The sequence below is a fragment of the Alligator mississippiensis genome, chromosome 1 (assembly GCF_030867095.1).
Source record: "Alligator mississippiensis isolate rAllMis1 chromosome 1, rAllMis1, whole genome shotgun sequence".
Lineage (NCBI taxonomy): Eukaryota > Metazoa > Chordata > Crocodylia > Alligatoridae > Alligator > Alligator mississippiensis.
In genome coordinates, this window is record NC_081824.1 from 464,869,731 (window position 1) to 465,088,387 (window position 218,657).

Sequence of the window (218,657 nt, forward strand, 5' to 3'; positions counted from 1 at the left end):
TTTTGGTGATTGTGTTTCGTCCCCGGGAGAGGAAACATTAGGAGCTTGAAAACCTATTTTTGTTAGTGTCTAACAAACAGCATAACCTGCCCTGTAGGATTTTTGTCTTAACTATTAATAAAGTCTACAACCATTGTAGCCTTTATGAATAAATGAAGTTGCCTACTTTCAGTTTCCCTATCTGAGAAATGGGTGTCCTACATATCTCTAGTAGACAGCATCAGATTTAATTACTGACTCTAAAGTGATGTAAGATCCCTGGGTGAGAGGTGTTTATAAGTGCCAAGGGTGGTTGTTTGTAAGTCTCCAGCCAACATGAAGGCCCTGTTGTGCTAGGTGCTGTCCAAACACGATGAGAAACAGTCCCTGCCCATTAAGTTGGCAAAGGATGCAAAGGGAAACTGAGGCACCACAAGCTGCCGTGACTTGCCTGAGCAGCATTGTGGCAGAGCCACAGAATAAAACAAAGCGTCTCGAATCCCAGCCTTGCACCCTGTCTGTCACGGCCTTTCTGTGCCAGTAACTTGGCACAGCAAACGGGGTGAACCAAGAGAACCGGGATCAGAACCGTTCCCAGGGCCGAGCCCCTCAGTGCACACTCTTCCCATGAATCATTTATAACTGCCTCTCCAGTGACCATATCTATGACCATTTAAAAATTCATAAATGAGAGTGGGGAAGAGATAATGAAGATGGAAGGCCCAGCCTGCTCCTGGCGACTGCAAATGGGACTTTTAATGGGGACTTCAACCGGGAGACGATGGGGACAGACCATCCTTCCAGCTCTGAAAGCGGGCTGCCCGTTCCAGCACCGACACCCTCTCCTGTAACACGATCCCCAGGCAGTCTGCCCGAGACTCCAGTGGCGGCTGAGCCCCCCTGCGAGCGGGCGCTGCGACAGGATTTAAAAATCGATAATAAAATATGACGCTTTTATCGATTCCCCCCAGGAATGCTTATTTCAGGGGGCTTTATTTTGGGGGCTTATTTTTCTGCTAATGTCTGACAGTGACAGGCTCAGTCTCCTCCCTGATGTGTGTGGAAAGCCCCCTGCTTCAGTGAGGTGGGGGGATAATGTGCCCCGGGGAAGGGCACGGGTAGCAGGCAGGGTTCCCTCTGGAGGGCCTTGCCAGCCCTACTTTTCTGTGAGGCCTTTTTTGAAATCAATAATAGAATATGACACTTTTATCAGTTTTTATCAGTCCCCCCCAGCCCAGGAAAGCTCATTTCAAGGGCCTTTTGGGGGGGCAGTTCTGCTAATATCTAGCCATGCCAAGTAAGGCCTCCTGCCTGATGCGTCTAGAAAGCCTGTTTTTTTGGGGGGGGGGCAGTACATTTGCCACAGGGAAAGGCAAACACTGCCTTCTACCCCATCCAGGAGAGCACAAAACAACTGCAGACTCCCCCTACGCCTGAAGAAGGGGAAAGCTTGCAAAGAACAATTTTTCCAGCTATCAATCTAATAAAATTGACCCAAAGAACCTGGCCTGCCTTGGGGAAAAAGGGGCATCGATGCCAGACAGAGCTTCCGGCAGAGATCCCTACTTTTCTGTGATGCTGACGGGTATTTTGGGGCAGTCTCTCCATGCCCCGCAGCACGGTCCCCTGCGTGATGCCCCTTCCTTCAGGTGCAGGGGGAGTAGATTTGCCCCAGGGAAAGGGGCATCGATGCCAGGCAGCATTTCCTGCAGAGATCCCTACTTTTCTATCCTGCTGGGGGGTATTTTGGGGCAGTCTCTCCCCATCAGGTGCAGGGGGAGCAGATTTGCCCCAGGGAAAGGGGCATTGATGCCAGTCAGAGCTTCCTGTGGAGATCCCTACTTTTCTGTGATGCTGGGCGGGGGGGTATTTTGGGGCAGTCTCTCCACGCCCTGCATGCTCCCCTGCATGATGCCCCTTCCTTCAGGTGCAGGGGGAGCACATTTGCCCCGGGGAAAGGGGCATCCATGGCAGGCAGCATTTCCTGCAGAGATCCCTATTTTTCTGTCCGGCTGGGGGGTATTTTGGGGCAGGCTCTCCACGCCCTGCATGCTCCCCTGCATGATGCCCCTTCCTTTAGGTGCAGGGGGGAGCACATTTGCCCCGGGGAAAGGGGCATCCATGGGAGGCAGCATTTCCCCATGCGGACGCTTGTTGTTTTTTGAAGTCACTCCTATACTAAAGCCCGCCGCTTGCTTCGGGCCGCTCCCCAGGACGGCTGCTGTCGGGGGCTGGCTGTGCAGCGGAGCTGGCGGCACCTGCCCGGCCGGTGTCGGCGCGGGGAGGCGGAGCCCGGGGCGCAGCCCGGCCCCGCGGGGAGGAGGCGGGGAGCGGCGGAGGCGGAGCGGGCGCGGGCTCGGGCTGAGCCGGGGCAGCGCGGACAGACGCGGGCAGACGCCGGCGGCATGAGCGGCGGGGAGGTGGTGTGCTCGGGCTGGCTGCGCAAGTCGCCGCCGGAGAAGAAGTTGCGGAGATATGTAAGTGTCCCGTCCCGTCCCGTCCCGGGTGCCCGCGGACAGCTGGTGCCGTGCGCGCCGGCCGGCAGGGGGCGCTGGTTTGCAGCGGGGCAGCGCCGGGGGCCGCTGCGGGCGCGGAGAGGGTCGGGCTGGGGTCTCCCCGGAGGGGATGGATGCACGTCTTCCTGCTTGAAATGTCTGGTGCAAGGGGGGAAAGTCCCGGAGGCATCTCTGTGAGGGTGCACTGCCGAGTGCCCTCTGTGAAGGTGCCCATCCTGAGTTGCGGGCTTGGCAGGGGCTTTACCTTGAAACGAAGTGGGGGGGGGGGGGGGGACCTCCCAGGGAAAGGGCTGCATTTCTTCTCCCAGGGTGGGTGTCTCCCAATCTCAGGGGAGGTCTCGGTGCATTCGCGGGCACCGTGTCCCTTTCCAGTTCAGAGGATGCTTCTCCTTATCTCTGCTGGAGAGCGGCTCCCGACACCTTTGCCCCAGTGATCAGCTCTGTATCTCGGTGAACTTGCTTTTGTTCCTGCGCTGCTCCCCCGCTACACACACACACGCACGCTTTATCATTAGTATGAATTATTGAACATTCGGCCAAATGCTTTGAAGACAGAGCGGGGCCATCGGAGCGCTATCAGTGCCGGCATGACAGTTGCCAGAGATCAAAAGGTTTCTGAAGGTTGTAAAGACTGTCTAAACAGCCGGCCCTGCTTCAGACTCAACCCAGTGAGTAACTCCGGCTTTGCCTTCTCTGTCCAAGGACCTCCAAGTTCATCCCAAGCCATAAAAGCCTAACCCGGCTCTCAAAAGCGACTGCACGAAGCGGCTGTCCTCTGACTTAGCAGATCTGCTCCCTGGCTGAAGTTGGAAACAGATCTGCTGACTGGTGGCAAACAAACAAAATAAGTGTTTGCTGTGTTTCGGAGCCCGCCGGGCCGTGGGAGGAAGCGGGGGGAGCACTGGATTGTCTTCCTTCTTGGGTTATATCAGCAAACTTGCTCTATGTTCAGTCACTTCCCCATGTGAAAGCCTTAGGGCCTGTAGGGCTGGGCTGATGTCTAGGCTAGGCTACACTAGACCTTTGATTAAACATTGCAGCGTGCCTCTGCTATACTAGCAATCCCACTTGGTAGTGGTGGCAGGGCAGGGGATGACCAGGGATCCTGGTTTTCTCCGATTTAAAAAAAATCCTCAATTTTTGGTTTAAAAAAAAAGTAACCCCAAATCCATGTATTTCCATGATTTATATGAAATGCCACTAATATGCAGAGAGAGAGAGTGGCATTTCACTTTATTCATGGAAAAATGTGGATTTGGGGTTATTTTTTTTTAACCAAAAGTTGGGGATTTTTTAAAAATCGGGAGAAAACCAAGATCCCAGGTGATGACTCAGTTAGCCCTCCAATAAATGGCATTAGACTTCAGGGGTGCTGGATCTGCTTACTCCAGAACTGGGACTCCATCTAATTACCTTCCCATTACCACACCTGTCAGTGTGGTGGTCCCTAACTACCTTCCTGAAACCGGGAAATTTGCAGACAGCCACAGAACAAATCTCGGGTGGATCCAGGATTTTTTCCCATCCTGCCCACTAGGCATATTGTGATCAAGGCAACAACAGCATTTTAGCATCCGATGTCTGTCTGCATGTAGGGTGTCTGGTACAGACTGAGCAAAGGGACTGCTTTTAGCTTAATGAAGCAAAGCACCTTCCTCCCACAGAAATAAACTAATTGCCAACACTGACTCACCAATGGCCTTAACCCATCAAATGTCATTAGCTCTTCAGTGTCTCTCCCATGAAAGAGCACTCACATTGCCTTGTGAATATCCAGCTTGTGCTCTTGCATTCCAACAAGAGCCGGGTAAATTTGTTAAATGTTAGGCACGAGGGTGTGACGTGCTGGAGGTTAACGATAATTATTGATGTGCATAAGAGCGTCTTTCAGACGGATGGACATGCAAAGTACTTTGCAAACCACCTATGTTTTGAAAATGCCTTTAACCTTCAGGGAAAGGCAGCTGAATCTGGGGTGAAATGCAGAATGTCTTACAAGCATGTGCAAGATAGGAAGTGATACAGGAAGCTGTCAGCAAATACATTTTGAAGGGATCTTTAGATACCCTGTGCCTAGAAACACCGTCACTTGGACTTGGATTACAGTCTTGATACCTGCCCTGGTTTCCTACAGGAGGTTGAATAAGTCGCTTAGGCCAGCTATACCAAAAGCAGCTACTAACTTTTTTTTTTTTTAATTATTTTGTTATTTGCAGAAGAACCAAGCACAGCTGCTTGGATTCCAAGGAAATCTCCGAGTGCTTGGCATTTCATAACCCAGGCTTATTGCATTTCAAGCCGGGGGCCAAAAGTGACCGGCTGGTTTTGAAAATGTTGCTCTCCGCTCTTACTATGTCTTACTCCCTGCTGCTCATTAGTAAAAGGTGGTGGCAGCATTTACCCAGCCTTCCCTTCTGAGCAACCTTATCAGAGCCGTGCACAGAGCCCCTGGGTGGAAGGTTCTGCATTAGCACGAAATGACAGTATTCCCCCAGGAGGACATAAACAAGGTCTGGAGTCTGAAAACCAAATGCCTCGACCCTTATAAAGGGTTGTTCTGGGCTCTGTAATAAACCCAGCAGCCAAGGCCCTCCTCTGCGCTCTACCTTTGATCACCCTCCTGTTGCATTGCATGTGGCCTCACTTTCCTCAAGGACCCCAAAATCTAAACTCTGGAGCCCTCTTGGGGGGAGGGGGAGGGATGTTTGAACCCAGTACCCTAGCCTGATTTCGCCTTGCATTGCTGCCATCCAGATTCAAAGGCAGGAGGGGGCATTGCTCCTTCCTTTCCAGCCCTAACTGGTGATGAACTGGCACTGTGCATCAATCCATAGACTCTGAGTCACTGCAGAGGAAGGTGTGTTTTTCAGTGGCAGGCATTGTGGTCCTTTGTGTGTTGCTTCTTTGGGAAGTGCTTTGAGGACCAGCATCGGTAATTACAGTCTCCCAGGCTTTGCGTCTCCTGATGGTGTAGACTGCAAGCTTTTCGGGACTGCAGGCTTTTCTTTCCACACATACATACCATCTTGTCCAGGGCAGCCCTGATCTCAAATCGAGGCCTCCAGATGATAGATCAGGGGTGGGCAAAATGTGGCCAGCCAGGCCATTCTATCTAGCCCGCGGAGCCCCTAAAATATTTAGGCAATTAATATTTATCTGCCCCGGCTGCCTGTCATACAGCCCTCGATGGCTTGCCAAAACTCAATAAGCAGCCCTCCGCCCAAAATAATTGCCCACCCCTGCGATAGATACTGTAATACCAGTACCAGTTGTTAGTAGTTTCAGCTCAGAGGGAGTGAACAGACCAAGGGTCAGCTGCTGCCCAGCCCACGATACCATCACCCACCTGGGTGGATTTTCAAAAAGTATCCTCTGCTTTCTCCCACCATGCTTCTCACTCTTGGGAGCAGCTCTCTGCCGACATCCACAGCACGAATGCATTATTCTCCTTCCCAGCCCTCCTTAAAACGCCTCCTTGTTGTGATGCCAACCAAAATAACATGACTATAGCTGGGCTGCCGATGTGCTGAGACCGCTTGTCTGTCAGGTTGATCAGCAGTCTCGGTTTTTTTCTCTCTCTTTGGTCAGTCTCCATTTATTGTCCCTTGGGTTATGCTTACAGTGCATGGTTTTTTGGACAGGACCTAACAGTGGAATCAAAGTGCAGGACTGCAGCACCTGGGAGTGATGGTAGCATAAATAGCATAATATGAAGCAATATAGCATTCAGCTGCTCATAAAGCAACTTTACTGTTCATTTTTGGAAGTAAACTGACTTCAAACTCTGCCTGCTTGCCTGCGTGCTTCAGTGTTACCTGTGCTGGCTAGCGGAGCTGACTTGAAATCGAAATCCGGCGCATGTTTCTTTACTCTCAATGGCTCTACATCTACTGTGACCACCTTACCTGGCCTAAGTGGGAGAGGAATCGGGTCTTGCACGTGTGAAATGTGGGTCTCATATTATGTCTGCATCAGGTGTGTACTGTCCTGCCAGATTCCCAACAGCAAAAGGACCTGTTCTTCCTGATGGCAGCTGGGGAGGATAATGGGATAACAGGCCAGCAGGGTGTGGTGCCTCAGGCAAACCCTGTACACAGGTGTTGATGCTGCTAGGAAGAGGTTAAGCAGTTTCTGTTGACTCACTGAGGCAGTTGGCTAATGCCCTGTCTGAATGTAAGTGAAGCGACTCCCTAAAGAGAGGATCTTGGGGTACAGCTGAGGAGCTGCAGGGGAGCATACAATGGAGCAGCTGAGCCTGGCTTAACCAGACTTTTTTGCAAAGGAAGGAAGTGGGGATTGGATCTGGGTGGTATTTTGGACCTGGCTGCTTGCACTGATCTGGCGGTATGAGAGAAGAACGTGCTCTTAACTTCAGCTCAGTGCTAAGAAATGGGCATTTAACTAAATCTCCATGTAGGCAAGGAGTTTTAATGGGTGGCTTATAGTTAAGAGAGTCTGCATTACAGGAGAGTAGCAACGACACTGAAGAGATTCCTTGGTGTATTCCTGCCAAGGCACAATCTGATTTGTGGTCACTTAACAAAACATGCACATCAGGTCCTTGGATGGTCCACAGAGCACAGCAAACGCTGCTGTTCAGACTCACCCCTGGTGTAAGTGGTTTCAACAGCACTGACATCAAGAGTCACGCTTTCTTGTACCAGCCGTGCATTTGCTCTGCTGTGCCTGGAGTCACCTTTATGCACGCTGCTCTACTGAGTGCTCCCAGTGGTGGCCTATCCCTGATCCTTTGGAGGAAGGAGACACCTGTCCTTTTTTAGAGCAGGAGAAGGTCAGACAGGTGGGCGGGTGCATCTGCTCAGAGCAGGTTTATTCCCAGCAAGGTTAGTGCAGCACCATCCCAATTGCATAATACTGCATGAACATGCAGAAATTCCCCGTATCTCCATACTGTCCTGGCAGGGTGAGACATGACAGCCCACTGTTCCACTTCTTTCTAATCATTCTTGACCATAAAAACACCCTACCCTTTTTATACTTGACTATAATACTCAACTGGAGGCAACAAATGGGATAGTACCCACATCTTAACGCCCTTATACCTAGAACTCCCCACCCTACAAGATGAGGAGTTATAGTGATGTTGTTTCCTCGACCATATGTTTTTGCCTCGTGCTTTGGCTCGGGGAACACTGCTTGATTACATTGTTGCTCTTTTTCTATCAAGCCTGCCTCATGACTTCAGAGCTGGGCTCTCTCGGTGGCCAAGTCTATTGCAGACATAAAAGATTGATGACAGCAAAACACGGGTTGAACTTAAGAAAGACAAACAGCACTTAAGGAAAGTGTAACAGGAAGCTGGATTCATTTTTCTTTGGAGGAGTTAAAGTATGGCCTTTTAAAAGCGAGTGTCAAATGTGCAGTCTGATGCAATGCCGTTTATTGGACCAAAACAGCTCTTTTATAGTAGTGACTTAAACAAAGCAAATATTATTTACTTGTGTTACAGCAGCAATGTAGGGAGGATTGGGATCAAGACCTTGTTGTGATAGGCCCTGTCCTGGAGAGCTTGCAGTCTAAATGGGTGTGAAAAAGAAAGGATTATTCCCTGCTTTCTGCATATGGAGAAACGGAGGCATGGGGCAAGTAAGTGATTTAGCTGAGGCCATACAAAGAGTCCATGGCAGAGCAGAGAGCTGAACTCAGATCTCCTGCATCTTAAACACAAGGCTATTGTTCTTTTCATGCAAATCCCCTTTTAATAAAAAGGAACCAGTTATCCTCAGCTATTGCATCCACAACTGTCAATGGTTGAGCGCCATTGTCACCACTCCACAGGGTGGCAGGATTGAGGTGCATGTGGGGTTAGTGATTTGCCCAAGGTGGTGGAGGGAGGCAGTAACAGAGTCGAGTCCTGACTCTTCATCCCTTGCTCTGGTCACTAGCCCATACAGCAGCTCCTTCCTTCACCGTTTGTTCTCCAACCTGCCACTTTTACCAGACTGGCATGCACACCTCCTATGCCTCATTCCTTCTGCTCCTTCCAAGAGATATCTCCCCCCCCCCCCTTTAAAAGCAAGCCCAGGGGAGAAAGCATTAAAATCAGCATTAGAAATATGTTAGCGAATGTTTCACAGTATAGTTCTCTGGGTTTGCAAGTTTATGGGATTTTAATTGCTGCTTTATGTGATGCACCTGAATAACACTGGGTGGAAAAGCATTGTGTGTCCTTGCCTGCTGTTGCAGACTTAAGAGGCCAGATCTGCTGCCTGTACTGACCTGAGGAGAGTCAGGAACTTTTGCAACGCGCCAGTTCCCCATTAACCCAGCCAGCTTCTTGTGCAGCCATTTCTCTGGTACTTGTGTGGTCGCCAGGGCTCAGGACCTGAGCATCCCACAATCTCTGATTAATTATTGCACACAAGAGCCCCAGTGGCGGCTGGCATGTTTAGGGAACAGTAGTTTCTGTAGCCAGTGGCACACAGGGAAGCCATGTGGTCAGCATTATATCCAGCTGCCTGCATCTCTGCTGCCTGAATAATCAGCAGGGATTCTGGTTTGCTCTGATTTAAAAAAAATCCCCGATTTTCAGTTTAAAAAAAAAAAAAAAGTAACCCCAAATCCACATTTTCCATGATTTAAATGAAACATCACAGATATATAGATCTATCTGTACAGATATAGATAGACATTTTCCACAATTTAAATGAACCACTAATATAGAGATCTATCTAGCTATAGATAGATCTCTATATTAGTGGTGTTTCATTTAAATTATGGAATATGTAGATTTGGGGTTACTTGTTTTTAACCAAAAATTGGGGATTTTTGTTAAATCAGAGAAAACCAGGATCCCTGATAATCAGGTGCCCATTTACAGCTGGGTTGGTTTGGGAGGGGTGTAGCTTTTGGCCCGAGTCCAGAGTAGGGCTTCAACCTTCGCCTCTGGAGCCATAGTGAGATGCCTTCACTACTTGGCTCCACCTCCCAGCATAATGTCTAGTTAAATAATTAAAATAAGATTGCAAAAAGAATAGTGTATTCCTGCTCCATTGCATATCGCAGCCTACCAGATCAATAATATTTGCAATAATTGTTTTCAGCTACCAGGCACTGCATGCAATATTGCTGAATTAATGTGGGTTGAGTGCTTTGCTTTCACAGCCTCTCCTTCCCGCTGATGGCTTGTCATCGTTAGAAATCGACTTGTTTACAAAACACCATTGTACTAATATTATGCCAGGGTGTTTATGCAAAAGCTGTTCTCAAAAGGTTGTTATAAAATGTTCCAGATCCCTTTATTTGCATGAGGAGTACGTGCCCAGTTGCTTTGCTTTCTCTCATTTTATTTATTTCCGTCTCAGTAGTTAGTTCTCTCTGGGAACTCTGAACATTTTGGTAGCACCTGAGTAGCCTTACACAGTAGCGAGTTTGCCAGTGAACCCAAGTGTGCTCAACGGTGTGATGTTTGCATGTGGTGCTCCCTCCTCTACTGAAGTGGGTGAGATCAGAAGAAGAAGGTATTCTCTGAAACCGATGAAGAATAATAGTTGAAGGCCAGGAAGGACCATTTGATCATGTAGGATGCAGACAGAAGTGCAGCTCCCGGCTGTAACTCAGAATGATTTTTGCAAAGCAATCTTGAGTTACAAATTACCCCAGACCAGACAGAAGTTTACAGCTGGCTCTGGGGTGGGGGGGGCTGGGAGCCTGGAGCCTGGTTCCCATGGCAATGGCCAGGGCTCTCTGCCCTTGCTTGCTGTTTTCAGAAGGGGAGGGGGGAAGGCAGCGTCCTTGGGGCTCCCCAGCTGGCGCTGAAGGATGGGGTGGGTGATTTGGAGCCCCCCATTAGAGGGGAGCTCCAGTACAACCGCCCACCCTCCAGTGCGGAGCCGAAGACCCCCCAGGCTGACCTCCCTCCGCTCCCTTTCCCCCCTCCCATTCTGAAAACAGCCATAGGCTGGGAGCTCTGCAGACACAAGTTATAAAAGACACTAGGTTTTGAAAGGTGTTTATCTGATCCCTCATGCAGTTTTTCACCGGTTCATTTTTGAAGCTGTTTGCAGCTGTGCATGTGTGTTTGGTCACCACTGTACACTGCTTTCTGTGGCCAGATCGGGTGAAAATTGTCACTTCTGTCTGCATGTAAGTCTCAGGGTAATGCAAGCCAGAGATCCTATCATGAATTTGTACTGCAAATAGTATCAATGATGCCATTGTGTTAAGTACCATATGGATATATAGACTTTTAAAAAGCAGTCTCTGCAGTCCCAGGCCTTACAGTATTCTTTCTTTGGACAGAAACTTTGGCAGCAAGATATGCATTGCTTTCTAGCTGCAGTTTCAGAAGGACATTCCCTCTCAGCAGGGGCAGTGTGTGGATTTGTTGCTGTCTAAGCCAGACAAAAAAGATGCTTGCTTCCCCAGTGCATTAGGAAGCAGTGATCCATGAGGAATGTCATGTTTCTGGATCTTCCCTTTTAGATTCCTCTCTGTTGGTGAATCCAGTTGGTTTGTGAAACCGCTGGGAAAGGCTGAAAACGTCAGGGAATCTTTGCATCAGTTCGGTGTTTATGACACGAGCACTTAGCAATGAATTTCTCTGGCCAGCTGTGGGATTCCTCATCCCAAATGACTTCTACACAAGGCCAGCAGCAGGAGGATTCAGTCAACGGTCTAAGTGGCCGCTTGGGCTAGCATGGTTAAGGCACACCAGTTTCTGTGGCCAACAGCACAGAAGGGAGAGAGATGGTTAGGTTCACATCGGGCCTTCTTCAATATTGGGTCATTGTAGGGCTAGAAGCTAAAGCAGACGATTAAAACGTGGCCAACTGAGGGTCTTACCCCAGGTTATTCAGAAGTGTCTAATGTGTGTGTGCATGCCTCTGTATTCAGGTGCCTAACTGGACAACCCCTATAAGGGAGATGATCTTCCAGAAGTGCTCTACCCTGCGTGACCGCTGTATTAAGTTCCACATACTCTCTCACTCGCTTTCTCCAGGTATCATTTGGAGGAGAGGTATTTCATTCAGTCTTATTGCACTTCCCTCCATCTGTCCGAGGTAGAGAGCTAAGATGGGCAGTCAAAGCAGAGGGTAGTACTAAAACATTTGCTGTGGCAGATGTTTCGGTGTCATTCGCAGCACAACTCCTAAATACTCCCATCATCTTTTTCTGGATGACTTGGTGAAGGTGAGCTGTTGGAACTGGCTAGCATGTTAGAAACTCGTTTATAGGACACCTTGTGTTTTTTCAGAGGCCTTTGTTCTGTCTGCTCCTCAGATGGATCTTCAGCTTTCGTATCCATGTGTCACAGCAGAAATACCATTTGAATGATAGCTTGGTAGCTTGGCATTTAAATTACAGATCAGCAGTGACTTTATCTCATTTAAGGTGACACCGCCTCAATGCATGTCAGCATTTCCTTTGGGATAGTCCCATTGGCTTCTACATTACTGCCATGGTATGTGAGCTGACGCACCATTTGCAATCCTTTGCCTTCCAGTGTAACACCTACATTGGGGTAGCTAGGGTTCACTTGGTAGACTTGTTTTTTTTTTCATATTGTTGAAGCCCTTCCCTTTGGCAGCCTGTATGTTTTTGCTTGCATGGTGATTGAGCTCTCTTATTAGAAGAGCTAGAAAATTCAGCATCTGGTGAAGTGTTGTTGAGCCATGTGGTTGTCTATGGTTGTATTCACCTGCACACTCTTGCAGTGAAGCCAGTGGCAGTGCCAGCCATTAGGGAATGATTCATGGCTGGTCTTTGAAAATCTCCTCCCAAATTGGACCAAGGTACCTGGCTTTTGAAGACTGCTGAGCACTCTTTGGTTTAGAGATGTGTCTCAGTGGGAGGGGGAACATTGCCTGCATAACTCAGTTGTGGCATCACCACCACCCATTACGTGTCCATCCCAAATTCATGCCCCTGCGTCTTTATACCACACTACTCTAGCCAACTTCCTGTGTGTGGGTAGATACATGCCACCTTCCTTTCATGCTGTTGATACAGCGTGTATTTGAGAACATATGGGGTACAAACCAGAAATAACCTTTACTTATTGACAATGAAAAATAGATGAGCTGCCTTCATACTGCCAATATTGTGCACAGTGTCTTGGATTCTGGGTGTTTTGTTGCTCTTCAGCATTGTGAATAAATAACTGCCTCCAGATAGGAGGCTGGATGAAAAATGTCATTTGCTTTGATTTAAGAAGGAGCCGTGACTTGATGGTAGCACGATTCCTTTCCCCCTGTTCCCCACGCGCCGTTCACTGCACAGAACTTCAGATCTGAGTTTCCAGTGGGAAGAGCGCAGTGGTGCAGCATAGAGCAGCCCATTGTTTGTGGGGTCAAGGAGCAGAGCCACAATGTCAGGATGTGGGGAAGCAAATTTGGCAGCCAAACTCTGCCTCAGCCTCCAGTGCAGCATGATATTATCCATAGCTATCGGTGCACAGGCAGAAACTGAGCGTGCTATGACTGTGGCATGAGAGAAGCCTAAGGAAAAACATGCGCAATCAATCAGACATGGGCAGTGACTGGGCAACGAGCATAAATGGTTGGAGTGTAAGTACTGGAACCAATTGGCATTGCCTGACTGTCAAAGATACCACGTAGAGCTAAGATGGGCCGCAATAGCAGAGGGTAGCACTAAAAGCCAGAATCCATAGAAATCGATGGAAGGGTTCTTGTTGTTTCTGCTGTGCTTTGGATCAGCCCTTCAAGGCAACAGACTCTATATGCACGGACCAGTGGTGCTCAACCTCTGGCTTGTGGGCTGAATCTGGCCTTCAGGGCTGCATCATCTCGCCTGCAGGGCTCATCATGGCTCTGGAAATTTAGGGTCTGGAAATTTGGTGGCAGGGGAGCAACGGCAGCATTGACTGCTAGACCTTTCAGGGTTGATCCACAGCTGGATCTAGTGCATGAAGCCAGATTGGCAGAGAAGATCATACCCACAGACCAGCCCCATGCACTGCCCCCGCGCTGAATCTAGCCCTTCACCGTTCATGCAGCCCATGGGGCTAGAAGGTTGAACACCACTGATGTGGATGTGTGTAGCTGAAGAAAGGCTCCCTGACATCTGGATCTTATCCAATCATGCAGTACCTGTGGTAGACCCCTGCACCAGCTTGTCAGAGATGAGAGTGATTAGGAGTATGGGGGAAAACTCCTCTAAAGAGAGATTGAAATGATTGGAATAGTTCACCGTAAAGAGGCAAGTAAGAAGGGACGTGAGAAGCATATAAAGTAGTGTATGGTCCAAGGAAGGCAGGTCTCCTTGTCCAGAACACACAACAAAGGGCTGTTTAATGAATTTGAAAGGTGGTCCTTTGAAAACTTCCGAAGTAGGAAATAGACTGAGGAGCCCATTGCCACAGGCTGTTGTGGAGACCAGCAATTTGTCAAGGAGGGAATGGGCATCCTTTGTTGACAGCAAAGCTATCCAAAGCTATAATAGTTGATGCTTAGGAGAGAGTACTGGAAGGGAGATAAAAACCTCAGGGTTTGAACAATATCCCTAACAGTCACCATGAGACTCATGGTGGTAAAACTGCTGTGTATCTTTCCCCTGTGTGCATGTCTAGCAAATTCCTCTGAAGCATGTGGTACAAGCTACGATTGGGAGCAGAATAGTGGACTAGATGGGCCACATAGTTGGGCAGTTCCTATGTCTCTGTCTCTATATGGACCATCTCTGAAGTCTTGGTGGGCAGACTCTGGATGAGTGCAGGGGTTAGCCTTTGTGCATTGCATGGAAGCACTGGGACTTCAGAGCCCAGTTTTGAATCACTGAGTGCTCATCCCATGAAGTCCAGTCGAGGCAGAGTTTGCAGGACCGAAGCCACGCACTTGCATTTGAAGCAGGCAGGCAAAACACATTGAGACTCGAGCTTTCTGTGCACCTAGCTGGTATAGATAATGCTGAAGTACAACAGGTTGCTGTTGAAAGACTTTGCAGCACCAGTGGGATTTGAAGGTGATAGTTAATAAAGAGGGGAAAGTTGTTTGCAGCTCCAGGTGCAGTCTCATGCTCACTCGCACTTTATGGCTAGAACAACACTTAATTTTGTCTTCTATTATCTATGTATCCATTTATCTTGTTAAAAAAACTGTTCTATGAACAATAGTCTTGCACAGAAGATGATTTATTTTCAATTGTAAATACATCCTAGCATGCATAAGGAACCCAATGCTGAAAATGAACAGTAGTTGCTGTACAGTGTTTTGCAGAGCTGTATCGTATTTGCAGTACAGTTGGCATTATTAAAGTGCAAACCACTGCTCTGTACTGGATAGGGTCAGAGCTGCTCAGTGCTGTGTCCTAGCCTCCCTCCTGCTTGAAGCAAGCTGCCTTCGGCTGAAGTGGTGGGATCATGGGGTATTAGATAAGGAAGAGCTGGTTTCTGGTACCTGCCACGGTTGAGGACGCTGGAGGTGATGTATGTGCATGCAGGCATGTTTCCGAGCTGTGCTGTACCGCTTGCTGAATAGCTCTTATGCATTGGTAAGAGAGCATCTTTCATGGCTTGCCAGGACTCTCATCACTTCACAGTGGTTTCTGTGAACGCTTGTGCTTGTAAAAAAGCCTCTCTCCCTTCCATGACGGTGGTAAAGACTGCCCCAGCAGAGAGACCAAGGAGGCCCTGTGCCCAGTAACTGCTCTGGGGTCACGCAGGCACTGGCACAACAGATTGGGGTTGGCAGTGGGCACACTGACCCCTGGCACAGCACAGGCGCCTGGATCGTCGTTTCTACATGCCCGGCCTTTGAATTGTGGCAGCAAATCAGCAGCCATGTGGGACTTCATGCCTGCCACCGTACCACCCAGCAGGTGGTATACTCTATACCTGCCGCAGTTGTGAGCCCTGCTGTTTTTCATTTGAAAGCATGTCACAGCAGGGGCGAGGAAGCTATTTTCTCATTGGGCTCTAAACAAGGGAACTTTAATGGCTGTGAGTCACTAGGATCTCAGTGTTGCACCTTGCTCAAAAGACCCTCGTTCTCAGTACCCCTTAGGCCAGGCCATTGGCCTGATGCTGTTTCACAAGACGGCACTGTCTGGATTACAAGTAATATTGGCTACTTGCTGTGTTGTGTTCCCAGGGCTCTCCCATGAGAGCTGTCAAGGGGGTCCCTGTCCAGATTGATAGACCCAGCCAGGGAAGGTGTTGGCAGGCTGCAGCCTCTTGGCCGGTTGGCTGGTGCAATGAATCCCAAAGGTCTGGAAGTCACACTTCTGTGCTCATGAGCATAATACTAAATGGCTGAGCAAGGCTGAGAATAGGGTCTGCTCTCTGGTAGGAACTGAAAGGGGAAACTAACTTGCAGCAATTCTAGAAACCTGTCCTAGATGTCTCACCCCTTTAACCTTGACTCTTTACTACTGACTCCCGACTCCAAACCTTGGGCAGTTTCACCTCGTATCAGCCTGCACAGGAAAGGTGAAGAGGGAACTGTTGTTGCTTTCCCTCTGTGTGTTTCTTATGAAATGATATAACCAGCTGTTCTCCGTTGGGCAGGGAGCACTGATCACCATTCAGGGCTTTGCTCCACGTTGACTTTGAGGCGAGACCACCTTTGTGGTCTTTGTGACTGGGATGCTGTGTGCAAAAGCATGACAAAGCTGTGCAAAATAAGCATGAAGCATATTCTACTTGCATTATGTCCCTCCTGCCTCTCCCTGGTGATCTCGGGTGTCCTATTTAAAGCACTCAGATGATATTACACCTTTTAAATGCATTAACTGAGATTACTCAGCATCTCCATTTGCTTCATTATTTTTAACCAGTAGCTGGGATGACTAGTCTTGTGTGTCTGTTTTCCTCTTCCCCTCCTTCACCAGCCCTCAATATCCAAGAGCCATGGGATTTTTTTTCAGTCTTTCTGTCTTTCCCTTTCCAGCTACATGTCATTAAGATTCATCAGTCTGTCTAAGTACTTATATGTGTCCCATCAACAGCATTTAAGCGGTGCATGAATATTAAATTAGGACATGTTTAGACAGGTGCAATCAGCATTATGCCAGTATTTAAAAAAAAAAAAAAAAAAAAAGACTTCAGAAAATGCCACAAATCCCCAAACCATTGTAAATTCACCTGGTAAAGAATTATTCCTAAAAGAACCAGGGGTAAAACTCCACTGGGACAGGGTTATACCTGTTGAGGTATTGAAAGTCCACATCCATCTTGGGGTAGCCATTTGATAAAGGCAGATTGGGTATTACTTGCTCTCCAAAACCCAGTTTCTTCCAGCTCCCCAAAACCAGGGTATGTACAGAAGTGCTCCATGCACGTTTTACAGCACTGTAATTTAGAGCACTTTTTCTAGCAATATAAAGTTACAGGCTGCACTCTTCACCATGACAGAATTACAGTGTTTGGGGTTTGTGGGGGGGGGGGGGGGGGGGTCTGAGCCTCCCTGCACTTTCTAGGCTAGGAGGCAGGGGGTGCTCCACAGCTTCTTGGGGCTTCTCCATTGGTCAGAAATTTGACCAGTGTACAGAAGTTATTTAAAGCATTGTGAGTTACTACAGTGCTATAAAATGCAGCACTTCACATTTAATACCTCATTTAACAAGGATTAATTTAAAGCGCTGCACCCTTTTTTAAAGTGCTGTAAAGCTGCGCACTTCTGTTAAGTCACAGCAATAAAGTGCTTTAAATAGCGAAACAAGCAACTTCTGTACACACATGAATTCCCCACTTTGTTGTAAGACAAGGTAAAATAAGGCTCTCATGTAAAACAAGGCTGTGCTTCTAACCCTTCTGGTCTCAGAGAGAACTTCAGCAATGAAAACTGCAGAAAACCTGAAATGATACCTCTGGGCACATCTGTTCCAGATGTGCGCACACATGCAGTTAGTGGCACTGCAGAACGGTCTGCAGCACTGCAAGCCACACGCACGGCACATGCAGGCATGCACCACGCTGTTAATTTCCAGTGTGGCAGGAAATCCCCATGTCAAAAAAAACGAGGCCTGAGAAAAGCAGGGCAGCCCACGTGGCAGCAGCGTGTACCACCTAAAGCCGGATCCTGGCCAGCCAGAGCCACAGTCCAGCTGCCGGCTAGGCTCTGTGCGCCGGATCACTGCCGCTGGAGTCCTGGAAGACCTCCAGAACCTCAGGTGAGGCTGCTGGGGCCACCCTAGGTGCTGGCCCTGGCCTCCTCTATCCCTCCCAGGGCAACTTGCTGCACGCCAGAGCATGCATGCATGGGCATTCCCTGGGGACAGCTATGTGCCTCTGCTGTTTGTCCCCAGAGAAACGCACATATGTGCTCGTCTGGACACGGCCTCTGAGAGCAATGACTTGTGCCATTCATTTCAATCTATGCCTTGTGAATGCTTCTTTTTGTCATAACAATTTTTGTCTCTGTCTTATGGGTACATAACTGAGGCAGAGAGAGCGTCTGAAGGACTAGCTCTGGATGGCAGAGGAATTGTGTGCTCGATCCAGGAACTGAGCCTTGCGGTTCTTCAAACCCAGTTTATTGGCTTAACCACAAGACCAGCCTTTACCCAGGCTTCTTCAGGTATGTCCTGAAATCATCCATCCCTGAAGCCCTCTGTTGAGAAAGTTGGAGTTTGGATGAGCCAAATTCATCCCTAATGTAACTCCCCCAGCATTCAGCAAGGCACTGCGAGGAACAGATTTGGCCTTGCATGTGTTTAAAGATATTGGTCTGTCTGCCAGACAGGAAAATCTGGTGCCTGGGAAGTCCATCAGACATGGGAAAGGAGGGGGAAAGCAAAGCAACTGTCACCAGGTAGAGTGTTAGGGATGGGTCACCGCCGCATGAGAAGCATCAGGACAGTCCATGCCAAGATTTCACGCACTGTCTTGAACATGTGTTTGCTGAGAGCAGTGAATGCAAGAATGGTGTGATAAAAGTAAATCTGTTGCTGCCGTGTTTCCACGTGCTGATGACTCAAACACTGCTTAATGGTGATGGATCTATTTTGTATGGGAGGTTGGTAATTTACTACAATGTTTTGGCCATTAGAGCAACAGTGGGAGGCTGTTAAGATAATTTAGTGTACGTTTGTGGTTATAAATACATTTCCATCGTGACTAAGGATTCGAATAGAGGTTAAATTCTGCCAAGGTGGTTTTTTTTATTACAACTTCTTTAGTGTTCCTGTTTTGACTTCAGAGTGTGATAGAGCACTCTACAGGTTGGGCATTATTTAATGTTGTCTTATAAACTGGGTGTTACAGCCGAAGGAATGAGGTGCCTGGTGAAGCCAATGGAATAAATGGAAAAGACTCTTTTGCCTTGGGGGCCCAAGATGCCATGTGTACTTGATGATAAGGATACCCGCATGCTGGCTGTATCCTTTAGGGAGTGGGGAGTTATTACAACAGCATCACATTAGGTGCTGGACAAACCTACAGTGACACAACCAGTTTCCCAAAGAGGCAAGGGAAATGTTGTTATTCTCTTCCACCCTTCCCTTTTATATCATTTGGGGAACTGAAGCAAACAATTAAATGACTTGCGCAGCTTTGTGCAAGATGGTGAGAGACAGCCCCTCTTTCACCTCTAAGGCATTTATGTGCAATTTTATTCTACCCTGAGAAGCTGTGAATGCCTCCCACCCATCTTTTGTGTTTAATAGTTTTGCAGGGACTTGAGCAGGGTGAAACTGGGCTTCACAGCCCTTTTTTGACATGGACCCTCTCTTAGTTTGTACAGCACTGAGCGCAATGAGCTCTCCTCTGTGCTACCATACTCCAAACAGCAAAAAAAGCAAGTCTGAAGCTTATCCCAGTATTGGACCAGTGCTCTCATGGAGACTGACTTTCCCAGGAGATTTCAGAGATTTCCTACTCACTGCTGAATTGGGGTTACTCTGCTAAGAGCCTGTCACTTAGAAAGTAGGTATCTCCAGGAACCTAGAGCATATGGAAATGCAAAATAATGGGAGCAAAGTAGGTAACTGAACTTGTTCAAACTTGAAAAAAGAGCTGGGTCTGCAGTTCAGCAGGCTCTTTTGCTGTGTTGGGGCTGGCTGGTGACCTCTTTCTAGCTTTGCACCTGATGCATCACGTGTCCACTGATTTTTATCCCACCACTATTACCCAGAGAGGGATCTGAACCAAAATTCACCATGCCCTGGGGTTTTGTGAGATATGTTTGAACTTCTTGATTTTCTCCCCATAACCTCCTTCACAGACAGTTAAACAAAAGACCCCTAAACTTTTGAAACACGTGAAATGAAGGCTTGTCCCTCAGGTCCATGTCTGCTGGAAAACTGCTTCTATCGAATACACTTGACGTGCTGTCTTGAATAGCTTCTGGCATGTTGCAGATCTTTGACAACATCAGGTACCACCTGCTTGATCTGACAGCCCTGTCATCACAAGCCCTGCTCCCCCTTTCTGTGTCTGTACTCAGTGAGCCTTTAGCTCCTCTTTGAGCTCCCTTTGCATAGAATCAGAGAAAAGCCGGGACCTCGGGGTCATAGTCCAGCCCCCTGCTCAAGGCAGACTCAGCCCTAGACACGTGTTCATAGAGTCTCTTCTGTTTTTGTTTCCTCCGGGTTTGAAATGTGTTTGGTTTTCCATTTCTCCTCTCATCCTAGGTTTTAGCTTTCAGGCTTTTGTCATCAGGTATCCAGATTTCCTGGTGTTTCAGGGGAGGAAAAACTACCAATTCTAAGAGGTTAAAAGTGAATGGATTATTGTATTTTATCTGCTGGGGTCCAGGAAATGGGAAGTGAATTCATGTTACCGGGCCTCGCTCTGTGAGGATGCCGTGAGATGCAGCGTAGTAGCAGCACAGAATTGTAACTATAGGGAACAGCCCAGCTATTACAGGATCTCCCAAGGGCCCCAGCCTAACTCAGCACCTCACTCTGCAGCCGCACAGTAAGGAGCCATCTCTTGTCCAAGGAGTTTGCAACCCAAATAGACAAACTGGGCATAGAGAGGATTACTCATGTCCCTTTCACAGATTGGAAAACTGAGGCATAGAGTGGACTAAAATCCATTAAGTCTGATCTAGAGCTGGAAACAAAATCCAGATTTCCCAAGTCACTGTCTAGTGCCTTAACGGTAAAACTGCCCTTCAAACTGATGTCTGTCCCTCTCCACCATGCATTTAAGAGTCACCTGGCCAGTAGAGATGTTCTCTACTCCCTATTCCTATAATGTCTGTATGCCTGAGATTCACATAGTCACTGAGGTTCAGAAACAAAGAGTAATCCTACTTCTTCAGACTTTGATTTGTTGGGTTTTTGCAGCCTTTTCTCCTGCCATTTCGTTGCACTTACTTGGTTTTTCTAGTTTCTGTGAGCTTTGATAAATCATCAGACCTCCCATTCATGGGGGAAGGTTGTTTACTTGCCTTCTTTTTTTTTTTTTTTTTTAAGATCCATGGAGGAAATTTTTCCTTTATTTGTCAACTTGAACAAAGTCAGCCCCATCTGCTATGTGATAGCAGGGTACCACCCACTCACTCAGTGACTCTTCATGGAAGGTAGACACAATTATTCCAACAGTAGCAAGTCCTTCAGGGAATAGCCTCAGTTGACTTCTCCGTATTCATAATAAAACAAACATTGATTATTTTCCTTGTGCTCCTCTAGCGTTTTGTTAATATAAAGCCAAGTTCTAAAAAACTTAGCAAGGCCAAGCTCCCACTGAAGTCAATGAGAATTTGAAAGTCTGTGGTATTTATATAAGGGCCTAACAAGGCCTAAGTAATATCTGATAAAGTAGGTAGTAGCCTACAGAAGCTCTTGCCTCTCTGAATGAGTTAGCCTATAAGGTGCCACGCCACCCAGTTTTCTAACTAAGGACTAAATAAAACATGAAAAGATTTGGAGTTTGGTCTATCAGTGTAATTAATTATTTAGCTTTAGCCATGCCTCTCTTACTGGGCGCATCTACATGTGTATTCATGCTCTTTTCCTAATGCACATTCAATTTAGTACCTGTAATGAGGTACTAAATATATGCAACTTAGGCTGTGCTAATGCACAGTAGCACAAGCACATGCTTTTTAGGTGGTGTTTAATATGCAGTAGCCTGTTGTACTACGCATTAGTGTATTAGCACTTTTTTACACGCCGCTTTCATGTGCAGTAGAATAAGCTGCTGTGCTTTAACGCGCACGTGTAAACGCTCCCACTGGTAATGGAGTGCATGGGTTGTGGAAATGGCCTAGGGTGAAGTTCACTTCCAGGAATGACTCTTCTCTGCTTTGGGGGTGCTTGAAAAATCAGGGTTTGGCGCAACACTTGCTTTCTTACACTTGTAGAACAATTGCTTGAGTCTCTTTAAGGCTCACCTCTGCTCTAATGCCTTTAAGAAATCATCCAGGATGCGATGGACTTCCAACACCTGGATTCTGTTCCCGACTGGCATAAACCTTCAGTGTGATTTCAGAAGAGTCATTTTAAATTGACTCTGCTTCCCTGTCCCCATCTGTTGCCTGTTGGGGAAGCAGGCCATCCTACAGTGGAAAATACAGACCACTGTTATTTCCTGGGACTCTGCCTCCAGATAACACCAGTCTTCAAATCGGCAGGAAAGTCGTGCGAGTGTCCAGCTGCGTGAGTCATGGCTGAGTGACTCGGTGAAGCTTACACACCCCACGCCCCAGCACTGCTTCAAATCTCTGAGGCAGCGAGACAATCTCCAAGCAGGTGTTTCGACTCATCCTTCTGGCTCCTTCCTAGAGCGAGCAGATTGTTGATTTCCACAAGGTTTGTTTGTCAAGATAAACTGAATTTCACCTTCCCAACCGAAGGCTGAATCCAACATAAGATACTGCCACAACAAACAGCAGAGCAGCAATCCCTAACCTTTTGGTCCCAGTCAAGCCAATGAGTGGAGATGGACTCCATCTACCATCCGTGGGTGCGTACACATGTGCTAACTTTCTGACGGTTACACAGACTTAACTTTTTAAAGTCAACTTAACTGTAAGAGCATACACACGTATGCAGAACAGATCGACTTAAATGCTTTGCAAGACGATACACCTCTGAGGTGTATTATCTTGAGTCACATTAGTTAAATCAACTTAGCTTACAAGGTGGCTGCCACCATGTCAAGGAGCTGTACATGTGTACACTCTGACATGGCTTAACTTAAGTTGACTCAGTTAAGTTGCCTTATTTTAAGTCAACTTAGTATGTGTGTACACACCCCCTTTGTCTGGGGGTGTTCAGCCCTGAACTTCACAGTGCGCTTTGGCACCTCTAAGTAGCTGGATCAAGAAATTTGGTAGGCAGCTCTTCAGCTGCTAGAAACAGCTTTGGCCGTACTGAAGTCATTGGAGATCTACCAGCTGAGAAACTGGTCCTGTACCATGCACTTCACTCCTGCACCCGTAGAGCTGCAAAAACCATCTCCATAGTGCATGGGGCTGCAGTTCGCTACAAGAACTTGACGGCCTGTCCAGCATTTACTTACACAGGTATTTGGGTTTGATGTGAGCATGGCAGCAGGCTCCAAATCTGACCCTATAAACAATAATGTTAATGAGATTGGGGGCATCTGCACTTGAATTTTACTGTTTTAATTTTTGGGCTGAAATCCTGGGGATTCAGTTGCTCTGCCCATAGTTTTTAATATTGATTTCTTTCTCTTTTGGAAAGCAAAGAATTCTCCCTCTTCTGCTTCACATCTCTCCCCTGAACCAACTCATTCCATTTTTCTGTTGGCCATAACACCCACACAACAGTTACTATGGGCTGTTATCTATACTGGACATGAATCAAGCTCTCCAGAACAGAAACTTCATTCTGTTTTGAGTCTGGCATAATCCTCTGTAGAAAATGCTATGGCCTTCTCACAGGGCTGTAGAAATAACAAGCAAACATCCTACTACAGGAGACCCTCGCCATTCATGGGGGATACGTTCTTGTATCCTCCGTGAATGGCAAAATCCATGAATAAGGCACTGCGTTCATGAACGCCATCTGCGTTCATGAACGCTGTGCCACCAGCAGCTGGGTGGGGGGGACACGGCTGCACTGGCGACAGTGGGAGTGCGGCGGTGGAAGCCCGGCAGTGGCAAGTGCAGCGCTCCTTTAAGTGTATTACAATGCGGGTTCGGCATTTGCAAATATTGGAAACCACGAACTCCGAACCTGCGAATAGCGAGGGTTTCCTGTATATCAATTCAATGCCGTTGTCGTGCCAAATAAATTGCTATGCTTCATTGCATCTAACAAGTGGGCCATATCCCATTCTGGCTTACTGCTTCTGTGGACGATGCACTGGGGGGAATTTTGGCAGGTGCCTTACAAGGGAAGTTTACTGTGGAATTCACTATCAGTGGCAAATTTCTAAGTATTCAGCATGGTACAAGACTTAGGTTTTTTTCAACAGTGGTAGATGCAGAGGGGTATGGAGGAGACCATCGGTTAGAAGGAATAGCCATAAATACACACCACTTGGAATGCATGGGCCCCCGAGTGAAATCCCCCATTAATAGTTAATAAGCACAAACTTACTCTTCATTCTGCATCCTGGGCTGAAGAAGGCAAAGAAATAATAGACCAGGCTATAATAGACTCAGACAGAGGGGCTCATCAGACTGTGGAGAGTTGCTGAGTTGGTCTTTAAGGGTTTATTTTTGACATCAGAGAGGCCTGCTGTGCAGCCTTCCAAGCTGAAAATATCCTCAATCAATATACACTCGAGGACCTAGCCCTGGCTGCATCGCCGCCCTGTGAGATTGATGTGCATTGTGCTGTGTGGGAATAATTTCTAGGTGACTGCTCTCAAAAGTTACTCTTCATTTAGTGTATGGCATGCAGGTGGAGGGGGGAGGGAGACTATATAGTGTCACCGAGCTGGTGCGGTCTAGGTGATAGTCACTCTGATGTCGAGGCATTTGCTCCACTTGAGCACCTGCAGAAGCTCTATTTTGAGAGTCTGGATGATGCCAGGATTTTATGCTGACCGTCTACATGGGGCTAAGCTTCATGCTCTGTGGTGAAGTTAAAATCTAAGTTCTTCATTTTCCTTCCCTCCTTGTTCTCTATATCCAGTTTTTCAGGCCTAGTTAGTTGCTGCACCAGGAGAGCTGTACCTTAGCTCTGTTAACTGTATAAGGTGACTGTGATTCCTAAAGCCTCTTACTTTTTCTCATTTGTTACAAACATATTGGCATTCTCTGGCCCAGGGCTCTCAAGTGAGAAATGCAATATTTGTAGAGTGCGTGTGTATGCTGCTTCTACCACCTTCCCCTCCCACCCCCACCCCCCCCCAGCATCATTAGATCATCTAGTTCAACCTCAGATTATTAATCAAAGCATCATTGATTCTCCATCTGATTAATCCATCAGTATTAATTAGCTTGTCATCTATAGCAAATTTCACCTAAAGATCACAAAACCCATTGTCAAGGAAAGGACAGTATAATTATCCCATGTTACAGAAAGGCCAACTGAGAGAGTGAGTTGCGTGGACTTGAACCCAGATCACCCGTAGCCTAGGCTAGTGCTCCAGTAACCACCCTTCCCTCTCAAGTGTTCTGGGCTGCATTAGCAAGACAGAAGGCAGGGTTATGGACTAGCTAAATCAGAGGTATATAGCATAAGCTTTCATGAGCCTGAGATCACTTCATCAGATGCCTTCACAAAAGCTTATGCTGTTTATCTGATTTTGTCTGTAAGGTGCACATCTACCCTGCCTTCTGTCTGACTTAAGACTTACATGGCTAATTACCTCTACATCAGCAAGGCCTTCCCCAATCTTCCTGCTCTGCCATAGTTTCTCTTGACATGCCTCTCCCTTCACAGTTGGGGTGCCCATTTCTCCCCCAACCTCTTCCATGCTAAGACTTTTCTACCTGCAAAGGCCAAGACCTTGTCCTCTTCACACGTCTTCCTGAGACACTCATCAGCCATGAAGCCTATGATGAACTGGGTGGGAACTATAATGAGAATACAACTCTAGCATGGACATCTGTGATTGGAGGGACAGTGGAGGAAGCGTTTGCCATGTTGGGCTTCCCACCTGGACTTGTTCACTATTGCTCCATTCCTCCAGTGCATGAGACAGCCCTTGCACCTGCTGGCTCACCCCTGCCCAGGGCTTTCCAGGTCCTGGAAGGAATTCACTGGGAAAGCTTGCACTGCTAGACCCCATCTGCATGTAAACCAAGGGCTCGGAGTATTTAGAGCTGTCAATCTGCAGCTTCTCACAAGCATTTAAAAAAAAAAAGAGGGCAGAATGACATAAGTTGACCCTTTCATTGCCTTAGAAGATAAAAGGGAGAATCAGCCTTCCTAGACCAGCAAAGAGGAAACCACTGTTGTTCCACAAGCATTGATTTATATTCCACCACGTCAAGCTTCAGAGAAGCCTTTAAACATTGATGGGACACAATAGACACTTGTTTCCAGGCAGTGCCCCGCAGAAGACAGCACATGCTTCAGAGGGGATGTGAAGTCGCTTCCAAAAGGGAAAGCGGAGCCTGGCAGTTCCTCCAGCTTGCTCCTGACGCCTTTGCTCATTCAGCCGAGCTGGGGGAGATTATCTTTCCAAAGTTCTTACCCAGAAACATTTGGCTAAAGGGAAATTTGTGGAGGAGGCTTAGTTTAAAAACATGTGTCCCTGTAGTGTGTTGCTGGGGAGTTGTTTGGGTTTTTTTTCCCCTTTTTTCCTAAGCGTAGCAGAGTTTGGGAATCATGTGAGCGAAGGGGCGGGGAGGTGGTGGGGCCAGGGAAGGAGGATCTCAGCACTGATCTTTTATCCATTTGAGAACCTGGGAAGGGAATTCTTTTCTGCGGATGGAAAAGGCCCCTAAGTGTTACTAAGAAGCCTCAGGTTTTGGGATGAGCAGGTAGGAAGTGGAGCCGTCTGGAGTACAGCTTAAATCCCAGGCCCTCAAATACCTTCGCAATCTCGTGGCTCGCAGCGCCTCCTCCCACTCATTTCCCAGCGACCCCCAGATGTCTCTTAACTCAGTGGACCAGAAGTCGGTGGGGGGGGGGGGGGGAGTTGAGTGCAGTCCCTTTGCTGGAACGGTGACCTGGTCACCAGTGGGAAAGGGCAGGGAGTGCGCGCGCGCGCGCGCGCACACACACACACACACACACACACACACACACCCCCCCCCCCCCCCCCCCGACGTGCTGCTTTATTCAGGGCCATAACTAGCCAGGATGCTGCACAGCCGAGCTGCAGATTGAGGCTGAGGAAAGGGGTGGGAGTGGACCAGTCCCATCTCTGCTTTTTCCCATGCCCTTTTGGCATGCAGTGAGGCTGGTGCTCGGGCTGTCAGGCACTCAGCGCAAAGATACACAGCCCTGCAGATGTCAGCTGTGTTTGGCAGGCCGAGCATTTGCATGCGTTACGGATTTAGAACAGAGGCAGATGGATTCCACCCTCCCAGTTCACTAGAAAGCAACAGTGGCCAAATGTTTCCTGACATGGTTTGCAATTTCAGACCGAGCCCTTGTTTGGCCCATAGCTGCCTCCACCTCTCCTGATCCCCTTTTAACCCTCCACTGCCTCTCTGCCACAACACGGCACAGCTGGTTGTTCCAGCTTTTGCATTAGAGAGGGGGAATGGATCCTGCTCCCCTCAAAGCACCCAAGACTGAGGCCATAGGTTGTAAAGTCTTGTTCTGCTTTTTGGTCCTCCTCAGCTGAACAGCTCCAGAGCTGTGATGCACTCTCTGACCTACAACACAGCTAACTAGAGGTGTGATTCTGGGGCAAAATGAACGTGTCACTTAAAGCATCTGATTTATACATGAGCTTGTACATACCTGGAGTAGAGCCACAAAACACCAGGAGCAGGGGCCGATTCGTGGGAGACGGGGACTCAGGAGGGGAAAGCGATCTGGGAGAACAAAGCAGAAATATTTGATATGATCATAATGTAGCTCTAAACGGGTACCATGAGGCAGAAGAAGGTGGGCATGGTGCGAGGCAAAGCTCAGGGCAGTGATTCTCAACCAGGGTATCCTGATGTGCCTTGAGATCCATTCAGGATTGCTGGGTTGCCACATAATGTTAGCACTGTTAGGTGTGCAAGCATGATTCACAAGATAAAACTGTTTTCACATAGGAATCCTTAGTGTTAAAAACAGTCTGACCTGCTGTGCTTTTCTGGATTTCCTTGCAACAGAAGAATTGCTCTAGTGTTTTTTCTGCAGTCAAAAAAAGAGTCAAAACGAAGATCTGGCGTTTTCCAAGTGGGGTCTCGAGTCTGTGAATGGGGGTGTGACAGGGCACTTAACTTGCCAGTCCTTTTAAGAGGTGAAGAGGCTGCAGTGAAGGCTCAGATGACAATCGGGAGTATTATCCTAGCAGCTGCCAGGGAAGGAGCTCCTGAGCTGCTGCTGATGGAGTGAGTGTCGCCACACACATATGATGCGGGCCAGAAAGCCAGCAACAGGTAGAAGGGTCAATGGCAAGAAGACTTCGGGCACCCAAAGGAGGGCCGTAAGGGCATTTATACATGATGTCAGTCTGAGCTTGAGCACCACAGCTGCTGAGCAAATGACTTGGGCTCACACCAGGTGTACCTGGAGGTATGTAGCCTGGCAAAATGGAGAGCATGCAGCCTGAGGGCTGGGGAGTGTCTGGTGGTTTGTGCAAGGGACCAAGGGGAGGTAAGGAGGTCCCATCTGGCCCAGGGGGAGAAAGGGGCCAGAGAGTCCAGAGGGAGAGCAGAGAGAGCAGGGCTAAAGGGCCAGAGAGAGAGCAGAGGGCTGGAGGGCCCGGGGAGAAGAAACTCCAGTCACACACCATCTCTGCCTCCCAGTGCAGACCTGTGTTTAACTGGCATATGTGGCACAAGTCCTTCCCTCTATCTGCCCGTCCCAACCCTGTGTCCTCGGTCTGAAAACGGATTATTCGTTCCCCATTTAGCCAAGCAAGGAGGGAGGTTCGGGAGATGCTCCCTGCATGAGCTCGAGATCTACTTCTGCTTCTTCCCTGGGAAGCTGTGGGATTCTTGTGCTTCCAGACAACATTGAGGTTCAACAAAGAGGAGACGACTGCTGGAGTATGGCAAAGGTTTCATTCACCACTTCTGACCCATCACATAGTGACCAGGCTCTGAAATAAGCTCTGTTCATTGACCAAGAGCTCAGTGGAGTTGACAGTAGACCACATGGAGTGACATGGCTGAAATGAATCAATGGGCTTTGTGCGGGTCCAAGTCCGCTGCTGTCCAGGCCATTGCTACAGCTGATACTAGCTGGCATCTATGCTGGCAGTGTCAGCAGAGATGTCCTTGGGCTGACTGGTGATGAAGACGAACTCGTATTCTTGCCCCCAGATGCTGTCACCCAGGGCAAGACTGAGGCACTCTAGGCATAAAACAATGCGAGGGCTTTTAATATAGCTCCAAGCATCGCCTGAATGAGCTGTATTATTGCACAGGGTTGAATGCATCAATGCAGAGCCCTGTGGGGGTGCATGGTACCCCAGGCCTGTCATTGTCTCCTGCACTGCATCCATCAGAAGGTTGCACTCTGACTTGCGAGGTTCCTTTGCCTCTCCAGGGATCCACAGCTGGCTTCTCCCATCCAGCAGCCTGCCTGGATTTCTTTTCTGTATGAAGTGGATGCCTCAGCTTTGCATCACAAAAAGCACATGATCTGTGTGGGAAGGAGAGGCGAGAGGGATCAGAGAGCTGAAATACCATTAACGTTTTTGCCCGACATGCAAATCTGTTCTCCTGACCTCTTGCTGGAAAGTCCCTGGGTGCTCTGTGCTGGATTCCATGTTTGGCTCCTGGTGGGATCTCCCCAGAATCACATTGCAGCTGTCTAGATCTCACCTTGATGGGAATGTGCTAGAGCAGAAGTCAACAACCTATAACCCACAGGCTGGATCCGGCCCATGGAGCCCCTGTATCCAGCCTGCAGGCTTGAGGCTATGGTGGCATTCAGCGGTGGGGGGCTTTGGCAGTGGTCACTCCCCCCATGCTGCTGCGGGGAAAAGAAGTGGCAGCAGCTGGGTCCAGGCACCAGCCTTCCCACCTCTGACTCGGACTCGAGCTGAGCCATTCCAACCCATGACCTGAAAAGGTTGCTGACTGCTGTACTAGAGGACAGGTTTGTATCTTTATTCTCACTCCATCCCATGCCTTCCTCTGTACGGCACCTCATGTGAAGGGATCTTGAGCCTCAATTGGAAGCATTGCCATAGTTTTTATTCAGTGCATGTCATTGCTGTTAACAAAAAGTCAAGTCCAAAGTGACCTTGAGCCTAATGAGCCTCCAGGCTACAAGGTCAAGGCTCACCAGTTCTTGTTGTCCACAAAAGCATGGTGACCAGCGTCACAACCAGCCACCTTTTGATGCCCCATCCCAAATGACTAGTCATCTCCTGACAGCTGGGTCAACCAGAGCAGCTTTCAGCATAGGTCCAGAGTGAGACTTTGAACTTGTGTTTTCTAGAGGCAAAGCAGGACACCTTAACCCCTCTGCCACAACCCCCAACAAGCAAAAGCAACAAGCAGTGGTGGTGTCTGTCAGTTTTCCCAGTGTGTGTCAAAGCACAGAGAATTCTGTGACCACTGGTGCACACTGCATTTGCACCCTCGCCTGCGGGAGTCAGTGCTCTTGGTCCCACACATTAGCATGTCTCTTCATTTAGGACCCAGAGCAAACGACTTCTCCAGGCTTGGGCCTCGGTTCAGCAAAGCACTGAACAAGCATAACATTGAACGTTGGAGTCAACGACACTCATGCCCATGCCCCTTCACTGGGGCTGCACATGTCCTCAACCACTTCTCCTGTGCCCCAGGCTGCCGCCACGCTGTTGTGCTGGGCTGTTTGTTTCTGGCTTTTTGTGTCACTTCCCACAGCTATAAATGATTGCGCTCAGCCTGCTCTTATTACAGGCCAGCCACGCAGATAGGAATCACAGCCTTCTTGCAAGAGCCGCAGCCCTGCCTTGGTGGTGACAGAGCTGAGTGCTGCATCCTCATCACACTCCACCCAGGAGAGCCCTGGCACCTGTAGGCTGCGAGGCCCCAATGCTCAGATGAGGCCCAGCACTCATTTTGGGTGCTGTGAGTCCTGGGTGCTCAATTTGAGATGCCTGCAGTCTTGGTCTTTGATGGGCACTGGGCACCATGAGCCCAGCTGGAGTCAGTGGGAAGTGGAGGTCTCAGCTTCAGGATGGCTAAAGGCAGGTTCCCCAAAACAGAGGGCCCTAAGTGAAGTTTCACTTCCACTTGCAGTGGGACAGGATTTGCAGGCAGAGCATTGAACTGTGAACCTTGCAGCCTACGTTCTTGGTCCAACTTCACCCACCAACCTGCTGCATGTCCTAGTGCGAGGCTGTCTATTGGGAGGCAAGCTCTTTAGGGCAGGGGTCTCACAAGGCATGTGTCTCAGACCCTGTTAGGCACTTCCACAGCACACACAACAGTTGGGTAAGCCCATGGCTGCCTTTTTAGGTATCAATATACCTGCGCTGCAGTAGCGATAGTCACAAGCCAGGGCTCGACTCTGCTCAGCGCTGCATAGGCTTGCAAAGAGCTCGTAATCCAAGTAAAGAAACATCTCTCTGGAGTTCCTCAAACACTCATCTTATGTCCTTTCCTGCATCTAACGCTTCTTATTGGTTGCAGTTAAAGCTTAAATATCAGTGCCAAGTATTTTTAAAACCAATTTCTATTTGCCTTTCCAGTGTGTGATTTCCCTGTTTCCCCACCCCAAGAATGTTGTGTGTGATGGAAAGTTGCTATTTTTACCCTACAAATATTAAGGAAGGAAATGAGAGAAGAGTGAACTTAATGTTTGGCGAGTGCCAGATTTTGCAGACCTGACTCAGGCAAAACCACCACTGGAAACCCCCTTAGCACCTAAGAGGACAAAAAGCCCAAAGTGAAGGGTGTTGTTGGCCACTGAAGCTGCAAAGGACCTATTAGCATTATGTCCAGCACACGGTCAGGCAGCACAGGATTGCTCCATCCAATAGAGCAGCTCAGGGCTGGGATTTGGAAGTAGGATAACAGAGTTAAGTGGTCAAAGTGGAAGTTGGGTATCCAATTCCCATAGGTACCCACCTCTCCTAGTTAAGAAGAGTTTCCTTGGTGGCTTACTCCAGGTTTTATTGTCCAGAATTGCCCCAGGTTACACCAAATTGTACCCAAGTCCTCTCCTTAGTATTTTACACCAGCGCAGTATCAAGGGACTGTCACTTTGGAGCCTTAGATGCCCGTCTCTAGGATGCAGGAATGAGATTCTGAAAGGAAACTGCTGGACGCTCTAACCCTTGATCTGTACAGCCTGGAGTATGGCCCTCCTGTTCTTACAGATCAGTGCTTCTCAACCTGTTTTAGATGCAAGGGCCCTCATTAGTCTCAAGACCCTCTCATGAAATGCCAGCTCCAAGCTCTTGCTCATTTTTCTTGACTATGGAAAAATAACAGAGCAATTCTTCTGTTGCAGAGAACTCGGAAAGACCTCAACAGGCCGGAATGTTTTTGGCACTCTGGATTCCTGTCTGAAATCTCTGCATCTATCTTGTGACTTATATGTGGGTGTTTGCACCCCGTGGCATCCTGTGGCACCCTGAAAAGAATCTCACAGCACCCTGGTGGAGAAATATATGTGAGCCAGCCTAACTCTTGGCTGCTCAACAGAGATCGTTGCTTCATCCTTACAGAACTGTTGACTTGCCAGTATCTTCTCATGTGACGGAGCTCAAAATAGTTTCTTGGGCCAGCCTGGGTGGAATATGCCTCATCATCTGTGTAACTTCTCCTTGAGACGCTGAGGCACTCGGCATGCAGGAGGGTTACCTCCTGCATGCTATTCTGGTCCCTTCTCTTTGTGCTCTATCCCTTAACTAAGCATGGGTGGGAGGGAGGAAAGGCTGCCACGTCTTCCACCAGTGGTTTCACGTGCTGGGATGTTTTCTGTCCTCTATGCTGCTGAGTAAGAGGGATGGCTGAGATGGCTTGTAAGTTGGCAAGGGAGAGTTTGTCTAGACTGTATTTATTCAGGCCCTTTCAGTACTGTGCCCTGCTTTCCAGTGATGTGCTGATGGCCTCTTCAGAGCACCTCTGTCTGAAATGTTCAGGGAGAAACAGACTCCCCTGCTGTGGTGGTGAGGAATCGTCTGGCTATGCTGCATATTAAAGGGATCCCAGTGAACAGGTGTTGGCACACACGGTGCAGACCCAGGTGGAGGATGAAATCCTCAACCCTTTGTAGGCTGCCATCCCACGTCTCCTTGCTGTCAGTGCTAAGCACTCCTACCAAGTTACTCAGCTTGTGCCCCTTGCCGTACATCTCCAAGGAACAACACTAAGAAAGGGGGAGCCCCATTTCCTGTTCCTTAGCTTATTTCTTGAGCTTCAGTTACTTCTCTAAAAAGGAATAGATACGATGCAACATGAGAAGCTGAGGTCTGGGAATGTGGGGGATGTGGCTGTCTATCTCTTCTTCTAACAGGCGATCCCTGTCCACCGCTCCAGAGCAGGTTAGGCAAGATCCTGCTAATGTGGCCTTGGTAGCCTAGAGGATGTAGGGCAAGGAGATACTACTACATGTGTCTTACCCTGCCACATGCCTGTGTGTGTCCTTAGTTAAGTTCCTGAAGTCTCATGCATCTCATTTTCCCTGTCAGTAAAATGTGGCTAATGATTGGAGCTCTGCTTAAAAAAAATGCCTTTGACCTCAAAGTGGAAATTTCTGCCCGGCAATTTGGGGAGGGGAGAGAGCGGCTGAAATGTTTCAGTGTTTCAAATGTTTCAGGACACAAAAAATGGCAGGTTTTACTTTTCTCAGCCAAAATCTGAAAAGTTTTTAAAGAAGAATTTTGATTTAAAATAATTTTTTTTTTTTATGTCCTTCAATGACATTTTTCACAGGAGCAAATCCCATTTCTTGAGCAGCTTTGCTTGTGGTATTAGTAACCTGTTGTCACGTATGTTCATAAAGCGTTAGGAGATGCTGCTGGGGTGAAAGGCACCATTGAAGTGCAAATATTACTACTATTAAGTTCCTTCTTTTGCCCTCTGTTTGGTGATGATTGGACCCCTGAAACTGTTGACAAAGGGCCTCTGATCTCATCTTATTTGCATCCTTGAGAAACTTGGGTAATTGCATCATCTCTATTTCTGTTCTTGGAGTTTGCTTTTCAAGACCAGTTTCCTTCAAGGAAAGTTTTTATGTTTGGGTTTCCCATATGAAGCTAGCAGGAGTGATTCCTTCTGCTTCTACCATTTCCAGTGACCCCATAGCCAGGTAATGATGGCTAAGCCAACAGTGCTAGTCTCCCAGAACTTGGGACTCCTGTCTAAATGCTTCCACACTGACTTCAGTGCCAAGTATAATCACTGTCTAAGAATGAGAAGTAACCTAGTTCCTAAGCAACCTCTTTCCTGGATTCTTGCTACAGTGTGATTTAGCATTTTCCAGAGGAAAAAGGAGACAGCAATAGACATGTGTCAAAGCAGGTTCCTCTTATTGGCAAGACCTCCTGACCCTTACAAACCTATTGCAGTGCCCAGCACTCTGGCATCAGCCAGCTGGCAAACACCCCAGGGTTTTGTGGCCGCTGGGTAGTGCAGTGCTGGAAGAAGCTCTTTTCACTATACCCAGCAGAGCCATGGACGCGCACGGGAAGTGAGAGCCAAAGCCTTGTGCCATCAGGCCACGTGGTGGTGGAAGGTGGAGCAGTTCTGTGATAGGGTTTGGAGAGGAGTCTGCCTGCTCCCTACCTCTTCTTGTTTCTCCCTCTTGCTTGGGCACAGCTTTCCACCCTGTCATCTCCTATGCTGTAGCTTCCTCTGTGCCACACATTTTAACTGGACCCACTTTCTCTTCTGTGGGCCCTGTATCCAAACCTGTGGAAGTCACTGGATGTTTTTGCAAGCCTTTTATGTGCCTGGGGACTACCTGTTTTCATTCAGATACCTCCTCTCAGGGCTTTTCCTGCAATGGGAGTTTGCCCCAGACCATCCTCTTTCCTTGGGATCTCTCTACCCTAGCCCCATCAAGAATGCTATGCCCGTTGCTTTCCTGCAGAGAAGTCTTGGTGGCTAGGATGTACCCAGCCATCCCTTCTACTCATATCACTGGGGGTATCCACCCATCCCCATGGCACCCAGGCACTAGTGACATCTTTATAATGCAAATCCTAGTGTAGAGCCCTCCCATGGAGTTTTGCATATCGTCTTCTTCACTTGCCTCTACAGCAGGCTTGTCAGGAACAATAGATCTGCCACTACATGGATCCCTGTGTCTTGTGACACAAAACCCAGGATTTCCTCTCTGTTTTACCCCATCCCATGGCAATTCTCTGTACATACCCCCTCCATCCCCACCCCTTCTAGGGGGCATGCCCAGACTGCAGGGCACACAATGCCCTCAATGGGTGATATGACTCTCATGGGCCCTGCAGAGCTGAACTGGTTCCTTCTCCCTCTTCCCTGCAGTGTGTATGTAGGAATAAAGAGAGCAAGCCAGCGCTGAGCATGACACTTGAAGTCAGCAGATGCAACTACATTCGCAAGAGGAGCAGTTCTGCAGAGCAAGAAGCATTTTGCTTTACATGGCGGGGTTCACTAAGAGCGGATTTAAGCATATGCCTAAAATGATGCTAAATCGGGGCCTTGGCACGTAGCTGCTTTGACCCCACAGGAAGGGAACAGTAGGGTTGGAGACAGCCAGGTCATTCATAATGACCCATCATTTACCCCTTCGAGCTCTGGTGAATTGCCTGCGCTTGCCACGAAGCAAACGTTCTCTTTAATTTTCCTTCCTCTTGATTAAAAAAAGATATAATGAAACAGGGCTGGCATAGATTCAGCATGCAGGAAACTTGACAGGCACACTGCTTCGTTTGTTGGAGTAGTGGTACAGATTAAATTAAGGCTTAAGAAAAAAAGAGAGCAAGAGGGAACATGCATTTTCTATGGACAGAGTTCATTCATGAGTCAGTCATTTCTCTTGCTCCTCAGGGAGCAATATTAGACAATTAGTTAATTGGTTTTGGGGAGGTGACCTGTCAGTGACTCCAGGAGGAAATGTCTCCTGCACTGTTTGACACACAGAATATATTTTAAGCCCATTGTGACAGCAGCAAGTGCCCTGTATTAAAATGGAGCATGTAACAGTCATAATAACTGCAAGCTAGGAATCCATTGTGGTGAGGAAAAAGCCATGAAAAAGCTGATAATACACACTAAATTGCAGGCGCAGCCAGTGTGTTATTGTGTCAGGTCTGAAATATTTCTGAATTATCATTAGCAGTGCGTAATTATTTGAAGGATTTCTAAGAGTGAAATCTGTCCTCAATTGCCTTTTCATGCCCTCTGCATTTGATAGCTTGGCCATCTTCAGGTCGATGCATAGCTATACAAGCACTCTCAAGGCAGATGGGTCCACCGCTGATATTTGTCGGCATCCGGGAGATTTGAGTCCAAGGGTTGGGTCTGGCTTGTCATCTGATGACATGAGCTTCAGCCCACAAAAGCTTGTGCTATATATAAATATACATATATCTACTTCGGTTAGTCTATAAGGTGCATATCTATTCTGCCTTCTGTGGAACTAAGGGCCTGCTGCAAAGTTTTACTCCTGTCCTGTAGGCAAACTCTCCACAATATTCATCTTCTTTACTGTGGGAGTCTAGGGAATGATCCCTTAGCTAGACACACACAGCAAAGGGGAGGTTTAAGAGTGGTTGTGCTGACCAGTTCTTGGTACACACCATGTTTTGAAAGGAAGCAGTGAAAATAGAAAAAGGTCAGCCAGAAAGGCCCACTTAAGTCTATACACACAACACACACCAAGGTACACTCCTGATACTGGCACCGTGAGCGTGGCTTCATGGTAGTAAGCTGGCATGTATGCTAATGCTAAGCCATTATGATGCACTGTAAATAAGGCATCGATCTTAGGATAATTTAACTGAGCAAATTGGGAAGTCTCTTACTTCTGCTCCATAGAAAATTAATTGTCTACTAACAGAACCTCCCTCGCAGGAGACATTAGCCCAAAAAGCAGACACAGAACATAATGCACCAATGTTCGAGCTAACCCAGTGCTTTTGGGTTGCCTTCATTTCCAAGTGTCCAGACCTGCACCTTAAAGCAGCTCCTTTTCCATGGGATGGAGGCTCAGCCCTTTCTGCAAATCAGGCACTGAAAATCGCCATGCAACTCTGAAAATCTTGGCTACGATTTCTAATCTGCCAAATGATTCACATCATTTCCCCCGCTCTGGTCACCCACTTTTTCTTTTCCTGTGCTCCAGCTTCTATTGCTGGCCTCTGCAAGACTATTGTAATGTTGCAAGTTAATGAAGAACAGCCTTGCCTAATGTAGAACAGGCCTGGCTCTATAGTTAAGGGCTTGTATTATTTGAACTAAGGCAGTGAGAGGAGCTGAGTTTCTACTGAAGGTAACAGTGGTTGATGGGGCGCCCCCGCCCAGATTAGGCCTGTAGCTTTTTATCCATGAAGGATGCTGTATTGAAGATGCGTGGTTTCTGTACCTGTTTCCCCTGGTTAAAGTTAAATCTGCTGAGATCTGTACTTGTTGCCCCTAACACCAGTACAATGGAGAGCTAAATCTGACATTTATCCAGGCTGTTGTGTTTGCAGGGTTCCTCACAGCTTCCCGATGATAGCCTGGGGCAGCGAACTGTGTTGTTTGGTGCCTGCTTAATTTGCAAGTAGCCCCAGGCTAGGAAGACAGTATGTTTCACAGTTTATTTGAGACCAAAAGATCCTTTGAAGTGTTGATGCGTTGCCTTTTGCTTTATTTTCTTCACCACAGCCTGTGAAAAGTGGAGTGGACCCAGAGCTCTGGCAGGGATCTCAATGGTGCTAATAAAGTCCTCAGAAGTTTTCACTAGAGTCAATTATGGTTTAAGTCACAAGTGGGGATTTCAAATGCATGGTTTGCCAGTAGTCCTGGGAATGAAGCGTGATACGTCAGCCAGTTGGAGTAATCAGCCCCCCGTGTCAGCTAAGGGACCTCTGGAAGTGGAAGGACGGTCCCCCGCGCCCCCGCTCTATGTCCAGGACTGCAGCATTGGGGTCCTTCTGGGTGGGGGGATGGAGGAGCGGTCCAGGAGGTTGGATGAGGTGGGGTGGGGGAATCAGCATGCATTGCTGGATGTGGATGGCACATCGGGACTAGGAGTTTTCATTGCTATGGACCTTTTGTGTTAAAATGCCAAACTGCTTCATTTCAACACTGCAGACAGGAGAGACAGTTTGATCTAGGAGGGAAAGAAAAGCTATTTGAATCGGTGCTGAGCAGCAGCTTTCTAGGATGGCTTCACAGTGAAAGCAGACCTAAATTACCTCTGCTCTGAAGACATGACAGCCGCGGTACAGCCGCTCGTACGCTGCCACAGACATGGCACGACATACTGTCAAGTAACATGAAGAGGGAGATCCTTAAAATGCAATTTCTAGCAGAAGTTTCCCGAAACCAAACTATTTAGGGGAGTAGGGGAAATTGCCTTTCACAGGAAATGTCTAAATTATTTGCTTCAGTTCTTTTAGAATGAAAATAAAGTCTGAAAGGTTGACATTTCCCACCAAATAGAAATTCAGCATTTCAGCCAGAGGTGCAGCAGGGCAGTCACAGACACCCAGGGCAACTATTCTTGTGCCCTTCCCGCAACCAAAGGTGGCACCTGGGGCTGCTAACCCAGTTGCCCCCCTCAGTTATGCCACTGGTTTCAGCCAGCTCCACTCACAGGTCCCCACCGTCTTGTCCCCAAGGGTTGCAGCCACCACTCCAGACACAGTTGCAGGCCTCTAGGTCCAGAGCTGGCTGTCAGCTGGGCAGGGAGGCTCTCATCACATTGGTGTGGCTTTTGAAGCTGCTTGCACTTGAAATATCTCTCACTGGCATCAGCCCCTGGAATAATCTCCAAAATGAGCTGCTCCCCTTCAGTGGCAGAGTCACTCCCCTCTTGCTGGGAAGATGCTTCTACAGCTCAGCAGAGCTCTGCTTAGCTCTCCGGGCAGAGTCCAACCCCTGTCGCTCCTCATCTTCGCCACGCGGGAGCCCAGAACAAGGCCTTTCCTTTCCTCATTTAAAATCTGGGCAGACAGGCCCTGCCTGCAGATATAATCTTCATCTTGCTGCTCTTATTAATCCATCAAACCATGATGCATAATGGATCTGTCTCCTGCAGTGCGGAGCCATGGGGGGAAGGGAGGGCATGCAGTGAAGGGGGACCGAAAATGAGCAGGAGCATGCTGCTGTCCGCGATGCAAGGCCACGCTCGGTTCTTGTGCTTGGCTGAGACAAGGGGAAGAACGTGACAGTCCTGAGTCACTCTGCTGCAGTTTCCTCCAGACCCAGTTGAACGGGAGCAGATGTATCTCACTGGGACAGCTGCCCAATGGCCAGTTTTGTCTAAGTGACTAAAAGCGAACGCTGCTTCATCATGAATGTGTGGTGCTCAGGGGTACCCAGGCCAGCCCCCTGAGATCATGGCCTGGTGCTGTCCCTACATATAGTTCTTGCCCCAGGTGCACAGGAGAGGTGCTAGGAGTAGGTGATCCAGAGCACGTCTCCACAGCCTACATGCCATGCCCTGTCCAATTGCTCCCACGCTGTATGCACCTGATCCTGGAAATGATGTAGCTGTGAGCACATGCCATCTGAGTGTCCGGCCGATGCTCAGAGCCACTTGGAGGCACATTGCCTTGTTTTTAGGAGCTCCCACACTGAGTGGGAGGGACCAAGTGGGATGCTGATTCCTAGGGTTGCTCCTAGTTGTGACCCAGAGACAGCATAGACATGCCCCAGGGCAGTGTGTGCAGGATGTGCAAATGCTTCCGGCATCAGAGGCTGATCAGAGAAGGCCCAGCTACAGATTCAGTCCCAGGTCACACTTCCCATGTTAGAAACACTGCCACTATCCCAGGACAGTTGCCCTTAACTTGGCCTGAGATTCCTGGTCCTGCCATAAAGAGCAGCAAAAGCTATGTAGGGACTGGTAGGAACAAGCAGATAGGTTTTTTCTCCCGGAGCCCATCTGAGTATCCAGTAGGAGTGCTTGTTCATCAGTCACTCTATTAAGTCTTGTAAAGATTCATAGATTCATAGATTCATAGATGTTGGGATTGGAAGGGACCTCAATAGATCATTGAGTCCGACCCCCTGCATAAGCAGGAAAGAGTGCTGGGTCTAGATGACCCCAGCTAGATGCTCATCTAACCTCCTCTTGAAGACCCCCAGGGTAGGGGAGAGCACCACCTCCCTTGGGGGCCCATTCCAGACCCTGGCCCCTCGAACTGTGAAGAAGTTCTTCCTAATGTCCAATCTAAATCTGCTCTCTGCTAGCTTGTGGCCATTATTTCTTGTAACCCCCGGGGGCGCCTTGGTGAATAAATACTCACCAATTCCCTTCTGTGCCCCTGTGATGAACTTATAGGCAGCCACAAGGTCGCCTCTCAACCTTCTCTTGCGGAGGCTGAAAAGGTCCAGTTTCTGTAGTCTCTCCTCGTAGGGCTTGGTCTGCAGGCCCTTAACCATACAAGTGGCCCTTCTCTGGACCCTCTCCAGGTTATCCGCATCCCTCTTGAATTGCGGTACCCAGAATTGCACGCAGTACTCCAACTGCGGTCTGACCAGCGCCCTATAGAGGGGAAGTATCACCTCCTTGGACCTATTTGTCATGCATCTGCTGATGCTCGATAAAGTGCCATTGGCTTTTTTGATGGCTTCGTCACACTGCCGACTCATGTTCATCTTGGAGTCCTAGTGGACTCCGAGATCCCTTTCCACTTCCGTGCCACCCAGCAGGTCATTTCCTAGGCAGTAGGTGTGCTGGACATTTTTCCTCCCTAGGTGCAGCACTTTGCATTTCTCCTTGTTGAACTGCATCCTGTTGTTTTCTGCCCACTTGTCCAACCTGTCCAGGTCTGCTTGCAGCTGTTCCCTGCCCTCCGGCGTGTCTACATCTCCCCATAGCTTTGTGTCATCTGCAAACTTGGACAGAGTACATTTGACTCCCTCGTCCAAGTCGCTGATGAAGACATTAAAGAGTATCGGTCCAAGGACCGAACCCTGCGGTACCCCACTGCCCACACCCTTCGTCGAAACCGACCCATCTACCACGACTCTCTGGGTGCGACCCTCCAGCCAATTCGCCACCCACTGGACTAATAACCCAAGATGCTGTAAGGCTTAGTCAGGGACCATTCTGCCTTGAGTAGGGGGCTGGACTAGCTGACCTTGTGAAGTCCCTGTCGGGTCTACTTTCCTATGACACTATGGGGAATGAGTACAGTCAGTACCATCCAGTGCCCAGCATGGTATCCTGGCCTGTATGTAGCTAGAGGGGCTGAAAACAAAAGTTCTGACCAAATCTGGTCATTCAAGATCCCAGGATCCCAGTGTCTGGGCTCCTGATGAAATTTCAAAATAGGGATCTCCCCCCCATGATCTTATCAAGCTGGTGCTCTTCATTTATTGTCTTAAATGGATTGCTATGCTGTTAGGCTGATGCGATCTTTGTCATCTGGCTAATGAGGTGATCCCTAAGGTAGTTTGCATAGCTTGGGAATCCTTAGGAAACAATTGTATTTATAACGTGTATGTATATAGTATATGTGAGATAAATGTAAAAGGACAGTATTCCCTAAACCGTACCCAGACAGAAAACCAAGCTATATCCCCAGTCTGATTTCTTTCCTTTTCCAGTGTGTTTCCCCAGCCACTTAGAGCTATTTTCTGTAGCACCTAATTCAGTGGTAAAGAAATAGAGTTTAAAGCTGTCAGCCCATGAAAAGAGAGGAGAAAACTGGGTAGCAAAGCTCATTTCTCACCTATAAATATTCCCTTTTAGAAGCTCCTTATGCAGCCTGAAGAGATGGCCGTAATAGGAGGCTGCACAACTTAAACAGATGGGAAGTCCAGTAAAAGGCCAAACTTAACACTAAAAGTTGCATCTGCAAAGTCTGAGGTCAGGTAACTCCCCCATGGTCATAAAGGGAATGTTTAGCAGTGCTGGGAATATGCTCGAAGGACTGGGTGTCAGGAGCCTGGCTTGTCTTAAATTGTGGTCTTTAGTCAATCCCTAAAACTGATAGGGAGTGAAAGAATGCCAACTTGTCACAGCCAAACCCTTCTGTGGAAATCTAAATCTAAATAATCGTTGTGGCTGGTAATAATAATCTTCTGCTCTGTTTCTGATGGGGGCTGGAGTGCTTCCACTGGAAGCTTTTTCAGATCCAAGAGGGAATTTCTGGTGTGAGACAGCAAGTGCACCCCCAGCTCAGGACAGCATTACCCAGTGGTTACCGTGCTGGTCAGGAGCACAGCCAAATTGAACAAAGCAGGGACTTGAACCTGCCTCTCCCACATCAGCCCAGGTAAAAGGTCTGCCCCCCAAGCCATTGGCTGTTCTTGGGAGATGGTGCGTCTTATGTGTGATTTTTCCATAAGCAGAACCGCATCAGATCGAAAACAGGATTCAAAAGCTACAATTTTATTTGGGGAATGGAAATCTTGTTTTCCAGCCAGGCCACGGTACCCTTGAGACCTTTGGTCACGCTGCGTTCATGGCAAGGAATGTCAACGCCAAATCCTTCATCTCTTCTCTGATTAAGCTTGCCCTCGATCCTGCAACAGAACCTGCCCGTACCATTGACTTCAGTCAGACTCTTGGCCCCTATCCAGGTGTAAGTGTGAACGCACCGATCCCATTGCAGGATCGGAGCCTTATCCGTTGTTATGGCTTGTGAAAGTGCATCTGTGAGTTTTTCACGCTGTCTCCTCCGCAATTCAGTTTCTGTCTCCCGAGCTTGGCTCTCCTTGATCCTGAGTTCTTTGGGGAGCAAGACCCTTGATTTGTGCCATTTGTTTGGAGCCATCTATTTAACTCTGCACAGAAGCGTGGCGGCACTGGGAGGTTCTCCACGCAGGCTGCTGGAAAGATGCAACAGGATCATTGCTTCTGACAAGCTAGCCAAAAAAAGAAAGGGAGCTATAAGGGCAAACATCCTGGTAGGAAGAGGAAAGACTTCCTCTGTCCCTGGATAACTAGCCTTCCTATAGAATGACAATTTATGTTTCCTGGCAGAGGGCTGGAGCACAATGTATTGGCGACATGTTTTGCAGTTATGTGCTCAGGGGCTGATCCACAGCCCCTGGACTCCATGGCTAGGCTTCCTCTGAGTTCACTGGACTTTGTAGCAACACCCGTGATGAGGAGCATCTCAATATATGTGATCTGGTCGGGTTCCTTTTGGGTCATTCTTGAAAGTTACGTGGGATGTTAGGAAGAAGGAAATCTTTATCCAGATCTACAGACAGAGTCTCGGTAGATAACGTTCTGTTTTGCTTTGCGCACAAGGAGGTTTGAGCAGGGATCCGAGTGCCAAAATCAGATCAGCTGCTCACATCTGGTGCAGAAGGCTGCTTATGACCTCTCCACAGAGCAAAAATCAAAGGGTTCTTGGGAATATCTGTTACTGGACCAACTATGTAGTTGGGAGAGTTGTTAAGCTTTCAGGCACCAAGTCCCTTTACATTTATCTCACATATACGATCTACATACACATTATAAACACAATTGTCCTCATGTCCACAGAGCAAAAATTGCTACTGAAAGGCCAGCTCTGGGACTTTGATTACCGATTAAAGAGCAGAAAGCAAATGAGAAGATCACCAGGTCCCAGGAGAGAGACTTGGCCCACGACAGATCTGCCTACCTCAAACGCAGACTTTGTTTCGGTGGTGCTGTAGGGACCTATTGCATTCCTAAAAAGCCAGGTACAGGTTTTGCATTTAATATTTTAACAAAAATGCAGATCCGGATCGAAGGAAGCTGTTCACAAATTCATGCCACATTTGTCCAATTGTTTTGGCCAAAAAGGAAAAATATCGGAAAAAGTCACATTTCATTTGAAAAAGACTGTTTATGTTGCAACCAGCCTAAATTGAATTTAAAATGGGAAATAAAACCCTCAAAAGGAAGCATTTTTCCTTCCACCTGCAGCTCCCTCCCACCCCTGCCCCTGTGTTTCATTTTTGGCACGAAATGAGAAATCAGAGCCCTGCAGTCTCATGGCTGCTTGTACGACAAGGGTAACAGGGAGCCCTCCAGCCAGGGCAGTGCTGCCATCCAAGTGGCAGCCGGGGAAGGCTTTCGCGGAGCTGACAATGAACAAAAGAGCGAAGGCCGCCTGGCCTCTATAGCAGGCTGTTCCCTGGCCTGGCAAACCATGTTTACAGCGGCTGCAGAGGCAAGAGCGGGGGGACACAAACAGGATATTTGTGCTCCGCTCCGGAATTCGTGATGAGACTGACACACACGCACACACACGCCAGTCTTGGGGCTGTGGTCACTTAATAGCAGAAGCAATCTTGGTTCCTGTATGCAGGGAGACAGAATGAAAACTGCTGACTTGATTCATCTAAAAAAAAAGGGGGGGGGGGATGGGAGCAGGCGAGAGAGAGACAATACAGAAAGGAAGACTCCAGGAAATGAGTGGGGCTTTTATTCTATAATGTCCAAGAAAAGATTTCCTGCAGCACTAAAAGGGCATCGGAGGAGGGAAGCTCTTCCTAAAAATAAACAGGCGGCTGGAAGCATGTACTAGACAGTGCTTCTGTAGGGATTGTCTGCCCTGGACAGTGTCTGGCCCGAGGACTGTCCACGGAGTCCCCTGCTCCCCCCGCTCCAAGATAGATGCACTGATAGCAGAGAAAGGGGTCTTACTCCCCTGCCCGCCCCCCTTCTTTGCTTCATGGATCTGGACATCTGTCAGCAGAGTGAAGCGGGGTGTTTTTTTTAGTGGGAAGACTCCAGAAGCCACAGGTGTCCTTCACCCGGGTGCAGGGAAATGCCATTGCAGGCAGCTGCGCTGATTCTGGCCGTGCACACAGCACCATAGAGACAGAATAGGGCAGGAGTGATTCTGGGTTCGTACCAACAGCTGGGGACAAAACCAAGCTCCTTTGGTGCCCTGTCCAGCCGTGCAGGTGCTGGCAAACATCGCCTCTGCCTTCAGTGCCATGACCAGAGGATGGGGTGTAGAGGAACAAGTACTGCAAGATGACAGGACATCGGGGCAGGTTTTTGTGCCCTCTGGCACGGATGAGAGGTGGCCGGCTATGACACTCGAAGCCTGACTCTTCTATCCTGCCGGTGTAAGGAAGGAGCTGCTCCTCTGCATGCAGCAGAAGGGAGCCAGATGTAGTCTTGGCATAAGTGAGATGAGAACCAACCCCTGCTTTCAGATCCTGCCCCTTTCAGGCCTTTGTGTGCACAGACACTTTGGGTGCCTGTGCACGTGCTCTGACACGTCCTAATTGGACCTCAAGCTCGATTAATCCAGTGTGCCGCAGCATCACATGTATTCGGCATCCCATGTTTCAAAATGGAGCTCATCGAACGAGCTTTAGTTAAAGTGCCCCGTTCCGATTTTGAAACGTGAGAGGCTGAATACACATGACGCTGCAGCATTTTAATTAGAGTGGCTGTCCAGGAGCTGCTCTAATTAAAACACTCTCCCCCACTCTCAAAGTACGTGTATAGACACCCTTTCACTCTTACAGGCATGTTGCTATTTCCAGGGCTTGGCAGGAAGGGAAAGCATCAGAGAAAAATAATACAGGATGAAAGCCAGAGATGTTTCTCTAATAGCAAGTGGTGCAAAGTGCTTTGCCTTTTTAAGGGGAAAAAGAAGTTTCTACTCCCAGTTTTTGAGGACAAAGGGGGAAAATGAGGCAAAGAATGGTGGAACCACTCCCCCCCAGCTATGCAGTGCTAGGCAGCTTTAAGTAATCAGGGTCAGGGTGTTAGCCAAATAAAGAGAGCCTAGGCAGATCACTGGGGGCCGGACTGTGGCCAGGACCATGAATCCAGGGTCCTAAGGGAGAGGAGGCCCTGTTGTTGCATGGCTTGATGGCTCTCCTTAATCCAGCCTGAAACCTGCCCTACTACCATGTCAGAGCCTTTGCTTCCAATAGCCCCTGACTTGAATCCAAGCAGCCCTTCCAGTTCCAATGAGAGCTGCTTTCACAGCGTCTGATGAACTAAGCTGTTGCCTATGAAAGCTCAGGCCTCTCTGAGCCAGTTGGTCTCCAAGGTGCCACCCTGCCCTGCCTTCTGCCACTTCTAATCAGCTGATCCAGTGCATGGTTAACCTCTGGGACTCCCTGCCACCAGTTATTACTGAAGCCAAGAAGCAAGCAAGATTCCCAAGGGATTGCACCTCTCTGAATAACAAGCATACCCAATCTGCAGTAGTGAATTGGAAGAATTATGGTCTTTAAACCTGACTAGTATATCAGTCTAGTGCAACTGGAAGGTTATGTAATAGAAAGGAGATTTAAAAACCCCTCACCTTTCAGGGCACAAACCAAAGAGCACCTGGGGTTAGGAGATAACTTTCCCTGTAAGTATTCCCCTGTTGTTCATTATGGGGACTCTTGCACCATCTGCCAAACCACTGGGCAGTGGCTACTGTCCAGGATAGAAATACACTTTTGGCCCTTAGTTCAGATCCCACCTGGCAGTTCCTGTGCACTTCCAGCTCTGAGCACGCTGAACTTTTGGAGCGTTAGCAATTCAGAGCAGGGTTCAATGGATGCTGCATGGGCCGCACTCTGTTGTTTTGTTGTGGGGTTTTTTTTAAAGCAGGATAAAGCAAACGTAGGAAAACTCTGCACTTCCAAATTACAGCCTCTGATTTGGGCAAGCTGTCAGATTTGTGTGCACCGCTTTATACAACAATGGGACAGGGGGAGCAGTTTGGTTACTGTGTCTCCCTACTGCTAGGGACATGAGTCTGAGCCTTGCCCTGGACTCTTGCCAAAGGCTGTCCCTATTTGCTCCACCCCATGGCATATGAGCTGGGAAAATTGGAGGCAGCTGCTCCGGATGCTCCCTTGTGTGGCATTGCCTACAGAAGCTAGTGTGTTTTACCCAGGCTAGCTTGATGGGCCGCTAGACTCGGGATGGGTTGAAGGTACATTAGTTTAAAATAGGATCAGTGGTGGCGAGTGAGGAGCAAGCATTTACCCATCCTTAAATTCTGGCATTTCAGTTGTTTCCTGTTGAAACAATTGGAGAATATTGCAAGCTCTTGGGTACCTCTATGGGATAATGGTACATTTGTGGCAGTGTTTCGGGAACAATCACAATCGCAGCCATGTAACCCTGAGAGGAGCCAGTGGGGTCAGGATCTAACTCTACATTTCCCATTTCCCACCCTGTTTCATTCATGTTTTTGAGTTACAGTTGCGCATACAGGCTCCAGTCTGACCCACCACAGTAGGCACTGAGCAGATGAGTAGAACAGAGTCCAAGAGAGCTCACAACACGGGATGGTAAGGTCTCAGGAGGTAGACAATACTCACAGGGATAAGGAATAAGGTAATAATAACAGTGTATTAACCCTTTGAGTGTTGTCCACCTGCTGAGTCCTGTTCATCCCATGCTGTGAGCTCTCTGGAACAGGGACTCTCTAGATTTTATTAATTTACTTAGTGTTTACTGTGAGTAGTCTCAGTAGTCGCAGTCGACAAGATTCAAACCAGCGCTAGATAGAGTATTGATTTGTAGGCGCCACCACAAAAGTAGGTTGAAAGGAAGGGACTTGCATCCTTGCAGATGGGCTTGAAATAAATCCTTGCTGCAGCAGACATGCATGTCAGAGATGCATGTTTTATTGTGCATTCCTTCCGTGTTTATTGTTTTTGAAGTATCTGGGCCAGCTCTTCAGCTGGTGTCAATCCATGTAGCTCTCTGGAAGCCAATCGAGTTACACCAGGTAAAGATCTAGCCATTTGCCATGACCCCCACCAGCCACTCACCCCCAATGGCTTTATTTTCACGTGGCAGTTACATAGTGTAGCTGGCATTATTAACCATGAAACCAAGTGCAAAATCTGTGTAATATCAGTTGCACAGTTAAGTCTCCCCTTTAAACTTTTCCATTTAAGCAAGATCTTTCCTTTAAAAAAATCCCTGATAAATTGTGCTTCCTTGATTTTTCCCACTTACATACTTTATCTAGATACATTACCGATTAACCCATGATGGGCACGTCCCCACGAATAGTAACATGCGTTCCCCGGGGACAAATAGCACTGGCACAAATTTATACCGCTACTAGTTGTCTCTGGGGAATGCTCCGGCACACATGCTCTGGCTCGCAGCAAGTTACCCCGGGTGGGGTATGGGAGGCCGGAGCCAGCACCTGGGCTGGCCCCAGCAGCCTTACCTGGGGTACTGGGGGATCTCTCAGTGTCAAAAAAAACCTCACCATGCTGTGAATTAGCTGCATGGCAAATGCCTGCATGTGCAGTGCATACAGATGAATGCAGATGAGTTTGTGGCACCAGAAACCACACATGCATGCTTGTCTGGACACACCTGATGGGGCCCCATGGCTGTGTATAGCAGTCAAATACAAGCAAAGAAACATGAATACAAGTTTATTCAGGAATTACTGCACCTCTTAGCTTCCTGGGCATCCTTTTGATCTAGCATATGACTAAAAAACTTTTCATATTGAAAGGGATAGTCTACTCACCTTTTCAGAGAGTCATACATGGAAAAAACAAGAATGTCCTTAACTAGGTACGATCTATGCATGTTCATATAGTTTTGAATAATTCATTGAAGTGAATATATTATCGAATACATAATTAGCAATGTAAATTGATTGCATATGCAGCTCTCAGCTTATAGACAGTAACAGTTTTGTGGTAGAGGCTTATATATACAATATTTCAGCATCAATTTGGTCTTTCAGGTGTTGAAGTGATACAGATAAATAAAACCAAAATCATCTTTACCTATTTGCCTACATCTGTTCTAAATATTACTGGGAGACCTTTCTTGGAAATATATACCGATGGGAAAGATGTGGTATAGGCAGTCTGGTGTTGTACTTGTTAAGCAAATGTATGACATCTGATATATGTTAAATAGGGCTGTTCACTTGGAAGTGTGTCTTAAAAAGGGACTCTGAATGGAAAGCACTCCAGTCCCAATCAGAAATAGAGCAGAAGATTATTGTTACTAGTATTATTATTTAGATTTAGATCCTGCTCTATCCAGAAAGGGTCAGAAAGATGGTGAATGTGCACTTTATATGGTACCTATGTGCATCAATACCTCACGTTGGCCACACTAGAGACCACTGATGTCTCTACATACCCACTGATTAGGGGTTCCCATTCAAAGGCTCAGTGGTTTCCTCAAATATGATTAGATCTGAGAAATCAGGGAACTAGCTGCTTTTGGAACTGGTAACTTTGGTAAACTCTGTGCTTCAGACTTGCTTATAACAGTCCTTGTGTGCCATAAACGGCATTGTGAAGCTTAATTAATATTTGTAAAGTGCTTTGCAATTAGGTACAAATTGTTCTTATAAAAATGAGTGATATCTCACCAGCAGACAGAGAGAAGGGCATGAGCAGGGCTGGCAATGAATTTAGATGCTCACTTCTGAGAAAGCATTTCTTCTGCACGAGAGTTTTAGGGTGGCATGTGGCTGCTTTGAACTGCATCTGTAATCGAAGGATGTGATAAAATCATAGAAGCTATTTACTGTATGCCAGTGCCACGCAGTAAAAAGATCTGTACCAGTAAATATTACAATGCCGATACTCTGAGGCAACTTTGCTTTATGAAACCAGTGATGAGACATATGCAGGGAATGCAAATCAGAAACAAAAAAAAATCCCCAGACCTAAAATATCTTCCTTGTTGTTGCTTTTAATTTGTTCAAAGGCAGAAGAACCTTCAAGAGGCCAGTTCTTCAGAGCCTCATTAGCTCCTGACACAAGTGCATACCACCCACTCAAAGGCTCTTTCATAGCCAGAGAAGGTCTCGGAGCCTCGGAGAGCCCTCATGAATAGCGTTGCATTGTACAAGGTTGGATGAAGGGGAAAGAAAGCCATTGTGAGGGGATGGATTCCATGTGATGATGCTGGACTCGGGAGAGCTATTCTCCATTCTCCATTGTAGTGTTAGGAGGGATGGGTCACCGTGAGCGAAAACGTAAAGGAAGAGAAGCTGTATGAGCTCAACCACATCCTCAGGGTGGGGTTTTCAAAGGGATGTGTCCATTGGAAGTCCATGGAATGGCTGCTTCTGATGCAGTTTAGGAAGCGAATTGCATGATGCCCATGTTTTTATCATTTCACAGCAGTCCTGTCCTGGGTATCCCCATTTTTCCTATTCAGTTTGGAGCTCTTGCTTATTAGGGGCCTGAAGCTGGGATGTTCAAAGAAATCAGACTCCCCAGCTCCCTTAGACCACTTCAGAGCTCTCAGCTGCCCTCTGGATTTGGGCGCCGAGATTCAGGCTCTTCATTTTTTGAATTCTGGCCACAAGGTGAATGCTTGATGCACAGGAGTGAGGAGTCCTGGCTTTCAGTCCTGACTCAGCTTCTGTGAGAGTAAGACACTTCCCTTCTTTGCCCTTCAGCCTACCTGGCTGTGAGATGATCTTCAGTTACCTACCTCTTCCGGGACGCACCGACTGCAACCTGCATGCTGTTAATAGACCTTGGGCAGACATAGAGTTGGTGTGTTTAATCATGATACTTCTAGTAAATATACATGGGGCATTTCTTAAATATATTCATGCTTTTCTCACGCGTCTCTTTTCTGAGCAGCCAGCTTCTGTCCTGTTCTCATTCTCCTCCCGTTACGCCCGAGCGTTCTCACGTACGTGCTCCATTGAGAGAAACACATCTGAGAAGGAGCTCACAGTCCTATGACACCTGCTATTCCACCAGAGGCAGGAAATCTCATCCACGTGTCTTTTCGTTTTGCATTGCCCAGATCCAGATCCATTGCTATTATCTTTCTTGTATTACAGCCCCAAGAGATGGTGATACTGAATGTCCAGCGGTGACTGGGACCCTTCTGTGCTAGGCATTGTACACAATGGCATGCAGTGACAGGCAGTCCCCATCCCAAAGGATTTAATGGGCTATGTGAGACACAAGGTGGAGGGGCGAAACAGGCACAGAGAGCAGAGGTGCCTTATCCAAAGTCACCCAACAGGTCAGTGTCAGGCCTAGGAATAGCCCCCAGATCTCCAGTCTTGCAAAAACTGTGCTGCCTCCTGTATTAAGCACTGAGTGAGTTTTACTCTCCTCCTGGATTGCTGATGTTCTGGCCCAGATCCTGCTTGAGAGAAGCTCAAGAGATCTGATACAGCCATGCACACACCCCTGAGACTTACTGTGGCCCTTTCTATTCAGGAAAGCTTCAGAGACCAGCCTGTTCAGTAGATGCCAACACCAGTGGAGGGAAAAAACAATGATAGATGATGTGGGTTTAACAAAGGAGTAAGACTCGGGTGTCACAAGCAAACTGGCTAAGTTTGCTGATGACACCAAACTATGGGGAAGTGCAGCCACCCCAGAGGATAGGCTGGCAATCCAGGCCACCCTCAACAGGCTTACAAGGTGGATGGATCAAAACCTGATGGCATTCAAAGCCAAGAAATGCAAGGTGCTCCACTTTTGGAGAAAGAGCCTACACCACACTTATAGGGTCGGCAGTGCTACACTAGCTAACACTGTGTCCAAAAAAGATTTGGGGGTCATGATTGACCACAAGATGAACGTGAGCCTCCAATGCAACAATGCAGCTGGCAAAGCAAACAAAACTCTGGCTTGCATCTTCCGATGCATCTCAAACAAGACCCAGAAAGTCATCCTCCCATTTTACTCGACCTGGGTGAGACCACAGCCCGAGTACTGCATCCAGTTCTGGGCTCCACAATCCAGAAAGGATGTGGAGAAGTTCGAGAGAGTCCAGAGGAGAGCCACAGAAATGATTAGAGGTCGAGAGAGCAGGCCTTATGAGGAGAGGCTGAGAGAGACTGCACTGTTCAGCCTGAAGAAGCACAGGCTCAGGAGTGACTTGGTGGCAGCCTATAAGTACATAAGGCGTGTGCACTGGGAACTGGGAGAACGACTGTTCACCAGAGCACCCCATGGGAAGACGAGGTCCAGTGGTCACAAACTCTTGAAAGACTGTTTTAGGCTGAGCATAAGGAAAAACTTCTTTACTGTCCAAGTCCCCAGGGCCTGGAATAAACACCCCCCGCCCTCCCCGCCCTGAGGTGGTGCAGGCACCTACTCTGGATTTCTTTAAGAAACACTTGGCTGTCTATCTTGCTGGGATCATTTGACCCCTGCTGACTACTTGCTCTTTGGGCAGAGGACTGGACCTGATGATCGTGCAAGGTCCCTTCCAGCCCTGATGTCTATGAAATCTATGAGATGGATCCACCTTTATCAGTAATTGCCTTGATCCTGTGTTTGCCTGCCGCGTGCTCTTACTAGCAGACTGCCCCTGTCCACTCCCTCCAGACCCCTGTGAGCAGGTCTCATAGCCCAGCTGATGAGAGTGTCTAGTCATAAATAGATTTTGTTCCCCCATACAATTGTTCAGTTTTCACTAAAGATTCAGGCCTGGATAATTCAAGACCTCCCCATCAATGTGGTCAAAGGTCCATACTATGTGAGTCATGCAGAAACTTTTTTTTCCTCACCCTTAGGGACAATTTAATTGATGATTCACCCTCTTATATCTGGTCTAAACTAAATGCCTTTCAGTTTGGAGGTGACTTTCTCTTAGCTTTATATAGCTATTTTTGGAATATGTTGTGCCTCCTTGCTCAAATGTGTATATAGAGAGTGGCTACAGGAGTTGCCTTGTAAGATGTAGTTGGCCTCTGGGTATGTGTTGACAAACTGGTTAAAATAACTCACTAACCCTCCAGAGGCACGTGTCTGTGCCCTGCTCTGGAGCACTCCCAGAGGCTTCTCCCCACTGTCATTTGGACCGGGCGGTTGAAGGCAGCTGGATATCAGACAAGTGACATCACTTCTTTGCATATAGCTGGGTGTGAAAACTGGCATGCAAGCAATCCCTCCCTCCCAGCCCTCTTTTTAAAATGGCAGTTTCCCACCTGCATGGATTATAATTAATTAATGCCTGGATTAATAATAAATGAAGACTCCCAAAGTAAAACAGGAGGTTTGCTAAGAAGCTCAACTCAACTGCATGAGCTGGACCCCTCCCGCCTGCCGCCTCCGCAGACTACTCGCAGAGCGGTGGACAGCACAGGTAGAGAGCAAAACGGGAGCTAGAAACCTCGAATCGTACCTCTGTCACTGTCTGAACAGATCAGAAGGGCAGGATGTTGTGAAATAGGAACATCAGAGCTGATTTCTTGGGTTTGCTTCCACCTGTATCTGCATTTCTGTCTGTAAGCTCTCTTTTCTAAGGACGCTAAGGCAATTCAAACCACTTCTGTGCTGACTGGGATAATTGATTTAAAATAAACTGTAAGTGGCTAGAGAAAATCAGAGCCTTGCAACTCGCCTTTTATTTCCTCCTCCCTCCATCAGGAGTGAGTGAACGTTGGAGGACTGAGGTCTGATTTATAAGATCTGAACAACAGAGCTTTACTGAGTGCTGCTGTCAGAAAGATAAATACGCCCTTTGAAAGGCGAGTTCCTGGGAGATTGGTATTGCTGCTCTGCTTCGTATGAAACAATTTCGACTTCCCCCTCAAGCCAGAGCTGTTCACGTTCCGTATCAGTAGACACACGCTGATGTCTGTTCTGGAGGGAGCGGCGGGTAAAGGAGAGCTGCCCAGATCACAGTCCCTGGCTAAGACATCATACAAATCTGCTTCACTTTGTGCAAAGACTGACCTTTCTGAATGTATCCAGGCTTGAAAGATGCATCCAAAACCTGCTGGCTCAAGGAGTAAGCCTTCTGCTTGGGCTGAACCACAGATGCCACGAACCAGAACCAAGTCCCATGGTAAAGCCTGTCCAGCCCAGAGGGTGGGTATCTCCTTGCTTGATCCTAAAGTCTTTGCAGGTGAGCTCTAAGCTCCCAAGCAATGCTGCTCCAAAGAGGTTATCTAAGTTAGGATGGAAGGGAATCCCACAAAGACTGAGAAAACTACTTAGTGGAGCATCCCCATCAGTGTATGTCCATCAGCCATGTTCTGGGGTCTCAGCTTGGCCTCGTACAGCTGACTTGCTATATGTCTCTAAGCCAATCACTTCACCTCCCTGGGCCTCAGTGTGCTGCCGAGCAGGGATAATGGTGCCCACCTACCCCACTGGGAGGATGATTAATGTTTTCAAAGTGCTTTGAGAACATCAGATTAGCAGGGCAGAGCCTCATCATTATATTAGCAGTTCTTTGGTTCCTTGCCCTTTTCTCGCTCAGTGCAACTCCGGGCAACATCGAACAGTGAAATCAGATTTACAGTGTAGCCTTTCCAAAGCTTGTCTGTGTGGGATATTTGCAGTGAGGTGTTCTTGCTGTTCGCTGATTTATTTTTAATATTCCCGACCAGCCCAGACTCCCTTTCTGTCCCAGCAAACTGTACCCTGCTATTCAAACAAACATTATGCAGATGAAAAATAAAGACCACTGGGTACTTACCGTAATAGCTATAGAAACCAAATATTTAGCTCTGCTATAAAAGGCAGGGGTGTTTATGAGCATGAGGCCAAAGGCTTTTCCAGGCTCAATAGGATTTATTTCCAGTTCTGCCAACTATTAAAAGACAGGCAACACTTCCCAATTCAAATCTTCTCTTTAATAAGCAATTATGTGATGCTTAGTAAGACATATTCTGTTTAGGCCAGGGACATGTGAAGTTGCCATCATGCCACGGGGGGTTACGGTCCAAGCTTTTTTGGGTTTGTCCACAGTTCTGAAAGAAAGATCATTTCAGGTGAGCACAGTGCAAATGTGTCTGGGTCCTCATCCTGAATTCTGCTCACTTTCACCCAGTTATTTTTCCTTCTGGTTCCTGGCACTGCCCCAGAGAATTTCTCTCTGTCCTTGCTGTTTACACCCTCCTAATGCTTGCAGGCAGTTATCGTGTCCCTGTTAGCCAAGCTAAACACATTATCTCAGAAATGAGCCTCTCTAACTCCTTAATGATATTTTGTTTTGCTCTTCGTTGGATTCCTCTTGTTTATTGACATCTCCGTCTGATTGAGGCATCCAGTCCTGAATGCAGCATTGAGACACTGACATTGCAAGAATAGGAGCGCCGTAGGGAAAGCCAAGCTGCCATTGGAAAGTGCATCTGTACTCTGCCCTTTGCCGTACTCCGTTGACTATGGGAAGAAGCCTGCCTTCCTGACCTTATATGCATGCGAGGCCACGTGGCACAGCTGGATCTTGCATCTACAACTGCTGTGGAGCTCGGTGCCTGCTCTCCTTGTGAGCGTGTGGGTTGTCTGGCGAGGGATTTACAAGCCCTTCCTCAGCCCTGCCCTCTTGTCCTGTTTCTCACTAAGGCTGAACGAAAGCAGTTGCCCACATGTTGTTGGCACAGACTCTGTGGCTCCTGGAGATCGCAGGCTTTTCTTCCAGCTTTTCCTCAAGGCCTGTCAATTTTAGCATGCCAAGTCCTGCATTATTGGGAGGCTAACGGCTTGGATAACCCTTGCCTATAGGCTCAACTCCAGGAATAGCCATGCTTCCAACCAGCTGTGGCCAGAGTGGCACAGAGGGGAGTCCCACCAGCAGGTGTAACCTCTCCCCAACCTGCACATGTGGCTTGCTAAGGGGATGTAGAGACAGGAAGAACATCCCTTCATGGTTACTTCTTCCCTGGCTTCAAAGGGAGATTGCCAGGCCTTTTCCTCTGCTTCCCTGGGTTTTTGTAGGTGCAATACAAATGCATATGGGTTGCATCTAACCTCCCCCCTACCACCGCACACACAGACAAACCACCCTCGACAACCGGAATAGGCGTTCTCCAGGTCTCTGCCCTGGGGGAGGATCCTAGCAAACCTATCATTGCTCCTGCTCTCTGGTGGGAGGGGGCATGGATGTGCGTGGACAAGGGAGGGATCTAAAATGGGTTTCAGCTTTGATCTGTTTACTCAGCTGCAGAAACCACTTGAGCATTCCTTGCTTGAAAGGGCACTTCATTGTAGAAATCAACATGCTTCCCTCCTGTTTTCCACTCCTTACACATTTACCCTCTTTCCAGGCTCATCCGTGGGCCTAACACCACTGCTTATCGCCTGTTCGGTCATCCCCAGGCATTTTGGCCTGGACCGTACTGGAAGGTGAACCTCAGGGGAAGCTCTTCTTCCTTAGGAAGTCTATAGAACAGTGGTTCTCAACCTTTTTAGACTCAAGGCACCTCTTGGCAAAAGCCAGCTGGTACCTGTCACTCGTTTCTTGACCACAGAAAAATAATAGAGGAATTTTTCTGTTGCAGAAGTCTCAGAAAGGCCACAACAGGTTTGTGTGAAATCTCTGGTGTTAGTTAAAGGTGTTAATCAATCTATCAATGTGTGAATCACGTCTGTGCATCTAGCAGTACTAATATTATGTGGCATCCTGTGGTACCCTTAAAGGATCTCGTGCCACCCCAAGGTGCCGTGGCACCCTGGGTAAGAATCACTGCTGTACCGGCTGTAGTTAGGCCAACGGAGGTGGTGACTTGTCATGAGGGACATTTCTGGCCATCTGAAGCTGGGCTGAGGCAGCTAGGTTATTTCGTGTAGACCTTTGTAGAGCCAGGCACTGCTGTTGAAAAGGGTGCTCTTCTAGAAAATCGGAGAGCGGTGCTGAGGCAAACTCCTAGATCAGTGATTCTCAACCAGGGTGCTGGGACACCAAGCAAGTAGTGAAGTACACATAAATACAGGCTAGGATTTGTCTGTGCCTGAAGATCTGTTGGGGGTGTGCAAGAATGAATGTGCGTACTGTTAGGCGTGCAAGAATGAATGTGCAACATAAATGCTGGGTTTTTGGCTGTGTTGGTCTAAGGACATAGGCAGGCACAATTCTTTGGGGGATGATCCCCCAATCACACTGCCCCTCTGCAAGGAGATAAGTACTGTTTTATATCGAAATAATTATTTGAAATTGGGTGCCACACAATTCACAAAAGTTAGGAAGACGGCCTCGAGTCCGGCGAGGGGTGCCTTGGGTCCAAAAGAGGTTGAGAACCGCTGTCCTAGATGCACAAATAAAATCACTCTTGGCCAGCTAAGGTGATGGAGTGCCGTGTCGTGTCAGGTCCGGGGTTTCCTCCGGAGTGATGCCCACGTGCTTGCAAAGATCCTCATTACCCACCCATACGTGTTCCTGATCAATCCTTTAGGGTGCTCATGAAGAAAGCCCACACTTAAACCCCTCACCAGCAGCAAGTGTGATGGGGAATAACAGTAACAAGCCACATTAGCTAAACCTCCCTTAACTTTGAGCACTGGGCAGAATGAGAGCAGCAAGCAAGAGAGAGATGATTTAGAGCCGGCATATCTAGCTGCCCCTTAAAGTGCTTTGGAGAAAGCAGGTTGGGCTGCACTCGTGTGATGCACTAAATCCAGCCTGACTAGACACGCACACGGATGCCGGGAACAAAAGGGGCTAGAGAGGTTTCTGTGTGATGTGTTCTCTCTCTCTCGCCCCTTTCCTGATGCCAGGGCCAGTCCTGCTAACAAAACCCGGTCGTCCCAGTCTCAGGCCTTTGCTGCTGAGCCACCGGCGTGGGTGGGAGTGGCTGGGTGAGTCAGCACAACTTTTCAAGAGCTGCTGAGTCAGGAGGTATGAGCCCTGCATAGCGCTGAGAAATCCTGTCTCACAGCTGACTCCCAACACATTCCCGACATCAGCTGAATACTCACAGGCGGAAGTGCCCGTGATGCAACTAAAACATTAGCTACCGAGAATGCAGCAGAACAACAACAAAAAAACCCAGTCCCATTAATTTGATTCATTGGAAATGACGAGCAGCCAAGGAATGTATTGATATCTTAGCTATGGATAGCCTCCTGGGCTTCCCAAAACCCAACTTGCTCGTACAATGCTGTGGAGTACAGCCGTAAATATGCACCTCACTTCATCAAGTCTCCCCTTATGTCTGCCAGCTTATGCATGGCTGTGCGTGGCATGTGAGGCAAACTAATCAACTCTCAAGAAACCAGTGAGGAATAGGAACAAATCTGGAGGTCCAGCCCTGGGCCTGGGTTCTCCTTTCACTTCTACTGGGATAAAACTGGAGCGGTCGCACTGAGAGCTGTCATGGTACCCTGGTGTTGAATGCTTGTCAATGAAATCAGGATTGAGTAACCAAGGGATGCTGTGGGTCTGGGCATGCTGGGGATGTAGCAACTGTCCTTTGTGTGGAGGGAACAGATAATCTTCCCTTTGTAGTTCCCCCTTAGGATTTACTCCAGGTCTCTTGCATGGCAGGGCAGGTAACCTGGCTCTTACCAGTGGGAAATTACTCTAGCCATCTGTAAGGCACGTTCTGTCCCAGTGATTCTCAACTAGGGTAATGCCATCCTGGGATACCTTAAGATCCTTTCAAGAGTGCCGCGCAATGTTAGTACTGTTAGGTGTGCAACAATGAACGTGCAACATAAACACTGGGTTTTTGGCTGTAGCTGTGTTGGTCTAAGGAGATAGGCAGGCACGGTTCTTTGGGTAGATGTGATATCTTTTATTAGACCAGCTGAGTAGTTGGAAGAATGTTCGTTCTTAGCAAGCTTTTGGGTCTGAAGAAGGGTGATTGCACCCGAAAGCTAACTAAAAACTTTCTTTCCAACTCCTCAGTCGGTCTAACAAAAGCTATCACATCTACTCAAAAAACCTTGCCAATATAAACGGAGAATTTTCCTATAGGAAACCATAGGGTAAAAACCGTTCTGACCTGCTGTGGGCTTTCAGTTCTGTGCAACCGAAGACTAGCTCTATTATTTTTCTGTAGTTAAAAAAAAGAGTGAAAAATAAACTGGGATTTTTGAGAGGTGCCTTGAGTCTACTGAGGGGTGCTTCAAGTCTATCGAGGGGCGCCTCAAGTCTCAGAAGGTTGATAAACTCTGTTGTGTTTGCACTGAACCCTTATAGAAGAGGAGACGGGGGTTAGAGGTCTGATCGGTAGCCATCCCCATGGAGCCTGAGATCGTGGGGCAGACCCCAAGCATCCATGCAGCTTTCTTCTGGCCTTCCTGGCCCAGACACTGTGTTCCCACCCCAGACATGATCTGACACTGTAAATATATCTCAGAATTATCTTTTCCACCAGTCCTTCTCCTACCAGCTGCCAATTTCTCCACCTCCTTCCCAATCCTTGTCTTAGAGAAATGATTAATCTGTGCTGCAGCAAATCTCAGCATTTTCTCCATCTATCCGTCTCAACTGCAGGTTCAGGTTCCTTCATGCCTTGTGCTACCTTTCAGCTCACAGAAATGTCTCCAGCAGTGAAATAATTCCCAGCCCATCAAGCAAAGAAATCATTCACCTCCCATCCAGGAACAACCACAGCACTTTGCCATCCTTGGGGGGGTTTGCAAACACACCTAACAGCATCTTTGCAATGTGCCTCTGAAGGAGGAAAAGGTTGGAGTCTGGGTTTGACTGAGCGGGAAACTGGGGGACAGAGACATTAAGAGACTTAGCTGGAGAAGTCTCCTCCTTCCTGGCTCGGTGGTCACACCCCAGTTTTATCCTATTCTAGTTCTGGTAAGGACCTGAATGTCTTGAGAGTCTCCCAGGGGTCAGGCTATACAAGGCGTAGCATCTGCTATTTTTTTATAAGGTACCCTCTGAATTTCTTCCCTACACAAGGAAAGGAGTGCTGCATACAGGAGCTTTATAGCTAAGACCTCACAAAACTTTACCTGCTGGCTGAGTGCCAGCACCTCCCTCTCCTGCTTAGACAGTGCTTCCAGCACGTCTTTCATGCATGCGAGCTGGCGTCCTGTCCTTTCCCACTTCGGTCAGTGAGTCTCGGCGCTCCCTTCCTCAAGCTGTCTGCTGAGGACAAGAGCGAGGACGTTTCCTGCTGACACTTTCCTCTTTCTTGCTCCAGTGCTTCTGATGTGTTTATGTTTGAGTGAAGCATGTTTAAGTGGGTCAGGGAAGAGGTCACTGTCTAATGCAAAGTGCTGCATGTCCTTAATAAATTAACCAGCAGGGATTTCAATAATACATGAAGGAGGGGAGTGGAGGGGAGGGGAGGGGAGGGGAGAGGGGGGTCCACTGCTTTCTGAAATGCTTTTCAAAGATTGATAGTGCTGGAAGATGGATCTATGGCCTGCCAGGATTCCCGTGGAATAAAAAAGGGACGGGTCTTTGGCTGGCCCAAATCAGAACAGCGGTGGTTAGAGAGTTGCTCCTGTTTGGATCAGCTGAGGAACTGGCCCAGTTTTGTTGAAGGCGTTCCTGATACTTATTTAGTGGTTCGATGTTATGGGCCAACTTCCCAGTAGTGTTAATCAGCTGTGCTGTCACTGGTGACCCGTCATTTACTTCAGCCCAAGGCCTGCTATGGTGAGGAGAGGGGCCAAGCTGACGCTCGGATGTACACTACACCTTACCAAGGCTTGCAAAAGCTGGCCCCTGCCCCTGTCTGGTTCCAGGAGTCCAGGCATCATGTTGGTTTTTTTCTTTGATGCTTGGGTGGACATAAGATCTCAGCCCCTGGCCAGGTAAAGATCTCAAGGTGTCTCTGAGCCATTGTTCTGCTTGCAGAAAGCAAAGGCCAACAGTAGATGATTAGTAGACAGCCGCACCACTGCATGTCTAGGCACCAAGTGCCAGCAACGAGATGTGCCAATCTATGCTTCCCCTCCTTTGTGCTGCCTACTCGACCTGCCTGGCAGCCTTTGAGATGCTGGCTCAGGCAAGTAACTCCACTTCCTTCTGAAGAGCTGAGTCTCACCCATCTCCAGGGATTAGGAGACAGAGAAGTTCAATGCTTGGCAAAGGCTGGGAAAGAGAGGGATGGGATGAAATTCCAGGAGACTGGAGAAGTGCTCGTGTCATGCCAGTATGCAAAAGGGTGTGTGAGATGGCTTGGGTAACAACAGACTGGTTGTTACCTTGACATCAGTCCTGGATAGAATAATGGACAAGCTACAGGAGTCTACGAATGAAGAATAGAAGAGGGAATACATAGGCTTTCAACTTTTGGAACAGGGGACGTGTTTTTCTTCCGTGTTTTGTACAGCACCAAGCACAGGCATGGGCAGACAAGGCGGGTACAGAGAGGCTTTGCCCCCAAACATCATGGGATTTCCAGGTGGTGCAGTAGCACCACCTCGTGGCAGTAATTCAGGACTACAGCCCTTGCCCCTCCAGACAAAAAAGCACAAGTGCTACCTGATTCGTGACTCCCAGGCTCTTTGGAAATGCAGCTAACAGCAGCCAATGTTAGCAAACCTGGCTTCATGTAAAACAGGGCTTGTCAAGCTGGAATTCATGCTAAAAATGCCAGTTTGGTTGATTGTTTAATTAGATTTACGTAGGGCATTTGCTTTTTGACCACACGGCATCCCAGTTGCAGTGTAGGGTGTAGATGGAGTACAGCAACAGCTGCTTTATTGACCGATCCCCAAAATTAGTCTTCCTCAAATGGGTGGGGGGTTCTGCAGGGATCAGGATTAGGCCTGAGGCCATTTACCATTCTCATCAGCGTTGTAGATAAAGTCACTGCTGGCAGAAATGTGTGGGCAAAACCAAGACTGGTGAAACGGTGTGGTCCTAGAAAGCAGTCTGGACCACTCTGGAAGATGGACCATCCCATTTAAACAAAATTACTGCATGTAGAGTAATCCATACGGGAGCGAGCACTTCAGGCCACAGCTACCGAAGAAGAGTCAGTCTCCTGGAAAGCAGTGACCTTGAAAGGTGTGTGGAGGTCAGAACAGGCAAACAACCCAACCTGAGCTCCCAGGATGATGGTGTGGCAAAAGAGGCTGTGGTATAAATAAGTGAGTTGGATGGTGGTGTTGCCTTCATACATAAACAGTGCTGGGGAGACCGATGCTAGGGTACCGTGCACAGCGGTGGTGCCTGTGTTTTAAAATGAATGTGGAAAAGTTGGAGGGGATGCAGGAAAGAACCACAGGAATGATTCAAGGGCAGAGAGCTCATTCTGTTTAGGTCATCGGAGACAACTGGGAAGTGGATTGATTAGGGGACACAAGTACCTTCATGGGGGAAAATACTGGGTACTGAAGGGGCTCCTCAATCAGGGGAAGGCATCACAAAAACCAGTGTCTGGGGGCTGAAGCCAGACACTGTGGAAATAGTGGGATACTGGAATACTTATTTCAAACTGGAAATAAGGCTTTAAACTCCTCCTTTCAATGGCGGTGACTAGATATTGAGGCAAACTGCCAGGGGAAGGGGTGGGCTCTTCCCCTCTTGAGATCAACAGGGGATGCCTTTTTGGAAGATAAACTTTAGCCAACGCAAGTTATTGGGCCCAGTGCCGAGGTCACTGAGTGAAGTATCGGGGCCTGTGCTCTACGGTAGGTCAAAGGAGATGCGCTAATGGTCCCTTTGGGCCTTAAATCCTATGACTCTGTGATTCACACAGCAGCTGATATTAATAACTTAATATATGTGAGAGGCAAGAATTTCCTAGGCTGATATCTTTTATTGGATTGACTGTGTAGCTGGCATAGAATTAGACCAGCTTGGGATAGTTGTATGACCTTGTCTAACTCTATCCCAATGACACCGTGGGTCCAATAAAAGGTATCACCCTAAGAAATCCTTGCCACTTGCATAATTTCTGGACCATCACAACTACATCACTCTTGCACTACCATAACTGAACATACCAGTACTTCCATAGTAGCAGGGTCCCTCCGTGAAAATATCAGCTTCTGTGTATGTCTGTGCTCTTTCACATGTCAGATTTGCACCTAACAGGTCAAGGCATTGATATACCGAGTTATATTTTTTGCAGAGAGGAAAGCCAGGTGGAAAAAGATATGGGGAGAATTGTCACAATTGTGTTGCCTCATCTCTTCAGCCCTCTGAAAAGCATCTTCTTTTTCCTCAGTGGACTAGAAATGCCATGAGGACTCCAAGTAGATCCCAACAATGCCTTGCCTTGGGGTTGATAGGGAAAACTTCTATTTTAGGGGACATGTAGAGGGAATTTCCTCACCCTGAGGCACGAGCCCCTCCATGGAGTTGAAACAAGGGGCTCATGCATTTCGCCCTGCGTCATGTCCGTGGCTATAGTACGTGTGAAATGCTCTGTGTAACGAAGGCTTGATATTATTTTTATCCTGCCTGTCTCCCTTTATCCTTGCTCTTTAATTGATGGATCAGGCCCTTGATTCACTTCCTTCCCTTTTCTGCCTTGCAGCGACAATCCCCACGAGGGGGCATTTCCCTGGAAGCACAGACCCCCCCCGCCCATATCTACCTATGACCCCGGGCCCATATAGGAGCCGTTCTCGACCAAGCTGGTGTTTCCACTGACTTCTGGCCTTTCTCAGCTGCTGCCACTGCCCGTTCAGGCCTGAGGCTGCCGGGCGCAGGCTAGGGCATCTCCAAGATTTTCCCAGCCTCTGCTGGGGCAGGAGTGCAGATCTGTTCAGCACCTCCCAGACCTGAGCCCTGGAGCCAGGAGGGGAGTGCAAGCTGTTGGGGAGGCAAGGCTCCTGGACACAGCACAGCAGCTTGTGTGCTAGGCTAGCAAACACACCGTGGCTGTGGCTGTGGCCGTCTCTTAGCCCATGTTCTCACTGGTGGGTGCTTGCCAGGAGCAAACTGCAGGTTTTCTTTAATCACCCTTTGCTGTTCGTGCTGTTTACTGCATAAGGTCACCTGTGCCCTGCAGGCTGCTCCAGTTAAAGTGCAGTTCATCATTTAACCTTTGTTCCCCAAACCTTTCTAAACAGTCTCAGTGCCGATTGCTCTGACAGCACGTGTCCTCTCTCCTCTGGGCACTAGAGAAGGAACAGCAGCAGACACTGCTGGAGAAAGGTGACAGCAGGTTTCTGTTTGTCTGAGAGCCCCTCTGAGAGCTGGATTCCCTGAGGTCAGGGGGTCGATATGGTCTGAGATATGGATTCACGAAGCCACCACGCAACAGCCATCCTGCTTCTAGCCAGCTCTGAAGAGCTCCTGATGTCTGTATTGCATCCCTGCATCCTCAGGGCATCTGTCTAGGGTCTTGAAGGGTGTCTGTGAGATAATTGCCTGTCTTGGACATTTCCTTCTGCTGTCAGCTGAAGGGAACTATTGACTAGGGCGGGGAATAGGGTTGCCACCAGTCTTGGCCATGCCGTTACCATTACTGCAGATGAAGCAGGCGGAGGACCAGGGTCTCGGTATCTTTGGGGCACGGTGCTGAGATGCGTTCCCATGCATATCATAGTTTCATAGTAGCTAGGGTCAGGAGGGACCTGAACAGATCATCTAGCCTGACCCCCTGCCACAGGCAGGAATGAATGCTGGGTTCACAAGACCCCAGACAGGTGATCACACAACCTCCTCTTGAATTTGCCCAAGGTAGGGGCGAGGACCACTTCCCTGGGAAGCTGGTTCCAGATTTTGGCGACCTGAACTGTAAAATATTACCTTCTGACCTCTAACCTAAACCTGTTCTCCATCAGCTTCTTACCATTGTTCCTTGTCATCCCAGGTGGTGCTGGGGAGCAAAGGGCTCTACCTATTTGCTGTGGAGTCCTGAGAACTTGCAATTCATTGCAAAGTTCATTGCAAAACTTGCAAATCATTGAGAACTTGCAATTCAGTGCAGGTAGAGCTATAACAGGCATTTCAACTGGGGCCAGTTCAGACAAACCTGCAGCTGCAGAGGGCTCTGAGATGCTGGTTCCCTTCCCCACTCCAACCAGAAGCAAGCTGAAGTGTTGGCATGATGATATTTGCTGCTTGGGGGCTGGTGGCACAGGCTGAGGAGTGTAAGCAGGTTCCTGCCTAGCTGTCTTGTAATGGGCACATCAGAGCCTGGAGGATCAGGCTGGTCCCTTAAGAGCCTGACTTTGAGATTACATCTGTAATCATCACAGGTTTGCGAGAACGAGCCCGGCCTGGTTCTTCCGTGTGGCGGCTAATTAGTTCCTGGTTTCTCAGCAGTGCCTGTTCCCAAAGAAAGAACATTATGGTTTGGGTTCTTTGTACGTCTCCTCCCCATGCCTGTTGTGCTAACTAAATTTTGGGCTGGTAGTAGCAATGCTGACAACAGTGCTGCGTTTTCTAAATCTTGGTTTTTGGTATCTCCATTTCCCAATGTGTTTCCCAGAGTGCAGGTAATTTCCCATTGGTGTTTGCTGTTCTTGTTGACACTGGTGGAAGCATTGCCATTGATTTCAAGCCTCTTTGGGAGCTGGATTTTAGTAAACAAACCCTTGGCAAGGGGAGGGATTACCTCTGACCCACTGGTGGGATGTTTGCTCACTTTACAGCCTGGAAGTGTTCAGCCTGGACCTGTCCTTGTTTCTTTCCCTGAAATGTTGCAGAAGGAGGGTACACCCTATATGTAACTGCTTCTTTGTCAAATCAAGGAAGAAATTCCCCCTATGCCGAGTCTCCACAAACCATAAGACTTCAGGGAAAGCCCTCTGCACAGGGATGAACCGCAGCCAACATGAATGAGCTGGGCCCATATTATTCCATTTAAAGAGAACTCAATTTTAATTAAAGGTGATCTGAAAAGGGGGAAAAAGAGACCAGGATTTCTGCACTGAATGAGCTAATTCATCAGGCTCTGAAAGGCACATCGTACAGAGAAAACTCAATTAACCCCTTTAAACCCTTCCTCTTCCCCCCACCTCTAAAACTTCTTAGCGCCTGTTGGTTTGCCGACCTGGGATGTGGTTGTACAATGGCTAATGGTCTTCGAAGGGCATGTCTTGTGGTGGTGTAGTAGCTGGGGACACCATCAGCGTACAAAGAAACACCAGGAGAATTTCACCGAAGAGTGACATGAGTTTTTAAAAGACTGAAGCTTCTCTCATTGCTCTCAAATGCCTGTGGCCTGGTTAGTAGACTCGGGGCCTAAATCTGAACCCAACTTCCTGGTCACCTTGGCCTTGCAGCTTATGTCCAAGGTCATTTCTGACCTCCAAAAGCCAGGGCACTTTCCCATGAGCTCCACTGCTATGACCCTGGACCTTTGAGTAGGATGTGGAGTTTAATTGGCCTAAGTCCTGACCCAGTTAGGGTTGGACCCTTGGCTCCCTGAGACCACAGGCTCAGACCCCACGCTGGGCTGGATCAGATCTTCATGCTTTCCAGGCAAATGAGTCAATGCCCATGCATGTTCTCTGTGAAGGTCTTTGGATCAGCTCCTAGAATAAACCCAATGGAGTGGCTGCCATAGTAGTTTGGGGAAGAGAAGATTGAGGGGGCTGGATAACAATCTAAATACCTGAAAAGTGGTTATAAAAAGGATGGAGATAAACTATACTCTGTAGCTACAAGGCACAGGACAAAGGACCAATGGTCTTAAATTGCAATAAGAGAGATTTAAGCTGATCAGTAGGCAGACCCATCTGCACTGGAACCAATTCCCTAGAGAGGCTGTGCAATCTCCATCTTCAGAAGCTCTTCAAAGCAGGTAGGACAAACCCGGGTTTGGGATGGTTTAGTTAGGGGTGATCCTGCCTTGAGCAGGAGTTTGGGCTAGACAGCCTCCTGAGGTCCCATCCAACCCTGCCTTTCTGTGATTCTGGGAAGTGGAGCTGCAGGGGCGAGCACTGCAAATCCAACCGCCCGCTCCCCAACATGCTGCGTGGACTTGGACTATCCCCTAGCTCATTTCGTAAGAGGGACCATGCTTGGCAGCTCTTGCCCTATCTGTTGTGCAATGGGTCTGCATCCCAGTGGGCGGTATTTTGTGTATGGCTGTATTTTTTACAGCTTTCTGCAGCTCTTTGGGCTAAGAGTTCCTCCCCCACTGCCTCATTCCAGATCCTCCTACAGACTTGCTTCTTCCTGAGAAATGAGACAGCGATAATATCCATAAGCATTTAAACAAACCTTAGGCAGCCCCTCCTCTGGGCTCCTCAGATCAGCCCATCTGCTTTGCATCTGTCTTGTTTACACTGTAAGCACCTTTGGGCAGGGACTGTCTGTACTTTGTCTTGCATGGACATTAAACCCAGCAACTGAGACTCATCAGCCCTATAAATTACTGTCATTAGGTGGCTTGTGATGCTTAAGCCACCTCAGTGGTGCCCAAGGAGTAGGGCATTTTAACATGCAGCTTGGCTTTGCTGTGGCCATTTGAGCTTGTACCAGGCCTGCTTTCAGCTTTGTCTTTTCTGCCTCTGTAGCACAATGTCCTTAATTGCAGCTCCTTGTTGGGGCTGAGTGATGTGTTGGAGCCCATGTACTGACCTTGGAGACTCGGTGCTCTTGCAGCACTGGAGTGAGCACCGCATGAACACCTCAGGCCAATAAAGCCTTGGCAGGCAAGAGGCGAGGGATTGCAATCCGATGGGGACAGTCCTGTATGTCATTACTGTCATGGTGGCACCTACAGGTTTCATCTGGGATCATGGCCTGTGGAGGATGGGTGCAGAAGGGGGTCTCTGCCGTGAACACCTGATACTGTGCTATAACAGCCCAGACTGGGAGGCAAGAAATACCAATTCTGTTCTCAGCACTGGCATTGACCTGCTCCATGACCACAGCAAAGTCATTTCACTCCTTCCCTCCTTGTCTCACTTAAATTTTAACTCTGAGAGCAGGGACCATTTCTTACTATGCACAGTAAGAGCAAAGCACCGTTGGGTGCTTATCTTCAGCTGAGGCCTCTAATAAGAGAGGCAAAGGAAGGAAACTGAGACAGAGAGAAATTAAGGGGCAGCTGTTTGAAGTATGTAGAAGTAGTCCAGGGAGCTTGACACCTGAGGGGGTTTTTTTATCATCCAGGCTTTCTATGACTTTCTGAAGTTCACACAGGGGATCTGCGGAGGGCTCAGGAATTTTAATGTAGATCATTCAAGTCCCAATCACTGCCTTAATCCCAGGACCTAAGAGAAAGCAGAAGAAGAGAGTCTCACAATGCTGTCCTCTTTATTTATTAACAGTGCTATCTTGGCAGGATTCAATGTCTTACTTTTAAGCAGATCGCTGTGGAAACAGCTGTGTGCTAAGACAACAAAACCATATGTGAACCTTTCACTGAAGATGAACAAGCCTCAGGATTGCTCCTGGGCTACAAGTCCTTCACACAAACCATGAACCAGCCTATACAGCCTTCCCCCAGGATGATAACCCTGCCTCCCCATCCATTATGCAGCACTGATACTATGAGAAACCAGGGCTTTGACATCGTGTCCCTCATAATGATTTCTCCCTTTTTATTCATTATTTCAAATTAATCAATGGACAACAAACCACATGAAGCGTTGCTGCTCATGGGACCCTTTCAATGCAACAGTTGTACTCAAAAGGATTTTGTCACCTAACAGGATCAGTGCCTTTCTCTGGGTTTCTTTAGAAGAAAAGGGGGTATATTGGCAAGAGAGAATGTGTCCCTGTTCCTCCCATTCCTCCCTTCCACCTCTGTTTCTATCCATATTTGTTTTCCTATAACCTTTTGTGATCTTGCCACTTCCACTCCATATGGTACTAAGAAGCTTTTGAGAAACGCCGATAATGCTTACTTGTACTATGTGCGTCTGGAAACACCCAGGACCTTGGGTTGGTTGGGAAATTTCCAATGAAATATTTTTCTATTCTAAGATGTCATTTTGTCAACACTGAAACTTTCCACAGGCTACGGTCAGTTTGGACAAATATTTTGATTCAAATATTTTGGGAGAAAGTTTCAAAATTGTGGCAGGGTGTCGTTTCAATAAGTGAAATGGAAAAACACCCGGTTTCCACTTGAAATGGCTTTTCCTTTCAAACCTGGGCTAATGATATTATTCAAAATATCAAAATGAAACGTTTTGACATTATCCACTTTGAATTGGTTCAACTGACTTGGAGAAAGTTTTGGGGGTTTTTTTAATTTCCAGATATTTGGTTCCTGAAATATTTTTGACATTGGCTTTTCATACTGATTTGGGACAGGGAACATATTCAGAAATCTTGACCAACTGTTTCCCAGCCAGTTCTGTTCAGTGCCTGGCAGTCTCTGTGACGCTGAGTCCAGGTTGTGAGACCCTTCTCAGTTCACTTCTTCTCCCATCACCCTTATTCCAGCCCTGCAAGCACCCTGGAGGGGAAAGATAAAGCCGGGTGTGCTGTAGATGGCCCATATCTGGAAACTAAACAACAGCCAAGCTAGTAATCTCAGGCCTTATCCTCTCCCAAATATCCTTTTGGACATTAAGCAAGAGTCAGAATAAGCGGCATCATGGGAAGGCAGAAGAAAAGCCAGAGGCAGATGGGGTGGGGGTCAGCAAGTGATGCAACTTGCTTTCCAAATCCCTTGCCCTTTGTGGCTTTGCATCCCAGACTTCACAGGGCAGCAGCAGGAAGTTCGTAGGCAAGGAGGCAGTGGCCTTTCTGGGAATCCCTCAGCATCTTCCAATGACTGCTTTAGAGTCAAATCCTCTTTGCCTTACTCGTGATCATAGACCTCTTGAAGTCAATGGGAGTGACGTCTTTCCAGTGTAATTCCACCAAAGCTGATGGAGTTACCCTGAAGGGTCAGTTTGGCCAGCTAGGAGCACCCAGGGGAGCTAGGTCAAACAGGATTCTGTTCTGATCCACTGGTCCAAATGCAGGGATAGGATCTCTCACTCCAGTATAGCAGAGACATATTGTGCCCATTTTACAGATAGGAAACTAACTAGAGGAACAGAGAAATCACACAGAACATCAATACCTCACCTGTGACCTTTTAACCCTGGACCCCCAGGCCATGAAAACTGCACTCCATCCCTTAGGCCAGAGTTTAGAAAGAGATGTTACTTAGAGATGCTCAATTAGGGATGTTAGGGCTTGTCCACACCTCTTCTGAGCATGCCCAGGAGCTCTGCGGGTACAGAGTCCCTGAAATGAGGCCTTGGAGCAGCACTGAGTGTGGTAATAAGCAGTCCCAAGCCAGTGAGCAGCTCTGGGGCACAAGTTCAACAAGTCCAGCCCTGCTCTGAGGAGGCATTTCTGCAGTTAGGCATGCATGGAGATAGTATAGGCGGTCCCTGGGGGGCTGATCACCCTGAGCTTCCCTCTGATTTCAGTGGGGCTCTTTGTGGTTATTAAGCTTGCATGGACAGCCCTATTTCCAGTCCTTCTTGCCTTTCGAGCACTCTGAGCTGTTCACAAATGTGCCCTGACTGAGCTCTACATGGAAGGGGCCAGTCCCAAGGCCCCAGTGAAGTTGGTGAGCACAGACACACATCCAGCCACCCAGAGCCTGATGGAGGGTCAAGGCCGGGAATATCTAACAGTACAGATGGGGGGTGTGGGGGGCTTGAACGGGAACGACAATCGCTGCAGCTGTGTAGTGCGCACTGGCAGGTCAGGGGGAGCTCCCTGTGAGTGCCAGTTCCTTCACTTAGGGGTGCTTCTATTCTTCCCTGCACCTCTAATTGCTGCTTTTGAAGGGGAGGGAGAGAGAAGGAGCACAAAGCCCCCAGGCAGCTGCCAAACACAGCCACAGTTATCAAAGCCCTGGAGTCCAAATCATTTGTTCAAACACAGTTCCCATGTCCAGCCACAGTTGTGTAACAGGCACCAGCCCTCTGCCAACTGGTTCTCATTCTCTGCCGGGAAGGCGCTTATCAGGGACTGATACAAAAACCTCAGGAGGAAAGAAAAATCTCTGACCAGTCTGTTGTTCAGAGACCCAAAATAAAAAGCAAAGCAAAGCCACGTCTCTTTGGCTTCCCTACCATCAGGACTGGCTGCTTGGTGATGTCTGCAAGGAGGGACTTGCCTGGGGAGCTGGGTGTTGTTTTTGTTAACTGGCCATCAAAATAGCAGGGGCAAAAGGGACGTGAATCTCAACTGACCTTCTCCAAAATGAAAGGCAGGTGCAGGGTATAAATGGCACTTGCCTTTTGACGGTTGTGGAAATGCCAGGTTATGACTGCATACTTTCATAATGATGATACGTGTTTACTGTGTTATGCCACTGCCAGTAGTGTAGAGCCAGCCCAGCTATGTCGGGGGAGCTGGGTGCTATTCAGATCCGTACATCATGGGCAGACCTTTATCACAGAGAGCAATGATGCATGCATTGGAAGGAGGAGAGCATGACTCTTGGATCCCAAGTGCTGCTGACAGGGCTGCCTTCACTTTACCCATAAAGGAACTGATCCAAAGTCAATGGAAAGAAAAGCCCTGAGGTTTCTGAATCATGCCCAAACTAAGCAATATGATAGGATTAAGAGATCTGTTTGGGTCCCTGTGACTATGCCATTTGCATAGTCATTTTGAGAGTATGTGGCCTCCTAAGCTAAGCAATGATTGATGTGATAGGCAGTGAGGACAGATTGCATGTAGAGGGGCCAACGATCCAGCCCAGCAGGTCGTTTCTTTGCTCTCAGAACTTTTGTTAAACTCAGGCCCTGCAATAGAAACAGAAAATTAGAGTTGGAAGGGACCTCAGGAGGTCATCTAGACCAACCTCCTGTTCAAAGCAGGACCAGCCCCAACTAGATCATCCCAGGCAAGACTTTGTCTAGCCAAGGATGAAGATTCCACAACCTCTCTGGGTAACCTGTTCCAGTGCTTTACTACCCTCCTAGTGAGATAGTTTTTCTTACTATCTAACCTATATTTCCCTTGCTGCAACTTGAGCCCATTGCTCCTTGTTCTGTCATCTGCCACTACTAAGAATAGTCCAGCTCCATCCTCTTTGCAACCCCCCTTCAGGGAGCTGAAGGCTGCTATTAAATCCCTGCTCAGTCTTCTCTTCTCCAAACTAAATCAGCCCAGTTCCCTCAGCCTCTCCTCACAAGTCATGTACCCCAGCCCCCAAACCATTTTTGTTGCCCTCCTCTGGACTCTTTCCAACTTGTCCACATCCTTTCTGTAGCAGGGGGCCCAAAACTGGATGCAATAATACAGATGTGGCATCACCACAATGCAGTGCATTCTCACCAATGCTGAGTGATGCAAGACAGACAGGTAGGTAGATTCCTGACTCGAAGTCACAGAGCGAGTGCAAGAGCAGGCTGAATACCAGGAAATGCCTGTAGATAATGGAAGCTATTACACTGTGGCAGGGGAGCGATGGAAGCCCTGGGATATGAGTCATGTACAGCCAGCCTGGACCAACCAGCAGAGAATGTGTTGCAGGCAGCCACCCTGCACAGGTGCGGGAAGCTGGGTATTACATGTTTATAAAGGGTCTTTTCCAGCCTTAATCTCTCTAGGAAGCTCTAGTTTACAAAGGGACAGTTGATCGTCCTTTAATCTGAATTGCCCAAAAAGAGGAACCCAAAGGGGCAAAAAGCATGTGATACAGTGCATGTATATGGAAAGCACTGACAGCTTGTCAGGCATCTTCAGTAAGGATGTCCTTAAAGAGGGCTGTCACTCCCACAGGGCTGCAATAGTATCCTCAGGCAACATCACACAATAGAATTCATGTAACTGGTCCCATGATAAGAGGATGCAAGCATTTAACTGAGAGGATAGTTGTGCAGTCCATGTCCATCAGATCGATGTCATGGTGGTTTTAGAGGAACTGCAGCGGACAAGTAATCTGGTGGAACCCAGACAAGCACACCTCCTCCATGAATCCCATGGAGGGCGGCTGGATGCTTTGCTCAGGGCCACATAGGATGTCAGCATCAGGGTAGGGAACCGAACCTGGGCTTCCTAGGTGTCTGGCACCCTTAGCACTAGGCATCCCTCCTTCCCTCTGTGGAGCTTCCCCGGAGTTAAACATCTCAGCGGACTAATTCTCTGGCAAGTCTGCATCAGTTTTTTGCAGAACTTCTTTTCTGGGAAGCTGAAGGAAGGTGCGAATCACGCCCTCTCCCCATCCAAATCTGGGACTAACTCAGATTCGGCCAAACTCAGAGGTGATGTGGGAAGGGCTGTGCACAAACAATTCATTGATGACTCTGTGTTAGTGGGGAAGGTCAGCACATGAGCTTTATGAAAACCTAGTTCCCTGCTAGGCTTCACTGTGAACTCATTCCTGTGTGGCTGTAGAGATGATGGGAGCTGAGGATTTTCACGAGTTAAGCAGCAGCCTGGTGGGTCCCTTATCCTCAGCCCCACTGCCATACCCTGGATTTCCTCCTGCTTGTTTCACCTGGCCTTGAGTGTACAGCCTCTGTGTAGGAGCCCAGTACAACCTCACTAATTTGTTCTTTGCTAATTGACACATCCTGTCACTTATACAGTCAGTCGCCTCCCGCATCTCTGCAGAGATTTAATCTGAAGTCTTGCATTACTGAGATCATGATGCATGATACAAGATTGGCTCGGCTTGAGTCTATCACAGCTGAGGGGCACATGTACAGTGGTAACATGTTTTGAGGCAGTTTCCACTGTCTCTGATTATTTTACTTTCCTGCTTCTTTGCAATGCCAACTAGCTAGGTCCTCTGGCACCCTCTTTTTGCTTTGCTGATGCTTGCTGAACTTGTCACTGTAAACTCTTAGTTCCTTGTTAGTAAAATCAATGGTTGTAGACATTGATTTCTGTTCAGCTGCCTTCAGAGGCATGCTGCTTTTAGGGCAAAATTCACTCCGGTTCAGAGAGCTATGTACGGGCACAGCCTCGCTGTAACTTGTAAGGGATGCAGGATGCATAGAGTTGATCTGGCCTCATTGCTCTGGAATTACATGTGTGCTAGGAAGGCCGTGCATTCCTCACAAGGTGGAAAAACCATATCAGAGGAAACATTAACTGGGTGGCCCTGAGACAAGTGCAACAAGCTTTTTTCCACCAAGGCTACTTGCACCAACGCTCTAATGCTTCAGGCAGGAGCAGTCAGTACCTGCTTGAACCACAGACCGATTTCCCAGTGCTTGGTACCAAACTAACAAAGCAGTCAGTTGAACCTGTCAGAAGCTGGTGTTGCTAATGAATCTGGCACAAACTTTGTAAGCCACAGTGATTATCAAGTATCCAGAAGGAGGAACTTTCTACCTAGGGCATAACATGCACTCAGGAGACATGGAAAAAGGAAAACTGCAGTGAACCAGAAAAGAGACTTTAATTAGGCAGAAGAGCAAATCACTGGCTTGAAGTCACTCAAATCCCATGTCCCTGGCCTGGTGTGAGCGAGTATAGCTCTGATGGTGTCCATGGAGCTGTGCCTGTTTGCTTGGAGGAAGGGTCTGGCTTCCTGCCATTTGAAAAGGTTAATCAATCAGCTGGAAGGCTGCCCTCCACACTGTCTAATGATGCATTCACCTGGAAAACTGAAATGCCTGGTCTGGTCTCCGTGCCAAGCTAACGGGAACACAGGCTCCGGTCTCTGGAATTTCTTTCTCTGGGAAATTCCTCAAGAAAGGATAGTCAAGCATCTCTCCTTTATGCAAGCATCTGGCCAGAAGCAGGGTCTGCAACACCAAAGCATTCAGCCTGCCCCTGAGGTTCCCTCTCTGCTGGTTCTGCTGAAGTGTGACGTGGGAAGGGGTCATTACCCACTTGCTCCCTGTGCTTGGGGGGTTGTTGATCTTAGCCTACGGCATATCAGAGGGATCCTTGAAGATGCTGGTTGTGTTGTATCTGCGTCAGGTCCCGCACTAGCATGTGCTGCTGTTCCTTACAAATCCCGAATCATTCCTGCTGAGGTGGTTTGATTCTGGGCATCAACTTCATCGTTTGATTTTGCGTTCTACCGGGAGTCTGCGCAAGGCGCCAAGATGATGAGCTTTGCAAAACCTGTGCTGCTCAGTGGGTGGGATGCTTCATTCTGCATCAGGGGGAAACATTATCAGGGTCAACGCTTTCATATCTCGGTGAATGGATTTCAGCGATCCAGTCCAATTCATATACATGCATGGGAAAACCTTAGCTGACACACGATACATTTATACCGCTGTAATCTACCTGTACACTGGTGAAAAGGTGGAGTGGAGACCTGATGTACAGCCCTACTTGGCATGAGTCACCAGTCACTCCATGGTGATAGGAATAACCATATATTGGTGCGTGTTAGGCAGGGGCAAATGTGTCATGTGTCCCCATCCTGATAGGAGAGGGTGCCATTGTAGTTGGGAGAGGATGGCTTTCGGATCCATAGCTCACTGGAAGTGAGCAGTCCAGAAAGAGCCTTCCTCCAGCTGTGAACCATCCTAAGAGATGAGAGTAAATTCTAGATGGCACAGGTCCCTCTCCCTCAACCATCACCTCCATCTTGCCCCAGCACAAGTTCATTCACTAGTCCAGGTGCTGGTGGCTCCCAGACACAGGGATTGATGAGGGATTATGCATTTAACATCCGATGAGAAACACAGATGTGGGAGTTGTCTGTATTTTGAAGGTACATGAATCTGCCATCTCCTGCGACCACAGTTTTCTAGAGATGATAACTAGGGTTGTAAGCTGATGAGAGGCTGGTGAAGATCCCAGAGACCATGACTGTGGGGGCAGAAAGGGGAAGAAGTTGCCTATCAGTTTTCTCTGGGTTCATTGCAAGAGATGGGACTGGAGCCCATTCACCCTTGCTTGATCTCCGAGATGGGACAATGCCACATGCAAAGTGGAGAGAGAGATGCAGCAGTGCAATTATAGATGTGTGTGGATAAGAGGAGGGCTTCTGTCCTCAGTGCAATTGGATCCAACTGTCTTATGTCTTACCCTGCATCCTGAAAGGAGAGGAGGAACACGGGTACATCCAGAGTGTAGGTTGAGCTGGGAACAGCTATTCGCTCCCCTTGTTCAGAGAGCTGTGAGATTGATTGGTAACACAAAAGGATGCTAATCGCAGTTTTGGCCCGCTTGCAGCCAGTAGTAAGGTGGTGGCTAATTTTGCTCTCCAGAAGTTTTATGAAGATCGCTTTGTGGAGAGGCTGGATGAGGTGGGCATAATCACAGGTGAGCACAGACTCATGGCTCTCAGCATTGACTTTATAATGAGCACTTGCTTTAAACACAGCAGTGAGGGTGCCTGACAGCTAAACAGACTGAAGACAAACAAACACCACCTGTTGCTAGCAGAATTGAAAAGCCCTTGAGCTGTGTAAACAGGTGAGCGCTGTAGTCAAGTTGTTTGCACGTAGTTTGGAGAATAATGTTGTAGAGCATTGGGAGGGAGGGATGGGATTGAGTGACTTTGGATATCAGAGAGAAAGCATCATGTCTTCTAATGTTGGGATAACAGCTGAAATCCAGATCATCTCAGCAGTGCCTGAGACTCACCGCGAGCTACCAAGAATAGGTTGTCGGCTGTAGTAAGTATGTCTCGATTGGGGTCACCTAGGACAGTCTTGCTCACCAGCCTATGTAGGTCCATCAGAAGGCCTGAGACCTGCACTACATTTACACTAACAGCTGCATCAAATTTCTGTACTCATGTCTACCACTTTCTCCCACATCTCATGTCAGCTCTCAAGTATGCTTCTTCTGAGTCAGAGCTTAAGTGGAAGTAGGAGAAATTCAAGGGGAAACATAGGGACTGCCAGTGCCCAAGGTGTTCATAAGTCAAGGTCTTTGCTATCCAGGGCTCTCAGTTCAACATCATTTATGTGCTTGCAAGGTAGAACATATCCTTGTGCAACAAGACCTGCGTCATATTTAGTCTCCAAAATGGGACTCGATTGATGCCTAGGTTCTAGTGCGTGTCCTCTCCTCGGGGAAGAATTTCACTCGGTGTGAGCTATTGAAGAAAGAGATCTTTTTTTATTAGGAATTAAGCGGTAGCACTGCCACAGTTAGGTCAACGTCTGTCTTAATGTAGGAAGCCTGGATATAATCACACTGTTTTTGTGGATTAAAAAAAAACAACAACCTATAATAGCAGTTGATAGAAGCTTAAGTTTTATTGTCTAGAGCGAGCCAAGGCACCAAGGCTGCGATGAAAAAATAAAAGAAACAAAAGCTGCCCGATAATATAAACGGCACATTCTCCTATTAAGAAGTATTTTGAACAGAGCCAGATGAACTCTGGACTCAGCCAATCTCAGATTCCTCTTGATGGGCCTTTGGGGAGCGTTTTCACACACGCGCAGACAGATTTGATGCAGCTGGAAGAACTCTTCTGTAATAATTCCTCACATTTCTGTGGTACCTGATACGATAGCGCATCCACGTGTCTCAGGCTCACGGCGTCAGAATGCAAGGCATCTCCAAAGGGCCTTGCTGATCCGATCTTTCTGTGTCCTGCATAGCCAAACGTGACAGGATCAGTGTGGGCTTGGATTTCCACTAAAACAATTCGCTTGGCCTTAGGCAAACTCATATGCAAATGTCTGTAGTCTTAATACACCCATGCACACAGTATTACTTGGATTGTGCTGTTGGGTGCATTTGCTTCTGTTGTGCTGAGCAATCTTCCTCTTTCCTTTTCTAACCCAGGCTACAGGTCCATTGTGGAAAGGCCATCCCTGCTGCTAGATGTAATAGGAGGAAGAATAGTTCAGAGGTTAGGACATCAGTCTGGGTACAATTGCTATCTCTGCCTAAGTCTTCCGGTGTGACACTGGAAAGTTATGTAGGTCCAAATAGTGAGAGGTATATAGGCATCTAACTCCATGGAGGATCTGGGCTGTAGTCTTCCCTATCAGTAAAAGAGGAGGACAACACTGTCCTGACTCACAGGGTGTCATAAGGCTAAACGTATTAGAGATTGGGAGGCAATAGATGCTAAAGAAATGGTGCCTGTCTTAGATACCTACCCTTGTAAGACGTGCTCTCAGGCGCAATAGATGCAATGGATATTCCAGTAGGGCCAACACATGCAGTGGATATCCCAGTAGACCTTTCCCCTCTCTGACTTTTATGATTTTGTACAGAAGTCCAGTTTTGCCAAAACTAAAGTAAAAATCAGGAGTGAGTCTATTGAAGGAGAATCAAAGAATACCTGTTTCTCTGCCTCAGGATCACAAGCTATCACAACAAACTCAGTGGCAGTCAAGGCAAAATAAGCACTCACTGCTCCTCCTTCTTCTCTTATTCACAACTGTTGCACATTCAGTCCATTGCATCTAGCTAAGAACAACAGCTAAGAATTTACCCCATTGGCTTCCAAGGATTAGTCTCTGATTTGCATTAGTATGAATGGGAGCAGAATCAGGCCCGCCTGGTTGGATGTTCTCCCCTAGAATTACTGCATGGTAATAAGCTGTTAGGGCCAATTTCACCTCCAGTCTAACCTGGAATTGGTTTGGCCTTTTAGTCTTCTCAGCAGAGCAGCATCCCCAAGGGAATGCTGACAGATCAAAGCTGGAGGTCATGCTGGGTTGGTATTCCATATAAGTATTTGTTGCATGGCCTAGAAACCCAAGCTGAGACCAGGGCCGCACAGTATATTCACAACCAGTGTTGAATATATTCACACACAGTGGGAGGCAAGCCCGGCCTGCACTGCTGGAAATGTAAATAGGCAGTCAGACAACAGGAAGAGAGGCAGAGAAGTGACGTGACTTCCCCAAGGACACACGGCAGGTCAGTGGCACAGTCAGGACCAAGTTTCTTGTTCCCGACTTAACACGATGCTACACTACTGCTCCATAGACTGGACTGCCCTTTTCCTCGGGCTGTTCCTAGCTGAGCTGTTTCACACGTGCTGCAGGCTGCTACACCAGTTCAGGCTGCCCCTTGCTCTGTTCTTTATTGTTGAACTGTGAAGTCAGCTCTCTAGAGCACTGGTTCTCAACCATGGTACATGAAGCCGTGTCATCTAGCCCATGGGGCTCTCCATGGGTATGGGAATGTAGTGGCAGAGGAGAGGTAGCAGCATTAATTGCTGAAGCCCTGGGCAATTGCAACAGCAACTAAAGTTGCCACCACTCCCCCACCACCACATTTTCAGACTCATGGGCAGCCCATTGCTGGATGACATGGCCTCATGCGCTGGATGGGGCCAGCCTATGGAGTTGGTCCGCAGCCAGGTCCAGAGTGCGGGTTCTAGCTGGCGCATGAGGCCAGCCCTGCCCACCAGATCACACCCATGGACCTACGCCACACTGGATCAGACCAACGGACCAATCCCATGCACCAAATCCAGCCTACGAACCAGCCCCCTGCCACTCATCCTGCCTACGTGGCTGGATGTGTTGAGTACCACTGATCTAGTCTTGCTGCAGATTACTACAGCTGGCCAAATCAGCAGGTGATGTATATGAAGGACAGTCAGGTGATGTCAGTGGAGGTCTGCTGGTTGATATTCACTCCAGATTTGGCCTTAATCCTTAGTACACTATATGCTGACAACAAACCCGTTGCTAAGTCGTGTTCTGCGTGGTCTGTTTTCATAGTGAGGTAACTGCAGTACCATGCTGACTGATTTAGAGAAAGGCCTTGTCCTCAGTAAAGCACGCCGCTGTCTGTCTCTCTCAGTTTCCAAAAAATAGTCCTGCCAGGACTCCTAAGTCAGTGCCAGATTGCGAAGCAGCTGAGCGCAGTCTGATAAAGTGTGCGTGCTAATATGGTGAATAATGGAAAAGCTTCCACACTCTTCAGCTTATACATCCAATGCATTGTGTTTGCATAAAGTCACAAGCATCAAGCTGGCTTAGCCTGAGCTTCTCTATTTCAGAAAAGTTAGGATAACACAATGTGATGGAGACGAATAGATTTGGTTGCTGAAATAACAGATCTTCAAGCATGTCAGAGTCATGCTGATTTAATGTGCAAATATGGAGTTACAAGTGCCACACTGCAGCTCTCAAAATGTCCGCTGACTCGTGGTAGAGGCTCAGGCCCGTACAACCTGCAGTGTGATCATGAGACATCGTAGATGCTACACAAAGGAACTTCTCCCTCAACTTGTCTTTCCAAAGGTTTCTTACAACTCTGCTCTGCACTTAACATCTGTGGGCCATGCTTTCTTCCATCTCCAGTCAGCTAGGAGACTGTCCCATCCTGTTGGACATTAACTAAGCCCCAGCTACTCACAGCCTTGTCACCTCTCAGCTAGTCAACTGCAATGCCATCTACCTGGACACAAGGTCTTCAGCTCTTCAGACATTCCAGATATCAACAGTGAAGACACGCTGTAGTGCTTCGTAGCAACTCCGGCTGCCACAAACACATCCTCCAGTCCCTGTTCAGGGTTTCCACAGCATATCAAGTCCAAGGTCTCACTCTTTATCTTCAAGGTACCTTCCCTGACCTAGGCCCAGGATACCTAAGAAACCACTTGAGGCTCCAGGTTCAAGGCCATGGTTAACAATCTCCCTCCTTTAGCTCATTGGAGCTCTTTTCACTAAGCCAGATTATACAAGCTTGTACATATAGTCTTCACATGAGCCACCAGTGATGTCAGGGGGACAGCGCATGTGGGCAAAGACTATCCCTGTGAATTAGGGCTTGGAGGATTGGGGCACCTGTCAGCAAAGGAAACAGGCAGTCAGAGCCTGGATGTCTCCGAGCTTTGCAGATAACGCTCCAGTAGTGGCAGGGCAGAGGTGTAGGGCCTTAACCGCAGGAGTGTGTTTTTAGGTGGCGCTGGAAGGAGGAAGGGCTTGACCAGGAGGTGGTTCCTGGAGAGGAGAGCAGAAGAAAAAGACACAAAAAGAGGTGGCTGGCTGTGTGCCGTGGACCCTCTGCACGTGTTACCTGGTGCCTTGTTCCCATCTGCTGGGACAGGCCTCCAGACTCCTCTTCTCCATGAAGAGTCCAGACTCCTGTAAAAGCAGCTAGTGACTAAAGAAGGATGAGTTAGCACCGGGTGGCTTGCCGGCTCAGGGCAGGTTACCATCAAGCGCTCTGTGCACCACAGTCTGAGAAGCACTGGTGTAATGGGAAGAGAACCTGCATTCCCCTGCGATGTAGTCATGTCCATAAGGGAGAGGCATCTCCGGACTGGCTGACACCAACGCCTCTGTCATGTTGAACCTCCTCCAGGACGGCTCGTTACTGACCGGCCATTACCCCGCTGAACTGCAGGATATGGGAAGTACAACTCAGTGACCCCACAGAGCCTAAGCAGCGAGAGCCTGAAGGATTGTGCAGCAGTGAAGACGGAGGAAGCACAGCTGTCTACCTAAGGGGCTGTCATCACAGCATCTGTGTTTCATAGGTTTTACTGCACATCAGTCTTACTGCCCTCCGGCGAGGTAGGAAAGTGCTATCATCCTCATTTTCTAGGTGTGAAACCAAGAGTTGTAGGTGACTTCCCCAAGATCACACAGAGAGTCTGTGGCAGCACTAGGAGCTCGTCTCCAGAATGCCTTGGCCACTTCCTCCCCAGCGAGTCTGTGCTTGATGAGACTCCCCCAACCCACTGCGGGCCCTTGCACCTGCTTCTCTCCTTAAATGGTGCTCACACCCTCAAAATGCCTGTTTTTCTTCTGGTGAAGGGTCCGTTCCCAGCTCCTCTTGGACTCTGGTGGCATCAGGGTACATCATAAGCAATGCTGTTGCTTCCATGAGTTGGATGGGCTGTGTTGGCTTCTTGAGCAGTACCCCAGCATATCTGCCTGCTGCAGTGGTCCTGCTCTGTGCTGGCCTGGCTGGAGGGTGTCTTCCCATCACTGACTCATCCATTAGAAGCATCTGGGCTCTTCCAGCACCTACTGGGGTGTGAGTGCCTCGGGCAGAACAAACGCATTCAGCTCTCCTTTCTGCCACGCTGATGTGCCCGAGGCTTTAGGCCGGATATGTTTAACAGAGTGTGAGGTCTGTCATGTGAAAGGGCTTGTCATGGGCACAAGCAGGCCTCCAAATGAAAACCGGGAGCAGGTATTAGAGCTGCCACAAAGGAGATTTGTGCAGACACAGAACTTTGTCCATGCACATTAATGACTGGTAGCAGGTAGCCGTAATGAACTAGCAGGAGCCATTCTGTGCCCTGCTAAATCACCTTGGCTGCTGTCTATTTGTGCACACGCAGAACTGCACGGCCTGACTTTCTTTCTTAGTGTCAATCTGCTGCCTTCAGTGATGAGGGTCTTGATTTTACATGGGCATCAGGAAAATCAGAATTAGGCCTATAACATCTAGAGATGGGAAATGACTGCTGTAGTCATCTGGCTTTTTTCCTTGCTAGATCCAGATTGGTCTGTATGGCATAATTATACCTCCTATTGTAATCTCCCACCTCCCTGTAGAGCACACACATGCGCGCACACACAGTTGTTTTCCAGGGGTGGTTCCTAGGTTGTGGACAGAAAAACTATTGACAGCAAGTTAAAAAAGGGCAGAGACTTATTGTGGGTCAGCTGCTAAGTGGTAAATGCCCACGTACCCATTTTCAGTCTGTGGCAATTGCTGTCACTGTCCCTATCCTCATGCTCTCACAGAAATGGCCAGGCTGGCTTTTCTGAATTTATCCGATCACCTTCTAGTTTGTGAAGGTGACCCCATCTTTACCCTTAGAAGAGTACTGGCAGCTGGTCCAGGCTCAGGAGTTGGCTTTTATCCATCCATCCCTTCACTAACACCATCTCCCAAATGGCAGCCCTCCTTCCCCATTGCAGCATTGATCTTGTTGTCAGGTCAGGTAGAGGTCTCATAAAGAGCACATCAAGGAGGGTCACTGGCAGAAGTACAGGTGGGCATCCAGGCCAGAGTCTGTTTACAAGGAGCCCAGAACCTTGCTTATTCTCACCAGCCCCATCTATACTTTACATTTATGCTGCAATTGAATGTGTTGGGTGTACATGTACACCCAATTTAAGGCACCATAAAGTGGGAAAGGAGCCATAAAAGTGGTCCACAAATATTATAGACTATTTTTATGGATGATTTTTTTTTGTGCCTTAAATGTAACCTGTGGCCAGGGCTGACAATGAGCTGGTTGTTCGTCCCTGGGACTGCAGGGGGGGGGCGCACAGGACTAACAAACTGCAGATTGTTGGGCCAAAGGGCTTCCTCATTAGGGATTTTAAACCCACAGGTTTAAACCCTTTGGTTTCTCAAGCAGGGAGCCTGGCCAGAGCTGCTAGGCATGGGGTTTTTACAGTCAGCTGATTGTCAACCCTGGCCCAGACAGACCTGGGTCTCAAACCTGGGGCTGTCCCCACTGGGGCCAGCAGCCAGCTGATTGCCTGCCTGGGTAGGCATGCTGAATGGGACCCGGGGCTACCTGGGCAGGGCTGACAATCAGCTGTCAGCCCCAGACCACACAGAGACCAGTTTGAGACCCTAGTGTAGTGCCAGGTTCAACATCCAGCTGCTTGTTGGCACCTGCTGGGCACTCATTGTTCAGTTTGCTGGAGCAGGGGGAGCCTGAGATCATGATCCCAAGCTCCCCCTGCATTGATAAGTAGAATGGATGTGATTGGGATCTGAACCTCAATCCAAAAATTGCACCTCCTGTCATGCCACACCTGTTGGGATTGGGGATCAGATCCCACTATGCCATGCAATAAGCATGTGCCAAGGGGTTCAAATGTGCACATAGCCATTCAGTCTCTCCCCAGCCAAATAGAGGAACGCACTCCTGAACCAAGTTCTGTCATCCCAATCGAGCGAACAGAGCAACCCTGGTTTCCACTGACTGCGATATTATCAAGCCCATCAGGCTCCAATTTCCACCTGGAAATGGGTCATTTTTTTCTAAGCATTTACAAGCCCTTCAACTCTGATGAGGCACAGGAGAGTCCTCTTATAATAGGCACAGATGTGTTAATTCTGTAATAATTAATAGTCCAGATGATCAGAGACTGGGAAGAATTGACATTCCTTTTTTTTTTTCACAATGGCCTTCAAAAGAAGTAACTGTGAATCATCCAAATATGTTTCAGTGATCTTCGGGTCACTGAGCAGCCATCCTTTGATGGCAGAACAACCTGATGTGACCCCAAGACCACACAGCTGGAAAGTTATGCTGCACAAGCACCGTTTTATAGGCTCTGAAACTGCTGGCTGCTTCCCATCATAAAGCAGTTAAACAAATACTACCCTTGGCTAGAGCCATACTGCAGTGATGGGAGAGGCTCCATTATCTCTGCAGAAACAAGGGGAAACAGGTTTTGCAGCAAAGTGAAGCTGCAACAGTAGGTACCCATAGTCCCTGGAGGGCGCATATGCTGGTAAGACAAGGGCCGTGGGATGTTCACTGATCTTGTTCCCTGTGCTGGCAGGGGTGTGCTGGCATGTGCCACAACCACTCCATCATTTGGCTGTGTGGACATGTCAGGCACATTCTGTTCCTGACTCTGGTTGTGACCTTGGACTGTCGCTTTAACACCTTCTCAGGGACAATAGTTAGGTACAGTAGGGAAGCTAAAAGACCTATATATGGGCAGTCCTAATATCCCCAAAAGCAAACAGCATGACTTACAGATAAACAGTGCCCATGATGCTGCACCCTGGGTAGTGTGTTATATTGTGATATATCACTGCGCTTCCTTGCAGTGCACTTTACTGGAGAGAGATGCTTAAAGCACTGGCTCATCCCACACAGGGTATCAGCAATCAAAGCGTGCAAACAGATACCATGGGCAGCAGAAACCTGAGAAGGTAATGACTTCCCGATCCGCGTCGGGGCGGGGGAGCTGAAACAGACCTTGCATTGAACATGGTATCCAAAAGCCAAAGCAGCATCTTTCCTCAAACAATCGGGAAAAAATTGAGATTCCCCACCTGAAAAAGAAGAGAGAAAACCTGCATCAGGTCTGCCTGCCGCTGACCCCAAAATGGACACGTTGTACGTGGTAAACACAACAGGCTAAACTCACTGTTTCAGGGCTTGAGTCAGCTGCGTGGAGAGGAGTGGAAAGCCTCGTCCCAAGTTCAGTGGCAATTACATGAGGTTGCAGCAAAGAATCTAATTTCCATTAGGCAGCTCTGAGCCTGGTCCAGAGCCCATTAAGGTCCTTGGTTGTCCATTAGCTTCAGGGGGCTGTACATGGGGCCCCACAGCCTCAGAGCCTTTGTTTTTATGCTACGTCAGTACAGCCATCATTTTCCCTTCCAAGGACAATTACAGGACATGTTCGTTCCCTCTAGAACAGTAAAATCTGATAAATCGCTCTCTGGCTGGTGGGGACACAATGTAATTTAGAAGAATTTCAATCGGAGGAGTATGATGTAGTAGCTATGGTGATAAGCCCGGCATGAATGCCCAGTGAGATTAGGTGAGACGGGAACTGTTAATCACTCATTCAGTGTTTTTGTAAAATATTAATAAGCATCAGGGTTGTAAAGGGAATAAAAGAGGCTCACATACAGAGGCAGGTCACACATGTAATGCTGTTCGTTTTTTACTGCTGGCGTCTCCCACTTACCGGCCACCTGTATTGCTCACACAACTGTCAGCCGTGCCACATATTAACCAGAAGAGGCCTCGGATAGGGATTTCCATTGATAACACACAGAATAGGGAGACCTGGAGAGGGGGTTGTGTCTCTGAAAGATGCAAAGGTCAGCCTTTGAAGGAAGGAAGAGTGTTGCCAGTTCTCATGCCCTATACCTTGGAGTTTTTCTTCAAGCCCTAGCTCCAGGAGTCAGGTGATTATATGAGAACCTCAGCTTTTCTTTCTAAAGGTATGTTAGCCTCACCTTTTCTTTCTAAAGGTACATTAATACCCTTTGTGTTTGCAGAAGAGGCTTGAAACGATATCCACAAAGGCTCAGAAGTCAAAAGGCAAATGACAAGAACCCAACATTTCCCTAGCTCTTTTCAAGCTTACGATTTTTAAGGCTATTTCATGTTTCTGGGGCCCCTGATTCATGGTTTTTGAAAGTGTGAGGGTATGAAGGCACAATATCCTCTAGTGCATGGAGCACGCCCCAGCCTGAGGAGACCAATGGTCTATACGCAGCCTTGCTGCAGCTCTCTACTTTTGGGGGTGGGGGGGGTTGTGAACAATGTGGGGTTAATAATTCAGCCTTGGAAAACAGTTTGGGAGCTAGAGCTGTTCAGGGCTCTGTTTTATGGGAAGGAGGCAAAAGGCACATTCTGTACATGAAGCTAGACTAAAATGTTTGCAAGGACATTTCTCAGTACTTTGTCTGATCCACTACAAAGTCACAGGTTATAAAGCTATGGTGATTTTCTTTTTTCTTTCTTTTTTTTTTTTTTTTGCAGTGGGTGTAGCTAAACATACACATGCACGCTCCATATAGGTAGTTCCTCTAAGAGCAGCCATTTGAAAGAGAAGATTGTGATTGTTTCCTAAATTGAATTGAATTCTGAATGACCATCCTCTGAGTTGTATTGCTAAAAGATTTGCTGCTCCACTGCTTTTGGAAGATTACACTGCACTTGATTTCCTGGTGCTGGCGGCCAGTTTGAGAATTAGCACAAAACTAATTAGGTTACAAATCCTGGAGACACAAACAAAGGCTATTTATAAGCCTTTAAGAAGAGAAGTGAAAATCAAATTGTTTGGAGAAATGACTGCACAGGTTTTACATTTAGGTCACCAAATTCTCAAAGACCTGGTCTAAATAACGTAACAAACCTTCCAGGATGCCCTACAATAGAGATCAGGATGAAGTGGACCCTAATAAGGAGTGTGAGCATGTGTGTGTGTAGGATGGGTTCAGTGGATCTGAGCCTTGCACTGTTGATAACTGAACTCTTTAGTTCAAATAACAGGACCCTTGTCCTTCTGAGCTAGAAAATCGAAATTCTCTACCAGCTGATGCCGAGATGCTTTAAGCCATTGCCTGGCACAGACTGGCTCAGAGGTGTGTCTCCTCCGACAGAGATCCTCTCCAGGGCCGGGAGTCATGTTTTGTCTTTATTGTCATTTGTTCGTTCTCAAGCGCCGTTGTTGTGCACAATGCCATACTGGCAAACACAAGTCAAGGTTCCTGCCTTGAATTGCTTCCAATATAAGTAACGTGAACAAAACTTTCCTGTGTGCTCCGGAGCCCAGCTGGGATATCAGCAGAGCGCTGATAAATGAAAGCTGAAGTAATTCCAGTGTGAAGTACGATGTTCTTGTTATGATACACACACGTTCACGTGTAGGTTTGTGGACATGGTTTCCGTTTGCTGGGATAACACAACAGCTGCCAAAGCAAATACAGTTCCAGATTGGCTTTCGACATACCTCTCCTATTTTCTCATGATGTCGTAGCAGTTCAGCACTGGCAATATTTGGATAGGAGCGTGATTAGATTCTGGTAACTTTCTAAGCCAGACATTATACTTACAAAATAGCGCCTGCCTGCCCTCTAATTAAAATGAGGGCTGGGTAGTGACCAAACAATAGAGAACTTTGTTGTGTTTTATTACCCCATGACACTGGTGTCACCCATATTGTGACTGTGTAGCCCAGAGTTCAACAAGTCCCAGAAAGAAATGCTTCTCGATAAGTCGTTCCGCTTAGGAGCAATATATGCAGGAAGATGTCATTTCCACCCCTCTAGTAACAATCAAGGTTGCTGCAAGCTCCTTCATATTATGGAAGTCACTGCAGTTTTGGGGCAGATGCCAAGCCACCACCTTTCTGTTGGACAGAATATGAGTATCATGGCAGCAAATTGATCTTAAACCTGGATTCTGCCATCCTTATTCATGGCAAATGGTCCCTTACCGCAGGCAGTGGCTTATACCCTTCATCGTGAAGATCAATTTTTGCAGGTGGTCTTTTGTCTTCCATATGGCCCATGCCATGCAATGAGAAATCATGAGACTGCTTTTAAATAATAAATCTGGGGTTCTTTCTACTTGCCCAATGGCTTCTGAGAAAGCTTTTCCTGCTTACGTTCTCCAACTTTTCTCCACAACCAGGAGAGCTAGAAATGAGGGGAGTTTAATTTTTGAATGAAAAATGAAATTCTCCTATCATGACTTGGCTCCAAAAGCTGGGGCTTTAAAAAGAAATTTTCAAAAATCACAAGGCAGGGTATTACTATGCAGCATGTACACGGCCATGGACTTTGTTATTCATGGTCTCGTATTTTTTCCTTTAGCCTATTAAACTGACTGTTTTTGGTGACTTTGTGTTCATTCCCTGGAGTTTTTAATAGATAAAACTGACATTTTATTCAACAAAAAGGACATGTGAACCTCAGGCATAAAATGAAAACAGCTCTACTTAGCTTGGCAAATGACCAGCAAGCTATCTCCAGTAACCCATTTATCAGTGCATGCTGCTGTTTCAGTGCAGTGCAAGTCTGACACCAAGTTTATCTAGCACAAACACATTTGTTCTTCTTCATGCACGGGCAGCGTAAATGATTTCAATGCAGTTGTCGGAAGGTAAGAGGCCAGATTTTCAAGTAGCACAAACCAATGGGGCTCCAGCAATATCAAGGGAGCATCTTGCCTAGTGTTTCCATATAGGTTTATAGGCAGTAACTCTCATGAACACTCATAGGTGTTGCATATGCGTACAGCCGGGGAAGAGCATGATCAGAAAAGCTTAATAAATATATGTTAGGGAAGAGTCTTCATAAAAGTCAGCATCTGGGTAAGTCTCTGAAGCTTGCAAGAAAGCATGAGGCCGGCATGAAAGCCAGCATCCAGATGGCCCTGAACTTCAGGGAAAGTCTGATCTAGGCCCAGATTCTTTCTGGCACCAAGATCCAGGCAGTGCAAGGTCAGGAAGGCATGACTGTCAGTAAACACCATGGATCTGGGTCCATGAAGGCAGTTTTCCTTAAGGCCCTGGGGGATAACTGTTCTTTTGGCATGGTTTAGTATCCGCTGAGGTGTTGGGGCTTAAAGCCCACTTTATGGAAATGGGAGGCTCCTCCCTAGCTTGTTTCTGCAGCCAGATGGCTGGGGGTAGGCAAAACTTGGGGGGCATTCGAACCCCAAGCCTCCAGGCTTGGGCCAGCATGTAGGACGCCTGCCAAAAGACATTGGAAATATCTGAAGCCCCTGGTGGGGTTGGAGGACGTTTGCCGGTTATAGGGTTGCTTACAGTTCTGGACTGACTCATGGATTTGGACTTGATTTGGCCAATTTGGCTTGGAACATGAACATTTTCTTTAAAAAAACAAAGCAAAACTCCTTCATTCTCCGAGACAGCCCACATCAGCCCTGGCAGAGGTTAGAGCAGCCTTTGGGGCACTTGGACCTGCATCAGCTGTGTGGAATCCCTTTACAACAGAGCTATGACCTGGGAAGATGTGCAGATAGGGCTGAGCAGCCCTCCAACAACACTGGGGGAAACCTCTGGCATGCAGTCCATGGGACATCAGACTAGCATGCATCGGTCACAACTAGGTAGTAACTTTTTTGTGTTCAGAGTGACCTGCAGATATCTCCGTAGGACTCTGTAGGATAATGCCAGATTATAATTCCCATCTCATGCAGGGGGAAACTGAGGCATGGAGACTTGCTCAAAAAAACAGCAGGGATCCCTCAAACCTGGGATTAGCGTTTGTGCTTCTATGTCCTGAGCTCAGCCCACTGGCCTACATTCTTTTTCATGGGCTTTTTTTAGCTGAGACATACAGCCAGCACATGGGGAAGCCTTATCCCAAACCCACAGGCCTGCAAAATTAGGTTGTAATTAAATCAAGCTCTTACAAAGGCAGTGAGCCTCCATGCCACCCTCCACCCCAGTTGTCCTGTGGTTTAAAGCCTCAGAGAAGCCCTCATAGGAAGTGCTTTGTGTTATCATTAAGCAGTCTCCTACCCCCCGGCCAAAGCAGGCGACTGCATGCTGTTCTCCTCCAAGCAGGCTTCCACCAGAGCAAACTTGACAGCCTCTGCCGTCCAGATTTGTTTGGTGTTTTTCAAATTCCAGCCCAGGTCACAGATTCATTTCTGCTCTCAGATCCCTGCAGCCGGGCCAATGTGTATTCTGCGAACACATGTGCTTCTTGGCAAAAGATGCAGGAGCTGCAAAACAGCCCTTCAAGCATGCTGCTCTCTGCCAGCCCTTTCCTACATACAATGCTGGTGCTTGCAGAAGGGAGGAGAGTCTGCCGAGCAGCAAAACGTTTCGTTTGTGCGAGCTCCCAGGGGCTGGCAGGTGACATTTATTTTCCAGTTTGTCTAGAGCAACGTAAACCCATGAGGCTTTCCCCAGGGGTGGCCTTGACGGGGATGCTGCTGGGAGCAAAGTAGAGCCCGGTAGCTAAAGGCAAGCAATGCTTTTAAGAATCAATAGCGCTGTCTTTACTAACGAATTTCCTTCCTACAGAAGGAACAGAAGATTTTGCAAATAAATTAAGTCTGGATTCTCCACGGATCTTCTTGGCATTATTCCTGATATTAAAAAAATAGCTGCTTCTCATTGTTCTTATTTGCCTCTTGAATACTGGCATTTAAAGATCCGGGGGACAGGGAGCTCTTGTAGTCATGCTCGGGTTACTGTCAAACTTCATTGCAATGACTCCCCCAGGGTGTTTCTGCAAGACTGTTTCTCTGGGACCTTGTATCCAAAGGGTCTGGGACTTTTCTGCATTACTGGAATGTGTTTTGTGGTGATTACTGATGCTAATGTCTTCCCACAAATGACTTGGCACCGGGGAGCGTGGAACTTGTAGGTCATGAGATGCTGAGCTGAGCGCTGGAATAGGAGCTCGGTCCTGACACTGTTTCTATTCTTGGGCCTTTTCCTCCAACCATCTCAGCAGGATCACTGGGCCGTTTTGAGGATCAGCCCTCAACCATCCCATCAAACAGGAGTGGCAGGAATGGCACAAGTTATGCTCCACCCTCTCCCCGAGCATTGCTCCGATTCCCGCCCCCCAGAAGCATACCTGATAGAGGGCACAACCTAGGGCACTGGAATGGAGGTAGAGGGGCTTGAACCTCCAGCCACACGGAGCTGAGCAGGGGCAAACACTGCTGTGATAGGAGGTGTCACTGCCAAGAGCAAGGTAAGCCTTCCCCGGTCCTGCAACCACAGCCATTTTATATGGTAAGCGAGGACCCAAAGCCCTGAATTTGGCAGTGGCAGCAGGGCCAGGGAGGGGGGAACCAAGCTTTTAGTGATGACACCACCATTCAAGCCCTGCTCTGCTCTGTGCAGCCAGAGGCTCCAGCCCCACTTCTTCCATTCCACTGACTCCCTTTACTGAATGCCCACCAGTCAAGCTATCCTTTGATATCAGATATCCCATCTCCCCAAATAACTTTGCCTGCCTGTATCCTTTGTTCTGCCATTCTGCTGTTTGTTAGCTGCTCCTGGTAACGAAGCTCCAATTTCACAGTCCGGCAGATTGCTTTTAACTCATTCTGATAAAGTTGTATTTGTTTTTCTTCAATCTTAAATGCAATATTACAGCCCTTGGCCCCTGACATATTAGGAAATCTTCTAGTTTATTTTTCACTGGAGAAAAAATGTGTGTTGTTTTATATGTGATCATACACCTCACCATCTGCACCCCCTTTTCAAACTTCTAGATCCACCCCTAGCTCCTGGGATCCTGCTCCTCTCAGGTGTTGCTAACACTGTTTCTTTTCGGTTTTCAGGCGTGGAAGAAACGCTGGTTCATTCTGCGGAGCGGTCGGATGAGCGGCGACCCGGATGTCCTGGAATACTACAAGAACGACCACTCCAAAAAGCCCCTGCGTGTGATCAACCTCAATTTCTGCGAGCAAGTGGACGCAGGGCTGACCTTCAACAAGAAGGAGCTGCAGGACAGCTACGTCTTTGACATCAAGACCAGCGACCGGACCTTCTACCTGGTTGCTGAGACAGAGGAGGACATGAACAAGTGGGTTCGTAGCATCTGCCAGATCTGTGGCTTCAACCAGTCAGAGGAGAACACAGGTACCAGGATTTGTGTTTGGAATAGGTTACCTATTCCCATGCATCAGACTGTGCCCTAAGAAAGTGGGGTTAACCCCTATTCTTTCATTTTGGAGCCAGTTGCTCTGCTAGATCAGACAAAGAGTTAGGGGATTTTCAGCCTGACTTTGCTCTTTTTGAAGTCAGGCACAGGAGTCGGGACTGGTCCTTTGATCACTAAATGTGAAGCTCTCTCTGGGCCACTGCCCCACTCAGGCATTCCTCAACCTCTCCAACCTCCCTGCCTATCTCTGCCCTCCAGACCACGACATCCGGCTTTCTCCCTAAAATGATCTCACCACTGCTTCCTAACTGCACCCCACCACCCCAGCCTCACAGAGCTTGTGCCAGCTTTCATTTCTTCAGCAGCAGAGAAATGGGACCAGGTGCATGGGCCTTTGGGGTAGTGTGTATGAGTGCAGAGTGCTGCTTCTGGCTCTGCTGCCAGCTACCTGCACGACCTTCAAGAAATCACTTGGGGTATTTCTGCACCACAACGGTGTGTGTGTGTGTGTGCTCTCCCAGGTTTGTGGGGGCAGGGCTGTGTGCCAGCCAAACTGTGCCCTGTACCCCAGACCATGCCCTGCGTTTCTGGGATGCCCATTATAATTCCCAACAGCTGGCTGGGAACAGCCTCTGAAATCTGGGACTGTCCCAGCTAAAACGGGACTAATAGTAATAACTAACTAACTAACTAAAATGGGACGGTCTCAGCTAATATGGTTGCCCTACCATTGAGGGCACTGTGGTACCATGGGGATCAGCATAATACAGCATAGAGTTAACTGAGAACCCAGTCTTGATGACATCAATGAGGTTTAGCAGGCTAAAAGTGACAGGAGAGTTCCCAGACTGATCCTTCAGGAGGACAAACAGGAGACGGCACCACTTACACAATACCGGTGTTATCCCCTTCCTATCTTGCAAGCTTCAGAGCCTTTTAAGAGATAAAAAAAATACTGTTGCCATCAGCCAAGTCCTGTCAAAGGCTTTCAGAATCGGCAGGAACATGTCCTCTCCTCCATGGGAAGATCTGAGGGCAATGGGTGGGATGTGCAAATAGAAGAGACAAGCTGGATGGGGTTAGGGATGCTGTGTCCACATCACAGCATCTGTGGCTACCGTTGGCACTCAGGGGTCAGCCATAGGCAAATAGTGTTTGGGTGGAAGAGTTCAGCTACCCACCCACCCCTCAGCATGGGTGTGATTAGGCACAGCTGAGAGGCTGGCAGGAGGGAAGAAGTAAAAGCCAGAGGTATTCTGTGTAACAGGAGAGTCAGCATGGCCTGTTTCATGAGCATCAGCCATTCTCAAATGCACTCCATACTATTGTGTCCTGGCTTATCCTGGCAGTGTCAGCATGAGGTAAGACAGTGGTGGGCTTCTCTGGCTTCCTTGGAGTGTATTTGCAGGCTGGACAGAAATATTTCTTTTAAACAGTATTGCATGGTGCTAAGCAATCCCACAAAGCCATTCCAGTTCCCACAGACGGAGGCAGCTGAAAGGGCAATGTGAATGCAGGCTGAAAGACCCCAGAGGGTGGGGATGCCGTGGCAGAAGGGAGAGTCTGTATGTAATCCATTCCCAATTCCATTTTTATTGATGAGATTGCCTATGTTACAAGCACTTTGAGTACAGCTCTAACCCTAACCCATGGAATTTGATTCAGCAGCCTAGTGCATTGAGAGGGCAACAACTATAGTCATCATTACACATTTCTGCTCCAGCACCAGAATCAGGTCTGTAAAACCAGCAAAAGGAAAGCATCTGCAAGGTTCCTGCAGTGAACCTGCTTTAATCTATATTCCTTTAATCTACTGCCAAAGCCTATAGATTAGAGATGGTATAATGTATCCCTCCCAAAATCTCCATCAGAAGGGAGAAATCCCCACATTATTTTCTTTGAAATCACCCCTGAGAACAATTCCTAGCATGATGACTGAGATCACTCCCCTATGGTGTGAGTAAATAAGTGGCGAGATGGGATTACGTCTGTTTTATTGTTACCTCATCCTCTCTACCCGCACACACCCCTCAGATCCCCAAGGGCCGTAACAATAGAACAATTGGGCTGGAAGGGCCCTCAGGAGGTCATCTAGTCCAGCGTCTTCTCAAGGCAGGATCATCCCTGCCTCAGCCATCATAGTTAAACGTTTGTTTTACCGGTAATGTAGGGTAGACCTGTAAAACACAGGCTCTTTGCAGCTAGCTGTATTCACAGCCTGAAAGACAGGTAGCAAGTCTGAGTTTCAGGCCTAAGAGTCTAGGACTTGTCCAATTTATCCACCTGTTGTGTCCTTTCTGATATAGACCAGGAGTTCTCTGTGTCCCCTGTTACACTTCTGTACAGCACCTCGCACAGCCAGGTCCTGACCCTTGTTTGAGCTTCATAGATGCTAACATCCTTACACTATCTATAACAGTGTCTAGTGTCTTTTGGTCAATAATGGAGCAGCTGCAGTCTGCTCAAGCTGAAGCCCTGCCAAAGGATAGGCAGGCGGGACAGCAAACACAGCATCACAATAGCATGAATCCAGGCTTCATCAATTGACGTATTAAACAGGACATCACCTTGGCAATGCTTGTACGAGTGCTATAAAGAGTCCCCGATAATGTTGCAAACATCATCTTGCAGAGAAAGGTCAAGCTAAGTAAACTGCATCCAGATCTGATGTTAATTTTATGGCTATCAGGATTCAGCGTAATAGCGAACACCTTTGGCAAGAGCTACCCAGTCAGGGCCTTTTGTTTTGATTGCATTCAGCTGGAAGAAATTGTAATCCAGCCTGAGTTTTTCTATATAGTGAAACGAGCCTCCAGCACAGAGAAAGCAGGATCAATACTGGGATGAAGTGAAAGATAAGGCTAGATAGCAGCAGCACCACAGTAAAAGCAGCCTTGTCCCAAAAAGGAGCACAGAGGGTGTTAAATTGCAGAAGTACATTCCCAAAGGACCAGGGATTAACATCAGGAATAAAAGTCACTTCTGGAACAAAATAGCTGTTGCTCAGTGCTGTAGGTAAGGAGCTTGTCTGACGGGGCACCGGCCTGCCACAAACAGTTTCCGAGTCAGTCTAGCAAAGGGCTGCATTACATACCCTGTTAACTCATCCAGTGCATCCAGGTGTGGTAGAAAGAGAGAGAGGTTCCACTTCAGATAAAACCAATGATTTAACTAAATCTGCACCGGTGTTGCAAACCCCACCCACCTCCCAAAGCCAGACTGGACTTCATACTTACCATGGTTGCCAGCTGAAGGCTAATCCACTGTAATGGCTCTGCTGCTTACAGTCAGGTGGCAGGTTCCAGGTCTGGTCCTGAGCTCTTCCTTCTCTCCCCGAGCAAACGGCTGTATGAGCTTCTGGACAGCTCAGTGTGCATCAAGGCACGTCAATGCAATGGGACACTGGATGCTGATTTGTGTCTCAGGCCTGGTGGCTTCATCCTGGTGCCCACTGAAACCGCCACGCATCTTACTGTTCGTAATAGTAAGCCAGCACACAGTGAGAGGTTGAAGCAGTCCTGTGATAGTAGGAATTTAAATGGAGAAATGCAGGACAGCTCTGTACCGACAGAAAACCCAAATCCTTGAACTCTGCCAGGGCTCGTGGTTTCCAAACAAGTCCTGGTCATAAGTATGCCGAGACAACAGCAGAGCTTGGGGAGAAGGGTTGTTAGCTAGGAGTTGGAGTCCTTGGGTCACTATTACCCCTCTACCCTTATAACATCAGACAAGTCATTGGACCTCACTCAGGGAAGGTGGTGGAAGTATTAGCAGCTGTGAGGTCATGCCTAGGGGGGGCCGATCTATGTGCCAGGTGCTGAACATAATGAAAACCCATCTCTGCCCTTAAAAATTGGCAATCTCAGTATAAATGAGAGACGGCAAATGAATGCAGCAAGCAGGAGGTATCTGTATGGGCAGCAGTACTTTCACAGTAAGAGAGTTGCAGAAGTTAACAAGCTAACCCACAGCCCCCAGCAGACGGTTGCAGTTCCTCTGGTGGTGACAACATACCACTTTCTTGGTCTGTCCAGTGACTATTCATAAAGCAATCTGAAGACCTCAGATACAGGACACCAGCTATCTGTGCAATAAATTTCCCATGCCCAGCAATAGACAGCTTAATTAGTACAAAAGCAGGCAACTTGTCACTGAATCAGTGCTGCAAAATTAGTCTGCTGATTAGCGCTGATTGGTCTGGTTGAAGTGCCACACGGATGTGGCCGCACTGCTCCCAGTTTCGGTGGCAGCCCGTGGGGAGCAGCGCAGAGTACTTGAGGGCAGTGCTGCTGGGCAGGAAAAGTAGACAGGGAAGACCTGGGCTATGTATATGTTCTTGTCATTGCTCCTCCCAGCTGACACTCAAGGAGAGGAGTGTAAAAGCAAAGCTGAGACCCTCCGAAACCAGGCACGAGCCCCTGATTCTCAGCCGCCACTGGGAGAGCTGAAGTTAGCATCTGTGTGAGGAACAAGAGGCTTTCTAAGAGTAAAAACATCACCTGTTGTTCCACATCAGACCTCTGCCCAACATGGGACAGTGGGCAGCGTGTTTTGCCCGATAAAGCCGGTCAGCTGCGGTGGAATATGTCCCATCACAGCTGATCCACTTGTTAGGCAATGTCTGTCTATAGGCCCAGATCCCAGTTGTACAAGCGTTGTGTGCTGCTGGCCCAGGTGCTACAACTTGTCCAAATTAGCAGGGTGTTCAACCTGTTGACCACAAAGGGCAGGCAACACCTGCCCACCAGAACACCTCCCAAACCAAAGTGGACGACGGTTGCATCTGCTTCTCATGCAGTTGCTGCTAGCTCCAGGGACAGAAAAGGGCCTCAAGAGCATGTTATAAGTGTCCTTAAAGCACAACTGGCAGGAAAACAGGCAGGCTGCAATCAGCTGTACTGTCAGAGCGCAGTAAATGCTGCACTGCACAACAGCAGAAACCTCAGCAAGCAACCAGTGGGATGCAGTGCCAGTATCACTGGGGAGAAATATAAACTTGTGATCTTTTATGTTTCTTTATGGCATATGTTAGCTGCCTCCAGGGAGGTTGAATTACTCTTTGGGGCAATGTGTTTTTTTTTTACTTTAGACTGGAAGATTGTAAGGGTGTGTTTACATTGGTACTGGCCAGTGGCTGTCCTCAGCTAGAGAGGTTAGCTGTGCTAGTCTTGAAGTCAGAAACAAAATATGCACCTTTACAGATTAACTAAATAATATATATAAAGAGAGCACAAGTTTATGTGAACCTGAGTTCACTTCATCTGATGCTGCCCTCAGCTAGCCTGGAGTACATAAGCTGTCCCTCCCCATCTCTGTCCTACCTTGTAGTTCACATGATGATGTTGTATTTCCTGTTCCTCACGTGTAGTCAGTCTGCAGACCTCCTTCTGGACTTGGCTCTAATTACAGGCGGCACAGACATGAAGTGGGGTGCAGAAGAGTCAGAAGTCAGGGGAGGAAGTTGTGGGATTGCAGCTGATGGATGTCTTGTGCTTGGAGCCTGCAGTGCCCAAGTGAGTCCCAGACACACTGCAGGAAGGAGTAGGGTAGGGAACAAGTGGAGTCAGCCTCGGTCTCAGAAGCTCACCAGGGATTTTGAGGTCAGTCTAGACTACTGGTGGTGTGCCGGGCAAAGAGGGGCTTCAGTATAGACCAGTGGTACCCAAGCCCCCTGGCCCTGTGGGCTGGATGAGTGGCACTGGGCTGATCCGTGCAACCCTGCATACTGGATCCAACCACAGAGCAATCCCATGTACTGGCACAGTCTCGTGGAAATGCGGTAGTGAGTGGCTCTGAGAGCAATTAACATTGCTACCGCTTCCCTGCCTCCAAGTTTCTAGATGCACAGGGATACCCACAGGAACAGGACGACATGGTTCCCTGAAGAACCAGAGGTATAGATGGTTGGTGTGTATGTAGTTGAGGGCAGGCTTGAAGGGTAACCCCAGCTAGCTGTGTAAACAGTGATTAAGGAAAGAAGGAGAAGAAATCCAATGCGGAGAGCACAGCTAAAGGAAAGCAAAATATGTTTTGGGAAAGCCCTTTATTTCTGTTAACAATTTCTGTTAACACCTATTCAGCTTCAGTAGCTAATTAACGTTTTGAACAAAAGAAGCCTTGCAAAGACCCAGCACATCCACCCTTTTAATTTAAGGCAACAAAACTCAGAATAATGCCCCCTGCTTCCCAGCTGTTCTCCAAGCAAAGCCAAGAAGCCCAGTCTGAGCAGCAGTGACATTTTGGACGCTGAGTCCATGCACCCAAGTTGCAGTAATCTTCCATCCGTTTCAACACAGTCTAGGCCTCATCTCTATGAGAATATTTTGCAGCAGTTTAGATGCTAATGTAATTAATTTGGCACAAATTGTCATTTGTGAACACGCTTTTCGTTAGCACATGCCATAATGACATTGGTATAAAGAAAGCAGGACAGCCCCTCCATCCCGAAAGCAGATAAAGTTATATTAATTTAGAAGTGCTTGCATGGATATAGCTACTCCCCAGTACAGAGGGGAATAAACCACACCAGTCTATGGGGATGGGCACATGAACAACTTACTGTGGGCTGACTGGGGTGGGGTCTCATAATGTACCACCTGCTCTGCCTTGACACCTGTGTGCACATACTTAACCTGAGGTATGTAGAAGTTAACACTTGCTTTTTTCATTGGAAGTTTGGCTTCCACTTACCATGAGGTAAGACCTCGGCTATCCCATGGGAGCAGCTGACGCAGAGTTAAAACCCTGCCCTTTTCTACCCCATGGCATGTTGGTCATGTGCCCACACCTTAAGACAGCTTGATACCAATATACCTGTGTCACATGAAGGTTGTATTGAAATACAGCAGTAAAATAATCACGCTGCTGATTAACATCGTTTATACCTGTCCGGAAATGTGTTCGATTTCTTTCCCAGGTCACCTTTTACACAGCGAGTTGAAGGGCTGCTGGCAAATCGCTTAGGACTCAGTCCTGCAGTGCACCGAATCCCATCTCCAAAAGCAGCACAGCACCTGCTTCACTTCCAGCATGCGACCCATTAGCTCCAATCAGGGCGTGATCTAGTCTTTGATTTTGAAATGCAGGGATCGTAAGAAAAAGGAACCCACATCTGGATTATAGTTCAGATATTATCCTGATTAAATAATAATTCAGATACTATTATTATCCAGTTCAGACTGCCTCTAAGGAAAAACTTTTTCACTGTTTGTGTGACCAGACTCTGGACTGGACTCCCAGCGGGGGTGGTGCAGGTGGTGGAGATCCTCAAAAGGAGACTAGACACACCTTGCTGGGGTTATTTGACCCCAGCAGTCTTTCCTGCCCAGAGCAGGGGGGCTAGACCTGATCTCACAAGGTCCCTTCCAGTCCTGAACTTCTGTGAATCTGTCTGGGAACAGACTGAGCTGGACCAGACCAGTGTCCTAGCAGTGGCCAGTCTCAGATGTGCCAAAGGAAGGTGCAAGAGACCCACAGGAGGTAAATGTGGGTGATCTGCCTCCAGCAGGCTTTTTCTAAAATCTCAGCATGAACGGAGGCAGGCCGGTTCTTTGGGTAGATGTGATATCTCCTACTAGACCAACTGAGGAGTTGGAACAAAGTTCTTTGCAAGCTTTTGGGCACAAGTACCCTTCTTCAGGAACAGGGCACGAACTGAAATGTTTTCCTGAGACCTGCTAAAGCTGCCAACTAGGTAGAGTGGTTTTCAGTCAGCAAAGAGAGGAATCATAGAAAATGAGGCTTGGCAGGGACCTCAGGAGGTCACATCTAGTGCAACCCCTTGTTCAAAGCAGGACCAGCCCCAGCTACATCATCCCAGCCAAGGCTTTGTCTAGTCAGGTTTTGAAAACCCCCAAGGAGTGGGGCTCACAGCTGGCCTAACACCTGGAGGAGTCCAATTGGGCTAGCGGTGGCACCTTTCTGGGTTACTCTGCCAGACCTGCTGGAATGACTTCCTTATAGCTCCCTCATTTGTGTTAGGCTCATTTATTATTATGCTGCTACAGGGCTCCCAGAGCCCCCTAGACATGGACAGTTGAAGGAACACAAGCTCATTATTATTGTGTTGTATTTCTAACCATCTGCATTTCCCTTGCCATAGTGGGCAGGCAGCCAGGTCTCAGCTGTGAACTGTATTTTCTCATAAGTTTTGTTTGTTTTGGGGGAAAGGAGCCCTGCTAAACATATGTCATGCACCGTTAACCCTTTTTTGGGTCTGATGAAAGCTCCAGCCAAAATGCTTCCAAGATGAATGATGGAGATTCAATGAGGTACAAACTTTGGGGCAGGGGGAATGGTACAGTTTGAGGTCCTTTGAACATAACATACCCCATGAAATCTAACCTATTCTTTTATTCTGCGTGGCCACATGTATGCACAGTGCTGTCCGCTGAGAGTCAGAGCCGTCCAGTGGAGAGGTACTGGCTTAGAGACTATCCCCAACTGTGGTGTTGGTTTGCTGGTAACCTTCAGCAAGTCCCTTCACCTCTGTTTTCCATCCTACCTCTTTCCTGTTTAAAATCTAAGCTGTTTGAGACCAGGACACTCATGCTGTGTATTTGTGCTGCACCTGCAATATGGCCTCCTGCTCCCAGCTGGAGCCTGTAGGCACTAAAGCGATTATAATAGTAATAATACTAATGCAGAAAGACAAGGTCCCTTCTCCGAGTCAAAGGATCAGATCCCAAGAAGGGCCAAGCTGTTGACATTCTTGCTCTTGAGTTTCAGGGTGGTGACCTCTCACTCTGTTTTAATCCTGTTCCTAGTTAAGTGATTGAAATGGGCTGGGTTTTTGTTTTAATGGGCAAGTGCACAGCCCTGCCCTATAAACCTCATGCATAGATCTAGATTTCAGTTTTGTCTCTGCCCTTTTTCCTGACCGCAAGCTGGTGACACTCCTTTGGGTTTATTGTCAAGACAGTGGCAAAACTAGGCATGCAAAGCCAAGCTCACCAGGGGATAGTCAAGATGGAGGCTTTGTTTGCTGCCTATGTGGCCTGCGCAGGGCCAGCTCCTGCAGGCAGTAGCAAAGACTGGGGAGAGGAGGCTGGGGATGGAGACTGGGGCCCTGTGTTATGTGCTAAAGCTGAGCATCAACGTGATGGCACTTCAAAGCAAAGGTCAGCTCAATCCCCAGCACTCCCTCTACTTTTATTGTCTTGCTGAATGCAACAGACAGTAACTTTTCATGGGGACCCTGAGAGTCTTTCTCCTGGCACGGCTGGGAGCAAGAGGGAATGGATGGGCACAGAGCTGCTCTGGGAAAGTCAGAGTCTCCACCATCCTGGAAACACTCTCACTGTAAGGGATGGGGAAGAGATTGCTTACTTGGCCAGATTTGACCTCTGGACGGCAGTGGCTGCAACCAGTTTTCTCCCTCTCGCACAAATGCATGCAGCAGCTCCTCATCTAAATGAACTCCTGTTCACTATCCAGTAGGCTGAGGCCCATCCTGCAGCCCTTTGGGATCAATGGCAAAGCTCCCTCTGCCCTGCGGGAGCCAAACTGAGCCAGTGAGAGAAGTCTCGGAGCTGGTGCTCCCACTCAAGGGGTAGCGTATTTCCATCGAGGGGGACAAATAACACTCGTCTCCTGGTTCCCGGCCACATCTCCTGGTCGCTCCATGTCTTAGCATCCTGGAGATATAACCTAAAAATGTCAGAAGCTATTTCTCCAGTAAAGAAGAGGGAAGATTTCAGCCTTTCTGCCTATTGAGCTGGTAGCTTTGGTAGCTTTCTGCACTAATGTTCCCAATAGAGGCAACTGCCTCTGTCCTCTGCTGTAGCACCTCTGTGGTCTGCAAGGGAAAGGCTTTTCTGCATAAGAATTTTTTTCCAGGCCTTGAATAAATCAGTGCTGTTTAAAACTGAATACCATGTTCTCTTGATGGCTGCCCTCTGTTAGTGTGTCTTATTGCTGTGCGCTGTTGGATCAGCTTTCTGTATGCCCATATTGCTCTGTTTCAGCCATGTGCCAAGCGAAGAGGGTTCCTGTCTGTCTCTTTGCTATCTTTCTCTGAGAAAAAGTCCACAGCACAGGGCTGGGAATCAGGAGATTTGGGTCCCATTTGCCTTTCCTTTGTAATCAGGCAAAGTCACTTTACCTCTTGCCACCCCTTGCTGTCTTATCCCACGTTCTATCTCAGGTCTTACAATAGTGAGTGATTTGCTTAAAGCTTTGACACCTGGAGTCACGCAATTATACAAGACTAAATTTTTATTATAAAAATACATCTCTCTGGCTTTCATGGGAGCAGAAAGCTAATGAGAGAACAGATAAAAAAGATTCAAAGTGGCTTTTGTTTTTTTAAAAAGCACAAAATTTTTAAGCCAACCACATGGATTTTGGGAGCCTGTCTCGTGGTTTTCAGTGGTTCAGGTTGCTAGTGTATAACGTGGTACATGATCAAAGCAAGCAGAAATGAAGCACGAACCATAGGGAAGAAGACCTGGGTTAGCGCAGTGACAAATACCACAGTTTTGGTCGAGACTAGTTGTGTTTGCGCAGTGCTTTGCACAGGGAGGTCCTACCTGCTGTGGTAATCACTGTGATTTACACAAATATCATCTGCAGCTGAGCTTACTGCCCGAGCCTGCCACTCTGACAACTGTCTTTCAGTCCCTCCTTTGGCTGTGACCTTCCACCACATTAAACACATCTTCTTGCCCCCCACGGGTTTTCCCTGCTCCAGCAGCTGGCCTTCACTGCGCGAAACTCCTTTGTTCGCTGGCCTGCTTCTTTCCTAAGCATCTCTCCATGTCCCCCCCCACCGCCCCTTCCACCTGCAGTGGTCCCCACTCAGATGCCATAAACCCTCACCTTGCCCTCCACCCCCTCCGTCTTCAGAGCTCTCCCCTGCGGACATGCATTCAGGAACCTACTGCCTGATAATAGCCTTGTGTCAATTATAAGTAGGCCCTTTGGCTGGGCATTCCCTAGCTAAATAGCCTGTGTTAAGATATGGTTAAGTAAAAATAAGAAAGCAACAAGTGTAAATGAGGACAAAGATGGAGGACAGACAAGATAAAGTGGTTCAAAGAAAGCTTCAGCCATGTCTCCATCGTCGTTCCCTTCTGCACAATGCAATGCCTGCTCCAGACAAGCTGCCTCCTGATCAGGAAGCAGTGTAGGTGCTTCCATATGGCACTTCAGAGGGGCTAATTAGCACTGCTGAGCAATTAGCCCACTCCCATGCTAATCAGCCCACCTGCAGTACCTGTCTCAGTGTTTCCCAAACTCGGACACACTTTTTTTTCCCCAAATTAAAATGGGCAGCAGATTTCACTCATTGGTCTGTGGGCCCGATTCCTGTGTGTGCTGCTGGCCCAGCTGGGGCTTGATCCCTGGAGGGGGCCTGATCCAGCTCGTGCTTTGCAGCTTATTGCTGCTTCCCCAGCACGGCCTTTGGGAATCACTCTCTCCAGTGCCTCTGGCATAGGAGGCAGGCTACAGGGAGCAGTGCAGTGTGTCTGAGAGGGCTGTTGGGGGGCTTATCGCATAGATAATGGCAGGAACAGTAGAAGAGTGAGTGGAAAGACAGACCAGAGGCTGCTATTAGCAGAGCAGGAAAAAGGGAGCAGAGGGAGGCACAAGATTCAGGCAGGAGGTGAGAGAAAACCCCTGGATGATTTTAGTTATCCAGGTTGCGCCTGAAACCTTGCAATTAAAGAATTTTTTTGCAAAAATCTAATTGGTCTAATAAAAGATACCACCTCTACCATGAGTCCTGATTCCTGGATGATTTTCGAATCCAGGAAAGTTTTGAAGTGAACCCTGAACTGGGGGAGGGGGAGGCTGCGCTGCCCCCAGCATGCAGCCTCCTGCCAGGGCCGGCAGTTAAGTACCCTGAGAAATGCCAAATTCACACCTATAGGGAGGAAGGAATGCAGTTCCCAAGGGGTGCTGGGAAGTGGAGCTGTGGAGAGCCTCTAGGAGCCAACACAGCCCCTGGGGAGCCTGTATGCTGTGCAGCAGCGTCTTACACTGCCAGGGTACAAATTCTCATGCTAAGGAAATAGTCCTGGCTGCAGCAGAGGCCAAGTACTTCCTTATTATTGTGCCTGGCCACGTCTGTATCCTTTAGTGCTGATGATGTAGTGCCCTGACTGAAGTGAAACTTTTGTGCAATACCTAGGTGGGGGGCAGAGCAGAGTAGACAATAAGGGGTCATGCCTGGGTTTCCCCTTCTCCTCCCTCTATCCCCTGCCATGTTCAGCTCATTCCTCCTGTGCACAAACAAGCTGGGGATGTGGCCCCTGCTGCCCCCATCACACACCTGTTTGCAGGTGCAGTGAAGAGCTGTGCATTTATTGCTATTGCAATGCTCTACTGGTGTTACAACATTTGGCCCTCCTGATCAAGGTCCTTTCTGTAGACCAACTGTCCCCATGATGTAGGAGTACAGGCGACAGTTCCCACTTGGATGCTGTGAGTTAGGAGCCTTAAATTCGCAGTTCACCACCTCAGTAAACACGGTGCAGCTTTCTGAGGCACCGGGCACCTGGCTCTATGGCATTTACTTAGAGAAGTTAACTTCAGCACAAGGTGCGGGTGCTGAACACCTGCTTTTCTTTAGGTGTCTGTGCTGGGCTGAATTCTTCCCCTTTTATATCTGACACACACACGTGCCCACACATATACCTGCACATACACACAGTGTGCCAGCCAGGTAGAAAGCATTCCCCTTTACCCTCCCTCCTTCCTGTCTCACCTATTTGCCAGTCTGTATTTCCTTTCCCTGATTAAATGAGCCTCGTTCTTCTGAATAGCTCACATTTCAGAGCTGTATTGACCCAAGGAGCACCCCTGAATTCAGAGAGGCATTTCCCAGCCACTTCTCTGCCCTGCCCTGAGCTTTCCCCACAATGAGGCCTCTCCAGATTCATCCTGGGAGAACGAGCCCTCCAATTGTGTTTCCGAATTGGGCATGATCCAGAGGCTATTGAAGTCAACAGAAAGATTCCTGTTGGCTTTGGGTTGGGCTCCTCGCTAAGCATTAAAAGACAGCATAACCTCTGAGCTCTTCAGCTCGGAGTTCAAACCCATCACTTGAAGTCAGGCTGCCCCTTTAAATTGGTTATAAACTCCCCTGACCCGCGGCTCGGAGTCACAAACAGCCAGTTATTTTAAGATCTGACACTGTTCAGCTTTCAGTGCAGTGTAAACAATACCAGAGATGGAGTGGTATTGGCACACTGGAGCCGCTTAAGTAGGTTTGAGTGCCCGTTGCTTTTTTTTCCCATCCCTTCAGGGAGTCGATAGGCCAGGTGATAAATGAGTCTGCCGAAGAGCATAGAGCCACAGCCAGCCGCTATCTTCTGCCTGGAAGAAAGCGGTGGGGGAAGGCACATGCCGTCTCTTCCTCGCCTTTCAGGTCTCCTTTGATGTGAATGTCCCTTGAGTTCTCGAGGGAGATTTGCCTGAGGGGACAGGAGCAGGAGGGGCAGTGCTGGAGGCCTTGGCATGCAGCTTATGGTCCGTGCATTGCCTGCTAGCAATGCGGTTTTGCTGCTTGGTGCTTTTACAACCCTCATGGGCCCAACTCCTGCGTGAGGCATGACCACAAGTAAAGGGCATGTCAGCAAATTAATCCGAATGGTCTAAGTTAACTTAGCTATTGTCGTGAGATGATCTCTAAGCACTGTACAAAAATGGGCAGTCTCGTTAGTCCCGATTTACTGATGGAGAAACTAAGGCACAGAGTGGCAAAGTGATTTGCCCAAGGTCGCCCAGCAGGGCAGTGACAGAAACGGGAAGGCAGACCAAGCCACTGAGGCCCCACTCCAGTGCTGTCTCCTAAGACATACCAGTACTGCTCTGCCCAAGATGCCGTACTCAGGTCCCAGTTCACATTCCCCCAGAGTTTTCTGGGTCTCCAGACCTGCAGCTGTAGGTTGAGATTAACTCTTGTTAAATAGGATCTAAATTCTCCGAGCTCAGGAGTTTTACCCAATGTTAAGAATTTTATCATGGATCTTGCAGTATTGAAGGGAGATCCTGTTGTAAACTGTTTTGGCTTCCGCACTTCTTAAAGGTCCAGCTTCTGGAGTCATGTAATTATACCAGAACGGATCCTCTACAGTGGGGGGAGAAAAGCTTGAAAACACAAGCATAAAAGGCTCAGACACCAGAAGGCCGATACAAGGCACCTGCCATACAATCTTTTTAAAACCACAACATTTTTAAGGAAAGCTCATGATTTTAGGAGGGGTAACTGGTGATGCTGAACACTTGGGGCTAACGGTACCAGAACAGGCTTTCTGATGCTTGAGGAGCCCAGGGATTTTTGAAGATTGATTCAAGGATGAATGAAGAGGTAGTTTGGGTGGCTGGATAGAATGACATCGGTGGAGCAACAAACTCAGAGGAGTTTAACTCTAATCTAGAGTCTTCCCCGTCAAGCTTCCAGGCTGTCTTCAATTGTAGACAAGGGCACTTAGCATCATGCAGGAGCTGCTCAGAAGTCAATAGACAGGGCTGTTGGAGGCTAACATTTGGAGAGCGCATGTTGGGTCACATCTAACAATACTTGGAGGTGCTGCAACTGAGCTGAGGACAGACTCCTGGCAGGATGTGTACATGTGGCTCCCACCCAGCTGTACAGCCAAAGACTTCCCTTATCTGATGCAAAGGATAAAAATGACAACCAGTGAGAAGGGAAATTTATACTCAGCATTTTTTAAAATCTGTCTCTGTCATTGCCTCCAGAAGCCCCAGGACAGGGGAAGCAAAAAAGACAGCTCCTGTCCCTTTCTGAGTATGAATTGGTTCCAGATCGGCTGCAGTGAGGCCAGTGTATCAGTTAAGTTCACCACAGTTTCTATTTGGAAACATTTTCATTGGCAAAAAAAGAGTTAAGGTCTTTAAAACCCAAATCAGTCACCAGTATAGCTTTGGTAGCATTGTATTGCTCTGTAATTGCAACTCACTGAAGTAGGCCTGGGACACGGCATTCACATGCATCACAGATCAGCCCTGCTGCTCTCTGCCTCGGACAGTCTGAAGGACAGATGGAAAATCTCTCTTGTTCTCCAGTTTCCCATTGGCTCTCCTCCTCCTCAGCACTGTGCACCTCGGTTCCTCCCCACTGTGGTTAATGGCCACTCAGGAATTTTTAGGATGATGTACTGCCCAGGAAAAATTGAGGGAGGCAGATAATTATCAATAGGAGATCAAAGGACAAAACCACACACACCTTTTAAAAGGAAAATAGCTGCTAGGCATTTAGCAACAGAATGGGGAGAGCAGCCCCTATCTGTCCGCGGCAGGGCATCCAAGGCACATTGGGGAGGATCCAGCCAGTCCAGAACTCACAGTCTGACTGCCCTCTGTCTATATGGCCAAAGAAAGCTCCCTCCTCTAAAGGCTGCAGGCCACAATGGTCCAGCCATCCCTAGGGGTGATGTGCTTCAGAGAGGATCTACCTCTATGAGAAAATGGTTCATATGCTTTGGATCTTTCCTGTTCTGCTTTGGCCCCCCTCCCATCTAAACACTGGCTCAGGGCTACCAGGTCTAAGGGTCCCCTCTTCAGTGTCCTTGTAGTCAGTCCATGTAGACCCATCTTTCTCAGCTCTTCCAGGCTAGCAGCTTGACTATTGGGTTCATTCATCGATTCATAGATTGTAAGGGACCTCAGAAGATCATCGGGTCCGGCCCCCTGCACCAGGCAGGAAAGACAGATGGGTTTGGGTGACCATCCAGTCTCCTCTTGAAGATTTCCAGGGTAGGCGATTGCACCACTTCTGGAGGGAGCTTATTCCCCAGTCTGGACACCCTGACTGTGAAGAAGTTTTTCCTAACGTTGAGCCTGAAATGGTCTTCCAGGAGTTTGTGGCCATTACTCCTGGTTTTCCCCAACAACTGTTCACTGAGCCCTTGATGTACTCCCCTGATGTAGCAGTAAGCTGCTACCAGGTCTCCTCTCAGCCTTCTCTTTTTCAGGCTGAAGAGTCCCAGGTCCCTCAGCCTTTCCTTGTATAGCTTGCCATGCAAGCCTCTCATCATACGGGTGGCTCTTCTCTGGACTCTCTCAAGTTGTACCATGTCCTTGTTAAAGTGTGGTGCCCAGAAGTGGATGCAGTACTCCAGTGGGGGTCTCACCTGTGCTGAATTACCTCCTTGGTCTTGCTGGAGATGCATCGATTGATGCGTGCCACAGTATTATTTGCCCTGCTGGCAGCAGAGGCATACTGCCAGCTCATATTCATGCTGTAGTCTAGTATTAGCCCCAGTTCTCTTTTATTCATGGTGCTGGTCAGGTTGGCAACGCCAACCTGTTCGTGCCCGGGTGGAGCACTTTACATTTCTCAACGTTCATCCCTGAGTACTCCTTGTGTTGGTTGGGTGCATGCATAAGTTCTGCAAATAATTAGGCAATCATACTTTCCATTATTCATTTACCTATTTGCATATAGTCATCAACTTCCATTGATACGCCCTGCCCCAGTTGGTGAGGGTGGGTGGGCACGACATTGCACAGAACCTGACCTCTGCACCTGGGAAGATGAGGGGATGTATGTTGGAGGGTGCCAGGGTGGGTGGGTGCTGCAGAGTGCTCCAGTGTCAGGGGGAAGGGTGTCTGAGGGTGCTGGGTGGGAAGTGAAGGGTGTTGGTAGAGGGGAGGCCTTGGCTGAGGCTAGAACTGGACCCTCCAGCTCTGTCTTCCTGAGTCTCTGCTTGCTCTTGTAGCTGCCACTGTCATTGCTTCTGCTCCCTCCCCAGTCAGATGTAGCAGGGAGAGAGAAGGCGGAGAGGTCCCTGGGCTGCCTACTCAGCAGATGCCAACCCAAGCCCTGGCAGCTAGTATTAACCACGGTTATAGCCCAGCTGCACGGGTGACATCTCAGCTGCACTGCCGCTGTGCATGTCGGGGCTGCCAGCTGCACAAGCATCACAACAGTCATCCCTGGTAGGGGATGACTATACTGAGCCTGGCTCTGATCTCAAGAGTGGTGTAAATCTGGATGGCAGCTCGACTGAAACTCTGGCAGACGCAAATCAGGCTCTGCTTCACCTCCCTGTGAGGGCAGCTCAAGTAGCAGGAGCCAGCCAAAGGCAAGGGCCATCCGTCATCGGGCAGCTCATTGTCTGGGGTTTGATCCTCTGCGCTCATTTATCATTCCTCTCCCTGCCCTGGGTGGGGGCCAGACGAGATCAAAACACAAGCCATGCCCACCGCTGCACAACTCTACGCTGCCGGGCAAAGGCATGGGGATGATCTGGGAGATAAAATGACTTAGTGTTTGTGAGTCTCATGCACTAGAATGACTTTTGACATCACTCTCTGTTCTCAAGATGCCTTATCTACATTTTGATTTCCTCCGTTTTCCATGCTGTCCCCTTCGCGCCCTCAGTATCGGCTCTGCTTCAGAGCTCCCGAGCCTCCCTCAGGACAGCGTGAGAGGAAAGCAAGGACAGATTTCACCTCTCATTCCCCAGACCTTGAGGTCTGCTTGCTTATTATCTTGTGCCGCTTTATTATTTTACTTTCAAATTAACTTGAATAAAGAAAAGGCTTCATAAATCCAGCAGATGAAACCACACAGACCAAGAAGGCTGCAAAACCCTGGTTCCAAGGAACTGCAGATTGATATGAACTTTCAGTGACACTCAACAGTGTTTGTTTCCAGCCTGATCCTATTTATACATGTAGTAATATTTATTACTGATTTTATCTGCAAAGATAACACTTCTTCCCTTGAAAGCCCCTATGTCTCAGCTGTAATTACCTGGTGTTTCTCAAACATGCTTCAGCATTTTTTAAAATAGTATTGGCAGGCCAGTGTTTTTGTTAATATTTATTATTTGTTTTGTCATGGCACCATCATGGACAGGGATACCTTTGTGCTAGGTGCTGTACACACGTGGAACATAGAAGCAAGCTGTTATCCAAGGAGTTTGCAATCTAGATCAGTGGTTCGCAAACATTTTGGAGTTGCATATCTTTTTTTAAGTTCATTTTACTGCTACACGCCCCTGTGATTCCATATTCTGGATAGTAAGAATACAAGACTTTCTGTCTCTACAATCACACTGTATCCTCTCCAAAACCCTAAGAGATACTGCAGATTTGTTCTTCACTATTTTTTCTTTTCCTCTATTTGTATTTCCTTCTTTTTGGTCCCTTCATTTACGTACCTGTGAAGTTTGCTACGTACCCAGGTTGGAGAAACATTGGTCTAAGTAGGGTATACATAAATGTTCCCTCTTTGGATCTCCAAACATCAGAATGCATTTGGGGCTAGATCCAATGGGACTTGAGCACATGCTCAGCACATATTAAGTGCTTTTCACAGGTTGGGATCAGAGAAGCAGATGCAGAAAAGAATCAGTCTTTAGGGAAAGCTGGGAAACTGTAAATCATTGGCTTTAATAGAGTTATTCCTGACTTACATCTGTTTAAGTGCAAGGAGAATGGTGTCCCACCAGAGGAAAAAGCAGTGTGACATTATTCCCTGACCCCATCTCAATCTCAAACCCTCCTGTGCCATCAGACATCACATGAATCCTGCTTAGGCACTCCATCCTCGGTCTCTATCCAGGCCCATTTTTTGCACGTCCTCACTGTGATGTTAAGTGCCTGAAGCTCGCTCTCTTTCTCAGTGTTGTCTGCCAGAGGGAGTCCTATGGTTGGGCCATTCTAGCCATTCCTTCAGCTGCCCAGTGGCACATCTGCTTTTGCAGGTCATCTGGCTTCCTTCTTAATGCACATCTTAATTTTTCCCATCATCTTTTCTGATGATGGGCAGTCGAACTCTCAGATGAGCTTTAGCATCTGATTTATTTATTCCATTTCATACCTATTTACTTTTCTGAGGCATTTGCTTTGGAAGGCATTTCATCCACCCATATCTTTGATGGCTTTCCAGCTCTCCCATCCATATACTGAAAAGGAAATAACAGTTGAGTTAAAGATTCCTAGTTTGTTCTTTAAGATGTAGATTTTTGATGGCCATATCTTCAGTTGGTAAGTGCAGCTGCCTCCTTGCCAAATCATGATATAATTTGCTTCTAGGCATCCTGATTGGTTTCTGCATTACTGCCAGAGTATGTAAATTGACTCATTGCCTTTGCCTTTAAAAGTAATGCTCAAACTGAGAGTTGCTGGGATTCTCGTTATTTTTTTTGTAGCTGATCATTAAGCTCAACTTGTTTGTGATGCTGGACAATCTGTCAGGCTTTGCTCTTTCTTGGAAGACAGTTATCCCATAATTGTTCTTGAGGCTTTCTTTTGTCAGAAGACAAGATGACAGACTAAATGAACTACTGGTGTGATTTAGTAGTGGGATTTGTTTGCGTGTACGGTGGTGTAGCACATCTGTAGCCAATATCCTTTATAATTTAGTTTACCCTTTGGAATGTATGTGGAGAGAAATCATGCCAAGATGTATCCAGGTTAAGATCCCATATTTTAGGCCATGGGTGGAAGAATAGATTAAATGGATAAGATGGATAAAACCCAGTTACTTACAGGATTTACCCAAGTCCACTGCGGGCCACAGCCAGGGAAAGTGGCCAGGAATCCTTACTTCCAAGAGCTGGATCTAACCTTGAGATCACACCCGCTGAAGCATGGACCTGGTGGGGGCTGTCAGAGCAGTAACCTCAGGCTCAGGATATCCCTTATCTGCAACTGTTGATAACAAGGGAAGAATCACTCTACATATGCCCTGTCTAAAGCCACGGTGCTCAGCCTTCCAGCCATGTGGGCTGGGTGAGTGGTGAGTGAGGCCGGTCCACGAACCAAATCCCATGGGCAGATTCAGTCTGCAGGTGTGATCTGGTGCACTGGTCCGGCCCCACATGCTGGATCTTATTGTGGAGTGACCCCATGAACCAGCCCAGCCCCACATCCCGATCCAGCTGTGAAGCAATCCCACACCTAACCCAACTCTGTGTACCAGATCCAGCTGTGGAGCAACCCCATGCCCCATGCCAGCTTGCAGGGATGCATCATCTAGCTGGCAGGGCTCCCTGTGCATTCAAAAATTTGGTGACGGCAAGTAGTGGCGCTGTTAATTGCCGTGGCTCTGGAAGCTGTGGCAACTCATGCTGCTACCACTCCCCAAATTTCCAGACTTGTGGGGGGCCCCATGAGTTGTATTCAACCAGCAGGCCAGAGGTTGAGTGGCAAGTGCTCTAAAGCATCCACTACTTGCCACTGTTAGAGGCAGGGTACAGAGTGAGGTGGACCTTTGGTGGGACCCAGAAAGGCAGTTCTTATATCCTCAGGGTTGGAGTTAGGTCTAGGAGATACAGCAGTGCTCAATAACATCTCTCTGGCTGCCTGTTTTGAAAACTGCATTTCTTCTCTGTTAACAGAAGGGGGAAAAAGTTCTCACAAGTTCCACACGTGGAATCTCGGTCCTGTGCTCGTTGAGTCATTTTCCCAAAGAATAAGAAACAGAAGATGTGGCTGTATGAGGGCAAACACTCAGGCACTTACATATGCATTATGCCTGCCGTGCCAAAACAGTAAACGTGGGAACTGTCCTAGATGTCGCTGATTAGCTCAACCTAATTGTTATTGTAACAGTCCCATCCATAGTTACCGCTGCCATGTAACACGCTGTTGATTGCACATTCCCTTTGCATTAAACAGAAACAGGTGAGAACACATCAGAAATTCCAGCCTAGAGAGGATCAAAATTGAGTCTTTCTGGTCTGCGAGAAATGTGGATGTTTCAGGATTTGTTTTCATTCTGAACTGAAGCAATTTTGAACTTTTTGGCAAATCAGGGTTTTCAGAATAATTCACTGTGGGTCAGTCACCACGTCCAGTTTTGTGATACAGTCGCGGGTTTTTTCAAATGTCGATGTTGTAATTTTGTCTTATCATTTAAAATATAAAATGCATTTCTGAAAAGGCAAAGCAAGAAAATTAAAATAAGAACTACCACTTAGTGGGTCAGCCTGTAGGTCCGTCTTGCCCAGTATCCTGTGTCACGCAGCTGTTCACATCTCCGGGCATTTTCACAGGTCGGTGTCCACAGGCTCCCTCGGCGCTGGCCAGTCTTCTGCGCTCAGTGTCACCCTCCAGATCCCTTGCTATTAACCTATGACCCCACTCCCCTTCCTGTTTTCTTTTTAGTTGTCCCAGGTCATCAGTTGATGTGTCCCCATTGGCGTCCCTTATTCTTCTTTTAAGGGAGGCTTACAGTTTTTCGTGATGGGCCAAAGCCCATGACCCCATGGCACATCAAATAGGCCTGTGTTACACAGTGGCAGACAGTGGATGCTGAAAGGCAGAGTGGACTGGGTAGACCAGGGTTTTTTCCAGTTTCCCTCTCACTTGCAACCTCCAGCATGTAAGGTCTAGGAAATTTTGATTCAGAGGCTGCGTCCCTAATGCCCATTCTCAATAGCTACAAATGGCTCTTGCCTTCAAGGGTATAGGTTGTAGCCGTGTTGGTCTAAGGACATAGGCAGACAAGGTTCTTTGGGTAAATCCAATATCTTTTATTAGACCAACTCAAATACTTGGAAAAACTCTTCTTTGCAAGCTATCAGGTATAAATACCCTTCGTCCTTGCCTTCAAGAAATTGTTCAAACCCTTTTTGAATCTGGTGGCAACGAGTTCCACGCTTTAATGACACACTATGTGAAAAAAAACTTTATTTTGTTATTTTTAAACTTACTACCTATTACTTTCATTTTGTGACCCCTAGTTCTTGTATTATGAGAGATAGTAAATAATAAATCCCTAATCACTTTCTCTTCACCATTTAGTATATTGTAAACCCTTATCATGTCTCCCCTCAAGCATCTCTTTTCTAACTGAATAGGCCCAGCCTCTTTAGTCTCTCCTCCTGGCAGCCTCTCCATACCAATGAGCATCCTTGTTGCCTTTCTCTGGACCTGTTTTAGTTCTTCTATATCCCTTTTGAGGTATGGTGACCAAAACTGGGCACAGTATTCAAGGTCTGGACGCACCATAGGGCATGATGATACTTTACATTGTGTTTACAACTCCCCTCCTCATAATCCCTAATATTTTGTTTGCCTTTTGGATGGCTGCTGAGCACAGACTGAGCTGATGTTTTTAGCAAACTATCCACTGTGATTCCCAGATCTCTTTCCTGCGTGGTAACAGCTAATGTAGAGTCCATCATAATGCAGAAATAACTTGGGTTATTTTTCCCAGTTGCATCACTTTACACTTATCTACATTGAATTGTAAATGTTTTGTCTTATCATTTAAAATGTAAAATACATTTCTGAAAAGTCAAAGCAAGAAAATTAAAATGGACTTTTTCTGATAAGATCAAGATTAAATAGTTTGGCCTGAAGAACAACATTTAAAATTCAATGTTTTTCCTTTAAAAAAATTGTTGACATCTCCACATTCCCATGAAGTGGGAAATGACACATTTCCATGCAACTTCAATGTTCCAATACAAAAAAAAAATCCATCTCAGTATTTTCAACCAGCTGCTCCAGATGTTGTATAAACAACATCCACAGAGCCAGATTATCAAACACTGAACTAGATTCTGATCGGTGACACCAGTTGGAATCAGAAGAAAATCCATTACAATCAATGGACCTACTCCAGATTGCCCTGGAGTACAGTGAACTAAATCCTACTGTGGTAATGGCCATCAGTCACAATCAGGTGTTATGCAGACAGTGGCATAAGTGAATATTGGCCAACCAGAGCATGGATAGTCTTGTACTAAGAGCTGTAAGTTGGGTCATAGGAAATTGAGTTCAATTCCCACGTCTTGTGTGCTCTTGCTCAAGTGACTCGGCCTCCCTGTGCCTTTTGTCTCCTTTTATTATATAACCAAATAATACTTCCTATTTCCCATCTTTTATCTCCCTAGATTGTGAGCCCTTCAATTCAGGGTCTGTCTTTTGCCATGTACATGTAGAGTGCCTAACACAATGATGCTCAGATCACTTAGGGGCAGGCTATATGTTATTACAGTACAAATCAATAATAAGATTAAGCTAATGAAAAACCAGTGTTAGTGAGTTTGGAGTCAGCCATGCCATGCATCTATTTCCATATGCAAATGCAGATTTTGCAAACACAAATAATGCATTAGCAAATGTTTCTGAGCCACAGGCTCAGGGCAGTGAAAACCAGTTCAAGGAAAAAGTTAACCCCAACTAACTTCCCCAAACCTCCAGAGAAGGTTAGGCTGAGTTATGGAAAACAATTCAGGTCATTCCCTATTTTACTGGCCCACCCTTGGTTCATTGTGCTGTCTCTTGTGGCTATATGGGTGTGCTGCTGCCCTGAAGATGTTACCACCCAGTGTGAGCTTTGTCTAAAGGAGGAAGAGGGAGGGGGATTGTTTAGTCAACATGTACTGTCCATGTGGGAGTAAGAGCAAGTGTCAGAGAAGAGCAGATTTGCTTTGGTACTTAGCAGTTTTTGGCTATTTTGTCCCTGAGTCATGTAGCAGCGGGGCACAAGGAATGCAGAAATCCAGAACTGTTTCTCTTAAGGAGACCCTGACAAGCCACAGAGGCCTGTGCATGTCCTGCTTAGACTCCCCAGGGGACTGGGCTCTGCATTCCTCTGCCGTTCCCCATGAGGCCCATTGCTGATGCATCTAAAAGGAAAACAGGCTATGTGCTGGCGCGATGTATCCACACAGCAACAAGCGCATAGACTTTGCTGGCGGGGGGCATCTGCCTTTCAGGGCACGTACATATTCAACCGGATGCCTAGAAGCACAAATGCAAAGTGCCTCCCACTGCAATGAGGCAAGTCCCCTTCCCATGCACTCCTCCTGTTGCAACCCACACCGAATATCCACCCTCCTACCCCAGCTAGCTACACTGTACCCCCTTCAGACCTCCCGTAGGGCTGCTCCTCTTTACATGCCCTTTGTAATTCCCCAGTTTTGGGGTCCCTTTTCTCCCCAACCTAGGTTAGAGCACCTTCGAGGCTTCTCTGACTTACAGCCTTCTCCCTATGGCCCCAAAGGGTCATTCAAGCAATCAAGACTAGTCAGAGCACATGAGCCTTTTGGCCATTTTTGGGCAGTCACACCCCCACACAAGTGGCTGGGAAGAGGAGGGATAGAGCCACAATACTGGATCTTTGCTACCCTTCACTGAGGAACTCCTAGCTGTGTAAATCCATTAGCTTTACAACTCCTGTTTAACCAGTGGAGCAGTGGAAAGGGGTTATATTATAATGGAAAACTGAGTCTTTTCTTTCCAGCACTACATCACTTCCCTGTGATACTGTCATCAGTGATGCAAGTATTCAAGCAAAGAAACAATCAAGGACATGAGCATACTACAGAAAGCAGAGCTACCCAGATCTGTCCTCATAGACGATAACAATGTTTGGGGCAGCTATTAGACCTTGATTGCTTCAGATCTTGAACTAATCAATTAGAAATCAGGAAAAGCTTATCATATCGCTGCCTGCTCTGGGCTCCTACAGCTTCCTCTGAACTATCTGGTACTGGCCAGGTTCAGTGGCAGGACACCAAACTAGACCTAGACCTTAGATCTGAACCATCTGGTGACTCCTGTGTTCCTGCTGGTTCCTCCTCTGTTCAGGGTCCAACCCTGGAAGATCTCGAGTATTTTCAGCTCCCATTGAAGTCAGTGGGAATGAAGAGAGCTCTGCACTTTGCCTGATTGGCATGTAGAAAAACAGCATTAAGGAAAAGTCAGTGTTCACCCCGTGGGAAAGGACCAGGTTTTGCAGTTCTGAAGCTATAAAAGCAACTGGAGGTCATGAACATGCTACAGAATTAGGTTTTGTAGTTATGAAGCATGAAAATCATAGGACTAGAGGTCATAGGATCCCAGGAAGGTAGGGCTAGAAGGGACCTCCCAAGGTTATCTAGCCCAGTCTCCTGCTCAAGGCAGTATCATCCCTGACTAAATCATCCCAGCCAAGGGTCCATCTAACCTGCTCTTGAAAATTTACGGGGACGGTGACTCCACAGATTCTCTCAGGAGCCTTTTCTGCTGCTTGACCACCCTCAGAGTCAAAAAGTTCCTTCTACTTTCCAACCTAAATTTTCTCTGCTGAAGCCATTGCTTGAGCAGTGCTCTTAGTCCTATCTCCTACAGCTGTAGAGAAAAGGCTATCACCATCCCCTCTATAATCACCCTTCAAGTATTTGAAGATTGTTGTCAAATAATTCTCTTCTTCAGCTGCTCTTCTTCTTCAGACTAAACAGTCTGAGAATTATTTCAGCCTTTCGTTATAAGTCATGCTTCCTACGCCCCTAATAATTTGCATTGCAATCTACTGGACTCTTTCCAATCTGACCATAACTTTCTTGAAGTGGGGGGCCCAGAACTGGACATAATACTCCAGGTGAGGCCTCACCAGGGCTGAATAGAGCAGAATAATCACTTCCCTTGATTTGCAAGTGGCACTTCTGTTTAATACAGGAGTATCTCCTTTAAGTATAACATCCCTCACTGACGTAATAGAGTGGAAAAGAGGAGCTCCCATACCAGACCCAGCAGGTTGAATCCAGCTGTCCCAGTGGTAAATAAATGGGTGTTGCTGGGACCGGTCTCTCCTCCCATCTCTGTTAATCACTTGCAGGAGTAGCAAGCAGCCCTGCATTTCTAAGTGCAAATATCATGCTAACATGTCACTGCCTTGCTTTCAACCTGCGCCAACTTTTGCCTTTGGCATCAACCTCAATCTCAAATCTCTGCCAAGCCAATACAGATGTTTTAACACCCACTCACTCTCAGATCATTACAAACAGTGCTGAGAGGTTGTTCGTGGGTGCTTTTTTTCCTTTGGTTGACTTAACTTCCAGCCATTGTAAAGCCAGATGCCTCCCACCTTCTGACAGGGCTTCAAAAGACAATCTTGTGTTTCAATTACTAATAATAATTGTATTAAGTCAACACCTACAGCACCTTCCCAGTAGAAGCTGTGCAGGCTTTGTAAGATCAAGCTTGATATATTTATGTACAAAATTATCCAATGTGGTTTCCTGCAGTAGCAGGGAACTGGGCTTCATGACCTGCCGCTATGTCTGACCTTACTAATAAGAGACAGCCACAGTCCCAAAAATGACCCTCCAAAGTCTATAAGAAAGAGAAAGGAAGGATGACTGGATAATTTTATGGAAGGGACTCTGAAGCAGGCACCATCCTTGTGTTCTGTATTTGAACAGCCCTCATGCCTGAGGGGTCTACTGTCATGCAATTTAGCTACTTTCATTAGATCACGGAGGAAGACTCTGGTGGAGCCAGGATTTGGATCCAAGGATCCAATTCAGATCCTGGTGGGAAGACTGTGGTGGAGCCAGGATTTGGATCCAAGGATCCAATTCAGATCCTGGTGGGAAGACTGTGGTGGAGCCAGGATTTGGATCCAAGGATCCAATTCAGATCGTGGTGGGATGATGGAGCAAGAGCCCTTCACCCCACCTGGTGCAGGGGAGTAATGGCCACATGCTTTCTAATGCGGCCCAGCTCCTTCTGCGGTGAACACAAGCAGAGGTATTGTGCTGTGAGGCTGGAGCACCTGGGCAGCACTGTCACCACTCATGCACAATCTGAGCTCTGTCTAATAAGGGCCAAATCATAGTCAGCTAGGTCTCTGGCTGGTGAGTAACCAGGCAGAAGCTAGGATAGAGATGCATCTTTATACACTAACTAAATAAGGGCTATATAGAGAGCCATGGGCTGCACAAGGGTCTGAGAAAGAAGTGTTAATTATAACACTTCAGTGGGGCAACTCACAAGTAAAGCATCCTGGGTCAGGCCACTAGACTGAGAACCATGAGTTCCTTACCACCAGGTTGTCAAGCAGCCGTCCGATAGGAGCCATGTGCAAAGACTGCCAGCCCCCTTCTGATCATAGCCAGTGCTCTGTACATAAGCGGTGCTGTGTCCCACACAGCCAGGGATTGCCTGAGAGTCTGAAAACAAGACTATATCCCACGTGAAATCTATTGTCAACACTCCTCAGGCACGAAGGAGATTTTTATCTGACATTATTCCACTTTGTTTCTTGTTGCCTTGGAGACAAATTTGAATTAAACAGCAATATTTTGAAAGAGAATACAACTCTCTCACCTGCGATGCAGCATTCCATTCTAATGATATTAGTATATTGTTCCATTAAGGTAATAGCACATATATAGGTGTGTGCATTTGCAGGTGTTTGCTGTGAATTTCAAGTACTTCTGCAACTATTGCACTTTAAACAAGGACTGCTTTATACCTCCAAGAAAAAAAAAATAAAGCAGAGACATTTTTACTGATAGGGTGAGAACCTTATAATGCATAATGCTCTTGTGGTCACAGCCATTTGTAAACTTCAGGCAATTCAACCAATTCACTGCAGGTCTAATCAGCACCAACAGTCACAGGTCTGCGGGCCTGCAGCTATACAGAATTTGAAGCAATGGGAATTTCATAGCAAGCTCAGGGAAAGAATTTGGGGGCTTGGTAGGAAATTGTCACAGAAGAGATCTGAAAAGGGGAGGCATTTGAGTGGCAGTGCCATGCAGCAGGGGCGTGCCTGCACTGATCCAGATCCCCCAGCTGCTCCAAAGTTGGACAGCTCTAGCCTAGATAAAAGCTGTTGTTCTGAGCTGGTCAGTAGAATAACTAGCGGGGGATACCTGGGCAGCATCCCTGCTGCCACCTTTGTTGGGGGGATGTAGAAATAGGTATGATCACAGTTGTGGCTGATCATGTTGCTGCGATTGGCACTGCAGCAGCCAGCACTGCCGTGGGTATCGCAGAGTTGCCCGGGGTATGGAGCTGCCCAGCTATACCCCTGGATTTGGTTTGGGTCAGCACTGACCTGTTCTCTTTGGAATTTTCCATTCACTTTGCATCAGCTGCAGATTTCACCGACAGTGACTTTAGATTTCCTTCTAGATCAACGATAAATATATTAAATGGTAAAAGGGTCGAGATGCCATCTTTACCGGGACCCCCTGGGAATGCACCTGCTTGATGATAATTGCTTATCTAGAGTTCCATTTTCAGACCAATCAATTAGTCAGTTCTTAATCCATTTAAAGGTGCTGAGTTAATTTTTCATAATTCTAGCTTTTTAATCAAAATACCACATGGGGTGAAGTCAAGTGCTTTACAGATTATAACATCAGCACTGTTCCTTTTACCAACTAAATATGTAATTGGATCAAAAAAAGATATTGAGTCAGTTTGACACAACCTGTTCTCCATACATCCTGGTTGATTGACTTCAGTTATATTACTCTCCTTTAGTTCTTTGTTAATTGAGTCCCACATCAGATGTGCCATTATGTCTTCCAGGATCAATGTCAGACTGACAGGTCTATAATTATCCAGATCGTCTCATTGATCCTTTCTCAATATGAGCACCATCTTAGCTTCTTCCAGTTCTCTTAAACTTCCCTGACGAACAATAAAATCAAACATGAAACATCAGCATTAATGGACTATATTGCTTCTTAACCAGTTCCTTTAAAACTCTTGGATAAAGGGTGTCTGAACTGCTGTTTTAAGAAAGGTCAGCTTTACTATCAGCTGTTTAACACCCTCCTTAGTTAATGTAGTAAAGGAATGTATTTCCTTCTCAGTATATAATGTGTGTGCATCATCTTTGCCTTTTCCCAAACACTGAACAGAAATAGTTGCCAAATGATTCTTCCTTTTCTGGGTTGTTATTGACAATTCTACCATTTCCGTCTAGTGATGGGCTCGTAGTATTGTCAGAGTCCCTTTGCTTCCTGGCTGTTGCAACCCTAGTCAGGCTTCCCCTTCTGGGTACTCATCCAACTACTATGGTTGTGCTCCAGCACTGGACCCAGAAAGGTACTTGGTTGCTACTGTTATGCCCTTGCAGTAGTGGCAACCAACACACACACATGCACGCACACACACGCACACACAGACTTGGTTGAACTGAAGATTTTCAGCTCGGGCCTCTTCCTCATCATATCTGTTATTTAACCAGAGCATATTCATTAGAGTTAATGACTTCCTCTGTTTGTTTTGTTGCATCCTCCACACAGAATGGGTGTTAAGTGGCAGGAACTTGTCATCCCGTGTCTGACTCACAGCACATTGAGGCATTCCTTGATGCAGCAATTCATAGAAACATAGACAATGAGGGTTGGAAGGGACCTCAGGAGGTCACATCTAGTCCAACCCCCTGCCCAAAGCAGGACCATCCTCAACTAGATCATCCCAACCAAGGCTGTGTCTAGCTAGATCTTAAAAACCTCTAAGGATGAAGATTCACAACCCTCCTAGTAAGAAAGTTTTTCCTGATCTCTAGCCTAAACTTGAGCCCATTGCTCCTTGTTCTGTCATCTGCCACCACTGAAAACAGTCCAGCTCCATCTTCTTTGCTACCGCCCTTCAGGTAGTTTAAGACTATTAAATCCCCTCTTGGTCTTCTCTTCTCCAGACTAAATGAGCCCAGTTCCCTCAGCCTCTCCTCATGACATGTGCCCCAGCCCCCGCACCATTTTCTTTGCCCACTGCTAGATTCTCTCCAATTTGTCCACGTCTTTTCTGTAGTGGGAGGCCAATATGCAATTAGCCTTCTAGGCAACAAGGACACACTGCTGGCTTATATTCAGCTTATTGTCCACTGTAAACCCCAGGTCCTTTTCTGCAGAGCTGCTCCCAAGCCTGCACTGGTGCATGGGATTCTTCTGTCCTAAGTGCAGGACTTTGCACTTGTCCTTTTTGAGCCTCATGAGATTTCTTTTGGCCCATTATCAAATCTGCTGGCTAGGATAATGGCCAGCAGTTCTGCAATCCCAGCCAACTCCCTCAGCACCCTTGGGTGCATCACATCTGACCCCATGGCTTTTTTAAATACTCTCTGACCTGTTCTTTTGCCACTGTTGGTGGCTTGCCTCCTCCCCTAACTGCTGCCAGATGCAGTAATCTGTGATCAACCTTGCCTGTGAAGTCTGAGGTGAAAAAGGCATTGAGTATTTCAGCCTTTTCCACATCATCTGTCACTAGGTTGCCTCCCCCAGTTAGTAAGGGACCAACACTTTCCCTGATCTTCCTCTTGTTCCTGACATACTTATAGAAACCCTTCTTGTTACCTGTCCTGTCCCTTGCTAGCTGCAACTCCAGTTGCGCTTTGGCCTTCCTGACTTCACACAAGTTTAGGGCTAAAAGGGACTTCATGAGATCATCGGGTCCAGCCCCCTGCTCTGGGGGTCAAATCACTCCAGCAAGGTGTGCGTCCAGCGTCCTTTTGAAGATCTCCAGGATAGGTGTCTATTCCAGAGTCTGGTCACATAAACCATGAAGAAGTTTTTCCTTATATCCAGTCTGAAACCTTCTTCTAGTAGTTCATGACCGTTGCTCCTGGTTTCCCCCTGGGGCAATTTGGTGAATAGTTGTTTGCCTAGCCCCTGATGCTCTCCCCTGATATATTTGTAAGCTGCCACTAGATCACCCCGCAAAGTCTTCTCTTTTCTAGGCTAAACAGTCCCACATCTGTCAGCCTTTCCTCGTATGGCTTGCTCTTCAGGCCTCTAATCATCCAAGTGGCTCTTCTCTGGACTCTCTCAAGCTTTTCCACATCCTTCTTGAAGTGCGGTGCCCAGAACTGGATGCAGTACTCCAGCTGCGGCCTGACCAATGCAGAGTAGAGCAGGAGTATCACTTCCTTAGTTTTGCTTGAGATGCATCGATTGATGCATGCCACCATATTGTTTGCTCTGCTAACTGGAATATCCTACTGGTGGTTCATATTCATGTTATGGTCAATTATGACCCCCAGGCTCCTTTCAGATGTGGTGCTAGCTGGCATAGCACCACTGAGCCTGTAAGTTTGTTAGGGATTTTTCCTCCCTAGATGGAGCACTTTACCCTTCTCAGTGTTGACCTGCATCTGGGTCTGGTCTGCTCATTTAACTAATCTGTCTAGGTCCTCCTGAATCATCAGCCTACCCTAATGCATGGCCGCGCTTCCCAACGGTTCCTAGATGCCGTTTGTGACCCTGGCATAGATTTGCTGTGTGGTATTGGGTAAGGTACCTAAAATCACTAAACTTCTGTTTACTCCTCTATAAATGGAAGTGAAAATGCTTACTCCACAGTATGCAGAGCACACTAAGACACCTGAGTGGTGGCTGGTCTATAAACATTAAATACAACTATATGTGCCTTCCGTGCATTTCTGTAAAAGCAGATGGCAATGTGGTACGTTTAAACCACATTGCTTTCTGTCTCCACTTTGTGAGCATCCTCTTACCCCCTCCTTGAGCATTAAGGACCATGGCCCCAGTTCTATATAATTGGCTATAAGACATAGACCTTCATGCTCCAGACAGTATCAGAGGCAAGTTCTGGCTGGGATTAAACTGGGATTTGCCCTCGTCTCTGCTGAGCACCCTGTCATCAAGTTAAAAGGGCACTTGTGTTTGTTTAAATGAGAAGCACTGGTGTTTTGTTGCTTGCTGTGTGTTCCTCTCAGCTCTGCGAAATCTTTTCTCATCCTTGAGCTCCCCACGCAGAAGGCTGGGAGCCAAGGCCTCCCATAGTGGCCACCAGCGTGGTATTCTCTGCATAGCTCTACACACACTTCAAGGCATAGAGACATAGAGCCAGTTGTATGGGATTTCAGACCTGTCCAACCAGCACAGAAGCCTAATCGATAGGATCTGTTTGTGTGCCAAGTGCCTTGTTTGAAGGGAAACAATTTGCCGGCCCTTGATTTCTTGTTCACTTACAATGATCCAGTGGGTAATCATTCATCAAACATTTGCAAACCAGCTGGAGAAGATTGCTTGGCAAACAGGTAAAAGACGGAAGGACTTTACAGAAGCAACGACTTGCAACCGGGATAAGGAACAGAATAAAACCCCATTTTTCCTCTCCCTAATGCATCACTTTTCCAGAGAGGTTCCCTGGGGGAGAGAGCCCCTTGTGCGAATTGACATGTTGTTGTGCTGAGCAGCGTACGCTCACAATCCCTGCTCCAAGGACTTGGCAGGCTGAGCCGGCAATGGAGAGGAAGGAAGTGCTTCTGTCTGTACGTTACAGATGGGCAGCAAGACCATGACCAGAATTGCCAGGAGAGCTTGGTAGCTTGGATGTCATAGCAGGAGCTTTTTCCTCTTTGGTGCCTCAGTGAGAGTTGGCTCCATTTGTAGGTGCTGAACACTTAGAAATCTGACTTTCAGTGACATCCTCAAGAGTACATAAAGAAACTACAAGAGTGTCCTTCTCTGCTCAGTTGTTTCTGGTCATTATTAGTTCGTTCAACATTCATAGAGCACAGACAGATGAGTAAACATATTGCTTTGAAGTGGGAGACTTAATGTTCATGGCTGCATAGTAGCTGATTTGTTGTAGCCGCCTGTCTGCTCTTTTCCTGCAATAAGTGAAGCCTAAATCATAATGGTTTATACTTGAGTGAAAATATTGAAGTTTAGCTTCCACTTGTCTCAGGATAGAAGCAAACAGATGAAGCAGTTAGAGCAGAGCTAGGTGAACCACTGTAACTCACTTCCTCCTGGCTTTTCAGTTGGGATAACTTTCATCTGTCCATGTCCAGGGGCTCCATATATTGGGAATGCAGATGTCAAGTGGAGTTAATTTAAGGCATTTAGCAAGTTGTCTGCTTGGAGTTTGCAGGGACAGTCTCTCAGTCATGTAGTATTTCCACCCTCAGTGAAGAAAAATAATTGTAATAGGACTCTATAATTTTTCTCCTGATAAACCACAGACATGAGTGAGATTAAAGGTTGGGGTGTAGTATTTATGCTGTGGCACTAACTCTTCAGGCTCTGCTGTTGTCTGTGATGTCAGCTCTCCCCTGGTGAAACAGGGAGGACACGGCCTACAGTGGCTCCATGTCCAACTCTGCAACAAGAAAATTGAACTAATTATAGTGAGATCAGGCTTGGCCAGGTGATAGATGCTGCCATGTCTCTGCGGATACCACAGGAGAGAAGCAAATGCCTTTCCAATATAAATGTATAATCTCTCTCAGTGGTTCTCACAAGTCATTTCCTTCCACAATATCCTGCAGCAAGGAGTTCCAACTGTTAATTAACATCCATCCAAGTTTGCTGCCAGTACCCATTCTCATCCCCCAGGGACATCAATGGGAATAGCACCTGCTCCTCTAAAGGCAGAATTTAGCACATTCTGTACAAAATGCATGTCCTTGTCTAGTTTGAAATGTCTCACTTGCCATGGAGCAGGGGATGGGGGAAGTGTGAGCTTCTCACCACCATGTGTTCAACCTTTTAGTGGTACAGGCCTGGTTGTGGACCAGATCAGGCCCTGGTACCACCTGCTCCCTGCCCTTGTGCTGGGATTTGGCCCCAGGCACCAGGCACCGCCCCGATGCACCAGGATTGGGGCCTGATGCCACCCTTGCCTGGCTCTGCACACTGGGATTGCTGCCACCACTCTCCCACCACCAAATTTCTGGACCCATGGGTAGCCCTGCAGGCTGGATAACACAGCTCCATAGGCTGGATCTGACCCATGGACTGGGGGTTGAGCACCCCTGGTGTAGACTACTCATTGTTTCTCTGTTATCTCTATTCTTTCCTGCCTATAAAGCAGCTCTAGCCTTTTGTGGTTAATTCCTCCTCATCAAGTTGTTCTAATATTGACGTGTTGTCAGAAATGGTGATCATAAAACAGAAGGCTGGAGAAAATGTTTTTCATGCCACATAAATGAAAGCTGCCTCATCTAATACTTTCTTCACTGGTGTTTTTCCTTGTCTTTCATTGTTGGTCTTTGTCCCTCAGGTAGCCTTTCAGGGAAAAGTATAGACAGGTTTGCTGAGGCTACAGCACTTGCAGTGCAGGGCTGCAGGCACTGATGTTTCTCTCCATTTTCCTGAGCACTGAAGCAATCGTTTCTCAAAAGAAATAAAGACTGTAACCTGGACGGTGCCGGTATATCCAATAAGGAAAGAGTCCAGAGGCCAAATACAAGGCCTCAAACCATGGACATTTGTCATCAGTCATTTAATAGTTGACTGTTTTGAATAGCAGCAGTGTCCAGCATTATTCTGGCAGCCTTGACCTTTGGCTAATTGAAGGTCTCACTCCTCAGGGCTACAGTCATTGGGAGTTTGTGTGCCTTTTTCAGTGGCGGCAGGACTAGGGATATGTAAAGCTTTGTATCGCCACTGCCTTGTATGGGGACTGGGGTTATGAAGCAAATGACCACACCAAGGCCTCTCTCTATATCTTTTAAGGCCAGAATAGATCATTATGGTCATGTCTGCTTATATTGCACCTGGTGTGGAGTTATGGTTCATAACTGGAGTTCCTAAAAGTAATAAAAAAAACCTGACCTGACCTCCAGCATAAGACTGGCCATTAAATTTCAGGCAGAAGGCAAGGTAGATATTCACCTTTTAGACTAACTAAATCAGAGGCGCGTTCAGTTTCACCCAGCAATTCCTGTAGTTAAGGGATTTATTCCACCCTAGTAGAGATAGCTCTGATCTAAACTTTTGCCCGTCACGCAAATGCTTCATCTGGATCCAAATTTTTCAGCTTGAACACATCTCCCCTCTTAGAAAACAGAACCTGCAGCCCATAAACGCTTGGCCTAGGGGCAGATTGACAGCAGCCAACACATCCAGTCTTACAGGCAGCCAGTGGGTCTGTGTTTTAAAAGAGCTCCATGTGTTTAACATACGATTGTCAGGGCAGCCGTTAGCATGCATGCTGGCTTCTCAATCAGTTCCTGCTACAAAAGGTGGGGATGAGGGGAGGAAAGGGATTCTCAGGTGAATGGCATCTCAGCAAGGCCCAGCCAGGCAACCAGGCAGGAGTAGTGCTGTGTCTTTTACATTGCAGTCTCTCTCCATTTTCTCTCTGTGTCCTTCAAAGAATTGATTTCTGTTAAAATAACCGAGATATATAATGCTCTGAGGTCAGGATTATCTGACTTGGCTCCTTTCCCTCCCCTCTCTCTCTCTCTCTCCCTCCAGCCCTGTGATTTTTTTCCTCATTCCCATGCTCCCCTGAGGCTCTCGCCCTGTAGAAGGGTCTCATGTTTCCCTAGTTTTTTAGGAGTTCTGACAAATACAAGCAGGCTGCTGACACTTGTGGACAAAAGTATGTGATTTGACTTAGGTTGAGCCCTTTTTTCTCTCCTACTCCCCTGGAAAGCTTGCCCTGCAACACACACACAAAGGTAAATTCACAGGAAGAGCTGCGTATTTATGGATCAAAATGCCAACACTTTCCAGAGGTGCTGAATTGATAGTCCAGAAGACTGGAGCCCTTTATTTAGCCCTAAAACTGGTAGGGACAATGCAAACTTCCCCTTGCTGCCCTGTCAGTGCACAGATTGAGACAGACCATCACCAGGGAGGAAAGGATATTTCAATCATTGATTGAGCACCAGTTACAGTGGCATATTAACATCTGTGCTCTGGGAATGGGACTGAGACCACCAGGTTTCGTGCATAGGTCACCTGCTTTCCTTCGACGCTGACCTACTAAGGAAGGTCAAAGCAATTGCCAGAGCCTTAGAACAGCTGGGTGCAATGGTGGGCTCTGCCTCGGGCTTCTTGTAGGGACCTGGCATCTCTCTGGGTCTGAATTCCCCGCCTGTAAAGTGGTGAAGACAACGCTTCTTTCCTTCCGCTTCATTATCTCTCATCTGTTTATAGTGTATGTGGTTTGTGGCTGGGGCTCGCTCTCAGTTTGTGTTTGTACAGCACCTAACACCATAGGGCTCATGTCGCAGTTGCAATTCTAGGTACTCCTCCAGTGCAAGTGAGCACTGCACCAGTTCACTGTGGAGCTGACTGATTAGCTCAGCAGTAAAGTCTCAGTGTCTACATGTGCAGTGCTATTAGGCCGCGGTGAACTAATTAACTCTGCTGTAGCATAGTACTGACCAACACAAGTACTGTCCTACTGCGGCATAGTTATGTGCAGCAAAACGCATGTGTAGATGTTGACAGGGCTGGCTGGAGCACAAGGGTGCTTCTGTGTGGGGGGAGGCTGCCTACCAGCTAGCCCTGCGCTGTAGCACCCTCGTGCTCCAGCCAGCCCCTCCATAGCACATTGAGTCAGATCAGAGCAGCCCTGGACCGGCCAGCTGGCCCCTGGGGCCCCCAGCCAGTCAGGGCCGCTCCACCCTAGTTCAGCGTTCTGCGGTCCTGGGTGCATATGCAAACGCTGTGCCCGTGAGCAATAAACTCTGGTGCTAACTGCATTGGAGTTTACTGTGTCATATTAATCGCATGTGTAGATGCACCCAGTGGTGAGAACCTGAGCTGCCTTTGAACCAGTCTCCAGGGCGTTGAAGGCTCTATCTCACATTATCAGTTTTCTGTGTCGTCTGGGCCCCCTTCAACGGACATAAAGGGATGAGGGTTGATCCTATGGGCCAACACGTCAGCTGATGTAAAATGGTGCAGTTCAAGCAAATTCAAGGGTGCCACACCAGTTTTCACCAGCTAAGGATAGAAACTAATAAGAACACGTTCATCATGGAAGGCAGGATCTGATGAGGTGGCTCAGCATCTCACACAGTAAAGCCAAGCGTGACTTGACCCATTGTTGATCATACTTCGGTACAGTTAAAACTTGTGTAAAGCTAAAGCTTGCTAATCCCACCCCTGAGACACAATGAGGATGGATGCTGTAAAAGGCCCTCAGGCAGACAACAGTGTCCTACCAGGAGATAGAAATGCTGGTTGTAACTTTGAGAACCTCTCACCCTTCACTTAATACAATAACTTCAGCATTTTCCTCCAGTGCAGCACTCAGGGCTGTGGATTCATGTTTCAACACAGCAGTTGGGTTGGGTTTACAATTACCACAGCTATATCTAAGCAGTCACCAAAGAAAAGGGACAAGAGAGAAATCTTGGCATCCAATGAAACTCTGAAGGGCTCCCAGCCAGATGAGAGGATATGCATAATGGAAAAAAGAAGCCACAACGTCAGTTAACGAGGAACAAGAGAGGGGAAAATATGGAGAAGGCTCTTCCCATTCGCCTGTTAGGCAAATGTTCTCAAGGTGACTTTATTCCCCTGAACCTGTGTGTTGTAGTGTATTGGGGTCAGAGAAGTGCCCCTTGGCACATTGAGTCAATGATGCTCTGGTATGGAAGGGACCTTTGTTCCTGAAGAAGCTCATTTGAGTCACACCTGTCACAGGCACCCTCGTGTCATCCCCTGGGTGTTTCTGCATGGCCAAATGAAGGGGTGATTGTGTCACACGCTAGTGTGCTTTCTAACGTCCCCTACTGACCCCACAACAGTAACATCACAGTATTGTGGGCATTAGTACACACTAGCAACCGTTGTCTGGAGCACTTGTCCTCTAGCTATACCACCACCTCCTCACTGCTGTCATTGCTTGTGCTGCTGAGCACATTGCAGTCCCACTTTCCTGTTGCTGTGTCAGACTCACCCTTTAGGTGCAGGCTGTAGCCTGGATAGCAAAGAGGAAGGGGATATAAATTCAACCTCAGACCTAGGACACACTTTAATGGGCAAGGTAGAGGGAGTTCAAAACTCCTGGGTTCTTCATCCAGCTTGGTACTTCATACGTGGGACTGGGCAAGTTGTTTGCCTTCATGACACCAGTTATTTCTTTTGTCACAGGGAGGCAGTAAGAAGCAGCAAACCTTTTCCCTGTGCATTAGCTAATGCTACTATGGTCTTACAGAATAGGGTTGTAATTGGAAGGACAACCCCACCCTTTGCCATCTGGCCACATCTCAGGCTTTGCAGAAGCAATGATGGATTTCTCCAGGCCTTAGGACTGTCTTCAAATCCTGGCCTTAGTGAAGTCAAGGACAAAGCTCCCATTGACTAGAGTAGACCCTATGACTTGGGACTGGGCCCTGGTTGTTGTCTCTCCCATGAGAGAGGAGTCTTCTCTACACAGCAAAGTGGACACCTCCTGAGGGCCACTTACAGGAGGTAATAGATGATTGTCATCACCAAGAAATGCATTTGCTGACAGTACAGCGCATAAGGAGTCAGCCAGGAGGGGATTTTGGGCTTGGCAGCTTCTCATTGTAGGCAAGTTTCGTATGAGTGAGGCCCTTGGTCATAAGCCACCAGAGCTAATGGCTTCATAGCTCACTCAGACTGGAATCTGCACTAAACCACGGACCCAAGTTTTGTCACTGATCTTAGCTCCCATTAAAATGCATTTCTGAGCTTCATCCACAAAACCGGAGCATGGCTTGGAAGTGGAATCCCTGTTCTCCAGGCATGTTGGATCTGCTTCCCCACTCCTACAGCAGCGTGACTTGCTTAATGAGAGAAGAATCAAGCCTGTGATACCGATCGGGTGTAGCTATGGTGAGCATAGCAGAGTAAAGACCTGCTCTTACAAACCTCATTGTACATGATCTGTCTTCTCTCATGCGCGTGTTCCCCTGTCCAGTTACAGGACTGCAGAAGATACCCCTGCCCCAAACTCTGTCCCCACCCCAGGACAGCTTTGTGATTATAATTGACTCTGAAAGGGGTCTACAACCCTTCTATCCCACCTTTTCAAGTCAGTGAACCCAGGCACTGTTTAGGTGCAGTATCTGGCTCCAGGCAGGGGAGAAATGTCATTCTGTCAGCTGCTGTGGCTGAAAACTACTTTCTGAGCAATAATTTCCAAAGGAGGCTGAGTAATTACTTCACTCAGATAAGCAGGGGAACATTGTGTAAAAATGTGTGTACATAGTAAGAGTCAAGTGCTTGAAGCAAGGGAATTTAAAGCTGTCAGCAAGGAGGGAAATACTACTTTTTTAGATTAAAAAAACACCCATAAAAAATTCCTGGCTTCCAGCCTAGTCAGTGCCGTTTCTCGCCCTGCTTCCACTTGCACATTTTTCCTTCTGGGATGGAGTCGCAGTTGTTTTCTTCCTTACTAGAACATGTGGCTTAACGTGCACATCTTGACTCAGAGCCACAAATGGCCAAATCCTCAGTGGATGGAGGGTTGTGTAGCAACATGGAGCTCCATTGAGCTCGACCAGTTTACACCAGCTGAATGTCTGGCTGCGTTTCCTAAAGGGCTCATGAAAGCAGCTCCTGAATCAGCCTGCTCCTTGTAGGTGATGATTTGGACATGGAGCTAAGGTTGTAAGCTTCCAGTGCTGCCCTGTGCACTTTCTGGACCATGAGAGTTTTATTCCATAATGTTCAAAGGCTGTAAAGCAGGAAGCGGGGGAGAAAAAGTATGGGATACTTCCCATACAACACAGCCACGCCACCTTAACTCTGCCCCCAAGAGGACAGCAACTGGAGCTGGGAGTGTGTAACAGCACCTTATCCCTCCCTGCTATGCCTGACGTTTGCATGTGCCAAGCAAAGCCAAAATGGACAGCAGTACTGCTAGAGCCCACGTCCTTTGCCTAGTACCATTGATCAAGGAGTGCGTGGTGCTGGTTGACACACAGCCTTCTGCATGTGAAGGTAAATGAGTGTGGTCTTTCTGAATGAATCCTCCGTTCTGGGACCAGCGAAGGCAAAGATCAGGCTGACTAGCATGGGGCTTTCTGGGCATTTTAAAGCATTGAAATATCTTGGAACAGAAACAACAGTTCCCTATGTAACTGCTTGGCACTGCCCCATAGAGGTGCTGAACACCCTGCCCTTTCTATCCTGAGAGTGTGAGAGTTAGCAATGAGGGACACATCCAGTGATGTGGTGCTGGTACCCCATCTATACTGCCTTCCCCTTCCCACTGGGGGAGTTGTGCTGGGCTTCAGGCCAGGGTTGGAGATAACCCTCCAATTGCAGACAAGGCTCCAGAGTCTGCTGTGCTCTGCCTGCCCAGAAAAGGGGCCCCACACAGAAACCAGCAGAGATACCAGCTGCCCTCACATGGTCCCAGCTAGGTGAACAACCCATGGGGGTCAAGAAAGAGGGACAGACTTCATGGCAATGCCTTCCAGTGAATGCCAGTAGAAGTGCCAACTGTAATGACTTTGCCCAGTAAGAACAGCCAAACAATGGCATAGCTTTGGATGCTATGGAAAGGAAAGGCACTATAGCCAGTCACTAATCTTCCCTCCCCATTCTTGCCATACCACCTGATACCCAGCTGTGTAGAGTTTAAAGGCAGAAAAAAACAATATTCAGCTCTCGCTAAAGAATAACCCGTCAGCTCTTGTTATGACTCATGTTACGGTAGTGCCAGAGGTACCAGCTGAGATTGAGGCGCCATTGTGCTAGGCACTGTACAAACTATTCCTGACCCTAAACGCCCAGGATCGAGAAGATAGGCAGGGGTGACAGGGAGGAAAAATCATTGTCCTCATGTACCAGAGCAGTGAACTGACCAGCCCAAAATCACACAGAGCCAGGAGCTGAGCCCATAGCTCTTGAGCATCAGTCCCTGCATGCAAGATACCACCTGCTATTTCCAGCCAGCGTGAGACAACTAAGGCTATGGCTTTTCTTTCCTTCCTAGACCTGTGTTCGCACTGATCAAAGCTAATTCCAGCACCTCGATTCTCATCATGTCGGGTGAATTCCTTCACACGCTACTGCCTGCCTGTCCCTGCCCCCAAAAGAGCCCGTGGCTGCAGTTTGACCTGAAAGCCTAAGACACACGTTTCAGTTGAATACAGAAAGCACCTCATCAGCTTCACTGCACAGCAGCAGGGTTTATTTTCCCAGTGCTTGAAATACCCTCCCAGCCCCGCAGAGCAGTCCATCTCTCACCTGCCCTCACAGAGCTCATCTCACAAGCCAAATGGAGAGCAGGAGCCCCGAGTTCATTCCTGTTAATGCTTTCGGCAGCCAGGTCACAGCGAGAAGTGTGATGGGAATTCATTTTGAAAATCGATGCAGCCATCAATCAAGTGCCTTCCCGTGGGGAAAGGGTAGGCTTTTACTGGAGTGGGCGAGTCAGCCCTGCCTCCCCCTTTTGTTGGGTGTCTTTGTAATAATGGACATAGCCATGGGCTAATTAATCCTTCTTTAAATGACCGTTCATTTTTTAGTGCACCCTCCAGCTTCTGCAGCTCCAGCTGATTTTGAAAAGCAGCACATTACTTCGGTGAAGCAGCAGTGACCGTCCAGTTCAGTGATTCTCAACCAGGGTGTCTCAGTGCCATAAATTGCCACACAATATTAGCACTGTTAGGTGTACAAATGCCTACACATGATTCACAAGATCAACCCAGAAATATCAAATAGGAAGCCATCATGTCAAGGCCATGCTGATCGGTTTTAGGTCTTGCAGAGTCCTTTGCAACAGAAGAATTGCTTTAATAATTTTCCACAGTCAAAAAACAAATGAAAGCTAAGAGCTGGCATTTTCCAAGGAGCTGGAGTCTAACAAGGGGCTCTCGGAGTCTAGAAAGTTGAAAACCACTGATCTAGTTAGATTCCAAAGGGCATCATTTGTATTGCTGTCATGCCACAGACATGATAGGAAAGGGCTAAGGCTGGCTGGCAAGTAGAAATGACAGCCCGGGGGGGCAGCTTATGTGAAACTGGCAGGCAGATGTGAAACTGGGGACTTGTCTACACTATCTGTCAGTGCCATCAGAAGTGACGACAAGACAGCAGCCACCATCGCCAACCTGACAGAATATGTGCAAATCCATGCACTTCTGGGCTCCATTCAGAGCTGTGCATGAAGTGCAGGCTGGGAGGACACCAGCTGTAGAGGTCACTACAGCAGCTGACAGAAAGGGCAGGAGTATCTACATGTGCCTTCTTCCAGTTGCCAGGAGGAGACAGAAGCCTTACTCCGCTCTGCAGAAAGGAGGGTCCCCCTGCTGCAGAGGCACTCTGGGTGTGAATGCACTGTGAACCAGGCCTTTTGCTTGCACGCAGACATCTCAGAAGAGGTGGAGCACCACAGAAGTCAAAGAGCTGATGGAGATGTTGGCTCCTGACTTATAACAGCAAGACATGTCTCTAGGTATAGAAAATGGCATATAGTTGAGATGCTTCTTCCCCTTCCAGTAGTCTGCTGCTCATTTAGGTCTACTAGGTTGATGTGAAAGAGCTGCAGGGCAGGCATAGCATCCTTTTGGGAAATACCTCCACAAAGGTACCGCCTCTACAATAGCCCGAGAAAAAGGAGAAGATGGTTCTAGGATGTGGCCAGAGCTCAACTGTGCTCTGCCTCTGTAAAGTCTCAGAAGAGCTAAGCAAGTATGCAGCTAGCCAGATCTCAGCAAGCACTAGACAGTGGAGGCACAGTTGCTTTCCCTTTGCCTCTGCCCTGGGGCAGACACCAGTGCAGCCATGAATCTCGCTCATCGATTTGAGGTTCTTGTGGCAGGGACCATGTATACAGGGCCTAAGTATAATGCGACTTGCATCCCAAGCATGACTTCTGGGTATTACAACACCATCAATATTTAATAAGGTGAAAGTTCTGTCAAAGGACTCTGAAGCAAGTGTCCATACCCATGAAAAGTGCTGGAAGGACTTTAATGTCTGTGGAAAGAAGGCAAGGCTTGGATTTTTAAGTTCTCAGCCCACACCATTAATGGCAATTTTAAATATTGATCCTGTCTTTGTTTAGCACATACCAAACAATAAAGTAAAGCCACACTCGTTGGCTTTTATTAATGCTTTTTTTTTTTTTTTTGGTCTTAATAGAAATTTGAAGTACAATGAGGAAAAATATATAACAGCAGTGAAAGAACAGCAAACAGATCGATTTCATATCTTGACACAATTTAGGAGACTGTGAGAAATTGCAATTCTTTGTTCTGAGCTACATTTCTTCTTTCTGCTGGGCATGTCAGAAAAAGAGAGGTTTTGCTCTTGATTGCACCATTATAAATCCAGAGTAATTATGTTGGTTTCAGTGTTCAGAGATCGGATCTGGGCCCAAGCTTCAGTAGATTCAGGGAACGTAAAAGAAGACAACCGAGAGAAAAGCTGAAAATCTATAAAACACGGTTTCCTTTCCGTGAGTCACAGGAGGAATAGGACCGCTAGAATGGCAACCTTTGTTCACATCTCCCAGTTTCTGGAATCCTAGGTCAGGACGTTTCCAGGTGAGGAGGAGCAAGGCTTGTCTGTCCATAGCTGAAGGTCAAACATAATGGTTTGGAGAAGGCATTTACTAATAAATGTAGAGGGAGATAACGGGGTATAGACTGATCAAAATCTCATTTTGAGCTGGGACAAATTCAACCCTCAGCCCCGCTACTGTTTGCCATCACACATGAGCTCAGAATTTCCCCAAACAAGTTTTTTCCTTAAATAAGAGCTTGCCTCATGCCGTGCTCATGGAAGCCAGGAAATATTTAATTTAAGTGCCATAGCCCTCAGATTGTGTTAATTATTTCCCAGTTTGGCTGGCAGGGCAGAAGGCATGTTGGAAAGCACACAATGAGAGTGAGACAGCCCAGAGAGCTGGGAAGGAAGGAGCGGGAGGGCTAAGATGTGTTGAACGCTGGGAGGGTTGTTGGTTGTAGCCATGTTAATCTAAGGACATAAGCAGGCAAGGTTCTTTGGATAGATGTGATATCTTTTATTACTCAGTTGGTCTAATAAAAAAAAGATATCTTTTATACCCAGTTGGTCTAATAAAAGATATCAGATCTACCCAAAGAACCTCGGATGCTGGGAAATCTTCACCTCCAAGACACATTTTTAGTTTCTCCTGGGCAGAGCACATCTTGTTTTAGATGGCAGGGAGAAAACGCAGATGTAAGGGAGAGCATCTAACTGCCCACCTGAAAACCCACAAAGTGGGAAAAATCTGTCAGGAGTGGGGTTTTACTAAGCAGTTTCAAGGGATTCTGCAGTTGCACTGGATCCACCCAGTGAGTAAACTTTGTATGTACCGGGAAGGATCTCGCAGTGCATTTATCAAAGGCAAAGCTTCCACAGCCCTGCCTCCCCTTGCACCCTGAAGTGGCACAATGCTGCAAAGGTGTGATTATAGCATGTGCTAAGTGAATCTATTTAGCACTAGTAACTATAGGAACAAAGCAGGACTTTCACACAGGCTAGCAACCAGGGGACTCTGCTTGAAGGCTCCCCTGTATATGGGGGCCCTCATTCAGCTGATTTGAACTACCAAAGCAGCACAAAGAGGAGAGTCAGGAAGTCAGGATTGGGACCTCAGTCTTCTTACATAGTGGCCAAGGGAGTCCTTATGTAACTCCCATTGGGAGTTAGGTACCCTCAGCACTTTGCAAATGCCATGAAACACCTACATAGCTCAAGAAATCTGGCCCTAAGCAGCTAATACTCTTCTAGGTACTGTAGACCTAATAAAAATACCAGCCTACCAGGATTTTGACCTCACGGGTCGCTTTCCCAGGGTAACAGCTGGGCCTGTTATTTCTGTGAAATTTATTTGTGAGACCTATTTGTAGCTTGGCAGGCAGCTTGTTGCTTCTGAAATGCTGACCCATGTGCATAAGTCCCTGAGTGAAGTCCAGCCCCTGGTGTACAACTGTCCACCTCCCAAAGCCAACACCACAGTTGGCACCAGCCTGCCCTACGGAGCAGGACAGTTCAGGGGCAAATGGATGTAGAAGCCAAATTATCCATCCTCTCAAAATCGAGCAGTAGCAATTAGCTTCTGGAGCCACTTCCCCAGGGCTAGGGGGATTCGCTCACAGCTTATCAAACTTGATCTGCTCCTGGCCAACAGACGTAAATAGCTCGATGCAGAAACAACAGGGCGAGGGTCTTGCACTATGGAGGAGGCCAGACCAGAAGACCATCTTTGGTTCTAAAATCATGTCCCTCCATACAGTCCATGTGTAGGAGGCCCTCAAGCTGCTTGTGCTCTTCACCCCCCAGCTTGGTGGGGATTGATTGGTGTCTCTGAGACTGCACTCCCCCCCATTCATTTTCCATCGGTAACAAACAAGTTAAAGTCATGAAACAAGTGCCTTCAGTGCCATATGATGATGGTTTTATACATGCCCTGGTTACAAGCGTGGCACAGCGGCTCTGGAACTGCTCTCCCAAAGCCTGGCTCAGCTTTGCCAGTATATTCTACAGCTTATTTTTTATGGGGTTTACAGCTTGGCTGTAAAAATTCATGCCCGGTTCAAGCTCTTGGAGTACATTTAGCAGCGCGCTGGAATGTCAGCGCTATTATTCTCACTCCCTAGGGGTGTGTTAGACGGAAACAGCACAAAGTGTTTGAAAAGGCTTTTACTCCTTCAGCCCCAGAGAGGGCAGTGCCTATAGCAATGAGGAAATGAGATGTAGAGTTAGGCCTTGAATCCACTCCCACTTTTATATGGGTGTAAATCAAGGATAGCACAAAATTAATGAGAGAGGAGACTCAGGAGCCTGGGAGGCTTTCCTGTCTCTGATTCATTGTGTGGCTTGGGGTAAGTAAATGCTTTTAACACTCCATGCCTCAATTTACCCACCTGTAAATTGGACATAGCAATCACTCCTGCAAAGATGTTGTGAGGCTTACTGAAATCCCACCTCTAAAGCATAGATTCATAGATTCATAGATGTTAGGGTCGGAAGGGACCTCAGCAGATCATCGAGTCCGACCCCCTGCATAAGCAGGAAAGAGTGCTGGGTCTAGATGACCCCAGCTAGATACTCGTCTAACCTCCTCTTGAAGACCCCCAGGGTAGGGGAGAGCACCACCTCCCTTGGGAGCCCGTTCTAAACCGTGGCCACTCGAACTGTGAAGAAGTTCTTCCTAATGTCCAGTCTAAATCTGCTCTCTGCTAGCTTGTGGCCATTGTTTCTTGTAACCCCCGGGGGCGCCGTGGTGAATAAATACTCACCAATTCGCTTCTGTGCCCCCGTGATGAACTTAAAGGCAGCCACAAGGTCGCCTCTCAACCTTCTCTTGCGGAGGCTGAAAAGGTCCAGTTTCTCTAGTCTCTCCTCGTAGGGCTTGGTCTGCAGGCCCTTGACCATACGAGTTGCCCTCTCTGGACCCTCTCCAGGTTATCCGCATCCTTCTTGAAGTGTGGCGCCCAGAATTGCACCAGGAGGTTCTTTGGATGATCAGTGCTACAGAAATACAGACCATTACTATGGCCCCCATTTGTAAACTTTCCTATCCAGAGAGAGATGTGGGGGGGGGCTGGTGTGCAGCTTTGCATCTGGTGTAGCCATTTACACCCCTGCAAAGAAAGGGGTGTGCAATGCTGTGTTCTGCTGTGGTAAGACCAGGGAAGTTTAAGCACTGGTGGCAATGATTACAAAGGCACCAGGCAGCTGGGAATTGACTTCTCTGACATCAGTGAAGTTACTCTTGACCTTCACAGGAGCTAGTAGAGGAGCATTTGTCTCCTCTTGCCATGAAGTGCTGAAAACCTCCTGCAAGGCAACTTCCCTCCCCCCGGCCTTCAGTTAATTGGATCAGGCTCCTGGACAGTTTACTTCACGGCTACTCAGTTCCTTCTACTACTAGTAACCTGTTCTCCTGGAACAAGGGTTGGCTTATCTCTGTGCCATTAGACACTGACACATTTTATGGTTTATGAAGGTATTCATAACAATGCTTACAAGGAGGAAAGTATGCAGGGAGGTCATCCATGCGTCTTTGAAAGCAGGAACTTTCCTCTGTGTGTGTGTGTGTGTGTGTGTGTGTGTGTGCGTGCGCGCGCATGCGTACACGTACACGTGTGCATAGGAATATAGTAGCCTCCTATGTAATTTTGTCACTTTCTACCAATGCCTGGGTGCTTTGGTGAGGAATCAAAAGGAAAAGGCGAAGGAAAGTGTTGGTGTGAATCACAAGTGCTTTGGAAAGGCACCAAATCACCAGCCTTAAGTCCTGGATTTAGCCACACTCTGGGTAACCACCAGGAACATAGGGCTGGTAGGTTGGCAGAGCTGGCTTGGTAGGGGAGTAGGCTGGTCTGGTGGGCAGAGTCCTGGTGTGTGGAGTGGGGTAGCCTGAGTTCAAGCACTGGCTCAATCCTCAGCCCATTGGGCAGTGTCCTTGGGCAAATCTCTGCATCTCACTGTCTTCACTGAGGAGCGGGGACCCACATTTGTCTGATGCTGGTAGAAATACAAAGCACTACGAATATAATGATAACCCACCTCCTGTTCTTCCCCTGTGCAGACACCCTGCGAAACATCCCCATGAGCCACGGGCCTCGCTCCTCCCCAGCGGAGCTGAACGGAAGCAATCATCGCCTGCTCCGAGAGCGGAAGTCCTTCGCACCCTCCCACTCGAGTCAACCTACTTTATTTACATTTGACTCGCCCGCCAACCCCATCCAGACCACCCTGTCGGCCAGCGCCCCGCAAGACTATCTATTTCTCCACCAGTGCATGAGCAGAAAGTCAGAAAACACCAGGTACGGGATTGGGGGGGTGGTCTGTATCTCACCAGGATTGCCATTCCACTCCTGGGCCGCCCACCGGGCATTTTGGGTTCTGTGTCCAGCCCTGCCACTGGTTGTCTGGCCTTGGGCAGGTCACTTAAGCTGACACATCTTCCACTGATCTGGGTGGGATTTGTTCTTGAATCGGGGCAGAAGAGCAGCCCCAGTGCCTCAGGGAATGTAGGCAGCTGAGGGGAAGGAACAGTAATGAATGCTCTGGGCTCTCCCTAATGTGCCTTCTGGTAGTTGTGAAGTGGTTTGACTTGTGGCATAATGTAGAGCAGCCTCAGGGCTAATATACATTATGTCCCCAGCTAGGGATGGCCAGATTGTGGCTGCCCTGTGGCCAGTCCCTCTCACCCTGTCATCATGCCTCCTTTGTCGGAGGGCCTCTGTCCGCTTGGAAGTTACCCCAGACTAGTGATATCAGTTCTAGTTTTAATCTTTTTGTGAGCCTATCCTGCCAAGACAACTGCCCGTCTTCCATTTACATAGAAGAGTGGATTTGGTAGCAGGTCAGCCTGACCTGGTTCAGGCACGTCAGACAGAGACTGTGCAAACCTGCCTGCATCCAGACCCTGCTCTGATTGTGGTTATCCATCATATCCAGTGCAGTGTTTAGAGGAAGAAGGGTATACTTCCCCCGCCTGCCCCAGCTGCCAGGCTTGCTTTGAGCAGGGAGGAGCTGGCTTGAGTGAGTGTGAACAATGAGGAGGGGATGACAGAGAGGAAGGGTCAAAACGTATGGGATTTTTCCAGTCTCCACAGATCCTTCCTGCTGCAGCTGACTTTCACTACCAGTAAAAACACTCACTGTCAGAATCAAGCTGCCAGACCAAGGGCTGAGGATCCACTTGCTTTCCTCCAGCCATGCCTGCCTTTGTCAAAGGAGCCCTATTTTTAGTGCCACCTCGTGATAGTTTTTGCAAATAGCACCTTTGTCCCTACACACTGCAGGAGCCACTTGTGGTCCTTAAAGCCATCACCTCACTGGCCCAGCAAAACACATGTAGAAGTTACACAGCTGTGAAGCTTCTAACTCCCTTGTGTAGCTCACTGCAGTGGAAAACGTCAGTGGGAAAATATTATTTCCTCCTCATGCCTCTGTTACTAATGCAACAACAGCAAGGTCTGGATGCAGGCAGGTTTGCACAGTCACTGTCTGAAGTGCCTGAACAGGGTCAGACTGATCTGCTACCAGATCTGCTGTTCCACGTCAATGGAAGATGGGGGTTGTCTTTGCAAGATGATGTCTGTAAATAAGTTAGAGATGTATTCACACACACAAAAACTACGTTGAAAGAAAGCTAAGGATTCAAAAAAGGGTTTGGAAACACCAGACTTAATGTCACACACCCCTTTGTGCATACACATTACTATGCAGTCTTGAATGACGTGATTGCATACTGCTTTTCCACCAGACCCCCACCCTACTCAGCACATGAGAACAGCAGGGTTCACCTCAGCACTTGATTTCATCCACATGTTAAAATTGGCCCCATGCCTTCCTTACCATGCACTGTTCCATGAATAAAGCATTGCCGGTATTAACTTGTGCATGAGCTTTTCCTCATGAGATGGATACACAACTGGTTGGATCATCATGCTCAATGAGTAGCCATCAGTGATTCAATGTCTAGTTGGGAGGAGATATCAAGTAGGTTCCTCAGGGGGCTGTCTTGGGTCTGATATTATCTAACATCTTCATTAAGGACATGGACAATGGGGTTTGAATGCACCCCTAGCAAATTTGTAGATGACACCAAATTAGGTGGATTTGCAGATACACTGGGTGGTAGGCCTAGGATCCAGAATGACCTAGATAAACTGGAGACATGATCCGAGATCAATCAGATAACACATGCAAACATGAACAAGTGAAAAGTTCTCCACTTGGGACGGAGCGGTTTCATGCACAAATACAGACTAGAGAATGACTGGCTAGGCTGCACTATTGCAGAGAAGGACCTGTCAGCTACATGGACCATAAGCTGAATATGAGCCAATAGTGTTTTTGTTGCAAAAAATGCAACAAAATCCTGGGTTGTATTAACAGGAGAGTCACTTGCAAATCAAAGGAAATGATTCTTCCCCTCCGTTCAGCCCTGGTGAGGCCTCCCCTGGAGTATCATGTCCAGTTTTAAGCTCCACACTTCAAAAAAGATGTGGAGAAATTGAAAGAGTCCAGTGGAGAGTGACAAAAATGATTAGGGATCTGGTAAGCAAGACTTGTGAGGAAAGGCTGAAAGAACTAAGGTTATTTAGTCTGGAGAAGACTGGGTAGGGATTTGATAACAGTCTTCAAATCCCTGAAGGACAGTTATAAAAAGGATGGAGATGGACTTTTCTCTGTGGCTGTAGGGGGCAGGACTAGGAGAAACAGCCTCCAGCTTAGCAGAGGAATTTAGGCTGGAGATTAGGGGGAACTTTCTGACTATGAAGGTAGCCAAGCATTGGAATAGGTGGCCTACAGAAACTGTGGAATCTCCTTCCCTGGAAATTTTCAACAACAGGTTAGACAGACACTGGGATGGTTTAGTCAAGGATGATCCTGTCTTGAGCAAAGGGTTGGACTAAAAGACCTTGTGAGGTCCCTTTCAGCCCTAGTTTCCTCTGATTCTCTGACTGCTGTACCTGAATACTTCCCATTTCCTTTATGATACGAGGAGCTACTTTTATTCCCATTTTATAGGCAGGAAGCAAGACTTTGATTAGAAGCCTCCATTAAGCTTAGGTGCCCAATTTGTGATGCCTGTGGCCTGAACATTTTGCTTTGTATTATAATTTCCCCCTTTTTGGTTTAGAGCATGTGGGCAGTACAGGGAACCCTGAAGCCAGGACAAGCCCCCAGGCTGCAAGGAAATCCAAAAGAAAGAGGTTCTGAGTGGAAGAGAACAGGGCTGAACACATGTCAAGAGAGATGACCTAAACAGCCATGAAATGAGCTGCTAGGTATACACTGCTTGCAAAGCCCAACCCAGAGTCTTCTACAAGTCGGAATTTTTACATGCAGTTTCTGTCCGTCTCAGCCCTGTTGTGTTTGCAGCATGCAGTTCTGTGTGTGGTACTTTATTATGATGCTGCACAGAATTGCTGTGGACTCTCTTATGGCAATCAGAGCTGTGCAGGAGAAAATCCGCAAATACTAATGCCCAAAGCACTAACACTTAACATGAGGATCCCTGGGGCTTTTGGCAAGAGCATGGTAGATAAAGATGCCCAGGCATTTCATAGTTCCTAAGGCCAGAAGGCACCATTATGGTTTCTTCTACTCAGAATATATGTTTCACAGACCAGGGCATTATACCCCATCATCCCTGTGCTGAGCCCTGTAATGTGGGGTTGAACTACTGTTTAGCAAAGCACCCCATTCCCAACGGCCCAGGCTGCTGAAACACCAACTCTTTCTTGTACCTTCCAGCTGTGAGCAGAAACCCATCCCAACGCGTGCGTCTAGCAGTCCTTAATGCTGGCAGGGGAGTCTTGCTGTTCCTTAAATAGCTTATTAATATAGTGGTATTCATATTACAGTAGTTCTCAGAGGCTGAGCAGTAGTTTGCAAGTAAGATTACCCAGAGATATGGGACAGAGGGATAAGAGGCATGGGACAAGACAGAAAGGCTGTGGGACCCTCACAGAGGAGGGATGAGGCAGATGCACCAAAGGTGTTGCTGAAGGAAAGACCAGAAAGTGAAGAGGAGAGTTAGGGGCATCATGAAAGCTAAGGAAGGATAGCTATTGCCTTTCCAGTGTGCCTTTCATGCCCTGGCAGTCCCGCTGCTTGAATGGAGCCACCAGAAGCACAGGGAGATTTGGCAGTAGTGACTTCTGTTACAGATGTGCATCTGGCAGAGGCAGGGAGGATGCAGCCTGTGTGCTTTCCATTTGGAACAGCAGGAGCTTGTTTTGGCCTACAGGCATCTCTGAGCATGTAGAGGATTGGCACTCATGAGAGGAAGCTCACAGCACTGCTGCTATTGTGTCACCCCCGGCAGTATTGTTACTACTAAAACTGCTGCTGGATCAGAGGGCTCATTAAAGGGAATGTCAGCAGGGGCTCATTAGGGCTACCGACCTGACTGAATCATCCCATTTATCGGTGGGCTCCTGGGGGGCTCTTGCCTTTCATCTGAGCTGCAGTAATCATGCCTGGCTTCATCCCTTTTAGCAAGTGAGCTAGTGCCAGGAGGGCCTGGACTGCAGAACTCTTAGGATTCCCCATCCTACAAAACCCCGCCATGTGAGACATTTGCAGGTGGCTCCAAGTGAATGAGTCCCTTCCTCTGTTTGACTTTGATAGTTGTCCTTTCAACATGGTCAGGATCATCTCTTTATGGACAACAGCCCTCGGGGTGCTTGTGATTGCACAGCAAAGTAGGGGATGAGCTAGGTCTATGCCTTAGTCAGCAGACAGGCTGCCTCAGAGGACTAAACCACAGCCCTTTCTTCTTTCCTAGAAGTGCAAGTTTCTCTCAGGCTACAAGGTCTTCGTTCTTCATGAGAAGTGACTCGGCCGTTCAAAAGCTCTCGCAGGGCAACGGGCACTGTATGAATGGGGTTGGCAGGCAAGTCCATGGCTTCTACAGCTTGCCGAAGCCGAGCAGACACAACTCTGAGCTCAGGGACAGCGCCTATGACCTCCCGCGGAGCTTCGGCTCCTACACCAAGTCGAGCCTCACCAGCTCCGAAACGGATAACGAGGAGGTTTACACCTTTAAGACTCCCAATAACACCCTGTGCAAGGAGTTTGGGGAGCTCTCTACAGACTCCTATGATATCCCCATGACTCCTCTCTCAGTTTACCAGTACCCGAGGACATTCACACTGGACAAGAACCACAACACACTGGCTGTAGCCTCCAGTGAATCTCCCGCTGCCCCTCCACCTCGGCCACCTAAACCAGGGCAGATGGAGCCCCAGTGGGGCAGCCCTCCACTGCGTCCACAAAACGGTGAAAGCATAGGCCTGGTCCCCTTGGCGGCTACCATTCCCAGGAGGAACACGTTGCCAGCCGTGGAGAACAGCAGGCTGCTCCGAGGTAAAGCACAATCTTTAGCATGCAGATGGGGAGAGGCAGAGGTGTCTTTTTCCCTGGGAACGGGGGTTGCTTGTACAGCCAAGGAGGCTGACTTCATGCCAGTCGAGAGGTACTGAGCCAGATCCTCCCAGATCTGCATTGGCATACCTCAGCTGAAATCAGTTCATGCCGGCTGGGCCGGTTGGTTCTACGTTTTCATGAGACAGGCCTGTGGCATATTCTGAACAGCCCTGTATTTGGGTGTGTCCAAACCCTTCAGCTGGTTCCTGTCTATTTTTTCCTGTCTTCAGCATCTGATAAAGCGAGCTTCAGCCTTCAGAAACTTGTGCTATACATAGATAGACAGATGCACGCATACACACATATGTATATTTGTGTGTGTGTGTATATATATGTATATATATGTGTATATATATGCATGTATGGCACAGATTTTTGTGGGCTGAAGTTAACTTCATCAGATGCTGAAATCAGAAAAAAGTAGATAAGAACCAGCTGAAGGGTTTGGACACATTCATATGCATATGTGGGTATGTATGTGTGTATATATATGTGTGTGTGTGTGTGTGTATACACACACACATGCATATGTATGTATGTGTATATATATATACTGAGAGGGAGAGAGGTGTGTGTGTACACACACACACCCACGCATGCATACACACAAACACATACAGTATATATATATATACTGAGTATGTATACACACACATATACATACACTTCGGTAAGTCTATAATGGGTAGGCAACCCCTGGTATGGCTGCCAAAGCATAGTACACAAAGGCATTTTGCTTGGCACGTGCGCTTCAGGGCAGGCAGCAGGGAAGGGTCCAGGGTTGTGTTGCCATAACAATGATTGGGCCCCTTGCAGCTCCCCTACCATCCATCCCTGGCATGGCAGCATCTTGCAAGTTGAGGTTGAAGGTGTTTTTGGCACTCTGCCCAAAAATATTGCCAACCCCTGGTCTATAAGGTACAAGCCTACCCTACCTTCTTCCTGTGTATTTAAAAGGATGAGCCAAAACCCTGAATCCCATCACCTCCAGACTCTGGGAACAGTCCAGTCTAGATGCAAATATTTTTCAAAGCCTACATATTTGCTGCATTCCCTTTTTAATATAAAACACAGCCAAAATTTTCAAAAGCTGCTCCTGTCCACAGTTGCCATGATTTTGCTGTTGACATGATTTTGGGCAAGAGACGTAAAACACCTCCAAGTGTTTTTCCATGCCCCTGCAATGTGATTTTCACAGCCTCCGCCACTCCTGAGCTGTGCTTCTTCAGAACTTCTTGCAAATGAGCAGAGTATGTGTCCAGCTGAGTGCACACATGAATGGTTAGCCTCAAGCTGCAGGGAGCTGATTAGTAGAGGAGACTGTAACTTCCCATCCAGGACATCCATTCCAGTCTGAGCTATATCAGTTATAGCCAAATGCTGTCTTTTCTTCCAAGTCTTCGCTACTGACAAGTGACTAAAACAGCTGCGGAGTACCCAGGCCAAGCTGGCCGAGATACAATATAAAAAATATAATGAGAACATTTGCATGGCTTCAAAACTACTCACCCACCCACCTAAATATCAACATATGTCATTTATGTTGCAGCAATAATCAGGAAAAGTTAAAAGCGAATGATAGAGCTGTTCCCATGATCTGTGCCTGTGGTTCTGTTTCTAAAAGCTGCTCTGGAGCTAAGGCAATAACTCGAGTGTATTCATGACTGTGTTGCAGCTTCTTCCTGTGAGACTTACGAGTACCCCAAGCATGGGGGCAGCGGCACTGTGCAGTCAGTAGAATCTGTGAATGACGGGTTCAACTCCTACATGGTAAGTTAGTGTCAGCACCATGTGCTCTTCCGTGGCCGTGTCTACACAAGACGCTGACTACACAGTTGTTACTGCATAGTCATTTAATACATGCAACCCAATTACTAAGTGACTGTGCAGTAACCAGCATTACTGTGCAGTAGGATCCCCACGCAACTCCCTGGTGATGCTGACTGTGCAGTAGCTTGTTACTACCGCGCAGTAGCTCATTACTACTGCACAGTAGTGTCATGTCACAGTTGGTGCCCTGTGATGCTGCTGCACAGTAGTAATGAGCAACTGCACAGTAGTAACGAGCTCAGTAAGCATCTTGTGTAGACATAGCCAGTATCTTCTGTTCCACAGAGGAGAGGAAACTGCTCCATCTGCTAGCTAGAAGACTTAAGGCTCAGTGAAATATATGGGAGCCTTATCTTTGGTTTCAGCAAAAGCAGGCCTTAGGGTTTGTTGATGTAGAGATGGTTTTTCCAGGAAAAAATAAGCTGTGAATTCAGAGCCCAATCACTATTCCAGAGTAGTTCCCTGACATACATTTGTCCACATTGGGAACAACCCCAGAGCTGCTACTCTGGAACAGCTGTTTCAGCCAGTATCCCCCGGCAGACCAGCCCTTAGCCTCTCCATGGAAGTTCCTGGCTCAGCCCCTGGTGATGACCAATGCAATGACCACAGCAATTAGCCAGCCTCCCTCCGCTCACAACTGAGGGTCAGTTTGGCTCCTTACACAAAGTTTCACTGATGGAAGTGGCAGCTCAGAGCAGCCCACAGAGAGTTGGATGCTCATTGAAAGCTGAGCCTGGGAAACTTGAGTTGGAAATGTTGCCAGAACAGGCTTTTTCATGAGACTTCTAATATTTCCTGCTTCCCTTTGCTGGGAATACCATTACAGTAGCCTCACACTGTATTTCAGGCACAGCTGAAGCCTGGATGTGCAGCAATGCACAAGAAACAGAGTGACCTTTTCTCCCATCTCCCACTCAGCTTGCAGCTTCCCTGGGTGAATTCCCCCACCCCTGGTTGACTCTGCTCTGTTCCTGGAGCTTTAGTCGATGAGCTTTAGTCCAAGCACCCCTGCTGCCAGTTTGAATTGTCAGGATGCTGATACACAAGACGCTGCAAGCACTTTCATTAGAGCAACTCTTGGAGCTGCTCTAATTAAAGCGCTCTCCCCACCCCTGGAGCACGTGTGAAAACGCCCTCTAATGCTGCCCCACCTCAGAAGGCGGGTCCATGCTGGATAAGGATGGCAGGAAGGCTCCTCACCTGCTGTACCTCACTGACTATCCTCTTGACCACTCACACCTTCTGTGTTTTCCAGCAAGCCAAAGCTGCCATGGCACGCTCCCACAGCACTGACTCAGAGGACAACTACGTCCCGATGAACCCAGGCTCCTCATCCCTGCTCAGCATGGAGAAAACAACTGACAATGCCCAGGGTCTCTACATCCCAATGAGCCCGGGCCCGCATCACTTGGACATACTGGGACTGTCCTCGGCCAGCCTCCCAGTACACAAAGGAGGAGCCATTGCCCAGTGTCACAGGCGGCTGAGCGAAATCCAGCCCCCTCCAGTCAACCGCAACCTCAAACCCGACCGGAAAGGTAATACTGACTGCTCAGATGAAAAGACTAGTGCCATGTCTGCAGGTACCACTATAATAATCAGACTTTTGGCGCTGCCGTAAGCTGCGACTGGTTAATGAACTAGTCATTTAAATTCACCCTTTGATAAGAGACGGTACCTTAAAGCACCGTACACAGTTCCATCTTTCGATGCAGCATCCCCAGGGCAGCTGCTGCCTGTGTGTCTCTAGGCCCAATTCTTTGAGGATGAAATGGGGGAACCACTGGCATTTTCCTTCCCTGGGAACAATGCATTTGAGGTAAGGCAGGTGGGGGCTGAGGAAGATCATACTGCTAAATCATTGTTGAGGCATGGAAGTGCCAGGTGTTAGACTGAGAAGACCCCAGGGAAGATAGCTAGCTTACAGAAAGGAGAATATGGAAATAAGAACAGAGGTCCTGATCAGTGGTAGGACAACACGAAGATGGCGGGTTTAAACTGCCAGCCAACACTGCATGAGGTTATGGCCAAAGAAGGAAAGGACTGGGTGTTTGTTCTGTGGTCTGTCTTATGCAGGAAGTGAGCCCACATGATTTTCATCTCCCCTCCTTCCCCACCCTTAACATTTGTGCAGCTCTCAGATGCCAAGTGAGTGAGGGTGAAGTTCAATTGGCAGGAGGTAGCCAGCACCTGAGAGAATGGGAGCTTTGCCTCTGGCTTCGACAGTGGTAATGCCCATTGAGAGAACGCAGACCTGGCCTTCCAGCCGGGCAACAGGGCATTTGCCATGGTGCCCACACTGAGCAGGGCCTTGCACATTGGGCCCAGACATGAAAATCCATTTTTTTAAACTATGAGGCTAAGTCACATTTGCATGTTTTGTATCTTGATTGGGTTTGGTAAGATACATTTGCACGTTTGAGTGGCAGAAATACACGCTGTGGTTCTGCAGTGTTGCGTTGCAACCGCACTGACCTGCTGAAGTCACCAATTGTCTGGCCCCCACATCTGCCCAGGGCCCCACAATCTGTGAAGCCAGCCCTGATGAGAAAGACTCTGTTATGACTGTCAGCAATTCCCCTTCCATCTGAAAAGCAGCATTCACCTCTCCCTTGCAGCAATGCAGGGAGCTTTCATAGTAGAAGGCAGATTTCCTGCAAAAATCCTACCTGGGGAAAACGTCCTAGTCAAAGATCATTGCACTTCAGTGGCATACCGATAAGATTATTTGTGGACTGACGAGATCAATAGAGTGAGGCTTTCGCGGATCCAATGGGGCATTAGGAGGACTTTAAGCCTCGCTTAATAAACAGCACATTTGGATGTTTTCAATTAATAGCATTCACCCCCTCAGGCACCCGTCCAGTGCCGTTCCCTGTGGAGTCATTGGGAGCTGTGTGCACACATTGGACAGAGAATTCTGTGTTCCTGGCAAGGCCAAGGTGCTGTGTGGGTTGACTGATGTAAGAGCTGAAACAAGTTGCTGAAAACAAGTAGCAGATCACCTTCCTGGCTAGGGATGTCATTGCACTTTGTCCTTTTTAACACTTACAGTGATTCTGGGCCCGAACATGTTCTCTGCTAAATAAAAACCTCTATGCCGTTCTAGCAAAGCCAACGCCTCTGGACTTGAGGAACAACACTGTCATCGATGAACTTCCCTTCAAGTCTCCAGTCACCAAATCCTGGTCCAGACCAACGTGAGTACATGGAATCTTAATTCCTGTCCTAAGACAGATTCAGGCCACATTTACATCACCTGAGCCAGTCTCCTTACCTTGCTTAGCTTCCATGTGTTGGGCTTTAAAAGAAGATGGAAAGCAGTTTCTTTCCCAGCTGTTGCTGTTATAGGGATGTGTCTTCTATCTTACAAGGCTTGCATTTGAGTCCAAGCTAGAAATGGGCCTAAGTGGTGATACTCAGATCTGAATCTAAACTTCCCCAAATATTTGAGGGGCTCTGGATTCCAGGTTGTAGGTTGGTCCATTAGAACAGCCTACATCAGAAGACCCACAAACTTCAGGGATGTTCAGATTTGGATCCCAGCTTTGCTGCTCTGTCCTACCTACCATGACTGTGAACAGGGAAGTCCTGCAAAGTTTGGATCTAAGTCAGACTTTCTCACATCATGGAAGCGTTCAGGGCTGAGGCCCCGATCTGGGCCTCATGTTTAGCCTTTTCACTTACAGTGAGACACAGAATAGTATTTATTTGTATTCCAGCTTGGGCTGTAATGATCAGATTCCTTGAATATAAGGGGAACTGCCCAAATTCCATGCCAGCATCCGGCATATTGCAAAGTAACCCATTAAATATCCCTTGGAGAGGTTTATCTTTTTCATAATTGCAAACATTCCCAAAAGCCTGGCAGGTTTTGTCCAAACTCAGAGCAGACATGGGCTTCATAGTACATATGGGTGAACCCAGACTCAGGTGAACCTGAGGGTCTGTGTGATTTCAAACCAAAACCGTCTGAAACTCCCAGTTTCAGTGCAAAACAGGTGGCACTCGAGGATGGTTGTGACCCCCAGAAGTGAAGTGAAGCTGTGATGAACTTCAAAAACGGAAGCCTCAAAGCCTCATACCAACTTCCTGTAAGCCAGGTGTCAGGAAAATATGGCCCAGGGACCCACAGGATATAGCCCATGGAGACTGGAGATGAGAGCTTCAGTACCATGTCAGAGGCAGGGAGGCTCTGCCCATGCTCATGCAGGACCCAAATAGTGAGGAGTTGCCCCAGGGCCAGGCATGGGGAGCTGCATCCACACCACAGCTTGTGGGGGAGAAATGGCTGCAGGGGAAAGCAACAGTGGCAGAAGGGCTGGAACGCTACCCTGCCTCGGAGCCAAGTGGCATTGTTGCAACCCACACCTCTGAAAAACTGCCAACTACTGCTGTAAGCCAAAAGCAACAGGATTTACACAACTCCAGTTCTGCTGCTAATTCAGAGCCTAACATCTTCCAGTAGGAGAAATGAGCAAGGCTTGGCTCTGATGACCATGCCAATAAATTGGATTGTGTGGAGACCACCTGCAGGGCCTGAGAGCTGTGAGCGTGGGTCACCACACTAGGAAATACGTAGTGCAGAGTGGGGGAGGTATGACTGACAGTGTGTCCAACCATGCAGAAGCAAATGGTATTCTCTCCTATCAGCTAATCGTATGGCCCTTCCTCTACTGCAAAGCACCAAGTATCTTTTTGGAAGACACAAGCTTTCCTACCAGGCTCTGATCACATTATGTTATGCTACATAATTTGATTGGGTTGATTGAAAACAAGATGACGCCTTCTAGGCTTTGTTTTCCAGCAAAATTCAGATAGCCCACTGCACAGTAATCAGAGGCCTGCAGCTGTGATTAGCAAGGAGCTAGTGCTGTAGCTCCAAGGAGCCTGGCTTAATACACTATGATAAAGGGATTATAATTAAATACTTCCTGTGAGATAAAAGAGTTTATGGAGCCTGGATTCAAGCAATGTGATAGCAGGGTAGCTAAGGATATGTAAAGAAATAGGATGCTATTAACTAGACATGACGCAAAAGTCAGATTTGGACCCCCCAATGCAACGGAGAAGGTTGGCTCGTTTCTGTCCAGACCAAAACCAGCACCTGAACCCCACAGAGTGCAGGGAGGTTTTGATTTGGATCCCAGATTTGCTGTCATCCCCGTAGTGAGGGTGAACAGGGAAAGCCCTGTGTCTCTTAGTAACATGTGGAATCCTCTCATTACAGCCAGACTTTCAACTCGGGCTCTTATCAGTACTGCCGCCCTGTCTCCACCCAGAGCATCACCAGCACTGACTCAGGAGACAGCGAGGAGAATTACGTGGCCATGGTAAGCCAAGCCCTCGTAGGATGGGCAGTCAGCTGAGACCTTCCACCAAGGCTCCAGTGCTCTATGAATACAAACATAGCTAGGTGGCCTTAATGACACCGTGTGACAAATGTTGCACATATTCTTATGTGGGCCAGTGGGTGGTTGTGTTGAATGTGGCATTCGAAAGCATTGTTCTGCTAAACCTCCCATTTGCTCTTCAGTTCTTATTTATATTTGGAGAGCAGAAACAGGCTCTCACCTGCATTCACCCAGTTCTCAAGAAGGGCCTCCCACCTGTGTGTCCCTCACTTTGTTACATTCCCCTCCACAACATATCCCAGGCCCCTCTAGGCCACAAAGGATCAAGAACTCTGTGATTTTATTTTGCTCTGTGTTGCATTTCACCCATTTTATTTTGGGAAGCATTGTTTTGGTCCTGCTCCCACGCAGAGTGCTGACACTGCCATTTGTGTTTGAGGCAGGTGTGTAACTTTAGGCACATAAATAGTCCCATTCATATCAGTAGGGTTTCATTGTGATTGCCACAACAGCACAGCTCAGGCATGTTACTATAGAGCTAGGCAAGTTGGACAGGTACTGAAAGCTGCTGCCAGTCAACCCATCTCAGAGCATGGGCACCTGCCCATCACTATGTGGAACCAAAAGTGGCTGGAGGTAATTCTGGTCATTGACTACAGATACTAGCAAGCCTTAAACTTGGTAACCCAGTGGGCCGAGGACAGGCCTTGGACCCATCTGGAATACCATTAAAGTCAGGGAGTTTGCTCAGGTGCATGGAGTCAGGCATTTGCTTACAGGATTTGCTGCGCTGGGCCACAGAACAGCATGTAACTCAGCCTGCTGATGGTCCTTGCCCCTCTTTGCAGAGGGATCCTGCTCTGGCTCATTTAGATTCATAGATTCATAGATTTCATAGACATTAGGGCTGGAAGGGACCTCAGAAGATCATCGAGTCCAGCCCCATGCCCCAAGGGCAGGAAGTCAGCTGGGGTCACAGGATCCCAGCAAGATATATGTCCAAATGCCTCTCAATGGAGTCCAGAGTAGGTGCTTGCACCACCTCTGGCAGCAGTCTGTTCCAGGCCTTGGGGACTTGGACAGTAAAGAAGTTCTTTCTTATGTCCAGCCTGAAACGGTCTTGCAGGAGTTTATAACCATTCGACCTTGTCATCCCATGGGGTGCTCTAGTGAACAGCTGTTCCCCCAGATTCTGATGCACACCCCTTATATACTTATAGGCTGCCACCAGGTCACCCCTGAGCTTGCGCTTTTCTAGACTGAAGAGTCCCATGGCTCTCAGCCTCTCATCAAAAGGCCAGTTTTTCTGCCCTCTGATCATGCGCGTGGCTCTCCTCTGGACTCTCTCAAGCTTTTCCACATCCTTTTTGAATTGTGGAGCCCAGAATTAGATGCAGTACTCCAGCTACAGCCTCACCAAGGCTGAGTACAGTGGGAGGATGACATCCTGGGATTTGCTGGAGAAGCATCTGTGGATGCAAGCCAGAGTTTTGCTTGCTTTGCTGGCTGCAACAGCACATTGATGGCTCATATTCATCTTGTGGTCAGTCATGACCCTCAAGTCCCTTTCGGCCATGGTGCTAGCAAGCGTAGCACTGCCAAGCCTATATGCATGCTACGGGTTTTTCTTCCCAAGGTGGAGTAACTTGCATTTTTCAGAGTTGAAGGCCATCAGGTTTACATCTGCTCATTTTCCAAGCCTGTCAAGGTTAGCCTAAATCACCATCCTAGAGATCATTTAGAGATCAATGGGAGTTCATTTTAAAGGGCCACAAATGCGTTTGTGTGGTGAATGTGTTTAGGTCCCCCCCTCACCCCTCCTTATTCTCCTTGCATTGACCACTCCTTTCCCATCTTTTTCCTACGTTAGCAAAATCCAGTATCAGCCTCTCCTGTTCCTAGCGGCACCAACAGCCCGGCACCAAAGAAGAGCTCAGGGAGCGTGGATTACCTAGCCCTGGACTTCCAGCCGAGCTCACCTGGGCCACACAGGAAGGTAGGTGGGATGTTTCTAACCTTTGTGTTTTTAAGGGTTTCAGTCCATGGGAAAAAGCACGTGGACCAGGTCTTCCACCAGAGATTTTCATGAGCAAAGGAGCTGCATCCTTTTAAATCAGCTGAGGATGTGCCCAGATCTGGATCTAAGCCAGATCCAGCCTTAATTACACACCTGCAACCCCATGGGAGGTATAGGTGAAACACTGGAGTCGGTCACTGATGGCATGGTGGTTAGTGAGTGGAGATTTGGCCTGCCTGCTGTAGTCCTCTCCAGTGCTCCTGTTGAAGCCAGAGCCACTCTGCTTCCAAGACTTATTGAGCCAGAGCAAGAGCAAGCAAAAGAGAACCTGACTCTAGCCTAGTGAGGAGGCTGGGATGTGGCAGCCTCAAGGCTTTGGTTCTTGCTCCCAAGGCTGCTCATGCAATTTGCTTTCAACAGAGCTAATGTATAGGAGCGCTGGGGAGGTATCTTCCCCCTCACAGCTGAGTGTCCTTCTCACTGGGCTGTGGTCAGGCCCTGTCTTTCTTGCTGTGTCTCAGACCCCAGATAGCTCTTCAACAGCAGAGACAGAGGGCACCCACCCCCCAGCCTGCCCCTCAGCATGGTGGCTAGGGCACACTGCTGAGCAGTGGAGGGCCTAGAACCAGTGCGTCTCACTCCCAAGGTGAGTGCTCTAACCACTAAGCCACCATGTAAAACGTGGGCATCACCAGCAGCTCTGTCTACAAGTAATTAGTGTCCAGACTTAGGTACTTATGTCCTGGAAAGGTTCCCCAGCACATAGAGGCACCTACCTCGGGCCTGCAAGGAAGTGCCTAAATGAAAGAGAGAAGCGGGATTTCAGGCACAGCCATCTCTTCAGCATTCAGTATTGGCTGACTTAGGTCTTCCCCGGCTCACCGCTTTGGTTGCAATGACTCCTAATCCAATCCTAGCTCTCTTGATGCACTATGCAGGGAGCCTGGGCTACTAACTTGGGTTTGGGAATTCACTGTGGGAGGCGGGTGCTTAAACATTAGGTGCAGGAGTGCTGAGCTGCTCCCTGCCTTAGTTACTTTGCAGCTCTGGGCCCAGAGCCCCAGCCTGCTGCATCCCAAAATTTTAAGAGGAGCTCTGAGCTGAGAGCAAGGCACCCCAGTGGACATAGTGATAGTGTAACGAGGGTGGGGGCAGTGGGGCACCTGCCAGCATCTCAAAACACTCCTCACTCCATCTCTGTGGTGCTCAGCCTCCTCTCTGCCCTGCTCTCCAGCGCTCTCCAGCACCTCTGCCCAGGGTGCTGAAATGGCTAGTTACACTCCTGGGACTTAGGCACTTACGTGTGATTCTCTTCCACTTTGCTCAAGTCTCTGGAAAAAAAACATGAATGCACCTATTTTTGTTACATGCCATTGTCTCAGCCTTAAGACTGCATCACAGAGAACAGTGAGGAAAAGGAAAACCCCCTCTCCCACCTTTTGCATTAACAGCTTCTTACAAATTTGAGCAGGGTGGAATAGGATCATGCTTGGGTATCTGAGTTCACATTTGCTGCACCTAATAGGTGGAACATAATCTGGCCTAGAGTGTACTGGTGAGTTATTGCGGCAGGGATACCACAGGCAGAGATGCAGAGGAGAAGGCTAAAGTAGGCTTACTGGTGAGCTATAGCCAAGACAAGGCCCCAACAGCAGGGCAGCGAGTGGAGCTAGCTTTGCAATCTGACAATCACTCTGTCTTCTCCTCTCCCCTGCCCAGCCCTCTACATCCTCTGCTGCCTCGGATGAGAAGGTGGACTACGTGCAGGTGGACAAGGAGAAGACGCAAGCCCTGCAGAACACCATGCAGGAGTGGACCGATGTGCGCCAGTCATCAGAGCCCACCAAGAGCAGCAAGCAGTAACGAACAGGCAACATTGGCACCCAAACAGGCAAATGTCCACCCAGGTGGTTTTCCAAAGCTGGGCCCTTCTCCAGCAATGCAGCCTCAGAGTGTGGCTACTGCCAGTGTGGTCTGGAGTCTTATTTTTCAAACACAACCTTAATTTCAGGGGAAGACTTGGCAGATGCTGTTTGCTAGGGGTATGGACCAACTCTTCTAGGTGGCTGAGTTCAGGCTGTTACTTTAGCTGCTGGATGCACTGTCCAGGATCTTAAACTTAGCAATACCGGGTTCACCAATGCACGTCTTTTGCTTTCAGCTGTTACTAAAGCCACCTCATACCTGTTAACACAGAATAATCTCTCTCAGTCTTCTTCTATGTCATATGCCCAAACTGTGCCAAACATGTGCTGGTTTGGGGGCACCTTTGATGGGTCACAGATTTCCATCACAGACTCTGGGCTGGCCCAGCTCCCTGAACCCCCTTATGTGAAGATGGGCCACCACTAGTGCTGATTTGTGTTTGTTTGATCACTCAATTGTAAATACTCTTCCCCATCAGGGAGCACAACTTCTGTGGTCATGGTTGTGGCTGTTCCCCTCAGCAGCTTGCCTAGTGCCGGGGCTGACTGACTGGTTCGAGACAACCCTAGATCTCCATGTCTGAATTCCCTCCTGCCACACATACAAAACACACACGCTGCCTGGGAGCCTGGCTGATTTTCCAAGCGGTTGTTTCCTTTTCCAAAAGGCACTATTTATATTTAATCTCTCTGAGGAGTGATGGTGTTGGAGGGACCACCTTGTAAAGGCAGAATTAAAGGAGTAAAGGCCTGACCCAATGCCCATGTGCAGCCCATTAGATCTAGGCTGGGGCTTAAGAGCCAAGTTTTACCATCAGTCCCACTAGGGGACAGTCCTACTCCTGTTGAAGGACTGACTACAACTGAGGTGGGAAAAGGCTCTGTTGAATCTATAGGGAGAATTTGGGTCATATGTGGCAGAAACATAGAAAGGGAAGGGTCTGGAGAAACACAGGGAAGGAGAGCGTGGAACGATGTAGGGTCTTTGAAGAGAGCAGAGGTAGAGATACTATAATGGAGTTAAGTCAAAGTGTCCTAAGCTAATGATGAGATCTCAGACTGGGGAACAGTCTCCCCAGAGGAGTCAGGACAGTCCTCTCATGTGAGTAGTAGTTTAAAACCAGTGTTAGAAAGCATCAGGGTCTTGAGGTCATCCTCCACATAGTTGCCAATCTCAGAGGACTAAGCAGGAAGGCAGACTTTAGTGCACAGATAATAATCCACAGTCCCATAAAAATATGGAAGAGCAACCATTACCCTTGAACGATTAACTCACTAAGCAGAATGCAAGAAACACTTAGTGCAGACCTGGACAGAGAGCATTGCTGTGACCTGAAAACTGACATAAATCCTCTAGAAAGGTTAGGCTAATAAACATGATTGTTCAAGAGCTCAGATAACCTGTTCTTCCACAGCCACAGCTCCTTCCACTGGCTCTGAGGACAGGCAAAAATAACTGTTTGGAGCAGGGGATTTCGGCTTCTAGCATGAAGCTTTCAAAGGGGCCACCAGCCCCCATCTCCCACTGAATGTCCTAATTCTGCCCTGGCTGCAAAAGCTACAACATAGTGATCATTGCAAGGCTGTTTCTGAAATGACAGTGGTAACAACCTGTTCTTTGAACGGAGCCAACAGCGCTACTGTGTGTACGCTAACAGCATGCCTATAGAGGCTCAGCATGCAAATATGAGACTGCCCACATCACACTGCCTCCACTGTTGGACTGAATGCATGTGAAACCACAGCAAATGTACAGCACCAGCAGTAGGGGCAGAGTGCTGACCTGTCGGCCTCAGAGCCACAGGTGTTCACCCCATGAGTTACTGGAGTGACACCATTGCAAGAAGCAGCAGGCTGCTGTAGTTGCTGGGGCCAGTCACTAGTGGGAGACATAATCACATGTAGGAAACTTGTGTATTACAAATGCACCGTCAAATCAAACCTTTTCAAACTGTTATGACGAATTGTCTGTCGTGACAATTTGAAGGAGAATCACTGAGTCCTGTGGGGCTGTTGGTGCCAGCCCCACATCAATAACTGCATGTATAAAGGTTGAACTCTCCTTTCTCTCCAAGATGGGGCTGAATCTGTTAGCATAGTGCTATGGGGTGACCTGATGCTGCTGCTCTTGCTGTGCCCAGCCTGTTCATTAGTGCTGCACGCCTGTCTGCAGGGCTGTATCTAGTCACAGGCATTACATAATTCTCTCTGGGCCCATACCAGATTCACACAAAATATCTCCTCCCAAACAGATGGTGAACAGTACCACATTCCCTCCAGAAAGGCAATAAGCTTCATCTCTAGTATCAGTCCATCCGGTGGATGAATGGCAGCACCCTGTGAAGTGGCCTAAGCTAAAGCCTGTATCCCTGCTGATGCCATGTTTTGAGATAGGGCCTTGCTGTGAAATTAAACTCCAACCTCTCTTCCTGGCTATGAAGGCCAGAGCTCTTTGTACCCAGGCTTGTGGGTCCAGACCATTTGTTTGCTCTGAAGGATGCCTCACGATGAGAGGAAAAGCACTGAGCCGTGTTTGCGCACCGTGTATTTCTAGAACTGAAACATGTTATTCTTCGGTCTTCATTGGGACTCCACTGACTTTCACACAGTTTCTTCTGCCAGAAACTTCACTGAAGTCACTCCTGATTTGATATCAGTACAAGCAGAAGGAGACTCACATGCATCCGTTACTTAGACTCACCGGGCTTTTTTATTCTGGACCACATTCCATCCTTAGTGAGCACTGCCGTGACGTCGGTGAGCTTCTTCTTTCCCCGTTTCTAAATAAAGTTCTGTTGAAGTCAGCAAGCAAGTAAATAGTTATTGTTTGAACATAATCCAATCTTCCAGGGCTTGGTTTCTGCAATGAGCCTTGACCTGACCCATGTGGGTCCAACCGTTGGATGCAGGTCCTTGAGACTATTAGGCTGTTTTGCATAAGTGTCCTCAAAATTTACCAACCTAACCACATATGCTAGTATCCTGTCCCTTTACCAGGAATGGAGGGGTTGCCACTTAAGGAAAAGCTATAAGGAAATGTTAAGAAGTTGCCTTGAGGATATTTGTCAGAAAAATAAAGCAGGTATCGTGATGCACTTCATAAAAATCATCATCATCCTGGTTTTGCTCAGACAGAGTTACAAAATGGGTCCAGCAAAAATTTGTGCCTACCGGAACTGGAGGTCTGTGAGTGCTTTGATGCCAGACAGCTACTTTTTCTTACATGCTGAATGCTTTTTGCAGGGAGATGAGCATACAATTCATTGAATTTCTGTAGCCCTTCTGATAATAGTATGTTGCTGGATAATAAACAGTGGGCTTGATTTAAAGTCCAGCAAAATTACCAAGATTCCCATGGCCATCAATGAGAGCATAAAAGGGATAGTGACAGCCCTGGTAGTCGAAACATTACAGCAATGTGCTAGTGCCCGAGAACCAGAAACTGGATATACGTGGAAGCAGAAGCTGAACTAGCCACTCTCTCTGTTCATTGCCTCGGCTGACAGTAATCCAAAACATAAGGGCAAAAGCGCTATCAGCATGAAAAAGCAAATTCAATCTTTAAGAAGGAAGCAGACTTTTCAGTTTTGATGCTCCAAAATATCATTAACACAGATAAAGATTTGCTTTTTACAGTTTATGATTACTTTTTTCTCACACTGTCTCTTTGATAGCTTAGAGATGCGGAGGTTCACTTCAGAGACCCCGAGATGCAGCTACCTCTGGTGTGGAGTGCAGCAGTTGTTTTCACAGCACAACCACACCAACCTCCCATTTGAGCTGTAACTATTATAAAGCTGAAACTGAAGCCAGCTGCAGACAAACTTCCAAAACCTGGACCTCATCCAAAGCCCAGTAAAGTCAGTGGAAAGACTCTGATTAATGGGCCCCCAAGGGTCATAAAACTGATTATTTTCCCTAAAGTGAACAGAAGCTGTATGCACCTAGACAAGGATTCACCAGCAAATCAGAAATTCCCTTCCTCTTTACATCTGCCAGGCTGGAGAGAAGCTGAACCTTCAAAGTTTCCCTATAATACGAGGCTGGTAGTGTCTATCTTGAAAGGCAGGAATCGGAAAGAAAAAGAATAGCATGGGCTATTTGTGACTGAGGCTGGCGGCATGACGGACACCAGAGCATATGAGGTGTGTGCTGTGTTGCAACACAATTAGGCAGACTATTTCTTCAATTTTCTACTACAATGGTTCAGCCAACTGCCAAAATGCCTGATGTATCGCTGCTGTGACTGACAGAAAGACAGAGTCGGAGATCAGAGTTTCCCGCATACTCCCTGCAGATTTTTTGATGCATGTGTGTATGTGTGCACACTGTTCTGATTTACATTCAAGCTAGTTCCCGACTCCCTGGAGAGAAGGAAGCCCATTAATGTAGCTGACAAATCCCGTCTTGTGTCCCCCCTTCCCTCCTGCCGGCAGCTTTCCTGCATAGTTCCAAAAATAGTGGTTCTACCCCTCACCCTCTGAGGCCTGTTCCTTCACTGGTGAAGATCTGCACAGCTGGAACAGCTGCATGACAGCCTTATAAGGACATCTGGAAGTCTTCCTGCTGCCTAACCTTCTTCCCTAGGACTTAAACTACACTAAGGTGTGAGCTTGTGCCTTTAAAAAGCTTCAGGTGTGCAGCTCACCTGCTGAGCTGCAGCCTTACAGATCGAGCTGTAGATGCTCCAGAGATGCATCTTCATAATACCCAGGTCTGATTTTATAATCCTCCAGAGACGTTGCATGTTTAGCTATTCCAGTGGGGCAGGTATGATAGAGGCTCTCGAGTAGGGGTGAATCACTACATTGCTTGCTTTGCTGTTGCTGCCTGCTTACCTCTGGCTCCTTGTTTGCATCCAGTTTCAATTCAAGGGGTGAGCTATGAGCCTTGAAGTCCTAAGTGAGGTGACGTCATGAACTCTTTCATCCTGCCATAGTGGGAGAGGTCCCGTAGGTAGGTTTGGTCATCTGCCCCTGGCTGCTGGGGTCTCTGTATGTGCACTTGGTCCCTGGAACCTCTTCCCTTTTGCAACCCGTCAAAGTTTGAGTTTGCAGGTGTCTTGGATAATGTGTCAGTGCTTTGGTTTGAAGTTGGGTTAGATATGACAGGTGCAGCCCCCCTTTCCCAGCCTGGGCACATTCTCTGGTGACTTCCCCAACTCATTGCAGTTGTTTGAGGACTTTTCATCTCACTGTCCCTGTAAGCATTGCTCTTTAACAAGCTTTTGTTCGAAACATGGCTTTTGGGGCCTGGCCCTTTACGTCTGGTGGAGCTATTCAGCTCCCTTCCTGCAGTGACCATTTTGCACCCTGCCAGCTGGGGGTTGCTTCTCTCTGCTAGACAGGTGGCATGTTCCTCACACACTCCTTGTACAGCACCAGGTGTACAGTCCACACATACTGCCCAATAATCTGCATGAACCAGGCACTGCCCTGCCTGGCCTTCAAGGAGAGCTACATTTAGCAGCCTGGCCAGATTGAACTTGGGACTTACTTCCTGATATGAATGACAGCTGCTTTTATATTATATAAAAATATAATTCCTTCTGGTTGGTTATCTGAGTAGTCTGCTCCCTGATGAAAGATGCTTGTACAGCATTTATTCCAAATCCAGACTGAAAAACAGCTGTTTTAAATTCATGGGACATCTATGACTTTGGCCTGATGGTGTAGGTGTCTTACATCTAGTGTCTACTGGGACGTTCAAGCCAGACTGGCTCTTTGGTTAGATATGAATCTTGTAAGAATCCTAGCACAATGCAAATGATTCATCTTTAATCCCAAAAAAACCTTGCCTGAGGATCTCTTGTCAAAGCCTTCTGTACACCTTTACCAGTCCATCTAGAAAAAATATATACAGGCTCAGGTTGATGGAGATAGATTGGATTTCTACCAAATGCCGTAACATTTTCTTACTGTCATCACATGACAAGCTGAAGACATCAACTCCTCAGCTGCACCGTGGTTTTCAAGGAAGCCTGTAATGGATGTGTTTGAAGTTGGAAATTCAGCATTTAATGGGAAGTAAATTGCTTGCTGCTATTAATGGATTCAGTTGCCAATATTAGGCTTGGAGTCAAGTAGAAGAAAGGCAATGATGAGCGTATTGGAGAGAAGATGATTGACTCTCACAGAGCAGAGTGCTCACCCTGTGCCGCATGGGGAAATACACATGGCCTGCTACAGTACTCTCAAAGCATACAGTAAGCCTGGGACCCAGGTGCACCATATGCCTATTGAGCTCCTGTGCCTGGTCCAGGCCTTCAAGCCGTAAAGTGTGAGCTGATCCTGCAATATCCAGAGAGCAAGCAAAAGGATGTGCCAGGACAGCATAGAAGCGGCCTCTCCAGGAGCTGTGTGTGCATGTTAAATGCTGCATTCAATCTAGGAGGAGACAGCACCACCACCAAGCCCAGGCTCTGATAGGGGCTCCTCTGCTTCACCCACTCCCCTGCGAGGAAAGTCAGTGAGGCTCCATCCCACCCTTCTGAAAAGGGGGGGTCATAGAGGAACAGCTTTGCCCTGCCTCCACCCTGGCAGTCAGCAGCTGGAAAGAAGTAACGCTAAACCTAGACCTGGACTAAGAGGGGCCTCTCTACCAGAATAAACTCTGTGCCACATCATGCCATCACTTTAGTATGCTTGCATCGGCAAGACAGGGAAGGACTGGGTGTGAAGGGCTCTGAGGTGGACCAGGCACTCACTCATCCTCCGTGTCCTCCTTCCTCACGTGCACCATGAAATTGGGGCCTGCCTCAGTGATGTGCTTTGAGATGCACCGATGGAAGTCTCTGTGGCAAGACTCAATGTTATGCTGTTGCATCAATATGTGATGCGCTGTGAGCAGGGAGCATCAGGATGTGAAGGCAGACTACCAGGGCCATGATTATATCACAATTCCCTGCAGCTCCAGCCAGTTCTCTGGTGGTAGCTCCCTGATGACCCATAGTGTCGCCTCTTGGAAATGAGATGGTTAGAGCCAGGTGTTAGTATGTTTTGCTGCAGTGAGCTTCAGTACTTTAAACCAGAGAGAAATCTGTGGCATCTCTGGGCCATTCCTTCTTCCACAGTAGCGAGAGAACTAGCTGATGTCTGGAGCAACTCAGCTCTCATGTTGTTTCAATGTTGTCTTTCCCTACCTTGTTATAGTGCCCATCCACTGAGAGGATGACATTCAAACCCAGGTCTGATGACTTTGACTAATGCCTTGTAGTGGAGACCTGGAGGTGGCAAGGTACATAGTTCAGATGTGGATGTGGAGGTCCCTAAAGCCTGTGATGGGAGATAGGTTGTGTAACTTTCTACAAAGATCCCATCCATCATCCTGACTAGTTGAAACAGCCAAAGTAAATCTTGCTCTCAGATTGTTTAATTGTGGTTTTATACTGAGACAAAGGCGTGCTGGGATAGCACCGGAGTGAAGCACAATCAGTGACTTCTATTAATGTACCCCACCACCAGGTCTCAGTGCTTTGCCAGAAGGAGCTCCCAGTGTAAGGGCTCTCTTGTAAAGATGTATGTATCTGAGCTGTGTTTAGTATCATCCAAGAGTCACCACTGGCATCTGACCAGACCCTGGGTAGAGCTGTTCAGTGTAATGTGCACATAACAGGAAAAAAAAGTCTGAATAGAAGCAGTAGCTTGAAACAGAGCTAAAGTAAACCTACCTGCTGTCAAATCAGCCATTAATTTTGGCTCATATTTGAAACATGGCTGGTCCAGTGTGCTAGTATTTACTGCCACTGAAGCACCAAGATACTATCATTTGTGCATGGATAGTGTGACTGTTAATGGTGCCCCAGCATTTTGACCACTGTGCTTTTAGACAATTAGTTCTTCCATAGATGGGTGGAAAATTGGCCTTCACTTTAGCCAGGATAATTGTGTCTTCTGTCAGCCTATCCTCTGCCTGCTGTCTTCTGATCCAGCTCAGTTTCTTTTGATCTACAATTCCTTGGGATGTCATGTTGCCAGGGTCACCACCTTTGCAGTTTTCATGGGAAAGACTCGATACTGAGTGGGTCTAGGCAGACTTGAAGTGAAGAGGCCACGAAAGTGTCATGGGATGTATCCCCCATTAGTCCTATGTCATCCAGCTGTGATGTCCCCATCTTGTTACATGACCCCATACAGTTACATGACCACCAGTTACAACACAGATGCTCAACATCTGGATTAGAACCCAAGACTGTCATTTCTATCATTTGAGTGAAAGGAAAATCTTCATTGACTTGCTGGCAGTAGTAGGGCTCTTATGTGTACGGCCCATCTTTGGGAGGTGGTGGTATACATTCATATTGGCACACATGCACACCACACCCTACAGTTCTGACCACAAGACAGTGGGCCCAAGCGGTCATGAATCCTTCACAGTTCTTCTGCTGACTTGCTCTGTGGCTTTGGGTGGGTCATTTGACCTCTGTGTAACCCAGTTCCTCTCCTGTTTGCAAACTGAGGATACTAGTACTTGATTCCCTACCTCACAAAGGTGTTCAGAGGCTCCATCAATCCGTGTATGAAGATGAAAAGTGCTATTATGAGTCTGTAGGTTACAGCCGCTGTATGGTTGTGGTGATGTGCTATGGTGTTGCCATACCAATGGTCACAATATCATAATGAACCTGGGACATCCTGTTGTATAAAACCTATCAAAGGCGCTAATCCTCAATTGTGGAGGTGAAGAAAGAGCATGTGTGCAGGGAGGGATTTGGTTGGGGGGGGGGGGGGGAAGGTGTTTTGCACAGTTTTGAGTTTCTTTTATCATATCATATAAGAAACAAATGTTTGTCTCTATTGAGCAATGAATAACTTGGCTGGAGAGCAGTGACTACAGAGAAAGTAACTAGGGACTTGATCCTGCATCTAACTCGTGGGAGTTCTGCCAATCACTTCAGGATCAAACCCTTAGAGCAATAGAAAAGGCTCAACCCAGCTCCCATTGAAGTTGACAGATGCCCATGGACTTCAATGTGTTAGATTGGATGTGACCCACAAAAAGTAGGATAGGTTTTCTAATGGCTGTGAAGCATGACCAACAGCCTTGAAGTTGTTGACCTGTAGCATATTTTCAGTGTGTTCTGAATCGTCTGACTATTCTTAAATGGGGGTGTTGGGGATTTTCTTGGTCCATTTGTAGAAGCCAGAAAGGATAAAAAAAATCCATGGCAAAATGTACAGTATATGTCTTCTGTTTGATGTCACTGTTTGAAATGGTTAGTAATTTTTCAAATCACTGTGGACCGCTAATCACTTAAATTATTAATTTATTTTTTGGGCGGGGGGTTCTTTTTTTTTTTAAGAAAAAGAATAATTTGAAACAGTTATTTATCCGGTAAATTGGCCTTCAGTTTAACTGGGATAATACAGTTTTGCTGTTTAATAAAGGTGGTACATGCCTGAAGCGAAAATATTGTTTTTTATGTACTGTATCATATAGCAGGCAAGCAACACAATAATAAAAAAGTAATAAAAAGGCAACCACAAATCCTGAGGCATAAGCCGGTTTTGATCCAAAGGTTAAAAAAAAAATGTGAGTTTTTGGCAAAATGACCTCTTCCAACATGTGTGCTTCTAGGTTAGTCATCATGGCATGATCAGACTATCCTTCTGATCTCCAGCCTAATTGGTATCTTTCCATGTCAGTTAATTAAGCAGTGCCACTTTGCATCAGCTCACAATCGGTCTGGGGTGCTGGATACATGCCTCGGTGTCATTTACACTGGTTTGATTTACGGGTGTAAACTGTACTAGGATCAGGAATACATGGATGATTGGGGACCTACTTAAATCACGCTTTTGTGATTTGCACGGAAACGACAATAAATGGCAGTTTTTTTCACAGTTACTGCAAAAAATGACATTTGCCGTGATTTCCCACAGAATTGTTGGAAGAAAAATTAAAATGTACTAAAAATAAGGGAAAATGCCAGCTAGTGGGGTGACATGAAGGGGAGCAGCCAGGATGGTGGCCACCCCTTCATCCCTCTTCCCTTTCCAGGACCTCTCCACCAATTTAGTGGTGAGGGGTAGGGTTGCATGAAGGGTAGCACTCTGCACCAATCAGCGATGACAGGTGGGGCATGCAAAAGTGTCTCTCTGCAGCATGAGCGGTCATGAAAAACTCTTCATCTTGCCCCAATTTAGGTAGGTCCCTACTGTTGAACAACTAAGCCAGGGTAGCTGCATGCAGAAGGAGGCTATTAGCCTACCTCACCACTAGGGAAGCAAGTAACAGTCTGGTTTTGCTTATAGCAAAGGGCTACTATAGGATGGATGTGGGCAGATGACACCTAAACTGGTGCAACTTTACGCCGATTTAGTTTTACCCCCTGCCTGTTTCAGGGGTATTCCGTCACCAAATTGGTGACAGCTACACCAAGGTAGGGATTTGTATCAGCTGCTGCTCCTTTTTTGGAGTAAGGCCAATGACATTTGGATAAATGTGTCATCTGTTTGAGCCCCAAGCCTGAGAGTCAGAAGCCCGTTGTTCTAGTCCGGATTCAGACTGAACACCGAGCGTGACTTTGAACACGCTACTAGAAATACACCTGTGATGACTCTTCTATTAATGCAGTGGACTCATTAGTGGTAATCATAGACTCATAGAAAACTAGAGTTGGGAAGGACCTCAGGTCATCTAGTCCAGCCCCCTGCTCAAAGCAGGACCAGTCCCAACTAGATAATCCCAGCCAAGGCTTTGCCTCGCTGGATCTTAAAAACCTCCAAGGATGGAGAGTCCACTACTTCCCCGGGTAGACTGTTCCAATGCTTTGCTACCCTCTGAGTGAGAAAGTTTTTCCTAATATCTAACCTAAACCTCCCTTGCTGCAACTTGAAACCATTGCTCCTTGTTCTGTCATCTGCCACCACTGAGAACAGTCCAGCTCCATCCTCTTTTGAACCCCTCTTCAGGTAGTTAAAGGATGCTATTAAATCCCACCTCAGTCTTCTCTTCTCTAAATAAGCCCAGTTCCCTTAGCCTCTCCTCAGAAGTCATGTATTTCAGCCTCTGAACCATTTTCACTGCCCTCCCCCGGACTCGTTCTAACTTGTTCACATCCTTTCTGTGGCAGAGCGGCCCAAAACAACACAGGACTCCAGTAATGACTTGTATCATCTAACTGGGGAGCACGCTGAAGTTATCTGTTCCCCACTAAAGGTCTCCTCACTACAGAGTTAATGTGGACAATTGGCACCTGGCTTAGCCTAGCCAAATGATTAAGTCATATCCAAAGTACCAAAGGCCAGATTCTGTTCCACTATTATGTGTCTAATGGACTTAAGTACCTAAGTGCAACTCTGTTCCACCCTGTTCAAATGCCAAAAATCCATGAGCGCATCTACTTTCATAACTCACCATCCTCTGACCCTGAAGACTAAGTCACAAAAGACCAGTGAGGAGGAGAAGGACCCACCCACCTTTTGTCTTCACTGGTTTTCAGGGACTTGGGCAGGGTGCAACATTATCACATTTAGGCACCCAAATCTACTTACATGCCTTATAGCTTGGCACAGAATCTAGCCCTAAGAGTTCACTTAGGGGGTATTTGGAGGCATCACTTGCTGAGCTTTTGAGACCACTGCCATCCCCGCTACACACCCCTTCTCTGGCCACATCCCTTATTCCACAACCTCACTCAAAAGAACAGGGCTTTGCTCCACCTGCTGTTGATACCAAGTGAGATTAGGGAATACCTTCATTACAGAATCCCCCTTAGTCGCCCGACCCTTGCTGCCAAATACCATTTGGATACAGTAGCAGATGAGTGTAAATAGGAAAGTAAGGTGTAAGGGCTGACTTCTGATGGTGCTGCAGGCACTTACCACTCCTGAAAGTCCAGCTCCTCTGTCTTGGGTGGGGGTGCCACCCTCTGAGCAAACCAAAACTATGCAAAGAGAGAGAGAAACTACTGCACAGCCTTTGCTATCACAGAACAGGAGGGAATGGGGGTCCAGGGTTTGGCTGCACACACACATGAACTGCAAGCATTTTGCAGCCAGCTTGCAAGTATTTAAACATACAACGCATCTGGCCATGAGATACAGGCCTCAGATAGGAAGGTAAAGAATTATAGAGGTGCAGGAGCTATGTGGGATCTATGCCTGCATGTTTTGGAGCTCAGAATGAAGACCAGGCCTCTCTCTCTTGATAAAGTGGACTTTGTACTGGTGAAGTGCATCCTGGTGCTGATCTGTGGGAAGGATGTGGCACGGACAGAGTCAGCGTTGTTCCTCCCTCCCTGCCACGAACGTGCCTCAGTCTGTACCCTTCTTGGGAACTGCCTTGAGCATATCAGCGAATGGAAGCACCTTTTCCTACAGGGAAAGATGGGGTTAAGGCTCTGAAGCAGGACTAAGAAGAGCTGGCTTTGATTCCCAACTGTGCCACAGACTCCCTGGTTGGCCTTGAGTCATTTAAAATCTTTGTGCCTCTGTTCTGTTAATGGGAATAATATTTCCCTTATCCCTGCAGAGTGTAAACTTTCCAGCACAAACACTCTGCCTCTTGCTATACATATGTACAGTCCCTAGCACAACAGGACCCAGATTGCAGATGACACCTCAAGGTGCTACTGTACTATAAAGAAGAAATCCCAATGGGATTTTTAGCAAAAGGAAAGCCTTAGGCAGAAGCCTTTCAACCTGACCTAGCAGCAGTGGGCATCACCATCTTTTTTGTATAACTACAGACCTCAAGGCCATATTTTGTGCTCATTTACAACAGCATGAGCCTGACAGAATTCCACTAAAGTCAATGGATGCTCTCAGCCAGTGGCATTAATAGGGTTATAGCCCTAATTTACAGCAGTAAAACACAGATTGGAATTTCCCCAATGAATGTAACATGGTGCAGTTAATAAGCAATTTAGCATGAAGAATAGCCTTAATTATGCAGGTCCTTTATTTCTATCATCTGGGTCAGAGCAGGGGAAGACAGTCCCGGAGTGTGGATGCTTTGCACCTCCGTGCTTCTATCAATAATTTTGTAAAGTGCAGGGGAAATAATATCACTAATTGGATGTGGCCGTCTGCACAGGTGCTTGAAACAAAGACAACAGCCCACTGTCAATAATGGTCCATTAGAAAAGACACATTTGGTTTGTGGCAGAAGTATAGGGACAGCACGTATCAAGTCCACTCTTCCTCTTGTTTTATTTTCAATTGCTTTAAATATGGGTAAATAAATGCTTGGCTGGCTCTACTCTATTGCAGAACTGAGTCAGAGTTTAACAATGATTGTTCTCCCCCTGCCCTGGCCTTGCAAAAGATGAGACACATCCATGATCCTAAAACAGCCAGTTGCCTTGAGTCATGAGTCTTACCTGCCTTTGCCTAGACCGTGTTGCTAATTTATCAAGCACATACCCTGCACTGTCTCAGGATCACAGCCGTTATCCAGAACTCAGTGCTGTCCAGGCGTAGTACGTCAACAGGCGAGGGCAGGCTGGTAAAGTGTCACCAGAAGGGCAGCACTTGCTAGGGACACTGAGTAGGTGCATCATCAGCTTGTTCTACATTAAGTTATCAAGGCTTGAAGGCCTAGGAAAGGATGGGCCATTGCTCCATCCTCCAAGCATCCCAGTAACCCTGACTCATGCTTCCTCTCCTTACCCACATTAGAGCCATAGCAATTGCAACCAAGCCTCTGGTGTACCATTGTCATCACTGGCACATCTCTGATGAGAACAGATTGAGGTCTCTGGAGCAGACACTTGAACCTATGCAAACTAGGCATGAAATGGTAATGTCCAAACCAAACCACCTCATACCCAGTTTGTGCAGGTGGCTATAGCAAGGGTGGGGGCATAGAAAATAGAGTAAAGCCAGCACCATTGCCAAGGGACCCCACTTTTCTTTTAAATCTGAGAGGAATCAAAGCCCAAGATCTAAACAACCAGGCAAGCAGAGTTCAACACCACCACCCTGGAGGGGGAAGGCATCTGCACCCAGAGAATGCTTTAATTTGAGGATCAGCCCATGGGTCAGATCTGGCCTGTTAAGCCCCTGGATGTGGCCTGCAGAGCCGGAGAGATTTGCCTCTGCCTGTGTGGGACTGGAAGCTGCACCTGCATTGCCACCGCTACTCCCTGCTCCCCAGCTGCAGCGAGGGCACAGCTTCCAGCTGGTGAGCAACTGAGCCCCAGCACGAGCACAAGCAAATACCCTCCGCACCCCCATCCCACGCTGCTGACATGCTGCCAAAGCTGCCCAGCCTGCGCTGGACGGGGGCCAGGCTGTTCTGGCCCATGGCTTCTAAAGGTCATCAGCCCCTGGTGAGGCTTGGATGCAGCTATAAGCCAAGCCTCAGGGCCCCTTTCTCCTGTAAGGACTGGCTTTGAGATACCTACAGTTCTCCACAACAAGCTCTCACTGTTACAAAAGGGAAAAGCGCTATACACAAAAAGCAACATTTTCCAAAGCACCTTGATGAGCCGGGAGACTTCAGAGCAGCTTAAGCCTTCAGAAGTGCTGGCTTCTGTGCGTCTCCCGTCATGGGCATTTAACTTTCCCTGTGTATGGTAGGGGGCACCTCAGCATCTAGCACATGGCTATGAATTCCACTATGCAGCAGGGCACCCAAAAACCGGACGCTGCAACATATGCCCATCCTAGCCCCTAGTGGGAGTTGCAGGGGAGATGCCATGTTTGCCCAGACCGCACAAAGCCTTTGGGAAGATTTTATTCACAAGTCAAGAGCTCAACACAGTGGCTCAAGCCTGCATTTTGTACAAAGGCAAAACTCCCTCAGCCTCAAAACCTCTTTCGACAGAGTGAGGAGCAGTCGCATGATAAAACAGCAAAGCAGCATGATTGGGAATATTTACAAGGCATCAGGTGATTAATAGCAGTAGGGGCACAGCAGCATCTCCTCCTCTGAAGCACCAGAGTACGTGGGAATTGTAATCAGGCTCTGATACCTGTAGGAAATGCTAAGCATGCAGCAGTCCTTCATGAGGAACGATTTCCTTTCCTTTATCGCTATGAACACAATGAAGAACAGCAGTATAGTGTGCAATAGTGGCTAACTTGTTTCAGAATTTACCCTCCGTCATCATTCAACTTCAGTCCCGTGCTTTGCTTTCCATTCTGTGGATTCACAATATCCGTATGCACCACAGCCATCAAGAGGAAGAAGGCAGGACCCTTTTTCTTGAAAGGCAGAAGCCCCAACCATTAGAGACAGAGGAGTCATCCCAGCAACTGGGTATAAGCAGCAGGCTGCAATCATTCTTAGTGACCACAGGCTGAGGGAGCTGTGATTACACACACACGGTGCATTGCACTGATATCCTATGTTCAAGTTGCCTAACTGCTAGAATATAAGATGGAGCTCTGGAGATGGTGCAGCCTGCAGTCTTTTCAAGGCCAAGTATTGCAGAAGGGACTACTGATTTGGGGTGCCTTGATTTGGAGATCCCCTACTGATGATGCCCTGTGGAGAGTCCAAAAGAAGGAGAGGGTGGATGAGGTGAGTTAATTAGGTCCTCCAAAACAACCTGCCCCAAAATTCATAGCTAGCTGGTTCTGGAAGATCTTGGGCCTCCTTCAGAGGAAGGAGTGTGTAAGCATTGTAGACCTCCACACCCAGGTCCCGGCTTAGTCTCTTCCAAAGGCATCTTGATCCTCTGAGCCCCTCCTCATCCAGGTCCTGATTGATGGTTCCCACAGCAAGCAAGAGGAAGTGACCAGTTGGACAAAATGATACTTCAAGTCATCAGCCAAAGTCTTGTCACCACGGAGCTTAGTAAATAGCATTCTGTTAAGGCGTTTAGGATAAGTGCATAGAAAGCAATGGGGCTCTCCTCACACCAGTTCCTGGCAGCAATGCATTCCCTGAATTAGCAGCAAATCCTTCCTCCTAGGTGCAAGGATTCAGGGCCAGATCCCTCTCCATGGTTACACCGCCTGCAGTGAGGATGTACAGCAGAGGAGACCGGCCTCTGTGGGCTCAGCTGCTTGCTTAGAAACAAAGGCTGAAGCAGAGCTTGTTGCTTATAGTCAGTGTCTGTTGCAAATGGTGTTCCTAGAAGACGAGGCCATGAAACGAGCCTCCACCTCCAGCAGCGGAGCCGCAGCCCCCTGAGGAGCCTTCATCATCCTTGTCCCTGTCAAAGTCTCTCCACCACAGGGGTGACTTGGGCAAGGCTGAGATGTAGGCAGCTCTGTTTCTTGCTTCCTTTTCTTGTTCCTAGAAGGGATGAGAGGGTGGGGCGAAAAAAGCAAAACAGGCCTGCTTATTTGAAGCCAGCATTTCAGTGGCAGCAGAGGATGTTATATGAGGACCATGTTTGAGAAAAAGCTCCCAAGTTTACTAGACAAATCAAAAGGAGTCCCCACTGCTCTTGAGACTGAGCCCCCAACAGGGAGTAGTCCTATACCAGGAAAAGTATGTGGCCTGCTGGACTGAGGGAGGGACATGGGGTTAGGACTCGTGGGTTCAGAAGGAGAGACAGAGGATTTAATCAAGAGGACAAGGTAGTCTGAGTCACCATCACAGTCTGTGATGGCCAGAAAAAAAGCAAACCTAGACAGAGCAACCCTGCCTCCCTGACCTCAATCCTGCAAGGTACTGAAGGCCCTCAACTCGGTTTCAAAACAAGGGGCTGCCCCTATGTATTTGTGCAGTGCCTGGCATTACAGGGCCTGACCTCAGCTGGTGTTGCTGCAATACAAGCAGCCCAGCAGCTATTTATTTTGGGATTTGGGAGGGAAGAGCAATGCTGCTTTAGGGAGCTATTGGTGTCATTGAAGGGCTCACTCCCACTGCAATCAAGGCCAAGTGAAACACCATCACTGAATCTCACAAAAACAGAATCAGTCCCCTGAACACGGTGTGGACATGAAGTGACGTTACCTGCAAATACAGGATGTTGTCTTTGGAAATGGCTTCCATCAAGTCTTTATTGAGTGAGGGTTCCCCGTGCAGCTGGACAGCATCCGAAGCCTCCTCGCACACCGTGCAGCTCTGCTTGCCTGGCCTCTGCTGGTAGAAGAGCACATAGGCAGTGTCTTTGGGGAAGAAAGAGGTCACATTGCTAACAGATTCAAAGGAGGAGAAGGAGACTCTGGTGTCATTAAAGAGGTACCACTGGATTTCAAAGTCCAGCTGCTTTTCAGAGGTGGCTTTCTGAGCCCCATCCCGTGGCTGTGCCCTGGCACCTGTATCAGTACCCTCCCGGGAGTAGCAGTAGTAGTGCCCACTCTCAGAGGAGACACCAGAATGAACCACCACACTGCAGAGGTCATACACCACAGACACAAAGCCAGTGCCTGATGCAGCCCTCTCCTGCCTGGGAGGGCAAACATCATCCGGTTCCTCTGACGCAACCAGAACAGGTAGCTTCAGCACCAGCGGTATCGAGACATTATCCAAGATCTTCTTCCTCTTCATGGTCCTCAGGTCGAAAGAGAACCTCAGCAGGGTGAGAATAAGGTAGTGAGGCCCTTCTGTCAACTCAGCCACTTTCTCTGCATCTTGTAAGGAAGCACACTTGTCACAATGGTATTTATTCTCTGCTGTCAGCATCTCTGGAGATAAGAAATAGTTGATCAAGTCCGGGACAGATCTGGAGTCCTTGGAACTACATGTCTGCTCTCCAAAAGCCAAGAGTGGATCTTTCCCCATCTCCCTACCAGCAGGATCATGTCTCAAGTCAATAGGAGCCTCTTGCTCCCCTGCTTCCTGGAAGCCCAGCGTTTCCACCTGCACTAGCTGCGTGGGTTGCTCTCCAGACACATGACGCTTCCTCTGTCTCCCAGGAGAGTCTATTATCTGGCTCTGGGGTTTTACAGGTGGCTCTATAATCTGGGGACCGATTTCTTCCACTGGCAAAATAGTGGTGTGGTTTGGCCTGTGTCCGTGCCTTTCAATTGGCGGGAAAGCCAAGGACAGGTCTGTGAAGGCTTCTTCTCGGGAGGAGACATTCAAACACTTCAGACAGCGAATTTTGGTGGTCATTTTACCCCCAAACATTTTCTCAACTAAGGTCTTGTTTAAGTAGTGATTCTCCTTGGCCTGAGACATCAAGTTAGACTCTTTGAGCTTTTGGTAAATTCTTTTCCCAGTTTTCTCTTCTTCATGCAGTCTTCGGAGAAAGGAGAAAAGAAACTGCATTAGAAGTCACAGATCAGAGAACAACAGCTTCTGCCAAACAGTTCCCACTCCAGCTACAGCCTAAGTGCTGCTTTTTCATGTGCAAACCTTACGGCTTTAAATCTTCATGCACTTTTGGTGTCTTAACCCCTTAGGCCATCTCTTTATGGAGGTAACTTGCTACTGACTATTGCTCTTCACATAGTAAAGTTTGGCATCCTGTTCCGTATAGGTGTGGAAGGACCTATCTGTTGAGTTTCTCTACATGAAGGGAGGGCAAAGGGAAGGGATTTGGGGCACATACAGTCTCCATGTGCCACAAACCCCTTTTGACAGGGTCTCCTTTGTGTGCCAATGTGCAGCTGGGATTTGGAAGGGATTTGCAGTTTCTGAGCTGAAGAAGGAAGCTTTAGACAAAAGTCAAAGTTTCAAATGGGGGGGTGCAATTATTTTTTTTTTGAACAACAAGTTGTTTAAAAAACCTGGCAGATCTCCAAACTTGGCAAACAAGTTCCTCTTTGCCTTCAGAGCAAGCATGTCCATTTTAGAGATAAACTGAGGATCTAAGTCTATATTGGACTGTTGGTTTCTATACTGGAGGCCATAAAGTCAGGCTTTATAATAGAAATTGGTACAAGAAACCATGTCTTTTCATTCCTAATACACAGGGCTCCACCCTAGGAGGGGACCCTACCCCCCCATCCTGAGCCTTAGCTTACATTCGGACTTCCTTACACCTTCTCTAGGCCAGCTGTTCTAGGGAAATGCCATTCACTCCAACACATATACGCAGTAGATGGCACCTCAAGCATCAAAATATTATCAGTCAATACAGTGTTCAGAAAGCCTCAGGAACCAACACTGGTGCCAGCCTTGCGATTTCCTTTGCAGGGAACAGCCACACATGGGCAGAAGATGAACACACTGACCCAGAAGAATAGCTATTTTTGCCTCTATTGGGATTGACTACATAGCATCCAGAAGCCCAGGCATGGAGCAAACCCCATTACTGCTACATGCCATACAAACCCAGGAGAAGAAGAACACACTTGCCCCAAATGCCCACAATCTAAGACAACGGTGTGCTCTGAAGCTAGGTAAGATACTGCTTACCGATCCAGCAGATACTTCAGGTATTCGGAGCAGTCCTGCTGAGCACCAGGGCTGAACCACGGAGGCCAGGATGCCGAGAGGAAACTTTCAGGTGAGATGGCAGGTCGCTGGCAGCAATAAAAGGGGGATGGAGAAGAAAGCATTTAAGGCTAGATCCCAACTTCCATGCAGAATGGGGGAGTGGGGAAATCTTTCCATTCACTTCAGTGACAGCAGGCCCTTGGGGACAAAATGGTGTGAAACCCAAGGGGTGGTCACATGACTAGAAAGACGTGTCTCTTTTTAATCTCAGGAACCAGCATGCCATGGCACCCTGAAGCACCTTGAGATCCTTTCAAGGCTGCCACAGGGTACCACCAAAGTTGAGCACCATTTGGTGTGCAAGCAGGATGCAGAAGATAAACCCAGAGGTTTCAAGTAGGAATCAAAATGTTCTGACCTGCAAAGCAGGTTTAGATAAAATATCAGGAAAAACATCTTCACTGTGAGAACAGGGAGGCAGTGGAATGGACGCCTAGGGAATCTGTGGTCTCTACATTATTGGAGGTTTTCAAGAAGAGGTTCAATGCACAGGCACTGGTCAGGGATAATCTAGGTGTAGGTATGCCTATGTGCTACAGGGATTTCCCATGCTTCTGGGATTTGCTGCTTGCTCCCTCCTTCCCTCCCTCCCTCCCTTTCTGCTAAATATGTCAGGGTGTTTCTAAGCCTCTCAGAGGCATTGGATGTTGGCTGCAGCCAAGACTGGGACTTAAAGCTGGAGGTTCCTGGCTATAGGGTCTTGCCCTTCCACTCAGGGACAGATCAATCACTGTATTTGGGGTCAGGAAGGAATTTTGCCCCAAGGTCATAATGGTACAGACTATGGGGGGGTTGCCTTCCTCTGTAGCAGGGGGCATGGCCCTCTACCTGGGCTCTTTTGAGCATACATTAACAACCTTTTATAGAAGCAGGATGCTGGCTGCCACAGTCCCCCTGCTTTACCTGTGGCAGGTTAGGGTGTGATGTCTTGTGTTGTGGCAAGTTTTATGAAGAGCTTAGATTATGAATTTGTATAGGATGGTTTGGAGAGCGCTGATCCTGCCTCAGGCAGGGTGTTGAACTAGATGACCTCCAGCAGTCTTTTCCAGCCCTACTTTTCTATGGTGCTATGCTTCTGTTGTAGTCTCTCTGAGTTCTTTGCAACAGAAGAATTGCTCTAGTATTTTTCTGCACTCAAAAAAAAGGTGAAAACTAGGAGCTACATTTTCTAAGGCAGTGCTTTGACTCTATCAAGGGGTGCCTCAAGTCTGAAAAGGCACTACTGCCCTAATATGAGATAGCACATGGCTAACTCAAGAGGTAGGGCAGATGCAGGGGCAAAGATAAAGAGAAGGGGGAGAGGAGGACAGATGATCTCAGGCCACTGTTTGCTCAGGAAGCCACCACATAGCCATAAATTAGCACCCTGCGTGAGGCCCACACATGTACTGTGGGGTATAGCCCCTTCTTGTCCCCAGCAGGGAGGTCTCACCTCAGGGGGACCACTTCAGGATTTCGCTTCACTTCAACAAAACGTATCTACACTGCTGAGCACATTCATCATTTTGCTGTTAGCGGGGAGTGCTCACCAATTCAAGTGAGGGAATCTGACTTGGCAAACCAGCTTCTAGCACCAGCTCTGCCACTGACTTGTGTCACGTCAGTCAAGTCACTTAAGACTCTTGTCAATTTTCAATTTTCCTCAATTTCCCTCTCCCACACACACACGCCTGTGAAAAAGGAACAGTGAAATGTGCCCACAGTTATAAGGCACATTAACAGCCTCAGGTGAAAAGATGCTATAGAAGAATAAATTATACCTCTTTCAAACGAGACTAAAGATGAACTAGCTGCTGAGCTGCCTTAAACTCTCACAGCACATTTGGCAGGTGCAGGAGCATTTTAAATCATCTTAGATAATCTCACGCTGCTGGTCGGAGGGCCTGTGCTACGCTGTCTGCAATGTCCGTGCATGCACAAGTGGGAATTTAGGGCCGTCTGACTCGTCTTCATCCTTTCTCTTAGGACTACAGGAATTGCCCCCCTGCAGCACACCAGCAACTCCATCCAGCTCAGTATCCTGTTTTGGCTTCTGAGGAAGAAATCCTGCAGTAGTGGGGAGACAGAAGACCTGGCCTCCAAGAGCTTCCCTCTGATCCCCAGTTTATCCCCTGGAGCATGAAGGTCTCTGCTCCTTCCAAAACATTCACTCTTATAACTAGCTACCCACACTGCCCGTGTAAAGGCTTTATTCCTTTTCCCTTGGATACCCTGAGCATGTTTTAATCTAGTAGCACCCAACCTCCTGGCCACACGAGCTGAACAAGTGGTGGAGGGTCAGGCCAGGGCCTGGATCCCACACGGGGTTGGTCTGCTGGCCCAATTCTGTGCTGCCCCAATTAGGCTGCACATCAACCCTATCTGGTCTTACACCATACATGACTCACCTACTGGATCCAGCCACCTCCCTGATACAGCCCTGTGACACACCGATCCAACCCCACACCACCCACAAGCTGGCATGATCTGGCACACAATGCCACATTATCTAGCCTGTGGGTTTCCCCGCAGGTCCAGAAATTTGGTAGCAAGGAGGCAGCAATTAGCACTGCCACTGCTCCCTTGTCACCAAATTTCCATACCCGTAGGGAATCCAGCAGGCTGAATGATACAGCTCCACGGGTTGGATCTGGCCCATGGACTGAAAGTTGAGCTCCCCCATTTTAACCTCACATGCATGAGGACCCTGTCAGTTATTTTCTATGAGGTGCTCTCTGGTTGTGATGCACAGAAAAGGCCCAGAGTGAATGATCCTGGAGATCCTTTGACCAACCGTTGCCTGTGACCCCAAGGAACCAGAGGCCCCTTCCAGTGCTACATAAGAGAGTACAAAGCAGCAAACATGCAGGGCAAGTGTGACAGCATTAAATCCACCCCTGCACTGTATGATTGGGGGCCTCCTCTGCACCAAGGGTGGTGGGGGGGGTTGCAATCTCCAATGCTTTCCACATATAGACCACCTCTTAACAGGCAGGTTGTTTAGTCAACATCTCCCTTCCTAGGCAAGTGCGGCCCATCTGGGGCCCCGTTCATAACCACACATACCACCTCCTCTATCACTGGCTGCTAAATACTGTTATGTTGGCAGGTGAGGCAATGGATACCAAGGAACAGTGGAAAAATATGCTTTTCCACTATGAAAAATGTATTCTCAGCTTCTCTCAAAACAGCCGGTAATGAGCCAGGAGCAAGCGACTACCCAGTTCTTTGCCAACCAATTTATTGAAGGAATTGCAAATTGGGCACCCAAAAGGGAAAGGCCCCAGTTCAAAACCTGGAGATCTTTACAGCCATAAAGGCCATGTTCAAAGTCTGAGTTCCATGTGAGGAGGTCTGCAAACAGCCTGCAGGAAGAGTCCCAACATGTGTAATCTCATTCAGCTCTGTAACATATTAATGCCTGTCATTAAGTGTGGCAGTGATCAAACTAAGGGACATTGCAATCTGCTGTGAGCTCAGTCACAAGCAAAGTTCTTATCCCTTATCTATCCCCACAGTAGAAACAGGAGTGGATATTTTACATCAGGGGCAGCCAAGCCATAGCATGCATGGTACATGTGCGCCACACAGCAGACCAGGGAGAGGGCAGCATTAACTTATGCAGGGAACAAAAAGCAGAGCAGCGGATTGGGCAGGGAAGGGAATCAGAGTGGCACTCAGAATGGGTACAGGGCTTAATTTGTGCCATGCTTGCCAAAAAGGCTGTTGCCACTGCTTTACATAATACATCAGGACACACAGGCCTCTGATCAGCACTTAAACCTGGCAGGATGTAATGCCCAAATGAGCCTTTCTGCAGTCGACAGTCCAAACAATCACTAGAACATGAACTAATTACCTGACTGTGCTCCAGAAATGCAAAGAGCCACTGGAGCTTTGTCATCAGGGGCTGTGCATTGCTTTCCGTTAAATTCAGTACCGAATGTCTAAAGCTGTAAAACCAGAGACAGGAGAGAATTACTCCTAGGGGAAGCACACTCTGGGCCACACCACTTTCAAGGGAGGAAAGAAACTTACTCTGAGGCCATGAAAAGAGACTGGATGATGCTGTTCATGTAGCAGGTGTTCCCCAGGTTAATTAAGCCAATCTTTCCCGTTTCTGACTTGGAAGCTAGGCGTGGATAGAAACAGGCCAGCTCATTCTTTTGGGAGGTCCAAGCATTCTGCCCCAGTAAATGTTTAATTCGGTCCTCATTGGGAATCGGGAGAGCCTTAGAAATAACCAAAGACACTGCATCAGCCTCCAATTCATTTTGCACGCTGTGACAGAACTATAAACTCCTAAGTTCGAGCTTCAGAGAGCTGTTCTTCCCCTTGGAAAGCCAAGGGAGACATATTGAATATGTGTATGTGTCATACACACAATGGTGCTAGGTGTTGTCCAGACGCATTAAAGAAAGTCCCTGCCTCAAAGCCAGACCCAAATGGGGTCCAGTTTCATAATCTGAACCACTCTCTCCCCCAGACCAAGAGCTGTCCTCACAAGAAGTTGCAGTCCAGACTCCTCTAATGGTGAGAAGGTCCGTCTGCTACTAAACAGCAAACCAGGACATTGGTCCCTCCTCCCCGCAACTCAGCATGCAACATGTGGTTCAGAGACCCAGAATCGAGTTGCCTGCCTTACTTTGACTGCCTCCAGGACTGGTTCGTAGAGATCTGGAAATCCCGAAAACCGGAAGAACATGCAATGTATCAGCTCGGCCAGCTGCTCCAGGCAGCTCATTGCAGAGTTGGAATCTTCCTTCTTCAGAGATGCCACCAGCCGGGGGACGTGAGGAAGCAGCTGAAAGAGCAAAGTGCACTCATTTAGCAATGGCTCAGGCTAGTTGTGCTTCTGTGGCTCACACAGGACCACAGGATTAAAGTATGTGGGTGAAAGTCACTCCCTGCAGAAGGCTAAGACACGAGGTTCATGTGTCACTTTTATGGCCTGATCCTACAGCAAAATTCCCGTTGACTCCAAAGTCCCATTGATTTATGGCTTCTTTTGATGCTCAGATAGGCCATACACATGGCATAGGGTCTCACACTAGCTTTATGCACAGGGCAAATTTCATCCTTCGAGCAGACTGGCCTCTGCCACCTATAATATACGCCCCTGCACTTGTTAGGGAATGGGGTGTCTCTGGCTGAAACAGAGCACTAAGTAGCTTCCTCTTGAAGTAGGAGATGCAATTTTCTGGCTGAACTGATCTTGACTAATCTGACTTGCATAATTTTATCTTATTTTGTATAAGTGACAGCAATGTTGTTGTCATCAGATGGGTAGGGACAGATATGTCCATACAGCTTTTCAAATTAACTCTTTATCTCAAATTCAAAACAAAAAAGAAAACAAAACAGCAAACCAAAGTTACCCAAAAGCCCCTATAATAAGAAAAATGAACAACCACTCAAAAAACAACCAAAGCATATAACAAGTCCAATTGTATAGAACCAAATCCAAGACAACAGCTCACAAGCTCCCTCTGCTGACTTCATAGCAGAAAGGAACAAAGAAATTGCTCCCACATCTACAACTATGCCTGTGCCAGGCAGCTTCCAAAGATGGACTTCATGGGTGATGGAGGTACAGCTCTGCCTGCTTTGCATTGCTTCGTTCCTCTAGGGCAGGGCTCAGACAGCTGACACAACACTGTGGAGAAGGCTTACACAACACAGCCAGTGTATGGTCAATCTTAAGGTCTGTGGAATGACCCCAACAGAGAGAGGATCCAGTCCCCAGCTGTGTAAACTGGCTTCAGTGGAACTACGATTTACACTGGGGGAAGAGCTGGATGGTTACATAGTGCTAGCCCCTACTTTCCAAACCTTAAGGGGAATCAGGAGGTTCAGTCAGGGGAGAGGTATAACCCTGATTCTGTTCGTCATTTCTGGTTTCCTTCTGGAGCACGCTGGCTCATCCCCTCACAGCCAACTCTTTCTTGGGCTCAGAGGACCCCACACACAGCAGCACTCGTTCCCAGGGTGCCTCCTGCCAGAGATGCATACAAGGAAGCTGGGCTGTGAGTGCACAAATAGGAGCGTATCTTGGCAACCAAAAAAAACTGGAGACTCCCTGGCCATAATCAGCAGTTTGCTAGGGGATATCTACACTGCTTTTAGGGTGCCTTTGAGAGCGCTGCTTGCAAGGACCCACTCAGCATGCACCTGAGCCTGGAAGTGAGGCAGCAAAGCCAGCTGGTGTCTGGAGTGTGCAGAAAGCGGGAGGAGGGTTTGCTCTAGAGCCATGATCCAGGAGTGTTGGACCTGAAGAGTGCCCGCTCCCAGGCTGTTCCCTGGCTACCTTTGCTCCACCACTCATTAAAACACCCCATTGCTGGGTTCAGTGCAACACTCTCTAGGTGCGAGTCTGGACTCAGCCTTACCAAGTGGAAAGCTTCGTGCGAGTGCTGGAAACTCAGCAGCATGTACTGCAGGACAGACAGGGCCCCCTCCCTCACGATGGGGTACAGCAGCTTGGAGAAGACCTGTCGAGAAGAGAAAAACACATGAGAAGGGCAAAAGTGCAAGGCAATGTATGCTGCTGAGGCACAATATTAAACATGGGGGTGCAGGGTCTCATTAACCCATGTAGCGACACCTCTACATGACAGTGGAGGCTCTCTGGTCTGCTGAGGTCCAATAAGGCAAGTAAAGCAAAGCCTGCTTGGTACCTGGTGGGAAAGTTCGAATCAGAGCCAATAACAGCTGAGGGAGAGGGAAGTTAACGGTGCCACAGGTCGAGGACATATCTGCAGATTTGGGAAGATGAAGCAAACAAGCAGAAAGGTTCAAATATTAAGAGCGTGGCCTAAATAGCTCAGCCTGCCCAAGACCCCAGTGGGCTTGGTGCTGCCAAGAGAAAATCCCTGCTTTCATGGGGGTGGGAGAAAGGAAGCAGAACTGCTGGGGAGCTGAGGCACAGTGATTAAGTGACTTGCCCGCATGTGATAGGGAGCTGGTGGCAGAGGTAGGGATGGTCCTCAGCTCTCCTGAGTCCTGGGGCGGTGTCTTACCCACAAGGAGCAGCAGGGGAGATGGTTCTTATGCTACCTGAGGCCCAAGTGTATAAAGAGAGCATAACCAGAGCTCAGATTCAAATGGCAAAAAGAGGGAGATGAGAGGAGACTGATGCAAGTCTATGGGAGGTTTTGACAGCAGTTGCAAGAGGAAAGGGACCTCTGTATTGGAGCTTTGTTGCCCGACTGAAGCTGCTCTCTCACTGCTGGACATGGGGGCTGGGACAGCTTCCTCCACTTGCAGGGGACAGAGCACAGCACAAAGTGGAGCAGCTCTTTATCCTCCTCTCTACAACTGTTTCCTCACTCTCTCTGCAAGGCAATAGACCAGTGCCTTCCACCCCTGACTGCAGGCCCCTGCTGTGGCTCAGCCAATGTGTTAACTATCCTCCCTTCTCTCTCCAGGATGAGAGGGGGTCACAGGAGGGAGGCTGGCTTGGTAAGCAGGCATGCTGGGGAAGAAAGGAGCATGCTCTAGGATCCAGAATGCACGGAGAAGGGCCCTTGCCAGGCTGAAGACCAAGGAAGAGACAGGGCAGGAGACAGGGAAGCCACAAGTGAGCGGCCTTCATGCTGCTGAGACCCAGCTTGGGAAGTCTTAACAAAAAAGGGAGGCTGAGGAGACACCCCCTGCTCCTGGGGCAGCCACAGGGGAGACTCAGGGACAGATTCAGTAGAGGATCAGGACAGAAAGGTCTCCACGCTTTTCATCAGGAAATGAAGAGCCAGGAGATCCAGGGTCTATTTCTGACCCTGCGTGGGGTCAGACTTTGTGTGCCAAGTCATTTGATTTCTCCATGTCTCAAACATCCTTGCAAGGGGAGGATAACACCTCCCATCTCTCGGGGGGGGGCTGCTGAATACTGACTGCTCTTCCAGCGTGCCAATACTGCTCCTCAGTGTGCCCTATGAAACCCCTTCCCCTCACACACTGGCCTGCCCACATCCACTAGCTGTACAAGCCTGATGTCTCTCTTCACATGCCAAGAGACTTCCTTTGAAACACACGTGTACCTTACCCAGTTTGGTCATGAACTCGTCCCTGCTCAGGCTGGCTGGCACTGCCATCAGGCTAAGCCTCCGGATGGGAGACACCATAAAGAGGCAAAGCAGTGCTGCCCTGACCTGATATTCTGAGCCTCTTCCCAAGCCTTCAGACAAACAGGCTTTGAAAGCAAGCCAAGGGCTAGAAAACATCCCCCAGATTATCATGTCACAATTTCAGAGACAACAGCAAAGGCTGCAGAAGCTGGGCTACAAGCCCCCAGAACCACCATTCCCAAAGTTCCCCAACCCCCCAGGTTTTAAAAGCTATGCCTATTTCTACTCCATAACAATAGAAGGAATTAAGACTAAGAAGAGGAGATGTGATGTTCCTTTCCAATTCTTTGGTGTGCAAGGGGAGGTAATGGGGGCACAGGCAGGTAACCACAATGCTTTGCACTTTTGTAGTGAGATTCAATTAGCAATTATCTCAGTTTTACAAATGGGGAAAACTGACTCAGAGGGGCAAATTCTCTAAAGTGGCCACTGATTTGGGGTATCTTGCTGGAGATGTTTGGGGCCTGATTTTCAGGTAGTGCTGGGTACCACCCCACCCCCACTGAAGGAACTGGAAGATCTAGGTTTTTAGCACCTCTGAAAACTAGGCCCTCAAACTTGGGCCTGAGGTTTCTGAAATCCATATACACTGAAGAAAATGCTGCTCTAATTGACTTGCTTGAGATAATATACTGAGCCAGTGAGAGTCAGGCAAAGGACAATGCTACCTCTCAGTCCACTACACCATCCACTCAACACTGCCTCCTGCTTTTATGCATGTGATGCATTTCTGGAGGTAAGACTCGCTGTTTGGAAAGTTGCACAAAGCAGACTTCAATCCAGCAGTCCATAGACAGCGATAGAATAATAATGGTATAGCCTGCAGTGGTATAAATTGCTAGCACTGATCCCTCCAATGGTACAGTATATTCTATGCCCCTTCAACCAGTGGATTCAGCACCGATATCGACACACATCTAATTGTAACCCAGTTGCAAGCTAGAGCAGAGGCAGCTCTCCTTCTGAAGGGGAAAGAGCGGGAGGATGTCTGGTTCATGGGCATGTCTGAAGGGCATACTGACCTTTTCAATTTTGGAAAGAGTCACTTCGATCAAGATGCTGAACTTCTTCACTGCAGCCAAACCCTTCAACAGAGCAATGATCCACTTGTCTATGTTCTTCCCTAGAGGCCAAGAGACCCAATCGATCATCCTGAAATAGCAAACAAATGCTATAAATATGTACATATCACATACACCATGCACAAGCTAAGTGCTATCCCGAATAAAACTCTTGGCCTGGGCTCCGAGACAGCCCATAAAGAAACACACCCCAGATAAACTAGCCCAGCTTTTACTCAAGGCCCAAGCCAGGCTGGGATGCTCTGTGGCTACTCAGAGGACTTGATCCAAAATCTATTGAAGGGAGTGGGAAGCTTTTCCATTAACTTCAAGCAGTTTAGGATCAGGCTTATAAGGTAACTTTACACGTGCTCTGACACATTCTGATTAGACTCGATTAATCAGGTCTGCCAGAGTGCACTAATCAGAAAGCTCCAGCACGCTGCAGCATCTTGTATATTCAGCGTTCCATGTTTCAAAATGGTGACACGGCTACTTCAACTAAAGTTTGTCAAATGTGCTTTAGTTAAAGTGCCCCCACTACCATTTTGAAATGCAGGATACTGAATACACAAAAAGCTGCAGGTGTTTTAATTAGAGCAGCTCCCAAGAGCCACTCTTATTAAAGCACCCACCCTGGAGGACATGTATAGGCACCCATAGAGCTGACATGATGCAGTTATAAACTGACTCATGCTTTATGGACCTCCTCCTGGATCTTTCAGATAAAATAAGGTCCTGTCTCCTTTACACACATACTAAACCCCTCAAAGCACTAAGAGTCAGTGTTCCCCTTATAATCCTTCCCCCATGTCCCTTACTGCCAGTCTTGATGCAGTGCAAACAATCAGATTTTGCAACTTCCCCACTGCAGGCTCTCAGAGCACTTTGCAAGTTATAGGCCTAGCTCGTCAGGTGGGCACCGATTTGGGGTGGCCAGCTTTGAGATATGCAGGCCTGATTTTCAGAGGTGCCTCTAGATGAAGTCAGTGGGTGTGGTGGGTGCTTAGCACCTCTAAAACCCCTCCTCTAATGGTCATAAGTTGGGCTATCAAAAACTGATGCTTCCAAAATTCAGCTAGTACTTCTGAAATTGTGGCTATGTATAAATATAGCACCACCTATGTCTGACACAGACATCATCCACCAAACCACACTGAACAAATCAGAACAGCAGGGATCAGATATCAGAGATACAGAGGACTCAAGGGCACTGTGTGCAGGAAACATTTCCCCCTAATGTCTTTGGTGAGTGTATCCCTTTCTACAATAACTGCTGTAGGGTGTGCTGACTATTCTGTAGCTATTGCCTTCCCACCCCATGTGTCTTCCTTAGATTGCTCTATGTAAGTAGCTTTCTAAAGCATTTGGAGGCCTGGACCCACAATACGTTTATACTAGTATAGCCTGTGCTTACACTGCCAGAAACAAGAGATGGACACATGACATACATTGGGGAAAGCCTAACTTACTAAAATCTGCAGTATAATCATACAGGAAAACTACACTGATATACATGACAGTGATAGCTGTGTTGGAGTGATGGTGTAGCTATGATGGTTCAGGAGATAGGCAAAAGGCATGTGTGATCTCTTTTATTGAACCAACTTAGACAAGCTTTCGGATATCACCTGAGCAAGGGTACTGAGTTACCCAAAAGTTTGTTTAAGTCTTCCCCAGCCAAGTAGTTGATTCAATAAAAGAAACCACCCACAAAAATCCTTGCCAGGTATAACCATCACATGTCCACTTAAATCTCTATATAACCATTTGCTCAATGCAAACAGATCACCGCCACCACCTGGTGATGAACTGGTATAATACCACCTACTGTAGCAGCTACCCCAGGGAAACAGGTAATCTGTCCACTCCAGGCACCGGTATGATTTAGCATACAAAAATTATGTAAGTTATGTCAATATTAACACGGAGCATGCCCAGGCCCAGAAATTAAAGGCCTTGCATACACATCTAAATATACTGGACAAGATGGTTCCATGTGTGCACATACTGATGCACAAAAATCCTGTTTGTGGTATTCAGTGGTCCCACTCAAAAGTGAGGGTGGGCATTAATGTAGCTGTCGGGAGCACCCATCAACGCTCCACCAAAACTTCCCCACAGCTCCTAAGTGAGTCTAATTAGGTTTCACAGGCTCTGCTTAATGTTTGGCTAGCAGTGAGTAATCATTTACTCATCATCATTCATCCTTGCACTGAAGTCGAAAAGGGAAGCTGTAATTGATTTTGGGACAGCTATTTTTAGAAGCTGGAGCTCTTAGTGGAATTATCGATTAGAGTCCGCAGCAGCATCTGGGCGTAGCTCCCAACGCATAGAAAGAAAACAACACGTAGGACGGGAACTGCAGTGAAATACAACCAGGGCCTTGTCTTGGATTGCTGAAGTCGGCACAAAGAGCCCACCCTGGCAAGTTTAAAGAGATCTGCGTGCTAGTGAAGGGCACTTCTGTGCTCAAGCAGTGGAGAGGGGACAGTGTAGGCACTGGAGGAAAGCAGGGAGCAGCTTGTCTTTCTTTCCAGATTTAGATTCATTTATACTAGCAGAAAGGTGGAGCAGAAACAGAGCATATGGCCCTACACTGGTATAAGTCACTGAACCCCTGTGTAAAGTCACCTCTAAAAAAAACTGCAGTAGCTATACCCTGGAGTATATTACACGGTTGTCCTAAGTTGTGTGTTGCATGACCACAACTCCAGGACATTTCAGCTTACTATCCCAGAGGCAGGGGAGCGTGATGGAGGGGGTTATACCCCTGCTTCTGCTGTGTAGCTCATATACCAGTGGCTCTGGCTCCCCCCTAGCCCAGATGCCTGGGGTTTCTGCAAAGTCCAGGTTGCAAGAGCAGCAGATAAGGTCTTTTTTGAGTCTCTGAAACAGGTAAAAGTGTCCCCCTTTTCCCTCCAACTCTGAGCATTGCCTCTCACCCCCTTCTACTCTCTCTCTCCAGCAGGGTTTGCCCTGCTAGTTATATCTCCAGGCACTAGAGGGGATACCCATTCACCCTTACTACCACTGTCCCCAGCTGAGCTGGGGATGTGGCAAATCCTAGGGCTGCTCCTACCCCCTGACAGCTGGGGACTGTAGGGAGTGACTGTGTGGGGTGTCAGGCTCAGCAGCAGTGGCAGCACACAGGCTCCTTCTCCCCATCTGCCCCCAAAGGTTCCCCCCAGCTCCAGGAGCTGCAAAGAGCAGCTGTGCACAGTGCCAGGTTGGCTGGGAACACCAGCAGTGACAAGAGGTCCCCCTTCTTGTACCTGCTCCCTGCCCAGTCTCCTTGAGTGTCTCCTGCCAGCCGAGAGCACGCATAGGGAGGGAGAACTCATTCATCACCACTGCTACTGTTCCCAGCTGAGCCCAGCACCCTGGATAGCTGCTGGCTGCAGCAGGGCAGGAGCAGCTTCTCATGTCCCCAAGACAGCCAGAGACAGTGGTAACAGGGGGCAGGACCCCCCTTCCTGCAGCCAGATGTGTTACTGGCAGAGTTTGCAGCCTGGGCAAAGCCTGCTGAAGACAGAGAATGGAAGGGGAGGGAACCAGGTGGTGATAGTTGGGGGGGGGATACTTACCTGGTTCAGGGAGTCAAAAAATTCTCCTGCTGCTGCTACTGCAATGGGTTCTGTCCACTGAGGGCAGAAGCATGCAAGCAGTTGGGGGTTCAGCATGGCTGCACTGCCAAGCACAGCTCCTACACCCCACTTTTCAAAATCCTACATATGCCTACCCCCACAGGTAACTATTGTTTCAACTTACTATCTGCTCCTACATTGCCCAGTGCTGGAGTGCTGTAAAAGCAGCCCACAGTCTGCTCCACTCATCAGCAAGTCTGGCAACATGAAAAGTGCACAGAACAAAAGGCTGCAAATTATGTGATTGTAGAGATGCATCATGCATCTGTACCCCCAGTGAGAGGAGACTACAAAATAAAGAGCTCCAAAGAAAGCAGGTGGGGAAGAGTTTAGTCCTAGGACATGGGCCTAGTTGGATGCCTGGTGTCCCCAGGGAGAAAACCACATCCCCTGCCCTCCCTGGAAGAACTATGTATACACAACGGCAGACAATGCGGTTCAGCCAATATGGCTCATTCACTGTATTCTGGACCAGCTCCCAAATCAGTTGGTCCAGACATAGGCAGCCATCACGAACAGTGCTGCAGATTGGAGACAGCAGGGTGAATGCTGATTCTGGATTCAGATAGAGGATCTAACAGACCAGAGAAGTCCCTTTGCATATGGGATGTGGTTGAGTTCAACTACAAGTAGAAATAGGAAACAGTACAGCTTTGCTTTATTATGTTCCTTTATAGACTTCTGCATTTTAGGCATTTCTGTACATTTTTGGTGCTCAGCTGGAGGCTATTGGAAGGGGCTGATTTTCAGAGAATGGATTCTCAACATTTTCTGAAAACTGAAAGTCATGAAGCTGTCCCAAGCTGGGCACCCAACGTCCCTAATCACTTCTAGAAACATTGCTTCTGCAGCCCAAAGTCCTGAATGCTTTGATCTAGAATTTTGAAAAGGGAGATGCACATGGTGAAAGGCAACATCACTTATAACATAACACATTTCTCTCCAATTAAAAGGGAAGCTATCTTTTTTTAGTAAAGCTTTTAAAGGGGGTAGCAGTATACTATTCAGTTAATATCAAGGCAAAAAACAAATAACTTTATTGGAATGTGCATTGGTTTGCTGGATAATATATTAAAAAGTTTTCAAAAAAAAAAAAACAAACACAAGAAACTAGGCAATTTGGGCCACTTTGTCTCTCACTCAAATTCATAAGACAAAATCTGGTCTTCTTGTACATCTTGCTGGTGTTTCCAATGCTTCATTGTCAGTTATTTCTATACCCGAGTTAATATTACAAACACCCGAGTTAAAGTTTTTAGCTAGAGATATAAACATTCTGCAGGCTGTGCAATAGCAGAGAGACATTACCAGGAATAGCCAACAGACAGCAAAATTACAGAAGAAAGTATGGTTTGAATAGTGAAGTACCAAGGCCATTAAAAAGAAAGGAGAATTGTTAATGCTTGTGGAATGAAAAAGATATTAGCAGGAATCAGGTAGATGATCATAAGCCATGAAGTCAATTGACTCTCAGAGCTGCCTGATTGGAAGTGCCACTGCTCCTCCCAGGCAGTTGGTTTTAAAATTTGGATTGAGCAGGAATAAAAAAGTGGGGTTCCTCTCCTCAATCCACCCTTATTGGAGAGTTACACAGAGGGTTATCAAAATGTTTCTTGCTCTCCACTCCTGATGCCCACAATGTGAAGGCTGCATAGGACACCAAAAAAAAGCATCTCTTTCTAAACCAGAGTCCTGGAATGAAACTACTATGAATACCTGAAAGTAACTGATGGCCAGGTTATTCTCTGGAAACACAAGGATGCTTCAGAAGTGTCTCCTACCTACCCCTCCAGGATCTCCTACCTACTAATCGCCGTCATCATCTGTGCATCTGTTATGCTGTCATCATTGGTTAGGTTTCTGATGACGCCATCCATGAGCTCCAGAGGAACATACTGGACCACACTGGCCAAGGCATTGGATGGAGCTTCCTGCTCCTCTGGAAGAAGAAATGAATAAGAGAACCCAGCACTGAAGTAGTTAGTCACCACTTAAATCCAGTCTGGGTGGGAATTCTTCTACCTTAAAGGTTAAATCCTGTCTAGCTAATGATGCAAAATCAGCAGAGCACCATCAAGTCAATGTTTGTCCCTGCTAGAAGGATTTCTTGGTTCCTAACTCCATTCAAGCAATAGCAGATATCAGTGTATGATCACAGCAGACACTCTGGGTGCAAGGAACAAGGCAGAGGCAGTAAATCGACCGATTTGGGTATTGGCAAAGCAGAAGCCCACCCCAAAGGCCAACAGGAGACCAGCTGCTCTAACACCTGCTCAAATTCATGCCACCTTTGTGCTCGCTAGTTATTCTATGCAAGCCACAACGGGACAGGACTGGTTTGTCTGCACAGTGCAAGGGAAGAGGCCAAGGGTGAGGTTTCCTATAGCAAGGAACACCCAGCTCCCAGCAGCATTCAAAGCACAAGCCATTTCCATTTGAAGCAAAAGGAACACCATGAACGTTGGGTAAGTAGCAGGCTCCCTCACCCACTGGGGGCCAGCCATAAAGAGGGAGATATTCTCAAATACCATGAAGGCCTCCTAGCCATCAGTCTTTACATTGGCAGCATGCTTACCTGTTTCAGCAACCAGAGGGGGCTGCATTTCAGAAGCCAATTAAAAGGTGGGCTTATCCCATTCATTATTCAAAGGAGCTTTTTATTTTATTTTATTTTATTTTTACCTGTTGAAGAAATGATCGTGAAGAGCTCTTTCAGGGATGGGAGGATGGCGGACGTCTGAGCTCGCCAGATTTTCTGCAGCAGTCCGCTCACTTTGTTCACGTGGTCTAGAAACTCCATGATCTCCTCCTCACCCTCCGAGATGCACTGGAACTGCCCAATGCACCGTATTAACTGCTGGCAGAACAAGACCTGGTGCTTGCCGGTGGGGATGCACTGAGGATGCTGCATGAGGAGTTTACCGATCTTGGCGCACTGCTTGGGTCCGGGCCTCTCGCAGACTTTCCGGAGCACTTCAATCTTCAAGAGGCTGAAAATATCATTAGCCGACGGGCTGTCCAAGATGAACTGCAGCCCAAGGTGGATGTAATCCAGCACATGATGGCTCCTTTTCCCCAGAGGCCCATAGCCCTCCTGAAGGAGGCTCAAGAGGAAACGGACATTGAAGAACTCTTCAAACTCCTCCGGATGGTAGTGGCCATAAACTTCCAACACCTCTTTTCCGATCTCCCTCTTGTACTTGGTGTCACCTGTGAGGTAAAGCTTGGTGGAGAGCTCCAGCATGGACCAGCACTGCTCGCTATCCATGGGCTGCTTCGCTGCCTCAATGACCCGTCTCACAAGTCCTTGCTTCACATTGTTGGGGTATGAAGACATCACCACAGCTTCCAGGATCTTATCCATCTTTGCTTTCAGATGCTGAAATAGTGACACAGAGGCATGTTAGCTCAGTCACTCCCTTGCTTCTCCTTGACAACCCAAAGTCACTGAGCCCCCCCGTTTTCTACCAACTTCAGGAGGACTGGACTCCAATTTCTGTGGTAATCGGGTTTCTTTGGTTTAAGGGCCTGAATCTACAGATAAAAGCCTCATCATAATGAAATACCTCAATGTATAAAGTCTACCATGAAGTCACACATGCACACAATTCTGATGTTAATGCAAGCTGATGCATTGGGGTAATCTGCCATCTTCCTTTATCCCACGGTTCACCCACATGTATTAACCTTTACTCAGGGAGTCACAGCGGAGGCGAACAGCTTTGCTTATTCCCCTGTGCAACACACTGTTAAATCAAGAAATAAAAAGGTACAGCTTAGAGCTGATTAAGAGATCTGGGCACTAATCCTCAGACCAGATCCAGCCTTTGTGTTGCTAGAACAGCATAAAGGGGCAATAAATCTGTCCTAACCTCGTTTCTTGGGACTTTTTCCCCCACTTGGATAGTATGAACTGGCCCTATGAAACCCTTTGCTGTCACATCTGTACAGGAGGTATATTCAGAGATCCACACCATTTCCTGGAACAGCCCCTTTGAGCTGTGGATAGCCTACAGGCTGCTGCATAGTCGCACAAGACTGCTCCAAGCTGCGATGAAGACCTCATGATGCTGCAGAGGTACCTCAAAGCCACATGATGCCTTTGTGGAGCATAGCTGGGCCAGCTGCCAGAAGTAGGAGAGCTTTGCAAAGATCTCACCTGCAGGGCCATCAGCATCACTTCTACCCTTGGAGCTGCTCAGCTCCAGTAATTATGCTATAAAAAAATAAAAGTCTTTGTTGTCACTCAAGGTCTCTTACTCTTTTCCAGATTGGTTATGTTCCAGAATATTAAGATTGCCAGACATGAATCTTAAGGAGAAGTTTGTGCTGACACTGATGAAAATATACCCCATTTGAGATGCCCTTTGTTAGGTTTGCATGGCTTCCTGACTCCCACAACTGGAAGCATTTTCCTGTTCATGCCTGGAAGTCTGCCATTACAGGTCATCCCTGGCACTCCACTGCATGGATTCCAATGACTCACGCCATATCTCCAACCTCCCTGCCTTGGCAGGCATCAGCATAAAGCCAAGCAAGCACCAGTTTCTTCCAGATCTGTTGTATGTGTTTCGGCACCTGAGCTTGCACAGATATGACGAAATGAGATCACAGTTTCTTGTAGGAGTTGGTACCAGAATACAACAACTCCATGGCCAGTTAGGACATCTCCAGTACTCCCTATACCACATGCTAGGGCCACTCAGTTTCACAGCAAGGATGGAACCCAGAGCTGCTTGCTCCAAAAGTTGGGGGGGGGGGGGGTCTATCTGCTGCTGATAAGAGAGTCTTCATTAGCTTTTAGCAGCATGCAATCACACACACACACACACACTTCTGATAAAACAAGCTGATGTGTTGGGGTGATCTGCTATTGAGTGTACAGTGCTAGGGACATTAGCACACCACCAATAAGTTAAAACATCTTGGGTGCTATTCCGCCAGCCTGATGGAAAATTAAGGACATTCCAGTCCTGTGTGCTCACAAACTACTTCCGAGATCCAGATGTGGACCACGGACATACACCCAGATACAGCATTCATTTTTGTCCAAGGCAAGCACTAAAAGCTACATAGCCATGATGGAAGCAACCCAACCCAACCGTAGACTGCTTAAGCTGCTGAATAGCTATAAATTCCAGCGTTTGCTTGCGTTTGCTTGGCTAGAGTTTCGATATTAAAAGAAGAGGCAAAGGAAGTAAGCAGGCGAGATGATGATCAAAGGCAAGAAGAATTCAAAAGTTAAGAGAAACACAGGTTAAGAGAAGTCAGCTCAGGGTCACTTCAAATCTTTTAGTGGTTTTATACCAGCTAGATCTGGATTACAGCAGACATAGCTGACTTCACAGATTAAAGATAAGCATTTCTGCTTACTAACAAGATAGGAATTTGCACAAGACTTGTGAAGCAGACAAGGATTGGGTTCAAAGGTTCTTTTCCAAGGAGAGACAATAGGTTGTATTGGAAGGGAAACTATCCAACTGAAGGAAGGTTACTAGTGGAGTTCCCCATGGGCTAGATTGAGACTGATCTTCTTTCATATTTTCTATTTTTTGTGCCAAAGTCATGAAAGGAGGATGCTGATGAAATATCTTACAATGGCACAGAGCTGGGAGGTATCATCAGAATGGAGGAGGATCAAAATATCACACAGGGAAGCCTGGATGACCTTGAGAACTGGAATAATGGAAACAGGATGATATTTAATATTACAGAGTGCATGCACCTAGGGATTAATGGTGCTCATGAATTCAAAATGGCAAAAGAGAATGATGAGCTACAAGCAAGATGCAGACATGCAAAAAGCAAATCCAAGCCAGGATGTACCTAACAAGGCATTTCCAGTTGCATTACATTAGCATTTCCCTGTTGCCATTTTACAAGGTCCTGATGGGACTTCACCTGGAGCACCCTGCATAATCCTGCTCAAATGTGTTCCAAAAAGAGGAATACAAGACTGGAACAGGTTCAAAGACAGGCTGTTATGATGACCAAGGAACAAAGAGCCGGTCTTACAAGAAGAGACTAAAAGAACATGGTTTGCTTAGCCCAGCAAAAAAAATGGAGGCTGGGAAGGGATAGAATTGTTGGCTATAAATACATCAGGGAAGTAAACAGTAGCTAAAAGCACAATGTTGGCACAAGAACAAATGTGTATGAAGTGGCCATGAATATATTTAGGTTGGAAATTAGAAGGTTTCTAAACACCAGGGGAGTGTAGGTCTGAAAACCTTCCAGTAGGAGTCATGAGAGAAAAGAAAAAAGAAACTGGAGCTGGACCAGTTTACTAAAGCAATATCATATGGCTGCCTGTGAGCAGGATCTGGACTTAACCCCACCCAGTGTTTCAACAATCCTTGTATTGGGAGAGGGGCCAGGGAGGCTCCCTGCCTCTTCCTCCATCCTCTGGTTGAGGACACCAAAGGAAAGTCACTGGCAAAAAAAGCTGCAAGGTGGGTGATACCTCTGCTTTGAAGGAAACGTCCCTTCCTGTCCCTTTCCAACTCCCCATTTCTTAGGGGAAAGCATTAAGATTTGTTGCAGATGAACGGGCAAAACCATGAAGTCAGAGTGAGAGAGAGGCAGGCATGAAAAGAGACCCTGTCCAAAGCCTTTACTGATGTACCTTGAAGATAAGGGCAAGATGTTTGGAAGCAATACGCAGCACAATGGAGAGGCCATGATGGGACTCCAATGAGTTTGGCGACCTGGACAAACACCAGGTTGGAATACCAACTCCAAAGCAAATGTTTCAGACGGAGAGAGGCAGATGAGGGCTGGATGGAGGTGGACACTGCCCTATGAGACAGGTGTTGCCAATAATGAAGTCCAGCTCTTCATCATGAGGGGAGAAGCCACAGGATTTGGCTATGTAATGATATGCTGGCAAAGAGGCAAGAGGAATCAAAGTGGGCCCCCAAGGCTGCAGACATGGGGGATGGGAAAGGATAATGGTCTTCAGCTGTAAGAGATAAGGCAGCCTTGGGAGGGAAGGTCAAGAGATCAGTTCTGGGCCAGGGAAGTTGAGAGGATGGTGAACCATCCAACAGGAGAAGCAGTGAGCACCAGAGACTATTGGTGTCACTTTGATTGTGACTTCCCTACCTTTCTCCATAAAATAGTGACCACTGCAATATTTTGAGAGGTGCAGAAGGATTTGATCTCCCCAAGCTGAGGACTCCAGTGGACGGGGATCTAGATTAACACACACTCACATCTGTAGCACTTCCTACAAATGAACAGGTAAACCGTCTGTTCAGCAAATGGGAATCAATAAGGTCCATATCCCAAGAAGGGGCCACACTGCACCAGCCCCACTGGCTTCAGTAGACTGTGGAAGTGCTGATGCTTCGTGAAAATGAACTCTTTGAAGGAAAGACACAGACAGACAAAGCAACCCAAGGGTGAATTGCAGGGTAGAGAGATGAGGCCAAACCCTCAACTGGTATGAACTGGCACAGTGCCAGAGTTGCACAGTGTCTTTTGGACATTTCTTTTAAATGAAAAGTAAAGGAGAGGACAGGTGGGAAGCAGCAGGGGACAGAAAAGCCAGGAATGCATGACAAAACAGGGGAAGATGACCAAGTCTGGAGGGCCCAGAGAAGGACAGAGGAAGGGTGCGGGGTCAGAAAAAGACCTGAGATAAAGTGAGATCCAGGGCTGTGTCCTGGTGCTTGGAGAGGAAGAACAACCTCAGGGACTGATTTTAAATGCTCAGGAGAAGGGGGGCAACTCACTTCTTCAGAAACCGCCCAACAATTTACCCCACACATGCCTAAAAGGAAGCTGCCTGGGTCTTGTTAAGAGTCCAGCTCCGTTTAAAATGGATGCTTTGCCTTCCTTGCTCTACCTCCCCACATTCAGCCTTCTCTGGGATTGCCCATTATATTTACTCCGACTGAGATACAGAGCTTTCTGACCGGACCCTGCACAGAGGTACAGAGCTCTCCATTTTCTGGAACTCCGCCAGCTGCCCCAGCCTTTAATTGGAAAGGGGCAAATGCAAATCCTGCTCATCAGGGAACTGCTGCAATTTGATGTCATGCTGCCAAAGCAACCGGAGAGAACAAGACGGAGACTGCCGAGTCAGCAGAGCTGGCTGCTTGTCACTGCCCGAACCTCCCAGCCGCAAGGGATTAGAAGAAAACCCGCTGAAAGAACAAAGGTCTCGCTGGAACAGCGCAGAACAACATTCCTGTCAGATTCAGAGCCAGGCCCTAGATGGAAACAGAGCAGGAAACTCCAGGGAAAACACTGTTTAATCAGACACCCAAGCTTGTCTTAAACCCCCGTCATTTCTATTGTGGGTAGAACCTGCTACGTGCCAACGAGCCCATTTCCAACTCTGTGCTCCATGCTCATGCCCTTCTGCCACCCAGGTTTCTTCTGCCTCTTGGACCAGCCTTGATTTGTCAACCGACCCACAAGGTAAGTCAGACGTGGCTGGCATTCCTCCTTGAACTACTTTCCCTGAGAAAAGGTGTGCACAAGCATTTCAAGATCCTATCAGGCCTGTGGTTCACAGTAAAAGGAGAGAGGATCACAGCAGAAAGGAAGCAGCCCATGAACAGCCCTTCTCTTTCAACCCGAACAGAAGTGAGAGAGAGAGAGAGAGAGAAAAAAAGAGGCCAAAGACTGTTTTTTAACCACAAAATTAACCATACAATAACATGGAAAGACAGCAAGTGACTAAACAGAGTAAGTTTTTACCCAAGAAAACTCTTACAACCTTTTCTCCTATGCCTGAAGGAGGGTGTTGGTGCCCAAAAGCTTGCAATTAAAAAAAATATTTTTTTTGGAAAAAGTCTAGTTGGTCTAATAAAAGATATCACCTCTACCATGAGTCCAGATTCCTTCCTCCTGCTACTAAGCAGAGCAAGTCAACTTTGCTTTACTGTGCAAGTCGAATGGACACACAATGAACAGCCTTACCCTGGTGAAAGTCACTCTGCTCTGGGATGAAATGCCCCTCAAAAGCAAGGAGTCACTGTATACTAATAAAAGTTACCCTGGTTTACTGGTTGTGTGTCCACTCTGCCAGTCACTTTCATCCTGGGGTAGACACTGGTGCAATGCAAACAGACTGCCCTGCCTCGAGTGGCCAGGATTGTGAGAACCCCTATAGCTTACTCGACAGAGCTGGTTGTAATGTCTTACTACATAGTAAAATCCAGGATACGTAACCATATTGTGTATGTCCATACCCCTAGGTATCTCCATCGTTCCTTCCCCATGTCTGGTTGTTTAGTCCCTCCACCTGCAATGCCTGGTCTTGGGACCATACTCTGCTTGAAGCATTCGTTATATCTCCACATTCAGCCTGGCACAACACGGCTCCAAACAGATGAAGGTCTCTACCACCACATAAGTAAAAATGGGGAGCAGTCTCTACAGTTATGTCTGCCCAACACTTCCCATTTGAATACCAGGCTTTCAACTGCTTACTCCTTCTGGCAAGCTTTGACCTACAGGGGCTGAAATTTTCCATGCCAAGAGTCTGCCTCAGGCAAAATGTTCTAGGAAAATTCCAAATAGATGATTCAGCCATTTCTCAACATGATCTTGAGAAAAAACAATGGCCTTCCCCCTCCCTCACTTGCTGGGCATGAAACACTGGAGGAGGGAACAGGGCTGGGGGTGCTGCTTCTCAGTGGCCCTGGGCAGGCCCACATTGATACAGCCAGAACTCACGTACAACAAAGGGGACCTGCTGGATATGATGAGCAAAGGGACTGCAAAGATCACCCTTCACTTGAGAGCCATGGATCCAGGAAAAATATAGATGGCAGAACTCCCTGCACCAGGGCCAGATGAAGTACTGGGGAACAGCAGAGGCCCCAGCTTGCAGGCAGGCTGAGCTGGGACACTGTCCAGATGCAGTCTATAGTCACAAGCAAGCAGAACTGCTGATCAGGAGAAGTGAATAGGCTGTGTTTGGCCATGAGCCTGACCGGGGAAGACCTGCCAACTCTGGTCTGGGACAATGTAGATGGGCGTCACCTTAACCTTCATGGGTCCAGCAGAACAGAGCTCCCAGAGCCCTAAAAAAAGCCCTAAATACATGTATTAACCCTCAAAAAACCTACATAAAAACAAGGTTAAAAACACCCCAACACATGTAACAGAAAAGAAAAGGGGGGGGGGGGGGGGGGGGGGGGGAAGCAGGAGCAACCAGCAAAGCCCAGAAGCATGGAAAATGCCTGTTTTCTACCATGGGTATAGATACACCCAGATCATCCCTAAACAATAGCTATCTAACCGCTCCTTGAACACCTCCAGTGATGGAGAGTCCACAGCTTCCCTAGGCATCTATTCCACTGCCTCACTGTTCCCACAATGAAGAAGTGTTTCTAAGTACCCAATCTAAACTTACTTTGCTGCAACTTCAAGCCATTGGTCCACATCCTTCCCTCTATAGAAAGAGAGAGAGAGACAAGGTGCTTTTTCCCTCTTTGTTAGGTCAGCCCTTCAAGTATTTGAAGTCTGCTGTCACATCCCCTCGTAAGTGCCTTTTCAGGTAGAGTCGAGCATTCATAAGTTAGGAGTCACCATATCTGCATAATGATGCAGCCTCAATTTATGTAAATCACATATTAGTTCACCACTAAGGACTGAACAGGGTCTCCCGAGTCTTTGAGTCCAGTCTCCTGCATTCACAGGCAACCATTTTAAATCAGACACCCAGATCCGTCTTAAACCACAGTCATTTCTATTACATGTAGAACCTGCTACATGACAATATGACCAACAGGCCTCATTTCCAACTTTGTGTTTCACGCTTGCCACTTGCCACTATCCAGATTTTACCATAAGGATTACCTGAAATCACCAGTTCAAATCTTCACACGTAGCTACAAGACAGAGCCAGAAACAGCAAGGACATCCTGCAACGGGCCATAAGAGCAGGTAAGCTGGCCAGGGCTCTGTCACTGCAATGACAGGAAAGAAGCTGGTTAATATATACTGAAGATCTTAAGAGGACCATGGCCTCTTATACAGAGGAAGGGAATTCACACCCTCCCCCCTCCCAAAATCCCTGCTAATCTGGCCTAGGAGGATCAGGAAGGAATTCTTCTATATTTGCCCCCAACTCATTCAGTGCACAGAACTGAAAACCCTGCTATAGAAAGATGTTCTCACCAGATTTAAAATATGCACTTTTCACCTACTGAGTGTCCCTGCAGGAAGGAAGACGCACAAGCATAAGTGTGGGCTAACTACCAGAAACCAAACAGACTATGCACAGAGCAACCGAACTCACCAGTCTTGCTCTTTGCTCAACTCCTAGAGTAAAACTAAAAGTAAGCAAATAAGTCTCCAAAAGGAAAAGGGATTTTTAGCCCTCTCTCCACCAACACATACACATTCTCTCTCTCACCTTAATCAAAGTTGATCCAAGTGATTCTTTATAAAAATGGAATATTAAAAGGACATTCTCTTTAATTGGAATTAACTTCAGCTGAAGTCCTTCCAACTATTCCCCTCTCCCACGTCCAGCTGCTGATTGCCAATGTAATTTCCTTAGGATATTTTTCAGTGTTTAGTATGAGCTCTTCAGATTCAGATCAAAGGAGGTTTTTAGATGATCATAAATTAAAACAAGAGAGTCTTGGATTTTTACCCTGCCTATTTTTCAGAAAGCAATCCAAAACAACTTCAGATTACGCAGGTTGTTTGACAAGCTACACCAAAAATGGAAAAGTTAAAAGAAAGAAGAAAAAAACCCTACCATCTACACATAGTTTGATGAACAAAGTGCTTTCCTCCTTACATACTCATTTAAAAAAAAACAACAAAAAAAACCCAAAACAAAACCTGATCTACTTCTCTGAATTCTCTGGAGATCTGTAACAGCAGAAACCAAGTCACCTGACTACCTATTATAATCCCCAATTCCCATTCAAACTGTTTCTGCGACGTCAGCCAAGGTATTAGCATTATTCCTGCTGCATGCACAGTCTACCGGGCCATTAGGACTCAATCCTGCAAGATGCTAAGTGCCCTCAATGTCCACTCAAGTCACAAGGGACAGAGTGTACGCAGCACCGCACTGAAGTGCTCAGCATCTTGCCTGATTGAGCCCGGGCTGCATAAAATTCTCCATGAGAACTGAGTGGCTTCTCAGAGTCTAAAGAGGAACAGCCTCCGCCTGGGTCCTGGGTTTGCTTTCCCGGAACATCAGGTTTGTGCTGACAGATGTTGGCAGGACAGGAATTTCAGTCAGGTGCAAAGGGCAAGAGAGAGAACAGCACCATGCTAGCTAGCTGCACTCTCATCCAGCCTCTGCCACTTGCCCAGCAGGTAGCTGAGACTCCAGAGACCTGTTCCCATCAAACCCTACAAAACAATTTTAAAGAAATCTCAGGTTAAATTCATCAGATAAAATGTCACCCCCAGGCTTTCATCCCTAACCAACAGAACCACTTTCATTAAGCCTCTACTTTCTAATTGTGTATTCTATGCACCCAGCTCTCTTAATTGTTGGTCTTGGTTATTCCACATAAAAAAAATATTACAGTCATTAGAACTCATGTAAAGTCATTCCAATTTGTGAATTTTCTGAAGCATTTATAATCAATGCAGATTGCTGTAACTCCCTCTATTTTTCCTTAATTATTTTATATTCAGTCAGCTGGGGCTGCCCGAGGCCCTCAGTCATATTATTTATAAAATATACAAATATTCAATAAAATCAACATAGTTCCATAATTTGTTACATTATATTTACTGTACCACAGCCACACCCAGGCAATTGAGACTCTGTCCCCACTGCGCAGGGGGCTGTATAAACTCACAGGAAAAAGATCTCCTGTTCCAAGGCACGTGTAAATGTAAATCGACAAGAGAAAGGGAACTGGAGCTCAGGAAAGCTACATGACTTACCAAAGGTCATGCAAGAATCTGTGGCAGAGCTGTGAACTGAACATAGGTCTCTCAAGTCCTGATCCTTGACTTAGTACTAAAACCCACAGCTCTAGTAGCCCTGATACTCCATTTCACTACTGCCGTTTAAAAATCACTGACCTCAGCAAGGTCGCACCAGCATAAAGTGGCTGTAGAGCAGAGAATCAGGGACGTTCATTCTGAGACTTGAACAGAAGTTTTTAGCTAGTATGACTAGGAAAAACCAGCAAGATCATCCTTCAGGCAAAACAAAGCTGAGGTTCTAGTCATTTGCAACTATTAAGGGCTTTGAGCAGAGGGTTGGACTAAATGACCTCCTGAGTTCCCTTCGAACCCTAACTTCCTATGATTCGAAGGATCCCAAGACATTCTGTATAAAAAAATGCTATCCCCAAGGCTGATCACATTCCCTTACAGTCCACATTTCTCCATTAGTCTTCCACTTTCAACTGGATAGAATAATATTCTGCACTTCCTGTCCTAAAGTGCAGTATAGCAGCAATGGGCACTGCTAAAACACTTTGGTGAAGTAGAAATGAGCCCTCATAGATCTTTTACCTACTTCACAAGCTGCCAGGTGTAGTTAATCCAGTTTTGAAAGTACTTTAAGATCTTTGGTTGAAAGGCCCTATAGGAGTTGCCAAGTATTGTGGTGAAGTAGTGTGTGGCGGCACCTGTCCGCACATGCGTGGGCATCCTACTGCCCTTGGCTGCATAGAGTCCAAACTGATCATCTGTGTGGCATATGCCCTCTATGGCTAGGAACGGATGGAGATTCTCCTCTAGCAATAGGGTTCCCTTTTAGTGTAGGAGGTCTCAGGACATACTCCTGCTGTCACCACATTGGTGTGCATCATTGCGCCCACTACAAAAAGCGTGACACCTAGAGATCTGTTCTATCACTATGACCATCCACTTGGATTTTCAGTCTTTTGCCAGACCCTTCCCTACTGCAGTCCCAAGGATATTTTAGCTAAGTTTTCCTTCTCTGCAGTGATGCTGTACTGAATCCTTGCTGCTAGATGCCCTTAGGGTCCAGTTCACTCCTTTGAAATTCCTGATGTTTGAAACGGTGTTCTGACATCTAGCTGGGACATCTGTCTTCCATCAAGATGGGTCCATCAGCATTAAGTGTCAAGATTAGATCCATCCACATTTTACTCTGCCCCTGTCTAGACAGATTCAGTCTCCCAAGTCAAGCTTCTTAACATGAAGAACAATAATTTTCCTTCACACAACAGTTTTTCCATACAGGTTTTCACAGACTTAAAAACACTGACCAGTTTAGTCATCGACACCCCCATCAGTAGCCATCACATTTTACAGACGGACTAGGAAACTGAGGCAGGGGTAAGTTAAGTGACTTCAAATCACAGAATCATGGAAAATTAGGGATGGAAGGAACTTCAAGAGGTTATCTAGTCCAACCCCCTCCTCAAAGCAGGACAATCCCCAACTAGATCATCCCAGCCAAGGCTTTGTCTACCCGAGTCCTAAAAAGGATGGAGGCTATTCCAGGGCTTTGCTGCCCTACTAGTGACAAACCTAAGCTTCCCAGATATCAAACCTAAGCTTTCCTTGCTGCAACTTGAGACTATTGTGTCTTGTCCTGTTATCTGCCACCACTTGCCCTGGGTCACAGAGCAGGGAATAGAAAGCAGAGCTTGCCTGAACCACTAAGCTATGCTCATCTGGGATGTTTTCATCCTCCTTGGATACCCAAGCTGTGCTATACCTTCCTCCCTAGCAAGGCAATCTAGCCCACCCTAGCAGGCAGCAACCAGCCTGCTGCACTGCTGCTCTGCCTTACTGCTGTGCTCCAGGCCCCTTCGACTCTGCATCACTGGGCCTGGTCATAATCCACCCTTCAGCCCCAAGCCCTTTCTGTCACTCTTTCTAAGACAGTAAACAAGTCACTTCTGTCAGGCTTGCTTTTTCCTTGAGATACTTACAGGATAAAGCTCTCTCCTCTCCCTTAAGATGTCTCTCTTCCTTTATCCAGATAAAGCACCTGCCTAGGCCAGGCTCAGAGCACCACGCCCCCGACCGAAGAGGACGGATGTGAAAGTCTGAGGTCGAGGCTCTTTGCTAGAAGCCATCAGAAGCTCCAGGGTGCCGCTCCCTGCGGTGCCGCAGCTGAGAAAAGGAGATGCCTTCAGAACTAGATACGTCATGCGTTTCCCACCCCAATTTGCCTTCAGCCCACACAGACCTCTTGGCCTCTACCCCCCAAGCCCCAGAGGCTAGGGCCCTGCCCAAAAACTCGAGGGAGCTGGATGCAAGAAAGCCTGTCTCCCTTCAAGGGTGTTTGCACCAAAAAGCTTGCAAAGAAGAATTCTTCCAACTGTTTGAATTGGTCTAATAAAAAACATCACATTTACCCAAAGAACCTTGTTGGCCTATGTCCTTAGATCAACACAGCTACAACCTATACCCCACCGCCCTTCAAGCCGCACGCCCCTTAGGAATGCCCTGTGGGTGCATCCCCCAGGCCTGGCAGGTGGCAGGGGGCACTTGGGCCAGCAGCCCTGCCCTCTCGCAGCCACACCAGCCCTCCTGAAGTCCCTTCCAACCCTCATTTTCCATGATTTGCAACGGTCATAGGCTGGCGCACGATGACCCGCTACCAGCAGAGCCCAGGATTGTGGGAGCAGAAGCAGGGCCACATCTGGACACCCTTGGTGGAGCTGAGGAACACCCCTGGGGGCAAATGCATCCCTGCTCCCTCCCCAGATGTGCACTGCTAGCTCCAGGCAGCCATGGGGGGGATGCCCAGGCGCTGCCGCTTTGCCCTGGCCGCAGAGATGGGGTCCCCGCCCTGCCCTTACCTACAGGCGCAGCCCGCACCGGCCAGCAGCGCCTACTCCCAGCTGCGCCGCGCTGCGGCGGCTGCGGCCCCTTTAAGGCCAGCGGAGGCGCGGCTCTTGCCCCGCGGGGGTTGCCGGGACATGTAGTCCCGCAGCCGCCGGGCGCCCCGCGGTGGAGCCCGGGGGAACTACAAGTCCCAGGGGTGGCCGCGGCCGCGTTCCCGCTCCGCCTCCTCCCGGGCTGCTGCCCCGGGCTCGGCTCCAGCGCCGGGAGAGGGGTCGGCGGAGCAGGTGGGTGCGGAGGGCAGTGGCGGGGGGGGGTAGCTCATGTACCATGGCCCCTGGCTGGAGGGGCATCTTCAGCCCATTCTACAGACGGGGAGACTGAGGCACAGAATGGTCAAGGGGGTATCTTCCTCAGGCCCATCCTACAGAAGGGAAGACTGAGGCATAGAGCGGTCAAGGGGGGCATCTTCCCCAGGCCCATCCTACAGAAGGGAAGACTGAGGCATAGAGCGGTCAAGGGGGGCATCTTCCCCAGGCCCATCCTACAGAAGGGAAGACTGAGGCATAGAGCGGTCAAGGGGGGCATCTTCCCCAGGCCCATTCCACAGAAGGGAAGACTGAGGCATAGAGCGGTCAAGGGGGGCATCTTCCCCAGGCCCATCCTACAGGAGGGAAGACTGCGGCACAGAGCAGTCAAGGTGGGGGGGCATGTTCCCCAGGCCCAACTACAGAAGGGGAGACTGAGGCATCGAGCGGTCAATGGGGGCATCTTCCCCAGGTTCATCTACAGAAGAGGAGACTTAAACACAGAGCAGTTGACGGGGGGATATCTTCCCCAGGCCCATCCTACAGAAGGGGAGACTGAGGCATAGAGCAGTCAAGGGGGGCACCTTCCCCAGGCCCATTCCACAGAAAGGAAAAATGAGCCACAGAGCAGTCAGAGGGTTGAGGGGGCATCTTCCTTAGCCCATTCTGCAGAAGGGGAAACTGAGGCAGAGAGGTCAAGGCACCTGGCTCAGGTCAGCTGCCAAGAAAGAGCCCACAAGTCATAATTTCCCATGGCTAAAGGGTTGGGCAGTGCTGAGGCTAGGTGGGCGAGGTGCCTGTGGCTCAAGGGAACTGTGAGTGCGCCGGTCTGTGCTGATGTTTCGAGAGCTTTGGGGTCCTCGCTGTCACCCCCAGCCCCTGACTGGCCTGTACGGACTGCAGAGTGATCGTGCTGCCCCTTCCTGCTGTGGGAAGGAGAAAGGGAGCCAATCCCTTAGCATATGCGGAGGGTTTAATTTGGCAAGTGGCTGCTGCTTTCTTAAGGGTTTGATTCTCTAGTGAAGGCCTGGCTGGTCTGTCTGCACGTCCTCCCCAGCCTGCACAGGCCTCTGCTTGCATTCGGGACACGCAGGCAATTCGTTTGCCTTTAGCCTGTCCACTGAGCTCCAGTTCTCAGCAAGAATCGCCAGTGCTGTTTCCTGGACAGACTGCAGCCTCTGGAAGATGATGCTTTAAAGCAGTATTTTTTTTACGCACGCCTTTTTGGCACAGATGGAGTGGCTGTTCCCAGTGGTACAGAGTGGGATTGAGGAGTGGGGCCAAAGGAGTCGGGACCGTTATGAAATGATTGCTCCCCTCGTTCATGTTGCTTTGAGGTTTTTCTGGCAATGAACTCTCTACAGGCCTGCCTAGAGAGAGGACTTTCCAAGATGAAATCTTGGAAATACCCACATTTCCCCCCAGCGTATTACTCCATGTTACAACAGAAAACAGATTGATGGCAGCCCTCCCATTGAGTCAGGACAGGGAGGGTGGTGATATCCCTCTTCATACCTGCTGAGAGATTGCAACCGCCCATCCCCACAAACTGAGATCATATCTATGTCGCTATACTCATGCATTGAGTCAGAAAAGAGGCGAGCCTTTCTGGCCTTGAAAATCCCACTTTTATAATGTCAAACTTACCCCAAGAGGCACTCCTAGTTTTAACCAAGCAGTTAACCACCAGGCCCTGTCTTTCACATTGTCTCGGTGGAAATATTTTTCTTCCTACCCTGCAGCACTACAAGGAGAGAATGTGGGTTTTCCACAATGAACTTAATCAAGATAAGCACATACAAATGCATAGTAAAGCCCACGCTCCAGAACTGAGACAGCAATGAGTGGGTGGCCCAACCACCGATACCTGCCAGTCCTGTTAAGCTATTCTCTGCAGATTGTGTTTTAACTCCTTTTTTATATCTTCCCGCTGCCCTGAAACCTGGAGGTCACTGCTGTTTGGTAGTGGTTAGGCAAGGGGTGAGCTAAGTCTCAGGTATGTTCATTTTGTTTCTCCCCACCTCCCTTTGTGGTTACTCCGTTTTGTCAACCCATTGCAGTTTTTCTCATTAGCTGCGCTGTAAGCTGTCCGGGGCTGCCTTTTAGATTATTCTTTACTTCCCCAATCTCTCACTGGGACCTCTAGTAATAATAATATGGTCCTGAAGAAGGACTAGGAATGAAATATGTTCAAAGACAGCGATAGCTGAAGTAGGGAAACAGGCTGGTGCTATTTGGTATGACCAGATCTCAGCTTCAACGCAAATGGACATTGTTCATGGTATTTTGTAGGTATTGGAATTTTTCGTTGAATCTGAAATGGACTATTGCACAGTCTTAACTGTGACTTAGTCTCAGACCTCTGGCAGCAAGGGACATGTTAATGAATGTTAAAGCAAAATGAAGCCTGTAAGAGTCAAGTCAAGTCAGTCCCAAGGTCACTGTGGCCATTGGGGCACTTTAGATGCTGTTACAACCTTCCTTCACCCTATTCTGTGTTTAGCTAGATTTGTGCAGTCTCGCAATTGAAGCCCCAAGTCCTTAATATTGGTTCCCCAACTCTTCTTTTTCTCTTTCCCTCCACTGTGCCCTGCATTACGGTGTTGGCAAGGGTGTCCAAAGCATTGCAGCTTCCTTCGTTGCACAGCCTCCAACAGTGGTTCATAGGTTCCAATTTCTTGATTGATTTGCTGCTTGACAGACTCATTAGCTCGGTGCTCAGTGTACGAGACTGAGCACATTTAAGAGCAAGTGAGTAATACATGAGAAAAGTGAGAAACCTTGGGCTTGTCATCCAAATCAGAACAAGCATAATGTAGGGGGAAGTGCCTTGGACAACCAGAAAGGCCTGCATATTTCACCTGGATGTACTCAAGAGAAAGAAACCCTATTCCAGCACTTTGAACAACCAAGCTTACTTGTCGATCCATATTTAATGTCTTTAGCTGCCAGTGAACAGGTGCACAGAATTTTTTCCACAGTTGCCTGTTAAATGGAAACAGCTCATCCCCTGCTAGTGGAGAAATATTTTCTATAATACATTTCCTAGCTTCTCTTTTGTCCCAACTTTACTAAAATTACCCAAGCAACTGGGATTCCACTAGTTCCCTTGGCATTATTCCAAAGGCAGATAGATCTCTTCTTCCCGATGCGTAGCATAAATGTTTCATGCCTTATTTTCAGTTTATTGCCACTAGTAATTCTACATTGCAGCACCCTAAATAATTAATCTCCCTGTTTGTTGTACATAGGCTTAGCAAACCATCTGGAACACCTTGGTCTTCTCTTAACCAAGCTGCACATCTTTAATTCTCTTAACTTTTCGGTGTAATCTGATCTCTCTCATTTTGCTGCTCTGGATTTAATTTCTTTTGCCCCAAATGAAACACCATGTAATCAGCCTGTTTCTATTTATTCTGTGGTACCCAAGCAGCCCAAAGTGACATTGGTCACTATTTCCTGCTATACCACCTTGCAAATTAATGTTCATTTTTGTCTCTCACAGGATCCAGGGAAACCTTTCAAATTTCTACCTCCCAGCAAATGCCTGTGTTGGGGACTGTTTGTCCCTAGCCATGCTGCTTTACACTGTCAAATCAAAACCTCACTTGACTTCCTAATCTAATTAATTTCCTTTCACAACATTTCTTTGCCTTCAGCCTTCATTGAGATTTACAACTCCTCTTAAGCTTTTATCATTCCCCACATCATCAATGGGGCTGTTAAAAAGGACCGTCAACATTGTGACGGCATGCAGCTAGACACCTCTTCCCAACTGGCTGTTTCAAAGTGGACTGATTGAAATCATAGTGATCTGAATCACCAGTGTGATCAGCAAGAAAATGTTCTTTTAATAACTGATTCTAATGTTGTTTTGCAGTTGTTCTTTCTGCATGAAATTCTGTTTCCCTATGCGTGCCTATATGACGGTTTTCCAGCTGCTTAGGTGGTATTTTGGGCACTCATGGACAAGCTGAGATTTGTCCACCTGCCGCAGGTTAGAGTTGTCTTCTTTTGAGGCAATATGCCTTGTATTTGTGTGAATAGGTTTAGGAATAGGTTAGACAAAGACTTGGATGGGATAGTTTAGTTGGGGGTGATCCTGCCTCGAACAGGGGGCTGTACTAGATGACCTCCAGAGGTCCCTTCCAGCCCTACTTTTCTATGATTTGATGAGTCTGTTATCCCTGCCTGTTGCACATAGACTGAGCATGTACAGAACATGACGCACTAGCTGGTCAGTCAGTGAAGTGGGGGATATGCACTGGGTTTTGGTTATCTTTGGCTGCCAGACAAAGAGATCTGTCCTGTTCAAGGAACATTGTGAAGATGGGAAATGCTTTAAGTAACTCAGTTAAAGTCAGGGGCAGGCAAAATACAGCCTGTGGGCTGAATCCAACCTGCCAGGCAATTCTATCCAGCTTATGGGGCCTCTCCACAAGCCAAAAAAATTATCACGGGCCCTGGCCCTCGGCAATGGCAATGAAAGCCATTGCCTCCATGCAGGTGAGGCTCTGGCTGTTAAACACCCATCCCTCACCCCAGCCTGGCTTCACCTGCCACCAGCCCCAAGAGAGGGGATCCTGGAGACAAGAAGCTTCTGCCTGGCAGGGGCTTTTGCTTAGTTACCCCATAGCTGTTCCCCAGCCCTCACTCCCTGGGAGTGTGGAAATTCAGGTAAGGGCCCCATCGGGCTGGGGGCCAGGGACTCCTGTTGGGGGAAAGTGGGTCGGGAGCATGGGGAGCCAGGCTGGCCTACCACGCTGCCACTATGTGTAGCCAAGGGCTCGGGCAGGAGTGCAAGAGCTGCACGGGATGGAGCTTGGTGGGGCTGGCCCTGCACCCTGCCACCATGTGCTGCCAGAGACGTGAGTGGGAGTGCTATGGGGCCAGGCCAGGCTGGCCCCACGTGCTGCCGCCCCATATAGCCAGGGACCTGGATGGGAGTGTGGGGAGCTGCATGTTATGGGTCCGGGTGGGGCTGGCCCTGCACACTGCCACCACATATGGCTGGGGACTTAGGTGGGGAGCTGCATGCCATGGGACCAGGTCGGGATGGTCCTGCACACTGCTGCTGTGTGCAGCCGAGGACTCAGGTGGGAGCACGGGAGCTGCATGCTATGGGGTAGGGCTGGCTCCAGATGTTGGTACCACATGCAGGGACTGATATGCTCCAGGAACTCCAAGGACAGCCCCCCCGCAACACCCCGCTACCCCCCACACTGTACACCCACATGCCCCACCATACCCACACACACGTCCATTCCCTCCCACACTTAGAGTCTAAGTAACTTGGCTCATTGCATGTAATCCCACTTTATAAGCCACAACTGTCTGTAGAACAAGAGGGGAAACAATCTGCAATCTTTATCCATTTGGGGGGCAACTGAGAGAGAGCAGATTTAGGCTAGATATCAGGAAAAACTTCTTTACAGTAAGGGTGACCAAAATTTGGAATGGGCTTTCAAGGGAGGTGGTGCACTTTCCCACCTTGGGGGTCTTCAAGAGAAGGCTGGATAGGCATCTGGCTGGGGTCATCTGACCCCAGCACTCTTTCCTGCCCAGGCAGGGGATTGGACTCAATGATCTGTTGAGGTCCCTTCTGACCCTAGCATTTGTGAATCTATGAATTGTCACTTTTACAGTCTTTGGAGGGCTGTAAAATACATATAGCTCCTGGAAGACAGAATAAAATATTTATGTGCAGAACAAATATATCTCAAGGTACGTTTGTGCTGTAATATAGCATAGAAATACCTGGGCTTGTTTTAAATGAGCTGGCTTCAGAAGCTAGCAAACAGAACAGTCTAACCACAGGAACACAGAGCTCAGCGTGGGCCAAGACCCACCTGAGAAGTAGGTTATATTTGTGCTCTGCGATGTAGTATAACCATGGGCTTGGAAGGGACCTTCTTCAGAGTTGAGCATATTTAGTCTCTGTAGTCCATATCTCTTCACTACTGAGATTGGCAATAAAAGGGCCAGTTAGGGATAGGGAATTTTTTGTGTCCAACAGAGTCAATGGACAGAAACTCCCTAGCCCCTCCCATTTATCCAAAGATACCAAAGAGCTGTTAGGTTAAAACCTGGGGTGGATGAAAAGCAATGACTGAGGGCTAAAGAGCTATAAAAGCTATTACTGAACCATCCATGGGGCCTTTACATTATAACTCTGGACAGTCATGCCAAAGTAAAAGGTTGTAGCCCACAAATTGAACAAAACCCATCATGTTTTCCCCTTTAGCAACTCAATGGACCAGCAAAGAGCATAAGAGAGCCACTAACATATTGATCACATACAACAAATGGGCCCCTTCTCTCTGGGTTCTGTGCAGTGGGACACAGGGAATCTCTCTTTGCTGATCGATCCAGGTAACAAAATCTGGTTGAGGCTGATCATATGGACATTGATGTTCATTCATAACATGTTTTTTTACATCCCAATCATAAGCCCTTAGGGAAAAACATATGTCAGTTGATTGAATGGCAGAACCAGGCCAGGTCAGCTCTGTGTGTTGATCTATTTTATTCATCTTCTCAGTCTCTATGAGCAGTGGAATGTACTGACTCTTCAGAGGAGACTGGGGTAATGTTGGAAAATAACAGTTTTATCCTATACCTGGTTTTTCCCAGGACTTGCCTTTTTAGGGTTAATAACAGGAATGTGTCTTCAGGTGCTCTTGGGTTTGTAGGGTGTGTGCGAGTGAGAGAGAGATATTCCAATGCCCTTATTACTCAACAGAAAATATATGCAGGTTGTCCTTCAGCTCCAGATATGCATAGGCATCTAACCTGGCACTCCAGAGACTTGAAGATCTAGGATATGCACAAGCAGATCTGATCCCCTCCAACTGTTGCTGTGCAGTGGCATCTGTGTTACAGGCTAATCTTTTTCTTCTTGTGTCCCCATCAATAAACTAGATGTTTTTCCAGAATCTTGCACAAGCGATGGCTGTTTCTGTTGCTGCAGCGAAGTCCTTCTTCCTACAGGTCTCACCAAGGAGTCGGCAAAACGAGCAGGTTCTCCATGGTCTGCACTTCACCGCGCTCACATGTATTCATGTCATTAGAGTAGCCCCATTTGATCATGTTTTGATCTTCCAGTTTGTGTGCACTTGCAGTTCAGGCATCGCCACGTTGACCAGTCTGTATCAGCCCCCCTGGGAAAGTCCTCCTGGGGTTCCGGGTCCATTTCAGGGCAGCTGGTTGCACCTAATCTTTCCTTCCATAACCTCAGTTATGCCCTGCCAGCTGTCATGTCCAAGAGTGCAATAGTGGTCCCACAATTCTCTCTCGCTTTAAGCCATTTGATTACATTTGCTTGCCACAGATGAATGGAATGGAAATATGGGGAGGAATATTATTTTTGACTTTGGCAATAGCTGGTAAAGAGAACTGGTTTCTCTTCTGGGCTCTTTCGCTATTTTTCTCTGTGACCTTGGAGAAGTTGCTTAGGTCAATCTTTTAAGTGTGTCTGTTGATGAGAGTGCTAAATTTGGGATACTTGGGACCTTTTTTGGAAGTGCTCGGTATCTGGTGTTGCCAATTGAAGTTGCAGGTGCTTAGGGGATAGTCAAAATCAAGTACACCGTGTCTTGCGTTAGGCACCCAGGATCTGAAAACTTCTCTCATCTTTAATTTTCTCCACTGTGAAATGAGTATTATAATATAGCCTGTCTCTCTAGGATGTGGTGAGCCTCAGATGTCCTTTGATGAAAGACACGCCAAGCACTATTACTCTGTTTGTTAGTAGCTAGCAGAGAATTGATATTACAGACTGTAACACGATTATGTCCTCCTTATCCGTGGGAATGTGACTACCAATCCAATAACGGGGACATGATGCCCCTGTTTGCTCTGTAACTAGTCACTGAAATGCCTGCACTTCAGTTTATTCTGAAGGGAGCCATTTGGCAGCCATCTATGGAACGACCACACTTACTGCAGCAAGAGCTACTTTGTGCCCTGTAAACAGACGCTGATGGTCTATGTGGGTTTTCTGCTGATTGTGAAAGATTCCTTTTAAGTGTGTTTGAAAGATATGAAGAGCAAGGCAGGGGAGCCATTGATTGGGCTGAGCTCAGCACACAGCTAAGAAAAAGAACATGAGACCAAGCAAAAGATATTCAGGCTAAGGGCCAGATTCTCAGCTGGTCGAAGTTGTGTCTCAGCTGACTGCTGCTCTGAATTACATCAACTGAGGACTGATTTCTGTTATGGTTTCTACTTCTATTTCTGGTTTTCATTATAATAACTGCAGTATGTCTATTTGATAAATTAAAGTTTTTCACCCAAAGTGACGAACAAGAACACCTAAATGTGTAGTATTGGATTTTTTTTCCTAGGGTTATTCCCAGCACTGCAACTCTTCCATCATGTCTGACCCGATAACACTCAATGTTGGAGGAAAACTCTACACCACTTCCCTTTCCACGCTGACTAGTTTTCCAGACTCCATGCTAGGAGCCATGTTTAGTGGGAAGATGCCGACTAAGAAGGATAGCCAAGGCAACTGCTTCATCGACAGGGATGGCAAAGTCTTCCGTTACATCCTGAACTTCTTGAGAACATCCCACTTGGACCTCCCAGACGACTACCAGGAGATGGGCTTGCTTCGGCGGGAGGCAGACTTTTACCAGATCCAGCCGCTGATTGAGGCTTTGCAGGAGAAGGAGGTGGAGCTGTCCAAAGCTGAGAAGAATGCCATGCTCAACATCACCCTGGATCAGAGGACACAAACGGTTCATTTTACCGTGCGAGAAGCTCCCCAGATCTACAGCCTGTCATCCTCCAACATGGAAGTGTTCAATGCCCACATCTTTAGCACATCATGTCTGTTCCTGAAGCTCCTTGGCTCCAAACTTTACTACTGCTTCAATGGCAATCTCTCTTCGATATCCAGCTACCTGCAAGACCCCAATCACTTGACCCTGGATTGGGTGGCAACTGTGGAAGGTCTTCCAGAAGAGGAATACACTAGACAGAACTTAAAGAGACTCTGGGTGGTGCCGGCTAATAAGCAAATTAATAGTTTCCAGGTATTTATTGAAGAGGTGCTAAAAATAGCTCTGAGCGATGGCTTTTGTGTGGATTCCTCCCACCCGCATGCCTCAGATTTCATGAATAATAAGATTATTCGATTAATTCGGTACAAGTAGAAAGGGCCCATTATTATGTTAACACCACAGAGGTAACTCAACACAGGTGAAGTGTTTCCTTATAAGAACCACTTCAGGACACAGCCTAATACAAAACTATGCTAATCTGGATTAAGAATCACTAACTGGGAGTTGATTTTTCCTTTAATATACTTACCATCATGACCTTTCAGAATGTCCATGTTTTGGATGAAAGGGATGTCATCTGGTGGCTTGAATCAAGGACTGGGTATTGAGAAGTCCTTGTTTCTGCCTCCTCTAACTCGCTGTGTAACTGTGGTCGGGTCACTTAATCTTTCTCTTCCTCAGTTTTCCTACCGGAAAACAAGGATGATGGTACTCAGCCTATCTTGTAAGGAAGCTGTGAGGCTTCAATACTCAGTGTTTGCAAACCACCCCGAAACCATCCAGTGCAATGGCACTCTAGAGCTGCAGGCTAACACTGACTTGATGTTGCACTGCCTTGCATGTTGTGTCATCTTTTGTATGAGTGCAAGGTGGGTATCAAATGCAATGAGACTAGCAGGATATAGGTTTCTGATCTCCTCCTCCCTTCCTTGCCCTCTCCACACACCCCCTACACAGGTGTATGTGGCTATGCAAAGCATGAAGAGCAGAATTGGGTCCACTGTGCTTAAACCAAAGACTTCTTTTCCCCACAGGGCTGGCTAATTTTCTTTCCCCTGCGGTAAACGTTCAGCCCTATTCTTCTGCCAGGAAAACTGAGAGATTTGTATCACAAGTAACAAATGATGCCATGGCAAGAGGAATAATGGGATCCGAGAACTGAGGAGAATGTGGGTTTTGTTTGAATTGGCTGTAGCTACTCTTAAACCAGCTGCTCCAAACCTTTTCACAGCAACCCTATTTCCAGGTTAATGACTCCTCTTCCAGTTGGCTTGTGCCCTCAGTTCTGGGTGGAGCTTGATAGACAGTAGATTTTCCTCACCCCACTATGAGTGCCCATTTGAGGTGGTGACCCCTTTGCTTGAGAAAAGCAGCAAGGATTCAGAATAGCAGAAGTCGTAACTGCATTAAAGGTGAATAGATATAGTCTCTCCTGCAATGCCATCTGTGGAGAAAGACATAGTTTATTTCAGCAGTAATTAAGAAGATGGAGAACGGCAGCCCCCCCAAAACATTCTAAATATGCTTGAGCCACTTTTACCTGTGCAGTATTGCCAACCCGCGTGATTTTTCACGTTGTTCTTAAAATCTGTGCTCCGGAGATGTGAAAAACTTAGCTCTTTCTTTTATATTTGTATATATATACATATAAGAGAGCTAAGTTTTTTCACATTCCCAAAGCACAGACTTCAAAAGAACAACGCCAAAAATCTTGAGATTTGGCAATACTGCCTGTGCCTCATCAGTTCTGTCTGGGTCCATTTGCTTGGTGGAGACATGTAGTATATTAAAAAGGGCTGTGCTTAAACATGGGTTGCCTTTTGGAATAGATCTGGTCCTTTCTAGAAGGATCTACATTCAATTTTTCTAGTTACTTTTCTTCCATAAAGACCCGATTCTCTCTTAGTCCTGCACTTTGGACCACATGCTACCAAGCCAGAACAGAAACATTTTGGGCTTCCTTGGCTCCGAGGTAAATGACTGCACAAGATGCAGGGCAGTGAAGAGCTATGGCTGGAAACAGCCAAATGCTGCTGCTAAAGACCTTGTTCACAGTATGGCAGGCAAGGTTCTTTGGGTAAATGTGATCTCTTTTATTAGACCAACGAAATAACAGGAAAAATTGTTCTTTGCAAGCTTTTGGGCACAAACACACTTCTTCAGGCATATGGAGAGTCTGCTGGTGTTTTGTGTTCTCCTTGCTCACACTATAACTTTTCATGCAGTTTGCAATCAGCTGGTAGTTCCCCAAGGTGGTAGCTCATATCTGTTGCCCTTGCAAGCATCTGAGTCTGGCAGTGGGCTCTCAAAGCAGGTTTTAACTCAAGTATTGCTTGCACTACTAAACTCTAGAAAATCTCCCATTGTCTGTCATGAGAAAAGAAGATGCTCTGGTCCAGAGGGCACCCCATAACCAGCTTTCATGCTTGGTACTCTTATTTCCTCCAGATGTTTTTTTTTTTAAACAGGCCTGTACTTTCCTGTCAAGCCAAGACTCATCCCAGTCCTAAAAGAGGACTGAAGTCCCCAGCAGAACGTTGTGCAGGAGCTGTGTCTGGTTGCTGTTATTAAAACCACGGAGATCCACGCACCTCTTGCTCTCCTCTCCGCATTTACTGTAGAGATTACAAACCAGGCAACGTCTCCCTGTGTCACTGCTAACAACTAGATGTTGCAGCAAGTGCTGCTTGTGACTTCATATGTATTACAGCCTGTTTTGAGTCAGCAGTGAACTAACACCCCAGTATGATACGGCTGACACCATGCTGCTAGAGGTTCTGTCTTTTGCATGGATGTAAAACAGAGGCCCTGACCCAGCCGTTAAAAATCACTTGGCAGCTTTCACAACATTAAGAGGATTTTAATCTGCAAGTTTTGGCCTGATTCCAAACTTGAGTAATTGAGTCCTTCCAATTTAAAAGTTATCTTGCAGTTTCAGCTGGATTGGGAAGTGTTTTTCACTCCTGAACCTAAACTGTAGTATTGCTATGTACAGTTAAACAGCAGCCACGTTCCACTTCAAAGTATGTCAGTACATGTCAGTGAGGAAGCAAGGCAGTTTTTGTGTGAATCTAGTTCATAGGATTCATTTGTATATAAGATGGATATTAATGTGTGTTAGATTATTTGGATAATGTCACATCATGTGCCTTAAAGCAAATAAGCAGACAAGGTTACCTTAGATTTAGTACTATTGGAGTCCTTAAGGGTACACTGGAACTTTATGTTGGAACTCTATGCTAGCCCCTGAGCACAGATGTCAATTTACAACTTCTCTAGCAGGCATTTTTATATGTTAAGAGCAAAGGAATAGTCAACAATAGTCCTTGGCTTTCCTGTACTTTTTTAATTCAATAGGGCTCAAGGCAGTAGGGCAGATTCCAAGCTAGCTCTGGTGAAGTCTGGCCTGATATGTCCTCGATTCTGTTTCAGCAAAAGAAATCAACATTGGTATAAGCCTATTTAAATGTGTAGCAGTGAGACGGCAGGCACCAGGAACACTGCTGTATAGATGAACACCAGCCACAGGAGCTGGAAAAGGTAGTAGCTGTACACCTCAACCTCCATCACAGGTCAGCACTGCAGATCAGGGCAGCACCCAGGTTAGATGACAAGCTGGTGACTTTGCATCATTCAGATGGTATAAATGGTACTAATGACACTACAGCTGTTAACGTTCCTCCATCCTTTTAGAGACTGTATGTAGACAGTGAAAAGGAGCTTCCTTTGCAGTGTGTCTCAAAAAAAGCAGCGAAGAGAAAGAATAGTTGTAGAAGAGAACTCCACCTCCTCTAAGAGGAAAGGGATAGGCCTGTGATAAGCAGGGATCCTGGTTTTCCTGATTTAAAAAAATCCCCAATTTTTGGTTTTAAAAAAATTACCCCCGAATCCACATTTTTCTGTGATTTTAAATGAAACACCACTAATATATATTCGATATATATATATTAGTGGTTCAAGTATTGCTTGCACTAGTAAATTGCACTATATATATATTTGATATATATTAGTGGTTCATTTTAATCACAGAAAAATGTGGATTTGGGGTTTCTTTTTTTTAACCGAAAATTGGGGATTTTTTTAAATCGGAGAAAACCAGGATCCCTAGTGATAAGGTTGTCTTGAAAGAGCATTAACCTGTAGCCAGCTCTTCAAAGAGTAGAAGATTGGAGTCTAATCTTTGATGTGATTTTCTCTGTGGCCTTGGATAAGTCACACAGCCACTTTGCCATTATGATTTCCCCTATAAAGCAGAGAGGGAAATGTTACGGGCCTCCTCAATGAGTTACAAAGCTTAATTAATTAGTGTTTGCAAAACCCATGGATTTAGGAATTCTAAGTATTAACCTCTTTAAATGGTAAGATCTAGCGGTGAGAGCTGTCTACGGGGAAAATCTCTTTCTTGTCAAAGCTGCACTTAAAAGAGGATCAAAATGAGCTGGTAAGGCTAGAAACTTAGAATGGAAATGAGATGAGACCAGTATTGGTCTAGTGAAGAAAGGCCTTGTTCACACATATACCTCTTTGATTATCCTGGTATAGTTAATACCAGAAAGCTTGTATCTGCCAGTTACACTGGTATAACTTGTAACTGTAACTCCTATTCTCTTATTTAGGAGAATAGGTTATAACAGTATAAAGCAACTTTATATCAGCAGATTTTACTAATTTACATCATTCGTGAAAACCGGATCCCTCACTGGAATAGTGAAATTCATCCAGAAAACCTGGGTAAACCTGAGCCTGACCCCTCACTGCTGTGAACCTAATGTCCCTGGCCCGTATGCAAAGTGGATGTAAAACACTATTCACTTGTGATAGAAGAGCTCACCATGGCCCTGGCTTAGAGAATCACATGCCTCAGTTCTGTTCTTGAATCCCCTGCTGACTCACCATGACTAGGTCCGGGTGCTAATACCATGCTCCAGAGCGGTGTCCTCATGCTCGCAGGTTGGCTGCAGGCAGGCTGCTCCTGAACCAGCAGCGTGGTCACACGCGTGGAGCACTTTGAGCAAGCTAATTAGCACTGCCGAGGGACAGCATCAACCTGTTGCCACGCTCATTAGCTCAAACTGTTGCACTAGGCAGACACAGCTAGCTTGCTTCTGGTTTAGGAAGTGGCCCGTCTGAAACAGCACACCACGCTTGAGGTGGCTACTCTAAAGTGGGGCAAGTTACACACAGATATAATCTGTGTGTCACAGGCTGTGCACCTCAGTTCCTCCATCTGCAGTGTGGGGATAAGTCATACTTATGTACCATAGTAAAGTGCCGAGAGACCCCCACAAAGGGAGACCGTTAGGACAGAAAAGCACCAGAGTCAGGCTAAACAGGAAATAGGGTGTGAACTAATGACACAGTGCTATCGCTAAACAGGGGTGTACATTCAGTCCAGAGGGATCTTCCACATGGAAAAGGTTATTATACAGCAGCTTATTACAGCCTAGAAAAGACCACTCTTCGAGTTCTGCACATGCCACTGGGATCATTAAACTGGCAGGTAGATGCAGTTCTGAGATGATTAAATTAAAGGGGAGACCATGGGAAAGTAGGGTCGGAAGGGACCTCAGGAGTTTATCTGGTCCAGCCCTCTGTTCAAGGAAGGTTTGTCCCTGACCAAGCCGTCCCAGCCCAGTGCCTGTCCAACCTGCCCTTGAAAATCTCCAGGAATGGAAATGATACATGAAGAGTTGCTGAGGGAACTTAATTTGTATAACTGGGGGGATTGATGGGTGTTAGCAGAAGGTAAGGGTGGGGGTTGCTACTGCCTATGATAGTAGTGAAATGAGCAGGCATGGTATCAAGTTAGAGGTGAAGTGCAAATGTGAGGACTCATCTTAAGGAGGAAGAGGGATAACTGGCCTGGATGTGTTCAGAAGTAGCTTAGAGAAAATGCTAGGAAAACTGATAAGGTTAAGGAAGATTCTGCTCCAGATGAGGGGTCTGACACCTATGATTTGTGCTAGTAATTTCATGACATTATGACTTGTGCTGGTAATTTGACAGTAGCCAGAAAGCAATGCCTGATTTGCACATGAATGTGTATCAAATGTATGCAGAGTGTCAGCTGCTTGTACTCCTCTGCCTTGATAAGTGAACAGGAACTGCTGCTTGCTTGAATTCAATAGCAATAAGCACCTGTGGTTAATCAGATTTATTCTCATGCTACCAGAAAGATGGGTATGTATTAGGTTTAAAGAGGGTGAAAGGTTTTACCTTTGGCCTAAGCTGTAAGGACTCTGCTACTAATAGTGTTTTGTAAACTAAACCCAGGATCTTTTCATGCACTGATGCTTCCCAGACAAAGGAGAAGCTATGAAAGTGATTGTTGCTTTTACAGATTCCATTAAACTTAATGTGTAGAAAATGCTACTTGTTTGTTTTAAAACATGTAACTTTCCTAATACAGCAGGCCAAATGCAGAGCCACCCACAAAAATGGCCAAACGCGTACAGTGCAAAAGCAGTGTTCATATGTATCCCTTTCCAGCCAAAGTCCTCTGCATTAATTATTCTAGACAGGACTCTACCTACCATACCAAGAGTGCATATGAGCATAAACATGCAGACTTAACCTTACAGGGAAGGCCTCTAATGTGGAGAGTCTGAGGAGCGAGTGGCCTGCCTCCCTGTATATTCTGGAGAAAACCAAGAGCCATGGATGGAAAATATTCCCTCCTTATTTTCTTACTGCTGGCTGTAGGATTTTCCATTTGGTCAGAATTTGGTTCTGCATTTGCTGTGATAACTATGTTTGACTAGATAAAACACTGTCTTTTCTTAAGTTTCCTCTACCCCTTACACAAGTCTTGTAGGACTTTTACTTTTGTTTTCTACTGTTTAGTCTTCAACTGTATCTCTTCCAAACGACACAATTAAAGTGTGCTTTAAAAACAAGGTGATAATATATGATGACTGATGCACTAAACACTGTGCTGGCCATCAGTTTGTTTGCTGAACAGAATGCAATGTTGTTTTCTGCAATGATAGCTTGTTTCTCTCTAGAACTTTATAAAATACATGATCGCAGCACTGTCATCCGGAATTCACTGTTGCCAAGAGCTACACCAGGAACTGCAGATCCCTACCAAGAACAGCATGCATACCCATTGAGAGCATTGTGCATGAAGGTGAACTACCAGCCACCTTAAACAATAACCAGGCCATGTTGGCTGCGTTGGTCTATTTAAGCTTAGACCAATTATTATTTGAACAGCTTAGTTCTTTAGTGGAAACTTCTATAAAGATGCGACGTTACAGCTGTTTAACTAAAGCTTCTTCATAGTTCCAGAATTTGAACAAGGAGCCACATAATGTTAATGTGGAGATGTTGCCTTACAGGGAAAAAAGCAGTTATAATTATTAATTATATTAATGCAGCACCCACATGCTGTTTCCAAAACACATAATAAGACAAGAAGTCCTTGCTACAAAGTTGCTCACAAGACAGCACACATAGTATCACCCTCCTAAGCAAGTCTTGG

At 47.5% G+C, this 218,657-nt stretch overlaps 3 protein-coding genes and 1 long non-coding RNA gene across 8 annotated transcripts; 2 read left to right on the forward strand and 2 right to left on the reverse strand.

Moving 5' to 3' along the window:
* The first annotated feature begins 2,360 nt into the window (after window positions 1-2,360).
* Window positions 2,361-163,752, forward strand: GAB2 (GRB2 associated binding protein 2). Its single transcript, XM_006272430.4, has 10 exons — window positions 2,361-2,456; window positions 90,526-90,826; window positions 137,775-138,012; window positions 142,497-143,077; window positions 144,813-144,907; window positions 146,226-146,508; window positions 148,080-148,170; window positions 150,201-150,303; window positions 152,195-152,320; window positions 154,061-163,752. The coding sequence occupies exons 1-10, from the start codon at window positions 2,385-2,387 to the stop codon at window positions 154,202-154,204; spliced, it is 2,034 nt and encodes a 677-aa protein (XP_006272492.2). The 5' UTR covers window positions 2,361-2,384; the 3' UTR covers window positions 154,205-163,752.
* Window positions 76,030-84,127, reverse strand: LOC109284632 (uncharacterized). The gene is made up of 3 exons (XR_009459879.1): window positions 83,873-84,127; window positions 83,701-83,777; window positions 76,030-77,057 (listed from the first exon to the last, which is right to left on the reverse strand). It is a non-coding gene; the product is annotated as an uncharacterized LOC109284632 (long non-coding RNA).
* Window positions 163,753-168,932: 5,180 nt separating the features above from the next.
* On the reverse strand, window positions 168,933-202,161 carry USP35 (ubiquitin specific peptidase 35). 4 transcript variants are annotated; one of them, XM_006272431.4, is made up of 13 exons: window positions 202,098-202,161; window positions 201,222-201,405; window positions 197,185-197,294; window positions 189,049-189,745; window positions 188,170-188,305; window positions 182,681-182,810; window positions 179,925-180,026; window positions 178,181-178,339; window positions 177,574-177,767; window positions 177,395-177,488; window positions 173,476-173,582; window positions 171,124-172,354; window positions 168,933-170,457 (listed from the first exon to the last, which is right to left on the reverse strand). In XM_006272431.4, exons 4-13 carry the CDS (start codon window positions 189,728-189,730, stop codon window positions 170,293-170,295), a joined length of 3,000 nt encoding a protein of 999 aa, XP_006272493.1. In that variant the 5' UTR covers window positions 189,731-189,745; window positions 197,185-197,294; window positions 201,222-201,405; window positions 202,098-202,161; the 3' UTR covers window positions 168,933-170,292. The 4 variants fall into 4 exon arrangements, with proteins under 4 accessions (XP_006272493.1, XP_019349137.1, XP_019349138.1 ...); XM_019493592.2 differs by having other exon boundaries at window positions 202,102-202,159; XM_019493593.2 differs by lacking the exon at window positions 197,185-197,294.
* A 129-nt stretch (window positions 202,162-202,290) lies between these two features.
* On the forward strand, window positions 202,291-218,072 carry KCTD21 (potassium channel tetramerization domain containing 21). Of its 2 annotated transcripts, XM_019493602.2 has the most exons (3): window positions 202,291-202,367; window positions 210,734-211,426; window positions 213,643-218,072. In XM_019493602.2, exons 2-3 carry the CDS (start codon window positions 210,764-210,766, stop codon window positions 213,682-213,684), a joined length of 705 nt encoding a protein of 234 aa, XP_019349147.1. In that variant the 5' UTR covers window positions 202,291-202,367; window positions 210,734-210,763; the 3' UTR covers window positions 213,685-218,072. The 2 variants fall into 2 exon arrangements, with proteins under 2 accessions (XP_019349147.1, XP_006272496.1); XM_006272434.4 differs by having other exon boundaries at window positions 210,734-218,072.
* Window positions 218,073-218,657: the final 585 nt, after the last annotated feature.

What these genes read in the sequence shown, in the direction of transcription:
- GAB2 (XM_006272430.4), top strand. Translation starts at nt 2,385, where the DNA reads ATGAGCGGCGGGGAGGTGGTGTGCTCGGGCTGGCTGCGCAAGTCGCCG. An exon ending in AGAAGAAGTTGCGGAGATAT is followed by an intron (nt 2,457 to 90,525) that starts GTAAGTGTCCCG and finishes TTCGGTTTTCAG; the next exon opens with GCGTGGAAGAAACGCTGGTT. An exon ending in GAACAGCAGGCTGCTCCGAG is followed by an intron (nt 143,078 to 144,812) that starts GTAAAGCACAAT and finishes ACTGTGTTGCAG; the next exon opens with CTTCTTCCTGTGAGACTTAC.
- KCTD21 (XM_006272434.4), top strand. Translation starts at nt 210,764, where the DNA reads ATGTCTGACCCGATAACACTCAATGTTGGAGGAAAACTCTACACCACT.
- USP35 (XM_019493593.2), bottom strand. Translation starts at nt 189,730, where the DNA reads ATGGATAAGATCCTGGAAGCTGTGGTGATGTCTTCATACCCCAACAAT. An exon ending in ATGATGACGGCGATTAGTAG is followed by an intron (nt 182,811 to 188,169) that starts GTAGGAGATCCT and finishes TTGCTATTTCAG; the next exon opens with GATGATCGATTGGGTCTCTT. An exon ending in CATTTCTGGAGCACAGTCAG is followed by an intron (nt 173,583 to 177,394) that starts GTAATTAGTTCA and finishes TATTGCTGCCAG; the next exon opens with CGACCTGCCATCTCACCTGA.